This window comes from Sminthopsis crassicaudata, chromosome 5 (genome assembly GCF_048593235.1).
Source record: "Sminthopsis crassicaudata isolate SCR6 chromosome 5, ASM4859323v1, whole genome shotgun sequence".
Taxonomy (NCBI): domain Eukaryota; kingdom Metazoa; phylum Chordata; class Mammalia; order Dasyuromorphia; family Dasyuridae; genus Sminthopsis; species Sminthopsis crassicaudata.
In genome coordinates, this window is record NC_133621.1 from 200,623,853 (window position 1) to 200,912,210 (window position 288,358).

General features: G+C 33.5%; 1 protein-coding gene across 2 annotated transcripts; it reads left to right on the forward strand.

Moving 5' to 3' along the window:
- Positions 1–31,178: 31,178 nt before the first annotated feature.
- Positions 31,179–154,186, forward strand: SLC38A4 (solute carrier family 38 member 4). Of its 2 annotated transcripts, XM_074269447.1 has the most exons (17): positions 31,179–31,259; positions 120,851–120,908; positions 126,387–126,615; positions 128,100–128,190; positions 128,800–128,915; positions 130,316–130,389; positions 133,027–133,119; positions 136,254–136,335; positions 136,429–136,511; positions 136,626–136,684; positions 137,602–137,877; positions 137,998–138,077; positions 139,591–139,691; positions 144,572–144,696; positions 146,545–146,689; positions 148,610–148,707; positions 151,623–154,186. In XM_074269447.1, the coding sequence occupies exons 3-17, from the start codon at positions 126,482–126,484 to the stop codon at positions 151,722–151,724; spliced, it is 1,659 nt and encodes a 552-aa protein (XP_074125548.1). In that variant the 5' UTR covers positions 31,179–31,259; positions 120,851–120,908; positions 126,387–126,481; the 3' UTR covers positions 151,725–154,186. The 2 variants fall into 2 exon arrangements, with proteins under 2 accessions (XP_074125548.1, XP_074125549.1); XM_074269448.1 differs by lacking the exon at positions 31,179–31,259 and having other exon boundaries at positions 120,856–120,908; positions 126,363–126,615.
- Positions 154,187–288,358: the final 134,172 nt, after the last annotated feature.

Below are 288,358 nucleotides of genomic sequence, written 5' to 3' on the forward strand. Positions count from 1 at the left end.
ATCTGAGTTACCCTGCTCCCAAAGAGAGAACTCCTTTAATCTGTATTGTCTTGTATATATTCTCCTATATCTATTTCCTAGGATTTCTGTTTTTGATGTGGATAATGTGTTTATTGGATAATTATTATGTGTTCATTGTGGAATGGCAGTTGGAGAAAAAAGCATTAAGTCTTATAGAGTTTGGAGTCCTTCATTCAGTAATGAAACAGCATTTCAGAAGCTGACTGAACCTAAAACTGATAACCTCCAGAATAATTGTATTTAAAAAGTAGCACTTCTCTTTGAGCAAAATAGAGTGGTGGCTTCTTATTCATGTCCTTTCCTCCTACTTCCTCTCCTAGCAGGAATAAAGGACTACCTTGGAGAAGAGTTAAGGAGAAAAGGCTGGAAATCTCTATATTGCCTCCATTCCAGCCATACAATGATACCTCCATGCTGCATGTGGTGATAGCTCTTTCAATATATGAGATCTCATTGCATTTGTAAACACATAGATGGCATATCAGGGCATAAACAGAGATGATCAAAAGTGCTAAATCAGCCCTTAAATGGTTTGGAGACAACAAAACTTCATCTGTTTCCAGCTAGCCATGTATATATCTCAGTACTGAAAGACTTGATCCCTTTGACAATGATAAAGCAATCTCCTTTTTGATAATAATTCAGGAAAGTAAATTAGTTTCTTCTGAACTTCATCTTGTGGAAAATTTTTTTGAGGCTGTCTCAGGAAGTGTTGGTGGAAAAGGCTTTCACACTTAGCTCTTTCCTTTTTACTGCATTTTAACTACTTCCATATGTTACTTCAAGTAAGAAGGTCACTCAGTTGAGTTTGAATTTGAGCATGGGTCTCTAGAGTTCTCTTCTGCTTTTTTTTTTTTTTTTGGTATGATCTTAGGTGACAAAACATTGATTTCAAGATCTCTCTAGGCTTAGAGGTGATCTTATGAATTAAGAAAGTTCAGATGCTGAGTTCTCAGTTAATACAGATATACTTTTGGAAGAATAGCCAGTAACTAGTCCATTGTTTCTTGGATGGCAAAATCTTGTCTGGCTTGCTAGAAGTCATAGACCTGGAGGAAACTGGACAGTGCAAAGGTGAGATAAAATGTGAAAATGTCAATTCATCAGTCCTGCCAAATAATTGATATTGCTACTTATTTAACTTGTTTTGTATTAAATATTTATTTTGTGTGTAAAAAGTAATCTGTCTCTTAATTGGTTTACTTTATACACTGAGTAACTTTTTATTCCATCCCTTTTGTGAGGCCCTATATATTAGTTAGATTTAACTAATTAGATTTAATTATCTTTTTTTCACTCCCTCATACACGTGTGTGTGTGTGTGTGTGTGTGTGCGTGCATGTGTGTGTTTTGAACCAAAGAGTATAAGAAAAGGATTCTGCCCTCCTTTTTAATATAGTCGGGTTCTCCAGTTCTGAACTGGGTTCAGAATTCATGTGTGGGTCCAGAACTTTAGGAGACTCTTTAGTGAAAGCAGAGATCATAGTTCTCCAGTCTCTTGGACCTAACAATTGGTTCTAATGATTATATTTCTATTTTCTTATTTGTGATAACCTTGTTTGCTACTAAGACAATTTAAAATTCTTTGAGAGCAGAAACATTGTTTAACTTTTTTTCTTTGAATTCCTATGACTTTGTAGAGAACTTTACACATAGTAAGGTGTTAAATACTTGGGGCATAAATGAGCAGAATCAATTTTATTGTCAATCAATAAATATTTATTTACACTACTATAGTCTCAGCATTGCTAACTGCTGGGGATACAAAGAAAGGCAAAAGACATTCTCTGCTCTCAAAGAACTCAGTCTAATGGGAGAGACAACATATAAACAATCACATGGAGAAGCTATATGTAAAATAATTTGGAGATAAATTAGTAGAGGAAAGGCACTAGAATAATGGATAACTTGAACTCTTATTCAGCATATTGTTCATTAGAAATTTATATTATTATTCTCTTCTATCCAAGTGCCTTTGGTCATCCTGATATGAGAAATCAATTTTCACTAATGGGAAAATTTTGTTGGGACACTTTATTGGATACATGAAAACAGTTTTGGAGCTATATATAAGGGCATGATGGGTTGCTTTTTGGAGAGCTGTCAGACACACAAGCAGGAGGATCACTGTTACTTGAATTGAATCCAAATATGAATATCATCTTTCAGATCATAGAACATCAAGAGCCTTTGCAAAAGTACCAGAACTGGTTGAACCCCAGAAACTTTATACTGACCCAAATAGTAGAAAAATGCATGGGAAAATATGAGAAAGAAGTAAATACCTGAGAAGGTTTAACTCCCAGTTTAGCCACTGACCAGTTGGCACGTTACTTTCCATCTATATTTATCTGGGATAAATAAAACTTTTGCATGCATCACAATGCTCAGTGGATAAAATCCATGGAAAAACTAAATAAATCTTTTCATTTTAGTGTGACTCTAAATGATTTTATGAAAGAAACTATAGGAAAATTCATAAAGACCAATGACTATGAAGTAGCAATTGAAGAAGAAAAAGGAAATGAACATCTGGGGATTTGGGAAGTTAGCTTGCAATCGATTCTCTGTTTAAAATGTCAGAGAAATCCTAAGAAATACAACTTCCCATTTTTAATCTGCTGCTTATAGAGCTTTTATAATGTAAAGTATAATTTAGGATAGATTCCACTTAACACTGCCACTTAGACTTAGAGTTAGACAAGCAGTTGTTGGAAATTGAAAATGCTTAATTCCATAAATAGTCATGATACACTACCCATCTTTGTATAGTGAGTTTAAAAAAACTTGTCTCCCTACCCCCATCTGTAGTCTTTACTGACCTATGTCCTTACTGGATGTTGACAGTGATATTTAAAATCTCAGCTAGGAATAGATAGGGAACCTGAAACTAGATACTTGTTGCTTTGCTGCCAAAACTTTTATTATAGCATAATGGAAAAGCAGCACACACTCTCAATGGGCAGATGAGAAACTAGCTTGGCAGAGGAATACATTCCAGGCACAGCCCAAGCAAAGAAACAGAGAACATCTATCTTAAGGCAGTACTAACCAAGATCTGCCATTGGCAAGACTATAGAGAGGAAGATATCTCTTTAATTATCTCTCCCCTTTCCATCCCTTTCTTTTGCCTTTCATAATCACTCTCTACTTTTTGGTTCTCAAAATATTTGTTATCGCTCCCCTTTCCATTCTTTTTGCCTTTTATCATTGCTCTCCACTTTTTGTTTCTCAAAATATTGATATTACTTAATATTTACAGAGGCCTTCCTACTTCTACTATCTCACTTAATCACCTACTCTATAGACCTTTCTGGGCACATAGAACTCATCAAAACAACCTATCTTTGGTCTCAGTTGTTGAAGAAATTAATATAGCAAGTCATGGAGTCCAGATTCTGCAATTCTTGGCTATCCAAGGATCTAAATAAATCTAAGTAAAATGATTTCTGGCCAAAACAAAAACAATTGCTATTTTCATTCATTCTGAGCCAATCAGGGCTTAAATAATGACCAAGTGGGGTTTGACCTGGGACATAGTTGGCCAATAAATGAGAGCCAGAGTGATTGGTATTAAGACATGATTCTTAAGAAAGAAAGCTAACCTGAAAACATCAAGATATCCTGCAAGATTTATTTTTCTCTCTTTAAAAGACATAGAAACTGAGAACAACATTGTTTTTTTTTCCAGACCAGAAGGGAAAGAAGAACAAAGGGAAGGAGGGGGCACATTGAATGCATAATATGGTTTGCAATGTGGATCATTATCATGAAGGAGAATGGATATTGAAACACTGAGACAGTGCAGTGGTTGTGGGGCATCCTTGCCACAATTGTACATAATGATACTTTGGCCTTCAGCAGCCAAAATATGAGACATAAAAAGGAGAATCACTTGGCAATTTTCTATTTGATAGACACTGGATAGCTCATCTAAGAGAACATATGTCAAATGTTTTATACTATTCTTTAAAATTTGTTCATATTTTCTGTTTAGTTAATATTGTTAGCTGAGATAAAGAATTAGTTGATTACAACTGGTTTGCCTTGTCTGTTTCATTATTTTTGAATGAGTTATTGTTTTTAGTTGTTTTTTAGTTGTTTTGTGACCCTATATGGGGTTTTCATAATAAAGATATGGAGTTTATTTTCTTCATTAGTTTATTTCACACATGAGAAAACTGAGACAAAGAGGGTTAAGTAACAAGCTTAGGCTCACACAGGTAGTATCTGAGGCCAGATTTGAATATAGAAGGAAAGTCTTCCTGATTTCAGGCCCAACATTTCAGCCATTGTGCTATCTAACTTTGAATAAGGAGCTGGAAAACTGGTGATTGGCAGGTACATTGTTGGGATGAACAAAGAGAAGGAGGGAGAGAAAAAGAGAAAAAGAACAGAGGACAGCTTAAAGGCTCTGTATATTTTCCGGAAGTTGCCTGGGACTCAGGAGCTATATGAGGAAGAATCTCATTGATATATTTTATTAAGTTCTTCAGATGCTACAGACACAATTACTGAAGGGCCAGAAAACTAAAGTTTTTGGCACTATCAAATAATTCTAGATTAAAAAACAAAAAACAAAACTGAAGTTATGTTATCAATGGCAACATCATTAATGAAGTGACATTAACTTTTACTTTGCAGCTTCATCCAAAGACTAATATTTTTTTTCCTTTTGATTTGCAGCTGAAACTTTACATATATATATTGCTCATCCTATTAGAATGTAAGCTCTCAAAGAGTAGGGATTGTCTTGTTGTTCTTTTATTTTTAGTAGTATTTTTTTTTCCAATTCATTTTTATCAGATTTTGAGTTCCAAATTTTTCTCACTCTGTTTCTGCTCATTTCATTTTGGATTAGTTTTTACAAGTCTTTTTAGGTTTTTCTGAAATCTACTTGCTCATCATTTCTTATAGAACAATAGTATTTCCATTACATTCATATACCACAACTTGTTTAGTCATTCCCCAGTTAATGGACATAACCCTCAATTTCTGATATTTTGCCACAATGAAAAGGGTGAGTATAAATATTTTTGTACATATAGGTCCTTTCCCTTTTTTATTCTCTCTTTGGTATTGCTGGATCAATCGATCAAAGTGAATGCACAGTTTTATAGCCCTTAGGACATATTTCCATATAGTTCTCCAGAATGGTTGGATCAGTTCACAACTCCACCAATAGTGTATTGGGGTCCCAATTTTCCCATATCATCTCCAGCATTTATCATTATTTTTTTCCTGTCATCTTAAGTCTGAGAGGTATGAAGAGGTACCTCAGAGTTGCCTTAATTTGCATTTCCCTAATCAAAAGTGGTTTAGAGCATTTTTATTTGACTAGAAATGGCTTTAATTTTTTATATGACAATTGTCTGTTCATATCCTTTGTGTATCTACATTCCATGGGAGATATTGGCCTTTTTGAGGTAAGGTTTTTTTAACAAGTCATCTCAGTTTGATCAAAACAATATCCAATCAGTAATTAAGACTAGGTAAAGAAGTGAAGCAGAGATGACCTCTTTTACCCAGTTAAGAAAAATCAATCTGGGAAGGGAAGATACTTGTGATTTCTGGCCAAAACAGAAACAATTGCTATTTTCATTCAGTCTGAGCCAATCAGGGCCCAAATAATGACCAAATGGAGTTTGACCTGAGCCTATAAATAAGAACCAAAGTTTAAGACATGGTTCTTAAGAAAGAAATCTAATCTGAAAACACTAAGATATCCTGGAAGGTTTCAGCAATCAAAATTTACATTCCTCTTTACAGAGCACCTGGAGGTAAGGACATGATAATCTATGTGGACAGGGAGAATTGAAGGGAAAGAAGAAAGGAAAGAAATTCCATTTGCTGCCTTAGTTCCTTTTTTATTATTTTTTTGGTTGGATTTATCTAGTTCTTAGAAGGGGCAGTTGAGGTCCTCCTTCCTCAAGTATAGTTTTGCTATCTATCCTTATAACTCATTTAAATTCTCCTTTAATAATTTTCATGCTATACCATTAGGTGCATATATGTTTAGAATTGATATTGCTTCATTGTTTATAGTACCTTTCAGCAAGATGTAGTTTGTTTCCTTATCTCATGTAATTAGATCTATTTTGCTTTTACTTTGAGACAGGACTTTGAGACAGGATTGCTATCTTTTTTTTTTTTTTTCTTTTTTTTTTAACTTCAGCTAAAACATGATAATTTCTACTCCAGCTCCTTATCTTCATTCTTTGTGGGCTTCTTTGCTTCAAGTATATTTCTTGTAAACAACATATTGTAAGATTCTGGTATTTGATCCAGTTTGTTATCCACTTCCATTTTATGGGAGAGCTTGTCTCATTCACATTCACAGAATGTACTACCTGCACATTTCTCTCCATTCTATTCTTCCTCCTATTTGTTGTCTCTTTGATTTTATTATTTTCTGTCTATCACTTCCTCTAGATCGGTCCTCCTTTCTGTCAGTCCCCTTACCCATTTATTTAATGTCTTTCCCTCCTACTTCTCTGTTGGGTTCCTGTTGTGATATGGGAGTTACCTGCCAGTGGCTTGGGGGGGGATTCAATTCAGACCAGCAGAATGGGTCCCTTCATGTGAGAGGATGATAATGATGATACAAAGAGACTCAGAGGCAGTTGCTGTTCTCTGACTTCTCCACTGAGAGACAATTGTGTTGTCGGACCTCTCTCCTCTTCCCTCTGCCTCCAATTTATTTCATTTCCCATCCACAAGGAACATCTGTGTCAGCAAAGGCTGCTTTGCAACTCCTTCAGATGTTATGATTCACAGCTGTGGAAGATCTCAGAGAACTGATCTGCCCCTTCACCTAGGCATGGTCCTTAACAGGTTCCCTACATTCAACTGATTGTGTAGATTATTCCCTCTACTTCTCCCTTTCTTCTGCACACAACATATTCCTCTTCCTCATCCCAAACAATTCAGTAGATTCTCTAAATACTGAAATTAGAGGAGGGATGAGGAAAAGCCCTTTTCTATTATGTCTGAACTTTTTCACCTAATACAAAGTAGCCTCATATACAAATAGATATACAATGTTAATTTGACAAACAAAGTTAAAAGAAGCAGTTATTGTAAAATGAGTTACCTCATAACCAGCTACACCCAGCAAAAGAACTCTGGGAGATGACTATGAACCACTACATCAAACTCCCAATCCCTCTATTTTTGTCCGCCTGCATTTTGGATTTCCTTCACAGACTAATTGTACACTATTTCAAAGTCCGATTCTTTTTGTACAGCAAAATAACTGTTTGGACATGTATACATATATTGTATTTAATTTATACTTTAACATATGTAACATGTATTGGTCAACCTGCCATCTGGGTGGGGGAGTGTGAGAGAAAGGAGGTGAAAAATTGGAACAAAAGGCTTGGCAGTTGTCAGTGCTGTAAAATTACCCATGCATATATCTTGTAAATGAAAAGCTACAATAAAAAAATAATAAAAAAAGAGTTACCTCATAATGCTGTTGCTGATGAAGAATTACAACTAGTGAAACTAAAGAGATTGGACAAACATGATCAAGATCACACAGCTACAGCCAAAACTGTAACCTAGGTGTTCTAATCCCATTTGTGACATTAGCTATGTGACCATAGAGGGTGTGTGATCATTGTGAATCAAAAAGGTTGAAGACAATTATGAAAGGAAGAATTTGTTGCCTAAGATTTCATCAAACTTTAATAATCTATAAAATTATGACTTGTTTGGGATCATGCAGCTAATAAGCAGAGGAGTTAGAGTTCAGATAAACATCTTTGTTTAAGGTCAGTGTTCTTTTTACTATTCTATAATACTGTTATAGTATATTGATTTCCAGAAGCACCATCCTCCCCTATTTGTCCAGAAACTTCTAATCTATTAACTATTATAATCCAGAGACAACTGGACATTTAAATAAGCTGAATTAAATAAGCCGATTAAACAGGTAACTTTTATAAAATACACATGTGTATACACAAGAATGCACACTCAAAAATGTAAAAGCAACTTGAATAGTCAGAGTCACTAATGTTGAGAAGCCTGGGGAAATTATTATCCCCCCCCCAAAAAAAAAAAAAAGTGAAATGACCTGTAATGGAAATGTGTTGGAGAGACTTGGTCATGTATAGACATTATGTTATTGATTCTTATCTGCTAATAATCTGACTTTTTCTAATGTCTGGGAATCCAGAACTGTATTTCTATCTTCAGAGGAAGGAAATTATAGAGATCTATCAAAAACAAGTAGTCAAAGAGAAATGACTCAGACGTGGGTTAGTAATTTTTAAAGGCAACTCCAATTTGAGTTGCTTAAGCTACCAAAATTTTATTTTATTTTTAGTATTTTTATTACATAATGATCAGCTAATATAATATATTATATTTATACATCATATAAATATATAATTTCTATATATTACATATGTGATATTATGCATGGCAACTTATAAAGAAGTTGCCCTCAATCAGTAGCAAATATACTTCTTCTTATAGAACATAAGCATGTGCATTGGGCAACTTGGTGGCACAGTGAATGGAGTACCAAGATTAGTGTCAGGCAGATTCAGCTTTTTGTGTTTAAATCTGGCCTGCAACCTTCTAAGCATAGAACAAAGACTTTCTAGGTACAAGGAATGGTAACAGTTGGGAATTGATAGAATTTCTACAGAAGTACAAGGTAGAAGCAGACATATGTTTTTCTTTGTGACCCAAGATGTAACTATATTTATATATGTAGAAATAGATAGATAGAATTCATTAATTGCATCATTCTGTGGAGAAGAGCAGGAATTTCTTATCTCTGGGGAATGTGATGCTCAATCTAAACTTCTAGCCAGAAAAAGTACATTTTCTTGATAGTTCTTGCATTAGGGATAGCCTTGTGGCTAGCTCCAAGAATGAGTTCCTAAGTTTGGAATTAAAAATTCAATCCTTAGAGAAATGAGAGGATAATATGCACAATTCTTGAATATCATCCAACCTTGCCTATTAAGGAGGATTTACACATGTGACTACTCCAGCTGCAGGATTAAACTGTGGAGAGGTTAATTTCTATGTCATCACTATTATTACTACATGTTATTTAGATAGTGTAGGTCTAATGTTATCATTTTCTACTACATATATGTATACATATGTGCATGTATATCTACTTATCTATCTATCTATCTTTCTATGTCTCCTTTCCAAGGAAATCTAAGCCTTGAGAGGGCCTTTGTGGACCTTGAGTAGCTTTCTGTCTTTCTGTTTCATTTTTTATGTAGATTGTAAGATAGGTTAGAGATCTTGAGTTCTCAAGAGATTGTCATTAAGTTTGAACATCCTGACACCAGATTTCCTAGAATATCAAACATTTCTAATGCTTATGTGTTAGTCTCATCTTTTATTGTCTGATTTCTATTTATCAGCTCAGATAAATAGATCTATTTTTTATTTATAATAGATTTATTTGCTATTCACAGCATTTGTCTATTCATTCATTAAACATTTATTAAGCACATACTATGTGCCAGACATTGTACTAAGCACTGGGGATACAAAAAGGGTAAAAGACAGTTCCAGCTCTCAAGGAGCTTACAATCTAATGGTGGAGACAATTTGCAAACAAATATATGCAAAGCAAGCCATATACAGGATAAATAGGAAATAACAGAGGACAGGTACTAAAATTAAGAGGGATTGAGAAATAATTTCTGTAAAAGATGGGATTTTAGTTGTGACTTAAAGGAAGCTAGGTAGGTCAGTAATCATAGTGGAGCAGGGAGAGCTTTATAGGAATGGGGGACAGTCAGAGAAAATATCTGGAGTTGAGATATGGAATGTCTTTTTCATTGAATAGAGACGAGGTCATTGGCTCAAATAGCACATACTATAATATTCCATAATATACATCTACCACAACTTATTCAGCCATTCCCCAAATGATGGGTATCCATTCAGTTTCCAGTATCTTGCCACTACAAAAGGCTGCCACAAACATTTTTGCACAAATGGGTTCTTGTCTTCTTTTTATGATGTCTTTGGGATACAGGCCCAGTAGAAATATTGCTGGATCAAAGGGTATGCACAGTTTGATAGCCCTTTTGGAATAGTTCCAAATTGCTCTCCAGAATGGTTGGATCAGTTCATAACTCTACCAATAATATATTAATGTCCAAGTTTTCCCATATATCCTCAAATATTAATCATTATCTTTTCCTGTCATTTTAGCTAATCTGAGAAGTGTGTAGTGATATCTGAGTCACCTTAATTTGAATTTCTGTAATCATAGTAATTTAGAGCATTTTTTTCTACATGAACTGATGCTAAATGGAGTAGAACACAGAGAACATTGTACACAGCAACAAGAAGATTATATGATGATCAGCTGTGATGGACTTGGATCTTATCAGCAATGAGGTGATTCAGGCCAATTCCAATAGGTTTTTTTTTAAATGACTTGCCCAGGGTCACACTGGTAGGAAGTGTTGTTAAGTATCTGAAGCCAGATTTGAACTCATGTTCTCTTGACTTCAGGGCTGGTGCTCCTTCTTTTTTTTATTTTTTATTTTTATTTTATTTTATAATTATAACATTTTTTTGACAGTACATCTGCATGGGTAATTTTTTACAACATTATCCCTTGCACTTACTTCTATTCAGATTTTTTCCCTTCCTCCCCCAACCCCCTCCCCCAGATGGCAAGCAGTCTTATATATGTTAAATATATTACAGTATATTCTAGATACAATATATGTGTGTAGAACCGAATTTTTTGTTGCACAGGAAGAATTGGATTCAGAAGGTAAAAATAACAGTTTACATTCATTTCCCAGTGTTCCTTTTCTGGATGTAGCTGGTTCTGTCCATCATTAATCAATTGGAATTGGATTAACTCTTCTCTATGTTGAAGATTTCCACTTCCATCAGCATACATCCTCTTACAGTATCATTGTTGAAGTGTATAATGATCTTCTGGTTCTGCTCGTTTCACTCAGCATCAGTTGATGTAAGTCTCTCCAAGCCTCTCTGTATTTCTCCTGTTGGTCATTTCTTATAGAACAATAATATTCCATAACATTCATATACCATAGTTTACCCAACCATTCTCCAATTGATGGATATCCATTCATCTTCTAGCTTCTAGCCACTATGAAAAGGGCTGCCACAAACATTTTGGCACATACAGGACCCTTTCCCTTCTTTAGTAGTTCCTTGGGGTATAAGCCCAGTAGTAGTATGGCTGGGTCAAAGGGTATGCACATTTTGATAACTTTTTGGGCATAATTCCAGATTGCTCTCCAGAATGGTTGGATTCTTTCACAACTCCACCAACAATGCATCAGTGTCCCAGTTTTCCCACAGCCCCTCCAACATTCATTGTTATTTGTTCCTGTCATCTTAGCCAATCTGACAGGTGTGTAATGAAACCTCAGAGTTGTCTTAATTTGCATTTCTCTGATCAATAGTGATTTGGAACACTCTTTCATATGAGTGGAAATAGTTTTAATTTCATCATCTGAAAATTGTCTGTTCATATCCTTTGACCATTTATCAATTGGAGAATGGTTTGATTTCTTATAAATTAAAGTCAATTCTCTGTATATTTTGGAGATGAGGCCTTTATCAGAACCTTTAACTGTAAAAATTTTTCCCCAATTTGTTACTTCCCTTCTAATCTTGTTTGCATTAGTTTTGTTTGTGCAGAAACTTTTTAATTTGGTGTAATCAAAATGTTCTATTTTGTGATCAATAATGATCTCTAGTTCTCCCTTGGACACAAACTCCTTCCTCCTCCACAAGTCTGAGGTAAACCATCCCATGTTCCTCCATTTATTTATGATTTCGTTCTTTATGCCTAAATCTTGGACCCATTTTGATCTAATCTTAGTATGTGGTGTTAAATGTGGGTCCATGCCTAGTTTCTGCCATACTAATTTCCAGTTTTCCCAGCAGTTTTTGTCAAATAATGAATTCTTATCCCAAAATTTGGGATCTTTGGGTTTGTCAAAGATTAGATTGCTATTTTTATTCACTATCTTGCCCTGTGAACCTAACCTATGCCACTGATCAACTAGTCTATTTCTTAGCCAATACCAAATAGTTTTGGTGACTGATGCTTTATAATATAGCTTTAAATCAGGTACACTTAGACCACCTTCCTCTGACTTTTTTTTCATTAGTTCCCTTGCAATTCTCGACCTTTTATTCTTCCATATGAATTTTGTTGTTATTTTTTCTAGGTCATTAAAATAGTTTCTTGGGAGTCTGATTGGTATAGCACTAAATAAATAGATTAGTTTGGGGAGTATTGTCATCTTTATTATATTCGCTCGGCCTATCCAAGAACACTGAATGTCTTTCCAATTATTTAAATCTGACTTTATTTTTGTGGCAAGTGTTTTGTAATTTTGCTCATATAATTCCTGACTCTCCTTTGGTAGATATATTCCCAAATATTTTATACTATCGACTGTTATTTTGAATGGAATTTCTCTTTGTATCTCTTGCTGTTGGATTGTGTTGGTAATGTATAAAAATCCTGAGGATTTATGTGGATTTATTTTGTATCCTGCGACTTTGCTAAAATTCTGAATTATTTCTAATAGCTTTTTAGCAGAGTCTTTGGGGTTCTCTAAGTATACCATCATGTCATCGCTGGTGCTCCTTCTGCACTGTCTAGCTACTTCATGAGTGGTAAAATGAAGGCTGTCCCATACTTGATAATCTTTTTTTTTTAGATTGAGTGTTATGATGGAGTTTGGGACCATGGAAAGATTTCTTATTCTCTTTTGAAGAAACCTAGATATGTGATATGCCTAAACTTTATTCAGCATATTTTCATCACTCTCAAGTAAGTCATGGGTAAAGAGGATCCACCAAAGATGGAAAAGTCCCTTCTTGGAGATGATTGAATGGATCAGATTTCCCAAAATCAGATTATGTCTGTGTTGGCCTCAAAATGCATAGATAGATGAGACTGGGGCATATGTTATATTTGAGGAAAATTAGGAAAAGCTATAGTAAGCTTTAATTTAAAACTTTTCTTAGAGTAAACTCTGGGGCAAAGAGTATATTTCTATCTATTTATTTCTCCAGTGTTGCTTTTGAAAAAAAATTGTATTCCCATTTCTCTATATATTGTTTTTAAAATTTTATTGCTTAAGCTACTTTGATGCAATCTTATTTCCATAGGTTCTCTTCTCTCCCTTACTTGTCCTCTATTATTTTTCAACCATATCTAACTATATACTTTTATGAACAAGAAATAATATACATAGATGTATGCATATATAATGAAGTGAATAAGTGGTATGTGTTGTGTTTTGCTCATGTTGATTATGTGTGTCCACATGTATCCCTTTATAGTTGGCTTAAAGGAAGGCATGAGTAAATAACTCTAAAGTCTCCTTTGTCCTACCTTTTTCAAGGTATACATTCCTTCTAGGACAGGTTAGGTAATGTTGCCCCAGAGAAAGGGTATGAGAGTTTGTTTAGACATATTTTCTCTCCTCCCCCAATATTGTTAGTCTAATGGAAATGATTTCTTGGTTCAAGTTAAGTTCTGAATTATTATCCCTTTAATGGAAAAGGAAAGTTTCCAGGCAAAGTTTGATTTTTTTAAACAAAATGCCAGTTTCATGCAGAACTTATGTCATAAATAGCAAATTTATCTAAATTTATTGAAAATACCATTTACCTAAGTTAGTAACAAACTGATAATAAATAGATGAAACTATACTAGACAATATGCAGAGTGAATGAATTCTCTAATAAGAAGTGAGATTCCTTAGCTCAACTGAGAGAGAGAGAGTCCTAGATCTCACTCAAGAGAAATTCCTTGAAGTCCATTATTGTTAAGGGACAGGTCTGGGTTGGATCTCCAGCAGCCACTGTCAGGTGGCTTCCATGTATTCCAATAGCTCTCCCTGTATTCTTATACATTGTAGTAAGATATAGATAGGGACATGAGTGAGGGACTAGCTCCTTTACATGTTGGGTTCCTTCCAGAGTCTTTCTTTCCCTAATTTCTTTCCCATTAGGAGCATTTTCCATTGTCCAGAACCCAGACAAGTATGGCATCATGAAATTGCTGTCCCAAACTGATGAACTTCTTTGGGCAACCAAATTTTGACATAATTTTCCATAAATTCTCATGACTTACAGTGTCAGAGACCTTGATCATATCTACAAATGTTGTATATAGGCCTCCGTTATGCTTCTGGAATTTCTCCTGGAATTATTGGGCAGTAAACATCATATTGACTGTTCCTTTGTCCCTTCTGAAGCCACTGTGGCTCTCAGGTAGATGACCTTCTTCCAGACATAGGATCAGCTATTAAGGAGAACCCTGGCAAGAATCTTGCCATCAGTGACTAAGAGAGAAACCCCCTTGTGATTGTCACAGGAAAGTCTATTCCCTTTCCCTTCATAAAGATAGACAATGGAGGAATTCTTGAATTCCTGGGCATAAACTCCTTTTGTCATATAATCCAGGCAATTTCAGTCAGCTTTTTGTATGAGAAATGGATCCCTCTCTTTGTAAATCTCAGCTGGAATAGAATCAGCACCAGGTGCTGTTCCAGTTGTAACTTCAGCTAGGAAATGATTGATTTCAACTTGAAGAAAATGGTCAATGGCTTCAGCATTGATTGATGATGGTCTGTTCAGAACACTATGGAACTGAACAGCCCATCTCTCTAGGATTTTGTCATTATCGCTAATCTATGTGGCTCCATCAACACTGAGTGGCTGAATATATTTCATGAGTTTTTGACCCATAAATAGTCTTCAATGCATAAAAAAGTGCTTTGGATTGTTACTATCAGCATAAAACTGAATTTCATCCACTTTATTACTGAACCAATGGAGTGAAATCAGACTGTGTGCTTGTTTTCTATGCTTTTTTAGCATGATGTTTTCAGCCATGTTGTCAGATACCCTCAATGAGGACAAGTACATGACATTAAAATCAGATACCACACTGATGGTAAATTCTTCAGTTTGAAAAGTCTACAAGCCAAAATTAAAGTAGAGTTTTTAATGCATGATTTTTCATTTGCAGATGATTGCATACTCAATGCAGCCTCTAAAGCTGACGTGCAACAAAGTGTGGATTTATTCTCTACCACTTGGGCTAATTTTGGCTTAAGAATTAATGCCAAGAAAATACAAGTTCTCCATCAGCTAGCAACATACTATCCATATGCAGAACCATGAATTACAGCAAATGGAGAAGTTTTGAATTTCACTTGTCTTGGCAGTATGCTCTCCAGGGAAGTACACAGTGCTAGTGAGATTGACACATGCACTGTCAGAGCTAGGATAGTGTTTAGGAGGCTCCAAAAGAAAGTGAGGGAGAGGAAAGGCATTAGACTGACTACCAAACTGAAGATCTACAGAGCCATTGAGCTGATCTCTGTATTGTAAGCCTGTGAATCCTGGACAGTTTGCCAGGAAACTGAATTGTTTCCATTTGAATTGTCTTAGGAATATTCTGAAGATCACCTGGCAGGAGAAGGTACCAGATGCTGATGTCTTTTCTCTAACTAAACTGCCAAGAATTCAAACTCTACTACAGAGACAATCTTGTTGGGCTGGCCCCATTGTTCAAATGCCAAATGTATGCTTGCCAAAAAGATTATTTTATGGAGAACTCACAAAGGGCAAGTAATCATAGTGAACAGAAAAAGTGATACTAAGGACACTCTCAAGGTCTCTCTTAAGAACTTTAGAATTGATTATATGACATTGGAGACACTGGAACAGGACTGCCCAGCATATTGTGCCCTCATCAAAGAAGGAGCTGTGCTTTATGAGCAAAGCAGAATTGAATTAGCTCAGAAAAAACACAAGATACACAAAGTTAGAAAATTCACTCCCAATGTCCATAGAGTGCCCAATCCATGGCAGAGCATTCTGAGCTTGATTTTTGGTTTGATCAGCCACAGTCAAACACAAATAAATTGATTCTAATATAGTGATGTCATTTAGTTACCCTTTAAGAACAAAGGATAACAATCTGGAGTATTAAGTCATTAGTCTCTAATAATAAGATTCTTACAGAAATGGACTTTGGGCTGTGGGGTTACATAGTGTCCCAAAAGTATTAGTGCAGTTTTAAACTTTAATAAATTCAGAATTATAAATGCTATATCCATATCAATAAAAGATTGATTAAAAATTAAATAATTTCAAATTTTCCTAATTAGTTATCTCAGCAAATTTTCAATAGTAAATTTTTATTTTTATTTTAACAAGACAAGATATCCTATTAGGCACTGTGTTTGTGACAATTTCAGCAATTTGTTGAGATCATCTGATCTGTCTAGACTTTTCCTTATGGGATCACTTCAAAACTGTTGTATATGAATTAAAATTTTATACTTTGGATGATCTTAAGTCTAGTATTATAAATGTATTTTTTTAATCTCTGAGTATCAGTTGATGAAAGGTGTTTTTTTAAAAACAAAATTCAAAGATTGAACTCATTATTTTCCCTCCAACACTCTCTCTTCATAAGTTTCCTATTATTATGCAGGGTACCATCATCTTCTCAGTCATTCAAGTTGGCAGCCTAAGTGTCATATTTAACTCTTCCTTCTTTCTTTGTAACATCTCTCATATATATCCTATTATTAAACAGAATCATCATCTCATGCCATATATATATATATGTATGTATACATATATATATATATATATGTAAAATCAATTTTTGAATTTTGTTTTTTAAAAAAAAACACCTTTGGAACACACTATGTAATCCCACAGCCCAAAGTCCATTTCTGTAAGAATCTTATTATTAAAGACTATGTTATCACTATGTTAAAGCCAAGTTAGTGTGTCCCAAAATAGTTAATGTAGTTTTAAGCTTTAATAACTTCAGAACTATAAATGCTATATTCATATAAAAAAGACTAATTAAAAATTAAATAATTTCAAATCTTCATTAATACTTATCTCTATAAATTTTAAGTAATAAATTTTGATTTTTATTTTAACAAGACAAGATGTCCTATTAGGCACTGTATTTGTGACAATTTCTGCAATTTGCTGAGGCAGATTGATAGAGGCCATGCTCAACCACTTTTGACTTAGTAGGCAGCTGACGATGTGGGGCCTGGAGGTCATGAGAGAGGCTAGGGCTGGACAGATAAATGTGAGAATTTTTTGCATAGAAATGAGAGTAGAACTGATGAGATCACTAGTGGTTTGTATGAAATCTTCTTCTATCTCTTTCTGCTGATTTTTATTAATAATAAACAGAATTAATAATAATTTATATGAAATTATTTTTTGCCTCAAAGTATCTAAAATAAAAAATTCTCTTGATTAATTTTTAGTTGGCTCTCAATATTCTCTCAGCATAGTATTGTCATTTGCAAAAATAATTATTTTGTTTTTACTTTGCTTATTCTGATTATTTTTCTTGTTATTGCCATAGCTATCATTTCTAGCACTATGAAAAATACAAGTAGTGATAATAGACATATTTGCTTTATCCCTGTTCTGTGCTGGGCCTGACATGTAAGTACATGTAAGTATTTTAAGTGAAATCATAGGGGGAAACCAAGACATTACAAGCCATTCAAGAGTTAACAAGAGAAGATTTACTTAGTTATAGTATTTGACAAGGGAAGCCACCAAGGAGTTTTGAGCAAAGTTACCTTGCCTGAGTTGCTCATCATTCTCTATAAAGCAAACATTGGAGAGAGCTCCAGGATGTCTTCATGGCTCAGGGAACAAGAAAGTGATGTAAGCATCCTGAGTGTTTAGCCCTCTGTATCAACTAAGTTTTAAATATGGTCTTAATACTTCTTAGGGAAAATTGATCTAACTTCATGGGAGTAGGGGTTATGATACTGCATTTAACACATCCCTTAATCTTATTGTAAAGATTTCTAGTTTATTCATATTGACATAAAGTTGGTTTTTGGTTTATACATATACTACCTGCAACATTAAGATTCATTTGTTACTAAGGTTTTAGTGTTGTTGTTATTTTTAATAGAAATTTTGTCAAAGATTTTTCTGTGCTTATTGATATAACTATGTGATTTTGGGGTTATTATTATGACCTATTATCTTTACAGTTTTTCTAATATTAAACTACCCCAGTGTTCCTAGTATATATCGTACCTGGTCATAATACATTATCTTTTTGATATGTTGTTATTGCCTATTAATGAGTTAATAATTTACTTTAAAACTTTGTGCTGATAATCTTTAGAGATATTGATCTATAGTTCTTTTTTTCCCCTTTTTTAACTGCTTTAAGTAAGAAACCATATTTGTAGCATAGAAGAAATTTGATACAAGTCTTCATTTTCCCATTTTTTGGGGCAAATAATCTATGTAGTATTGGAATGAATTCATCTGTGAATACTTGACAGAATTTACTTGTAAGTGTGTCTAGTCCTTGTTTGTGGGGTTAATATATGGGTTAATAATTTTTCCTAATTATTATAAAATTCTTTATTTTATTATTCTGTGAAATTTAGTTGTTGGTTTACATTTATTTGTTTCACTTAAATTGTTCATTTTATTGGAATATAGTTGTAAAAATAGTTTGATAATTTTTCATCATTTCTTGTAAATTCTTCTTTTTCATTTTTCATACTGATAATTTGGTTTTCTCCTTTCTTTTTATAAAATTTATTTTCTTTTTGAGTTATGGAATAAAATAAGTATTTTCATAACAAATTACAACAAAAAACTTACACAAACTGCAAATCTACTATGCCCAATTTTCTATTCTTTTCAAATATGCAGCATAGTTATCATATAAATTTATTTTTTCCCATTTTTTTTCATCCATGCCTCTTACCATCACCTTAGAGATAGCTGCCATTAACCATAAATAGAAATATATGTAAAATTACTCAATACATCTATCTTTTTTATATTTCCTTCATAGTTAATTTAGGTATTCATAATAGTCAAATTAACTTACTCAAAATAGTTCTTAAAGTAATATTCCAGTTACTACTGGGCTTATATCCCAAAGAAATACTAAAGAAGGGAAAGGGAACTGTATGTGCCAACATGTTTGTGGCAACTCTTTTTGTAGTGGCTAGAAACTGGAAAATGAACGGATGCCCATCAACTGGAGAATGGTTGGGTAAATTATGGTATATGAATGTTATGGAATATTATTGTTCTGTAAGAAATGACCAGCAGGATGAATATAGAGAAGTTTGGAGAGACTTACATCAACTGATGCTGAGTGAAATGAGCAGAACTAGGAGATCATTATACACTTCAACAATGATACTGTATGAAGATGTATTCTGATGGAAGTGGATATCTTCAACATAGAGAAGATCTAATTCAGATCCAGTTGATCAATGATGGACAGAATCAGTTACACCCAGAGAAGGAACACTGGGAAATGAGTGTAAACTGTTTGTACTGTTGTCTTTCTTCCCAAGTTACTTTTACCTTCTGAATCCAATTCTTCCTGTGCAACAAGAAATTCAGTTTTGTACACATATATTGTATCTAGGATATACTATAACACGTTTAACATGTATGGGACTGCCTTTCATCTAGGGGAGGGGGTAGAAGGAAGGAGGGGAAAATTCAGAACAGAAGTGAGTGCAAGGGATAATGTTGTAAAAAAAAATTACCCATGCATATGTACTGTCAAAAATGTATAATTATAAAATTAATAAAAAAATAATATTGCAGTTACTGCTTAGCATGTTCTCTTGATTCTGCTCATTAAACCCTTCATTATTTCATGCAAGTCTTTCCATGTTTTTCTAAATTCATTAAATTCATCAGTTCTTATATCCTGGTAGTATTCCATCACAACCATAAACCACAACTTGTTCAGCTATTCCCCAATTGATGGACATTCCTGCAATTTCTGGTTCTTTGTCACCACAGAGAGAACTGCTATAAACATTTTAGAATATGTAAGTTATTTTCCTTTTCCTCTAGTTATTTTTGAAAATAGATCTAGAAGTGATATTTTTGGATCAAAGAGTATAGGGAGTTAAATAGATCTTTGTGCATAATTCCAGGTTGTTCTCCAAAATGGTTGGATCCCTTCATAATTATACCACTAATGAATTAGTGTTCCATTTTTCCACATGTCCTCCAACATTTGTCACTTTCCCCTTATATCATTTTAGCCAATCTGATAGGTGTAAAATAAGATCTCGAGGTTGTTTTAATTCATTTCTCTGATCAATAATGATTTAAAGCATCTTTTAATATGACTACAAACTGTTTTGATTTCTTCACTTGAAAACTGCCTGTTCACATTCTTTGACCTTTATTAATTGGGGAATGACTCATACCCTTATCGACTTGGGTTAGGCCAGAACATTCTTGTACCCATAGAAAGTCTGTGAACTGGTACAAAAGAAGTTCCAGAACTTATATCATGGTATTGAGATGGGAATAAACACAAACTTGTCTATCATCCAGTGCAGGGTCACAGATTCCCAGAGGACTGAGAAGGGGAAAGGCACATAGAATTCCTAAGAAGGAAGGTCATAAATACAATAAAGTCAAAAGCTCAGAAGCATGTAGTAGCAGTATAGCTTATGTCCTAGAAAAAAGCAAGGTTTCAATTGTAAATGATGTAAATGATTCAGGAGGAATCCCAGACCAAAAGGAAACCTACAATCCAATCGCTTTGAACCAAAGGAACTTTTTAGTTGGCTGATAGTTGCTTATGGTCTCGCTACTTAACTGCAAGCTCCAAACTAGGTCTGTGGCCAGAACCCAAGATTCTATTCTGATATTGAAGTTACAGGGCTACTGGCTCACACTTTTTCCTCCTTTCTGTTCAGTAGGGAAAATCATCGATCTTGTACTTTGGTACAAAAAAAATCATCTTTAGAAGTGTTAAATGGGGAAAGTATGAATAGATAATTGTTCTGAAAAAGTTTAGATTTTTTTGGTGGAATTCAAACAGTGTAAGTCAGCAATATGATGCAGCACCCCAAAAGTTCATAGCTACATTAAAGGGATTTGTTTTTCAAGAATGGGGAAGTGATAGTCCCATTTTACCCTAATCTTGTCAGAACTCATCTAGAGTATGAGTATTATGCTGAATCTGGGGCACCATTGTTCAGAAAGAGCATTGATAAGTTGGAGAGAAGAGAAAGCAGCTAAAAAGTTGAAGGACCTTACCATACTTTCCAAATTTATTAGCATAGTGCCTGGCACATAGGTGCTTAATAAGTGTGTATCAATTATTGATTATTAATTTGCATGCTAAGGAAAGGTATATTTCCTGAATGGTAGCCTCATCTTCCTAAGGCATAGAATTAGGTTTTATATTCTTTCATCCTGCTTAAAGTACAAAGGCTAATAAGCAGCATTCTATGGTAACTTAGGATAGATATGTAAAGCCTTAGGAAAGGGAGGAATAAAGAAAAAGGAACACTTGCTGAGAGAGAAAAGGGTAATATTTGTAATGCAGAGTACTTTGAATGAGAAAACATTTTCTCTTTAATGAAAAGGAGATAAGGGGAAGTGACCAAGACTTACAATTGTGAAAAAAGCCCTTTTAGACAAAATTGCAGAGCATTTTATTTGAATCTGTTCCCTATCTATCTTAGAAATGAGACCTTTAAAAAAGAAAATTTTATTTTTTATTTTTATTTTTAAATACATTTTTATTTTCAAAATACATACAAAGAATTTTTCACAATCACACTTCAAAACCTTGTGTTCCAAATTTTTCTCCCTCCTTTCTTCCCATCCCCTTCCCTGGATAGCAAGTGGTCCTATATAGTTTAAATATGTGCAATTTTTCTAAACATATTTCCACATTTCTCATGCTGCATAAGAAAAATCAGATCAAAAAGGGGAAAAATGAGAAAGAAAAAAAAGGAAGTGAACAACAAAAAGATGAAAATACTATTTTGTGATACATCTACTCTTCACAGTCCTCAAAAAAAAAAAAACTTTAAAAAGAAACTTGCTCCAATTCTCCCTCCCCTACATTTGCCAGTTTTTAAAATAATTTTCACTGCAATAGTTTTGTTTGTGTAAATTTAAAAAAAATTATGTAATCATAATTGTTCATTTTATCTTCTGTGATCTCTGTTGTTTGTTCATGAATTATTATCCTTTTCTATGTATTTGTATTTGGCAGTTAAGTTTTCATTGCTCTTTTAATTTGTTTATGCTTTTACATTTTATATGTAAGATGTACTCATTTGGACCTTATCTTGTTGTTCTAGACATATATTCTGCTGGACTGCTTTCCAATTTCCCAATATTTTCAGTTGAATAGTAAATTCTTTCCCCAATAGTGGTAATCTTTAGGTATACTAAATGCTAAGCTACTGTGCTCATTTGCTTCTGTGTATTGCATACTGATCTGTTCCAATGGTCAACCTCTCTTCACTAGTTATCAAATTGGTTTTTAAATTAATTTTTTTTTTCTGGTGGATCTATCTGCCTCACATGTCTCCTTACTCCAATTCATTTTCCATTCAGTCATGAAAGTGATTTTCCTAAAATACAGGTTTGATCATGTTAAACTCTCCCCTTATCTCCTTCACTTAATAAACTTCAGTGACTTCTTATTCTAGAAGTAAATACAAAATGCTCTGTTTGGCATTTAAGCCCTTCATAACCAATCTCCATCTTATCTTTCAAGTCTGCACTCTATTCTCCAACATTTATTCTTTGATTCAGATTCTTTGATTCATTGTCCTCCTGGTTGTTCTATAAATAACTTCACTTAGCTCAGGATATTTTCTCTGACTGTTCCCCAAGCTTGGAATGCTCTCTTTCTGCTTCAACTATTGACCTCCCTGGTTTCCTTTAAGCCCTAACTAAAGCCCCACACTCTACAGAATGCTTTCCCTGATTCCTTTAATTCTATTGTTTTCTCTCTGTTAATGATTTCCCATTTAAACTGTATTTTGCTTTGTATATGTTTGTTTGCATGTTGTCTCCTGTGCTAAATTACATATTATTCTTATTGTTTCCATCCATGCTATAAGTGATATTTAGTTTTGTAATATAAATGGAATGTTTTGATTTTTTTTTCTGAGTTCAGTTTAATTTTATATGAAGTTTGGTAATATTAATGAGTCACATTTGTGATTGAATCTTTAGTAGTGGATTTCCTAAACTAGATTGCGTCATTCCTGGATTGCTATTTCCTATTGGTACTAGGAAAAGACATTAAAGTAGGTCACTACCTTCTCAGTTTCATACATGATGAAATAAGTAAAGGAACAACATACAAAGTATTTTTAAAAAATTCCCCCAAATAAGAGTTCATATGTTAGGAAAGTTAACCTCAGCACTGAGAATTCAGTTAGTTCCAGTTTTTCTCTGGTTTCCCTAATATCAGAATCTTTACAATAAATCAAATCATTACCACATGCCTATCCTCTCTAATCCCTGTGTTCTACAGTGACTTGACAAGATTTAGAGAAATAATAATAAAGGTGAAGGAAAAGAATATAATGGTTGTTTTTTAAAAACTGCTTTTAAAAATTACAGTTACCCCATGTTCTACCACTATCTTGGCAAAACTGATAAAGACATGTTATGGGCTAGAACTCTGAACAAGTCTCTGTGACCCAGAAATTAGGGTGAGTATAAGAAGGAAACTTTGTAAAGGGCTAAACTAGTACTTCAGCTGAAATGGTACAGATGTTTAGAAAACAGCCTTCTTTTCCTCTTTAAGGAAAATGTGTTGAAAGCTTGGTTAAACTTATAAAAAACCAAGATTTGATTGTAACTTGGGAGCAGATCATTGAACTTTTAGAAACATCACAGTACATAACTCCTTGATTCTCTAAGAAAAAATAATTAGATCCAGACGAGTGGAAATTAGTAAGAGAACAACTATGTGAATACTACAATGATAATGGACCTGACTCAATTTCCAAAGAAACACTTTATACATATAATTTAATACAATTGGCTTTAAGAAATTATATAAGTTATAGAATAAGGAAAAAGAAGAAAGAGCAGGAAGGGGAGGATCCAGATAAACTAGGTGAAAAGGATGAAGAATCAGATAAGAATGGAGTTAAGTACAATTCTGAGTGTGGTGCTTCACAGCAGAAGCCATTAGGTCATTCCCCATCCCCTGACCTACCTCCCTCAGTTAACCCTTCATAGGTGGAGGGAGAAAGAGGGTGAAGGGCAGTGACACAATCAGCCCCACCTATGAAGCAGCCTATATGCCAAGATTACCAAAGGCATTAGCTAAAGCAAAAAAAAGGACAGGATATATCTGATTTGACAGATGCATATCATGTTATTGCTAGGCAGAAATATTGAAATGCAAAGATGAGAATTAAGAGAAATCTAAGAAGGCAGCTATATTTAAGCAACGAGAAAGGGATAAAACATGAGAAAATGTTTACATTATAAAAGGGAGAAAAGAGACAAGTATTTTTTCAGAATCCTATTGTCTTCAAGAACAGGTTCTAGAAAGGGATGGGAGTGAGTTCTGCTATATTGGTTTTAAGACAGCAAAGAAGAAGGGAGCAAAAGGTAATACACTAGGAATGACATGAAAAAGAGGGGCATGAAATTATCATCTCAAACAAATTAGATGCATAAGAAGTGCAAACACTCTGAAGGAAGGAGTGAAAGAAGTAGGCATCTCATAAACTTCACTCTTATGTGAACCAAATAAATGAAGAATAAACACACATACACACATAGAGTTTGGTGTAGAAATAGATGAAAATTAACTGGGAAATGGGTAGGGAAAAGACAAGGAGAGAGTAGAGTGTAAGAGGAAAAGTAAGGTTAGGAAGGGAATTTTCACAAGGGAAATGAACTTCAACTTTTGAGAATGGGTCACAAAATGGGAATTTAGAGAAAAATGGATTAAAAACATACAGGTGTTTAGGTTTGATAAAGAGAGGAGGCATGGAGAAGAATGAGAGAGCTGATGAACTCTGAGTGCAGAATGACGCATAATTTTTGGCTTTATTTTTCTTGACTTACTATTTTTTTTTTTGGCAGCACATTCATGGATGAGAGAAAGAAAAAATTTGGAACTCGAAATGAAAAAATGAAAGTTAAAACATTAACAATAAAACAATAAAGAAAGTGGAATCTAAAAATAAAAGGAATAGAAAAAAGAAAAGAAAATTAAAATTGAATTACTAAAGAACATGTTATTTATTTATTTAAAATAACATGTCATTTAAAAAAGTAGTTCTTTAGAAAAAAGGAAAACTAAATATTTAATATCAAAAATGAAAAAAAAGAATTCACCAAAAATTAAAAGGAAATAGACAATTATTAGAAATTATTTTTCTCAATTGCATACCCCAAATTGTTAATTACAATGAGACATTTATAAAATTATTAACATACCATAATGTCAGAAATATATAATTTAAATATCTTGATTTCAAAAAAATATGCTGTTCATATTCATGTTCATATTTTTCAGGAAAAAAAAATACAGGAACTAAAAAAAGGTACACAAAAACCCAAACTAAATTTATTTATAAGTGAATCCTGTCAGACATTGAATAACAATTCCTGAATTAAAGTGCTTGAAAAAAATCAGAAAAGAGGGGATCCTTCCACATTTTATTTATGATATAAACAAAATGCCCTTAAAAGCTGAATCGGGGAGAAATAAAGCAGGGAGAGGAAACTTTAGACCAATAACTTTAAAGAATATTAATGTAAGATATTGAATAAATATTAGTAAAGAGTCTACAAAAACATATTTTAAAAAAGATTACCAGCTCTGTTTTATACCACAAATGAAGGATTGTTTCAAAATTAGGAAAAGTACAAATATTATGGATAATACTATGTTGATAACAAAACTAATATAAATCATTTTACTTGATTATATCAGTACTTTTAACAAAAGTTTTTAACAAAATAAGGTACTTTTTGTCATAAAAAATAAAAATCATATGAATCAATTAGTTCTTCTTTAACATGGCAAATAGTGTCCATTTAATACCAAGAGCCATCATTGCATTCAGTGAAGAAATGAAACTATATATAATCAGGTTTAAGGCAAGAATATCACTACCATTGTTATCACTATTATTTGATATAAGGCTGGGGGGATTAAAAATATGATTTTAATTAATATTTGGAACTTTAAGTTGAGGAAACTCCCTTTACTAATGTGGATTTTAGTTCTCCACACCCTATATGCTATAAAAAATGGAAGATTATATATTAACAAAAAAGAATTATCATTTTTTGGTAGAGAGTATGAGATATGATGCTTTACTTAAAAAGCTCTAGAAATTCATACAAAATTGATTACCAAAATTAATAGCTAATAGTAAGTGTTTTTTAATAGCTATTACTAATATAATTATTAGTAGTTAAGGATAATTAGTAATGACTAATTCTATGCTGTTCATTTTTTACTTTATTCTTTTTTTCTTCTTTTCATTCTATCTACCTCCCCCAAGCAAGCTACAGTTAAGTATGGGTATATTTATGCAAACATAATACATACATGTATAAGTGTATTCACATCCACCAACATACCTATATCAATACATACATATACCTACATGCATATATATATATATATATAATGCACACATTATATATATATATATATATATATATACATACATAAACATGAATATAAAACAATATTAATATGGCTGACAGATAATGTAGATTTCTCTTTTGATTGAATCTTTAAGTTTGACTTTGTTTGAAATCAATGATTTAGTAATATTTAAAAAAAATTTCCCTACTGAATTCTATTGCTGATCTTTGTTATAGGATTGTCTTCTTCTTTTTCTTCTTCTTCCTTCTTCTAGTTTTTCTATAATCTTTGTCATTTTGAGTTCTACAAATTCTTTTTGGGAAGGTAGCCATTTAATATTACTCTTTGGAGTAGAAGAGGGTTTTTTTTTTTTTTTTTTTAAATTTCATCATCTTCTTCTGAAAATGGACCCTAGTCTTCCCTATTCTCATAGTAAGTTTCTATGGTAGGGTTCTTTTTTATTTGCCTGTTCATTTTTTTAAAAAAAATGAAAATTATTAATGTAAGCACCTCTAAATCTGGGGTAGGGATGGTGTCTCTAGTTTCATTTCAGCTCTCTCCTCTGACCTGGAACCCCAAACCAAGAATGCTACCCTGTGCCTGTAGCCAGCAGTGTCCTTGCTCCACTGCTCTGCACTTACTAGTTATTCTGATTTCTTCTCCATCAAGATGGTGTCTCTGCAGTACAGCTGGGCTTGGCATTCCTTATTAGGAGAGGTTCCCTTAGTCTTCCCAGACTCAGGTCCTGGATTTCCTAAACTGTCTGGGAAGTCAAAGTTCTGTGGTTCAGGCTGAGACTATCTCTGAGTCCCAGGACTTCCTGCTTGCTGTTTTTGAGGAGTTAGCCTGGAGGTATTTACACTTCACAATGGTTAAACATCCATCCTGTCATCTTCTTTCTCTGGTTTTCCCAGAAGGACCCCCTGTTCTGCATCAAATTTATTTGTTTTTCATCAGTCTACATTTGCCCTACCTACTTACATCACAAGTGGAAGTCTAGAAGATATCTCAAAGTCAATGTTTGCAAAAATTTTATTATCTTCTGTCTTTTGAAAGCCTTCCTTATAATTAATTTCCTGATTACTGAAAGGGTACCAATGCTTTTCCAATGACCCAGGCTTGAAACATTCTTTTATCCTCAATTCCATTCATTCTTACTCTGCATTCCCAATTTGTTGTTTTCATTATCATTTCAACCTTCAAAGTATCTCTCATATCTTTCTACAATCACCCTTCTTGTATTGGCTTCTAGTATGTTTTTTTCTGTCTCAAATTTATCTCTAACCTAATCCATAATTTATTCAGCTGCTAAAATGGCTATATCATTCATTTATTACAATAACTCTATATTACCTGTGGGATGAAATATAAAATCCTGTTTAACTTTTAAAGCAATTTACAACATACCTCTTTCCCCTTTTTCATTCTTTATACACATTTCATAATATATTATAAAGCAGAAGTAATTATAATCATGGCATGGTTAAAAATAGAGTAGTTCGATGAAGCAGTTAGAAAAGGGAGAATTAGAAAAAATGAAACTCAAAGTATTATTCAGTAATCCACAAAATATACATTGCTTAGGAAATCATTCCACATGTGATAGAAACTGCTGGGAAAACTGGAAAGCAATCTGGCAGAAATTAGACTCAGATTAACATTTTATGCCATAATTGGCAACAATTTAAATATGGAAATGTAACCTTAATATTAAAGATATCATTTAAAATATAAGAAGCAGATCACATAGCTTTAAAAGAATATGATTTATAGTGAATTCTAGCAGACATACCAAGGAAAAAAATAAACTCCAATAGTACATAAACCTTCTACAAAATTTGAAAAACAGATCTTACCAAAGTCCTTATAAAATCTAAATATAGCCTTAAGAACATAAATCAGAGAGACAGACAAGAAAAACAGAACTGGAGAGCAATATCACTAGTGAATATTTAAATAAAGTATTAGTGAAAGACAATAACAAATGAAATAAGATTATACACCACCAGGGTTAATCTGATATTTAAAATTATAATGTAATAAATCACATTAATAGTAAGGACCCTATGAGCTATGTTAATAGATACTAAAAAAATTGTTGACAAAATATAATGCCTATTTCTATTAAAATACAAATAAATTAACCTTCTTTTAATATGCAAAACAATATCTGTCTAATCCAAGGACTAATATTATATTTAATGAAAGGATGCTAGGCATTTTTTAAAGGAGAGTGGAATAAATCAGACATATTCATTATCACCACTGTTACTTAAATAGTGTTAGAAATACGATAACAAAAATGAAATGGAGGATTTAAAATTATTGCCTTTTTGTAGATGATGTGATTGTTACATTCCTAGGGATTTTATTTTAAAATTAATGGAAGAAGTAACCAGCAAAATAGTAGCATATGAAATAAATCCATATAACTCATCAAATTTTTAAAATATATTAGCAATAAACTCCATCAGAAAGAGGTAAAGAGGTAATGATTGAGATGTATCAATATGACCAAAATGATAATTCCAATAAATTAACTTACTGGTTCAATATGACATCAATTAAACTAGCAAAAGATGACATTACAGAGCTAGATAACGGCAATAAAATTCATGTAGAGAAACAAAATTGAAGAATCTCAATAAAAACTTAAGGGAAAGAAGAGATCCTAAGCAGTATCTCATCTCAAAATATACTATAAAGCAGTCATCATCAGAGTTATTTGGTTTTGGTTAAAAATAGAAATGTCAATCACAGTAGCACTCTATATACTCATATACTCAACAGAGTTCTATAAACCCAAGACCTCAGATTCTTGGGGGTAAGCATTTGACAAAAACTGTTGACAAAACTAGAAAGCAATTTGGTAGAAATTAGGCTTTTTAAAAAATGTGAATTAAGTTTTTCTTTAAAATCAAAAAGGTTTTATTTTTTCTTTCCCTTCTACTTACCTCTTTTCCTTTTAAGTTTAAAAAACAAAAGCAAAAATCTTTTAACTTATATGTACAGTCAAGCATACAAACTAGTACATAGGCCATATACAAAAAAATGTCTATCTCATACTATATCTTGAGCTCATAGTCTTGCTAAGTAGCATTCTTTATTATTGACCCTTTGGATTCCAGTCATTGAATAGAATGTAGTTCTTAAATCTTTCAAAGTTTTTCAACTTTATCATATTTTTGTTATTCCATAAAGTGTTCTCTTGTTTCTGCTCATTTCTTTCTACCCAAATGCATCTAACTTTCCTCAGGTTTCTCGAAAGTCTTTTATGCCATTTCTTAGGGTACCATCATATTCAATTATATTCATAAATCATAATTTATTTAGACATTCCCTAACTGATAGGCACCTTCTTAGTGCATAGTTCTTTGCCACTACAAAAAACCTGCTAAAATATTTTTGTACATTTTTCAGTTGGTCTAGAATTTCTCTCACTGGCTCAAAGCTGGCACATTGGGAATAGTTCCAAATTATTTTGGAGAATAACCAGACTAATGTACAGTTCCAATGGTGCATAACTGTGTGTATTTTCTCATAGCTCTTCTCATAGTTCTAACATTTTCATTTTTAAAATCAACTTTAGCAAGAAGATGAGAATGAGATAAGTTGCTTTCGCTTGAATGCTCATGAGCATGTGGCATTTAGCATTTCTTTTCTGTGTAGACTGTGTAGCAGTCTCTACTATGCATATTACTTCTTTCTTTGGGAAAATCCTACTTATGGACCCAAAGGTAAGCCTTAAGGAACTCATTCTGAGAGCATGGAGTTTAGCCTTAAGAATATGAAGAAGGGAGGGGGAAAAAAAGGAACCACATCTCTCATTAGAAGACAAACTTTTCCAGGATTGACTTTAGCCTGATCCTGAGTTAAGAAGGGAGAAGAGAAAATGCTAACCTCTTGGGTCCATAAGAAGTTCTAAAAATTAGAATAAATTTGTTTAAGTTGAAAAAATAATGTGAACTAGACTTTACAAGTTGTCTTTTAGAAGGAAGCTGATACTAATTATGAATTTTCTTTGAAAAAAATTTATATCTACTAGAGAACAGTGTCAATATTGGTTGTCATCTAGGTCATTGAAATAATAAATTTATTCCATATCAGATATTATAGTGGCATTTGTAAAACAAGATTTTGCTTACATTTTTACTCTGTCAGATTTTAAATTCTCAAACTCCAAAACAATTTCAGAAAGACAACCCACCATCTCCTCCTGCCTTGTTAATTGGAAAATAAATACAGAAAAGATAATAGTGTCTTTTCATAACTATATCTAGGGTAATTATAAGGTGTTTTTTTTTTTTTCTTTTAGACTAATAAAATATTCTTCTAATGTTATACATTGCTTTTTAATTCTCTGGGAAAGTTTAAATCTATAATCCAAAGTAAAGAATGAAATGCGATTTTGTATGAAGCAGACAGACCAAATTAATGAAATCATTATTTATTTGATTTTTATTTATTTAATTTAGCAATCAAAATGGAACTTTAAATTGTGGTTCCTATGGCTCCCACACTTCCAGGCCAACTAGACGCTTCAATTGCACCTGGGAGGATGCTTTCTGTCCACATCTCAGGTTGCTAGTTGATGATTGGTGACTTTTCTGGAAGGGAGGGTCCTCAGGAAATGTGACACCGAAGGATGTGGCCCCCAATCAGTTGATAGAAATTTCCACTCCAGAAACGGCTAAAAGAACAGAAAGCAGGCTCTGAATCCATACTTCTCTACATACATTTTTTTTTTTTTTGGAAGGGAAGAAAGAAAAAGGTGAGTGATTCTGAAATTTAAAAAATATATATGTTTATTTTTTCTTTTAGAACGAAATGGTTGTCAGTATGCAAACTTATATTAATCCCAACGGAGATGTTCTTATATAGAGAAAACACACGTGCGTGACACTGTATGGTTGTCAGTTCAAGTTCAGGGTTGGTACTGCTGATTTTAAACTGTTGTAGTGTCTATTCTTTAAGTGGATTATAGCAGGCTTTTTTTTTTTTTTTTATTTTAAATCTTATTCGCTCGAAGTGTGTTACACTGGCAACTCTTCTGGGAGAAGGGATTGATTGATCTGGGCTACTTTTGTGCTGTCACCGAGAGCTAAGCCAGTTAATAGTAAACGAAACTTAAGTCGACTCTCCCTCCTCGCTTTTCCATCTCACCCCTATATTCCTTCTTTCCCAGCCCTTATCCTGTAACATTCTTAGTTTTAGAATTTGTGGCGAAGCCCTATCCGGCTCCCATCTGTTAAAATTCTAGCTCCGCCTGTTGCTATTGCCGCTACTATCCGTGGAAGAAAAGCAGAAGAGGGGGAGGGGAAAGGAGCTGAAGGGGCGGGGCGAAGGCTGATCCCCTTTGGGAATCTAACCACTCCTGTGGCTCTGGCTTAGTGAGGTGTTAACCTAGAGTGCAGGCCCACTCCCCACTCTACAGAGCCTCCCTTAAGTCTTTTAAACAGACTGCGTGGCTAAACCGCGGAGATATAAACAAGACCATCCCTGTCCACAGCACACAGTTAATAGACACTCCAGCCTTTAACCGAGGGGGTAATTCTGGTTTCAGAGAAGTTGTAGGTAGGCGAGGATTGGGATCGAGAAGATCTAACTGAAAATGTGAAAGTCCAAGGAAACTCCAGGGCTGGGAACAATCGCGGCTGGGGTTTGGGATCGATTGTTTTGTGTACGGCTGTCTTTGTCCAGAGATTCAGGCCACCGGGGCACAAAAGAAGTAGCTGCAGAAAAATGAGGTAGCGAAGACGAAAGTCGGGAAACAGGGAAAGGAGGGACACTCCAGAGACATGAAGGTAATGAAAAGGGAGATAACAGTCATTCGTGGAGGAAGGATGGCAGAATCTGCCTCATCTGGCCATTCAGGATGTTCCGCTCTTCAGCTAGATGAAGAAAATCTGAATCAAATGTAACCTTTACTTGGGGATTGCTAAAATCTAGAACATAGGGTGTACCTCAAGACTCCGAAGAATTCATTCGAGCCTCGTAGAGATGGAAGGAATTTCAGAGGTCATTTGGTCCAGCTCGTATTTTTACAGAGGAGAAAATTGAGGCATTGTCCGAAGTTACACAGAAAATGACTCAATCAGATTCTAGAACAAGAAAATCTGAATCCAGTGTTTTCTCCAAAGAATAGCACTGAGCTTCGGAATAGTGATTTGTGGAGAGGGAGGGAAAATTGTTCGGCAAAGCAAGGCAAACTAGCGTGGGGGGAAAGGGGAAGGGAGGGAAAGAATGCAGTGTTCGGGAGGAAAAAGTAGAAAAGAGTGTGTGGGGAAAGGGTGGTCTGGGAAGGGGGTGGGGAGAAAGTGTGAAGGTAGGAAAGACAGAACCTCGAGAAGGCTATAAATACCTGAAATTGTTTTTGTCGGTGTGAGCTCTTGCATACTTAAAAGTTTCAAACTTTGGTTGAAAATAGCCAAGCCCACTGTTCTGCTTTATGACGATACAGCAAGTACACCCAGTTTGGCATGGAGGACTGCCATCCTGAGGCCATGGAGATGTAATAAATGATCAGTCAACCAATCAATAAACACTAATTTCGATATGCTGGGCACTGCTCTCAAGGAAGTTATATTCTACTGGTAGAGACAACATTTACTTAAAAGTATATGCAGTAGAAAAATACCACAGATCATCTATGCTGATTTATCTACTTAGCTAATCCTGACCTTTCTGCTGATCTTCAATCTCATATCTCTATTTATGGTACATTTCGAACTGGATGTCCTGTAGACATCTTAATATCAACATGTCCAATAGTTGGACATGAATGAACATATTCTCTTCTCCCCCAAACCTTCTCCCCTTCCAAACTACCAAACTATTACTGTCAAGAATAGCACCATTCTTCTCTCCCTCCCCCCCTCAGGCTCTTAATTCATATGTTAACTTTGACTCTTCACTCTCAAACTTCTTGAGTATATCCAATTTTTTTTTTTTTTAATTTTGGCCAATTTTACCTTTGTAAAATCTCTCCTATATACCCACTTCTCTCCTCTGACTACTATCATCTTGGTGTAAACTCTCATCATTTCATGCCAGGACTATTGCATTGGCCTGTGGATTAATTTGCCTGCTTAAAATCTATCCTGACTTCAGTTAATTCTCCAATATCCCCCACTCCAGTAACCCAATATCGATTCCCTGTTAACTCTAGGATAAAATATTAAACCTTGTTTAAGTTTCAAAGCCCTTCCTTGCCTTCCTCTCTATCCACAATCGCTATAACTTTCCAGTTTTCTTACAATGAAAACTCTTTGAATAGTGTGGTCCAATGACACTGGCTGCCTTACTTTTCCTTCAACAAGACACTCCATCTGTCTATTTCAAATTGTTCCCCATACCTCCATACCTGTAATCCTCTCCTTCTTCATCTTCATTTCTTGTTTTCAGTGGTCCTCTTCAAATCTCAGTTAAAAATTAAACCTTTTACCAAATTTTTCCCAATCTCTCTTAATTCCAGTGAACTTGATGTATTGATTTATACAGTTCATTTGTATATAATTGTTTGCATGTTGTCTCCTTCATTAGTCAGTGAGTTCTGGGGGGAAGTAATTGTCTTTTACTTTTTTTTTTTTTTAATATCTCTAGAGCCTAGCACACAGAAGACATTTAATAAATGTTTACCAGTCGACTGAATAACTTGAGGATAAGATAGTAAAATACTGGTACTCCTACCCTCCTACTCTTTGTGAGTGATGGGGGCAGAAAAGAAGGACACTACAGATATAGAATTGACAAGACTTGAGATGTTTGGATATGTGGGATGAGGGAGAAAGAAGGGTCAGAGGTGACTTAGTTTGAAAATCTGGATGACCAGAAAGATTGTTATGCTTTCCCCCTTTTGAATAATATTTCATTTTTTCAATTACATGTAAAAATAATGACTGGCCTTTATTTTTAAATAAAATTTTCAATTTCAAATTTTTCCTTCCCTTTCTATCTTCCTCCCTAGGATGGTAAACAATTGCATATAATTATATATGTACAATCATGTAAAGCATATCTTCATATTAATCATATTATGAAAAAATGAACAAAACAAAAGGAGAAAAACTATGAAAAAATAAAGAAAATGAAAACAGCATGCTTTGATCTGCATTCAGATTTCATCAGTTCTTTCTCTGGATGTGAATAGCATTTTCCATCATGAGTCTTTTGGAATTGTTTTGGATCATTAGTCATAGTTGATCATTGCACAATATTGTTGTTACTGTGTACAGTGTTCTCATATTCTGTTTACTTTGCATCAGTTCATGTTAAGTATTTCTGAAACCCACCTGCTTATTATTTCTTATAATACAACAATATTCCATTACATTCATATAGCACAACTTTTTCAGCCATTGTCAAGATTTCCAATTTTTTTTTGCCACCACTAAAAGAGGTGCTATAAATATTTTTGTACATGTAGATTCCCCTTTTTAATCATCTCTTTGGGATACAGATATAATTGTGGTATTACTGGATCAAAGGGTACCCACAGTTTGATTGCCTTTTGGGCATGGTGCCAAATTCCTTCAGAATGATTGGGTCAGTTCACAACTCCATCAACAATTTTCTCACATTTCTAACATTTATCATTTTCTTTTTCTGTCATATTAGCATATATGATAGGTATAAGGTGGTTGCTCAGGTGTAAGGTTCTTTTAATTTGAATTTCTGAAAAAAACCCTGTGATTTAGAGCATTTCTTCATGACTACAGATAATTTTTGATGCCTTCATCTGAAAACTTTCTGTTGACTCCTTTGATAATTTATCAACTAGGAAATAACTTTTATTTTTATAAATTTGACTCAGTTCTCTATATGTTTGAGAAATAAGACCTTTATCAGAGACACTTGCTGTGAAATTATTTCAAAAGCTTTTTGCTTTTTTTCTAATTTTGGTTGCATTGTGCAAACCCCTTTTAATTTAATGTAATCAAAGTTATATATTTTTCATCTTGTTCTTTATCTCTTGTTTGGTCATAAATTCTTCCCTCCTCCATAAGCCTGACAGCTGAACTATTCCTTGATCTCCTAATTTTCTTATAAAATGATTGTGCTTTTGAAAAAAACACATTGCAAAATGAATATACCAGAAGTATTACCAGAGGAATAGGAAAGTACTGTAGTTAATTCTTATAGATTGGGTTTAATTGTGCGATGTGAAAATTTATATCTTAAAAATCATCAAATGCTACAAATCAGGGCTTGATATATTGTTTTTGTTGGTTATCTAAAGTTAAGATGAAGAAAATGCTAATAACACAGATTAAATTTATAAGTCTCTCATGAACACATTTTATTGGGGAGAGCTGATTGTTAAATATTAGCCAAAACACTAAAAAACTCAGCATATCTAAAACTGAAATTATTATTTTAGTTTAAATCTTTCACTTGTCAGGAAAGAGACAATTGACAATAGCATTGTCAGAGGCACAGTCCTCCAATTATTATCAAAGATTTTAGTTTTTTGCTTCCATCTTTTAAATTCCTTCCAAGATCTTTAAAAAAAATTATATTGTTCTGTTTTCATCTCTGTCCTTTGCCTTTTTTTTTTTAACTAAAATACCTGCCCATTTTTTACTTATTTTTAGTCTGGATAGCATGATATTTTCTAACTTTCCTTTATCTCAACTTTTCCTTTTGAAAATAGGAAGGCAGAATAAGATCAGTTCTATAACAATACAAATTTCAGTTCTGATAAATATCTATTAATCACCTCCTGTGATAACCACCTCACTGAACTGAATGCAGAGAAATGTAATCTAAGTAACTCAACACTAAAAGTCTTATTTTTTTTCCCTCTATATTACTTTACTTCATCCGTTCTCATGGGCATAAATACTATTTATAATAATTACTAATCTACTACCTGATGATTCTCAGATAGACCTATTTTATTCCAATATCTTCAGTTTCACATCTCCAACTGCTTTTCAGATACTTTGAATTGGATGATCAGGAGACATCCTAAAGAAGATACTTTCAAAACAGCAACTCATCTTTCCCCCTAACCTCTACTTCCTTCTACCTTTCCTGTTATTATACAGAGCAACATCACTCTTCCAGTTCCTCAGAGTTGCAACCTAGGAATTATCCTTGCCTCCTCATTATGTCTTGCCTTTTCCATATCCAAGTTGTTTTGATTTCACCACAGTCTTTTGATGCAATATGTCTCAAATACTTTTCTTTCTTTTCTCTTATAATGGAACCATCCTTTTTCAGGATCTTATCACTTCATCTCTAGTCTATTGCAACAGCCTGTTGGTGAGTCTTTTTTTTTTTTTTTTTTTTTTTTTTTTTTACCAGAAGTCTCTTTCTACTCTAATCTATCTTCCATTCAGCTACTAAAATAGAGGTCTGTTTGTAAAGAATAAAATTACTAATGTGTAGGTCTGGACTTGTCACTTTCCTAGTCAATAAATGCTAATGATTCCCAATCACCTCCAAGATTAATTATAAAATTCTCAGTTTGGCATCTAAAATCCTTCCTAACCAGCCCCTTTCCATATTCCATGTCTTTCTTCTTCTTACATGTACACTTTAATTTGGAGACACTAGGCTTCTGGCTTTTCCACCAACAAGACATTCCATCCCTCAAACTCTGGATATTTTCAATGGCTATTTCTTGTTCCTTAAATGTTCTTTCTCCTCAGCTACCTTCCTTGACTTCCTATAAATTCAACTAAAATTTTGTCTTCTACAGGAAGCATCCCTTAATTCTTATTAATTCTAGAGACTTCCTTCTTTTAATTCTCCCCCCCCACATTTATCATGTTTATCATTTATCATTAATTTACTAGGTCTATATTTGTTGTCATATTTTCTCCCTCATTAAACTGAGGGAAAAGAAGATAGCCCTTGACTATCTTTTACCTCTTTTTGTATCTCTAGAACTTAGCATAGTGCTTAATAAATGTTTATTGATTGATCTTTCTCCTAATTACAATCATTCTTCCATTGATATATTTTTGTTATGCTTTTGAAATAGGGAACTCTGTTTTGCTTATGTGAACTTGTCCTTTAAAAACAATTTAAAAAAATCTTCCTTAGTCCTCCATAATTTCACTTGCACTTTTTCCTGCTTACCTTGTGTTTATCCTGACATTTGTCTTGCAACATTCATGCTCTTTACACAATATATTGCTCAGGTCAGGGACTTTGTTGTTTGATTTGGCACAATTTAAAATCACTAGTACATTTATTATACCACCAAAATGAGAAAGAAAAAAAAAAGAAAACTACTTTACCAGAAGGCAAGTTTTATGTAGATTTTGACTCTCCAGTGTTGAAAATTCAAGCTCATTTTTTAAAGCAGCTGTAGGTCTGAATCTCCCAAATATGTTATCTTCTTACAAGGAAGCTTTACACAAATAAAAAGGAAAACTATTATTACCAGCTGTTGATGTGGGACTGTTGGAGAAGCATGAACAGCAATCTCAATGCTAAAGAGAAGACTTGAGAGGTTCTTTTTATTGGAAAAAAAGTCCTTTGTAATTTGGAGAAGCAGAACAGAATAACTTTACGAATTAGAGAAGTAGAAAGAACAGTAGGTATTTAAACTAAATGTTATTGGGCATTGTGTTGCATGCCAAAATTTAGCCATTTTAAGAATTAAACTTCCTTTCTTGATCACTCCACTCTAATAAAAAAAAATTAAATAAATTTTAAATTTTAAATAAAAAAAATCTTCTCCTTGTGGATACTCTGATCTCTTTGGAATGGGGAAAGAGGGTGCTGGCCAGAGAAAGTGCCACAACTTTCATACCTCCAGGGGAAAAGGAAGGTAAGGTTTTTAACTAAAATAAGAGCCTTTTTTTTTAACCTTTGCCTTTTCAGGAAAAGTTTGGAAAGGACTTTAGAATACATACATACATATACATATATATATATATTATATAAATAATTTTTAGAATATATATATATATATGTATATATATATATTTTTTTTTTTTTTGCCATTTTTAGTTGAATTAAATGGAGACGTTTATTAGTTTGTTTATTTGAATGTGCTACAAAGGACATGACTCAAACTATTGGACTAGAGCCGAATCTTGGAGTAAAAAGGTATGGTTTAAGTTCTTCTTCTAGCCCATATTCTGTGTGTCCTCCACTAGTTCTTTAAAATTATAAATTGCAGACATCTGATTTCTTCATCTCATAAACTCTCAGGTATTGACCTTCCTTTACAACCTACTCTTTATCCCCTTTCGGAATTGGTACAAATATCCTCTGACACACTTGGTGTGTATATTAAAAGTCAATCTTAACTGATTAAGCCTGTTTTTTCCCCTCTCTGTCTTAAAATAAAAGAATGGTACTCAAGTTCTGGTTTAGAGGGGTGTGGGGTAAGGGATGATACCCTTTCCTTCACCAGGCATCAAGCCATGAACTTGGGAGTTCTAGCCAATACCATCTCTAAAATAGGACTTCCTCTTATTTGCATTCTTTTTCCTTTGGTGAAGAACCTTGAAGGATCTCAAAAGGCAGCTAGCACCTTCTACTTTTTGAGGTCACTTGAGAAGTGGGATATTAATTACTGGAACAATTATGATCCCAATTATGACAGATGTCAGAGAGGATGTTGCCTTATGGTAGGGATCTCCCCTACTTTACCCAATGAAGCATTCATCAGTAGAAATTCTTCCCATTTCCAAAGTAAGGACTCCTTCCTTTCACTATTTAAAATTTTTCTCTCATCTTCCTCAGTCTCTATAGCCTCTCCTCTTTCCGAGATCACAAATGCCTTCTCCTCATTTTTAGACCTCGGTTTGACCCTTGGGTATCATCTAATTTTTCCATCCAAACTGTATAATATAGTACAAAGTGCAAACCTCATTCCAGATTTCCTAGCAGTTTATTTTATTTTATTTATTTATTAGTATATAGGGAATTCTTTCCTAAATAATTTTTGTTACCAGGTTTATGCAGTTCCATTGTGATTCTTCTTTGTCTAGAGTGTTCTATTGATTATCTTCATACTTTTAAAGCAATACTTATTGGCTTTAATGCTCACTAATATAGTTTGATGTGTGGAACTGTTATTTCTCCTTCTTTCTTCCTATTTATTTTTATATTTTCCCTTGGTATTCTAAATGTTTTATTTTCCAATGAATTATGTTTCTTATCAAGTTTTGGTCAGTGTTCTTTTAATTTCAAATATAGATATCTTTTAAAATTTGTCATCTTTCTTCATGTGCTGCATTTGACAATGTTGACCATACTTTGCTCATGGATACTCTCTCCTCTTTGTGCTTATGTGATGGTACTTTCTTAGTTTTCCTACTTGGTCCCTTCTCAGCAAGTTCATTATCCAACTCCCATTCATTAATTGTTAGTGTTTCCCAAGATTGTTGTAGGACTTCTCTTTTCTCTCTACACTCTCTCTTTTGGTAACCTCACAGATTTAATTAACCCTTCTGTGCAGATAACACCCAGATCTAGGTTATCAGTCTCAGTCTTTTACTTGAGCTTCATTCTCTTATTACCTATTTTCTAATGGACATATTAAACTGGATTACTCAAACTCAACATGTACGAAATGAACTTATTATCTTTTCCCTAAAATCCACTCCTCTTCCAAACCTAAAGTATACCATCATTCTTCCAATTTCCTAGATTCATAATTCTATAATTAGTTATTTTTAAGTCTTTATTCACACTTACCCTACATGGCTAATAGCCATAAAAATCTTACATTTTCTGCCTCCAGGATGTCTCTGACATTTTATCCCTTCTCAGTAATCATCTTGTTTCAGATTCTCATTACTGTTTACATAGAATTGCAAGATTTCTAATTGGTTTCTTTGACTCTCAAGTCTCTTACCACCTCAGTTCATTCTACACAATATTGCTGGATATTTTCTTTTGTCAACCAGTTTGAATTAGCCTCTAACATTTGTAAGAAGCCAGAGCTAAACAGAGCAAGCTTAAGACAGGAGAGTCAGGAATCAAACAGAAATTTAATTTTAAAGTGAGGGAAACAGCTTTCCAGCAAGCACATCTGTGCCAGGGTTCTGCTCTTAGTGGGGGGACCCAAGGCAGTGTGGGGAGATCTCAATATTTATCCCAGTAGTGGCTCAGTGAATTGTAGCCCTGACAATGAGGAGAAAATGCGAGAAGTTTGATTCATAGCAGAGTTTCATGATCAGAATTTTCCTAAGCTCAGAGAACATCTGGTACTGGTCAAAGCAATACAACAATTATATAATTTTGCCAAAGGGTGAGATCATCCAGAGGGTAACTGCAAAGGATTATTGTAAGTAAACAGCTTTGTTGTGGATCTTAGCTCTGGAAAAGAGGGTGTCTCATAATATCTTGACATTTTGAATCTAGAGTTGAACCTCTATCAGGGGTCCTCAAACTACCTCCCGAGGGTCAGATGTGGCCCACTGAGGATGTTTATGCAGCCCACTGGGTTATGGCAAAATCAGACTGGAAGTGACTTGCGTTAGCAATGCACACTTCCGGCATTGGGCTGAGGTTCATAGTTTTTGTTTTTACTATAGTCCGGCCCTCCAACAGTCTGAGGGACAGTGAACTGGCCCCCAATTTAAAAAGTTTGAGGACAACTGCTCTATATAAACCTTTTATTCTAGTGGCCAGCAGACCATGGCTGTGTGGTAGCCTATCATATAGTCTTTTTTAAAAAACATTTTTTACATTTTACATTTTTGTTTTATTTTTTTTTTTTGGATTTAAAAATCTGAAAATTATTATTATTCACTGAGCCATATAAAAATGGGTCTCAGGATAACTTTTTCTCGTGGGCTGTCATTTGCCAACTCCTGTCCTCCTTAATCAATTCTAATGATTTCATATTATCTCCAGAATCAAATATAAACTTCTGTGGTTAGCTTTTAAAATCCTGCAAAAGCTTGTCCTAATTTGTTTTCCCAGCCTTATTATATATTATTCTTTTACAGAATCTTCAGACCAATTACTCTGACCTTTCTGTTGCTTTTACATAACATTCAGCCTCTCATATTTGGACCTTTATATTGTCTCTATCTCTCATGCTTGGAATGCACTCACTCCTCATTTTTACCTTTTACAAGATCTAGCTCAAGCCCCACTTTTTATCTTAAGCTTTTCTAGAATCCCCTAATTATTAGGTATTCTTTATCAAATTTCTATTTATTTGCACTTTTAAATATTTATTTTATATTTAGTATATCTATACTTATACAAAGATGATGATTATATTTTTAGTAGTATTTTATTTTTTTAAATACATGCAATGAAAGTTTTTGACATTTACCTTTGCAAAACCTTGTGTTTGAAATTTTTTCCATCTTTTCCTTCTTCCCCCTCCCCTAGACAACAAGCAATCTAAGTTAAACATACGTAATTCCTAGAAACATTTCCATATTTGTTATGCCGCACAACAAAAATCAGATCAAAAAGGAAAAAAACACAAGAAAGAAAAAATCAAGCAATTAACAACAACAGAAGTGAAATTACTATTCTTTGATCCACATTCAGTATTCATAGTTTTCTCTCTGGATATGCTTTCCATCCTAAATATATTGGAATTCCTGGTCATTGTCTTGATCTTGCCATCACTCACAATCGAACCACCTTCATGTTTAAATACTTTGAAATTCACTTTTCTGATCACTAACAGAGGCTTTCCATTGCTCTCTGCCTTCTCTTACCAAATCCTGCTTTTCATCTACACATGATTTCCCATTCCTCAGCCCTTTAGTTTTCTCCCAAACTATCATTCTGCCTTAGCCTAGACTCTTATTGAACCAATTCACTTCAACCTGTCCTCTCCTTTTGAGTACCCAATCACCTTTTATTTCCAATTTTACTCTGCCAAGTCTCAGCCTGGGATCACTCACACCGTCTACTGAATTTGCTTCTTTAGCTGAACAAAGATGGAGAAAGTCACGCAACCTTTTTAAACTCGGTTTGCTACTAATTTATGTTATACAATCTCAACTATACCCTCTATCCTGATAGGCAATCCCATAATTCTCTCATCAACTTTCCACAGTGGTTCTTCCAAACACATTCATCCTTCCTCAAAACTCCCATGACTCCCTCCCACCCATTTTCTCATCTGAGATCCTTACTTCATAGTTTATTGAAAAAACTGCTACCCCCATTTACCAAGAGTTCCCTCTTCTTCCCTCTTCTTCATCTTTTATCACTGGCCTCCCATTATCTCTTTTCAGCATCTCACATAAAGAGGTATCTCTATTTCTTGCCAAGGCAAAACTCTCTACCTTCCTTCTCTGTCATACTCACTTTATTTAACTTCAATTTCTCATTTTCTACTAGCTCCTTCCCTTTTGCTTACAAACATGCTCATTTCTTCTCCAATCTCAAAACCCTCTCACTTAATCCTTTCTTCCCTACTGTTATTCTTTGTTTTCTTTGCTTTTTGTGTCTAAAGTCCTTGAGAAGGCTATATCTAATAGGTGTCCATTTTTCTCTTCTCAGTCTTTTCTTAACCCTTTCCTTACCAATTTTTGACATTAGCATTCCACCAAAGCTCAAATATTGCCAGTAATCTTTTAATTGACAGATTGATGTCCTGTTCTCAATCCTCATTCTTCTTGCTCTCTGCTGCCTTTATGTTCATCACCCTCTACTCCTTGATATTCTTCTTTTTCTTTTTTTGCTGAGGCAATTGGGATTAAGTGACTTGCCCAGGGTCACACAGCCAGGAAGAGTTAAGTGTCTGAGGCCAGTTTTGAACTCAGATGCTCCTGAATTCAGGGCTGGTGCTCTATCCACCTAGCTGCTCCTCTTTGATATTCTTCTATATAGGTTTTTGGGACATCACTCTGTGTTCTACTCTTACTTAACAGATTAATCCTTCTCTCTTTCCTTTGCTGGATTCTCGTCCAAGTTGTGCCCATTAACTACTAGAGTCCCCTTCCAAACTTCCCTATTACTGTTGAGGGCATTCTAGTCCCCTAATCTCACAACAAGGTTTTATTATTGAATCCTATTCATCTCTTATCCCATCCCCAAATCTAATGTAAGGTCAAGGTCTGTCAATTTCACCTTTGCAATATTTCTTGAATTTGCCTTCTTCTCTTCTCTGATACTAACACTGCCTTGATGATAACCTTAAACCTTAAATTGAATTAATCTGTTGGTTAGTCTACCTGCTCCAAGTTCTTCCCTACTAAAATCCATCCTCCATTCAGTCACCAATGAGATTTTCCTAAAATGTTGATCTGACCATGTATTACACTTACTCAATAAAACCAGTGACTATCACCTCCAAGATCAAATACAAAATGTGCTGCCATTTAGAATCCTTTATAACCTATCCCTGCTACTCTATTACACCCTTTTTATGCTTTACACTTCTCCCCACTTTGACACACTGACAGTAACCCCATTATTGTTCTGTGAATAAGACATTCCATCTCTTACCTCTGGACATTTTTTTCTTAAATGCTCTCTCCTTAACTCTACCTTCTGAATTCTCTGGCTTCCTTCAAGTCCCACCTAAAATCCCACTTTCTGCAGGTACTTTTCTAAGCTTTCTTAATTTTAGTGCCTTACCTTATTTTTTATTTCCAATTTATCCTGTATATAGTCTGTTTGTATGTATTTCTTTGCTTGAAGCATCCTTCATTAGATTGTGAACTTTTAAGGATAGGGAGTATCTATGGCTTTTCAAAAAAGATATAAAATTAAACACAGTACCTTGTACATAGTAGATAATTAATATACTGACTTACTCATCATATATATCCTTGATTTTTTTTCTTTTTAGAATATAAACTTTCTAGGTAGAGATTGTTTCATTCATTGTATTGGTATCTTCAGTGCCTAGCACAATGTATGGTATATGTTTGGTGTTTAATAGTTGCTGGCTAATTTTCTTCTCTAACTTAAAAATTCTGAGTTTCAGTAATCATTTTTCATATAACATGGATTTGAATTCTTTACATCCCTGGGCATCCTTTCTGGGATTTTATATGTGTCTCAAAATATGGTATCAGAATTACACACAATATTAGCACAAAAACAGTGATCCTTAATATCTATTTTTTTCTCCAAATCATTTTTAGTTATGTAACAAATCTCATACTTTGCCAAAGAAAAAGAAGAGGTAATAAGAGCTTACACCTAAATGGTGACTATGTAAGTGGAGAGACGGAGACATATATGAGGGATGTTGTGGAGGCAAAAATGAAAGGATTTGGCAAAAGATTGGATATATTAAATAACTGTGAGAGAAGAGGATAATATTGATATTGCAAGCCTATTTGACTGGGAGGATGGTGTTTATCTCAATATTAATAATGAAGTTAATAAGGGGAAGAATTTGGGGAAAAGATAATGAGTTCCATGTTGAATTTGAGATGCCATGTTGAATTTGGAGACCTCCAGATGGAGAAGAGAGCCAAAGGAAAGCAGCATGATAAATGGGTATAACCTGAGTGAAGATTCATCAAGGGAGACTGAGGAGTCATTAGAAAGCTAGAAGGACAGATAGGAGAAATCAGTGTTAGAAAAACTTACAGAGGAAAGAGAAGAGGATGGTTGAGATGAGAAACAAATCTATAAGATCTGGCAATTAAGAGATTATTAGTGATTTTGGAGAGAACAGTTTCAATTGAATGATAAATTTAGAAATCAGATTGCAAAAACTTTACAAAAGAGTGAGGAGAGGAAGCAAATACAGTAAGTCTAGATAGTTTTCTCTAGAAGTTTGGCTGATAAGGGGAAAAGAGATATGGTACAATTATTAGCAGAAATAGTAGGGTTATGCAGGTTTTTTTTTTAAGATAGGGGATATTTGGGTCCCTAATACTTATAGACAACAGGGAAGGAACCAAGAGAGAGTAAGAAATCAAAGATTGGAGAGAGGAAATAATAGACTGGCCATCTGAGAAGATGGAAAGGAATGAGATTAAGAATGCATTTGGAGGGGTTTGCCATGGCAAATAAAAAGCTGTCTTCTTTTCTGGGACTATTGTGAATGAAGAGATAGGGGAGAAAAATGTGTGATATAGGTAAGGGGAGAATGTTGAGTAACTACAAGTATTCAGTAGAGAATGAAATGGGATTCTCAGCTAAGAATGTGGTGAGAAGATGGTTCCATGAGAAGATTGAGGAGAAATTTAAAAAGTTTTGGGAAGCTATGATGGCAAGTGGAAGAGTGAACCTATCAAGGATATGTGAAAAGATTGTTTTGATGCAGTGCAGGTCCATTTGAGATTATGTAACATAAATTTTTAGCGAACCCAGCTAATAAAATTTTATGGATTTACCCACTCCAACTTAATTTATCAGCATTTGAATAGAAATATAAGTACCAGATGGGCAGCTAGGTGCTAGGCCTGGAGACAGGAAGACTCATCTTTCTGAGTTCAAATCTATCCTCATACACTTACTAGCTATGTAACTCTAGACAAATCACTTATTCCATTTGCCTCAGTTTTACTCATCTATAAAATTATATCTATAAAAAGAGTAGGACATGACTGAAATTTTGTTTTAGCTTATAATATGCAGGGAAACTAGAATTATAGAGATTATGGTCATAAAGGAATTTTATATATCTCATGAAAAGAAAAATGGAACACTTATGGATGATGGAAAGATCAAAGTCATAACCATCTCTGACTATAGCTGAAGTGGATTGAAGAAGTAGAATGAAGAATTAGAAAGTTAAAGTAGTTTTAACATAAATATGTATGTTGAAGTTGTCTCATGAAAATAGAAATTGTGGAGGAAGGAAATACTGTGAGGCAGACATTGAATTAATTGAGGAGAGAAGGGCATTCTAATGCCCTAGGTGTAGATAGATACTAGATACTGGCCTCCAGGATTTGGATTAGATGAAAACTTTGAATAATATGAATCTTGAAAATAGATAAGTAATTGAGTAGTAGCTGCCTGAAAAATTACAGTAAGAAGCATGGAATATTCTGATTCTTCCATCATAACTAGTGAGTCTAGCATATGAATTAATATGCAACCAGTATTGTAAAGGGGAGCCAGTAATGCAGTGTCATCAGGAGTGGGCCATGTCTCAATGCCAGAAAACAGGAGAATGAGACATAAAGGTCTAAGATATCTCTCCCTCTGTCTCCATCACACTTTCCCCCTTTCCTTTATAAATCCAACCCAGCTTTTATTCTGTGAATGTATGTATGCTCACTGATTTAATATTCTACATTTTCTTATGTGACCAAGACATTATTAATTCCTTATAGCTGTAAAAGAAGAGCTAAACCATAGACACATTACTGGGTGCCAAATTCTTCACTCAAGTGGGGAAAATTTGAACATTTTGCAGTACTTTGAACTGGATTGGAAAGGCAAAAGACAGAGTGCTGTGCAGAGTTGGAACACAGAAAAGAATACAAGTTTGAGTCTGATACAATTGGAACATTCTAGGAACAAGTAATATATTAACAGAATATGGTTATAGCAACTTGAACAAGAGCAAAGGTTCCCATGGAAATTTTTTTCTTATACTCCTTTAGAGTAGCATTGTACAACTAACTGAAAACCCTTAAGAATAATGTCTCAGATTCTGTGATTCATACACAAAAATCTATAAAAGTTCCTAGGATATATATTTATAAATGTTGTTGTTAAATCATTATGATACCATTTGGGGTTTTCTTAGCAGAGATACTAAAGAGAGTTGCCATTTTCTTCTCCAGCTCATTTTATAGATGAGAAAATGGAAGCAAATAGGACTGAGTGATTTTATCCAGAATCACATAGTTAATAAGTGTCTGAGACTAGATTTGAATTCATGAAGTTGAGTCTTCCTGATTTCAGGTTCAGCACTCTATCTACTGTGCCAATTAGCTTCAAATATAGAACATATATGAACATAAATACATCTAGGTTCTAGGAATCAAGATTTTAGATCCTTTTAGTTGGGTTTTAAAGAGTTTGATATCACAGTCACAGAATCTGAGAGTCAGAAGAGACCCCAGTGGTTATCTAGTCCTATTCATATCACAAAGGAATTACCACCATTAATATACTTGAAAAGTGGTTGTCAACTCTCTGCTTGACTATCTCTAATAAAGGGGAGCTTACTAACACTCAAGCTCATTTTCCTTTAAGATAACTCTAATAAAAAAATTCTTCAAATTAGGGACAACCATGCAGGTGAACTTTTTAATATCCCCCACTATACAACTTTAAAACAAAGCCATAAATAAAATTTTAGAGTTGGCAGAGCCCACAAAAAATCAGTGAAAATTTTTTTTTCTAAAACAAGAAAACTTAAGTTTTACCTCCCCCACCCCCACATGTGGATGTAGCAGCAGCAGCAGCTTCATGAGCTCTGAGCTGAAATGGTAAGAGGGTTAGATGACTCAGTAAGACATCACAGAGGACCTTTTGGTGGCCCTGGGTAGAGCTGACACTGACAACTCTATTGCCTATTTGCAGTTCTCATTTGCAATTGTAGGGTAGAGAGGAGCATGATCACAGTAAAAGAGAAAAGAAGAGTGATAGATAGCATGTGAAGCTGTAGGGGATCAAGGGACCTTCCTTGGTAAAGACCAGAGTGCAGAGCAGGAGAGTGAGTAGTAACCATATCTCTCCGAGGATCATACCACCTTTGGAAGCATTGAAAACTTGCAGAATTCCACAGAACTAGCTTTGAAAACAGTAGCATGAAAATCCCAATCCGTGGTAAATTGAACCTAATTTTAGCATAAAGTTCAAAGTGAAAAAATGTGTTAGAATAATGAGCAAACAAGAAAAAAATGTTTTTGATTACAAAAACCATAGTGGCAGGGAAAACCAAGACATAAATTTAGAAGAAAAAGACAACAATGTAAAAATAACCACAACCCCGCCCTCCCCTCCCCCCCCAAAAAAAGAAAAACAATCCTTAAAGAAAAATGTTAACTGGAACTAAGCTCAATAAAAATTCCTAGAAAAGTTAAAGAATAAGATAAAAGTGCTGGGGAAAAAAATGGAAAAAGAAATGATAGTAATGGAAGAATATTTTTTAATAGTTTTTATTTATCAGATATATGCATGGGTAATTTTACAACACTGACAATAACCAAACCCTTTGTTCCAATTTTTACCCTCCTTCCCCCCACCCCAGATGGCAGGTTGACCAATACATGTTAAATGTGTTAGAGTATAAATTAAATACCATATATATATACATGACCAAACAGTTGTTTTGCTATACAAAAAGAATTGGACTTTGAAATAGTGTACATTTAGCCTGTGAAGGAAATCCAAAATGCAGGCAGACAAAATTAGAGGGATTGGAAATTCTATATAGTAGTTCATGATCATCTCCTAGAGTTCTTTTGTTGCGTGTAGCTGGTTCAGTTCATTACTGCTCTGTTAGAACTGATTTGGTTCATGTCGTTGAAAATGGCCACGTCCATCAGAATTGATCATCATATAGTATAGCTGTTGAAGTGTATAATGATCTCCTGGTCCTGCTCATTTCACTCAGCACCAGTTCATGTAAGTCTCAATGGAAGAATATCACAAGAGAGTTAACAGTGTGGTAAAAGAGACACTAAAAATACTAAAGAAAGTTACAACTTAAAAAAAATCCTCACTGAAGAAAATAGTTCCTTAAAATTAAAATTGAGCAAGCAGAAGTCAATGACTCTATGAAATATCAACAAACAAACAAACTCCCAAAGTAAAGAGAATTAAAGAATAGGAGAAAATGTGAAATAATGCATTGAAAAAACAACTGACCTAGAAAACAGATCAAGGAAGGATAACTTAAGAATTATTGGACTATCTGAAAACTAAGATCAAATAAAGAACATCCATCAAGAAATTATTGGGGAGGATTCTGGGAAAATGACAGAGTAGGTTGGTATATTTTAAGCCCTCTCGATTTCCCCCAGAAATAGAACAAATTTGTGCCTCAGAGTGACCATAGATTGGTGAAAAATACTGAAGATTTGGGGCAGAACAAGGGATCTCCTAATACAACCTGAAAAGATTTGAAGGAAGGCCCTGGGCTAGTGATTAACCTGTATGAAGTACAAACACTTCTGGGTCTGCTCCCCAGAAACATCAAGTGGGGATCCCTCAGGTTAAGTAGCTGTAGCTGGAGCCTTCATAGGAACCACAGAGACTTTCATCTCCTGATCTATTTGTGGAGTTGGGGTGTGAGTCTGGGAGGACTGAACCTTGGCTGATTGGGAATGCCAGGCTCAGTTATGCTGCTGAGACATGGCTCTGGGTGAGAAGGAACCAGCAACTAGTGAGTGCAGAGGTTGTGAAGCATGCTGCTGGCTGTGGTTCCTGATCAGAAGGGAATGCTGAGGGAAGCTCAGGCACCAATCCTTACCCTACAATTAAACCTCTTATTTTAAAAAGATGAACTGGCAAAAAAAGAAAGCACTCCACTATTGAAATACATTATGGGAACAGGGAAGATTGGTTCATCTTCAGAGGAGGACAGTTTAGTAAAAAAAAGTTTCCACCCCAAAGAGTAACATGAAATAGCTCCCTGCCCAGAGAGAATTTATAGAACTCAAAAAATAATTTAAAAATCAAATGAGAGACATTGAAGAAAAATTAAAAAGTAAAATAAAAACCATTCAAGAAAAACAAGAAGATTATGAAAAAAATTAACCAACTAGAAAAGGAAGTACAGAGTCTTAAAGATGAAAATAATGCTTTGAAAATTAGAACTGGGCAAGAGGAAGCCAGTGAAATTGTGAATGACCAAGAAATAACAAAACAGATTATAAAGAATGAGAAACAGAATGTGAAACATTTTATAAGAAAAATTACAGATCTGAAGGATAAACCAAGAAGAGAAAATATAAGAATAATTGGACTGCCAGAAAATTGTGACCAAAAAGAGAACCTTGACAAAATAATGCAGGAAATAATCCAAAATTTTTTTTCCTGGAGTGATAGAACATGAGGGGAAAATAGAAATAGAAAAAAAATCTACCCATCACCATTTCAAAGAGATCCTTTATGGAAAAAAACCATAGGTATATTATTGCCAAATTTTGAAACCCCCAGAGCAAAGAAAAAAAATGCAAAAAAACCAAGAAAAAAACAATTCACATATGCTGGAGCTACAAGTAGAATTGTACAAGGCTTATCAGCAGCCATAATAAAGGACCACATGTGCTGGAATCATATCTACTGACAATCAAAAGAATTAGGTTGGTTCTGATAAAGGCCTCATCTCCAAAATATACAGAGAATTGACTTTAATTTATAAGAAATCAAGCCATTCTCCAATTGATAAATGGTCAAAGGATATGAACAGACAATTTTCAGATGATGAAATTAAAACTATTTCCACTCATATGAAAGAGTGTTCCAAATCACTATTGATCAGAGAAATGCAAATTAAGACTACTCTGAGGTTTCATTACACACCTGTCAGATTGGCTAAGATGACAAGAACAAATAACGATGAATGTTGGAGGGGCTGTGGGAAAACTGGGACACTGATGCATTGTTGGTGGAGTTGTGAAAGAATCCAACCATTCTGGAGAGCAATCTGGAATTATGCCCAAAAAGTTATCAAAATGTGCATACCCTTTGATCCAGCCATACTACTACTGGGCTTATACCCCAAGGAACTACTAAAGAAGGGAAAGGGACCTGTATGTGCCAAAATGTTTGTGGCAGCCCTTTTCATAGTGGCTAGAAGCTGGAAGATGAATGGATGGCCATCAATTGGAGAATGGTTGGGTAAACTATGGTATATGAATGTTATGGAATATTATTGTTCTATAAGAAATGACCAACAGGAGAAATACAGAGAGGCTTGGAGAGACTTACATCAACTGATGCTGAGTGAAACGAGCAGAACCAGAAGATCATTATACACTTCAACAATGATATTGTACGAGGATGTATGCTGATGGAAGTGGATTTCTTCAACATAGAGAAGAGCTAATCCAATTCCAATTGATTAATGATGGACAGAACCAGCTACATCCAGAAAAGGAACACTGGGAAATGAATGTAAACTGTTATTTTTACCTTCTGAATCCAATTCTTCCTGTGCAACAAAAAATTTGGTTCTACACACATATATTGTATCTAGAATATACTGTAATATATTTAACATATATAAGACTGCTTGCCATCTGGGGGAGGGGGTTGGGGGAGGAAGGGAAAAAATCTGAATAGAAGTAAGTGCAAGGGATAATGTTGTAAAAAATTACCCATGCATATGTACTGTCAAAAAAATGTTATAATTATAAAATAAAATAAAAATTTAAAAAAAAAGGGTTTGTAAGGGTCAAAGCTGAAAAATCACCCATGCATATATCTTGTGAATAAAAAGCTATAACAATAAAAATATAATAAAAAATTCTTCTCTCCCCCCCCAAAAAAAAAAGAATTAGGTTTGTGGCAAAAATATCATATCCAGCAAAATTATATATAATTTTTAATGAGAAAATGAGCTTGCAAATTTTCAGGACTTTCTATCAATCAAACCTGAACACAACAGAAAATTTAACATATAAAAGTCAATATCAAAGATCAATTTTAAGAAATTCAACATGGACAGACTGTTTAAATGTGGACAAATTGTTTATTCTTTTATATAGGGAATGTATATTACATGTTTAAGATTTACATCAACAATAGGATAACTCAAAAAAAGAGTGGCAGAGTTAAGGCAAAAATAGTAATCATTATATAAATGAGATGCAGAAGAAGAGTAGAAAAAGAGGCATTAGAGGGGGCAGGAGATCTTGTAATTCTGAAAACCTACTCACATCAGGACTGGGTTCAATAGGCAACATTACATATATATCATGAAAGGTATAGTACCCTCCAAAAACTATAAAGAAATAAGTGGGGGAGGCATGGGTGGATGGGGAAGCAAAGGGTGAGGGAAGAAGACAAAAGAGGGATCCTTGGTAGGGAAAGATTAAGTAATAGTAAGGTAAGTTATGGAGCAGAATTTAAAGAGTCAGCAAGGATAAGAAAGAAATATGTGTATATATGGGGGGTGTGAGTGTGTATATATTATCTATATCTACATATGTATACACAAATATATTTTTTCTTAACTTTAGTTTGCTTATGGGGGGTGGAGGTGATGAAAGGGGAAAAAGAATAAAGACAATAAGGTGATAAATAGAGAACCAAAGAACAATTTATAAGGAAGTAAAGAAAAAATGAACATTCATGAAAATAATGTCTTCTACATATATATGTATATACACACACACACACATATATATATACAAATATTTATACACATATGTATATATACATTATATATATATATATATATATATATATATATGTATATATATTTATTTATTTATTTGGTCTGGTAATTTGTTCTTACATATTTTGAATCCTCCCTGATGTTCTCTTGGACACATGACAATGTTCTCTTTTGTTTTGTATTCCTTTTCTGTTTTTCAAAAAGAATTTATTAAGAAAAATCATACTGATATCTTAAATCTAGAGGGAAAATTATAAATAGAAAGAATTCACTTTCTGAAAGATATTGTTGAAAGAAAATCCCCAGGTATATTATAAGCCAAAATTCAGAGGTCAAGGAGAAAATATTGCAAGCTGCCAGAAAGAAACAATTTAATCAAGGAGCTATAGTCAAGATCATATGAGATTTAACACTTTCCATGTTAAAAAAGCAGAGGGCTTGAAATTTGATAATCTGGAAGTTTAAAGAAACTAGGATTACAACCAAGAATCACCTATTGAGCAAAACTGAATGTAATATTTCAGGGGAAAATGGATATTTAATGAAAGAGAGGACTTTCAAGCATTACTGATGAAAAGATCAGAGTTGACTAGAAAATTAGACATTCAAACAAAAGACTCAAGCATGAAAAGATAAGGATGAAAAAGTAATCATAAGGAACAAAATGAAGTTAAACTATTTACAATCCTCTATTGGAAGATGATACAAGCAACTCCTAAGAACTTTATCAGTACTATGTTGGAATGATCTCAAGATAAAATTAAGAGGTGAGAAAGAGGGATGAACTAAAAGAAAGAGGGAGAGGTAGAATGGGGAAATTTTTCTCATATAAAAGAAAGGTCAAGGAAGAGATATTACAGTATAGGGGAAGATAGGCATGGGGTGGCAGGCAATGTTTGAACCTCATTTTTATTAGAATCAATGATTAGTTGTTTACAGGAAACACACCTGAAATAGGGTGATACATACAGAATAAAGGTAAAAGGTTGGAGCAGAATCTACTTTGCTTTAGGTGAAGCCAAAAAAGCAGGGATAGCCATCCTCATCTCAGATCAAGCAAAAGCAAAGATTGATCTAATTAAAAGAGATAAGGAAGGGCACTATATCTTGCCAAAGGATAGCATAGATAATGAAGCAGTATCAATATTAAACATATACGCACCAAGTGGTGCAGCATCTAAATTCTTACAAGAGAAATTAAGAGAGCTGCAAGAAGAAATAGACAGCAAAACTATAATAGTGGGAGATATCAACGTTGCACTCTCAGAATTAGATAAATCAAACGACAAAATAAATAAGAAAGAAGTCAAAGAGGTAAATAGAATACTAGAAAAGTTAGATATGATAGATATTTGGAGAAAACTAAATGGAGACAGAAAGGAGTACACTCTCTTCTCAGCAGTTCATGGAAGCTATATAAAAATTGACCATATATTAGGACATAAACACCTCAAACTCAAAAGCAATAAGGCAGAAATAGTAAATGCATCCTTTTCAGATCATGATGCAATGAAAATTACATTCAATAAAAAGCCAGGGGAAAATAGACCAAAAAATAACTGGAAACTAAATAATGTCATACTATAGAATGATTGGGTGAAACAGCAAATCATAGCCATAATTAATAACTTCACACAAGAAAATGACAATAATGAGATGTCATACCAAAATGTGTGGGATATAGACAAAGCAGTAATAAGGGGGGATTTTATATCTGTAGAGGTCTACTTGCATAAGATAGAGAAAGAGAAGTTCAATGAATTGGGCTTGTAACTAAAAACACTAGAAAAGGGATAAATTAAAAACCCCAGACAAACACGAAACTTGAAATTCTAAAAATAAAAGGTGAGATTAATAAAATTGAAAGTAAAAAAAAAAAACTATTGAATTAATTAATAAAATAAGAGTTGGTTCTATGAGAAAACCAACAAAATAGACAAACCCTTAGTAAATCTGATTAAAAAAAGGAAAGAGGAAAATCAAATTGTTAGTCTTAAAAATGAAAAGGGAGAACTCGCCACTAATGAAGAGGAAATTAGAGCAATACTTAGGAGTTACTTTGCCCAACTTATGCCAATAAATTCGATAACTTAAATGAAATGGAAGAATACCTTCAAAAATATAGCTTGCCCAGATTAACAGAGGAAGAAGTAAATTGATTAAACAGTCTTATCTTAGAAAAAGAAATAGAACAAGCTATTAACCAACTCCCTAAGAAAAAATCTCCAGAGATGGATTTACATATGAATTCTATCAAACATTTAAAGAACAATTAACTCCAATGTTATATAAACTATTTGAAAAAATAGGGATTGAAGGAGTCCTACCAAATTCCTTTTATGACACAGACATGGTACTGATACCAAAACCAGGTAGGTGGAAAACTGAGAAAGAAAATTATAGACCAATCACCCTAATGAATATTGATGCTAAAATCTTAAATAAAATATTAGTAAAAAGATTACAGAAAATTATCCCCAGCATAATACACTATGATCAAGTAGGATTTATATCAGGAATGCAGGGCTGGTTCAATATTAGGAAAACTATTAGCATAATCGACTATATCAATAACCAAATTAACAAAAACCATATGATCATCTCAATAGATGCAGAAAAAGCATTTGATAAAATCCAACATCCATTCCTACTAAAAACACTTGAGAGTATAGGAATAAATGGACTATTCCTTAAAATAGTTAGGAGCATATATTTAAATCCATCAGTAAGCATCATATGTAATGGGGATAAACTGGAACCTTTCCCAGTAAGATCAGGAGTGAAACAAGGTTGCACACTATCATCATTACTATTCAATATTGTACTAGAAACGCTAGCCTCGGCAATAAGAACCGAGAAAGAGATTCAAGGAATTAGAGTAGATAATGAGGAAACCAAACTATCACTCTTTGCTAATGATATGATGGTATACTTAGAGAACCCCAGAGATTCTACTAAAAAGCTATTAAAGCTAATTCACAACTTTAGCAAAGTTGCAGGATACAAAATAAATCCACATAAATCCTCAGCATTTTTATACATTACCAACATATTCCAACAGCAAGAGATACAAAGAGAAATTCCATTCAAAATAACTGTTGATAGTATAAAATATTTGGGAATCTATCTACCAAAGGAAAGTCAGGAATTATATGAGCAAAATTACAAAACACTTGCCACAAAAATAAAGTCAGATTTAAATAATTGGAAAGACATTAAGTATTCTTGAATAGGCTGAGCAAATATAATAAAGATGACAATACTCCCTAAACTAATCTATTTATTTAATGCTATACCAACCAAACTCCCAAGTAACTATATTTATGACCTAGAAAAAATAACAACAAAATTCATATGGAAGAACAAAAGGTCGAGAATTTCAAGGGAAGTAATGAAAAAAAAAATCAAATGAAGGTGGCCTAGCTGTACCTGATCTGAAACTCTATTATAAAGCAGCAGTCACCAAAACCATTTGGTAATGGCTAAGAAATAGACTAGTTGATCAGTGGAATAGGTTAGGTTCACAGGACAAAATAGTGAATAATTACAGCAATCTAGTGTTTGACAAACCCAGTTTTGGGGATAAGAATTCATTATTTGACAAAAACTGCTGGGAAAACTGGAAATTAGTATGGCAGAAATTAGGCACCACATGCCAAGATAAGATCAAAATGGGTCCATGATTTAGGCATAAAGAGCAAGATCATAAATAAATTAGAGGAAGATAGGATAGTTTACCTCTCAGACTTGTGGAGGAGGAAGGAATTTGTGACCAAAGGAGAACTAGAGATCATTATTGATCACAAAATACAAAATTTCGATTACATCAAATTGAAAAGCTTTTGTACAAACAAAACTAATGCAAACAAGATTATTAGGGAAGTAACAAACTGGGAAAACATTTTTACAGCTAAAGGTTCTGATAAAGGCCTCATTTCCAAAATATATAGAGAACTGACTCTAATTTATAAGAAATCAAGCCATTCTCCAATTGATAAATGGTCAAAGTATATGAACAGACAATTGTCAGATGATGAAATTGAAACTATTTCCACTCATATGAAAGAGTGTTCCAAATCACTATTGATCAGAGAAATGCAAATTAAGACAAATCTGAGATATCATGACACACCTGTGAGATTGGCTAAGATGACAGGAACAAATAATGATGAATGTTGGAGGGGCTGTGGGAAAACTGGGACACTGATGCATTGTTGGTGGAGTTGTGAAAGAATCCAACCAGTTTGGGAGAGCAATCTGGAATTATGCCCAAAAAGTTATCAAACTGTGTATACTCCTTGATCTAGCAGTGCTACTACTGGGATTATATCCCAAAGAAATACTAAAGAAGGGAAAGGGACCTGTATGTGTCAAAATGTTTGTGGCAGCCCTTTTTGTAGTGGCTAGAAACTGGAAAATGAACGGATGCCCATCAATTGGAGAATGGTTGGGTAAATTGTGGTATATGAATGTTATGGAATATTATTGATCTGTAAGAAATGACCAGCAGGATGAATACAGAGAGGTTTGGAGAGACTTACATGAATTGATGCTGAGTGAAATGAGCAGAACCAGGAGATCATTATACACTTCAACAACAATACTATACGAGGATATATTCTGATGGAAGTGGATATCTTCAACAAAGAGAAGATCTAATTCAGTTCTAATTGATCAGTGATGGACAAAATCAGCTCCATCCAGAGAAGGAACACTGGGAAATGCATATAAACTGTTTGCATTTTTGTTTTTCTTCCCAGGTTATTTTTACTTTCCGAATCTAATTCTTCCTTAGCAACAACAACAAAATTCGGTTCTGCACATATATATTGTACCTAGGATATACTTCAACATATTTAACATGTATGGGACTGCCTGCCATCTAGGGGAGGGAGTGGAGGGAAGGAGGGGAAAATTTGGAACAGAAGTGAGTGCAAGGGATAATGTTGTAAAAAATTACCCATGCTTATGTACTGTCAAAAAAAAGTTATAATAATAAAATTAATTTTTTTCCCCCTGAGGCTGGGGTTAAGTGACTTGCCCAGGATCACACAGCTAGGAAGTGTTAAGTGTCTGAGACCAGATTTGAACTGGGGTCCTCCTGAATTCAGGGCTGGTGCTCTATCCACTGCGCCACCTAGCTGCCCCTGTAAAATTAATTTTAAAAATTAATTAAAAAAAATAAAAGTTCTCTCAAAAAAAGAATCAATGATTAAAGAGGAACAAAATATATACATATAATATGTAGAAATATAACATACCCAATAAATGCTTTAAATCACTTTTGCTTCACAAATAATGAACATCTCAAGGTTTTTTGAAGTTTTTTCCAAACACCAAGTTATTGGTGCTATTGTAGTAGTTGTTTTCTTTTATGAACTGAAATGTACTTATTTGAATAATTAAAACAGTTTTTAACCAGAAAGACATTCTGCCATGAACAAAAATCCCTACTAAGTGATAACTCAAAATCAATTTCACAGCATTCTTTAAAAAAAAAAAGAATAAACTTCCTAGAGATAGTTATATTATAGGCATCATTCCATATATATCCTTTCTTAAAATCACAATTACAATGTTAGAAGCCTTAAACAAATCTAAAACAATATCATGATTCTAAAACATGGGCACAAAACTTATTTCTAGTCTAATAATATTTATGCAGTCAAATGCAACTCTCATTTACCTTAAGTGGAAAAATTATTCTAGTCATCTGCCCATTATGGTAATCTCTGCTAATTATGTTTAGAAGCAATATACAGTAGCAATTGCCATTCAGAGATCTAATCAAGTATGGGGGAATAACTTTTTCTTGTTCATTTATTAAACCCAATGTAAATTCAAATTAATTTTTTTCAATTTTAAATCTTGTAGAATAATTCTAATTTCTTTCCCACATCCATAGGAATATAAAAATCTGTGGAAAAAATCTTGGAAATCATGAGAAATCTTCAAAATTAACTTTAATTAAGGGGTAGAGCCAAAATGATGAAATGAAAGGAAGCATTTTAGCTTAGTTCACCTAGTACCCCTCTTTCATAGTGACTTAGAAAATTCACTAGTGTGAATTTTGATTAGAGAAGTAAAAAAGTCTTAATGAGTCATCTTTTTTTTTCTAGTCCAGTGAAGCCAAGGAAGACAGATGGAAAGGTCTATGGACATTGGAGATAGGGACTGACCAGAAACATATGCATCAGGAACAGAAAAGAGCCAAGAAAATACTAGAGAAGGAAGCACCAGAGCACAAATAAATTCTGGGGATCACTGAATCAGCATCAGCATTTAGATACAGGAATAGATGCTTTTTGGGAGTTCTGTCACTCATTTCTCACTTCTGGGTCATAGATTCAGGATGGAGAGGAAAATTTGTTAATATGGGCCCCAGCTGTGTACTGAGCAAGGGACAAATTCCAGAACTTTAGCTCTGGAATAGAGTAGGGATTTGTTTCTAGTTTTTAGTCCTGCATATAAGCCCATAGGGAAATATAACCAGGGCAGGAGACTAAGAACAAAGAGCTAACAGTTCAGTTTTTCTTAAGATACAGAACCTTTCAGTAGTCTACTGAAACTCTCAACTATGTACAAGCCAATAGACCCAAAACTGTATTCTGGTCAGAAACTTTCAGAGCTTAGTCTAGGAAAAGAGTGAAAAGACCTTTCCCCAGATCATACTACTTTGGAAACATGGAAAATATATAGGCCTTACAGATTCAGTTGTGAAAACAGCAGCAAAATATAAATGGACATAAATTCAGACCAGACAGCTCTTGTCCCCAAAGTATTCATAGCACAGCATTAAAATAAAGTTGGCTGGAAAAATAAAAAAACAATTAAAGAAGCCTACTATAAAGAGCTACTATGATGATAGGAAAGCTCAAGATACAAAGATAGGAATTAATGACTTGAAAACATTTAATGAAAAGCTTCAAAGAAAAATGCAGGTAGGAATAAATTCAATAAGAATTATTAAAAACATTTTAAAAAGCAAAAATAATTTTTAAGTCAAATGGGAGCTAAGGAATAAAGGATATGAAGAGAGACTTAACAGCTTAGAAAATAGGTACAAAACCTTATTGAAGAAAATAATCTCTTGAAAAGTAGAATTGGCAAAATGGAAGCTAATGTCTCCATGAGAAATGAAGAAATAATAAAACAAAATCAAAAGACTGAAAAAGTAGAAGAAAAAACTAAATGTTAATTATTTTTTTCTAGGAAAAAAATAACTGACCTAATTCAACTTCAGGGAAACAGAAAATCAACAAGTGTGGTACAACCTTGCATATATGTATATGAATGAATATGTGTATGATTATATATGTGTGTTTGTGTGTGTGTGTGTGTGTGTGTGTGTGTGTGTGTGTGTGTGTTTACACTTGGGGGAAGTGGGAAGGAGGACAGGGAAAAAAAAGAATAAAGTAAAAAGTACACAGTAGAGAACAAAAGAAAACCTACAAGGAAGCAAAAAAGGAAAAAAAAATACAACTCAACACAATCTATAGTAAATAAATATATTTATTATATAAACTTTCTTGAAATAGAAATTTATCATTTCATATTTTGAATACTCTCTTGTGTTCTGCTGTGCACATAAATTTTTTCTTTTCCTATTTTGCATTTAAGTTTCAAATAAATAAATAATTTTTTAAAAATTAATTTTATAATTATAACTTTTTTTTTGGCAGTACATATGCATAGGTAATTTATTTTACAACATTATCCCTTGTACTCCCTTCTGTTCAGAATTTTTCCCCTCCTTCCCTCCACCCCCTCCCCTAGATGGCAGGCAGTCCCATACATATTAAATATCTTATAGTATATCCTAGGTACAATATATATGTGCAGAACCGAATTTTGTTGTTGTTGCAAAGGAAGAATTGGATTCAGAAGGTAAAAATAATCTGGGGAGAAAAACAAAAAATGCTCACAGTTTACACTCATTTCCCAGTGTTCCTTCTCTGGGTGTAGCTGATTGATGATATCCACTTCCATCAGACTACATCCTCATACAGTATCATTGTTGAAGTGTATAATGATCTCCTAGTTCTGCTCGTTTCACTCAGCATCAGTTGATGTAAGTCTCTCCAAGCCTCTCTGTAATCATCCTGTTGGTCATTTCTTACAGAACAATAATATTCCATAACATTCATATACCATAATTTACCCAACCATTCTCCAATTGATGGGCATCCGTTCATTTTCCAGTTTCTAGCCACTACAAAAAGGGCTGCCACAAACATTTTGACACATACAGGTCCCTTTCCCCTCCTTAGTATTTCCTTGGGATATAAGCCCAGTAGTAGTATGGCTGGGTCAAAGGGTATGCACATTTTGATAACTTTTTGGGCATAATTCCAGATTGCTCTCCAGAATGGTTGGATTCTTTCACAACTCCACCAACAATGCATCAGTGTCTCAGTTTTCCCACAGCCCCTCCAACATTCATCATTATTTGTTCCTGTCATCTTAGCCAATCTGACAGGTGTGTAGTGGTATCTTAGAGTTGTCTTAATTTGCATTTCTCTGATCAATAGTGATTTGGAACATTCTTTCATATGAGTGGAAATAGTTTCAATTTCATCATCTGACAATTGTCTGTTCACTTTGACTATTTATCAGTTGGAGAATGGCTTGATTTCTTATAAATTAAAGTCAATTCTCTGTATATTTTGGAGATGAGGCCTTTATTAGAACCTTTAACTGTAAAAATGTTTTCCCATTTTGTTACTTCGTTGCTAATCTTGTTTGCACTAGTTTTGTTTGTGCAAAAGCTTTTTAATTTGATGTAATCAAAAATTTCTATTTTGTGATCAATAATGATCTCTAGTTCTCCTTTGGTCACAAAGTCCTTCTTCCTCCACAAGTCTGAGAGGTAAACTATCCTATGTTCCTCTAATTTACTTATGATCTTGTTCTTTATGGCTAAATCTTGGACCCATTTTGATCTTATCTTAGTATGTAGTGTTAAATGTGGGTCCATGCCTAGTTTCTGCCATACTAATTTCCAGTTTTCCCAGCAGTTTTTGTCAAATAATGAATTCTTATCCCAAAAGTTGGGATCTTTGGGTTTGTCAAACACTAGATTGCTATTTTTATCCACTATCTTTCCCTGTGAACCTAATCTATTCCACTGATCAACTAGTCTATTTCTTAGCCAATACCAAATGATTGTGGTGACTGCTGCTTTACAATATAGTTCTAGATCAGGTACATCTAGACCACCTTCATTTGATTTTTTTTTATTACTTCCCTTGAAATTCTCGATCGTTTGTTCTTCCATATGAATTTTGCTGTAATTGTTTCTAGGTCATTAAAATAGTTTCTGGGGAATCTGATTGGTATAGCACTAAATAAGTACATTAGTTTAGGGAGTATTGTCATCTTAATTATATTTGCTCAGCCTATCCAAGAGCACTTAATGTCTTTCTAATTATTTAAATCTGGCTTTATTTTTGTGGCAAGTGTTTTGTAATTTTGCTCATATAATTCCTGACTTTCCTTTGGTAGATAGATTCCCAAATATCTTATACTATCGACCATTATTTTGAATGGAATTTCTCTTTGTATCTCTTGCTGTTGGAATATGTTGGTAATGTATAAAAATGCTGGATTTATGTGGATTTATTTTGTATCCTGCAACTTTGCTAAAGTTATGAATTATTTCTAATAGCTTTTAGCAGAGTCTTTGGGGTTCTCTAAGTATACCATCATGTCATCAGCAAAGAGTGATAGTTTGGTTTCCTCATTATCTACTCTAATTCCTTGAATCTCTTTCTCGGTTCTTATTGCCGAGGCTAGCGTTTCTAGTACAATATTGAATAGTAATGGTGATAGTGTGCAACCTTGTTTCACTCCTGATCTTACTGGGAAAGGTTCCAGTTTATCGCCGTTACATATGATGTTTACTGACGGTTTTAAATATATGCTCCTTGTTATTTTAAGGAATAGTCCATTTATTCCTATACTCTCAAGTGTTTTTAGTAGGAATGGATGTTGGATTTTATCAAATGCTTTTTCTGCATCTATTGAGATGATCATATGGTTTTTGTTAATTTGGTTATTGATATAGTCGATTATGCTAATAGTTTTCCTAATATTGAACCAGCCCTGCATTCCTGATATAAATCCCACTTGGTCATAGTGTATTATCCTGGGGATGATTTTCTGTAGTCTTTTTGCTAACAGTTTATTTAATATTTTAGCATCAATATTCATTAGGGTGATTGGTCTATAATTTTCTTTCTCAGTTTTCCACCTACCTGGTTTAGGTATCAGTACCATGCCTGTGTCATAAAAGGAATTTTGTAGGACTCCTTCAATCCCTATTTTTTCAAATAGTTTATATAGCTTTGGAGTTAGTTCTTCTTTAAATGTTTGGTAGCATTCACATGTAAATCCATCTGGTCCTGGGGATTTTTTCTTAAGGAGTTGGTTAATAGCTTGTTCTATTTCTTTTTCTGAAATGGGGCTATTTAAACTATTTACTTCTTCCTTTGTTAATCTGGGCAAGCTATATTTTTGAAGGTATTCTTCCATTTCATTTAAGTTATCGAATTTATTGGCATAAAGTTGAGCAAAGTAGCTCCTAACTATTGTTCTAATTTCCTCTTCATTAGTGGTGAGTTCTCCCTTTTCATTTTTAAGACTAACAATTTGCTTTTCCTCTTTCCTTTTTTTAATCAGATTTACTAAGGGTTTGTCTATTTTGTTGGTTTTTTCATAGAACCAACTCTTAGTTTTATTAATCAATTCAATAGTTTTTTTTTTTTTTTTTTTTTTTACTTTCAATTTTATTAATCTCACCTTTTATTTTTAGAATTTCAAGTTTCGTGTTTGTCTGGGGTTTTTTAATTTGTTCCTTTTCTAGCAATTTTAGTTGTAAGCCCAAGTCGTTGACCCTCTCTTTCTCTATTCATTGCATTGTGTTCTGAAAAGGATGCATTTACTATTTCTGCCTTACTGCATTTGATTTTGAGGTTTTTATGTCCTAGTATATGATCAATTTTTGTATAGGTTCCATGAGCTGCTGAGAAGAAAGTGTACTTCTTTCTGTCTCCATTTAGCTTTCACCAAAGATCTATCATATCAAACTTTTCTAGTATTCTATTTACCTCTTTGACTTCTTTCTTATTTATTTTGTGGTTTGATTTATCTAATTCTGAGAGTGCAACGTTGAGATTTGCCACTCATAGTTTTGCTGTCTATTTCTTTTTGCAGCTCTCTTAATTTCTCTTTTAAAAATTTAGATGCTCCACCACTTGGTGAGTATATGTTTAATATTGATACTGCTTCATTATCTATGCTACCCTTTAGCAGGATATAATGCCCTTCCTTATCTCTTTTAATTAGATCAATTTTTGTTTTTGCTTGATCTGAGATGAGGATGGCTAGCCCTGCTTTTTTGGCTTCACCTGAAGCATAGTAGATTCTGCTCCACCCTTTTACTTTTAGTTTGAATGTATCACACTGTTTCAGCTGTGTTTCCTGTAAACAACATATAGTAGGATTCTGGCTTTTAATCCAGTCTGCTAAGTGCTTCCTCTTTTTGAGAGAGTTTACCCCATTCACATTTATGGTTAGAATGACTAATTCTATATTGCTTGCCATCCTGTTAATCCCTGCTTATGCTTTTCTCCTTTCCTTCCCTCTTACCCCCCTACCCAGTATTAAACTTGTGAACACCACTGGCTTTTCACAGCCCTCCCTTTTTAGTATCCCTCCCCCACCTTAAAGTTCCTCTTCCTATTTTACCCCTTTTTCTCACAATTTCTGTATTCTCTTCCTCTTAGCTTACTCCTTCCCTCTCACTTTTCAATGAAGTGGAAGAAGTTTCATCATAAATCGAATATGTCTATTGATACACACACACTATGTTCATCTCCTTTATTTCTCTCAGATATAATAGGTTACTTTTGCCTCTTCATGAGATGTAGTACCATCACTTTACCCTTTTTTATGATATAATTTCCTTTCCAACTCTAGTTTCTAGGACAAATTATACATGTCTTCTTTACATATCTTTATGGCAGAAATATAGTTCTCAAGATTTCTTTTTATCTTTTTTAGAAATCTCTTGAGTTCTGTATTTGAAAATCAAACATTTTTTGTAGATCTGGTTTTATCATCAAGAATAGATGGAATTCATTTATTTCATTAAATGTCCATCTTCTTCCCTGGAAAAGGATGCTCATTTTTGCTGGGTAAGTTATTCTTGGATGCATACCAAGTTCCTCAGCCTTTCGGAATATCACATTCCAGGCCCTTCGTTCTTTTAATGTGGATGCTGCTAGATCCTGGGTTATCCTTATTGTGGCTCCTCCATATCTGAATTGCTTTTTTCTAACAGCTTCCAATATTTTTTCCTTTGTCTGATGGTTCTTGAACTTGGCCACTATATTTCTTGGTGTTTTGATTTTAGGGTCCCTTTCAGTAGGTGATCAATGAATTTTTTCAATGTCTATTTTACCCTCTGTTTCCAAAACATCTGGGCAGTTCTCTTTGATAATTTCCCGGAAAATAGTGTCCAGGCTCTTTTTTTCCTCACATTTTTCAGGGAGGCCAATTATTCTCAAATTGTCTGTCCTGGATCTGTGTTCCAGGTCTGTTGTCTTTCCAATAAGGTACTTGACATTCTTTTCAATTGTTTCATTTTTCTGGTTTTGCTTGACTACTTCTTGGTTTCTCCTTGAGTCATTCATTTCTACTTGTTCGAGTCTAATTTTCAATGATGTATTTTCTTCACTCACTTTTTAAATATCTTTTTGTAATTGTCCAATTGAGTTTGTAAGTGAGTTTTTTTCTTCTATGGAATTTTTTTCCATTTCATCCATTTAATTTTTTAGAGAGCTGTTTTCTTTTTCCAGCTCATTATTCCTGTTTTCCTTGGAGTTGTTTACCTTTTCTAATTCACTAATTTTGTTTTTCAATGATTTGATTTCTTTATCCACTCTGTCTTTAAATGCGTGGGACTCTCTTGCCAAGCTTCCCTTTCCTTTTCCCATTTCTCTTAAAGCTTTCATGTGAGAGCCTTTTAGATTTCCTCTATGAGAGTCTTATGTATTGAGGAGCAGATCATATCCCCCTTAGGGGATTCCTCTGGAGACAATCTGCTTTTAGTCTCCTCAGTGTTTGAAGTCTGCTCTCTCTCCATACAGAAGCTGTCAATGGTTAGAGCCCTTTTAAATTTTTTGTTCATTTTGTCAAAGTGGGAATGGAAGAAAACAAATTGACAAGAGAAACAATTGGTCTGTTTTTGGGGGGGAGGATGGGGTTGGATGGTGTTACCAGGCTTTCTCTACAGACTGCAGGAGACAGCAGCAAGGCACTAAAAGGACAGCGATGGCTGGGCTGCAATTGTGCTCTGAGGCTCTAAAAACGCTCTGAGTCACTCCAGGTGGGGGTGGGGGTGGCCGGGTCCCTAGAGACACTAGCTTTCCGGGGTTTTATTCTTCACCTCCAGTGTTTACACCCTCTCTGCTGCTACTGGCTTGCTGCTAAGATGGAACATCCACACTGGGGTAAAAGTCTTTTCACAGAAACAGAAGAGATTGCACCCCTCCCCCCTCTGGTCTGAGCTGTGTGAGCTTCCTATCTTGCTCTAGCTGCCTGCCCTCAGTCTGCACCCAGACTGTTTGACCCTCCCCCAAGCAAACACAGACCTTCTCTGGTGAATTTCAAGGATGTCTTCTGTTGGTGATTATTTGTGGATTTCTTTTCCGGTCAAGCATTAATTCCGAGGCTTGCCATGAAGTAAGTCCTGATAGAAAACGTGGAGCTCAAGCAGCTGTCTGCCTCCATGCTACCATCTTAGCCGGAAGTGCCTAAATAAATAAATTTAATTAAAAAAAGAATCATTAGGCTACCTGAAAGCCAATAACAAAAATGAACCTAGATATCTTAGAATGATATAACAAAGTAGAAATTGAAAGAATTCAACAGTCACCTCCTGAAAGAAACTACAAAATGAAAACTGAGAGTAATTATAATTAAAATACAGGGATTCTAGTTCAAGTAAAAATACTGCAAGAAACTCAAAAGAAATAATTAAAGTATCAAAGAGCTAGATTCAGGATCACACCAAATTGAGTAGCCATCATTATAAAGAAATGGAATGCATAGAATAGAAGGTAAAGGATCTACGCTTACAACCAAGAAAAACCTACCTAGAAAAATTGAATATTATCTTATAAGGGTAAGAAATAGAACTTTTATGAAATAGAGAATTTCCAAGTGTTCTATAAAAACATGAGAGCTGAGACGAAAATTTAATATGCAGATCAAGCAAAGCATAAAAAAGCATAAAGTCAAAAGTCATAACAAAAAAAATAAGGTTAAAGTGTTTATATGCTTATAAGGAGAGATGATACATGTAACCCCTTGGAATTATTTCTTTACTAAGGATCTTAGAAGCAATTTAAATAGATAGAAGGCCGGGTATGATTCAGTTGTGTTTAGATGATCTCAAAAGAAGAGTGGAAGAGTAGGGAAAAATTGGAAGGAGAGAAGGGAAAGGAAGAATGGGGAAGATTATCTTACATTAATAGGATTTGAAAAGAGTTTTTAAATTCAAGGGAAGGGGCATTAGGAGAGTAGAATTGGTGACATGTGATCTTCAATTTTATTTGACTTGAATAAAGGAGGGATGAATATATATATACATACATACATACATATATATGTATGTATGTATATACATATATGTATATGTGTGTGTATATACACAATACACACAGTTGAATACAGAAATTCATTGCACCCAAAAACAAAGTAGGTAAATGTAAGGGAAAATGTAAAGGGAATTAAAATTGTAAGGGAAAAGGATGCGAATAAAAAAGAGAGTAGATTAAGGGGGGCAATAGTCAAAAGTAAAATAGACATTCCAAGAAGGAATATTTGATATGGGAAAAATGATATGGACAAGTACAAGAGAATAAAAGTATGGAGGGAAATAAATAGCCATCTAACTGAATGTGAATGGAATGAATTCATGTATTAAATGAAAGAAAACAGAAGATTGTGTTAGAAACTAAATTCCAACAATATTTTGTATACAAGAATCATATTTGAAACAGAAAAATACACAAAGAATTAAAATAAGGAGCAGAAGAGAATCTATTGTGCTTCAGCTGAAGTAAAAAAGCCAGGGGTAGCAATCATGATCTTAGACAAAGCAAAAGTAAAAATAAACCTAATTAAATAGAAAATTTATTTTTGCAAAAGGTCTCATAGACAATTAATATATGTGCTAAACCTATATGCAACAAGTGTCATAACAATTATAACTTTTTACTGACAGAACATATGCATGAGTAATTTTTTACAACATTATTCCTCGCGCTTACTTCTGTTCCGACTTTTCCCTTCCCTCCCTTCACCCCCTCCCCTAGATGGCAAGCAGTCTTATACATGTTAAATATTATAGTATATCCTAAATACAATATATGTATGCAGAACCGAACAGTTCTCTTGTTGCACAGGAAGAATTAGATTCAGAAGGTAAAAATAATCTGAGGAAAAAACAAAACAAAAATGTTAACTGTTCACACTTGTTTCCCAGTGTTTCTTCTCTGGCTGTAGCTGATTCTGTCCATCATTAATCAACAATTAGATTCTTAATGAAAAAGTTAAATTGAGTTACAAGAGGAAATGAACAGTAAAACTTTACTAGCATGGGACCTAGATCTAGGTAGAGTAAAATATAAGATAAACAATAAAGAAGTTTAAAAATCAATAGTTTTAGAAAAGTTAGATAATATAAATAGAAAATATTGAATGGAAATGGAAAGAAATATAACTATTTCTTAGTTGTGCACATAATATTGATAAAAATAAAGTATTAAGGTTTAAAAACCTGACAAACATGAAAAAAGCAAAAATATTAAATCATATTTTCCTGACCACAATGCAATAGTTATAAAGGACCATTGAAGCAAAGATTAACAATTAATTGGAAAATAAATAACAATCTAAGAATGAAGCCTAAAATTTTACTTAAAATCATACTTTTTAAATACTAAATCCTAGGCTGTTCCTTTATGTGATGCTAGATATGCTGATAATTGCAAAGTTGAGGATCTATATTACTCTAACTTTGATTGTATTCTTATTTTTGGAAAATCAAATTTGATTTGCATTTAAAAAACTTTTCTGCATCTAAAAATACTTTTACAGATTAATTGAGTTTCATATGCACAGTATTTTTCATAGTTTTCACAATTTTATTTCATAAATAAGTCCAACTTCCTCCAATTCTCCATTTCTTTTTTTCTATAGAAGAAAAGGCTTTGATCAAATCCTTGTAAACCACAGACTTGCACCTCTCTGCTTTCAAATTATATCTCAAGTCATGGCCATAAGTAGCTTCCTTAAAATCCATTGAATTTTCCTTTGAATATTTAGCTAACTTTTCTTATGAATATTAAATTCATTATAAATCTTTCCCTTTCTCTTATTAGAATAAAGTTTTTAAGATTTACTGGCATTTTTCATATTGCCAAGAAAAATGATTCCAATTTGGTTTCTTGGAAGTAAATTCTATTAAATCATTCATAGAAGACCATAGTGGGAAGTTAAACCAATCTTTTAAATGAAATTTCAATCATTTGTTTTCGGATTTAAATAAACCTCTTTATTTTCAAGCTGGAGAGTAGAGTTAATATTTCCACTTGGCAATTCTTAAGCACCAGATCACTTTGAAAACTTCAGACTGCAAAATTACTTGCTCTTTTTCTCCTCTGCTTTTAGAATTACTAAAGACAAGTAATAATGAAGTTTCTATTCTCAACAATCATTGGGAGCTATAACCTCTCCAAAACCTAGTAGGATAGTTCAGCATATTTAAAAACATACAAATAACATTCTCATTATAGTTTGGAAATAGATATTAAAATATTACATTTATTTATAAACTTAATCTCTGTAAATGGGGAGAGGACTTCCTTCTCTGCTATCTGTCTTTCTCTTTTCATCTACCTTGGTCATAATTAAGAACACAGAAATGAGATTATATTTTTTTAAAGCTCTGAAATTTTCATCAGAAACGTTCTCGCTCTTTTCACCCTTTTTTTTCTAGTTAATCAGATCACAAGGAAAAAAATAGACTAAGCTAGATTTACCAGGATACAAGTTACAAATAATGCTGATAGCATATATTCTACATGACAAATACAAAGTAACACTACATATAAGTGTGTTCTCTTAAAGCAAATTAAAGTATCAGGGCACACAAGATCTATTATACATTTCAAATCTCTTTTCAGAGGGCCTTACAAATACTGCAGGCAAGAGGTAATCCCAGCCTTCAGTGACTTTATTGGTTTCTTATTTCATCTAGTCTATTTCTAGTCTGGGTTCAAAATTAATTGGTTTCATGTTTTTCATAAATTCATCCTTAAAAATAAAAAGTATTTAATCCAATTAACTCCAAAAATCTCTACTCCCAAACTTTTATTTTTTCCAGATTTTCTTAAAATACCCTGTCTAACCTTTTCTCAGAGCAGTTTTTATTTCCTCTACACATTTTCCTGGCCAACAATCGATTTTTCTTCTGAATTTAGAGAAAAATGTAAATCTGGTATCCATTTTTAAAGTATTTGTCAAAAAATATCAGATATTAATGAAACACTTAAAACATATTGAAAAGAGCAGAAAGTTCAGACAGAGATAAATAGGGTAGTATTGGCAGTATTCTATTTAATTCATCATACGTTTAAAAAACACAAGATATATGTAATTGAAATTCATTGTTTCATATGAAGCTTTCTTTTTCTGTTCTTTAGACATAGGAATATTTATGTTGATGTTTGTCAACTTCATATTTTAAAAATTAAGTACCAGACTTTTTTTGTCTCTTTTAGATCCCCAATTTAATGTAGCTATTGATTTAAAATTTAATCATGTCACTTCACATAGGTCAATGAATAATAATAATTTAAGTTTTACTTTTGCAAAAACTCACTAAGACATTTGTGGAAGTATTTTCATTCCCATTTTATAGATGAGGAGACTAAAGTTCATACAACTTATTTGCTTATGGTCATACATCAATAAAGTTTGTTACTCAAATTCAGGTCTCCTACCTCTAAATCCAGTGCTTTTCCCATTATAATTCAGTATTTTAGTCAAGAATCCTCAGAACTCATTCCTAAGGAATAATGTGCTTCCTTTCAAAAAGTCTTGTCCATTGGAAACTATCTCAAATATAAATTTAAAATTTGATTCACAAATAATACTTAATAAAGAAATGGAAATTTGTAATAGGCAAATATAATTTCTGCTGCTTACTAGATTTTATATGCTGCTTAAATTGTTTTTCTTAGATTGAAAGGGCTAACACATGTGGGAATGACAGGACTTGGCAAATATAAGGATGTCCTCTCCAATGTACTGAAATTCTACCAAAGGGATTCAGTAGTTGTAGAAAAGGTTAGTAAGGGAAAGTTTCCAGGCAAATGACTCCTTGACACTTATGTTATATCCTTCAACCCATATTTAAAAAGAACAATTTACCAAGATGGAATGAAATACGTAGGCATATTTTAGTGTTCCTCCCTTAGCAGTCTTAAATTAACATCCTTTATAACAGTTATAATAGTTATCTATAATGATAATAGATTCTTAGAGATGAATCATGGAAAAACTTACAAAATAAATTGTATGTTCACTTTACTTGGCACCATTTCATATAAATTTTCCCAGGTTTTTCTGGTACTGGTCTGCTTGTTATTTCTTATAGCACAATAACATTCATCACATTCATATACCAAAACTTATTTAATCACTCCTTGATTGCTGGACATTCCATTAATTTCCAATTTTTTGCCAAAAGAAAAGAGCTGATGAAAGTATTTTGCACAAATAGGTGCTCCTCTTTTTTCTTTAGGATACAAACCTAATAGTGGTATTTTTGGGTTAAAAGGTACATACAGTTTAATAGCCCTTTGGTCATAGTTCCACATTGCTCTCCAGAATGACTGGGCAAATTCACAATTCCCAAAACAGTGCATTAACCTACCTATTTTTCCACATGCCCTCAACTATATCATTTTACTTTTCTGCTATGTTAACTAATCTGATCTATGTGAGACAGTACCTCAGAGTAATTTTAATTTTAATTTCCCTAATTGTTTATGATTTAAAGAATTTTTCATATGATTATGGATAGTTTTGATTTCATCTTCTGAAAACTGCCTTCTTACATCTGTTAATCATTTATTATTTGGAAGTGGCTTATATACACATATTACATATGATATATACATGGATTCCCACATATACATATAAAATATGTTTATATGCAATTATAAACAAATATTTGAAAAAGGGCTGTCTCAGAGAAACTTGCAGTAAAAATGTTTACGAGATTCCTGCTTTTTTTTCCTGTTTTGACCGTATTGGGTTTTGTTTTGTTTTTTGCCAAAACTTTTTAATGTCAGGTAATCTAAGTTATGCATTTTATCTCCTGTGATCCTCTTTATTTCTTTTCTGGTCACAAGTTTTTCCCTTATCTATAGATATGGCAGGTAAGCTTTTCCATGCTCCTCTAATTTGGTTATGAGATCATCATTTATATCTTAATCACTCTAGTATCTTTGCCAAAAAAAAAAAAAGAAGAATGGTGGCTGACCTGTACCAAATTTAAAACTATATTACAAAGCTATAATCATCAAAACAATCTAGTACTAGCTTAAAATAGAGTAGTGGGTCACTGAAATAAATTATTTATAAAACATATGGTGGCAAATTATTATAACAATCTAGTATTTGATAAACCCAATTATTATTTAATAAAAACTGCTGGGAAGTCTGGAAAGTAGTCTTACAGAAACTAGATATAGAACAATATCTCAATATCTCACACTGTATACAAAGATAAGATAAAACTGGTACTTGATTTAGATATAAAGGATGATTTCATAACCAAATTAGGGAGCATGAAAAAGTTTAGCTGTCATTTCTACAGATAAGGGTTGAACTTATGATCAGAAAAGAAATCACAGCAAAAGAGGATCACAGGAGATAAAATGAATAATTTAGATTACATGACATTAAAAAGTTTTGGCAAAAATAAAACTAATGCAGTCAAAATAGAAATAAAAGTTTCTTGATATTCTTGACATTTGTGTTCTAGATCAATTTTGTTATTATTTTTCTAGCTCTTTAAAATAATTTTTTTGGTAGTTTGATTTGTATGGCATGAATAAGAAGATTAATTTGGGTAGAGTTGTTTAGGTAGAGTTTTTATTATATTGGTTTTGTCCTACCCATTAGCAACTAAGATTGGTTATATTGTTGAGACCTGTGTGTATTTGTATGAAAAGTGTTTTGAAATAATGTTCACATAGTTCTACTCCTGTTATGTAGATTCCCAAGTATTTTATGCTATCTGTCTATGGCTATTTTAAATGGAATTTCCCTATTTTTCCTCTCAAGATTTTGTTGGCCATTATATAGAGATACTGAATTTATTTTATGAACTTATTTTATATCTTGCAACTTTGCTAAAGTTATCAGTTGTTTCATTTAGGCTTTTAGTTGAATCTCTAGAGTTCTCTAAACATTATTATTCTGTAGTTTCAATTGCATCCAATTCTTCATGGTCTCATTTGGGATTTTCTTCGCAAAGATTCTGGAGTGATTTGCTCTTTCCTTCTCCAGATTATTTTTATATATGACAGAACTAAGGCAAACAGGGTTAAGTGACTTGCCCAAGGTCACACAACTAGTGAGTGTCTGAGACCAGATTTGAACCACATGTTCCTGACTTCAGGTCCAGTACATTATCCACAGTGCCACCTAGCTGCCTTCTAAGCCTATCATTACATATTCTGCCAATAGTGACAATTTTGTTTCCTTCTTTCCTGTTCTTATTCCTTCAATTTCTTTTTCATGTTTTATTGCCATTAATATTTCTGGTACAATATTGAATAATGATGGTGTTAATAGACATTCTTGCTTCCCTTGTGATTTTTTTTTTTGGGGGGGGGGAAGGTTTCTAGTTTATCTCCATTGCAGAGAAAGCTTGTACTTAATTATAGATCGATATTATTTATCATTTTGAGAAAAATTCCAATTTATTCCTGCACCTTCTAGGTTTTTTTTAAAAATAGGAATGGACATTGTATTTTGTCAAAAGTTTTATCTTTATCTATTGCTATAATTATATTGTTTCTCTTATTTTTGTTTTGATGTAACCAGTTATTTTTATAGTTTTCCTAAAAGTGAACCAGCTATGCATTCTTGGTATAAATTCCTGCTCCCTGATCTTGGTCATAGTGTTTGATCTTTGTAATATATATTATTATGACATCCTTGCTAGTATTGTGTTAAATTTTTTTTTTTGCATCAGTGTAATTTAGAGAAGTCACCATCCCAAACATCAGGCTTTTTTGTTATGCTGTTTACACAGTTAGTTCTGAAGGTCTGTAAATTTTTGGTATCTCCAAAGTGGTATGGTCCAGGGAGAGGTGTAATCACTGTAATCTGGTCTTTACCCAGGATGGCCTCTTGTTCTTTTGAACCAGCATATGCGAAGGCTCCTCTCTGCCTAGAACTGAAACACAGAATTGAGTAACAAGCAAAATCCCCTCTTTTGATTGCAAGCATTCCTCACTGCTCTGGAGCAAGCAGAGAAACCCTGAAAGTGAGTAATACACAATGAAATTGCCAAACAGTTCCCAGTCTGTGCCCAGTGCTAACTTGGGGTCCTTTGTAATCTCTTTCTGATGAGTCATCTGAATCCCCCTTATCATCTTTGGATTAAGAGCTCCTGAAATTTCTGCTACTGCTGTTGTCACCCCCACCTCCAAGATCCACAAATGATATTGCTGTCACATAGTTTCTAGGCCAGCCCCCATCCTAATGTCACAGATCTTCCCTTCCAACCTTCTAAGTTGTCTTTGGATGGAAAAATGTCTTGATTCAAAATCATTTATTTATTCTCTTTCCTGTTTTCCCACCCTAACCTCATAAGAATTAACTGACCTCTCTCAATGTCTCATAGGCTTAGATAAGCATCAGTATCATTAGCTATAAAACTTATTAGCAATGTATGATCTGAGTTACACATAATTATTAACTGCAAATGCTGTTAATATCATTCTTACTTTGTGGCGCCCATAACTGAACTGAATATTATACTCAAGATAAGGTTTGTTAAGGATAAATTGCAATTAGAATATGCCCAAAGGACCTCAAACAGGATAGTGATGGGCCTTTGCTCTATGACATATAAAGACTGGTTGGAAGAATTGTAGATATTTATTTATCCTGGAGAAGATAAGATTCAGAGGCACATGATATCAGGGTTTAAGTATTTGAAAGATTATTATATAGAAATATTACCTTTGTCTTATTTGGCCTCAGAGGGCAGAACCATCAACAATAGATGGAATTTGAAGCATAAAATCGAGGTTTAAGGTTAGGAAAAGCATCTTATCAATTAGAGTTTTTCAAAAGTACAATGATCTGCTTTGAGATTTTAAGGGTTTCCTCTCCAAAGTGTTCTTCAAAAAGAAGTTGAATTAATACTTGTTGTATAGTGGGGATTCCTGACATTGGTTGAGGTGGGGGGGTTGGAGTATTCTTTTATGCCCATTACTATTTTCAGAGTTTCATTCAACCTCCATTATTCAGTTACCTCTCCCTCTCTGAGGTCCATTAAATCCATATTTACTATCCTATCAATATTCTGTAGCTGTTAACTGCACAATTCCAGGACACTTCTTCATTGAGCTGAATGTATCACCCAGTGTTTCCTCCCTAATTCCTATTGATATAGCTTCAAATACCCTAACCTACCATTTCCTAAATGTGTCTATTTTTTGTGACCTAGTCCTTAACCTCATCTCAACTGTAAATAGAAATGGTAATGCCCTTTGTCTTGCCATCATCTATGCATTTACTTCTATATTTATAAACTCTACAATTCTCTTATCTTGTCATTCTATTGCTTTCTCTATTTTGCAATCCCAAACCCTGTTTTTTTCCTCATCATGACTTCCAATCTCATTTGAGGGATGTTCAAATTTTTTTTCCCAGGGTATTACCTTCTACTTGCCATACTTTCCCCTTCTCCATCTTGATCTCTTTGTAAACCATTTCAGCTATTCATTGTCTTGAGTATCTTCTCTTTTTGCCCTGTCTTGGAACTTGCCTTGCCAAACCTCTGTCTTGATCCTACAGTTAGGTCCTGCTGAATAATGACAAGGGAAATATGTACTGATTTCACTGCCAATTTTTGTCATATAATCTCAACTGGAACTTCACTGTGTAAAAGGCAATCTTTTTATAACTTTTTAGTCAATTTACTGTTGAACTAATCATAGCAGTTTGTCTAAACTTTTTTATCTTTCCTTAAATTTTTCACATCTCTTTCTCTCTTAACCTCTCACTTGAGAACCTTGATTCATAATTCCTTGGGGACAAAATAGGCTATTCACTGAGAGCTTTTTATTACTCCCTCCTTATTTCATATCATTCATATGTCTTCTATTTCCCCAGTTTTACATCAAGAAGCAATCCTTTTTCTTGCTAAGGCTGACCTTTCTACGTGCACAAGTGATCCTTGTTCCTCCTGTTTTTTACAACAAATTTCCCTTCTATCTACTATTACTTTCCTATTGCCCATAAACACACTAACATCTCACATATCCTCAAAAACCTTCACTTGATTCATCCATTTCTTTTAGCTATCATCCCATCTCTCCCCACTTCCTCCCTTTTTTTTTTTTTCTGTTAAACTTCCTGAAAAGGCCTTCTATAATCAATGTTTCCTCTCTATCTCTTTATAATTCTATGCTATCTGTCTTCCAAATTCATAATTCTCCTGAAACTGCTCTCTCTTGTTTCAGAGGTCTTAATTGCCAAATCTTATGACCTTTTATCAATCTTTAAACTTCTTGACTTAAAACTTCTTGATATGAACACTTTCAAACACTTTCTTCTCTTCTTTCTAGGTTTTATGACCCTACTCTCCTCATGCCTATCTAGTGGCTCCTCCTCAGTCTCCGTTGTTGAATATTCTTCAAAATCATAATCACTAACCTTGGCTGTTGCCAAAGCCCTTTTCTGGATCCTCTTTTCTTCTTTCTCTATAAAATTTTGCTTGATGATCATTAGCTCCTGTGGATTCAGTGATCAATTCTCTGATTCCCAAATTTATTTATCTAGTTCTAATCTTTCTCTAAATATTCATGCTTGTATCTCTTAGTGCCTATTAGACAACTTGAACTGGATATTCTGTAGAGATCTTAGATATAGGTCCAAAAGGGAATATATCACCTTTACCCTTAAGCCCTTCTTTACTTTCTTAGTTTTTGTTAGTTCCTTCTAAATATCAGGACTCACTGGTGTATCCACAACTACTTTCTCTCTCTTATCCCCACATATGCAATTATTTTTAGCAAGGTCTTTCTATTCTACCTTTGCTATATTTTAAAATATTCTTTTTCTCCTCCTACTCTGCCCCTGCTATATGGATAGGAGAGAAGAAAACATGAGAAAGAAAGACCTTTGAAATTTCTCATAGTACTTTACCGTGGTCTTCTTTGCATTTATCATACTTTCTCACATATCATATTTATTTGCACATATATTTCCCCTTTGCAATTAGTTTATAAGCTTCTTGAGAAAAATATTTGTATTATATCTAAGTTTGTGTCCCCAGTACCTAGGGCAATAGCTGAGTGAAATATGATTTTGATAAATATTTTTGAATTTATTTAATTGGATTTTAGGAATTATTAATTATATCTTGGCTACTTTAGTTATAGTATTCACTACTATAAATTCGCGTTTTATGGATGTATATGATTCATTGATTCCTATTAAAATATACACTAGGGACATATATATGTACAAACATACATATAAATATGGATAAAACTGGAAATTTCCCAAGTTCTAATTTAAATAATAATAAAAAAAGTAATAGGTATTTTATGAGGTATTGTGAGAATGCTATTGTGTAGGGCAACTTACATTTTATAAATGCAAAATTTCTACATATCCAGCTAACAAACTTATGTAAATTTTAAAGAAATTACAGTGTCATAGAAATAGCTTGTCTTACTTTGTGTTGAAGAGGTTGCTATGGTAAATTCACATATTTTATTCAGTCCTGTACTGCAAATAGACATTGCAACTGACCCAGATAGTGCAGTAGGCATTAAGTCTATGTCAGCATTTCTATTATAAATATTTGTTTTCAAGTGTTTTTAACTTGGAAAATTTTAACTGCATACTAAGAATATAAGTTTCCATATAATTGTAGGTTAATATGAACCTTTTTATCTCATCTGCAAAAGGCTGACATAATTTCTAATATACTTTATAGATCTTACATTTGATGATTACAATTATTCATATTTATATAATTTTAAAGATTTATAGAGCTGTCTTCTTACAGGCATTTGTGATCCCCATTTAACAAATGAGAAAATAGACTCGGATAAATAAGGTAATTTTTTCATAGTCAAACAGTAAGTGTTACAATCAAAATTTGAAATGGTCTAGATTTTCAATGGCTTTTCCCCCTTATAACATAACTATTTTTGGATTTATTTTTTGGCATAAACATATAAAGTTTGTGCAGAAATATAGCCCACAACAAAGAAAGGTACTCCTCATTAGGAAACCTACTTATTTTTCAAATAGTAAAATCTAAGGGAGTCTTTTCTAATCTTTTTGCCTGAGGAGGGTGTTGATTTCAAATTTATAAGGACTAGAATTCAGCTAAGAGTGCTTCATGAAGTTGTGGTTGGCCATTAGTTATTTGATAAATGATAAATTAACAATTTCAGGTATTAGAAAAGACAATCATTTAAAAGCTATTTTCAGACCATTCTCCTAATGATATAGTCATTAGTGAATAACTTCATCAAAGCAATTGTTCTGTATAAATAATGATGTTTAGTGTTCATTCACTCAAGATACCAAACAGTTTTAATTATGAAAATAAGAAATAGTTGTACAGACTTTATGCAAGAACATCATAGTCTTTTCATCAGAAGCAATTGCATTTTATTTTATTGTCCTCACTCTAATACAAGTAGTTTTAGGCATAGTCTTATTTTAAAATTGCAGAAAATTATTCTAGAATGTTTTTAGGGATTGTTAATCATAATGACACAGTGATTTCACATCATATCTAGCTTTGAAAGAAAATACTTTCCCCCCATCCCTTCTGTATAAAAGGTGATTACTACTGAAATATACAGCACTTTACATTTTCATTCTCTGCAGTCTGGGGTGCTAAGGTAATATTCATACATTTTTCCAATATTCATGAACATTCTTCAGAACTGAGGACATTTAGGCTGGAAAACACAAAATTTGGGAGAGGAGGAGAGAGAGAGAGAAAGCATGATAGTTATCTCTAAGTACCTCAAGAGTTATTATGTGGAAGAGGGATTAGACTTATTCTGCTTAGCTCTAGAGGGCAGAGCTAGGAAGAAAGAACAAAATTGTTTCAGTTTCGTGTCAGGAAATACTTTTTAAAAATTGAGAGGTCTTCAAAAGTATCATAGATTGCCCCAAGAGTTTGTGGGTTCTTTCTCAATGGAGGTGTCTGAAATGGTGGTTATCCATTTGTTGGGAGGGGTGTTCTTGTTCAGGTTTAGATTAGACTGTATCTGAGAACACTTTCACCTATGAGACTCTGTTCATCATTGTTCGAAGTGGATGAAGAATTAAACACTTTATTTTTGTAAATAAAATAAAATAAAAGTTATATCAATTTCAGGCAGCCTGTAATTGAGGTTGACCTCATTTAGTTAGAGAATTATTGGTGTTGTGAGATGGAAATGTTCATTTTGTCTTTGAGTAATAATTTTATAAGTCCTTCAGTGAATCTAAGTATAGAGAAGTCCTGGAAAAATAATGAAGGACATGTTTGAATGAAGACTATAAACATAAAAAAAAGGTTAATAAGGGTTCACCTATACTCTTAGGAATTCCTGTCATCCTTCCTTTCAGACATTTTCCATTTTCCATTATCTATGTACTGCTCTATAATTATTTTATTCCAAAGATTGGGAATTCACTATGGGAAGTGTTTGTTTTGTTTGAATGGATTCTACCTGACATCAGCAAATTTAGTAGAAAAATGGGAAAGAAAGCCAACAGTTGTTATATCTACATATTATTAAATAATTCTCTCGATTGAAATTTTACAAAATTGAATTGACTTTTCAAACTAATTTTTGTTTTGTTTTGAGGTGTCAAATAGTCAAAGAATGTTAGAAATAAAAGAGACCTTAAAGGTATTGTTTTCCAGTGTTCTCCCTTTTCCTTACTCCTTTCACTTTACAAGTGATAATGTGAAGTTCAAAGTACTCAGATAATTATGAAAAGGTGTTAAGAGAATCTTTAGAAGGCAGTCTTTTTCTTTTTTTTTATCAGTAGAAGACTTCAAGAGAGACTTCCACTGAGGGAATGTGCTACTTCATTTCAGTGAACAGTATACCCATGTGAAACCCATGTGAAAATGGCAAATAAATGTTTATTAAACACCTACTATATGCAAGGCACTGCTCTATATAGCAACCATGAAATGCAATTTTAGTATAGCCTTTATTTCTATTAAAAATACCAATCTGTGTATCAAAAAGTTAGCAGGATTTGTCATCTCTTTGTAATCATCTCTGATAGAAAATAATTTTTCTTTCATGAGAAGCAAATGAGAAATTATAGTAGTTTGCAAACACTAGCAATATTTCTTTCTTTTTCTTTTTTTTCTTTTTACAAAATTTTATGCATAGGTAATTTTCCAGCATTGACAATTGCAAAATCTTTTGTTTCAACTTTTCCCCTCCTTCCCCCCACCCCTTCCCCCAGATGGCAGGTTAACCAATACATGTTAAATATGTGAAAGTATAAGTTAAATACAATATGTGTATACATGTCCAAACAGTTATTTTGCTGTACAAAAAGAATTGGACTTTGAAACAGTGTACAATTAGCCTGTGAAGGAAGTAAAAAATGTAGGCAGACAAAAATATAGGGATTGGGAATTCTATTTAGTGGTTCATAGTCAACTCCCAGAGTTCTTTGGCTGGGTGTAGTTGATTCAGTTCATTACTGCTCTCTTGGAACTGATTTGGCTCATCTCATTGTTGGAGAGGGCCTCGTCCATCAGAATTGATCATCATATAGTATTGTTTTAAAGTATATAATGATCTCCTGCTCCTGCACATTTCACTCAGCAGCAGTTCATGTAAGTCTCTCCAGGCCTTTCTGAAATCATCCTGCTGGTCATTTCTTACAGAACAATAATATTCCATAATATTCATATACCACAATTTATTCAGCCATTCTCCCAATTGATGGGCATCCACTCAGTTTCCAGTTTCTGGCCACTACAAAGAGGGCTGCCACAAAAATTCTTGCACATACAGGTCCTTTTCCCTTCTTTAAAATCTCTTTGGGATATAAGCCCAGTAGTAACGCTTCTGGGTCAAAGGGTATGCACAGTTTGATAACTCATTGAGCATAGTTCCAAATTGCTCTCCAGAATGGCTGGATGTATTCACAATTCCACCAGCAATGTATCAGTCAATTTTCCCACATCCCCTCCAACATTTTGCATTATCTTTCCCAGTCATTCTAGCCAATCTGACAGGTGTATAGTGGTATCTCAGAGTTGTCTTAATTTGAATTTCTCTGATAAATAGTGATTTGGAGCATCTTTCCATATGGCTAGAAATAGTTTCCATTTCTCCATCTGAGTATTGTCTGTTCATATCCTTTGACCATTTATCAATTGGAGAATGGCTTGATTTCTTATAAATTAGAGTCAATTCTCTATATATTTTGGAAATGAGGCCTTTATCAGAACCTTTGACTGTAAAAATGTTTTCCCAGTTTATTACTTCCCTTCTAATCTGGTCTGCATTAGTTTTGTTTGTACAAAAACTTTTTCATTTGATATAATCAAATTTTTCTATTTTGTGATCAACAATGACCTCTAGTTCTTCTTTGGTCATGAATTCCTTGCTTTTCCACAGGTCTGAAAGGTAAACTATCCTATGTTCTTCTAATTTATTTTTAATCTCATTCTTTATGCCTAGGTCATGAACCCATTTTGACCTGAGCTTGGTGTATAGTGTTAAGTGTAGGTCAATGCCTAGTTTCTGCCATATTAATTTCCAATTTTCCAAGTAATTTTTGTCAAACAGTGAGTTCTTATCCCAAAAGCTAGGATCTTTGGGTTTGTCAAACACTAGATTATTGAAGTTATTGCCTATTTTTTCCTCTGAACCTAACCTATTCCACTGATCAACTAGTCTATTTCTTAGCCAATACCAAATGTTTTTATTAACTACTGCTTTATAATATAACTTTAGATCTAGTACAGCTAGGCCACCTTCATTTGATTTTTTTTTTCCATTAATTCTTTTGAAATTCTTGACCTTTTGTTTTTCCATATGAACTTTGTTGTTATTTTTTTCTAGGTCATTAAAATAGTTTTTTGGGAGTCTGATTGGTATAGCACTAAATAAATGGATTAGTTAGGTAGTATTGTCATCTTTATTATATTTGCTTATCCAATCCAAGAGCATTTAATATTCAAATTAGTTAGATCTGACTTTATTTGTGTGGAAAGTGTTTTGTAGTTTTGCTCATATAGTTTCTGATTTTCTTGGCAGATAGATTCCTAAATATTTTATACTATCAGTAATTTCTTTAAATGGAATTTCTCTTTGTAACTCTAACTGTTGGATTTTGTTAGTGATATATAAGAATACTGATGATTTATGTGGGTTTATTTTGTATCCTGCAACTTTGCTAAAGGTGTGGATTATCTCTAATAGCTTTTTAGTAGAATCTCTGGGGTTCTCCAAGTATACCATCATATCATCAGCAAAGAGTGATAGTTTGGTTTCCTCATTACATACTCTAATTCCTTTAATCTCTTTCTCAACTCTTATAGCTGAAGCTAGCATTTCTAATACAATATTGAATAGTTATGGTGATAGTGGGTAACCTTGTTTCACTCCTGATCTTACTGGGAAAGGTTCCAGTTTATCCCCATTACATATGATGCTTACTGATGGTTTTAAATAGATGCTACTAATTATTAAGGAAAAGTCCATTTATTCCTATACTCTCAAGTGTTTTTAGTAGGAATGGATGTTGGATTTTATCAAATGCTTTTTCTGCATCTATTGAGATGATCATATGATTTTTGTTAATTTGGTTGTTAATATGACCAATTATATTAATAGTTTTCCTAATATTGAATGAGCCTTGCATTCCTGGTATAAATCCTACTTGATCATGATGTATTATTCTGGGGATGATTTTCTGTAGTCTTTTTGCTAATATCTTATTTAAGATTTAGCATCAATATTCATTAAGGAGATTGATCTATAGGTTTCTTTCTCAGTTTTCAACTTACCTGGTTTAGGTATCAGTACCATGTCTGTGTCATGAAAGGAATTTGGTAGGACTCCTTCAATCCCTATTTTTTCAAATAGTTTATATAACATTGGGGCTAATTGTTCTTTAAATGTTTGGTAGAATTCATATGTAAATCCATCTGGTCCTGGGGATTTTTTCTTAGGGAGCTGATTAATCATTTGTTCTATTTCTTTTTCTGAAATGGGACTATTTAAGCAATTTACTTCCTCCTCTGTTAATTTGGGAAGCCTATATTTTTGAAGATAGTCATCCATTTCACTTAGGTTATCAAATTTATTGGCATAAAGTTGGGCAAAGTAACTCTTTATTATTGCTCTAATTTCCTCTTCATTGGTGGAAAGTTCTCCCTTTTCATTTTTAAGACTAACAATTTGATTTTCCTCTTTCCTTTTTCTGATCATATTTACCAAAGGTTTATCTATTTTATTGTTTTTTTTCATAAAACCAACTCTTAGTTTTATTTATTAATTCAATAGTTTTTTTTTTTACTTTCAATATTATTAATTTCTCCTTTAATTTTAGAATTTCAAGTTTAGTATTTAATTGGGGGTTTTTAATTTGGTCTTTTTCTAGCTTTTTAAGTTGCAAGCCCATTTCACTGATCTTCTCTTTCTCTATTTTATTCAAGAAAGCCTCTAAAGATATTACTGCTTTGGCTGCATCTCACAGATTTTGGCATGATGTCTCATCATTGTCATTATCTTGAGTGAAATTATTAATTGTGTCTATAATTTTCTGTTTCATCCAATCATTCTTTAAGATGAGATTATTTAGTTTCCAATTACATTTTGGTCTATTTACCCCTAACTTTTTGTTGAATGTAGTTTTTATTGCATCATGATCTGAAAAGAAAGCATTCACTATTTCTGCCTTCCTGCATTTAATTTTGAGGTTTTTATGTCCTAAAACATGGTCAATTTATGTATAGGTTCCATGAACTACTGAGAAGAAAGTATACTCCTTTCTGTCTCCATTTAGTTTTCTCCAAAGATGTATCATACCTATTTTTTTTCTAATTATATTTACCTCTTTAATTTCTTTCTTATTTGTTTTGTGGTTTGATTTATCTAATTCTGAGAGTGCAAGGTTGAGATCTCCCACTATTATAGTTTTGCTGTCTATTTCTTCTTGCAACTCGCTTAATTTCTCCTTTAGGGAGTTAGATGTTATACCACTTGGTGCATATATGTTTAGTATTGATATTGCTTCATTGTCTATGCTGCCCTTTAGCAGGATATAGTTTCCTTCCTTATCTCTTTTAATTAGATCAATTTTTGCTTTTGCTTGATCTAAGATAAGGATGGTTACCCTTGCTTTTTTGACTTCACCTGAAGCATAATTGATTCTGCTCCGGTATATATCTCCCTGCTTTAAATGTATTTCCTGTAAACAGCATATTGTAGGCTTCTGACTTTTGATCCAGTCTGCTATCTGCCTCCACTTAATGGGAAAGTTCATCCCATTCACAGTTAAAATTACTAATTATGCTTTTTTTCCCTTGCCCTCCCAAACCTCTTCCCCAATATTAAACTTATGGGCCCCACTTGTGCCATGCTACCCTCCATCTTTAGTATCCCCCCTTCCTCTCTTTAAATTCCTTCCCCTTTCTTGTACCCTACCCTTATTATTCTTTTCCTTTTCCCTTTTCTTCTCCCACTTTTTAATGAAATTAGAGAGAAATCTCTGTAAAATAAATATGTCTCTTTGAGACAACTCTGATGAGAGTAAGATTCACACAATGTTTCTTCCCTTCTCTAAATTTCCTTTGCCTCTTTGTGGGATGTAGTTTCCCTTTTTTTATGTCCCCTTTTCCCTTATTCTGACACTATCCTCTTTCCATTTCTAATTCCCTTTTTTATATTATATCAGTAAAATCAAATTATACATGTGGTCTTTATGTATACCCACAACAGAAATATAGTCCTCAAGAGTTCCTTTTACCTTTTTCTGCTTCTCTTGAGTCCTATGGTTGGAGATCAATTTTTTGTTTAGATCTGGTTTTTTCCTTAGAAACAAATGGAATTCATCTGTTTCATTTAATGTCCATCTTCTTCCATGGAAGAAAATGCTCAGCTTAGCTGGGTAGTTTATTCTTTGCTGCATTCCAAGTTCTTTTGCCTTTCGGAATATCAGATTCCAGGCCCTTTGATCCTTTAATGTAGAGGCAACCAGATCTTGAGTGACCCTTATTGTGTCATCTTGGTATTTGAAATGTTTTTTCCTGGCTGCTTGTAATATTTTTTCCTTAGTCTGATAGTTCTGAAATTTGGCCACAATATTCCGTGGAGGTTTTTTTTTTTTTTTTTTTTTTAGGGTCTTTTTCAGAAGGTGTTCAATGAATTCTTTCAATGCCCATTTTACATTCTTGTTCTGTTACCTCTGGGCAGTTCTCTTTGATGATTTCCTGTAATATAGTATCTAGGCTCTTTTTTTCATCATAATTTTCGGGAAGTCCAATAATCCTCAGATTATCTCTCCTAGATCTATTTTCCAGGTCTGTTAATTTTTCAAGTAGATATTTAATGTTTCTCTCTATTTTTTCATTTTTTTTTGGTTTTGCTTGACTGATTCTTGGTGTCTCAATGAATCATTTGTTTCTATTTGTTCAGTTCTGATTTTTAATGAGTTGTTTTCTTCATTAGCTTTTTTTTTTTAACTTCTTTTTGTATATGTCCAATTGAATTTTTAAATGAGTTGTTTTGCTCTATGAATTTTTTTTCCATTTCACTAAATTTTTTTAATGAGTTATTTTCTTTTTCAAATTCACAATTTTGGGGGGGTTCTTTACCTTTTCCAATTCACAAATTCTGTTTCCTTGCACTTGCTGGGAGTTTTATACTTTTTCCAATTCACATTTCAGGAAGTTGTTACTCTCTTGCACAGTTTCTCTTTCCTTTCCCCATTTTTCTTCTAACTCTCTTTTAATGTTTTTAATAGTCTCTTTTAGGAGAGCCTTTTGTGTTGGGAACCAACAATTGTCTGGAGACTGTCTGCTAGTAGTCTCCTCGGAGTTGAAAACCTTCTCTCTTTCTATATAGAAGCTATCAATTGTCCTTTTGATTTTTTTTTTACTCATTTTTTAAAGCCTGTAGGGTCTGCCTTCAGGGCCAGGAGGTTACCAGCTTCCTTTGCAGAACAGGGATAAGTGTATGGACTGCTTGTCAACCAGCTACAACGAGTGGCCAGGTACCAGAGTGCTCTGGGAAATGGTTTCCCAAGGGAAGTGACTGGCCTGCAAGGGCAGTTGCCAGGGTGCCCTGCAAAGAATCCCACTGTGAGGATTAATGACTGCCCTGAGGCAAGAGGCTGAGCAGTGAAAGTGTCACTATCCCAAACTAAAGCTGGCTGTGGAGCTGTGGGTATTAGCAGTTGCCCAGCGAATAGTCCCACAAGGCACTGGAAGTGGCTCTGCCCAAAGAAGCACAGTCATGTTGGGGAAGTTCTATTGCTCTAGGCCGAGCCACCCACTGTGCAGATTAGAGGCTGTCCCGTGGGCCTGCTGCTGTGAAGATTTGCAACTGCCCTGGCTGTGTTGCAGAATGTAGCTGCACAGTTGTGCTGTTCTATGCTGAGTCACTTTCAGTTGGGGTGGGTACAGCCAGATCCTGTTAGGTTCTGGCATTTTTAGAGTACCCTGTGCCTCTGGCTCTAATCTCTCTGCTGGTCCACTGCTTTACAATCAAGGCAAAGCAGTCAGCCTATAGCAGAGTTGTTTCCACTACTTTTCTAGCCACAGAGGCCCTGGGTCTCTGGTCTGCTCAGGATGCCAGTCTTTCCTATCTCTCTGCCTGCCACTGGTCTGTTCCCACCTTTCAGGACAAACCTGCTCTGGCAGTCCTCCAGATTATCTTCAGCTGGTAAATCGTTGTGCCTTTAATCTTCGTGAATTTCTGTAGTCAAGCACTATTTTTGAGGCTGAATTCAAAGATTGATAGTGAGGGCATGAGAGGAGCTTAAAGATTCCTGTGTGCCTTCTACATCATCTTGGCTCCACCCTCTACTTCTTTTTGAATGAATGAGTGATTAAAGAGTGTATTGTTTTTTAAAATGGTAACATTGCTTACTAATGGTTTGAATGATTTCAGCAAACTTCTAAGGGCAAAAGTTGGAGACAAGTTGCCAATCTATTCTGCCTTGGTAGAACTTGATAGAGTTTCATGCTAGGAATTCCCCATATAGATAAAATCAAAATTATCTGATGTGTGAAGTGTGTGTGTACCCATCTGTTAGAATTTAAAGTAAACACTTCCAAGTGTTCCAAAACAAAATACTTAAACCCTGACCATTTCCCTGTGACACAATGAAAAGAGCAATCTAGAATAAGAAAACCTGAATCTTCATTCTACGTTTGAGGCTTGCTCAGTTCATCTGTAAAATAGAGCTGGCAAGTCTGCCTGTCTTGAGTCCTGCCACACTCCAATCCATCCCATAGATACACCAAAGTGTATTTCTCAAACAATGCAGATCCATCCACTATCCAGATTATTTTCTCCAAGTATTGTTTGGGAAACTAAGAAGTTAAGTGAGTTGCTTGTGGTCACACAGTCATTTGTGAACTTTTCTAGTCTCGGAGTCTGATTCCACCTATGCCATATCATACTATTACTTTTCTAGATCTTTGGTATGACAAAAAGTGGTGCCATAGGTTTTTTTTTAAATTTTGTATATTGGACTTTTATTTTTTTTTTTTTTAACTTCCTGAAGTTTTATTTTTATCAATGGGATATGTGGATCAAAGGATGTGGACAGTCACTTCCTTAAAGTAATTCTGCATCACTTTCCAGAATGATTGGATCAATTTACTGCTCCACCAGCAATGTATTAGTGTTCCTGTCTTTTTCATATTCCTCTAACATGGATAATCCCATTTGATAATTTGCTGAGCCTAAGATGAAACTTCAAAATAATTTTCTTTCATTTATAGCAATTGAAATAATCATTCATATTGCTGTGAAGGACTTAGTAGTTCTTTGTGGAATTGTTATGCCTTTGAACACATTGCTTGGGAAATGGCTTTTGACTTTGAATTTTTATGTTAATTTGCCATATATCTTGGTTTGCAAATATTAGAGATATTTAGCACCAGAATTTTCTTTTTCCAGTCCATCATTTTTCTCATTCTAATTGCATTGACTTCCTTCATGTAAAGTCTTTTTAGTTTTATCTTCTATCCTCTTGTGCTTCAATGAGAATGATAGCTATTCTTGTTTATGAGAATAAATGTTTAATTGCTTGGAGGTCTAATTCCTAATTCATGAATTAGGAATTAGACCTCTTGAAAATGCAAAAAAGAGATATATAGCAGAAATATGTATGTTGACTTTGGGCTTACATTTAATTGCAACACATTTCAAAAACTGAATTCTCATCCTTTTGTAGCCAGCCTAGATTTATTCCATAATTGTAAAATTGAAAGGAGAGATAAATAGTATAATATAGACCAATAAGCAGTTGGCTCCCTAAAGTTCAGTTTAAATACTTCAAATCCTATAATCTGCAATCTGGATGGAGTTTGAACAAATGCAATTTCATCCTTTATGTGTAACTTTCATGGTTAGTGCAAATGAAAATAAGAAGTGTTGAGGGACTTATATTAAAGGTCATATTTCAGACAAGTAAACAAACTTGGACATAAACTTATTTCAGTGAAAGTTCCCCAAGAAACTCAACACAGCTTTGTTTTACAGTAGCATATGTACTTTAAGAAAAAAGTTTGGTATTGAAAAATGTCTTATATTTTGGTTTTGTTTTATCAACTTCACTAAGGGCACTAATCTATCCTCCTCCCTCCAAGAACACACACACACACACACACACACACACACACACACACACACACACACACACACTAGCCCCATTAAGTTCATTAATATGTTTAAATAGTTGCTTTGGGAAAGCAGTGGGGAGCAAATATGTACCATGACACCATGCAGCCTTAACTCTCTGGTTAATATTAAACATCCTTTGCAAAGGATGTCTTGTTATAAGACTGTTTTCTCAGATTTCATGGGTCATGGCCACAACTTGTCAGTCACATTTCCCTCCAATTTTACAATGTGGAATCAACTACTTGAAAAATCAATTTCTTGATGAACAGCAACAATATATGCTGAACAACAAACAAAATGTGCTGAAACTTACTGAACTCTTTTAAATAAGTGAAATAGCTGAAGTAAAATTTTTAATTTATTTCTTATCATAATCATTTGATAAAAATTGATAAAGGCGAACAAATTGTTAAACATTTATGCAGCAGAATATTTATGAAATGTGGACAAAGGACAGGTCTTGATTGGCCTGGAAATCAGGAGACCTGAAATGTATTTTCAATTATCTTTATCTGTGTGACAGCAGGAAAAATCAATTATATGCTTTATATTTTACAGGATGCTTTCCTCATGATTACTGTATTAGGAGGATATTGCAAGTATGATTCATTCTATTCAACAAACATTTATTTGGCATTTTTACTGCAAAGAACACTATGCTAGACACTAAAGGAGATGCAAAATTTAGATCATACATTATTTGCCTTCATTAAGGTTATATTTTATTCATACATTTGATACAATTGGAGATAATCATAATTTTAAAAAGACATCTTTCACAAATCGGAAAAGTGCAAAATAGAATTCTATGCGAAACCCAAGAAGTGGGGTTCCTAAAAAATTTGGCAAGGCTTAATGAAGCAAATGGCATTTGAGTTGACAAGGTAAACAAAAGAAAGTAACAGATAAAGAAAAGTTTGAGTAAAAGAATAGAAACAGAAAATCACAAGGAATTTTCAGGCTGTACTATTTAGATGCTTTTTGTCTGAAGTCTAGAGTCATGTGGAGAGGGCTAAATACCAAGCAAAAGATTTTCAACTTTACTTAATAGACAATTGGGGGTTGTGATTTTTTTTAGTAGAAAAGTGATGTAACAAGATTATTTCATAAGAAAGATTATTCTGTAAGTGGTTTGAAGGATTGATAGTGGAGAGGGAGTGGAGGGAGGATCACTCCTTAAGAAGCTATTGAAATAGTCTTAGCAAATAATAATTAGGGTCTGTATTAGAATGGTGGTTGAAGAGATACATAAGAAGAATGAACATAAGAGATATTGTAGAAATAAAATTAACATAACTTGGTGAATAATTGGAAATAAGATGAAAGGGGGAGAAGACTTAAAAACAGTTAAAGCGGGGTGATTTTTCTCCCAAAAATTAAAGGACAAGGTTTGGGGAAAAAGGTTTATAAATGTTACATCTAAGGTACTAATTGATTATGTAATTGAAGATGTTCTGTAGGCAATTGGATAAGTGGGTTTATAGCTTGGAAGACATGCTGATACTGAATGTAAATATTTTTGTATTATCTGTATAAAAATTATAGTTGATGTCATAGGATGAAATGGGTTTGGTTAGGGGGATATTTTTTTTTCTGAGGCAATTGGGGTTAAGTGACTTGCCCAGGGTCACACAGCTAGGATGTGTTGTGTCTGAGGTCAAATTTGAACTCAGGTCCTCTTGACTTCAGGGCTAGTGCTCTATCCACTGAGCCACCTAATTTTTCCAGTGGAGAATTTATAAAGAAAGTTTCTATGCAAAAAGAACAAAGCAGCTATGAAAAGAAAGACAATTAAACAGAAATAATAGTTTGGTAATGAAATAGCAAAGTATGACAGGGTAGGGGAGAATATCTAAAAGGATAATGAAAATGGATTAGGTATCAGTATGAAAAAATGAAAAAGAAGAATTCACATCCAAGGAGGAAGAAATAAAGAAAATTATTAGAAAATATTTTATTAAATTATATGTCAATAAAACTGACAGAAATGATTATAGATATATTAAATTCTCAGTTTAACAAAATAAAAAACCAGAGAATTTAAATGATCCAATCTCAGAAAAACAAGTTGAAAAAAGTTTAAAATAAAATTCCAAAGGGGAAAAATATCACAGGAACAAATATATTTATAAATTCTATTAAACATTCAAAGAATTCATTAACCCACTTGGAGCTTATTTTGTATTTGTCGAAATCTAAATTTCTGTTACACCTCTTACTAGTTTTTTCTTCAGCTTTTGTTAAATACTATGTTCTTAACTCACTACTCTCCACTCTAGTAATTGGGATTTTTGAATGTGTCAAATCTAGGCTATTAAGTTAATTTGCTTTTTTATTTTATAACTTATTTATAGCATCAATTGATATCTTTATTTATTAACCAGTAGGAAATAACTTTTAAAATTATTACTGCTTTGTAAGATAGTTTGAAATGTAGTAATGCTGGATCTCCTATCTTCCTACTCTTTTCATTATTTCCCTTGATAATCTTGACTTTCATATGAATTATTACTATTCAATGTGTTTTTATAAATTAATCCTTTTATAATTATTAATAATAAGTAAAATGATTTAGGTAATATTGTTGTTTTTGTTACATTAACTTAGTCCACTCTTAAGCAAATAATATTTCTCCAGTTATTCTTATTTGTCTTCATGTTTATTAAGGGTTTTGTTATTATATTCATATAGTTCTTAAGGTACGTTTTTAATACATTTTATTGCTATTTTTAAATGGAATTTCTCTTTGAATTTGTTCCTCCCCTATTCTCTTGGCAATATACAGAAAACTAATAATTTACATGAGTCTAATTTTGTTTTGAAATTTTGCTGAAATTGTTAATATTTCAATTACTTTTTAACTGAATTTTTAGAGTTTTCCAAATAAATGCACAGATGAATACATTGATCTGTACTTTTGTTTATTGATGAAAATGCTTAAGAAAACACTGCATTTGGAGATTCTCCAAAATGTCTTTGTATTGACTCACTGTTGCAATTGGTGAATTTACCTATTATTTCTATGACTTGTTCTCTGATTATTTAGGGTTAAATTATTTAGTCTCTAATTAATTTATAATACTTCCTTAAATGGCTTTTTAAAAGACATATTTTTGTTGTATTCTGGTCAGTATATTCCTTTTGATTCCAAATTTTGTAATGGCTAGAGATATAGCATATGTTTTCTAAAATTATATTTATGTTCATAAGTATCTCTCTGTTTCTCACCCCTTCTGTTATTATTAGATTTGTCTAAGTCTAAAAGTAATATATGAACTCATTAGCTATTACAGTTTATTATCTATATCTCTTTGTAGCTTGTTTAGTGTTATTTAAAATAAGTATTTAGACATGAGCCATTTTATGTATAAGTATAGTATTAATTCATTATCTATGATAACTTTCATCAAAATGTAATTTCACCGTTCATCTCTTTTAAAGGAGATTTCAATTGCTGTGTATTACTTTAAACTGATCACTACTCTTGCATTTTTTTATTTAGTGTAATCATAACAGAATATTTAGTCTAGACCCTTATTTTTAAATCTTTGTAAATCTTTATGTTTCGGGTGTCTTATAAATAACATATTGTTATAATAATTTTTGTAATCAATTCAGTTCTTGTCTTTCATTCATTTTATGGGTGTATTCTTCCCATTCACCTTCAAACTATGAAAGTAAATTGTACTTCCCTTCATAATATTCTATTATACTTTTTTCTTTTAGTTCCTCATCCATTTTTTTTCTTTATAAGAAGATAATACCGGGAGAAAGGAGCAGTGTTCTATACCTGATGCAGTCAGTTTCTGGTCTCCTGTCTCTCTTTTCTTCTCCTTATCCAGATAATCCCCACCACAAAGTTGTTAGAAATCTATTTTTATTTTTTTAGTTAATCTGAAACATAAATTATTTTTCTTCAATTCTTTGCAAACTTTGGGTGAATATTTCTGTTTCTTATAAACAACACATTATTATATTCGATTTTATTATCCATTATGATAATACTTTACATTAAGTCACATTCACACTTAATATTCATTATGCATTTCTTTCCATCCTTATTTTAGATATTTTGGAGTTATTTTCTTCTGAGTTTGTGTTGGACATTCCTGTCTTCATCATGGTAGTTTTCATTTGTATACTAATGCTAACTGCAATACTTTCAGTACTGAGATGGCTGTGTTGGGGGCAGGTATTGTACCCTGAAAGGAATTTTGAGTTATTATGTGGTCCTGATTCTCTGGGATCTTATTGTTGTTTTCTCTGGGTATTGAGATCAAATATCTCAGGAACTGTTGATACTAAAGTTCTGCAAATTTTTAGTATGGTCTGATCTGGATTGAAGTCTGATGACTGTGCTCTTTGTTTAGACATTGCAAGCTGCTGACTAGTTTTGGTCTGGATAACACAGCTATAAAGTTTCCCCTGATTGGAGCCCTGATATTATCCCTAGCTCCTTTCCACTAGCTGCAAGGCTATGCAGATTCATAATAACTGAATTTTACACTATCCTTTGGTCTGAGCTTCTTCTTCTACTTATTCAGCTACAGGCCTTAGAGTTGGGAAAGAGCTGAATCAGAACCACACAATTGCTTCTTGCTTCTGTTTCTCCTTCTTGCCCTGGTACACAACTACAGGGCATAGGTTTCCAGTCCCCACTTGATCTGAGTACCAGAACAAGGGTCAAATTAGTTAGTTTCTATTTTCACTCCATACAAAGTGTCAAGTCATGTGGATCTAGCAAAGTTTAGTTCCACAGGCATTCTTTGCCCCATAGCACAACAGAAGACCTCAGTTCATTTCCCAGTCTGGAAAGCTCTGAACAGTACTTGCCTGGCTAGTACCCTATCCCCAATACCTGTTTATCTTCCTCTTTTGACTTAAGCAATAAAAAGATTCATTGTGTTTTTTCCCCTTGGATTTTCCAATCATTAATCAGTCTGCTGTTCTTCCTAGACCTTTGTTGATGGAGTTACAGTGAAGACCTTTGTTGTACTGCTTCCTCCTGTGTCATTTTTGTTGATTTCCAAAAACTTTGTTCTTCAGGGATCTTAGGGGTAGTTGAGGGTAAAGAGCTGCAAAATTGCCCATGTAAATGAGTGATCAGGAGTAAAGGTGCCAAAAGCATTTTATAACCAGGAGACAAGGTCTATGTCCAATGAATTACTGGACTTTCCACATGCAAATATTGTCATTTAAGGTTAAAAAAGGGCAAAGTTCGAATGGGACTTTGCCTCAAACACTTACATAAATATTTCAACAGTGTATGAAAAATTAAAGCAATAAGAACCAGGACCACCTATAGCCATCACCTGTAATTGCTGACTTTTCTTCAATTCTGGGAACATCATTCCATCTTTCAGATTTCTCAGATGGCAAAGTTTCTAGAGTTTTTTTCCCAGATGTTTTCTCCCAAACATATTTTCTCCATAGGATAAGCATTAAACTCAGTCTCTTAGGCAGTGGTCCTCAAACTTTTAAAATAAGGGGCCAATTCACTGTCCCTCAGACTGTTGGAGACTATAGTAAAAACAAAAACTCACACTGTCTCCTCCTCTCAGCCCATTTGCCATAACCTTGCAGGCTGTATAAAAGTCCCCAGTGGGCCGCATGTGGCCCACGGGCCGTAGTTTGAGAATCCCTGCTTTTAGGGAAGAAGTTCTCTTAATAATTTCTCTCTACTTTCAGTCTCTTTCCAGAATGACAGTTCTGCTTTTCTTTTAAGATTCTATTCCTTCTAAGAAATAAAGTAACAATACATTTAATCTTTGTGGTTAATGTAGAGGGTAAAAAAGCAACTGAAGTTGAGGTTTCATTTTTAAATTTTTTGTTGAAAGAAATGGCTTGCTGGATTTGGGGAAGATGAAAGGATAAATTTAGAAATGAAGATGTTGTTAAAACAACAACTGGAATCCAAGAGTCACCAATAAAAAGAGACTGCTTGTCTTCATCTTATACCAGTCATAGATTTTAGAACTAAAAAAAATCATCTCCAAAAATGATTTGGTCTAACTCTTTGCCCTTGAGACAGGCAAATAGGGGCTAGAATAGATTCACCATTCTGAACCTCTGACTGTTTCCTTAGGTCTGAAGCAGCTTTTCTTTAAGATTGAAAGGAAAATCCTTCACTCTATGCTTTAGCTTTTCCATATTTAAAGTAGTAATAATAGTTCTAATGCCATATTGAACTTTGAAGAGCAATATGTGGTTTAACTATAATTATTAATATAAATCACAAAATGCCATAAATGAAAGGAATTAAAAGATAAGATAGTTTAGACCCCTCAGATATTGCATGGACAATGAAACTAAAATTTAGGTGATTTGTCTTGTCACAATTACTAAATATCAAGATTAGGTCTAGAACTTAGAAACTGTGAATCTCCCAGAGTCAGGCAAGCTTTATCACATCTCAGAGTTCTAGAAGTGCCTACTGGGAAATTGGAGTGTCTTTTTCATCTTAGCTTAAATCCCTTATTGTTAGGAAGGTTGAAACTAGCAAGCAATTTATTTAGCCACTTAACATCAAGTAACTTTTACAAAAGTATATTTATTTCAAAGAAATTGCAAGAAGTAAATGTGCAAGAATTTTTGTTCTTCAGGTGTGTCCAACTTTATGACATCACTTGGGGTTTTTTTTTTGGCAACTGAGGTCTTCTGTTGTGCTATAGGAAATGTGTATGTGTCTGGGAACTAAGTATTTGGTCTCTGGTGAAGTAGGTTAAAAGCTTAGTTCATCTTAAAGCTAAGTGATATTGGTTCAACCAAGTTCATGTCTAGAAGAAGCATAACTGAAGATTAAGGTCTCCTTTTAGCTTTCACTAGTATGAATCCAGATGCAGAATGCAGAAGAAATCCCAAAGATTGCTCCTTGTTCTTTAAGTCATTATTGTTGCCTGGCTATAATACCAAATCTGGAGCTCCAGGACTCCAAGGCATCCTCCAGAACCCTCAAACTCACTAAGTCTTGAAAATTCCACCTATCTAATGGAAACAGGAAAAAAGTCAAGGACATAGGGCTCATTTATCTCATTTATTCTGTGACCTCAAAAGGGAAGAAGGCCCTAAAAGGCTACATCTTCTAACCAGATGGTCTTTGAATGGATGTTCTGAGCTCTCTCAGCAAAAGGAGGACAAAGCCAAAGGAGTAAAAAGAAAGGAAGAAGCTGAGCTGATAGATTTTTTTTAAAAAAGAGTCTGATGTAAAGAAATTCAACTTTATATATTCAATTGGCTGAAATTAGTTATAGAATACCTATGCATGTTCCTCAGTCTAAAATATTTTCATGATTGGTCATCACAATTCTTTTAGAAGCAAACCTCCCATTGTCTACTCAGGGAGGTTGCATAGGCTGAGCTAATTGATAGGGTATGTATACCAGTATATATACCAGACTCTCATTACACTCTAATGCTCAGAATATTTTCAATATCAATCAAGTAAAATAAACAATTAATTATTAAGTACACATTATGTGTCAGGCATTTTGCTACACACTAGGAATGAAAAGAAAGATTGGAAAAAACAATGCCTGTACTCAAAGATTCACAATCTAAGAGAGAGATAATAAGTAAATAATTATATGCAAAATGGGGAAGGGGGTAATCACAGAGATGAAACTAAGTTTAAGGAGATTTGGGAAATCCTTCTTCAAGAAAATAGGACTATAATTGAGATGTGAAAGAAACCAGTGAAGCCAAGAAGTAGAGATGGGAAAGAAGGAAATCTAGAAGTGGACAACCTTTCAAAGTGTTCAGAGATAAGAGATGGAATGTTTTGTACAAGGAACTGCAATGAAACTAGCATCAGTATACAATGGAGTAGGTGGAAGGGAATGAGGTATAAGAAAACTGGAAAGATAAGAAAGACTTTAAAAGTCAAACAGAAGATTTTGTATTTGATTTTTCAGGTGATAGGCAGTAAGCAACTCAGCTGATTCAATGGATAAAGTGGTTAATATGGCCATACTTGGGTTCAAGGAAGATCAATTTGACAGCTGAGTGGAGGATGTATTGCTGTAGATAGGAGATTATTGTGGTAATGCAGCTATGAAATGAGGACTATCTACACCAGGATGGTGTCTGAAGAGAAAAGGAAATGGGATGTTTATGCAAAAGATATTGTGAAAATAGAATAGACAGAACTTGGCAATAGATTGTGTGTGGGAAATGAGAGCTGATGATATCATCTGATTGTGAATCTGGATGACCAGGAGGAGAATAGTACCTACAAAAGAAATAAGGAATACAAGAAGAGAGGTGGGAAAAAGAAAATGAGCTTTATTTTTTGGAAATATTGAATTTAAAATGGCTAGAAGAAGCATTCAGGCATTTTGCTATACACTAGGAATAAAAAGAAAGACCAGATGTGACCAATAGGTAGTTGCCAGATTTGACAATTATGAGATCATTGGTAACTTTGGAGAGATTAATTATAGTTGATTGATGACTCTAGGAGCCAGGTTATAAAAAGTTAAGAAGAAACTGAGAAGAAAGGAAGTAAAGGCACTGATTATGTATGACCTTCTCAAGGAGTTTATTCATAAAACTGAGAGAGCTATGGTATGCTGCCTAGTGGGGATAGACAGATAAAATGAGAATTTTTTTGTTTTATTTTTAGGATAGGGATGTATGTATATTCTGCTGCCAGTATTGCTGAGACCTTTTCAGGGCTGTTTTCCACCCTTGGGGTCTACCTGCTACCTACTACATCTTGCTGCTGAAAGAGCAATGGAAACAACCCAGTAAACCATTTTGGCAGAATGACTAAACCAGGTTGAGGCTAACAGAGGTTCATCAAATCTGTCAGTGAATTAGAGGGGTATCTATCCAAGCATGTAAGGACTACCCTGGTGGAATAGGCAGATGCAAACAATTTGTTTTAATGAGACATGATAGCAGTGGAATCAAGCATTGGAGAGCACTTAGAGCTTGGTTAGACATTAAAGACACAAAAGTCATCCATTGCATCCTGAGCTATTGCCAGTCATCCTCACTTTTGTCTTAGTACTGGACTCTGATGATGACTGGAAAAGAGTAAGGTTGACAACTTTTGTGCAACTCTGTGTCACTTAAAACCAATTTATGTGCATATCAAAAGACATTGCATTTTAACCTACCGCAAAGTCTTATAGCTACAGGCAAGTGACAACATAGGGGGAATAAATACATTGGGAGATGTAGTTACAACCCTGCAAAAAGAACATAGGTTCATCTTTTCACTGGATTGAAGTAGCAATTGGACTTGGTAGTCACCAGCTATCTAAATAACCTTTTTATATTTTTAATTCAATTTTTTTATTAATAGCTTTTTATTTTCAAAATATATGCAAAGATGTTTGCTAACATTCACCCTTTCAAAAACTTGTGTTCCAAATTTTTCTCCTTCCTTTCCCCATCCCTCTTCCCTGGTTAGCAAGCAATCCAATATATGTCAAACATGTGCAGTTCTTCTAAACATAGTTCCACATTTATCATGTTGCACAAGAAAAATCAAATCAAAAAGAGAAAAAAATGAGAAAAAAAGCAAGTAAACAACAACAAAAAACTGAAAATATTATGTTGTGATCCACATTCAGTCCCCATAGTCCTCTTTCTGGAGGCAGAGGGCTCTCTCTATCCCAAGCCTATTGGAATTAGCCTGAATCACCTCACTGCTGAAAAGAGCAAGTCCATCACAGTTGATCATCACATAATCTTATTTCTGTGCACAATGTTTTTTTGTTTTTTTCTGCTCACTTCACTTAGCATAAGTTCATGTAGAAAAAAATGCTCTAAATCACTGTTGATTACAGAAATACAAATTAAGACAACTCTGAGGTACGACTACACACCTCTCAGATTGACTAAGATGATGGGAAAAGATAATGATAAATATTGGAGGGGATGAGGGAAAACTGGGACACTAATACATTGTTAGTAGAGTTGTGAACTGATACAACCCTTCTGGAGAGCAATTTGGAACTATGCCCAAAGGGCTATCAAACTATGCATACCCTTTGATCCATAGTGTCTCTCCTGGCCTTGCATCTCAAAGAGAGCATAAAAAAGGGGAAAAGATTCATATGTGCAAAAATGTTTGTAATAGCTCTTTTTGTAGTGGCAAGAAACTGGAAACTGAGCAAATGCCCTGAATAAGTTATGGTATTTGAAAGTTATGGAATATTATTGTTCCATAAGAAATTATCAGTAGGATGATTTCAAAAAGGCCTGGAGAGAACTTACATGAACTCTTACAGGAGAATAATGTACACAGTAACAACAAGATTATGTGATGGTCAACTCTGATGTAACTGGCTTTTTTCAACAACAAAGTGATTCAGGCCAATTCCAATAAACTCGGGATGAAGCGAGCCTTCTGCATCTAGAAAGAAGAGTATGGGAACTGTAGATAACAATATAGTATTTTTATGTTTGCTTGCTTTTTTTCTCTCATTTTTTTCCTTTTTTGATCTGATTTTTCTTGTGTAGTATGATAAAAATGAACATATGTATACCAGAATTGCACATGTATAGCATATATTGGATTGCTTGTTATCTAGGGGAGGGGTGGAGGGAAAAGGAGGAGAAAAATTTGGAACACAAAGTTTTGCAAAGGTGAATATTGAAAACTATCTTTGCATATATTTTGAAAATAGCAAGCTATTATTAAAAGATTAAAAAATAAGTTACCTTCTCCCCAAAAAGAAAAAGAAAGAAAACCCAAAATGGAGTTACAAAGAATTGGATGTGATTGAAACAACTGGAGAACTAAAGTAATACTGAGAGGGTCCTTAATTTTTTTGTGTTGTAGACCCTTGTGAAAGATGGGTAAAGCCTAAAGATCCGATTTTCAGAATGATATTTTTAAACATATAACATGAAATACATAAGAACATCAAAGAAAATAAATTACATAAAATACAATTATATAAGGATATATTAAAATAAAATTAAATTTGTATATATATGCCTATATTTATATCTGGATCCCATGTTAAGAAGTTTAATGCAAAGATAATCAGATTGGGGGAACCAGAATGCTGGAGTAGAGAGTACTTTAAAATTTAACATACAGTTTTTAAAAACTGTGTAACAGAAGTTCACAGTTTTGCAAAGTCTTATTTTTAAATACTTAATACTTAATATTTAATACTTAAGTTCATATGAAAAGGGAAATTTCTAAGAGGATTAAAGATGGTTTCTCACTTTTAAAAAATTGTCTGTTTCACCCAACCCTGGCCTGCTTACCACAGCAGATGGGTCTTACTCAGTGGTCAAAACACAAAAACATATGAAAACTGTAAAAATGATTCCACTCATCACCTTCACATGGAATATGTGCATGCTTATGGATTACCCAAAATCCAGTAGGTGTGAAAGATAAACAGCATTTGTTGCAAGAAAACTTGGCAAGTTATTGCTTCCAAATAGTAGCCCTGAGTGAAACAAAGCTGGTAATAGAAGGAGAGCTTACCAAAGTCTGAGTTATATTCATGCTTTTTTTTTTTTTTTTTTTTTGAGTAGCCATAGTAGTAGGGAGTACTCTGAAGTTGCTATAAGTTTCAAAATAAAAACTAATGTAGTCAATAAGCTCATGACTATGGGATGGTCATTTGCAGGAAAGTATCATGCTACCATCATCATCTTGTATATTCCCACAGTGATGAAACCTGATGAGGTCAAAGAAATATTTTATTAAGACCCTCATCATCAATGTGCTGCTGAAAGAGGACAAGTTTGTAATTCTGAGTGACTTTGACACAAGAAAAGGAATAGACTATCAGACATGACAAAGAATCGTTGGGAGAAATGGAGTCAAAATGAGCAACAACAGTTGTCACATGCTACTGAATACTTGTGTGTCTCATGAATTTTTCATCACCAACACTTTCTTCTGTATAGTGAAATACAATAAAGCTTTGTGGTTGCATCCTTATAGCAAACACTAACATTTAATAGACTATGTCATTGTAAGAAGAAAGACAGGATGTGACAGTGACAAAGGTGATATGTTGCACAGAGTGCTAGACTGACCATAGACTTACCCTCTCCAAACATTTATATTCAGGAAAAGTGGCAGATTCAAGGCAAGCTAATTCTCAGAAGATGTAATGCAACTTTTCTGTAAGTGCATAGTTAATTTGTTGCTAACTTTGAGGGAAAGCTGAATTTGGCAACAATGGAGCAGAAAATGATTTCTTTCAAAGCTTTCAAAGATTTGGTGTAGCACTCTTCAATTACTCCTTTTGGTCAGAACAATCATGAACACCAAGACTGGTTTGACAGAAATGTTGAAGAAATTCAGCAACTGCTAAATGAAAAATGAGAATTCCACAGGTTTACTATCAGATAATTCATCTGTCTCTAAGAAGGCAGCATTTAACTTTATCAAAAGAAAAGTACAAGAGAAACTTAGATTCAGGATTCTTGGCTCAGTAAGAAATCAGTTGAAATTGTTTTATAATGATTGTAACAATTCGAAGTATTTTTACATTACCCTAAAGGCTATTTATCATGGTGCACCTCAGCTAATGAAGACACATGGATTAGTGATAAGGACATGATTCTGGAGAGATGGACTGGAACACTTTCTTAGTATTTTCAACAGACTCTCATCAATTACTGCTAAAGCCACTCAAAATAATATCTTGGTTTGAAAGTTTGCTATTCCACAACTCCAAGAGAAATGACAGAAGCAGAACAGAGGTCTGTATAGAATATTTGTAAATCTGACCAAAGCCTTTGATACTGTTAGTACTGAAGATTTGTGGAAGGTCATGGTAAAATTTGGTTCTCTGGAAAAGTTCATTAATATTGCATACCAGTTTCATGATGGCATGTTTGTACAGGTTCTGGGTAATGGACTCTTGTGCTTTCCCAGTCACTAATGGAGTGAAGCAAGGTTGTGTACTTTCCCCAGTGCTTTTTAGCATGATATTTTTAGAGATGTTTTCAGACACCTTCAATGAGAACAAAAACAGGATCAAGGTCAATTACCACACTGATGGTAAATTATTTGACTTGAAAAGGTCATAAACCAAGACTAAAGTGGAGGGAGAGTTGGCATATGACTTTTTGTTTACAGATGATCATGCACTCAGTGTAGCCTCTGAGGCTGAGATGCAATAAAATATAGATCGGTACTTTGTTCCTTGTGCTAATTTTGGCTTGATAATTAACAATTCCAATCAACTGACCACATTGTTTGAATGCAAATGTATACTTACCATTTTACAGAGAACTTGTACAAGGCACGCACTCAAAGAGAGGCCAAAAGAAGCTGTGCAGGGACACTCTCAATGTCTCTTTGAAGAACTTGGAATCAAGTATGGATCATAGAAGACACTAGTACAAGATCATTCAGCCTAGTATGTCTGCATCAGAGAAAGCACTGCTCTGTGAACAAAGCAGAATTACAGTAGCTCAAAAGAAATGTGAGATGTGAAAATTTAGAGGCATCGCCACTCCAATTGTTCTTGTGGACTATTTGTGCTCAACTTGGGGTAGAGCCTCTTGAGCTCATTTTGGTCTGATGAGCTACAGTTAGACACACCGTATCTTGACTAAATATTGATCTTATTTTGATCTTATTCAAACATGAACTAAACCAACTAACCAACAATGGAATTAGAGATAAGGTTTATAACAAGGTGTAGCTTATACTAAGCTACTTTTTGCAGGGGTGCCTCATTATATGCAGCATAACTGGATTGTGACTCTCTCTATCACACAACCATATCCTTATGAGTTTGGATGACCTTTGCAATGAATAAAAGAAAAATAATTTCTAAAATGCTTACTATGTACAAAGCATTGGGGTTACAAATATAAAAAACAAGATAGACCCTGTTCTTAGGTAGCTTCATTATACTGGGGGATGTATAGATGGAAAGATTATACATACAGGAGGGTCAGCTGCAAGTTCCATGGTCCTTAAACTGAAGTGGGAAAGTAGATGATAATGTATCTTCCTTAATGTTATTTTAACTAAGATAACAATATTCCTTTCAGATGTTGAGCTAATTAACTTTATTTTCTGGATTTTCAGTAACTGGGGATACTGAGACAACAGGGGCTGTAGTATATCTAGAAGCAAATGTCACATTTTAGTTCAACAAATGTTGTTGCTATTTGTCCTTTCTTGATTCCCTATATGAAGATAGCAGTGGAATAGAGATTATCTGAAGCAGATATGGTGGCCTTGCTAGAAGGGATGCTATTGTTCTGGAGTCTCTTGGGCTCAAGGTCTTTGGCTATTTCCATTGTAACTGTAGGAGAGATCATGGCTGTAGTTTGATTTGATCATATGTTTTTCCTTTCTTTCCCTCAGAGTGCCTTTGTTTCAGCTAGACTAACTTGCTTGCCCTGGGGGGGAAGGGTAGGTTTTTTTTTTTTTTGGCATTGTTGGAGGATGCTTGGCCCTTTCTTTACAGGGTTTTTTTTTTCCCCTTAACTAATGGTTGTGGGGCTGAACTGGAAGCAGGGCACTGTTTTACCTGTAGTCTTGCTTTTATGGAACCAATTAAGGATCTTAGGATAGGCATCTGCAAGTCTAAATTTGGACAAAGAATAAGGAGGACTTCACATTCACTTTGATGTGGAAACCTGACTCATATTAACTAAATAGATACTTACTCAATGACACCAATAGTGAAGTACTGACTTTACCTTGAGTTTCCCCTGCTTAATTCAACACAACTAAGCTAAAACAAAACCTCCAAAGTTGGAGATGATGAATGTCTCTAAATACCTGCCATTCTTAGCTCATACTCACTTTGAAAAACACTTTAGAGACCACTCACTCTGGGTTATAATATTTTGAAAGCAAAGAAGAAAAAAATAGCACTTGTGTACAGTATATATAGTAAAAGGATTTGCAGTTCTGTTCCTTGAATCTGGGAAGGTACAGTAAGTACTGCACAGGCTTAGAAAAGCAAATCTATAATGGAATTACAAATACTAAAATGAACAATAATGTTCTTAAAAGGAATTTGTTTTTGAAATGGGTAAGATGAAAGCAGAACACCAGGGAAAATCTGTTACCCCTTTTCTCACTGTTAATTGCTAAAAGATTTAATGTTCATTAATAAGAAAAATAGTTTACTTAGATTTGGTATTAATATTGCATTCTATTCAGAGAATTGTTTCAGCAAGTGTGATTATAATTATGTTCATTATGGCTTCTTTCTTTAAAAGTGGTATTTCTTCAAATAGGCTATTTAAAATGTTGGTTTGGTTCTCATTTAAATAATCTTGTCCAAGTTCTCATTTAAAATATATCTTTGGACCTCAATATTGAAGAGCTAAATTGTAGTTAAAAATCTAGAATACTTATGTCTATCACACACTTGGGAGGTTGGTATGTGCTATTATGTTCTTTGATAGAACAAAACAAAAATAAAAAGTGCCAAGATTTCAAATTCTTTCCAGTTGTGTTGACAGGAAGTCAGGGATATGTAAGCTGCCACATGTTTTGTTTTGATCAGTTTAGATTGAAGCTTAACAAGTATTTTGTATCTAGGTTTTGAATCCCTGATCACTTCTTTGTCAACTTGGACAAAACTTGTTTGCTAATTTTGCAACACAGTCACTGACTGACTATGTAAATAATCCCAAAATGCAGAGTAGGTTGGAGATAGAATGGTCCTCCTCATCTCTGACTGCCTCAAAACTCATAGATCTCTGAATTCTACTTCTGGTACCTGTGTACCATTTGAGTGGTAATTTTTTTGGCAACATATCAATTTTAGTTTGAGTTTCTTACTCTACTCATTGAGGGCAACCCTCAAAAGATCCCCCATTGTGGTGATGAGGAAATATAGTCTTACTTTGGTCCTTTGAAAAAGCTACACTTTTATCATTGATGCTAGCATCAAGATTACAATTCCTTCAAGTTGCCATGGCAGAAAAATTCATAATCTGTGAGCCAACTTTCCACTCACAAAATCTTTCTGTACTTAACTAGGCAAGTTTCCAGTGACAAATGCACAGTCCATTATTTGGATTATTTGTTAAGCTTTTCTGATTTAAGAAGACCTTCCAGAGTTTATATTCAATTGGCATAGCCTTGGAGAACCCAGCGTAGTATTACTATGGTGAAACAATAAAGTATTACTGTCATGTCAAATAATGAAGATAACTAATGGAAATTCTCCCCAAACAGCCTGTAGAGTTAAAATACTATATTTCTCTATAGTGTAAACCTGAATGATAATGAAAAAAAATGAATTTCGAGTCAGAAGACCTGGATCCTTGTTCTATCTCTGTTGCTTTTTAGTTGTGGGCCTCATTTTTCTTTCCTATAAAACAAGGATAGTAATAATAAAAACAAATAACAAAAATGATGTTCTCTTAAATATTATATTTGTGCAAGTTATCATTAGAATAATTCTCCTCAAATATCATTCTCCAGGGCCTCATCATTGCAGAAAAGTTAGTTCTGTTTTCTTATAGACTCTGGGAAGAGATCATAAACTCAATTGGATCCTGTCTAATTATAAGTCCTCTTGAGTTTCAAAAAAATCAACTTTGAAATACAGGATGCCAAAAGTGCAGCTAGATTATAGTAGTCTGAAAAAGTAGTTCAGTGGGGTTATTAGATTTCAAACTCAATAAAAGTTAATAATATGACAAAGCAAGAAAAAAAAAGGGGAGTGCAATCTGATTATATCGAGAAGGTAGTTAAATATTCATTAGATACGCCCAAATAGTCTGTATTAGGAATGTTATATTTAGTTTTGGATGGCAAATTTGAGGAATGATCTTAAGAAAGTGGACTATAAGATCTTGTTGTCCCTCACTAGAGATTTTCTAGCAAAGGCTAGATAACTTATTGCTACTATTGTAGAAGAGATCCTCAGCTTGGTCTTGGTTGAATTAAATCACCTTTAAGGCCCTATTCAACTTTGAAATTTTGGGAAAGGCTTTGGATATTTGCCTAGTAATAGCCTATATGTCTATCTAATTAAGTAAGAAGTCAATAAGTCAACAAATTTTAATTAAGTATCTAATGTGAAGAATTTCATCACTAAAATTTTTTCTCACCTGATTATGATTTTTTAAACAACAGAAATTCATGAAAAAGTCTACTCAGATAAAAACAGAGTTACTATTGTACTCAGTTAATGAAGTTCCCATTGAAATGAAATCACTATACTTTCAAATATCCTCCTCATCATTGTTGTCTTATCATGATTATCATAGTAGCTTTTCTTGTCTCTGTAAGTGATTTAAAGAAAATAGCATCAAATAGAGCATAGAAATGTTTGGCTTCCTTAAGATATCAAAGAAAAGAAAATGTGTAAAAATATTTATAGTAGTTCTTTTTGTGATGGAAAAAGAATTAGAAATTGAGGAGATGCCCATCATTGGGGAATAACTGAACAAGTTGTATTATATGATTGTGGTGGAGTGTTATTGTGTTATAAGAAATGACAAGCAAGATGATTTCAGAAAAACCTAGGAAGATTTATATGAACTGATGCAAAGGGAAGTGAATAGAATCAGAAGAACACTGCATATGGTAACAGTAATCTTGTGTGATGATCAACTATAAATGACTTAGCTCATCTCAGCAATACAATGATCCAAGACAATTCTAAAGGACTCATGACTCATGATGAAAAACACTATACATATCCAGAGAGAAGTGATAAACTCTGAGAGCAGGTTAAAGCATGTTTTCAAACTTTATTTTTCTTGTTGTTGTTTTTTTTTTTTGGGGGGGGGAACAACGTGGCTAATATGGAAATATGTTTTGCATGACTTCAGATGTATAACTGATACTATATTGCTTGGATTCTTACGAAATTTGGGGAAAATGGGATAGAGGGAGAGACTTAACTCAAAATTTTAAAAAAGAATGTTAAAACAAAGCATATTTGATAAAAAATAAAAGAAAAACAAAATGTTTGGCTAACAGTGCAAGATAACAGTATAGGATTTTATTTAAAAACTTAGAGAGTTGATGATTTCTATAATCTTTCCTCCTTGAGTGGAGTTATGCTTTGTTTTGTTTTCTGTGCACTTGGATCAAGAGCAAAAAAAATAGTTACTACAATAGCATTATATTGAAAAGACGAAAATATCACTCTAGCACTTTTTAAACTTTGCCTAAAGAAACACTACAAGTTATCCTGTATGTAATAACCAAATAGGAAAAAAGTGTCCTTAGGAAGTATTTTTTCAACTATATAGGTTAATACAGTTGGATAAAAGCAAAGAACCTCTATCCTTCTTTGGAACCTTTTAATATTGGTTCATGGACAAGCTCAAATATATATTGAAACATTAGTATGAACCAGTATATATAATTTTGAGTTGATACTAATAGAAAAAATAAAGAAAACTGTTTCCATGGAGAATTGCAATATGATACAACTTATGACCAGAGAAGATAGTAAAAACAAATAATTGAGAAAACTTAGAGAATAGAAATTAGAAATGTATTTTCTTGGGAACATTGAGATTTATCTTCCAAATAAACTAAGCTTCTTTATCCCATCTGACTCTCATTTGGCTATAAGTAAATCTTATTTCTGAGTATTAGGTGTTTGCTCAAAAGACTCAAATTAGACTTTGGGCACAATCATGATGAGAACAAGAGGTTATCAATGGCAGGTATTGCAAAACAATTTTGATAATATAGCCAAAGCTGTGTGTGTGTGTGTGTGTGTGTGTGTGTGTGTGTGTGTGTGTGTGTGTTGAGGAGGTGGATAGAGTGGAGTTTGTTAACTAATTTAGATTTCATCCTGCTTGTATATTTTATTTTAGAAGGTCACTAAAAATAGGAATTTAGGATAAGATCACCAAGATGAAAAGTGAACAAATAACCTTATCATTCATTCTGGTTTTAGGTGCCAATGTTAAGCAAATTACATAAGACTGAACATCAAATTACTTGATTCTGAGGTATCTATCTGAAAATATATGTACTGCTCCCTTAGTGGTTCCTCAAACTTTCTCCCACTGAATCTACAACTTGTATATGTTGTCTGCATTGAGGCATCTGTTCTCCTGTAGGGTGAGAGAAAGGATCATCTCACCTAAGGCCTGACTATTTCCCATATATTCAGTCAAGATAGGTACTCACATGAATTAAAGCATCATCTGATGTTAAGACCTTGCTAATACTCCTCTTCATTTGTAATCTACTGAGTTAGGAAAATGTCAAATCCTCACTTAGATTTACTTTAGATTATAAACTTCATAAGTTCAAAGACTATGCCTTATTTTTTTTTTTATCAACCATTGTGCCTTTCATAGGACTTTATACATCATAAATTGTCAGAAAATGTCCTCTGGTTTCTTTTTATATGGAGATTAAATTTAAAGATTTCATCAAATGGACTTGTTTCTCTATGCACCTTCTTCATTTTTCCTTTCATTCCTGTATTCTTTTAAAAGTTCATACATATTCAGCATCAGATCACCTTTCTACTCTCAAACTTAAACAAAATCAAAGTCATGGTGAACTCTGAATTTTCTGAATTTGTTTTACTTGGAAATCAAGTAACACAACTCTGTTAACCATCTCTATATAAAATTTGCCATAGTAAAATAAGTAAAAAATGAATTTGAGTCCTCATCACTAACTCTAAGTCTTTATTTTTATTAGTAGAGAAGAATAACTGCACTTTTAAATATGTAATTAAAATATAATATAGGTTAATACAGATTAAAATGTTAATTAACTATCTATGCCTGATATGTAAACCAATTTGAAAAAAAAATTTACTATGTATAAAGTCTATGAAAGGCACCATGGTTGATAAAAAAAAAATAAGGCATAGTCTTTGAACTTATGAAGTTCTGACTATTAGATTGTGATTTTCTTGAGAGCAGGACTGCTTCTTTCTATCTCCAGTGATTAGTTCACTGCCTGATACATAATAGATGCTTAATGAATGTTTATTTGCTGACTAATATGTGGCACCTCTTTTCTCACTTATAAAAGTTCCCCTTCCCCTCAGATTTTCCTTCCATTTCTTACCCAGAATTCTTGAAAAAAAATCTATTGGCAGAAAAGAATCAAGAATTTATTAAAGATTCTCTCTATGCTAGGCACTTTGAAAGTACTGTTTCATTTGATCCTCACAATAACCCTTCAATGCAGTTACAATTATTATCTCCATTTTACAGTTGGAGAAACCGAGAAAGACAAGTTTACTTTTCCAGGATCATACAGCTAGAATCTCAGGCCAGATTTAAATTCAGGTCTTTCTTTATGACTCCAGGATCAATGCCCTTTCTGTCTAGATTTCTATATAATTCAAATTCTACTCTTAATCTTTGTACCCTAGCTTTGGACCTTGTAATTCACCTGAAACTACTGTTTACCAATGATTTTATCTCTTAGCCTCTGTTTCTCTCTCTCTCTTCTGTCATTGTGCCTTTGTCTCTTCTTCCTTCCCCTATCTAAAGTATTTATTTCATCTTTGCAGATGCACATTCCCCCTTAACAGTCTTAGGGAAAAGGAATGTATTTTATTTAATCACACATATATGACCCATATATTCTCTGAAGGAATTTATCCCAATTCCCATTTCCACAGACAAATTAAGATTCCCAGAGTTAGGTTGGCTACGACTTCCCCTTTTAGAATCATTTGCTAAAGTAGGTATTTTGGCTATAAAAATTTAATAGAAACATCAAAGTACTGATTTTTTTATGCATAATCCAAAAGAGATTAAATCATACATACTGCATCTAAAGTTTAAATATACTCATCTATGAAATCTCTCCATACACATGGAATTACAAATTTGAAGTAATATAATCAATTTTAATGTTACTAAAATATAGGGTATTAAAAATTTGCTGCTTTGAATTTGAAGTACAAATAAGTGTGAATTTTTAATCTTTTTAAAAATGTCAGCCATTTCCAATTTTTGTACTTACAAACAAAAACAAAATTTGAAACAGTGAACACATTTAGTTGACAAAAATACATTTTTTCCTTTTATCCAATGAATAGAAAACATTAAAAAAAACCCCAAACCCACAATGCCTAGTCATCAGCAGATTAGATAATTGATGTGATTATTTAAATATGCAATAATATGTAATTACATATTTTTGTATATACACATTTATTTATATACATGTGTATTTATACTCATATTTCTAGGAGGTGAAGGGTTAGAAAATATGTTGAAATGATTAATGCATTTTTTCCTATGAGTCTCATTTCAGTGGGTGTTAAAGCTTAAAATTCTTTTTCAGCAGTGGTAAAGTGATTTGAGGTCTTTGGATTATTGCAGAATCTCAAATGAGTTGCTCACCCAATTATAGAAACAGGTAGAGAGGAGGGGATCCTTGGAGATACTAATGCCAATTGTCTCCATGGCAAATACTGTATTTCATCCATACATTGAATGAAGTTCAGACTGTGTATTTAACTAGTTTCATTATGCTAAGATCTGAATTCCATGCCTTTAGATACAACTGAATCACAGCAAGCAAGGAAAAATCATTATGGCAGTGTCATTTGAGGATGTAATGGAGATTCTTACAATAGCCACATATGCTATATTCTTGTGCCATGGTTAGAAGGTGTTCAAGATAAATATCAACTTTCAAAAGGTACAATGGAGGAACTATAATTCCTTACTTTTAGAACCTGATCCTGTGCCATATGTGTTTACTCATTTCTTTCTCTAAGTTTAGAAATATGATTCCATTAAAAAAAAATCAGTATCAGTCTGGATCATTTTAAATTTTTTTCTCAGAATTCCTTGATCACTTTTATCTGCTTTGAAAAGCAATCACCACATTGCATTATATATCTTGAGGATATCAGGCTTGAAAATTCTAAGAAGTTGAATGATGTAAGACACTCCAGGGACCCTCAGTAGGATGCCATTACTGGAAGTATATTTCCTCTGGAAAAGTGAAGCAATATAACTTAAGGTCTCACTTCATCCCAGTTTCATCTTTTCTATTTTCAATAGTATTTTATTTTTAATTTTTTTTCCAAATACAATTATAAAATAGTTTTCAACATTCATTTTGTAAGATTGTGTCCCAAATTTCTCTTCTTCTTTCCTTTCCCTTCCCCTCCCCAAGATAGCAAGCAATCTGATATAGGTTAAATATATGAAATAATTTTAAACATATTGCCATATTTATCATGTTGCGCAAGAAAAATCAGGCCAAAAGGGGAAAAAACAAAAGAAAGAAAACAAACAAAAAGGTGAAAACACTATGTTTTAATTTATATTCAGTCTCTATAGTTCTTTGTCTAGATACAGATGGCATTTTTCATCCCAGGTCTTTTCATCCCAGTTTTATAATGAAGACTATTTGAAAAGAAATGGCATTTTTTTCCTGTCATTATACTTTTCACTGAAAATGCAAAATTTCTTTTTCACTGAGCAAGATTTTCATAATTTATTATAAGAGAGTCTTCTAGATCCCCTGTCTATGATCTCCTTCCCCCTGCCCTTTACCACCTGCTTCCATGATACTAGCAGGTATTGTTGTGAGATAAAGTTTGTCAGTTAATAAGCATTTATTATGTTCCAAGCCAAAAAATTAGTCATTGCTTTTAAGAAGCTCACAGTCTAATGGGAGAGGCAATATGCAAACAGCTATGTACATACAAGATATGTCCAGGATAAACTAGAGACAGTCTCATGAAAGAGATACTATAAATTAAGGAGGATCAGGGAAGGCTTCTTTAATTTCTCCACCATGCCCCCAGGACACTCATCATTGGGAGATCTCATCATCTTTCAAAATCCCAGTAGCCCAATAATGCATTTTGTCCTCTCTACCATGACTCTATGCCAGGTATTGTCCCTCCCCCACATTTTCGGCTTTCGTTTGTGTGTTGTATTCCCTGTTAGCTGCTACCAGAGACATCTGATCCTTCACAGGCAGCAGATGGGCAGAACCATCAAGCGCTAGGTCAACCTCAGAGACACGAACTCATTGGACTTGAGGGGTATGGCAGAGGGCACTGCCTAGGGTCTGGGATGGCTGGTGCAAGGACCAGGCTGGGATTGGTGGTTCCTGGAGGCAGGGCAAAGTAAATGCTTCCCCCTCCTCTCAACAGTTATAGGTGCTGCTGGGACTGGGGCCACTTGCAGCTGTTGGGACAGGATGGGAAGGATGTATTGTACCTGGCTGATGCCCCCAGGCTTGCTTGGAAGGCAGGCTACAGCTTGTCCAAGGGCACCAGGTCCCACCACAGTTGCTGCCTCCCCTTCACTAGATGGGGGCAGAATTTTCCTTATAATTCTTTAGCATTATGTTTTCTTAATCTCATCTGAGATGAGAAGACATAGGTTGTAATGGTATTGTTAGCAATCATCACAACTGAGATACACTCAGTATCAGTAGAAGGTAAAGGGGGAAATCATTGAATATTCCTTTCCTTGTGCCTTCCCTCTCTGGAGCTGCAACTTACTTAGTGATCAGGGTTGAAGAGGGTTCCTCTATTCTTCCTGGGGTGCTTTCCCTTTTTTACCTTAACCATCATTCTCCATTCTGTTTCTAGTGACCAGATTTCTTGCAGTAAAAACAAACTCCTAGTTTCTATCTCTCTAGGATTAAAGGAATTAAAAGGATCACACTTTTTTTTTTTTCTAATTGTGTTGAAGGGATTTGGGGATTAGTTTCATCCTTTTCTACCTGCAATCTCAAAGGGGAATTAATGTCAGAATATTGCCTATCAGAAAAAAATCAGCTTAATTTGTTTAGAGATGGACAAAATCCTATTAGCAAAATAATAAAAAAGGATAAAAAATGAAAAGTCCAGGAAGGGTTAATAAGAGGTCTCTATAAAGTGCAAGACATTTACCTATTATTTTCTTCTTATTCTCTTTACTCTGAGATTACTGATAAACTAGTTGCCTTCATTGTCCTAGAACAATTAAGCTATCAATCTTCTCAATTATTAATTTTTTGAAATAAAAGTTAATCTTTATTTTTCCTTAAAACAAATTCTATAGAGGTACCCCAAACCTACTAAGAGGATTCAGAAAGGAGTGAGTTTCTAGAATTCCTCCAAAGTCTTAAGAGTTCTCTCCTGCAATCTTAAAATGACTCATTGCCAAACTCCTTAATAGTCAATCTCTAGAGCTCCAGAGTCTCTAAAATGTTTCCAGCAATTCTTCATATTTTAATTACCTGACTTTACTTCTGTAATTCTAACTTGGTTAATGTTGAAATAATAGAAAAAAGTGTTCTTTCTTTCTCTCTTTTTTCCTTTTTCTTATATTCTAATTTCTCATGGAAAGCCTAAAATGGAACTAATCTTGTTTACTGAGACAACTGCTTCAGCTATGAAAGTTCATTAATCTTTCCCTACAATCCTTAGAAGTTTTTCTGGATGGCTACATTTTAGTTTTTTCGAGACAACAACATCTAGTTTATAATACAAACACAATACAGGCATCCTACATCTTACACACAAACACAGACAAAATGACAAGACAAATACTAATCTTGTTAGAGACACACAAGTTACTGAGGCGTGTAGACAAACAATTATAATTTTACAGGGGTGCAGAGAGGCTGATTACAAAAGATGTACAATTTAGAGAGGATATCCTTATTAGAAAAAGCAATGACAAAGTAAGTCATGGAAGGTAAGGGTAAGTTCAAACAAAATAAGAGCCCAGGAGTTTGGACAAGGACAAGGGTAGGAGACTCACCAGTTGAAATAAATCTCTGGTGGTATCTGATCCACTCCCACTGGTACTGAAGACTCCAATGACCTGGCCCTGGGAACAATCCCACTTTTGATACTAATGATACTGGCCTCAAACCTACAGGTAACTGGACATGAATAAAGCAGGCTAGAAATAGGAAAATCAGGACACAGAAGTTTAATTTTAAAGTGGAATTGGCTTGCAAGAAAAGATATGGGTGTTGGAGTCACCCCTGAGCTTAGTGTGGAGAGATTTCAATACTTATATATACAGTGAGCTGTGGCCCTGATAATGAGGGGTAACAGCAATAATGAGATAAGCTTAATTTATAACAGGGCTTAATGACCCAGAATATAGGTACACAGATGCTTATCCAAGCTCTGAGACCAGCTGATACTGGTGTGAAACAATTCTGGGATTTTGCTGTGGTTAATATCCAGGGGGTGAATGAAAAGGATTATTGTTATGTCAAGCTTGGGGCATAGGCCGATTGTTGGACCACAGTTCAGGAAAATAGTGTCTGCTAATATCTTAACTTGACTATCTAGTTAAAAAAAAAAACTAAGTAGATGTAGGCAGATATGTGAGAAGAGAATTAGGAGAGAACAATATCATGAAAACCTAGAGAGAAGAGAATATAAGAGAAAAGAAAGTGATTTACAATGTCCATAGCTGCAAAAAGTTCAAGAGAGAATGAATATAGAGAAAGAATTTGGCCAGAAATTGTCTTTACTTACTTCTCCCAATGGGGAAGAGGGGAAGAGATTGTATCCAGACCACATCTTTTTTCTCTTAATATGAGGATAAAAACCATAACATTCTGGCATAGAACTCTACCCCAACTCTCATTTGGAGATGAGAGATACACTCCAGAAGTCTTTGGTCTAAGACTCTTGTTTAGTTACAACAGTGAATGACTTTTTTTAGACTTAGAATGAATTAGTCTGTCCACATGGATCATATATTTGCTATTTTAGGAACTAAAAATGTCATAATCATAAGCATTCTTTCACAGATCACTTAGCTTCCAAAGCAGTAAAAAATTCTCACTATTTTCTTCAGAGATTTAGACTTTGATCCTTCTCTAGTATTTTCCATTTGAAGTCTCTCTTGTATGTTTACACATGAATTACAAATGATATGATTTATTACATATAAATCAAGCAGCAAAAATATCTTATTAAGCATTTACTATGTTCAAGCTTAATATAGTGCTTTTATATTTATAAATATAAAAGCAAAGACATGTACCTGGCATTTAAAATACTTACATTCTAACAGAGGGAGACAAAAATTTTGAAGAGTGCTGGCTTTGGAGGGATATTTTGTTTTGGAAAGTTAAAGGCATGGTGATTATAATCACAAATTGACATATCTTTTCTAGAAGCAATGACAGAGTTGATTTGGATATTGTTTCAGAACTGCAAAGGATGAGGATGGTTAACAAGAGATATGAATGCAGGAGAATGATGATTTCTAAGAAGCCCAGTAAGGAAAGTGAAGTTTTTCACTTTCACTTATGTCTAGTTATAATGGGTGACTGAAGCAACTATTAATCAAGATAATGGGATAATGAGGCAGGAATTCTAGAAAAAGAAGGATTAAGACTTTTTTTTTAAATATGAGACAAAAATAAGGAAAGATAAATAATTTAATTAAAACAGAAAATATGTATATGTTTATACATATATATTTATTAGATGTACATAAATTAAATTTAATTTATTTAGTATAATTTAAATTATATTTAATATATATTAAAGCTTTAAACTGCACTAAGACTTTTGGGACAAAATATTTGTGTGTGTGTGTGTGTGTGTGTGTGTGTGTGTGTGTGTGTGTGTGTGTGTTTATATGTGTATGTAGTACCTGCTAGCAAGAGAGGCAGGGAAGAATTGTGATTTAACTTTTTGTAATTATTCAAAAGCCACTTATCACACTTCTCTCAAAATCAGTCTCACAGACACCTGCAGAGACTTTTCTTTTTCTCTCCCTTTTTCTCCATAATTACATTCCTCATTTCCTTGCAATGCTGAACAATGATAAAAAGTTGAATCTCACTTCCAATCTTTACTCATATGATTTTTTTCTTGCTCCATTTTCATAGTAATTGAAAGGGAACTTTGGTCAAAACTCCCCCAAACTACATTGTGAGATTCCTCATCTGCCAGTGCCTCTATGACCCCATTGCTATCTGGCCTTTCCCTGGCCTAGCCCCAGGTTTGGAAGCTCTGTTCGAGTCTCACTCACTATGAGTACCTAGAGAGCCGTACAAAGCCAGTATGCTCCCCATGGCTACCTGGCAATGTGGTGATTCCAAGTAGATGGAACAAGAGACACAGCAGCAGAAGTAATAGCATATCCCTTAAGAGTATCATAAAGGCCAAATCTGAAGACTTTTAGTTCTCATCCTTTGAGTCCTCTCTATTATATAACACCATTGGCCACCATTTCCTATTGGATGTTCTTTCTCATTTGAATTTTCATGATACTTCTCCTTTTATTCAAAGTCTGAGGATCATAAATCTAGGCTCAGAGATCACTGATTTCAACCTTTTAATTTTACATATCAGGGAAGTGGAATCCCAAGGAGGTTTATTGAAAGCCACATACACAAGGAGCCAATATTAGGAGTTCTTTGGAGCTGGGGTTCTCTAATTCCAAATTCAGTGCACCAGGCTGGCTCTTTTACTTTTGCAACTACATGTACAGCCTCCTTTGCTGCATCATCATGCTTCTTTTTCCTCTTATCTATCTTAACATCCCAGGCTCTATCCTGGAATGCCTTTTCTTCTTTCTCTACATCCTCTCACATGGCTACTTCATCATCTCTATGGGTTTAATTGTTACATCTACTTGAATGATTCCTCGATGATTGAGCCTACATAAAGATCACAGAGGAGAAAATATGTACAGTTAGAAAACAAAAATGCTTTGATGCTGTAGAGTTGTAAACACGTTGTGGTCATGTCAAATATGTTTCCATTTAGTCTAGTTACCTTTAATCATAGTCTCTCTACTGGCTTCATTGCTTTGCTTCTGTTATGGTCACAGAGTTTCTTTGAACTTTTGTCTTCTTAAAAGATATCAAAGAATATAGCAACTGAATAACAAGAGGAAAATTCTAATGAATTCAACAAATCCTTTAAAAGACATAGTTAAGAATCACATAAGATGATAAAGGGATAAAGGGATAAGGGCTTGCCATCTGCACCAATGGCCTTTAAGGCAACCATTGAATTATATAATATATTTTCCTGTTTTATTAGTTACAAAGGGGATAATGATAAAGGGTCAACATTAGGAACATTAAAAAGATTCTAGTGCCCTTTCCCCCTCACTCTTTCTAGGGATTAGAGATCTAACAGCTAGAAAGAGAGTGGGAACCTTTGTCCCACATCTTCTGGTTCTTGCTTGTTCTGATAACAGTAATAATAATCTTTCCAGGATAGAGACAAGCATGATGTAGAAGACAACCCCCCCTCAAAAAAAAGAGAGAGATAGAGAGCAATGAGAGATGACCTGGGCCCAACACAGGCATTTTTATGCTATAAGGCATTTTTACTTTTCCAGTGCAAATTGAGAAACTAGCCCTACTTTTAGCAAGGGAAGGAGGAACTCTTAAGTACTATGCAGTAGAATGAGAGAAAGAAAGTCCAAAGTCTGCTAATGCCTATTGGTGAGATTATTTCTGATTCCTCTCTCCTCTCCCCTCCTGGAAGAGAGACTAACCAATTTCATAGTTTAATCTGCTTCTTATTTTCACTTATTCCAAGAGCATATATATGTATGTATTGGGTGAGTGGAGAGGGGGAAGAGGGGAAGAGGGAAGCTGCTCTTGGATGAAAACTTAGTGATTGGCATTAGAAATATTCAAGCAATATCTAGTTATATGTTTAAGATGGTCTTAATATAAAAAAGCTATTGATATCAATTTTATTTGCTTACAGGAAGATTGGAAAAGGGGTGAAGGGTAAATCTGAGAGAGAAGAGATTGAAATTATTGAACTTTTTATAAAGCCCAATTTGGATTTTGCTAGTGTGAATTGACTAGGGATTTGAGTTACACAGTTAACAGGGATGAGATTTTATTTGAAAGAAAAAAACCAACAATCCCTAGGAGACATTCTTATTTAAAAGGACAGAAGTGGGTAATATAGAAGGAGGCAAATAGCCATTTTTGCCCTTGACCCCTGGAAAACAATAGATGAGGTATATGAAAGAAAAGCCACATCACAACAGAGGAATGAATTGCTAAGGAAGTTCTGTGTCTATGAAGGAGTAGGGACCAGGTTCCCCAGGCAGGTCCAATTAGAAGCCTAGACTCTGGGGTTATTGGACATTTGGCCTCCTGTTTGCCAGCATCACTTGATGATTATATAAAGATCTTCAAAAATCATCTCACACAGAGAACACACTTAAAATGTTATTGTGATCTTTTTCTTAAAGCTAGAGTGTTTTTAAAATTGCTAACCTTATACATGGTTAATAGTATTGTAAGAAGCTTTAAAAAAAATAGAATTATAACATTTAAATGAGAACATACAAATGACACAATTGAATTTTATTTTTGCTATGTATTCACTCAGGCATCCTCCATTAAAGACCATCTCTAATACCTTGTCATGCTATGGAGGAAATCATGAATTATTTCATTTTTGCATGCATTTATTAGTTCTTTTTCCTCTACCCCCAGTTGAACTACAACAAAAATGTCTCACCATAAACATGTATAATTTAGAAAAAGCATTCCCATATCAATCGTTTTAAAATGTATGTCATATTTTATATTTTAAATCCACCACCTTTCTGGCAGGAGGTTGATCGATGTGTTTTATCCCCAGACTTCTATACTCATGGTTTAGTATTGCATTGATCAAATTTCCAAACTTTTAAAAAATTGTTGTCATATAAATTGTTCTTCTACTTCTGCTCACTTTATTTTGTATCAGTTGATAATAAACTTTCTAGTTTCTTTTGAAACTGTCTACTTTATTATTTCTTAAGACACATCACAATTTATTTAGCTATTCTCCAGTAGATAGATATTCCCTTAGTTTCCAGTCTGGTGTAACCATGAAAAGAGAAATATTTGTGTACATATAGGTCCTTTTCCATTTTCTTTGCCCTTTTTGAAATATGGGCTTAGTTATGGTATGGCCAGCTCAAAGTTGAGCCACAGTTCAGTAACTTTTAAAATTGTGAATATTTAAAATTACAAAAAGTTAGAATTCAAACTCTGGCAAGTACTCCCAAACTAGATGGATTACAGTATGGGCCTAGTGATAGAATATATTTGTCCCATCTAAGGATAAGATTAACTAATAATGAAATCATAAATCATTACAGTTTTGAAGTAGGTTGCAGTACTAAAAAGTATGGAAAGGCTTGAGAAGTTTGTGTGATTATGTAGCTATATTCTTATTTAATAGAAACTGTGCTGAGTTTTAAAAAAATAACATTTATTTAATTCAAATAATAATAGCTGACCTTTACATAGTGCTTTAAAGTTTGCAAGATATTTTACATATATTATCTTTTTTGCTTCTTAAATCCTTTGGGGATAATATTTTTGCAATGAACTTTCAAAGTATGGGGTGAAGCTCTTTCATTATGCTTTTAAGGCTACTTAATAATGGAAATCCTCTTTTAAAAATAAATGATTTTTTTTGAGACAACCTATTGGAAATAATAGGACTTTTATAATTTTCTTTTTCTTATAGATCACAGTTATTTTCACTTGAATAAAAATACCAAAGGAGTGAAAAAATAAAGAACATGTTAATGGAAAGATAAGCAAAATGTACCCAATATATGAAAGTGCAAAATAAATTCTAAATTAGCTCTAAGCCACTTATTTTAAAAAGAAGAAAAAAGATTATTCCATTAAATGTTACTTTCATGAAAAAATTTCTTGTTCAAAGGGTAATATTTTATTTTATTTTTTACACAATTATCAATAGAGAATTAACAGAACTGTTGTGATAAATTATTGTCTCTTACTTTCACCCAAGCATATATTATTATTATTTAAAAGGCAAATAAAAAATTGCAAATTGAATTTTGAAATCTACTTTTCTTATTTTTCTTTTGGAATACTAATTTGTAGGGAAGTGAAAGTTAAACTTACTAAACTAACATTCAGCTTTCCATGAACTCGGGTGTACATCTTTCTAATGCTGCATTGAGTATTGTGTGTTTTGATATAGTAGAGAATATGGGGTCAGGACACCTATATTTGACTGGTCTCTCAAATATTTTTTATTTGTGAACTCACCTTAGGCAAGTCTCTTCCAATTGATAAGCCTCAGTTTCCTCATGTGTAAAATGAAGATGACAATACAGATGGGATTATTCTGAAGAAAGTTATTTGTGAAGTTTTTTGAAACTGCTATCAGAAGCAATAGGACTTTTATAATTTTCTTTTCTTATGGATCACAGTTATTTTCATTTGACATAAAAATATCAAAGGAGCAAGAAAAATAAAGAACATGTCAATAAAAAGATAAACAAAATATATCCATGTTTGAGAGTACAAAATGAATTCTAAATTAGCTCCAATGCTAATGTGAATTATTAACATTTATAAGTAGCAAAGAAAACTCTTAAGTAGTTGAAGTTATTTATTTTTTACTTAATAGCAATGATCTTTTAAGTTAAGACATTCTTGCTGCTTTGCCTCACATTATATCCCTTGAATGGTAGCAAGCAGATAAAGATAATACTGAATTTTAAATTTTGTAACTCTTTATTGTTGAACACATTCCAAATTGGGGGATTTTATGCTATTTCCATTATTATTCTGCTTATAACTTGCTTTGCTTTGCTTGTGAATATTTAAAAAATACTTTCTGGACAAATTAAAATATTTACTCTCCACTTTGAGTAAAAATGTATTAGGAAACAATCTGCCTTTATATTTTCATGATTCTTTTTGTTTGACTTCCAAAATATAATCTTTGTTTATTCCTGTATGAAAATTTTTTTAAAATGACCCTTTTGAGGATAAGTTTGGGAACTAGTCTGTATTATTTTGATATGGAATAGCAGTAAGCTATGGAAAAGTTTCAGCCACAGTGTACTTGTATTAATGCCAAATTCAGAAAGTAAATAGAAGCTGGTGTAACATGTTTAAACTAAGTGTCCACCAGTAAAATGATTTGGGAGTTTTGTTTTGTTTTGTTTTCTTTTTTAAAAGAGCTGACGCAAGTTTGACAAAGGGAGGTGTTGGGATGGATTAGTGTTGGTGATTGGCTTCTTGGGTTTACTCCCACATAGCAACACAAAGGTTCATATAAGTAAACTCTTTTACAGGTGTATGTCATTCCAAACAATTAAGAAAAGAGGGGAAGATTGGATGGTTGGCTTGGAGGTAAAGCTAATTTTTTAAAAAAGGAATGTTCTTACAAAATTTGTGTTTATTCTAATTATTCTAATTATCTTTCTTATTTCTGAAATTAACTGATGAAAAACATAAGTATTTTCCTCCTTTTGAAAATATTAAATATTACCTTTAGTATTTATTGACTCAAATCCCTGTTGCTCTGGGCTATTTAAGATAATCATTTGGATGTTTGGACACAAAATGAATGTACTAGGCAATATGAAAGATTAAGGTAGAAATTATAAAGTAATAAGATGTGTAGTTTTATGTAGCTTCTAGTTAATCTTTGTGAATTTTACAATTAAAATAATATATTAAAAGAAATATTTTTAAAAGAAGGATGCACTTTGTGACTTTCCATTAATTTGAAAATTCATTTTAGTCAAAGAAAAGAGAGAAATACCATCTAGCATAATGTAGGTTCAGTAGGTCTTAATGTGTTCATTCATTTTAAGTTAGTAATTGCATTATGTACCAAGAGGTCAGACTAGTCTGTGATCAATTTGAAGAAAAAGGCTAAATACCTTTACTTGTCTTCTATATTAGAATGTTCTCAATGAATCTGCTTTTCTTTAATACAAATGGAATACATAATACTTATATGTGATACCAGGTTTTGATGTCAGGGAATAAATTACATATAAAGATACATGCTTTTTAATGGGATAAATATAAAAAGAGAAAGGATTTTTCCACAGATCTTATCACAATTTTGTGTTTTAACTTATAAATAATTAATATTGGTCTGAAAATAATCCAGGAAATAGTAAAACCAATCACATTTTGATAGTTCAGTTTAATACTAGTAATCAATAGTGCTTATCTATTCTTTTTAAGCCTATAGAAAGAGGACTTTTCAATAAATAGGAAATGATCTTATGAAAATTTTTTTGAAATTATTATTTATAATGACTTTGGTGAGCTTTTTCCTAGTGCTCACAGTTACATTTTAAATACAGTTTCAGGTGTTTTCTGAAGTAGAGACTTTCAGTCTCTATTATTAGGCAGAATATGAACAACACAACTTTTGATAAAGTATATAAACACTAAACAAGAGATATAAAACATCTAATTTCTTCAGATTTTTACATCAAGTAAATATTATACTTAGGTTGGTATTAAAATAATGATTTTTTAAAAAACTAGTTTGATACTTTCACTAAGATGAAATTAAATGATGTTCCTAGCTGTAGAATACACGGCAGAGCTGTTGAAATACACAGGAGAGCTATTGGAATACATGGGAGCCACCTGACAGTGGTTGCTGGAGATCCAATCCAAAATGGATCTCCTCTTGTGAGAGGATGATACAAAGAGACTGAGAGGCAGTTGCTGTTCTCTGACCTCTCCATGGAGAAGCAATTACATTGTCTGATATCTCTCCTCTTCCCTCTGCCTCAAATTTATCTCATTCTTAGTCCACAAGCAACACCTGTGTCAGCAAAGGCTGCCTTGTAACTCCTTCAGATGTTATAATCCACAGCTGTAAAGACTCTTGGAGAATTGAGCTGTCCCTTAACACATAGCAAATTTTATAGTTTTAATTTTTAAGCTTTTGTGGACTAATATATATTGTAGAATTATGGAGATCAATAAATCAACAATCTTTGAAAAAATATATAAGTAAATGTATTTTATTACTACATCATGAAGCAGGAATTGGAGCAGACAATAGTAATGCTGTAGAAAGAATACCGGGTTTAAAGTCAGACTAAATTTAGATTTGAATGGCAACAAATTATTTCATTTTTCTGTTTCTCCCTTTAAAAGACATAATTTCTAAGATTGCTTCTAGCTCTTAAGTGTAATGATTCTATTCTGCATATCAAACACATATTTGGCTTATATTAGTTATGTAATATTATATATATGTATATATATATATATATACATACATACTCTCCATGTTATTTCTATACATTTCTGAAGGTATAAATAGTACTTTAAAAAGTTTAAAAGAAGGATATCAGGAAAATGGCAACCTGAGAGGTTCACAAGCACTACTATTCCATCTTGCTCTCTTTGTCCAACTCTTAGTATATGCAATGATAAAAGAACTGAAAACACAGACAATCCAGCAATGACAGAAAGAAAAAATATAAAAAGTAAAACACTAAAAAGTTTAATATATATATACACATATATATTATATGCTATAAAATATATATATACATCACAGATGACATGGCTAGAGATGATCTTAGAGCTGGCTCATTTGTATGGAAAGCAAGAAGGAAGGGTTTGTCAGCAACCTAACTGGGAAAGTGAGACAGACAGAATCAAAGAGTGCCAGGGTTGAGAGATTTCTTCTGTGTCCAACATGGGAATCGGGTTAGATTTATAATCTATCTGCTAGGGGTTTACTTTTTAGGAGTTAAAGAGAGGCATTGATTTCATTAACCACTCTTAAGAAAGTGAATGTAGCCCCTAGTTTACCCTTTTCAGAACTAGATAAATCTAAACAAAAAAAAAAAAAAAAAAGAAAGACGTTTAAGAGATGAATAGAATTTTGAAAGAGTTAGATATGTCAGTTTTCCAGAGAATATTGAATAGGAATAGAAAAAATTATACATCGTTAAGTGGTATGTGGTACTAACACAAAAACTGATTATGGGTTATATCTTAAAAAATTAATAAGCAAATGTAGAATATAAGAAACAATAAATTCATCCTTTTTTGGTCATAATGCAAGAAAGAATACATTCAATAAAGATCCTTTGAAACATAAATTAAAAATTGTTTGAAAACTAATTTAATCTTTAAAAATGAGTAGATCAAAAGACATAATAACTATAATGAGATGACCTATCAAAATTTTTAGGATATTGTCAAAGCAGTACTTAGGGGAAATTTTATATCTCTAAAATTTTTTATTAATAAAAGAAAGAAAGACCAGATTAACTAATTGGTCATACAATCTCGCCTATATAGAAAAACAACAAATTCAAACTCCCCAACTAAACATAAAAATAAAAAAAATCTTGAAGAAAATCAAAAGAAAGTTTAGCAAAATTTAAGGTGAAAACACTGAACTAATAAATAAAATAAAGAGTTGTTTTATTTGTCTTTAAAACACCATAAAATAGATAAAATATTATTTCATTTTATTTAAAAAATAAAGAAAAATAACAAAATAACAGTATCAAAAATTTAAAATGGTGAACAACCAAAGAAGAGAAAATAAAAACAATCATTAGCTAATATTTTGTCTGTCTACAACTGTTAAAAAGATAACTTAAATGAAATAAATATTTACAAAAATATAAATTTCCCTGATGAACAGAACAGGAAATAGAATACTTAAATAATCTTACATTGGAAAAAGAAATTGAATAAGTTATAAATGTGTTTTCTAAGAAATGATCTCACGACCAGCCAGATTTATATGTAAATTCTAAGAAACATTTCAAGAACAATTAATTTCAATACTATATAAAGTATTTGAAAAAAATAGGTAAAAGAATTCTACAATATTCTTTCTATGATACAAATGTGATCACTATCCCTAAATCAATGAGTCAAAATAGAGAATTAAAAACTATAGACCAATTTCTGTAATTATTACTGAGACAAAAATTTTAAGTAAAATGCTAGCAAGAGGATTGTAGTAATATATTATTACAAAGATTACACACAGTAAAAGTGTAAGTATAATTGACTTTTTCAATAACAAAACCAACAAAAATCATATTATCATTTCAATAGATGTAGAAGACTTTTTCATAAAATACAGCACCCATTTTTGTTAAAAACACTAAAGAGTACAAGAACAAATACTTTTCCTTAAAAATGATAAGAAATATCTAATAACAAGATTGTGTTAACTTCAATGAGTGTAAGTTAGAAACCTTTCTAATAAAATCAGAGATGAAACAAAGATATTTGTTATCACTATTGCTTTTCAGTATTGTACCAGAAATGCTAGCTGTAGTAATAAAACAATAAGCAAGAGAAAGAGGAAGCAAAATTATCACTTTTTCTGGATATGATCATTAACTAAGAGAACCTTAGAGAAACAAATAAAACTTATCAAAACAATTAAAAATTGTAGTAGTTGCAGAATAAACCCTCATAAACCATCAGAATTTTAATATATTACCAACAAAATTCTGCAGAAAGAAATATAAAAAAGCCATTTCAGTTGAAATAACTATAAATAGCATTACATATCTGCCAAGACGCGCAGAACTTTTGTGAACATAATTACAAGTAAAGAGAGATGTAAATAATCAGAGAAACATTAATTACTCATGGATACCTGCAGTAAAATAATTATACTATTATACTATTTATTATTTGTTTATTCAATGTCAAAAAAATTTACCACAAAGAGCTAGAAAAATAATGCAATATTTCTTTGGAGGAACAAAAGATCAAGAATATAAAAAAAATAAATGAAAAAACAAAAACAAAACAAAAAGGAGCCTTGGAAGTCAGTACCAAGTGCAAACTATATTACAAAACTGTAATTATCAAAAAAATTTGATATTAGATAAGAAATAGAAATCAGTGGAAAAGATTGGGTCCACAATATACAAAAGCAAATAAGTGTAAATATGAGGACAAAAGCCTTGCAGCAAGAATCTTTGATAAAGGTTTCATTATGAAATATGTAGTGAATTAAGTCTAATTTACAAAAATAAAAATTATCAAATGATGTGAGCAGGAAGTTTTCAGTGGGCAAAAACGCTCTCCATCACTAATACTTGGAGAAATATTGGAATTATATTGAGAAATATAAATAAAACCAGCTCTGAAATAACACATCACATCCATCATATTAGGTAAAATGACAAAAAATGGAAATGACAAATGCTGGAAGGGATATAGGAAAATAGACACACCAATGCACTGTAATAAAAGATTATTTTGGTAGGAAATTTGGTATAAGGCTTTCAAAATGTGCATATTCTGTGAAGGAAATCCAAGGACAAAGGAAAAGAATTCATATGCACAAAAATATTTATAGTAACTCTTTTAGTGATTAGACCTGATTGATGCAAAATTAAATGAGAAAAAATCTAGCAAAATAGTAAATAGTAAAACTTTTATCAAAAATTCTACTTTTTTCTTGCTTTTTAAAAAATAGTATAGGGTAATGTAGTAATAAAGTACTAGCATTGCACTGAAGAATTCCTCCTCTAAACCTGCCTCTTAATACTTAGAAATATCTTGGGTCTTGGGCCATGGGTCTATGAAATCATAGCCCTTAGGTATGAACTATTATTTTTAGGTACCATCAGTGTGTGTGTGTGTGTGTGTGTGTGTGTGTGTGTGTGTGTGTGTGTGTAGAATACCATATATATAAATAAAATCACAAATGCATTTCTTCATTTGTACTTGAACTTTCCCAATTTGTAGAAACTTCTTTCTTTTACATATCATTGTGATGAACAAACTGAGCAAAATTCATACTCATTTTCTGAATCTAAGGAAACTTAGAATTACTTTGTATTCTACTTGCAGAACGGCGTTCAGAAAGTCTATATATGTTGGGAGAACCTCAGCCTCAAGGTACAATCCATTGTTTGCCCTGAAGAAGCTGCTGTAGAGACTAGGAAATGCTGACAGTTCAAATGGATCCTGTGGAACTGCAGAAAATCAATATCCAACTTGATAACAAAAGCAGTAGTGGAGAAAGTGTCCCAGACAGCTATATTGAGATGGTAAATTCAGTAAAGGCCCCTATTAAAAGGTATGTTATTGACAATAATCAGGGGCTGCTTGAAAACTAGAGAGCAATGTTTATGGATATTGGAAGCCAGGGATTTATTTGGAAAGTTCATTTCCATTATTTGCCTGTATTATAGGGAACATAGATTTTTGTGAGTCTCACCCCTATAGACCTTCTTGCTACTAGAGGAACTAGACCTTCAGATTTAAAAAAAAATCTATGATTACACAGTATGTTTTCTCCATCAACACAGGTCAAAACATTTCCAGACCTTATTCAATAGTTAATGAACTACTGTGGCTCGAATCAATTATTATAAATGGCCATGTGTTTCCATAAGCAGGCTCATCCTTAGTCTACTTTGCCAGCACCAATTCCGAGGCATTTTAACTCTAATGGGATCTACCAGAATTGGTACTATACTGGAATAACCTTTCAAAGCCTACATATTACAATGAGGCATCAAAGTAGAATTGTTTTCTTCCGTAATCAAAATATTTTACTTACTTAATCACATACCTAAAACACTTGATAAAAGATTTAAAAATTACTTAGGGAAAAGAACACTGTCAGCTACATAGCACAAAATCGGAATATAGCTCTAAATTCTGTGCTTAGATCAGGATTCAAAAGCTCTGTTATTTATAAATTGCATAAAATTGGTAAATTCCCATAATGTCTCTAAATTGGTCTCAGTGTCTTTGGCTGTTATGGCACATGTACTACTTAATTCAAAGGACCCAGGGAAATTAAGTAGCTTGCCTATGATCACATACCCTGAATCAGAGCTGAGATTTGAACCCAGGTCATTATCTTTCCTGCAATCTTTATCTTATAATAAAAAATATATATTAATTAAAACCTAACCATTAATATTTGGCTCAAAAAGAGAGGGGAAATATCTGTCCCTATATGGAAAGGTGATAAACTAACATTAATGGAATATATAATCAGAAGTGCAACTAAAAATTGTGTCAACTGGGATGAAAATAGTTGAGAGGGATGAGTAGAGGTAGTGAATAGGATTGATTAAAAGAGATAATACAAACATGGATGCAATTATACAGAAAAGTATTGGCTTATCTCCCAGAAGGTATATTTATGCTCCCATAGGGATTGGATGATAACACTTAAGGAAAAGACTCACTCTGGATGTAAAGAATTTGGATATGTGTCATATATGTATGATGTGAAGTTACTATTTCTCTATACTGAAAGTTAAATAAGACTTTATCAGTGCTAAGTAAGGGCCAAGCACATATTGATAAGGTATGCCATAAAAGTATAGCACTTATCAAGCTGGGGCTAATGACAATTAAATAATAAAGATTCTAAATTTATTCTGAACTTTCTAAATGACTTGGGATTCCTTTAATTTCAATTGTTCTTTTCAATACCTCTTTCCTCATTTTATTATTTAAGTTGTCTGTGAAATAAATATATTTCCCAAGCATTTGTTGAAACGTTTTGTTATTTTCTTTTTTTTTTTTCTTGTTCGGGTTTAGTCAATTTGCTAATGGTGATGAAGAAAGCCAAAAGTTTCTGACAAATGGACTTCTAAGTAAAAAGAAATTGGTAGACTATGAAGAAGAACACGTAAGTTAATTCATGCTTTTGAGCACATAAAAACAGGAATTGAGGATGTCAGGTCTGTCTGAAGCTCTGTGGGAAAAACAATATGACTGAAATTTTCCAAAGCTTTCATCAGCACATTCTTTGTTTATTCAGTTCTTCATTGGAATAAAGACTTTTTTTTTTCCTGTTCGCCATATGTCTGTATAATTCATTTGTGATGTTAGTTGTTTTGTAAAGAAAAAGAAAATTACTGTAACCCAAATGTAAACTGAAATCATACTTAAGGCTCCAGTTTTTCTCCACTATATCATATGAAATATTTTCTATATTCAGATTCTATTGATATTATACTTAAGATTCTATATTACTCTTGATTAGAGCAAAAGACACATGCATATGCATATTATATATATATTATATCTATTGATGTAAATAAAACACACATACGTAGAAATCTACATATATAAATATATATCCAAAAATCACATGGTTTTATTCCTAGCAATTCTATCTTGGTTAGGTCTCAGACTTTCTATCAGCAAAGATATGGGAAAATTATGAGAATGCTAGCAATTAAAATGAGGCTGCTTTCCACAAGTGTTTAATTAGAATGGTCACTTTTTTTTCAAGCATCCTGGAACCACATCCTTTGGAATGTCATCATTCAACCTCAGTAATGCCATTATGGGGAGTGGAATCTTAGGGCTGTCATATGCCATGGCCAACACTGGGATAATACTTTTTATGTAAGTGTCTATTACATGTATTATATTTTTCAATTATTCAATTAAAATGATCTTAAATAAAGGATATGAATATATATCTATATATTTGCAAGGTATCCAAGAAAGTATATCACTTTTACCATTTTTTTATTAATTGAAGTAGTTGAATAATGCAAAAGTAAAACCAGTAGAATGTATAAGCAAGGAACTTTTCTTCAAATCCTTATAACTCAACATGGTACCTTTGAAGTTAGCAAATTTGTAATAATATTGAAACTTGTTTGGAAATAAAAGATGAGAAAATACGGTTCCCTCCCTTCTTTTCAGAGTTTATGGTTGCAGGATGTCATATTTGAGGCATAGTTTTGCTTAACTATTTTTTCTTTATTTTTATAGAAATAAGAGAGAGATATATTTAGAAATAAAAGTTATGTAAAACAAAATATAAATAATTTTAAGTGTTTATTAAATTAATTACTGAAAAGTATTTATTAGGCATAGGTTCTAATCATTGAAAGGAAGACAAAACATGTTGAGTTCACGTGCAGGATAAATAGAAAGGACTCAAAGTCCTAAGGAGAGAATCTATTTCAGCCTACATAGGCTACCTTGGTTGTTCTGAATTCTCTCATCAGAGAGGAAGTAAAAAGAGCACTGTATTTGAAATCAGAAAACTTGATTTCTAGTTCTAGGATTGATATTTATTGCCTATCTGTTCTTAAAAATGGTTCAACTTCTTTGGGTCCTAATTTCCTCATGTGTAAAAATGACAGGATTGCAATAAATGACCCCTGAGATCTTTCCTCTCTCTAAATCTACGAGTCTATAAGTTGTAAAGCAGAGTAGAGTCTCCACCCAATGGCCTTTCCATTCTATTAAGAGCAGTTTTACAGAGCAGTTAATTGTCCCATGGTTAATTATAAAAAAGAGAAAAAAAAAAAAGACCTGGGCTATCATGAAAACTTATTCTTAACACCTCCATTTTCTTATTTGTGAAATGGGTTTGATAATACTTGCAATTACCTACCCCATGAGATTTCTATAAGTTATTATTAAAACATCACTGTCACTACTGGTGATGCTTTCTAAGCCTTATAGATATGTGACTTAATTTTGCTGTGCTACACATGAAGTTCTTATTAAACAATGCTCATTTTTACCTACACAATCATAATCCATTCATTAATTCTTTGTCTAAGATTTTTAAAAAGTGATTGAGAAAAGATGCACTCTATGCACTGAGCCACCTAGATGCCCCCTGTTCATTTTTAAAAAATAAAATTCAATATATTAATAGTGAGTTTGATTCTTCTACTTTAATTCCCCAATGTATGCTATGCATTTTGCATATATGATATAAAGTAGTTAGATTGATTATATCTTGTTCGTTGCTCTTTTCCTATCCTTTCTTATCCTCCTAGAATTATGCTTCTTACTGTGGCTATATTATCCCTCTATTCAGTTCATCTTTTACTGAAGACAGCCAAAGAAGGAGGTATGTTATCAAAATTTGTATTCTTTTTAGCACATAGTCTTATTCTTTGACTTATTCTTGAAAAAATTTTTGGTCCCCAATATATGTTAATTTCATTTTTTAAAAAATTATGTTTTATTTTCAATGACGACCAACTTTTAAAGTTTTTTTGGCCAAGTTAAGGGACTTATTAAGATCAAAAAGAAATGAAAGGGGTTACTTTTGGATTACATACATAAATATTTTGAATTTAAAATTTTTTTCCAATATATCTTGAGAATGATTTTGAACTGCTATCCCTGTTGGAGATTATTAATTATTGTTATTTGTACTGAAATTTCTTGTTTTATTTCTGGTCTTCTACTGTGAATAGAGGCACCATAGTACAGTGGAAAGAAGATTGAATTTGTAGTCAGAGGACTCAGATTTAACTCTTTCCATTGTTAAAACTAGATAGTATAGTAGACACAGTGCTGGATTTGGAGTTAGGAAGACCTGAGTTCAAATTCAATCTTAGACACTTTTTGGCTGTCTGATCCTGCACAAACCACTTGATCATTATTACTTGTCCTTAGTTTACTCATCTAAAAATGGGGATAACAGTAGCACATTTCCTAGGGTTGTTGCAAGGATAAAATGAAATAATATTTGCAAAGCACTTAGCAAATTTTAAAGCACTACTATAACTACTATGACTGCTACTGTTGCTACTATTTACTACTACTACTTCTTTTACTGTTACTACTGCTGCTGCTATTACTACTACTACTATTATTGTTACTACTACTGCTGTTGTTGATGCTACTACTATGATGGCGACAGCTATTACTCTACTACTATTATTACAATTATTATTACTGTTATTACTACTACTACTATTACTGTTACTACTACTGCTGTTGCTACTACTACTACTATGACTATGATTACTATTACTATTACTACTACTATTATAATTACTATTTTACTATTATGATTACTATTACTATTACTACTGCTGCTGCTACTCTACAACTACTATTACTGATACTAATACTGCTGCTGCTGCTGCTACTACAACTATTATTACTGTTACTACTGCTGCTGCTGATACTACTACAACTACTATTACTGTTACTACTATTGCTGCTGCTGCTATTACTACAACTATTATTTCTGTTACTACTGCTGCTGCTGCTACTACTACAACTACTATTACTGTTACTACTGCTGATGCTGCTACTACTACTATTACTACTGCTGCTGCTGCTACTACTACTATGACTAATATTACTACTACTACTACACTGCTGTTACTGCTGCTATTACTACTACTACTACAATCACTACTACTACAAGACCACTATTACTGTTACTACTGCTATTGCTGCTACTACTACTATTACTATTGCTGGTGCTGTTACATTACTACAATAACTACTATTACTGTTATTACTACTGCTGCTGCTGCTACTACTACACCTACTATTACTGTTACTAATGTTGCTGGTGGTACTACTACTATGACAACTACTAATACTGTTACTACTGTTGCTACTGCTACTACTCCTACTACTATGACTAATATTACTATTACTACTACTATTACTGTTACTACTGCTGCTGCTGCTGCTACTACTATTACTATTATTACTATTACTACTTCTGCTGCTGCTATTACTACTACTACTACTATTACTGTTACTACTACTACTATTACTATTACTGCTACTACTGCTGCTGTTGCATATTGCAATATTACTATTACTATTACTACTACTACTATTACTGTCATTACTGCTGCTGATACTATTACTACTACTATTGTTACTACTACCACTACTGCTGCTGTTGCTGCTACTATGCTACTACTGCTGCTGCTGCTACTATTACCATTACTACTATTACTATTGTTGCTGCTGCTAGTGCTGCTGTTAGACTTTATTAACTGTATGACACTTTGTGAATTTTTTTCTGGTCCTCAGTTTCTTTATGCATAAAATAAAGGGGCTGTATTAAATCATCTTTATTTCTTTAAAAATCTGTGATTCTGTGGTCCCAATACATGTGTGTTTAATAATTTTTCTTTAAACTCTTTATACATGGTATAAATAAAGTTGCATATAGAAATGTTTTGAAGATGAGATTAGATCTTTGCTTTTGCTAGTATACTCTTAATGATCAATCTCTATCAGAAAAACAAAAGTACCTTCTCTGCAAGATACAGTCCTAGAGCTTTGCCTAAGCCACTGAAAAGTTACTAAATGATTTACACAGTATTTATCAGAAGCAGGAAGTCAACCTAGATCTTCCTGACATTGAAGCCAACTCTCTATTGCATCATGATGACTCTATAGAAATGTCTTACATGAATAAAAAGTAATTAAAATATTTCATTAAGGCTTCCTTCCTTCCTTCCTTCCTTCCTTCCTTCCTTCCTTCCTTCCTTCCTTCCTTCCTTCCTTCCTTCCTTCCTTCCTTCCTTCCTTCCTTCCTTCCTTCTTTCTTCTTTCTTTCTTTCTTTCTTTCTTTCTTTCTTTCTTTCTTTCTTTCTTTCTTTCTTTCTTTCTTTCTTTCTTTCTTTCTTTCTTTCTTTCTTTCTTTCTTTCTTTCTTTCTTTCTTTCTTTCTTTCTTTCTTTCTTTCTTTCTTCTTTTTTTTCTTTCTTTTTTACATACAGGCTCATTAATTTATGAGAAATTAGGGGAAAAAGCATTTGGATGGCCTGGGAAAATTGGAGCTTTTGTTTCCATTACAATGCAAAACATTGGAGGTAAGACAAATGACAAAATGTTTACTACATGAGAAAATTTACATTCAATTGACCAGCACATTAGAATTATTTTAATCTATATTGCATAAATGGAAAAATAACTGTTCCTCTCTTTCAGTAGGCTGCTGTTTCTTAAGTAAATTTGTGTCCTTCCTGCCTTTTACCTTTATCCTTGCTTTCCCCTTTTCTCTTTTATCTACCTCTCTCTCTCCCTTCCTTCTCCCTCCCTGTTTTCTTTCCTTCTCTGTCTCTGTCTCTCTTCTTTTTTGTTCCTCCCTGTCTCTCTATCTCTGTGCCTGTCTGTCTGGCTGTCTGTCTCTGTCTTTCATTCTTTCTGTCTCTCTTTCTTTCCTCTACTTAACAATATGCACAAATGAAATGCCATTAAAAGCAATAATGGAATTGAAAATCAGACTTAAATACTAGTGTTTCAAATCCTAGCTTTGAATTGACGTCTATTTAAAAAAATATAAGTACATACTATTATTTTTCATTTACTGCAAATATAATACATTTATTTATATATGAAGAAAGCTTAGCAGTAAATATAATTTATAACTGAAAATTTTAGGCATAGCTGGGGATTAGGGTTATATTTTTGGAACTAGACCTCTGAGGTTGATTCACATAACACTAGAAAAAGAGTTTTGAAAAACAAAATTATATGAGAGATAGCTGTAGATAGTTTGCTTTAAGGTGCTATATCTCTGGGTATCTGAGCACAAGGTCCAAAATGCAAATTCAGTCTCTAAAGCTTCCATTACTCTTCTAGAAGATGTACTAAGAAGGTTTGTATCTTCATCTTTCTTCAATTTGCCACTTTTAGCTGCAGCAAATTCCTTGGGGAACATAGGGATTCTGATATTTATGGCCATTATGACATTCCAATATAAAAAATGAGGAAAGCAGGTTTTGGACTTTATGTTTGTTTGTTTGCAGGAACCTTAGTTTCTTCTGCTCCTCCCAGTAATTTTTAAAAATTATGTAGTAATTTTAGTATTTTTTTGAAACAGAAAATACTGGGTAAAATATTCAGACAAGGAAAGTTGGTATGCTTTTCTATATATGTTATACTGATAATGCAGTATTAGATAGTATTTGGAATCAAGAATATAAATATTCCATTCATCTTGCTAATATTTACACCAAATCCATATAAGTCAAATAAACTGACTAGTTAAATTTGCTGTTTTATTTTAAAAAATGAATAATTGCCAAGAATTTAATAGCATAGTTTCATGCTTGACTCAGTTTTTTTCAATATTCAAAATAAGTGGGCCTTTGACTTTGGGCAAATCACTTTGGGGAAATATTGTTTATGTTTGAGAAGAGACTCAGAATGGCTCAATGGTAAGAGGGATGACAAAATAGTCCTAGAAGGGGGACAGTTTGCCAATTCCATAGGACAGGTGCTTCCTCTGTTTTTAGAGGAGTCTGCAAACTTTTTGATTATACTTCTATAATTTTTTTGTATTGAGCATATTTACCAAATTTATATATACTTAGCAATTTATACATTAATGTACCATTAAAGTAAATGTTATATACACTATAATATTCAATTTGCCAAGTAGGATGAGATAATATTAAATCCTAATTTCAATAGGGAGCCAGCAGAGTTTATCGAGTAGGATAGTAACATGTTTAGACTTGTACTTTAGTAAAACCACTTCCATAACTATGTGAAGGTTATTACCAATTAGAAGATTATTGCAATAATCAAGATGAGAAAGGATCAGAATCTGAACTAGAATGTTGATTGTGTGTTTGGAGAGGAGAAGGTGATGTGAGATATGCTTGGATGTGTGCAGTGAGACAAAATGAGGACTTATGTCAAGATGATGGATCTGGGTTGGCAGACTTTCAGTAATATTAGGGAGACTTGGCAAATTGGTAAGATAATGTAATGAAATCTGTGATGAAGTTCACAACAATTCAATATCTGTTTAATTGAGTTTCAGGTGGTTAGATCAACAAACATTTAATAAATAATCACTATGTATTAACACTGTATGTTAGTCACTGTAAGATTCGCTCTTTTCCACCCAAGGAAAAGGAATGACATTGTTCTCTTGGATCACTGCTCCAGGGCACAGAACCCCCATGAGGAACATTTATTGTAATCAGAAAGTCATCTGGAGAGGAGGTAGATAGACTGGAGAGAGTTAGTGATATAATTAACTCAATGGTACCTGAACAGTTGATACTATGAGTGCCTGAGTAAAGTTAGGATATAACTGCCTTGAAAAGCCCATGCTTTTTTTAAGTCAGAAGAGGGAGATTGGAAGCTTGAGTAGTAAAAGAATGAGACAGAGGAAGGGATTATTAGAGATAAGATCCCAAATTGAATCCTGGATTGAGGATAAAATGAATCTCTTTCCAAATGATTGATCACAGGGTCCTTGGGATCAGATTATGGTCTCTATTTTGGAAAACACTGATCTAGAGTAAAAAGAAATAGGGCCACTAAAGCATACACAATGATTCTTGTAGGTCACATATTGACTTAGATAGCATTTGTATCTATTTTATTGAATATTTCCTAATTATGTTTTAATCTAGTTTGGCCTGGATTAAGGCATGTTATGAGCCATACATTTAATACTTCTGCTCTACAGGACTATGAAGAAAGGTGTGGAATATAAATGAAACATCATCTATAATAGGACAGAGCTGTGTTGGTTATAGTTTAGTTCAGTACTTTAAATTAGAGTTCAGTACTTCAGTTGGGGAGAGTATTGCTTTTAGAAATATAAATTACAACTTTTTCATGCCTTAGTAGATGGTTCCTCATAAGTTGTCATGACCTAAACTATTAGTACTAGAAGGTGACCATTCTTTTAGAGTGAACCTTTCCAGACTTACCAAGGCTGGTCATCACATAAATGAAACATAGTGTATTACTATCCCTGATAGTTCTTTCAGCAGTAAGAATTATCAGAATTTATATTCTCCTATTATAGCCTTTAAAAATCCAGGATCACCTCATATATCATGATAAAGCATTGGAGTAGGACTTTAATTTTGGTGTATAATATGTCCTTGATACCATTACTTCTCTTTAGCCTATGCTTTTAATGTCATCTACTGTTCTTCCCTGAAACACTAAGTTGTCCATTTCCCCCTTGTTTTAGCAATGTCAAGCTACCTCTTTATTATTAAATATGAACTACCTGAAGTAATCAGAACATTCATGGGACTTGAAGAGAATACTGGGTATGTTGTTGTGTTTTCTCTATGACTTCAACTAAATCAGCCTATTTGACTTTTTTAGCTGCTAGTATAACTTTCTTCTTTTTTCTTTTTTAGAGAATGGTACCTCAATGGCAACTACCTCGTTATATTTGTATCTATTGGGATTATTCTTCCACTTTCTCTTCTTAAAAATTTAGGTAAACTTATTTCCCAACTGAAACTTTTATCCATATTGCTTCTTATAGTTTGATTATGTAGGATGTACTTTGGCAACAATAACTGACTAAATCTTTTTTTCTCCTTTCTCATAGGTTATCTTGGTTATACCAGTGGATTTTCTCTTACCTGCATGGTATTTTTTGTCAGTGTAGTAAGTGATTTCTTGACATATTATCTATGGCTCAATGTAGTATGAATTTTAATATTTTGATTATTTAAATATAATGAAATGAATCTCACAACTGATAGTTTTTTCTTATCATCATAATTTTGATTGAGGGGGAAATCTTGTCAAAATTTGAAACTAGATGAAATAAAATAACAGTGTAATTGCTGAATTACATAATACAGGCACATTGGACATATATGTGTTAAGGTAGAAGAAAGATTTCCAGTCAGTCAGGAATCCTTCTCTCCTTCAGAGAAGAAAGTAATTAGCAACCTCAAAGGAGAAGTAGATATGAACCTTATCAGCTCCCATGCCTCTGTTGTTGACAAACCAAACATAATACAATCAAATGAAAGAGTGGCATATGAAATATTTTTTAAAACTCTTGAGTACTCCTGTTTCTTCTCTGCTTCCTTTCTCCTTTTCCCTCTCACTACCTTTCTTCTCTTTCCTTCTCTAGGGGCTGATAGATTCACCTCAACCCTTCACTTCTGTTGCATTCATTTTCAATCCATGAGAAGACATTTTCACCTTCACATTAATTTTTTTTAAAAGAAAGTGGCAATATCTTTACTATTTAGCATGATATCTCTAAAACTGCAACATATAATTCTAAGAATGGTGAAAGACTAGTAGTGGCTTTAATGAACAAAAATATCTTGCATACTGACAATGGCTGTTAATAGTAGACCCAAAATGCTGAAGTTGTTTATATTAGGATAGATAATATAATGTATTAATAAGGAAAATAGGACCCTGGAAATTTTATATTTATTCTTAAACTAAGACTCTCAGCAGTAGCTTTTTAAAAACAATAACACATATCATTTTCATCTTTCACAATTTTTATCTCAATTTTTTTTCATTGTATCTCCCTCACCTCTTATATTCAAAATTAGGTGATTTATAAGAAATTCCAGATTCCTTGTCCTCTACCTGTCCTGGATCACAATACTGGAAATATGACATATAACAATACATTTCTGATGCACCTCAAGATGTTACCCAATAACTCTCAGGCTACTGAAGTGAATTTCATGATGGATTATACTAATGGAGATTTTGCAGATCTAGATGAGAAGGAGGTCAAAGATTTCCTTCACAGGAGGGATGTAGAATATGAAGAACAGAGTTTTGACAAATGTCAACCAAAATACTTTGCATTTAACTCACGGGTAAGCAAGATTCTCTAACCTAAATCTCCAACCATTATATAAATGTGACACACTAAGTGTGTTATGGCACAATAGTGCTATCTATTGTAAAAGGCTAATTAAGGTTGTTTTGTTTTTCAGACTGCCTATGCAATCCCCATTCTTGCATTTGCTTTTGTATGCCATCCTGAGGTACTTCCAATCTACAGTGAGCTTAAAGAGTAAGGTTGCAATTGTTTTAGCTTTATAATTTTATTTTAAAATGTGTTCATCATGTTCCATGTGCTTCTCTGTGGAAACATAATTTTAGTATTTTCTACAGATTCTATCTTAAAATGAATTATGGGAACATATTTTAATCAGTGAAGTGCCTGGAAATATAGACAGCTCAGAGCATTCATTACATAAATGATAGACAATAACTTACTGATAGTCAATACTAAGCTTTTAATTCAGCATTTTCCCTTTGGAAATGGCCAAACATCTTGTTCTCTTTTAAACATCATTTTTCTATCAAATGATGTTACTGGATAGGACTCTCCATTTTTACAAATTGATTCATGGTTACAAATTTCCTCATTGAAGACTAGAATCCTCTTGTTTCTCAGATACTAAGCATTAGGGCTGATGTGCTAGAAAACATTTGAAGTGTCACAAAATCTGTAATGAATAGGAAATGAATGATGCTTTTCCCCAGAGTATCAACATGCGAGAGAGATATACTTCCTTTTTGCATCAGTTGTTGATGCATTTGTATATTCTGTTGAAGATTTTCTGGGAAAAGACCGCAATTTCTCCTGGCTTGATATCACTTGATATCCTTTTAAAAAGCACTACATCCCTTTACCCTATTTTTCCTTCAAATTAAAAAATATCGACTAGTTACTAATTCTTTTGTTGTTTAGTCATTTTTTTTCCCAGTCATGTCCAGCTCTTTATGATTCAATTTGGGATTTTCTTGGCAAAGATACTAAAGAGGTTTGCCATTTCCTTCTTCAGCTGATTTTATAGATAAGCAATCTGAAGAAAATTGACTTGCCTAGGGTCACACAACTAGTGTCTACAAGCAGATTTTGACTCAGGAAGATGAGTCTTTCTGATTCCAAGCCCAGAACTACTGTGCCACCTAATTGTCCATTATCAGTTCTTTTAAAAAATCAAATCATGACTAGAGCAACTTTATTTCTTAAAAATAGAATAGTCACTAACTATGGGAATACTTGGAAATGAACATTACAATGCTCATTCTCAAAAGCTGCTTTCTACACAAATTTTTGACTTCTTACAAAATGTCATTGATAATCTCCATTTTCTTCATGATGACTTATGATAAGAACACATTGCATAAATGCATATATATATGAATTATCCCTAAGGAATTAGATATTTTACTGGGTGAATTGTCTGGTTCCAATAGTAAAATTTTTGATATAGTGAGTAAGTTCATTTCAAAATAAAATTCTTAAGTTTCCTTAGGCTTGAAACTAATTTGTTATTTTTGTTATGTTTATGATTCAGTAGTCATGTTGTTATTTACTTTTATTAAAATATTAAGTATAAACAAATAGGCTAGCTACAGTATTTGAAACAAATTCTTTATAGTCAAATTTAAATTAGCATTATAAATCAACTATTCATTAAGTAATTAGACATAAAGTTATACAGCAACTGCTTTCACAAATTCCTCACCAGCTTTGTAATATTAAATTTTCAGTTTGTTTTCTCTCTTTTTAGTCGTTCTCGAAAGAAAATGCAGACTGTGTCAAACATCTCCATTACAGGAATGTTGATAATGTATCTGCTTGCTGCCCTGTTTGGTTACCTTAGCTTCTATGGTAAGTCAAAACTATTTTAAAAAAAAACCCTTCATTTGGCAGCCTGAGTATTTAGAATTGTTGTAGTGATTTTAGATAAAAAGCACAATCTGTTGTGGCATTTATTCATTGAATATGCCATCTCGGGGCAGCTAGGTGGCGCAGTGGATAGAGGACCCGAGTTCAAATCTGGTTTCACACACTTAACACTTCCTAGCTGTGTGACCCTAGCCTCAAAAAAAAAAAGAATATGCCATCTCAATATGCTACTTAAGAAAATGGTAATAAGAGTCTAGCTAACAGGCTCAGAGAACATATCAACCCAACAACATTTTGTAAAATCCTCACTCTCATATTAAATAATTTCTTTCTATAAAGGATAATGTGCATTTTATTCCTTACAACTACTGATTTACCCCAGTCCAAGCTTTGATGATATAGAACAGGGCTTCTTTTATTTTTTTCCAGTCAAGACTCCTTTTTGCCTGAGAAATATTTACATGACCCCAAGTACATAGGGATATAAAATAGGTATGCAAATCAAATATTTACTGATAATAAATCATAATTTCGTGATCCCCACATTTAGTTACATGAACTTATATAAGATCATGATCAACAGTTTAAGAAACGGCTATAGAATACAATAGCATATTATTTTATGCTTGTTTTCCAAATAAATATCAGAGACTGCATATTAAGCCCAAACTTTTAAATAATCTTGGTGCAAATTTAAATGAGTATCATTTTAGCTTAATAACTTACTCTTTCATAAAATAGCATGTTTTTCATATAAGTTCTTTATGTCAAAGGGTGGGTTTCATGCAGATTTAACTTCTAATGATTGTGGATATCTCATAGTTCCCTCACTTCAGGAAATCCAAAGACAATCCAAAAATACCAATGAAAATCTTGAAATTACCATTACAGACTTATATGGCTAATACAAATTGGATTATAGTCATCATTCAGCTTCCATGAGACACTTTTCAAAAAAATCATAAATAAGAGGATTATGATTTATGGTTCCTGAATGCAGTACAAATGTGTAGGCATTCTGTGAGATTAAAATGCATCAGAACTATCTCATTAAATACATACATGGATAATGTTTATTAAGGAGCTAGTGATCCACATGAAAATGTTAGAATTGGTTAATGTTAAATGTAAACAGAACCATATATTTGAGGCAAGAATAGTTCAATTTCATTGTAGTATCTATAGACTATGGACCAAAGATCTATGGTGCATTTCAACCATACAGCATTAGTGGGGCCACTAATTAGTGATAAGGGAAAAGGACTCAACATTCACAAATCTGACCAAGGCGTTTGATACTATCAATCATGAAGACTTGTGAAAGATCATAGCAAAATTTGGTCACCTGGAGAAGTTCATCAATATTATTTTACAATTTCATGATGATATGATTACATGGGTTCTGGGTAAAGAACAATATGTTCACCCATTCACCAATGAAGTGAAGCAGGGCTGTATGCTTGCTTTTATACTTTTTTGCATGATGTTTTCAAGTGATGTTTTCAGATGCCTTCAATGAAGATAAAAAAGGCAAAGTCAGCTACCACACTGGCAGTGAGTTATTTAACTTGAAAAGGCTACAAGTGAAGGAAGAGCTGATGTGCAACTTTTTGTTCATAACTGCTAATTTTTTGCTGACAACTAACACCAAGGAAACAGAGGTTCTCCATCAGGCACTATTGCACATCTTTTCACAGAACCATTGGTTATAGTACATTGAGAAATTTTTAATGATGTTCACTTATATTGGCAGTATACTTTTTATGGATGTACCCACTGATTATGAGGTTGATGCACACATTACTAGAGTTAGCTCAAAGTTTGGGAGGCTCTGAAAGAAAATATAGAAAAGAAGAAATGTTAAAATAACTACCAAACTGAATGTCTACAGAGCCATTATGCAACCCTCATTATTGTGCCTGTGAAACCTGGACATCACATTGCTAGGAAACCAAATCACTTCCTTTTGAATTGACTTAGGAAAATTTCTGAATCTCACCTGATGAGAGAAGGTATCAGACACTGAGATTTTTCTCAAGCTGATCTGCCAAACATTCAAATTCTACTGCAAGAAAACACAGTTCTAATGAGGCTGTCCATTTTGTTTGAATGGCAAACAAATATTTGCCTAAAATAATATTTTATGGAGAACTCACACAAGGCAAGTGCTCATGAGATGAGAAGCAGCAAGTGTTAAACAATACAAGACTCTCTAAACGTCTCTCTGAAGAGCTTTGGAATGGATTATGAAGCATGGAAGACATGCTTCATCCAACATGGTGACCCTCATTCAAAAAGACACTGTACTCTAGGAGAAAAGCAGAATTACAATAGCTTAAAAGAAATGTGAGATGCACAAATTTAGACATTTCTACTCCAAATGGTCATTTTGATTATTTGTTCTGGACCTGTAGTAGACCCTTATGAACTTTTTTTTTGGTTTGGTCAGTCTGACACGTTGCATAATAGGGTCATTTTGCTCTTCTTTGAACATTTGACAACCAAACCACCAGATATGGTAAGCTTAGGTCCTCCCTTTATAGGAGTTCTTGAGATTTGTATCAGTCTTCTCTTGGCTTGTCTTGGTTTCAATAAAACCTATTTCCCTCTTACATAGTTTCAGACCAATTGTTGGCTTTTATATCTTTTTCTATTATTAGTGCAAATCAGATCTTGTAAATTGTGCTGGTAGCAGGCTTTCTTCCATTGTACTTCCCAAGCTCTTCTCTTGTGGCGTGAGCACATTGGCTAGGAGTAGGCTCTAGGCTCTAGTTTGGCTCACCCTCATGCTAGTTATGAGGTTATAGGCAGGGAGAAGAGTGTTGTGGATATGCATGGGCTTCTTGTTTGGACCTGCCTACCTCCTTTCTGGCCTGGTCCTGTCTCCTGCTATGACTCTGTTTTTGATTATCTGTATTTTGTGCTTCCAGGTACTTGTCTATTCCTGTCTCCAACTGTGACTCAGATATGGGCTTTGTAGGCATTTTGTTATGCCTTGACTTCTTGGGCACTGGTCTGGCCTTGCCCTTTCTCTTTTGGCTTTGGTAGAGATGCCTATTTCCTCAGTGCCGGTCTGGTCATTTCTTTCGCTATGATTTGAACAGGAGCTACATGGGTCTTGTGCTAGTAGGCAGTCTGGTTCTATCTTTTGTTGTGAATATGAGCTATGAGCATCTTCTGCCTAGTTGATCCCTATTCAGTCTCCAAAGTTTTGTCGACAATTTTCTTGTGGAGTTCTAGGCTTGTGGAGTAGTTTGTGGCCATTTTGGACTTTCATTATCATTGTTCCTTCCAATGATTGTTTGGAGTTTATTGAGATTTTTTTTATGCTTCAATCTGTATTTAGATTCCATCAGCTCTTTCTCTGGGGATGGATAGCATTTTTCATCATAAGTCCTTTAGAGTAGTTATCTTGGATCATTGCATTGCTGAGAATAGCTGTCATTCACAGCTGATCATCTTACTGCTTACTGTGTAGAGTGTTCTCTGGATTCTATTCATTTCATTTTGTATCAATTCATGTAGATCTCTGAGGTCTTAATAAACCATCATGTTAGCCAGAAGTCTCCTTATTTGTCTTTTATCTTATTATTGAGCATCTTTATCATCAAAAAGTCTTGCTTAAGAAATGTTTAAAGTCCTTCCCAAGTTACATTTTAATTGCACAAGATTCCATTAATCCTAAAAATATTATAACTGTATTCATACATTTTTATGGAAGGGCCTTTGGAATTTGGTGTTAAATATCATTTGCATTGATTTGGTAAACCAAATTGTTCATGTCAGGTTTAATGTTGGAGTGAGGGAGCACCAAGAAAAAAGTTTTCCTTGTTTTTGTTTTACTTTCTTTCAGGAAAGTGATAGATATTAACTAATTGTTGATGTGAGCCTTATCATGAGTACATGAAATACCTCTGCTATTGTTCTTCTTCTTTTGGTGTTATTTCTTTTATTTTTTTATGGTAGGTAAGGCATGCAATTCTGTCACACATAAATCTTTTATTTCAAAACTAACTTTTTTTACTCAAATGTAGAATAAACTGATTTTTCCTTTAAAATATTATCTTTTGTTTTTATTTCACTTTCATTTCCAAATATTTCCCCTTCCCTACACAAAGAGCTATCCCTGTATCAAAGAATTTTAGAAGCAGACAAAAGAAAAGCGGTTCAGAAAAATTAATACACATATCAATCAAGTCTTATAATGGATGCAGTATTCTATGCCCATAATCTTTCTTATCTCCATAAAGAAGGGAATGTGGTGCATTTTTTCTTTTTCAGGGCTAAGATTGATAGTAGTAATTACATAGAAATAAATTTTAAAATTTATGGATTTTGTTGTTCCTTCCTTTTACATATTGTAGTTGTGCATATTATTTTCTTTGTTGTGCATACCTTGTTCTTATCAGTCTTCTCATGCTTCTCTATATTCTTCATATCTAAAGTTATAGTAATATTTCATTACATTCATATATTATAATTTGCTTAGCCATTCCCCAATTAACATTTATTAACTTTCCCCTCAGTTCTTTGCTTTAACTTTAATATTAGAGAAATTATTGCTGGGTCATCATAATTCCCATTCTGTTTCCCAGTCAAGCTCTCCTCTGCTCTGGATCCCAGCATGATGTTCTAAAAATTAGAAAAAGTTAAGTTATGAGGGAATCTGCCTCCAATAGGAGGGCCTGGATGCTCTTTGATCACTGTGTCTCTTTTAGTACCCAGTCCTGTCACTATAAGGATGGTTTTACTTGTGGTCTAGCAATTATCTAGGATATACTATTTTTTTTTCAATGCACACTGATATGCTATCCTGTTTAACTTATTTTAATTTGACTCTGACTTTCTTCTTCTTTATGTAGGAGAAGTTGAAGATGAATTACTCCATGCTTACACAAAGGTGTATACATTTGACACCCCAATTCTCCTGGTTCGTCTAGCTGTTCTTGTGGCAGTCACACTCACAGTGCCTATTGTCTTGTTCCCAGTAAGTAAAAAGAGCTTTGGAAGAAGAAACATAGTTGAAAGCCTACTGGATTTGATATTCATTTAATAATGGTATATATTTGGAAAACCTTAAGTAAGGATGATTTTACTTTTGAATTTAGCATTTTCATAATGCCCATAAAAGTCTTATTTGCAAACTAATTAATTGTAATGAATATATTTCATGTGGAAAATCAATCACAATAGATTTTTTTTACCACAACTTCAGAAAACAAATTATGGGTAGCTGTCCACTGAATTAATGACAGCCAGGGATTCAAATAATGACAGAAAAATAAAGTTGTGACCATATATTTTAGAATAAATTAACAGTTTCATTTTTATTTTGAAAGTGTTTCTTTTTGCTTTTTGGCAGCTACATACAAAAACTATCTTCAGGGCTACTCCTTAGTTATTAAGAAATCAATTTCCTATGAAGGCAATTAGATATCAAAATAAAATTTCAGGAAAAGAGTTATAATTCATTATTTTTAAAACATGTTACCATTTAGTTAATGGCACTTAATAAATATCCTCTACCAAATGAGCTTTATCCCACCTTGGAATCAACAGACTCGCTTTCCTTAACAGATACTGTATTATCCTCAAATTTGGAGGGACCAGAATTAGTGATTCTATAAACCATCCAGTAGAACTGGTAGTGATAACACAGATAAAATGAATGAAGAGCACATCAAATTCTTGTAAAAGTAATACCTTCTTAAAAATCTGGATTTCCTCATTTATCTTAGAGGAGAGAAAACCAAGAAATTGAATAATTAATATCATTCTGCACAGAACATTTTGTATAGTGCCAAACATATGACTAGTACTCTGAAAATGTTATATGATTATAATGGTAACTTTAAGTACAATACAAGGCCTTATGATCAACATATATACATTTCCATTTTCCCATTCAGAGAGTTTTTGAAAAGTTATTTTCTTTAGTGAGATTTTGTTAATCTTTTACCATTTGGCCAATTCTGATTTTTTATGGAGTTATTTTCTTTTTTAGTATTTTTGTGCCTTTTTTCTAAGCTATTAATTCTCTTTTCATAAATTTCTGGCATTGATTTCATATATTTTCCCAACTTTTATCTATACTTTTATTTGACTTTAAAATTTTTTTTATTTTTTGTTTTTAAAAACTTTTCTTTAGATTTTTCAGTAATATTTCTGGGCTTATATCCAGTCTGAATTTTCTTTGAAGCTTTGTAGGCATTTTGACATCATTGTCTTCCTCTAAGTTTGTATTTTGAACCTCCCACTCACCATAATAACTTTTTATGTTCAGTTTTGGGTTTTTTTTTTTTTGCCATTGTTCACCTTTCTCAATTATATCTTAACTTTGAGAATTTATGTTAGAATTGGTCTCTGTTTACCTCTGGGTGGGGATAAATATCTGACACTTCAAACTTTTATATTTTTCTGTTTTCATAGTTAGTTCTGGGGTTCTGTAAAGTTTCAATTGCTTCCACTTGTAGACTTTTTCTAGTTATTAAAATATAGTACTATCTGCTGTGGCAAATGAAACAGCTCTTGATATTTTTTGCCTACGTATTTCAAAAGGGCATAAGTGAATAAATAATCATGAAATTTATTGTGGATCTTTCTAAAACATACTATATGGCCATATAAATAATAAGATATTTCCAAATTTTGGGTTGATTCCACAAATTCTTCAATAATATCTATTGAAATGCAAACATTACTATTGATCCTCTTTAGCAATGGACCCTGGATGATGGCTTCAAAGTTTTTCCAATTTAGTGTGTTTTAAAATGCTTAAAAATAAACAACTGGAAAAAACTAAAAATCCAATCTGTTTTTCATGTTTTCTTTACAGATTCGCACATCAGTGATCACCCTGTTATTCCCCAAAAGGCCCTTCAGTTGGATAAGACACTTCCTGATTGCAGCAATTCTCATTGCACTTAATAATGTCCTTGTAATTCTTGTGCCAACTATAAAATATATTTTTGGGTTCATAGGTAGGTTTCCAAAATGCTTTTAATTATTGAATTCTCATCCTTCTCTAGACAGAATAATTAAATAAACCAGATTAATTAAACAAAACTAAACTTCAGATCACAGGGTCACAGATCTAGTCAAACCCCCTCATTTTTCAATTGCTATCTAGAGATATATAATCAATAATCTATGGTATATCATGGGATTTTCCAAGCATACATCATGTAATAGTATTTAACATTGATATGGCCCACTTGTTACATTTCTCTTACTATTAATTTTATGTCACATCCATTTATACATTGGTAAAAATGACTCTTCTTTCCCCTCCTAAAAAAACAACTGTCATTGTTGAAGGTGTTGTGAAAAGATAGGCACACAAATACATTATTTGTAGTATTGCAAAATGATAAAACACCAGTTTTAGGTAGGTGGCCCAGTGGATAGAGCACTAGGCCTAGAGTCACAAAGGACCTGAGTTCAAATTTGGTCTCAGACACTTAATAGCTATGTGATCTTGGATAGATCATTTAACTTTTGTTGCCTTAGTTTCTTCAATTATAAAAGAAAGACAATAATAACATACACCTCACAAGGTTATTCTAAGGATCAAATAAGATAACATTTGTAAAGCACTTAGTATATAGTATATGTCATAATATTACATGCTTATTCTTTTCTTTCTTTTTCAGCAAGCTGAATTTTTTGAAATAATGAGAATATATATTTGTGATTTACTGGCACCTCTATATTGCAGTTTTTCTTTTGAGAACTGTTTGTTCTTATCTTTTGACCATTTATCTAGTTGCTATTAGCTTTATATGTTTTATTATTTGTCTATCTTGCATACCAAACTTGCATATCAGAAAAATTTTATACAATCATTCTCCCCATTCAACTGCTTCTTTTCTTATCTTAGATGCACTAATGTTATTATATATGCAGTTTCAAGTAATCAAAGCTATCTTCTACCTTTTGTAATTGCCTCTATCTACTTTGGTCAAGAATACATCTCATACGCAGTGCTATAAGAGTTATATATCATCTGCTTTTCTTATAAACTTTTATAGTATTATATTTAATATTAAATATATTAATTTCTCTATATTCTACTAGCTCATTTTTCTTATTCTTTTTAAAAATCTAGTTTTAAGGAAATCAGAAGCAAATTTTAATATTTCCTAACAAATTACCATAATCCATTAGCTTGTACCCATCGCTTTACTTTATAAAATATAATTAAATGAACTGAAAAAATAATTTTCCCCATAGCATTTTCTTCTCTTTTTTTCTGTGTCTGATTCTGTAAACTTGTTTACACACGCACACACGTCCACACTCATTCACTTAATCATCCCCTAATAATCTAAACTAATCTAAACATTGAATCAATGTTATGTTACTGGCTACACAATTTACTAATAGTGTAACAAACAAAAAATAAAACCATGTTTAATTATAATATCACTTATGAGAAAGTTACTTTTAACAAAGTTACCTTTAACCATCAACATAATTACTGATTTCTCAGTTCTGAAAACACATTTCCTGTTTCACTTTTCTGTTTTCTCAGAAATCTTTTGGGGTTTTAATATATATATTTCATTGTAAAATTAGAATTAAAAGTTTTCTTAGAAAGTTTTCTTTTCATTCCTTTTCATACTCCAATCAGGCCCTTTTTATCTACAACTCTTCAAAATGCCAATTAAACTCAGTTTCTTCAGAGTCCTTAAAGAATGATAGTTAAACTATAACTATTCAAGATGTTATTGGTATTTAAAGGGATAGATAACCTATGTGGCAAACTCTGTGAAGGTGTTCTTAATATATACATGATATCATATTCCTGAGAGCTGTATTTGGCTTCCAAATGTAGTAGAGTAGTTTACTTATCATCTGTGTCATTAATAATTTCATTAAAAACCTTGATTTCTCTTCAGGTGCATCTTCTGCTACAATGCTAATTTTCATTCTCCCAGCTGCCTTTTACCTTCGACTAGTTAAAAAGGAACCTTTAAGATCACCTCAGAAGATTGGGGTAAGCTAACTTGCAGAAGCATTTTGTAAATCCCCTTAAGCAAAAGTTCATCTTCAATTGCTTCCTTACATAAAAAAGAAAATGCACATATTGTTCAAGGAGGAAAGTGCCACATAAAGACCATAGTGTATCAAAGACATACATGTTTAAAATATCTCAAATTGGGGTGAGGTGCTTTCCTTTACTTGTACACACACATACATGCACACACTTCGAGATTCTGGTGAGTCTAGAACTTTACAAATTTAAAACTTTACAAAGTTGACAAGCCTGATTTACTCTGCAGTATATCATGTGGCAATAGGACTTTCTTATTAATAATGTAGATACACATGTAGTGAGAGCATTATCTTTGGTAAATGAAACATAAAAAATCACAATAATTGTTTTGGTTACCCAGAAATAGGAATAGATCTTTTAATAGTGATAAAAATTTTGTTCAGAAAAGCATGTTTCCATTTTTCACAAATATGAGGATTTTATTTTCAGTTAGGCAAACATTAGGAAACTTTATTTCTTACTCACATTTATATAGCACTTTCAAGTTTTACCAAACACATTCCTTCCAGTTTGAGGAGGTGCAGCCAGGTATAAGAGTTATTAATGCTGCTTTATTACTTGGTGACCTCTAGCACTTCAGTCTCTCAAAGGCTACAACTTTTTGATTTATTATGAAATATTTATAGTTAAAGTGCAATCTCAGTATCTCTACCAAGTGCATTTCAGAGTATATTTCAGAGAGAGAGAGAGAGAGAGAGAGAGAGAGAGAGAGAGAGAGAGAGAGAGAGAGAGAGAGAGAGAGAGAGAGACAGACAGAGAGAGAGAGAGAGAATAGTATTTCCTGAACTGGAACTATATTTGTCAATCCTTGAAGCATGCTTTTCTACCCATGCTATAATAGAAAGTGTCTTTCTAATGGTTCTTGAATCCTTCTTGACCATTCTCATGACAGTTTTATATAAGATGGTTATAGACCATCTTTATATAAAAATTTCCTCCTTACATGTGACCATAAATTCTTGTTCTTCTCTGCTACACGCAGTCAGCTTTCATGCTATTGGCCATTTGGAGTTAAGAAAGAGATGACATCATTATTCATTTTTGTCTCTTTGTTTTTGTTTGTTTGTTTGTGAATCAGGGCACTTAGATTGTAGTTTCAACTTTGATTTTATACTGTTTGTGTGACCTTGGTAAATAACAGTCTCTGTGAATCCTAATTTCTGGGAGGAATCTAAAACATTATCTATTCAATTCCCATATTTTACTCACAGGGAAACATTGACCAAGTGCAAATCTCAGAACTCAGAACTCTGTATAAATCTCAGAACTAGTGGGTGAAAGACCTAGTGTTAGGACTTACTGCATCATGCCACTTAATTTGAATAAGCACAGTTTTATAATGTACGATTTACTTGAATATAAACTAAAAATACAACATGATTATTTATATCAAGGTTTTACAAATAATATTAATATGTTAAATAATCAATAAATTGAAAAGAGTTAATCTCTTGTCATTAGTGCTGCTTTGTCTCTTGGTGACCTCTAATACCTTAGTCTCTCAAAAACTACAACTTTTTTATTTATTATGAAATATGTATAATTAAAATGCAATTTCAGTATCTCTATCAAGTCCATTTCAGATTATATTACACACACACACACACACACAGATGCCTACATTCAAATATGCACACATAAACTTATACACCTAAATATACACATCACCTCCTTCAAAGAAAGACAGTAATGAGGAAGGATATCCTTGATTGGTTAAACCTGGCTTTACTGATGACTAGCTACATATACATTCATACATATTTAGCCAGAATGAAAGGATGAGCACTCATTTAACATATTCACTCAATTCATGAAAAGATTGCTTGCAAATGAATATTTGTATCTTGAACAATATTTTCCCCTTGACTTCCACTAAATTTTAGAAATGTCTTTGGATTAAAAGATATGTTAATATTGAAGAAACTTTGTCATGAAAATATAATTAAAATCTAACACTATTTTGCTATAAGAACATTCTATTTTGTAAGCATTAACTTTTTCAATTGGTTGTCAAATGCAACCCTTGCAAGAAGATGGTTAGGTGAACAAATCAATCACTTTAATGTTACACACATATTTGAAAGAATATATGCATATAAATATAAAATACAACATTTCTAATTCTTTAGAAGTTCTTGCTTACTGCATGAGACTTATTAGGTTATGTAAGACTAGTTAGATTAATTCAGATTCTTAGGTAAATTCCCCAGTAAGAAGATTCACATGGAATTTTTGAACATAGCTAGAAGTCAATATAAACAATCTCCAATAAATTAATGTCAACACTTTAAAAACCTGAAATTTCATCATTATGGTTATTTCTTCCCATACCACAACTTTTCAATATCTTTGTATATAGTATTCAAGTATAACTATAGACAACCTGAGGCAACCTGGTGATGAGCCTAGTCCTTCAATGTCCAGACAAATGAGAAATTCTCCAGTAAAAATATACTCAAAAGCTTTGCATCTTTTAAGCTCTGCAAAAGATATGATTTCTCTAGCATAGCCTTTGAGTAATCAAGACGATCATCATGCCACAAGGAACACCAGAGTAGAATTTTAGTAGAGGTATTAAATTGTAAATATGGTTTTGTCAATAACAAAGGGATTCTATTGGATCTTTTATGCCTGCTTAATATTCTATGTGACTGATTCAATAGTAAGGTTTTTAATAAAATTTCTACATGCTCTGAGCAGATGGGTAAAGACTGGTTTATTGAAATAAGGATCACCAATATATCAATCAATATACCTTACTTTATCAAGTCATAAAGCCAAAACTATGTTAAGTGAGTAATTCTTAGATTCTTTTCATATTTTCTAATGATATTTCTTCCTTTTATCAATTCTAGGCTGCCATTTTCCTTATTGTTGGCATCATTTTTATGATTGGAAGCATGGGACTCATTATAATTGACTGGATTTACAACCCTCCAACTTCTAAGCATCATTAATCCAAGAAAAATCTATTTTCCTTTCTGGAAATGACTGTGTTCTGCCCTAACAGACCATTTTGACATTTATATTAGAATGTTTTCTAGTGAAAATCACAGGAAGAATTCAAGTAATTTCCATTAATATCACTATATCTGTGGAATATTAAACCATCATATTTTTAAACCAACAAGTTGTTTATGTATTTAAAACCTAGGGAGAAGAGCTCTACTGTGGTTTTAATCAAGAAATTTGAGATGGCAAAGCATTTTTATTGCTGTATATGCAGAATAAGTTTTCATCAAGACATATTTTTTCTCATCCAGATTTTGATAGCAACCCTAACCCTAAAATACCCTTCTGCTCCACCTCCTCTCCAACCTGCTGGCTCTTCACTCCCATAAAATCTAATGGAACTGTTTTGTTTTTAATAATATGGCTACATTGGCAAAATTCATAAACTACCCTGTTACACAAGAAGGATCAGTCACTAGAGTTCAAAACCTGGAGCTCCATCAATATTTGTAGAATAAATGAATCATCATGACACCTTTTTTTTCAGCCTGTCAGTGGCATTGAATCAATTTTACCAAAGAGAAATTTATCAAACAGAAGAATAACCTTCAGGCAATGGATTTATCATAATTGTTAGAGGACCTGATTAAATTCTGAGAGGGGCTTTAAAAACTACAAATCTACAGGAAGTCGTTTTATCACAAAAACTGTATAATTTGGAAGTATCTACTTTATTATTATTGTTATTTGTCATAGGACCCTTATAATATATGTTAATTATGTCACTGAACAAGTGCTATCCTTCTTGTCTTCCATTCTAACTCATGAAGTTTTAGGTAACCACAGATATGTGGGAGTATATGGAAGCCAGTATTGTATGATGCATTTTTATTTGAAAAAAACAATGAGTGCAAGAAACTGTCATTTGCTTTTTGTTCATGTATATTATCCTTTTCTGTAATTACTTTAATGTTAATATATGGCACTTTATTTTTTATTTTTTACATAGCTTTTATTTTTTTCATACTCTGGGGAAAATATATTAGTGAGATAAACAAAGTTACTTTTTATGTTTCTGTTTATTGGGAGAGCTTTGCATTTTAAGACCTAAGTTATAATTTAGTAAAATGTTCTTAAATATTTACAATAATCACCTATGTAGAAAGTTCCTTTTCTCAAAATAATTGTCGGTTCTAAACTTCATCCCCTTCTTTGGATATCTAAATAAATTTTAGTTTGGACAGGTGTTTATAGATTCATTAATCTTAAAAATTGAAAGCTTTGCTGTGAAAATAATGGAGATGTCTCCATAATTGAATGTGAAACTATGGATGTATACATCATTTAGTCCAGGCACTTTAACAGATGAGAAAACTGTGACTCAGGAGAGTTGAGTTAGAATAATTTCTCAGCTAGTAATTGGCAAAATTAGAATTTGAACCCAGGTCTCCCAATTCTAAGGATGGTGCTATTTTTAGCATATGACACTATATCCTCTATTCTTTACAATTCTTCAGTGGGACAAATATAATGGTTTTTGTATTAAAAATTCACTACCCTATATTTTGTAATTTCACTATTTTTTTAAACCTTTCAAATGAAAAAACAAGTACATATTTTATGATATATTTTAATAAAGCAAAAAAGTTAAAGTACCATTATCTAGCTGAAAAAGGTAATGGAATCTTATAAACTATTTTTAAACTAAAAAGTTTCTTTGAAAATAGTTATTTTGAGTTATGTAATTTCATGTGCTATTTTTAATAGTATAATACTGTGAATGAATGAACTTTGCTGTGAAAATGGAATGTTTCTATTAGCTACCATAACTTTAAAGTTCCTGTTTATAGAAATAAATTCAGTGAATGGCATCTTCAAAGTACTATATGCATTTTACATTTTATCCAAAATAGCTTGAAAAACAGAAAAAACCCCACATCATCCTAGTGTTTAATCTGAACTCTGTTCAGTTTGAGTTTTTATCTGAACTTTAAGTATAAATTAAAACAGATTAAAAGAGAAATTTAGTAAAGAATAACTTTTAAAGATCTGGGCAAAAGTAGAATCTGTAAATTTTCTGATTACAAAGTAATATTCTGGTTTACATTTGAAGTGATTAATTTGAAAAACTTAGTATTTTATATTGAGATACTTTTCAGAAATCATTTTACAAAAAGTAAGCTGTAGGATTTCTCTCCTAGGATCTCTTCAGAGAGTTCACATGTTGCAAGAAAGACATACATTTACTATGATAAATTAGGTAATTTAATCCTATTTGTAGAGCAGATGAAATTTTATTTTCTTATTTTATTTGTAAAGATTTTTTTATTATTATTATTGCAGAAAGTATATATTAACACATGAGCTTTTCAAATTAATATCATTTTTATTTAATGTGTTAGAGGAACAAAGATGATTTTCCAATTTAGATGGTTGAAATATAAACAACTTTTTTTCTGCATATGTTCTTATGTCTGAATGTTGTTGTCTATGCGTCACATTGTGTAGTCTGTTTTGAGGTTAAAAATCAAGGGTGAGGAGATTCTTTGGGGCCCCAAGAATTGCAGTGGTCATTGGACATCAATAATGTCATCACTAAATGTATAGCAATTTGATCTAACAAATCTCTATGTTATGGTCCTCAGTAGAAGGAGGCATTAAATAAAAGGGACAGAGAAAATGCAATTTTATAAGTTGTGTTAGGAAAAGCAACAAAGTCAAATGAGATCTAGAACCATGGGTCCAAGTCAGAAAGCAAATGTAAAGATTGATTTAAGGAGAAAGAATCTCAAAATCCAAACAGCTAAAGTTTATTATCAACTACTATCATTTGTATGTATGCCCATCCTTTTAAGAATTTTAAAAGAGCTGATATTCAGATCTGAATAGTAAATAGTCACCCCTGTTAACAGAGAAGTAGTAAGTAATCTGGATATTAAAGAATGTTGATATTATTTATTTTATTTTCTTATAAGGAACATAGCATAAAAAGAATTAGCTAATAAGATAAAGGGAATAAAAAAAACTTTGATATGATGGGTGATTTACTTAGAAAAACCTGCAGAGATTTTTCTAAACTTCAGATTTCATTTTGTCACTAAATAATTGCTAGTGCCTCTCCATTATAACCAGCATCAAATAGAAATGCTTCTGCTAAGCATTTAAAATTCCTTACAACCTTTCTTACTTTTCAGGATTATTTTTTTACACATTATTCTCTCCATGCTTGATGATTCCTTCACATGGCAGAAAGTCAGCAATTACAATCATATAATGTTTCAATATCTGAAATTATATGCTTGTCAGTTCATTCTATTGGGAAGAGTATCTCCTTTCATTTTGAACATTTCAGCCCTATCTTGTAGAAACTAATTTGAATGTGCTTATCCTCTTTATTTTTTCAAAATTATTAGTTTGTACAGAAACATCTTTTTAAAAAGAGATTTTATTGAATTTTTTTTAACATCACCTAGATTTCCCATCTCCTTTTTGTCTTTCCTTTTCCCTCTCTCAGAAATTTATCACTTATGACAAAGAATTTTTTCAAAAATAAGAAGAGAAACAGAAACTCAGTGAAATAAAACAATGTATTATGGAAAATTTGACATTATATGCAATTTTCCACCTCTGTAAACTTAGACTACAAAGGAGCAATATTTTCTCATATTTCTTTGGACTAACCTTATTCTTTATAACTCTGCAAAATAGTTGTCCTTTCCATATCATGGGAGTTAGAGGGTATCCCTATGATCTTGAAATACTTTGGTCTTCCTTTTGTACCAGAGAGGTTTGATTTTTTTTTAATGGGGTGTTTACAGTATAAATTTGGTCATGGGCATCATCTGCTGGCCTTTGTGTTTTGTCTGTGGCTTGCACAAAACTCTCCCAAATTTCTGTTTAACTAGCTATGCCAATAGTGAGACCATGATGGGGAAAGTTGAGATATGGAAGTGATAACTATTAAGCTTAATTTGTTTTGTGGTTATTGCTCTTTCTATTCATACTGTTGTAGTCATAGTATATATTCTTTTTCTGGTTCTGCTTACTTCATATTTTCCAAGTTGATGGAAATAATTCCATGCTTCTTTGTATTCATCACAGAAACAACTTTATAATAGAAACAGTTTCTTCCTTTAACATATCTTAAGTAACATTTTTTTCAAACAGTATAAAAAAACCAGACAGACTTTTAAATAGTTAAAGTAATTCTAGAAGGACATGATAAAAATGATTAGTTCACTTTTATTTCAGTAACTAAAATCTCCAAATGCAAATTATAGAGTTGCATTTTTTTCCCAAGACCATCAATCATCTTAATAGAGTTGCTTATTAATCATACTTCAGATGGATAACTGGGGAGAGGATTGCAAGATTAAGAACTGAATAGAAAAAGGTAAGTGAACACCTATCTTAATCTACTTAATTTACTGATGCCACCGGAAATTAAGTGGTAATAAACCTAGAGTCATGAAATCAATAAGTAGCAAAATTCAGATTAAGTCTCATGGTTTAAATGTGTTTTTTTTTTTTTTTTTTTTACTCTTGGAGGTATGAGATTGGCTTGCTTTTCGTTAAGTAGTAGTATGAGGAAACATTTTACTACCATTTGAAACCAATCTTTTGTACTATACATGGTAAGGAATTCAATTGTGAGATCACTAAGATTTTATATAATGTGTCAGAACATTATTTAATAAAAATTAAATTGAGTTAGTTTTTATAAATTCTATTTTATCTATTCATCTTTCTTATATTTTCTAATTTTAGAAATTTCTTATTTTGTCTTCATTCTTACAATGAAAAAAGATGAGATATAAAGACATAGACTTGCTCATTCTTACAATGAGCAAGTCTTTATGTCTTTGTATCTCATCTTTTTTTATAAAATGAGGGAATTAAATTAGCTGATCAATCTCATCCTTTCAAGTTTTAGGATTTTAGGATTCCAAAACAAAGAAACTTAATCTTGTCAATTCAATTAAATATCCATTTATTAAGCCCCTACTATAGGGAAAAAACATTAAGGGAGATAGGAAACTAAGACATGTTCCAGTTTTCATGGAACTTAGTGTATGCACATTGCAGCAACTTTCTGATTGTCATTTCACTATTTCTTACTAGAATTTTGTTGACTTTTCCTTTATGCATTTGAAAATAAATAGACAAACAGACCAATAGATGGTTGATGCATAGATACATTGATGTAAGGATGGATATAGCTATAAAATGGTAGTCTGAAGTAGAGTCTGTTATACTTTAGGTAAATTCAGAAAAGCAGATATTGTATGTTGCCCTTAAGCATAAGTTTTCCTGTTTATTCTTTTTTTTTTTTAAATCATGTCTGTTTTTTACCATAATCTTGTCTGTGATTATGGTAGCTACATCTATTTTTCTGAATTTACCTGAAGCATAACAATTTCAAAAATTGTCTTGGATCATTATATTGACCAGAGCAGTTAAGTTTTTTATGGTTGATCATTGTTACAATATTGTTGCTTCTGTGTACAATGTTCTCCTAATTCTGCTCACTTTACTTTGTATTTAGTTCATATACCAGGTTTTTTGGAAACCATACTGATTTTCACTTTTTATAGAACAGTAGTATTCCATTACAATCTTGGTACCACAACTTATGCAGTCAATCCCTAATTAATGAGCATTCCCTCAATGCCCAATTCTTTGATACTACAAAAAAGCTTCTATAAATATTTTTGTAGCTATAACTATGTTTCTTTGTTCTCTTTTTGATCTTAGAAGATTTTGTGTGTTTTCGTTGTTGTTTTAGAAATGGGACAAAAAAATAAACAGAAACATCATCAAAATATGCAAGGGAAATTTGCTAGTCATGTGAGTAATAACATAGAGGACTAGACATTTTCTTTAGTCCCCATGACCACTCAGATGCCAAAGATAGCTGTTGATAGATCTTGCACATCCAGAATCCCCCCAAATGACTAACCCCCCCCACAACCAAACAATGAACTGATGCTCACTGACTCTGAATTCACTCAGTACCTCTGCCTCACATCCCATGTTACAAGCAGTAAGATTTCACTTGTCTTACAAAGCTTACAAGGCTTAAAAAAAACCTCACCCCTCCCCTCCACTACCATGGGGTTTGGCCCCTGGCTGCAGAAATTTGCTAAGGCCACAACAACCAGGTAGTGTAATCATAGCCCTTTTAAAGCAAAAGCTGACTGGGGCAAAACCCAGTAGCACTAATATTTTAAAACTTTGAACTGCTGGTACTAGACATGAGGGAAAAACTAACCAATACTCTTCTCTCTCCCTCCCTTTCTGTCTCTCTGTCTCTGTCTGTCTGTCTCTCTCACAGTCTCTGTCTCTCTGTGCGTCTCTGTCTCTGAGTCTTTCTTACTTTCTGTCTCTGTCTCTGTCTCAAAAATAATGGGCAGAATAAAAAAAAATGTAATGTCTAATGATGACTTCCAGAGGTGGAGCCAAGATGGCAGAATAAAGCTGAGAAATTGCTTGAACACTTTGTTTCCCTCAAAAAACCACATGAAACCAAGCCTCTAAACAGAGTCTGATGGAATGAAACCAGTTTCCAGCTCAAGATATATTGGAAAGGGGCACCTAGGTGGCACAGTGGATAGAGTACCAGTCCTGAAGTCAGGAGGACTTGAGTTGAAATCTGGTCTTAGACACTTAACACGTCCTAGCTGTGGGACCCTGGGCAAGTTATTTAACCCCAATTGTCTCAGGGGGAAAAATTGGAAAAACTTCAAGAAAGATCAGTCTCATAGGGATGAAAACCCCAACCCCAGCTCAGACAGAGTCTGGGAAAGCCAGTGAGAAGGTCTTTATCACGGCAAATCAGCAACTGGGACTTTCTGCCTGGTTCAGTAGAGAAGCAGATCAATGGGGAAGCTTTCAGTCCCAGCTTAGAAGGCAAATTCTGGGAAACCAGGCTGTTTCCTGGAAAAAAATAGATCAAGTTATCCCTTGTAAACACAAGGGACCCTATGCTCAAAGCCAAGGCTCAGAGCTGCACAAGAAACTTGGGACAGCTCCCCATTTACCCCAAGGGCAAACTTTGACCATAAAAGTAAAAAAAAGAGGAAATACTAAAGAAAAGGAAAGAAAATGTTAAAGAAACAGAAAAGAACCTTGAGGATAGAAAGGTACTATAGTGACAGGGAAGATCAAAATACCAACTCAGATGAAGACAAAATACCCAAAGAGGAAATCCCAAAGATTGATATGAATTGGTCTCAATCCTAAAGAGGCTTCTTGGATGTATTCATTAAAAACTTTAAAAAGCAAATAAGAGAGGTAGAAGAAAAAATGAGAAAATAAATGAGAGTCAAGAAGCTTGGAAGCTCGGAAGAGCAAGCAAGAGTCAACAGCCTGGAAAAGGAAAGGAAAAAAATTAATTGAAGAAAATGACTCCTTAAAAAATACAATTGGCCAAATGCAAAAAAAAATTTAAAAAATCCACTGAAGAAAACAACACCTTAAAAAGTAGAATTAACCAAATGGACAAAGAGATACAAAACCTAAGTGAAGAAAATCACACATTAAAAACTAGAACAAGGCAAATGGAAGCTATTAACTCTATGAGACAGCAAGAATCAGTCAAATAAACTAAAAAGAATGGGAAAAAATGGAAGAAAATGTGAAACACTTCATTGGAATAAACAGCTGACCTAGAAAATAGACTCAGAAGAATTAATTTAAAAATATTTGGCTTACCTGAAGGCCATGACCAAAAAAGAATCTGGATCTTCAAGACATCAAGGAAAATTTCAGAAATAGAGGGAGAGATGCTCATTATCAGAATCCATCGATCATCTTTGGAAAGTTTCTACAAGGAAAATTTTGCAGCAATAATTCCAGAACTACAATCTCAAGGAAAAATACAAGTTGTCAGACAAAAACAATTCAAATATCAAAGAGAAACAGTCAGGGTTGCCTAGGATCTGGCAGCTTCTACAATAAAGGATTGGAGGACCTGAATACCATATTTTGGAAGGCAAAGGACCTAGGATTACAACCAAAAATTAGTTACTGAGTGAGACTCAGCATCATCTTTCAGGAGAGGAGATGAATCTTCAATGAAATAAGAAACCTTCAGTCATTTCTATTGAAAATATTAGAAGTAAACAGAAACATTTATCTACAAACATAGGACTCAAGGGAAACATTAGAAAGGTAAACAAAGGAAAATATGTATCATTTTAAGGAAATTAGATGGGAAAATGATATCTATAACTCTTGAGAACTGTATCTGTTACTGAGGCAGACAGAGGTGGGGCTCATTTGGAGGGACAGTGAGATTGTGAATGGATTCTGATATGATGATATCAAAGAAAAGACATTGGAGGGTGAAAAAAATACAGCACCATTACTATTAAAACAGCATGGAGATCAGTCCCTCTAATTTTGTCCACCTGAATTTTGGATTTCCTTCACAGGCTAATTGTACACTATTTCAAAGTCCAATTCTTTTTGCACAGCAAAACAACTGTTTAGACATGTATACATATATTGTATTTAATTTGTACTTTAACATACTTAACATGTATTGGTCAACCTGCCATCTGGTGGGGGGGAAAGGAGGGGAAAAATTAGAACAAAAGGTGTGGCAATTGTCAATGTTGTAAAATTAGCCATGCATATATCTGGTGAATAAAAACTATTAAAATATTTTTAAAAACCAGCATGGGGATAAAAGGATCTTTCTTTAAAAGAATAAGCAGTATCTAAAATTAACATCAAGCATTATTTGTAATGGAGAGAAGCTACACACATTCCCAATAAGATTGGGGTGAAACAAGGATGTTCATTTTCACCACTATTATTCAACATTGTACTAGAAATGATAGTTTTAGAAATAAGAAAATAAAAAGAAATTAAAGGAATTATAATAGGCAGTGAGGAAATAAAACTATCACTTTTTGCAGATGATATGATGATATGCCTAGAGAATCCCAGAAAATCATCCAAAAATTTCCTTGAAACAATTCACAGCTTTAAGAAAGTTTCAGGATATAAAATAAACCCACACAAATCATCAGCATTTCTTTATATTACTTTCAAAGCCCATCAGCAAGAGATAGAAAGAGAAATTCCATTTTAAATAAATGAAGACAAAATAAAATATTTGTATGTCTACCTGTCAGACAAACCCAGGAACTATATGAATACAATTACAAAACACTTCTCACACAAAGATATAAACAATTGGAAAAAAATATCAATTGCTTATGGGTACAATCAAGCTAAAATAATAAAAATGATATTTCTGCCTAAATTGGTCTTTGTTCAGTACTATACCAATCAAACTGCCAAAAATTATTTTATAGAACTAGAAAAAATAATTACAAAATTCATCTATAAGAAAGGTCAAGAATATCAAAGGAATTAATGAGAAAAATACAAAGGATGGTAGTTTAGCAGTACCAAACCTAAAACTATATAATAAAGTAGCAATAATCAAAACCATTTGGTACTAGCTAAGAAACAGAGTGATGGAGCAATGGAATAGATTAGATACACATACACAATAACCAAGGTCTATCTAATATTTGATAAACCCCCAAACTCTAGCTTCAGGAATAAGAATTCACTACTTGACAAAAATTGTTGGGGAAAAAAACCAGTATGTCAGAAACTCAGCATAGACTTACATCTCACACTCCATACCAAAATAAAGACAAAATGGCTACATGATTTTGGCATAAAGGGTGATACAATAAGCAAATTAGGATAGTAAAGATAATTTACTCATCAGATCTTTGGAGAAGAGAAGAATTTATGACCAAAGAAGAACTTGAGAACATTATGAAAGGCAAAATGGACAACTTTGATTACATTAAATTAAAAAGTTTTTTTTTCACAAACAAAACCAACAGAAACAAGATTAAAAGGGACATGCAAAGTTGGGAAAAAATCTTAACAACCAGTGTTTATAATAAATGTCTCTTTTTCATTAAAACTTTTTATTTTCAAAACATATTGCAAAGATAATTTTTCACCACTGACCCTTGCAAAACCTTGTGTTTCAATTCCCCTCCTTCCCTCACCCCCTCCTTTAGGTGGCAAGTAATCCAATATATGTTAAACATGATAAATATGTGTATATAAATCCAAGATAGACATACATATTTGTACAATTATCTTGCTGCACAAGAAAAATCAGATCAGAAAGGAAAAACATGAGAAAGAAAACAAAGTTCTAGCAAACACCATCAAAAGAAATGAAAATTCTATGTTGTGATCCACACTCAATTCCCATAGCCCTCTCTCTGGGTGTAGATGGCTCTCATCATCATAAGATTATTGTGACTGGCCTGAATCATCTCATTGTTGAGAAGAGCCACATCCATCAGAATTGAATATCATATAATCTTCTTGTTGCTGTGTACAGTGATCTCTTTGTTCTGCTCATTTCACTTAGCAACAGTTCATGTAAGTCTCTCCAGGACTCCCTAAAATCATCCTGCTGATCATTTTTATGGAATAATAATATTTCATAACATTCATATACCATAACTTATTCAGCCATTCTCCAATTGATGGGCATTTACTCAGTTTCCAGTTTCTTGCCACTACAAAAAGGGCTGCCTCAAACATTTTTGCACATGTGGGTTCTTTTCCATTCTTTTATGATTACCTTGGGATACAGACCCAGTAGTAGCACTGCTGAGTCAAAGGATATGCACAGTTTGATAACTTTTTGAGCACAATTCTAAACTGCTCTGCAGAATGGTTGGATCAGTTCACAATTCCACCAACAATGTCATTATCTTTTCTTGTCATTTTAGCTAATCTGAGAAGTGTGAAATGGTACCGCAGAATTGTCTTAATTTGCATTTTTCTGATCAATAGTGATTTAGAACACCTTTTCATATGATTATAAATGATTTCAATTTCTTCATCTGAAATTGTTTATATCTAAAGGTCTCATTTTTAAAATATATAAAAAACTCTGTCAAATTTATCAGAATACAAGTCATTCCCCAATTGATAAATGGTCAAAGGATATAAACAATTTTCAGATGATGAAATTAAGGTCATATAATGAAAAAATACTCTATATCACTATTGATTAGAAAAATACAAATGAAAACAACTTTGAGGTACCATCTTGGCTAAGGTGAAGGAAAGAATAATGAAAAATGTTGGAGGGAAGATGGGAAAACTGGGACACTAATGCATTGTTGGTGGAGTTGTGACTTGATCCCCATTCTGGAGAGCAATTTGGAACTAGGCCCAAAAAGCTATATAACTGTGCATACCCTTTGATTCAGCAGTGCCACTACTAGGTCTGTATCCCAAGGAAATCATAAAGGATGGAAAAGAACCCACATGTGCAAAAATGTTTGTAGCAACTCTTTTTGTGGTAATAAAGAATTAGAAAATGAGTAGATGTCCATTAATTGGTGAATGACCAAATAATTTGTGATACATGAAGATAATGGAATATTATTATTCTATTAAAAATGATGAACAAGGTAATTTTAGAAAGTCCTGGAAAGACTTACATGAACTGATGTTGAGTGAAACAAGCAGAACCAGGAATACATTGTACACAATAATAACAAGAATGTGCAATGATTGACTATGAAAGACTTGGTTCTTCTCAGCGGTTCAGCGATCCAAGGCAATCCTAATAGACTTTGGATAAAAAATGCCATCTGCATCCAGAAAAAGAACTATGGTGATTGAATGTAAATCAACACATGCTATGTTCACTTCTTTTTTTCAGGGTTTTTTTTTTCTCTCTCATGGTTTTTCCCTTTTGCTCTGATTTTTCTCTCCAAACATTAGGAGGGGGCAGCTGGGTGGCACAGTGGATAGAGCACCAGCCTTGAATTCAGGAGGACCTGAGTTCAAATCTGGTCTCAGACACTTAACATTTCCTAGCTGTGTGACCCTGGGCAAGTCACTTAACCCCAGCCTCAAAAAAAAAAGAAAAAAAAAAACACACAATGTATTAAAAGTAATTAAATTTTTTAAAAAATCTGCAATGACAAGCCTCAACAAAGAAACAAAAGAGAAAACAATAGATCTGGAATGGAAATACAAAGATATGAAGGATAATCTAGAAGAGGAAAAGTTAAAAAAAATTCCACCCAATAACATTAAAATGAAATATGCTCATTATGTAAGCAAAACATACTGATGATCTCCAACACAGGATGTATAAAGACAACAAAATAATCATAAGAACCTGAATAAGGTGAAAAATTCTTAACATTTTGATAAAAATTATAGAAAAGAAATGGCCAGAACTTCAGAATATTAGAAAATGAATTTCCAATGGAAAGAATTCACAGATTACCTCCAGGAAAACAAAACAAAACAAAACAAAAAAAACCTTAAGGATTTGAACACTAGGATACATAATGGTTAAATTTAACAGCTCAATTCAGAAACAAATGCTGCAAAACATAAGGAGGAAGACCTTTAAGTAAAAAAGAAAGTATATTTTAAATATCATAAGACTTCTGCAACCACCTAGGAAAAAAATAAGAACAAATGGGATAATTCCAAAGAGCAATGAAGCTCAAGATGCAAGGTGACTTACCCTGAAAATCTACTCTTAACCACACATGAAAAAAGATAAACATTTAATAATAAAAATCAGATTGAAACATTTTTAGAAAGAAAATAAAAATTAAGGAGATTATTTGCTTCCTGAATGTCTCAAGCAATAGAAATACAGAAGAATTGATAAATGCAGCAAGCAAGAATAGCAACAGCTAAGTGACAAGAGAAATACTAGCATCAGACACTTTTAAATGTATAAAAGGAAACACAACTGAAATAGGAAATCTGATAGAAGTTAAAGTAAAGAAGAAGATGGGAGGCTATAGACAGAACCTGGTAATATCATCTATAAGTAAATCAATAATTTTTGTGTGTGAAGATTATATGAAAAGAGGAGAAAGAAAAAATAGGGAGACAGAAAGGAATGAATATATAATATGCCAAGACCAATCAAGGGCAATAATTAGAAGGTGACCTCTTTGACTTCAGAAAGAGAACCTACAGGAGAGTAGATGAGAAGGAAAGAATAAAAAATACTTTGGTGGTGGGATGAGATTTCACTGAGGGGGGTACATATACTCACTCTTATAGGTGAAAAGAGATAGTTTGTGAAGGGAGATGAAGACCTTACCTTGGGTCTAACTTGGTAAATTTGGTGCTTGAAAACTCTGCTCATCCTTAATTGTTAGGGCAGAATTGGACCCCTGAAGCTAACTGGCATCTGTGATAGAGAGACAGTACATGGACCCAGGTAGGAGATTTTGAGGCAAGTGTGGAATGAAAGGTAACCAGAGGAAATTATTCATCAGTATGGGCTGCATGATTAGGGATGGGGTACTGATAGGGGTTGAGGTCCCTTTAAGATTCCTTTCTAATTGCCCAACACATGGCTGACCTTGATTCAGAAATCCTGGTCAAAGGCACCCTTTGAATATCCAGGCCTAGCCCCACTATCAGCTCAGCTTCCCCCAGCCCTCACCTGATCTGAGCTAACTGAAAAACCCGCCAAGAATTTAGGGGTACCGCCCATCATCTTCTAGGTATAAAAGAAACGAGCTGGAGCGCTTTCTTTGCAGGAGCCCTCCCATCAACACATGGTATCCTTCCAGCCATATAAGGGTTCCTGCCCACTCAGCGGCCACCTCTGGCCCTGGTGTCTTTCTAATTGAGCTTTACTTCCAAACTTCTACAATAAACCTTTTATTTATCAATCTAGATTTTCAGGCTTGTAAATTCATTTACAGGGGACACTGCACCTCATGGGATTATCTTACTATCTATGCACTGAGAAATGGGGTTCCCCCTTTCCTTTCCCTCATTAGTAGGACAGTGTTCTCTTTGAAATCTGCAATAAATGTCATTGTTCTGGGAGTGAAGCACAATGAAAAAGTGGAATCAATGGAGAAAGCCCTACAAGGCAGTAGAAAAAACTGCTTAAGAGGGATAGCCTAGAATGGATAGCTTTGGAAGCTTTGATTATCTGAAGAATACAGAGAAAAGAGACAGACAAAGGATATAAATCAGGTATGAATGAGAATCTAGAATAAATAGAAAGAGATGGGAAATGGAAAGAGTGAATTTTTTTTTTGAAATCTTTTTGGAAAAAAAAAGTACAAAAATGAAATTTTAAAAGCTAATGAAAAAGATTCCTGAAGGGAAAAATTTACTTGACTAAGAAGAAAAAGGAAGGAACTAGTTTCTATTTTTGTTGCATCAATCTAAAAAGGGTATATAAACTATTTCTTGCTTTTTACATTTGCTGTGATATCTAAAGCATAGGCTTTACTACATGGCCAATTTTTGTAAAAGTTCCATGTGGTGCCATTCCATTCAGAAGATGTTATATATATAAGTCTTTAACTTTAGTTTCTTTAGCAATTTGTTCAGTTTCATACTTTCCTTTTTGTTTAATTTTCTGTTTGACTTATCAAAAACACAGAAAGTCATTGAAGTCTTTATTTTATTATGATGTATTCTTATAGTTCAAATGATATTTCTTTTATGAATTTGAATTATAAGGAATTTGAAGCATATAAGCTTAATACAAATATTGGTTTGCTGTCTATGGTTCCTTTCTGAATAAAATGGCTTCTTTGTTTATCCCCCTTTGGTTTTGGTTTTTGTTTTATAAAATAACATAACTTCTGAATTTTTGATTCAGTTATTGTATAGCAGATTATTTTTTCTATCCCATCAGTTTTATTTTGTTCATGTCTTTGTTTTTCAAATGTACTTCTTGTAAACAACAGATTGCTGGATTTTCTTTTATCCAATCTTTCACTTTTTCCATTTTTAAAAATTATTTAATCAATTTACATTTAAAATTATAAGAAGTAGGTTTATAATTTCCTTTATCTATCCCTAACATTGTGTTTTTCCATTCTTCAGTAAATGGAGTTTTATTTTCTTTGTTACTTTACTTTTATCTTTTTTTTTTTAAGTGGCTCAATTAACATTTGTTCTCTTTCCTTATCCCTGATCTTCCTCTTATGAAAAACAAATCATTTAAATTACATAATGAAATTGAAATAATATCTCATTTATAAAATTAGATAAAAAGTCTCCATTTGCACCAAAATATTCACAATAGATCTGTTTGTGGTATCAAAGAATTGTAAACAAACAGTTATTCTTTATTTGGACAATGACTAAACACATAATGGCTTGTTTGTGGAATAGAATGGAATATTACTGTGATGGAAAAAAAAAAACAACAATGGACATAATGAACATAGAAAGGCATGAATATACTTACTTGACCTTATACAAGGGGAAGAGGATGAGGAAAACAATGCATTCTAGAGACTGAGCCAAAATAATGGTGTAGAAGGAAGCCGCATTGCCTCTAAATCCTGCCCCCCCTCCCCAACCTCAATAGAAATTATCACAATCCACTAAATCCTAGGTCAAGGGCAGAAGCTTCAGGATCTTCCAAAGGGGCCTGAAATAATAATTCACTTTCCAGTCCCAGTGAAGGAAAATGATGAACTTTTGATATAGAATAGTAGCATTCAGGTTTTGTTAGATATTTGGATAGGTGCTCAATTTTTTTATAGTCACAGTGATGGACTGCATAGTTTCTATCATTTCCCATATGATCTATCTCTATCTATCTATCTATCTATCTATCTATCTATCTATCTATCTATTTATTTATCTATAACTAAGTCTGGTCTCCCTAGGTATAATTTTTCAATAATATATGCCATCAGTGCTGTGGTGCTGAAATGTCATCATAATTCTTTGTTTTTATAAACAAGTATGTTTCATACTTTCTTATGAACAAATGCTTGATTTATTTTATGAAGATATGGCCCATAAAAGGATGCTTGATTCCACTCTTAGATCATAACTATTTCCTCCAGAGGCTGTTACCATTTAATATTGATAGGAGAAATTTCTACTTTTTCAAAAGTATTTCTGTTGTTTTATTATTTTTATTATGTCTACTTAAAATGACTAGCAATCAACTTCCTAATTTTCCTTGATTCATTATAATGTTCTCTCTAAAATGTAATGTTCTTCTTGAGATTTTCTTACGGTCTCTGGAAGCAGACTTCGTTTCAGTTCAGTAATCACCACATGAGTAGCCAGGGGTTAAAGTCCAAATCCTTTATTGTCTCCTTCCTGGAACTCAGCTACTTTTCTGGAAGCCTTCCGGAGTCTTGGTTTCAGTGGAGAAGCAAAAGAGGAGAGCCTACCACCACTTCTCTCTCTTCCCTAGTTCTGATTCTGGCTGAGTTTGTCTGAGCTTATATGCTCTCTTATCAAAAGGTGTGAATCTTGTAGAACTGTAGTAAGTACAACGTACATGTACTGAACTAGAGAACTGTTAAGCACCATGCTAAAAAACCATTGTCTCCTCAATTCCACTTAGTACCTTGTTTCAAGTTCTGGCCCATAACATCTCCTTGTAGGATTAAATCAATCATACTGAACTATGCTAAATTAGATAATTATTGTCTCTATCAATTCCACTGACTTAGTACCTTGTTTAAGAATCCTTTGTTCAAGTTCAGAGTGCTGGCCCAGAACAATTCATATATACAACACACATACAAATACACACATGTGCATGCACACACATACATTTCTTGTTCAATAAATCTTGTTTAGAGATCATCAGGTTATTTAGTTCAATATGACTTATATATTCAAACAAAAAGTTTTTGATTTCTATTTATACTTGACTTAGGTTGAGAATTTTACATTTATCAAGCCCCAAAATGATGTTTTCAAATCAATATACATGAGATGAATTCCTAGTGGATCTTTTTTTAAAAAATCATATAGGTTGAAATCTTTCATGTACAGTTGTTTTGCATCACCTTTAACTTAGAAGCAATTCTATTTAAGAATGATGCTAAAAGCTTGAAGATAAGTCAGAATGGATTTAAACTATCTCCATGAAAATGCCATTTTTTGTTTAAATTCCTCCTGATAATATTGTATTTGTGTGTATTTTAAATAAAGGATAGTTTTCCATATGGACTTCAAATACTTTAGCTTTCTCAGTATACTTGCATCTATTTTACATACTTGCAATTAAGCATTAAGTCAAAGGCTTGGTAATAATAAATAAAAGCAGTATAAATGACATAAATGTAAATGACAATTTGTTTTATTTCCTGTATTTATTTTTTGTTTTGACATTCATTTAAAAAATTTTAGTTTCCACTTCCCTCCCTTTCTCCAGTCTTTTCCCAACCCATTGAGAAGCTAAGCAATATGATACCTATTATACATGTGAAGCAAAGCACAGCATATTTCTATATTAGAATAGTTGTTTAAAAAAAGGAAGGAAAATTGAAAAGGAAAAAATGTTTTAATTTGCATTCAGAGCTCATCACTTCTATTTCTGGAAGGGAATAGCACTTAATTTTTTCAAATCCCCTACAACATTTTTCATTTTTCTTTTCCATCTTGTTAGCCAATATGATAGATGGAGAGTGGTAGTTCAAAGGTTTTTTTTTTTTTTTTTTTTTTTTTAATCTGCACTTCTGTAATCAGTAGTGTTGTAGAACATTTTTTTCATGTTATTACATATAGCTTTGTTTATTCTGAAAATAGCCTGTTCATATCCATTGACCATTGTTTCTTATTTCTATAAATTTGTCTCAGCATTCTATATATTTGAGAAGTGGGGTCTTTATCAGAAAAACTTAAGGTTTTTTTGATAGTAATGATATAAACTACACCTTTTTCTCCATCCTCATTTCCCTGTTTATTTTATTCTCTTTTTCATTCTTTTATTGTCTCTTCTCAAAAGTATTTTGTGTCTGAGTTTTACCTCCCCTAATATGTGTTCCCTTTTATTAGCATCCCACATTTTTCTTATCACCTTCCCCTCCTATATTATTGTAGGATAAGATTTTAAATTATTTTATCTGACTTTTCCATTAAACTTCCTTACATCCCCCATTTAAAAAAAAAGATTTCATTATGACTGGTTCTCTCCAGCTCACTGGCCATCATTTCTAAATTTGGCCACATTTTCAGTGATACTCCCTGACTCATATGTTGTGGTGAGGGAATTGTTCAACATTGCCACTTCCAAGCTCACCACTATCACTCAATAATCTCTTCTCCTTTGAGATTCTTTGGATCTACATTTGTCATCTAATCAAAATTCTGGTGACTGCTGCCCATAGACCTCCTGGACACTCCCTTTTCTTCCTTTTTTTTTAATTGAAGAAAAAAAATTTTAAAAAATGAATTTTAAGAATTATAACTTTGACACATTTCCTTAAAGTAACAATCATCCTAAAAAATCCAAAGTCTTAAAAACAAAACAAAAAGATATGAAAATACATGGGTATGCCCCCAAATCCAGTATTTTTCAGGATTAACTCTATTAGTTAATAGAAAAGTTATACTATATAAATGTGATGAAACACTATCATTGTTAACCCACTTTCAAAATACAATATAAGAAAAACAATCAGAGATGACCAATGTAGAAATTTGTTTTGCTTGACTATACATTTATAGTCAGGGGTTTTATAACAGGAGTTTCATTTTTTCTTTTGGTATCAAAAAGAAGAAAGTTATTTAACTTGGGAGAATAAAAAGACTGATTGAAAAAATTAAAATATATAAAAAATATTCTCCTGGTTCTGCTCACTTCTCCCATGCCAATTCATATTGCCCAGGATCCTCTGAAATAATCTCTTTCACTATTTATTATGACATAATAATATTCCATTAAATCATATACTGCAACAGTTCAGCCTTTTCCCATTTATCTAAGAAGTGATTTGTCACTCCCCTTTGTATTTCAATTCTTTTATCTCTTTCTACTTTTAATCATCCCTTCAGGATCAATAAATTTGCTTGTAACTATTTTCACCTCAGTGTTATCCATCTTCCTAACCATTATTCCATCTTTATTCTTCCTTATATTCCTACTAAGTTTGATATATGAAATATTTGCATGTTTTTCTTCAACTATATTTTCATTGATAAAAATAAAATTAATTTGATATCCTTTCTTCTCACCCTTTCCTCCATGTTCATTTTTCTTCTCATAAACCCTTGTAGGAGAAAGGAAAAGATAGGGAAAATTATCTCACATACTCAGTATATACAAATAGACATTTATACAAGTGAGTGATGGGAGTTGAGGTCCCTTTAAGATTCCTTTCTAATTGCCCAATCCATGGCTGACCTTGATTCACAAATCCTGGTCCAACGCCCCCCTTGAATATCCGGACCCAGCCCCCACTATCAGCTCAGCTTCCCCCAGCCCTCACCTGATCTGAGCTAACTGAAAAGCCCGCCAAGAATTTAGGGGTACCGCCCATCATCTTCTAGGTATAAAAGAAATGAGCCGGAACACCATCTTTGCAGGATCCCTCCCAGCCAACACATGGTATCCTTCCCGCCATATAAGGGTTCCTGCCCACCTAGCAGCTACCTCTGGCCCTGGCGTCTTTCTAACTGAACTTTACTTCCAATTTCTACAATAAACCTTTAATTTATCAATCTAGGTTTTCAGGCCTGTAAATTCATTTTTCAGGGGACACTGCACCTCATGGGATTATCTATGTGCCGAGAAATGGGGTTCCCCCTTTTCTTTCCCTCATTATGAGGATAAGGTGTATGAATAAGGCTGTTGACAGAAGAATTTGTTATATTTTATAATTGGGGTTTCTCTTGACTACTGTGTCTGAACTTCAAAGTTTCTTTCAGTTCTGGAATATCTTGGAAATTTTATATTTCAGAGGCATCAAACTAAATGCCTTCCTCACAGCCAAGAAAACTGCCTGTTAAGGACTGAACCAGATTAATATGTGATTGGCAAATATTTAACAAAGTGAATGACAATATAATACAATATATGTTTATTTTTGATTTTCTAAATTAATACATGACCTTTGGGGATCCATTTTTATTTGATTTTGACACTACTATTCTCTTTCATTAAAGGTCAGTTTCCTCTCTGTGGAAATTTTTTTAAACTCAGTCCTTTTAGAGTAATTTATTCTTCACTCTAAGCCCATAGCTTTTGCCTTCTGCAATATTATATTCCAAGCTCTTTGTTCCTTCATAATAATGACTATTAAATCATGTAATCTTGACCACTGCTCCTGAGTTCTTGAAGTCCTTCTTTCTGGACTGGAATGCTTTAAACATTTTTCCTTTTATCTGGAAGTTCTGTATTTTGGTTATAATGTTAGGAATTTTGATTTTGGGGATTCTTTTGGAAGGTCATCAGTGAAATTTTAATTTTGACTTTACCCTCTGGTTCTAAAAGATTTGGACAGTTTTCTTCTGAAGTTTTTTGAAACAGAGTGTATAGATTCTTTTTTTTTGGTCATAGCCTGAAAACAAGATAGTCTAATTATTCTTTAAAAAATTTCTATTTTCATGATAATTTCTTTTTGTTTTGAGATATCATGCATTTCTTCTAATTTTTCAGTCTTTTGACTTTGTTTTAGTATTTCTTATTGCATCATGGATTCATTGACTTAATTGCTATGTATGAACTAACTTTTCAGGAGTTTTAGCTTGGTCAAGGTTTTGTACCTTTTGTGCTAAGCTGTTATTTCCCTTACTAATTCTTTCTTCTACATTTCTTTTCCTTTTTCCAAATTTTTCTTTCTAGATTTTTTATTTATAAAAATATTTTTAGATTCTTTTTCTAACTTTTGCTTCATTTTTTCCAGGAATTCTAGCTGAACTTGTATGCAAGTTGTGTTTTTCCTAGTAGATATGTTAGAGTCATTCTCATCTTCTGGATTTTTGTCTTTTAGCATCCCTGTAACATTAGCTTTTTAAAATGATGAAATTCTTATTTTGTTTACTTATGATCCTTGTCTTTTTATTTTTTAATTTAATGTTAGTACTGGACTCTGTTCACTTCTTGAGTAAAGGTCTGGGTTAATTCTGTTGCTGCTTTCTTGAGGTATTGCATATTGTTATTCCAGAATCTCTGATTGCTGTTCTTTTGGTCTGAGATCATCAAATTTCTACCTGAGTTTGAGTCCAACTTATTCTGCTATTTCATATTGACAGAATTGCAAATATCTCTTTGTTTTGAAACTCTTGATGTAGTTATTTTTTATGTATTCCTAAAAAGTGGTTCTAAGCCCCAACACTGACATTTGCTTTTGAATGTTTTTCTCTGTTGGTATACCCCATATAACCTGCTATTTACCATGATATGGTACCCTTTTGCAGAAGTATCACCTACCCCAGATTTGTGATTTAAAGCCAGGTAGGGAGCAAGAAAGCTGACAGCTGAAAAATGTCCAGGAGGATAATTTCTGCAAGGAAAACAGTAGAGTAAAAAAAAAAAAACAATTATAAATTTCTTAAGAAGTCTGATTAAAACAATGAACAACCCTTTCTCCAGAGGCTATGCTACCTACCTCCTGATAGAAAAGTAATGGATTTAAAGTAGAAAATGAAATATATGTTTTTAATATAGTGAAAGAAAATTTTGTTTTTCTTAACTATACATAACTTTGCAGGGTTTTCCCCCTAGTACTATGCTTATTTGGGTAGAGAAAAATCAATATTTGTTCACTAAAAAAAGTAAAATGTAATGAAGGGGAAATGCACAGAAGAGAATAGAAAGAAGAAGAAAAAGAAGTACAGACAAATATGACAAGTTTCAAAGTATCTACTTATATAAAAAAGGAAATGAAAATGGAAATTAATGGTTTCATATGAAATCTTTTCATTTTCTGTTGTATAGATATATTTTTTAATGTTAAAGTTCAGAATTTTTTAATTAAGTAAAAGAAATGCTTGAAAGCCTCTATTTCATTAAAAGTCTTTTCCTCTGTGGCATTTTCAGTACTTAGAGAATGCAAGGACAAGACGCAGAGGTAACTGAGAAGAATCATATATTCTCTCAAAGAGTTTGCAGACCCTGGTCCTAACACAAAGTTTCAATTCAGGAAAGTGTTATCACAATTGCCATGTAAATTTTTATTGATTTTATACCTATATCATTTGGAATGCTGTATTCTAAGCTCTTCTCTCCTGAACAGTTCTGGAGACATTATGTTTTTAGTCTTTTGTATGCAAGGTTTTGTCACTGCTTTTCTTTTATATTGAGTGCTTTGTTCTTCAAGGATCTCAAGGTAATCTCAGACCAAGGTGTTATAATCTAGGGGATGGGGTGATTGTTTCCCTTTTGGTCATTTTATGGGTGCTGGATTGCAAAGGTCTGGTCTAGCTCCTCTTGTCAGGATAAGCAAAAGTCCTTGCCCCACGTTGGGCGCCAATTATAGCGAGCTGTCGTCTCCAGAAGCTGCCGGATCGCTCTCTGGGAAGAGATCTGCTGTGTCTACTCAAATCTTTCAGACAGATTCTTCTTCCTGTAGTGAACCGTTGTCTCCAGGCAGTTGCTGTTAACTCTTGTCCTTAGAAGTGACTTCCCTTCCTGCAGAGAGCCCCGTCAAGCCTGATGCCATGCAGAGTCTTTCTCTTGAATCCTGGCTCTGAATCTCCTCCAGCTCTTATCCTTCTCCAGGCCGATCTGCTCTCTGCGCCCAGTGCTGTCTCTTTTTATCCTCCCAGAGAATGGGCGTGGGATAATGCAAGGGCTTCTGGGAAGAACCACCCCAGCCAATGAGCTTGCCCCCTCTATCAAGTCAACCTGAGTTCTCACCTTGTAATTGTCCAGAAAACCTGAATTCTCACCTTGTCACCATCCAGACAACCTCAGTTCTCACCTAGTAATCCCAACACTGGATCTTGTTTTTATCTGCACAACATAACTTCAGATGTTCTCCTGAGTGAAGTTCCATTACAACATTGGTGATCCCATCCTCTGAAACTTTGATGGAATGATGTTCAGGTTCAGAGCAACAGAGATATAAAGTGATTTATATTAATGAAAATTCTACTATTATCAATCACTCTTAGGAAAGTCTGATGTTCTAGTCTAAGGAACCCCTTTTTGGGCAGTTCCTAACAAGGTCATTTATTTGTAGGATCAATTTTTTTTTTTTTTATCTTGGGCTGGAAAAGTGATCTGGCTAGTGGATTTCAAGATCATTATTTAGATTGACATTCTTCCTTAATCCTTGTTAGATCAATTGTGATAAAGTTAAGCTATGCTGATGAGAGTTAGGAAAGGGGGAACCCCTTTTGGATCAGTGCAAGGATAGTCCTGTGATGGTGCAGAGTCCCCTGTAAAGAAATTTACAGGCCCGAAAACCTAGATTGATAAAAAATTTTTTTTTTATTTTAGGGATTTGGAAGTAAAGTTTAGTTAATAAAGTTGAGGGTAGAGATAAAAGGGCACTGGAATAGGTCCAGTGGGCAGAAACCCTTGACATGATTGACATAAGGACTGACATGACTGACATGCTTAGAACTTCTGCAAAACCTGGACTCTAAAGTAGCCCCTTTTATAATGGGGGCTCTTGGTGATCCTGAAGGTGGGTGAAGTCCCAGGCTCCTGGCAGGTTTTCAGACAGGGTCAGCAATGAATAGAATTCAATGGGTTTAAACTATGGGGGTTGGGAAAACCCAAGCCAGCTCAGATCCAGTGGGGATTGGGGAAAGTCTGGATATCATTGGAATTCAAAAGGGTGGTTTTTGACCAGGATTTGCAAATCAAAAAATCCAAGCTTCTTCAGCCATGGGGGGGGGGGGGGTGTTTCCTTAAAGGGACCTCAACTCCCATCAATACTACTTCCTTATTCTGCCATCTCTGTGTAGTATAGGCATAGTAATGTTAAGCTGGGTCAAATGTGAAGCACAGTTTGGTTGCTTTGGGGGCATGGTTCAAAATTATTTTCCAGGACTGCCACATAAGATCACAACTCTATCAACTACTCATCAGTTTGTTTGTTTTCTCATAATCCCTTCAAATGTTGTCATTTTGGGTTTTTGTTATGTTTGAAAATTTGATAAGTGTAAGGAGATTTTTTGAGATATTTTAATTTGCATTCTTTATTAGTGATTTGAGCTTTTTTCATGCTTTTTGATAGCTTCACTTCTTCCTTTGAAAGCTATCTATTCATATCCTTTAGGCATTTTGAATTAGTTACTCATATATAAGGTCCTTATCAAAGAAATTGACCACAAAGATTTTTCTCCATTGTTACTCATATATAATTTTAACTGCATTGATTTTCTATGTGCAAAAAAAATCTTTTAATTCCATGCAATTAAAATTATCCAATCTATCTTCTGTAATCCTTTTTATCCCTTACATAGTTATGAACTTTTTTTTTATTCATTGAGATGAAAGGTAATTTCTTCCTTTCACTTATTTAAGCAAATTGATATTACTCTTTATGTCTGTCATATAACCATTAATAAATATATTGGTATATAGTGTAAGACATTTTTTCTTTGCCCAATTCTTTCAATATTGCTTTCCATATCCCAGCAGCTTTCTTTACCCAAATAGAAAGCTCTCACCTCAGTATCTGGAGATAATATTTTTTTTTCTAACTAACACTGTATTTTGATTTTCATTTACTTTTTAAAATTGTGTATCCAATCTATTGCACTGACTGACTTCTCTATTTTTAAAACAGTTTCATATTATTTTGAAGATTATTTTTTATTATACTTTTGATATCTATAACTGCCAAATTTCTTTCTATTGTATTATATATTCTATTGTATTTTTCTTCATTATTTCATTGTATATTCTTTACATTTTGTCCCTCAGATGAATTTTATGTTTAAGGTCATATTTGAATTCTGGTCTTCTTGATTCTAAGCTCAGTGCTTTATTTACTGCACCACCTAGGTGCAATAATTTATGCATTTGCCATACTAAGGAGAATTAATTTGTCCAGGCTTTCTGATTTTACAAAACAGAAATATATTGAATTTTATCAGTTTTTAGCATCTGTTGATATAATCAAGTTTTTATTAATTTTTGTTATAACTTGGTATATTATGCTTATAGTTCTTACATTGAATCAATTCTGCATTTCTGATACAAAACTATAATAGTCATAGTATACGTTTATGATATGTTGTTGTAATCTATTTGTTAATATCTTATCTAATATCTTCAACCCTACATTCATTAATGATATTATTAAAACTTAGTTCTCTTTCTCTGATTTATCTGTCCTTAGTTTAGGCATCAAGAAGATATTTTGCCTTTAATAAGGAAGAATTTGAAGGAGTCCTTTCTTTTCCTAATTTTGCAGTTTATATAATACTAATATAATGATTAAATTAACTATCCTTTTCCTTATGTTATTCATTTACAACTCTATCTGGTCCTAAATTTTTTCCCTTAATAATTCATTTATAGCTTATTCAAGTTTTTTTTCTGAAATAAGATTATTAAGTAAATAATTTCTTCTGTTAATCTGATTATTTTATAATTTCATAAGTAGTTTTCCATTTCATCTAAGTTATCGATTTTGTTGTCATGTAATTGAGCAAATTACTTTCTAATGATTTATTTCCTTATCAACATCTATAAATTCTCATTTTAATTTTAATAAGAGCAATTCATTTTCCTTAACTTTTTTTAGACTTTTAAAGATTTTTCTAAAATTCAATTTATAATATTATCTATCAGTTTAATATTATTTTGCTTTCAATTTTATTCCTCTCTTCTTTGACTGTCAGAATCCTTATTTTGCTATTTACTTGGAAAGATTCAATTTATTTATTTTCCAGTTTTGTTTTTCATTAAATGACATTCATTGTTATTTATCTTTTGATTTGAAAGCATTTAAAATATAAATTTTCCCAAAGAAATGTTTTATATTCCATAAGTTTTGTTAATTTTTCCATTATTCTTTAGGATTTGGTTATTTACTCTTTAATTAATTTTTAATTTTTCTTGAAATTCCTTTATTTTTGTAAGTAAAGAATATGTATCAATCTAATGACAGAAAGGGGAAAATAATTAAGAAACTTCTTGATGAGAGTGAAACAGGAGAAAAAAAAGGTAGCTTGAATATAAACACCAATCCCCCCCCCAAAAAAAACCCAAAAAACAAAAAACCCCAAGATCATGGCAGTTGGATCCATCATTTCCTGACAAATAGAGGGAGAAAAAAATGGGAGTGGTGTCAGACTTTATATTCTTGGGCTCAAAGATCACTGCAGATGTAACTGCAGCCATGCAGTTAAAAGATACTTGTTCCTTGGAAAGAAAGCTATGGCAAGCCATTCTCAATTCTTTTCTCAATTTTTTCTCTCTCTTACTTGATTTTCAAAATTTCTTTTGAGCTCTTCCATAGCCTGAGACCAATTCTTACTTTTCTTGGAAGCTTTGGATATAGGGATTCTGTAGGAACTTTTACTTTGCTTTCTTCTTCTGTGTTTCAATCTTTCTTGTCACCATAGTAACTTTCTATGGTCAGAAACTTTTTCTGTTGTCTGCCCATTTTTCTAGCTTATTACTGGCCTTTTAATTTTATTTTTGGTTAAAGTAGGGCACCGTTTCCAGGATGGAGGGTGCATTGTCCTGAGCATCAGGGGCTTTGTGCAGCTGAGAATTTCAGAGATTCTTCTAGGGATCTGACACAAATACTCTTTCCTGCTCTGGCACTGTTAGGATGACCTTGCCCTACTGTAGCTTTAAGATGGAGTGTGCTAAAGCAACAGAGTTCTTCCTCAGTGCTAGTTCAGAGACCTCCTGTGAGCTGAGATCTCTGGAAGTTGCCACTGTCACCACTGCCCAGTGCCTATTCCTGTTATCTGGTTTCCCAAGGTCCTCACCCTACAGACAAACCTTTCCTGCTGATCTTCCAAGTCATCTTTGGTTTCCTTGGGCTGAGAGGTCTGGAAGCCACCAGTACTACTGCTGATTCAGAGATCCCTAGATCTGTTCTTACTTTACTGGGGTTGGGGTCAGGGCTGGGTCTGCACTAGCATGGCCTGCACTGGGACTGCATGCTGGATTCCCACCCTGGTGTCACATATTTTTCTGCTAACCTTTTAAGTTTTCTTCAGCTGGAAAATGTTATGCTCCATCTTTTTCTATGTTATGATATTCTAAAATTTGTTTAGAGTCATTATTTAAAGGAATCAGGAGTAGTTTGGGGAAGAGGTCTGTGAGTGCCTATCTTTCCTCTGCCATCTTGGCTCTGACTCCGGGATCGAATTTTCTTTCTATGGTTTTCTGCTAGGTTTTATTGTTAATTTACAGGAAGGGTCATAATTCTGATAATTTTATATTTTTTCTGAAGTAATTGTTCCAATTAATTATTGTTGAATGAGATTCTCTAAGTAAATCATCATGTCATTTGACAATTTTTCCATCTTTTCATATAATTATTTGTTATGGGCCAGAACTCTTGTACTTAATACAAGGATTCTTACAAGATGCTAACTCAGTGGAATTGATAAGACAATGGTTATCTAATTTAGCATGGTGATTAATAGTTCTTTAGTTCAGTACATATATTTAGTATTTAATATAGTTCCACAAGATTCACACCTACAATGATGTAATTGTAATAGAATATATAACAGCCAGCAGGGACTGAGACACAGTAGTGGCTGGAGACTGAAGCACAAGCCCTGGGACTCAGAAAGATTCACTTCATCTCACACCACTGTGGTGGCTGGCCTCCTGCACTCCCCCCATTGAGACCAAGGCCAGTCTGAAAGGTTCTCCATAAAGCTGTCCAGCCCCAGGCAAGGAGACAATAAAGAATTTGGACTTTATCCCTGGTTGAGTTTGTCCCACTTTATATGCTCTATTTTAATTATATCATCATAGGTGTGTCCTATCAATTCCACTGAGTTAGCACCTAGTAAGAATCCTTGTTTCAAGTTTAGAGTTCTGACCCAAAACAATTATTCCCTCAATTTCTTTTTCTTGTCATTACTTTATCAAGTTAGTTTTTTTAAAGTGATGACAATATTTTTGCTTTACTCTAACTTTATTGGTAACAATCTCCATTTCTCCATTAAGGAAATGCTTTTTTTTCTTTTTTCTTTTTTAAAATTAATTTTATAATTATAATTTTTTGACAGTGCATATGCATGGGTAATTTTTTAAACAACATTATCCATTCACTTATTTTCCAAATTTTCCCCTCTCTCCCTCTACTCCCTCCCCTAAATGACAGGCAATCCCATACATGTTAAATGTGTTACAGCATATCCTAGATACAATATATGTGTGTAAAACCAAATTTCTTGTTGCATGATAAGAATTGGATTCCAAAGGTAAAAGTAACCTGGGTAGAAAGACAATAGTGCAAACAGTTTACACTCAATTCCCAGTGTTCCTTCTCTAGGTGTAGCTGTTTCTGTCCATCATTGATCAATTGGAACTGAATTAGATCTTCTCTATGTTGAAGATATCCACTTCATTCAGAACACATCTTCATACAGTATTGTTGTTGAAGTGTATAATAATCTCCTGGTTCTGCTCATTTCACTCAGCATCAGTTGATGTAAGTCTCTCCAAGCCTCTCTGTATTCATCCTGCTGGTCATTTCTTACAGAAAAATAATATTCCATAACATTCATATACCATAATTTACCCAACCATTCTCCAATTGATGGGCATCTATTCATTTTCCAGTTTCTAGCCACTACAAAAAGGGCTGCCACAAACATTTTGGCTCATACAGGTCCCTTTCCCTTCTTTAGTATTTCTTTGGGATATAATCCCAGTAGTAGCACTGCTGGATCAAAGGGTAGGCACAGTTTGATAATTTTTTGGGCATAGTTCCAAATTGCTCTCCAGAATGGTTGGATTCTTTCACATTTCCACCAACAATGCATCAGTGTCCCAGTTTTCCCACATCCCCTCCAACATTCATCATTAGGAAATGCTAATTTTTTTCAGAAACATGTAATTTACCTCATCAAATAATAGTCTTTTTAGTCCTTTGCTTTTAAAGTATTTAAAATGATTTTACTGTATTTTGTCAAAAGTATTTTCTGATCCACTAATATAATCATATACTGTTAGTGTCTTTGTTATTGATGTGATCTATTTATTTTAGGTTATAATTTTCCCAATGTTGAATCAAGTTATGTTTCAGGTATAAATTCAACTTGGTAATTTGTATATGAACTTTTAAAAAATATTGTTGTACTATCTTTGCTAAAATTTTCTTAGATACTTTTTCTTTTATAATTAATAAATATACTGATGTATAGATTTAATTTTATGTTTTATTCTTCACTGGTTTTAATATCAGGATCATATTTGGTTTAAGGAGTTTGACAGGATTTCTTTTTATCTCTATCATTATAAATAATTTATTTAATACTTAAGTTAATTTTTCATGGGATATTTGATAGAATTAATTCATAAAGCCATCTGGTCCTGGGAGAATTGTTTTTTCTTACCTTTTTTGAGTTTTGTTTTTCAATATATTTTTCTGAGAAAGAGTTATTTAAATTCTATAAACCTTGTTTTATTAATATGGATGTCATTTATTGCAAAGATTATATCTTGTCCTGCTAGAGAGTCAGCCTTAGGGACCAATCTGGCTGGTCTGCTATGGTTGCTGGCTGACAGTGGTCAAAACCATGGGTTTTTATACAATTTTTAGAAGTTTGTAGATATGTTTAAGGGGAAGGGTTGGAAGTTTATCTGTGGTGCACACACAAGGTAAACTCAGGCAGTACCTTGGGGCCACCTAAACTTATCTATGTAGAACTTAATGCTTGTAAGGGATTGGACAAAATAATTTAATCAGCCAATTGCAAAAGTAGCTAAAAAAGGTAACAGAAGAACATAATAAATTAGAATTGAACAAATGTAAGTGAATGACTCAATAAGACTTCAAGAACCAGTCAAACAAAAACAAAAAAATTAAAAAATAGAAGAACATATGAAATATCTACTAGGAAAAACAACTGACCTGGGAATAGATCTAGGAAAGACAATCTAAGGATTATTGGGCTTCCAAAAGCTATGATGAAAAAAAACCTAAACATTATCTTACAGGAAATCATAAAAGAAAACTGCCCTGATATTTTAGAATCAGAAGGTAAAATAGCCATCAAAAAATCTACAATAATCTTTTGAAAGAGACCCCAAAATTAAATCCCCAAGGAATATTGTGGCCAAATTTCAGAACTATCATACAAAGGAAAAAATATTTCAAGCAGCCAGAAAGAAAGAATTTAAAATACTGAGGACCCACAATTACCCAGGATCTAGTAGCTTCCACCTTAAAGGATGGAAGGGCCTGGAATTTGATATTCTGAAAAGCAAAAAAGAACTGGGATTACAGCCAAGAATAAGCTTTCCAGCTAAAATGAGCATTATCTTTCAGGGAAGAAAATGGACATTCAATGATACAGGTGAATTTCACCTATTTCTAATAAAAAGAACAGAACTGAACAAAAAAAAATTGATCTCCAAACACAGAACTGAAGAGAAGCATAAAAAGATAAAAAAGAAAGAACTCTTGAGAACTATATTTCTGATATGGGTATACTTAGAGAATGTAAGTATAATTTGGTTTTATTATGATAGTATGAAAAAGAAACTAGAGGTGGAAAGGGGAAATAGGAGGAAAGAAAAAGGAAGAAGAGGAAAAAGGAGGGAAATTAAGGGAAATTATATCTCATCAAGAGGCAAAGAAAACCTATTCTAATTGAGGGAAAAAATGGAGGGGGATGAGCATTGTGTGAATCTTACTCTCATCATATTTGTCTCTAAGAGAGAATATCAGACATATTTGGTTTCATAAAGAAACTTGCCTCACCCTATAGGGAAGTAGGAGGGAAAGGGGGGAAAGAAAGGGAAAGACTAATAGAAAGGAAAACAGAAGAAATTAGTGGAAAGGGGAAACCAAATTATCACTCTTTGCAGATAATATGATGATATACTTAGAGAATCCTAAAAAATCAACTAAAAAAACTATTAGAAAAAATCGACAATTTTAGCAAAGTTACAGGATGCAAAACACATCCACATAAAAAAGGGGAAGGACTCTAAAGGGGAGGACTATTTGAGGGAGGTGGTCATCAAAACCAAAATACTGAGGAGGAGGGAAGGAGGTTAGGAAAGAGAAAAGTATAACCTCAGGTAAATAAGATGGCAGGAAATACAGAATTAGTTATTTTAATTATGAATGTGAATCGGAGGAACTCCCCCATAAAACAGAAGCAGATAGCAGACTGGATTATAAGTCAGAATCCTACAATATGTTATTTACAAGAAACACATTTAAAACATACTAATACATACAAAGTGAAGGTAAAGGGGCTGGAGCAGAATATACTCTTCAGGTGAAGGGGAAAAAAAAAGCAGGGGTAGCAATCCTGATCTCAGGTAAAGTAAAAGCACAGGTAGATCTAATTAAAAGAGATAAGGAATGAAACTCTATCTTACTAATGGGTAATGATAGATAATGAAGCAATATCAATACTAAATATATATGCACCAAGTGATATAGTATGGAATTTCCTAGAGGAGAAATTAAGAGAGATGCATGAAGAAATAGACAAACTATACTAGTAGGGTATTTCAACCTTACTTTCTCAGATCTAGATAAATCGAACCACAAAATAAATAAGAAAGAAATTAAGGAGGTAAACAAAATGTTAGAAAAGTTAAGTATGATGAATCTTAGGAGAAAATTAAATGGAGACAAAGATCAGTTTACTTTTTTTTCTCAGCAGTTCATGGAATTTATACAAAAATTGACCAAGCATTAGGGCATAAAAACCACAAAATCAAATACAGACAGGCATAAATAGCAAATGCATTTTTTTTTTCAAATCATGATGCAATAAAAATCACATGCAATATAAGGCCAGGAGAAAAACAGACCAAAAAGTAATTGGAAACTAAATAATCTCATCCTAAAAATGGGTGAAAAAGCAAATCATAGACACAATTAATAATTTCATCCAAGAGAATGACAATAATAAGACAACATATCAAGATTTGTGGGATGCAGCCAAAGCAGTAATAAGGAGAAATTTTATATCTCTAGATGCTTACACACATAAAATAGAAAAAGAGAAAATCAATGAATTGGGATTACAACTAAAAAAGCTAGAAAAAAGAACAAATTAAAACCCTCTAATCAAATACCAAAATTCTAAAAATAAAAGGAGAGATTAATAAAATTGAAAGTAAAAAACTATTGAATTAACACAAATAAAATTAAGTTGGTTTAGTAAAAAAACCAACAAAATAGATAAACCTTCAGTTAATTTCACTAGAAAAAGGAAAGAGGAAAATCAAATTGTTAGTCTCAAAAATTAAAAAGGAGAACTTTCAATGAAAAGGAAATTAGAGCAATAATTAGGAGTTACTTTGCTCAACTTTATGCCAATAAATTTGATAACCTAAGTGAAATGGATGACTACCTTAAAAAATATAGGCTTCCAGGATTAACAGAGGAGGAAGTAAATTGCATAAATAGTCCCATTTTAGAAAAAGAAATAGAACAAGCTGTTAATCAACTCCCTAAGAAAAAATAGTTTTACATGTGAATTCTACCAAACATTTAAAGAACAATTAACTCTAATACCATATAAACTATTTGAAAAAAAAAAAGGAAATAAAGGATGCCTACCAAATTCCTTTTATGACACAGACATGATACTGATGGGGGTTGAGGTCCCTTTAAAATACCCAAGAAACTATTTTACTGACCTAGAAAAAAGAATAACATAATCCATTTGGAAGAACAAAAGGTCAGGAATTTTAAGAAAATTAATGGAAAAAAATAAAAATGAAGGTGGCCTATCTATTACAGATATAAAACTATATTATAAAGCATATATTATATATATGATTTTGATGACCATTTGGTACTAGATAAGAAACAGAGTAGTTGATCAGTAGAATAGGTTAGGTTCACAGGACAAAATAGTCAACAACTTTCGTAATCTAGTGTTTGATAAACCCAAAGACCCCAGCTTTTGGAATAAGAACTCACGATTTAACAAAAACTACTGGGAAAATTGGAAACTAGTATGGCAGAAATTAGGCACTTACCCATCGTATTTCAAGATGAGGTTGAAACGCGTTCATGATCTAGAGTAGACAAAAAGAATGATATTATAAACAAATTAGAAGAGCATGGGATAGTTTACCTCTCAGATCTATGGAGGAGGAAGGAATTTGTGACCAAGGAAGAAATAGAGATAATTATTGATCATAAAATAGATAATTTTGATTATATTAATTAAAAAAAACTAATGTAGACAAGATTAGAAGGGAAACAATAAATTGGGAAAACATTTTTATATTCAAAGGTTCTGATAAAGGCCTTATTTCTAAAATATATAGAGAATTGATTCAAATTGATAATAGTTCAAGCCATTCTCTAATTGATAAATGGTCAAAGGATATGAACAAGCAATTTTCCAGATGAAGAAATTGAAAGTATTTGTAGTCATATGAAAAGATGCTCCAAATCACTATTGATCAGGGAAATGCAAATTAAGACAACTCTGAGATACTACTACACACCTGTCAGATTGGCTAAGATGACAGGAAAGGATAACGACAAATGTTTGAGGGGATGTGGGAAAACTGGGACACCGATACATTGTTGGTGTAATTGTCAAGAGATCCAACCATTCTGGAGAGCAATTTGGAACTATGCTCAAAAAATTATCAAACTGTGCATTCCCTTTGACCCAGCAGTGCTACTATTGGGCTTATATACCAAAGAGATCTTAAAGGAGGGAAAGGGACCTACATGTGCAAAAATGTTTGTGGCAGCCCTCTTTTAGTGGCTAAAAATTGGAAACTGAATAGATGCCCATCAATTGGAGAATGGCTGAATAAGTTATGGTATATGAGTGTTATGGAATATTATTGTTGTAAAAAAATGACCAACAGGATGATTTCAGAAACATCTGGAGAGATTTACATGAACTGATGCTAATTGAAATGAGCAGAACCAGGAGATCATTATAAATGGCAACATTAAGACTATATATGATCAATTCTGATGGATGTGGCTCTCTTCAACAATGAGATAACAAACCAGTTCCAATTGTTCAGTGATGAAGAGAGCCATCTACACCCAGACTATGGGAACTGAATGTGGACCACAATATAGCATTTACATGCTTGCTGTTGATGTTTGCTTTCATTTTGTTTTCCTTCTCGGGTTTTTTTTCCTTTCTAGATCTGATTTTTCTTGTGCAGCAAGATAATTGTATAAATATATATACATATATTGGATTTAACATATATTTTAACATATTTAACATGTATTGGACTACCTGCCATCTAGGGGAAGGGTGGGGGAAAGAAAGGAAAAATTTGGAACAGAGTTTTGCAAGAGTCAATGTTGAAAAATTACCCATACATGTTTTGTATATAAAAAGCTTAAATTTAAAAAAAAGCAATTCCAAACCTTTCATTTTCTAAGAGTAATAAGCTTGAGGATCCACTGGCAAGTCTCTGAGGCAGTTTTTGGAGGGAAGAACAATAAGATTACAGTTTTACTTCTACACTTACCTCCTAAATCCCTAGTATTCCATAACTGAGAGTTTTAGAGACCCCTTTAGAGAGTGTTGGAGGACTTGTTACTGATTCCTCTACAATGCATTGTAGACATCTTATGGTTGAAAGAACAATAAGAAGAAAAAATGTTCAGAAGTTGTGAACTATTGAGATGAAGAAAAAAAGGTTTTCCATGGAGTAAAAATAGAATACTGAAATATGCAGAAAGAGTTTTACTAATGAAACCCACTTTTTCATAAAGGTTGTACCAATAACCTTTGGAGAAAGAGTCTAAGAAAAGTTTGTAAAGTATAGGTGTGTTCATCAGGCCATGACATAACTACCCCAAGAATGTTTAAGGAATTTTTAAACCCAGTGGCCTGGAAGTCTTGTTCCCACTGAGATATGGACTTTCATAAATATATTTGCACATTGAGCAACAAAATTGTATAGAATTACAAAGATTCCTAAATGTAGATGCAGAATTACAATATTACTTTGCACTATGCCATACTTCAAGAAATTTATCAAAAATATAGAAATAAAAATATACATAAGTGGCCTAGAAACTTAACTGTTTAAACCCTGTTAAAAAACAAAGGAGCTATAAATAATGATACATATGAGAAAATGGACTGTTCATAAAAATTATGGTTAATGTCCAATCAAAATGATATTTTAAAAATTGTAGCATTTTCAACTTTTAGTCAGGCTTATTGGTTTTAGAGAATGAATGGTTTGGAATTGCTTTTTAAAGTTTTGCTTTTAATAATTTATAACTAGTGAAAATATAGAATAAATTGCTTAGAGAATTTCTCTAACAATCATGGAGTAGGCTTCCTGGTATAGAGCCAAAAAGAAAGATTACTGACTAATGTTCTTCTATATGACTAAAACTATCAGGATGGTCCTTCTGCAGTTGCATACCACAAAGGTTATACAAAATGGTAGATAGATGGGTTGATCATAGATGTTTGTAAGAAATAAAATAACATTGGTAAAAATATAACTAATAATACTAAACCTAGATTATAAAAGTTATAAAAAACTGGTTTCTTGATGAAGATTTAAAGAATTTATGCACTTCCTTGCTCTGTGACTCACTTCCTTGCTAGGTGACGCACTTCTTAGCTGTGTGACTCTGGGCAAGTCACTTAACCCCAATTGCCTGAGGGGAAAAAAAAAGAATTTATGTTAAAATCTTGTGAACACAGAGGTAAATTATATGGAATAAATAATTGTAGCAAAGAGATTATTTTGCATATTAAAGGTTACTTTTAACAATGGAAGAAATTGTAAAGTTTATCTTTTTTAATACATTTAATTATTTTGTTTCATCCCAAGTGATTCACACATACTTCAAAGCAGGTCCTTGGATGCTAGGTTTGTAATTCTTTGCTCTGTGTCTTGCTGCATCATGGGAAAGCCTTTAAGAGAAATTCTGAGACTTCAGAAGCAAAGCATAGACCTGAGTCTATGGGTGTTCTTGGGATACTGAGACTAATTTCCCCCAATCACTTCACTGACTTGGCAAATCACTTTAAACTCCATCAATCTAGGTCTTACCATTTGGTAATATAAGGAAAATAATAGAGTCCAACTCACAGGGCTGTTATAAACATCAAACGATATGAAATATGTAAAATGCTTTCAAATTTTTAAAAGCTATATAAATATTAGATGTTATTAAATATTTATATATTAGACATTAACTATTAGATATTTAAGAAGCAAAACTTCCTACATGATCATAGACAAAATGATTAGCATTCCTAAACCATATATTTCCCCAGAAAACAAATACATTATTAGCTCTGAGAAGAAAGGAGATCAATTTAAGTCCTACCTCTGATATTTTGATCTTTTCCTGGGATTTAGTTTTCTTAATTGTTAGCATATGTAAGTATATACAAAATAAGTATATAGAAAACATGTGCCAAATAAAGATAAGGCAGCTAGGGAACACTAAGAGATATGGGAATCAGGAAAACCCTCATGTAGATGTTATTTATGCTGAACTTTGAATAAAAGTAGGAATTCTAAGAAGTGGAGAGGAAAAATGTCATAGGAGACAACCTGTAGAGAGAAAGTAGATAGAATGTTGTATGTGAGGCAAAAATGAGTTTGCCTTAAATGAAGATTGAGGAAGTATAATTGTCTTAGAAAAGTTAGAGTCAGATTGGAAAGGGTTTTAAATGCTCAGCAGAGGAACTAACTGATCCTGGAGGTAATAAGGAACCATTGGATTTTATTGATATATACTTTAAAAATATTACTTTGGCAGCCAGGTAGGAGACGAATTGGAAAGGAGAGAGATTTAAGATGGGGAGATCAATTAGAAAGTTATTGCAATATCCCAAGTGAAAGATGTTGAAAGCATAAACTAGTAAAGAAGAGAAGTTATAAAAACAAAATTTAACAATTGATTAGATTCTGAGGAGAATAAAATTAAGAAACAAGGATGGCTGACATTTTGAATAGCAAGGATGGCTGACATTTTGAATAGTAGTGTCCTTGACAGAAATGTGGAAGTTCAGAAGGGGGTTGCTTTGGAGTAAGGAAAGATATAAAATAATGATTTCTATCTTGTATTTGTTGAATTGGGGATGCCTTGGGGACATTCATATAGAGAAGGAAATGAGAACCATTCCATTGTCTTTGTCAAGAAAACCTTTTATATGGTTTTGACGTGATATGGTCACAGAGCCAGGAGTAAGACAGGACTGAATAAAAACAATAATGGGACATCCAGTTCACACTTTTCAATAGGCAACTTGTGTTGTGGGATTAGAGTACAAGGTAGAGACTAGGATTGGATGATATAGACCTGAGAACCATTTGTATAGAGAGGATAATTGAACCCATGGAATTAATGAGGTAATGGAGAGAAGACTCAGGATAATGTCTTAGGGGTACAACTATAGTTAGGAGCTCAGATATGTTTGATAATACAGCAAAATCAACTTTAAAAGAGTGACCAAACAAGTAAGGAAGGGGTGGCCAAAGAATAGGTAGTATCATAAAAACCCAGAAAGGAGAAAATTTTCAAAAGGCTTAGGTGGCCATTCTTGTGGAGAAATCAAGAAAGGCAAAATATATGTTATATATAGAGAGATATATCAATTATGTTAATTAAAATTTTTCTAGTAACTTTAGTGAAAAACTAGCATCTCATTTTTATTATCTCATGTAAAATTTATGTGAATTAAAATGGTTTATTATCATTTTGTCAGTTGTGTTCACTGGAAGGTGAATGAGAAGAAGTGAGATTTTTCAAGACAGTTGTGAAAATCGAGTAAGGCTTCATATACTTCAGAATTTGAGTAGGCCTAAATCACTTTTGATCAGAGAAATGCAAATTAAGACCACTCTGAGATACCACTACATACCACCCAGATTGGCTAAGATGACAGGAAAAGATAAGGATGAATGTTGGAGGGGATGTGGGAAAACTGGGACACTGATGCATTGTTGGAGGAATTGTGAAAGAATCCAATCATTTTGGAGAGCAATCTGGAACTATGCCCAAAAAGTTATCAAACTGTGCATACCCTTTGATCCAGCAGTGCTACTACTGGGCTTATATCCCAAGGAAATACTAAAGAAGGGAAAGGGACCTGTATATGCCAAAATGTTTGTGGCAGCCCTTTTTGTAGTGGCCAGAAACTGGAAAATGAATGGATGCCCATAAATTGGAGAATGGTTGGGTAAATTATGGTATATGAATATTATGGAATATTATTGCTCTGTAAGAAATGACCAGCAGGATGAATACAGAAAGGCTTGGAGAGACTTACATCAACTAATGCTGAGTGAAATGAGCAGAACTAGGAGATCATTATACACTTGAACAACAATACTGTATGAGGATGTATTCTGATGGAAGTGGAAATCTTCAACATAGAGAAGATCTAATTCAGTTCCAATTGATCAATGGTGGACGAATCAGCTACACCCAGAACACTGGGAAATGAGTGTAAACTGTTTGCATTTTTTGTTTTTCTTCCCAGGTTATTTTCACCTTCTGAATCCAAATCTTCCTTTGCAACAACAACAATAACAACAACAACAACAACAAAAATTCGTGTCTGCACACATATATTGTATCTAGGATATACTATAACGTATTTAATATGTATGGGAATGCCTGCCATCTAGGGGAGGGGGTGGAGGGAAGGAGGGGAAAATTTGGAACAGAAGGAAGTGTAAGGGATAATGTTAAAAATTTACCTATGCAAATGTACTGTCAAAATGTTTTAATTATAAAATTAATAAAAGAAAAAAAAAGAATTTGAGTAGGCCTGAAGGACTTTGAATAGTCTCCTTCCTACTATCCTCCCATGACATCATTTTTCTCCCTATTTCAGTCAAATATGGACAACTATGTACTTATTGGTCAAGTTCAATTTCTTGTGTAGTTCTTGTGTTTAAAATGTAAGATTCTCAGCCAATGAGGATGAGGGTCAGTGATGGGAGGGAGTATTTGCTAGGGATTAAAAGTGTTAACCCTGCTCCAGAAGGTGCTTCCTCCCTTCTATTTTCTGCTTTATGGGTGAGACACCCTTCTCTTGAGAATGTATAATAAACTTTACTTTGCTTCTAGAGATCTCTCCAGCTTTTTTATTAAATAGTGACCCTTCACCATTTCTGAGCCATACAAAGGTCTTAAAAATACCAAGATGCAGGAGGAACATTGCTCCATAACCTTGGTTCTATGTAATCTTGGCCAAATCACATAACTTCTCAGTAATTAAATTTCCTCCTATAGAAATTGGGAACATTAAGTGACTTGGTTCATTATAACTATGAAATTTTATGATTCTCTGGCTCTGAAGCCACTTTTTATAAATTATTTTGGGGGGGCAGAGAAGATGGCAGAGTAATGGCAGGAACTTGCCTAACCTTTCCTCCAAACTGTTCCAAATTCCTTTAAATAATGAGTCTAAATAAATTTAAATCATCAAAACACCCAAAAAGATGGGGTAGAACATTTTCCAGCAAAAGGCAACTCAAAATCTCAGCAGAAAAGGTCTGTGACTGCAGAGTGGGAGTCCTGGGACAGGACATGCTGGTTCAGTCCTGGACCCAACTGCAGCCTGACCCAGCCTAGCCTGACCTCTGAATTAGTGCAGTACTATTGACTTCCAAACCTCTCCACCCAGAGACCCCAAAGAGAAGCTGGAAGGTCAGTAGAAAAGATCTATGGAATTAGAGTGGGATCCCAGCACACAACCCCAGTGCACAATATCAGAGCAAATCAGCCCCAACTCTGACCTGGACCCCAGCAGCAGTGAGGCAGGACTTCTGGATCAGCAGCAGTGCTGGATGCTTCTCAGCCTGGGGCTATCAAGGAAGACTTGGAAGGTCAGTGGAGAGACTCTGTGGCAAGGGCATGGGAGTCTGGAGTGCAGTCCCTGCCAGTGCCCTAGATCTTACAGCTGCCGGTGCCTCAGGGACATACCTAACAGCTCCAGGACATAAAAGAACATTTAGTCAGATTCACAAAATCCCTAAAGCTTGGGACAGTGAACCCTCCACCCTGGAAACAGAGCCCTACTTTAACAAAGAGTTTAAAGCCAAGTAATAGGCTAGAAAAATGAGCAGAAAATCAAAAAAAGTTTCTGACCATTGAAGCTTATTATTGTGACAAGAAGAATCAAAATACACACTCAGAAGATAATAACAAAGTCAAAGCCCCTACTTCCAAAGCCTCCAAGAAAAATAAGGATTGGGCTCAGGCCATGGAATAACTCAAAAAAGGACTTTGAAAGAGATATAGAGGAAAAATTAGGGGAAGAATTGAGGGAGGTACAAAAGGAAATACAAAAAAAATGGGGAGAAGAATGCCTTAAAAAGCAAAATTGGCTCACTGAGAAAGGAGATACAAAAGCTCATTGAGAAAAATAACAGAATTGATCAAATGGAAACTAATGGCTTTATGAGAAACTAAATACAATAAAGCAAAACCAAAAAATGGAAAAAATAGGGGAAAATGTGAAATATCTCATTGGAAAAATAACTGACTTGGTAAATAGATCCAGGAGAGATAATTTAAAAATTATTGGTCTAATTGAAAGTCATGATTAAAAAAAAAGCCTGGGCATCATCTTTCAAGAAATTATCAAAGAATCAAAGAAAACTGTCCTGATATCCTAGAACCAGAAGGTAAAATATAAATTGAAAGAATCCACAGATCACCTCCAAAAAGAGATCTTGAATTAAAAACTCCCAGGAACATCATCGCCAAATTCTGGAACTTTGAGGTCAAGGAGAAAATATTGTAAGCATCTAGAAAGAAACAAAGTATAGTGGAGCCACAGTCAGGATCACCCAAGATTTAGCAGCTTCTACATTAAAGGACTGGAAGGCTTGGAATTTGATATTCTGGAGAACAATGGAGCTAGGATTGCAATAAAGAATCACCTACCCAATAAAACAGAGTACAATCCTTCAGAAGAAAAGGTGGTTCATTCAATGAAATGGAGGATTTTTAAAAAATTGTGATGAAAAGATCCGAAACTGAATGGAAAATTTGATTTTCAAATACAAGATTCAGGAGAAGCATGAGGAAAGTGATATTTTAAGGAATTTAATAAAATTTATCTGTTTACATTCTTATGGAAGAATGATACTTGTACATTAGAACATTCTCATTATTATGGTAAATAGGAGTATATATAGGCAGAAGGCACAGGTGTGAGTTGAATATGAAGGGTTAATATATATATATTTTTAAATGATGAAATTAAAGGGTAAGAGAATAATGTACTGGGAGAAAGAGAAAGGGAGAAGTGAAATACTCCAAATATCTGCCATAAAAAAGAAGCAAGAAAAAGCTTTTACAAGTGAAGGGGAAGAAGGGAAGAAGAGAGTGAGTGAGGGAACTTTATTTTCATTAGAATTGGCTCAAATAGGAAATAACATACATACTCAATAGAAGTATAGAAATCTATCTTACCCTGCAGGAAAGTAGGAGGAAAAGAGGGCATATTGGGGGAGGAAGTGGTCAGTATCAAAACACTTTTGAGGAAGGACAAGGTGAAAGAAGAGAGGGAATAAATGGAGGGAAATACAATTAGCAATAATAATTATTAAAAAAAATTGAAGCAAGTTTCTCTGATGGAATATTGTTCTCTGGAAAATGATGAGCAGGATACTCCCAGAAAAAAACCCACTCCTGGAAAGTTCTCCATGAACAAAGTGAAATATACTGTATACAAAATAAGTGCAAGGTATTGGGATGACCAGATGTAAAATGATTTTGTTTTTCTCAGTAGTACAATCATCCACACCTATTCTGAAGGACTTATGATGAAAAATCTTATCCATATCCAGAGAAGGAACTGATAGAGTCTGAATATAAATTGAAGCATTCTCCATTATTCTCTCTGTCGTTATCTTTATTTTTAGCTTAATTTTTCTTGAGGGTTTTTATTTTCATTAGGGTGGGAGATCTATGTTTTTTCACAATTTGACTGCTATGGAAATTTTTAAAGTATAATTTCACATGTGGTTTCTTAATTGTGGGTAGGGATAAGGAAGAGCACCTAGAACTCAAAAATCTTAAAAACAAATGTAAAAATTGTTTGAATGTAATTGGGGAAATATTAAATAAACTGAATGAAATAAATTGAAATATTTAAATTTTTAAAGAATCCTATACTTCAGAAAAAAAGTTTCCACTTAAATGTGAGGTTTTTGTCATCACAACTTTTAAAAAGTGCTCCATGTAGGGCAAATAACCTATAATAATTTAGTCTTTTAAATTTATTGCTCAAAAGTAATCTCAGCTATCTGAGAAAAATTATTGTTAATAAACAATATCTTGGGGAGATTCAAAGTTCACCCCCTTTCCCAATTGATTTTGCTGTCTCTTGAAGAAGATTATTGGTAATGAAATTGCATTAATATGATTTTAATGTCTTTTGGAGGATATTATGAATAATGAAATTGCATTAACTCTCCTCAAGTTGGTCAGAATCCACCCAACCTTATAAGGAATTTAATCTAAGATCCTTTTGTCTAGATAACCTAAGATGATTTGAGTGGAAAGAGAATTTCTCTGTCTAAGGGTCACTCTCATAGACCACTGAAGAGTATATGAACTTTGAGTTCACTAATATGATTGTCTTTTTACAGGAAAGACAACTAAATGACCATTTTTCTATTAATAACCCATTGGTCTTATTAATAAAATGATTAAACTGCCCAGAAACTATGTCTCTTAAATCTTTTTAATGATCACATATCTAAGATATAAATATATGACTTGCTTAGTAGTTAGTCTTTCCCACAAAATTTATCAGTTACAAAATAAACCAGTTTTGGAGTTTTTGATTTTTTGGAGAAGTGTGGAAAATTACTTAAGAATTGCACTGTAAAATTCAAAACTTGATCATAAAATCTGTGACAGTTACATACATACATACAAATGTGTGTGTATATGTGTATATATGTACATATATATATATGCATATATTTTTTATTATATTATATTGGTATATGTATATATGAGGGTCTATATACATACATACACATATGTGTATTTCTTTTGATTGATTTGTAAAATCTCTACAGGATTCATTCACTGATGTTATCCTTTTGCGCTCAAACCAGCAATGGACAAACTAAGATGAATCAATGAGAATGTAAATTCCTTGAAAGGAAGAATTGTTCTGTTTTTATCTTCATATCACAGTACCCAGCTCATGATATTTATTTTTTGTACTCAGTGTTATCCCAAATCCTATCCTTCAAAGTAAATATAAATACATAGGTAAATGGACAGACAGACAGATAATTGGATAGCTACATCCAGAATACAACAAATATCAGAAGACTGTGTTCTGATTTTATTTAGCCTCTATACACATAGAAAGAATCATGTTCACAGATGCACAAACCACTTATGTTTATTATATGGCATTGAAGAACTGAAGAAATTATGGACACCATGACCTTGGCAAGCCAGGGATCCCCATGAAAACATCTCTTTTTACCTTGACTAATTTGTTCAATATTATAAAAAGTTACCACTAGAGGACACTAAAACTATGCAGCATTCCATCTATTTTTCTCCCAGCCTCACTTTCAAGGTTGGGAGCTTCATAGAAATTTATTATTTTATCTGAGAAATGCTGAAAAAGTCCTTTACCCAGGAGACAATTCAATCCAGGGTTACAACAAAGCAGTTTATAATATATAATTCATTTGGACTTCTATGCTATTCTAATCAGTATTAGTCAATTTCATAGTATCCTATCAAATTCCTGTATCTAAGGCCCCAGAGCTGTGAACTACAGATGCTGTGTTTACTTAATTATGAGGAAGTGACTAAAGGCCATTTACCCTTGTCTTTTTTTTTTTGCCTAGTGATGGTGACCAAGTATAGCACAGCATGGATGAAAACCACATGGAAAGTACTCCCAAATAATTTTGTGCCTCTGGACCAATCACTTGTCCAATTGGAGTAGGTGACCATCTTATGACCATTTAGGTCACTGACTGTGATATCTTCAACCAATTTGTGACACTGCTGGTATTCATATTGTAGTCTATGAATTATATATTAACCAATGAAATTGTTGTTTTATATTTAACATAACTGTAACCCCATAAAAGTATAGTTCTAAGGGGAGATGGCATCTCAGATCTTGAGGAAGATCTGAAGTCCACTTCATTAGACAGGATATTAGACCTTTTAATAAAGTGCCATTGGCTCAGAGCTTGCTTTTAATGTAGGTGGAATAATTTTAATCTTCACACATGAGCATCTTCATTGTAGTATCCTCAGAAGGTAGATAAACACACACACATCTATATGCAAAATTATTCTATACATATTTCTATTCATCAGTTCTTTCTGTATATACAGATAGTGTCTTTCTTCATAGGTCCTTTATAGTTAATTTGGGTGTTTGTAATAGTCAAATTGACTGATTTACTCACATTCTTAAAACAATATTGCCATTACTATATACAATGTTCCTTTGGTTCTGTTCATTTTATTTTTCATTATTTCATGCAAATTTTTCTAAGATCATTGAGCTCATTATTTCTTATACTCTAATTAATATTCCATCATAATCATATACTACAACTTGTTCAGTCATTCCCCAATTGATGGGCTTCCCTGCAATTTCCAGCTCTTCCCCATCAAAAAGAGAGTTGCTACAAACATTTTAGAACATATAGGTTACCTTTTCCCCTAATCATCTTTGGAAATAGCCCTAATAGAATTGATCACAAAATAGTATTTTCACCTTTTCTGTTGTTTGCTTGTTTTTTGTTTTCTTTCTCATTTTTTCCCTTTTTAATTTTATTTTAATCATGCAGAATGATAATTTTGGAAATATGTATAAAACAATTGTACATATTTACAATATAAAACAAGAAAAGAGTCCTAGTAGTGGTATTGTTGAGTCAAAGGGTTAAGGTAGTTTAATAACTTTTTGGACATAATTCCAGATTGCTCTTTAAAATGGTTGGATCAATTCCACCAATAATGAATTAGTATCCCAATTTTTCTACATACCCTCAAACATTTTTCATTTCCCCCTTCAATCATTTTAGCCAGTCTGATAAGTGTAAAATGATATTTCAAGGTTGTTTTAATTTGAACTTTCCATAGATAACAGAAGCAAACCCATAGGGTTTATCCTAGTGCCAAGACTCTGACTTTTCATGCTACTATTTATTAAACTAAAATTTCAGGAGGGGATGGTGGAAGAAACATAGAGGGAAAGTTAAAGTAAACTGCATTTGTTCACTAATGTGTCATGTAATATTTATAGAGAACTCACTTTCTCATTAGCTAAAAATAGGACTTGATTATTTATGAAGCTATTATTGTATATCTTATTTAAAGGCTTATATCTGTTCATTTTATTTTGTTGCCTCAAGGGATTTCTGTTTTGCTATCTACTTGAATAAACTTTTTTTTTTTTTTTTGCTATTTATTATGCGTGTTTATTGTAAAACTGACATTTGGTGGGAAAGAAGTCAAGCCTTGGATTTAAAACACGGGCCCTCTTTTCCCATTGAGAAATACTGATCAGGAAATTACAACTTCTAGGCTAATAACATTTAAAGGAGCAATTTTATTTCAAGACCCCTCTCTTTGTGGAGAATAAAATGACCATTCTCTGACTTCAACTCTCTGCTTCCCTTTTTGGCAAAAACCAATGTCTCCCTGGAGGAAGGGAAGAGGAGATATTTATTTTTGCCCTCCTGTGAGCCACAAAACACAACATGCCTCAAGTGAGAGCTCTATCCAAAGAAATATAGCTATAATTTTTTTGCAAGATATTATGTTTATTTCCCAGATTTTTTTCCCCTAAAAGCCTTGGATTGTCATGAGAATCTTCAACATTTTGCCTCTAAAATAGCCCATTGTTTTGGGATGGACAAATATCCTCAGGCTTTTATTGAATGTGTAATGAAAATGCTATTCTTCAAAGCTATAAGGTTCTGATTGTTTTAGATTTGTCTATATTCTTGAGCTTTAAGGGGAAATATGATTTATAGGACTCAACCTTATAGAAATCTCTAGGCCTTTTTGAGTGTGATTCACCCAAGCAAAGCAGAGCAACACCATCAGCACTGAACTGCAGATTCAGAATTCAAGATAATTAAATGATAGATGGAACAGCACACAATCCTGTTCCTGGTAATATGGAGGACCAAAGAAATGAAAAGAACGAAAAACTGAAATAAGATCATTTCCATCAGGTAATCATCTTTTGTTATAATTGTGAATTGGATGATCATACTTAAGTTGGTTGTACTAACAAAGAGATTGCAACATTAGTCATAGAGAAGCTAAAATCTTCTGATTCAGCTTGGGAAACCAGAGAAGGGTCAGGAAAGAAAATCGTCTTGGGCTCCAAGGACAATAACATAGACTTCATCATCAATTCCCTATGGCCCTAATCCATCTAAACTAGAAGTGATGGTAAAAATGAAGAATGGGGACTACAATACTGTCTTGAACTGTGAAGCTCATTACTATCATTTTCCAATTTTCTTTTATGACAGATAATGTTCCTTTAAATATTATGGCATGGCTTCTAACTTGGTGTTTGTGTAATAAAGACTGTCCCAACTTGGGATTCTTTTAGACGAGCTTGAAATTTTGCAAGGCAATTGTTAGTGTCTACAGAAAAGTAGACACTGTGGCTCTAGTTATGTCCACACCTTCCAACTTTCACCAGACTATCAGTACTCATTGGAAATAATGTCTTATAAAAATTCTAGCAGAATACTGAGAGCAAGAAGCTGGAACCTAATATCTATACACTTTGACTATTCATGCAAATTGTACAGAAAATTGATTAAAAGAGGACAGAAACAAAAATTTCTAATGAACATTACAGGAATCCCAACTATTTAGTTACTGAAATGAATTTTGAGGTATTTGACTTTCCTTAGTAACACAAGAGAGGAAGATTAGATGAAGTTATAATTCAGCAAGAGAACAGACATGTTCTCATTGTATGTGTGGAATGTGAAATATGTTAGAAATACAACCCACAGGATCTAGCTCATCCATTTCTGATCATTCAGAAAAATAGTTAGGGGAATTACTCTATATATACTGGAATATCTCAGAAACCAATGTTGGTTAATGGAATCATCACAGAACCCAGCAGCCCTTGTGCATCAGCCACAGTGATCGTACCTAGAGAAAATGGATACAGATGTGTGTAGATTACTAATTTTTGAAAAAAAGAACTAAAGTGATTCAGTACACTATGTCACAGGTGCCACATATCATGGTTTTCAATCTTTGACTTGTGTACTGGATACTACCACATTACTATGTCCAAGGAAGATAAGGAAGAGCACTTTCATCTGACTGGGTAGGTTTTTACAAGTTTAAGTAAATACCCTAAGGTACTTCACCAACCAATTTCAGGCCTGATGGAGAAAGTGGTTGGGGACATGAAGAATTTGAAAGTGTCAGTGAACCCTGATGATGTCATTGTTTTTGGTAAGCCACCAGAGGAAGATTGGTGAAAATGTAGATACAAACACTCATGTAAAACTGTCAATTAACAAATGATACTTTTGTAGAGTCTCTGTTAAGTAAAGATTCCCATTGTTTACCAACAAGAAGTAAATGCTGATCCAGAGAAGGTAGGACCATTTCTCAAGTAGCCATGACCAAAAAAATCTTAGAGACAAAAACTTTTCTGGGATTTATTGGCTACTATCAAAAAGATGTTAAGGACTATACTGTTGAGGGACAGCCAGATGGCATGGGGTGGGTAGAGACTAGTCCTGGAGTCAAGAGGACCTAAGTTTAAATCTGGCTTCAGACACTAAGTACTTAGTAGCTGTGTGACCCTGAGCAAGTCATTTAACTCCAATTGCATAGCAAAACAAACAAACAAAAAATACCCCAACACAATATTGTTGGGAGGCAGAGCCAAAATGGCAGAATAAGCTGGGACTTGCTTGAGCTTTCCTACAAATTCTCCCAATTACCTTTAAATAATAACTCCAATAAATTTTAGAGCATCAGAACCCACAAAAGATGGGGTGAAACAATTTTCCAGCCAAAAACAACATAGAAGGTCAGTAGGAAAAATGAGTTGCAATGGGATGGGAGAGCAACACGGTCCTGGTTCAGGCCATCTCAGCCCCAGGAACCCAGGGCAGTCCATGGGGCCTCTGAATTACATGTGATTTCCAGATCTCTCAGCCCACAGACAACTTGGAAGGTTGACAGGAAAGGTTTATCTCACTAGGGTGAGAGGGTCTTGGGAGCCTCTTTATTGGCAGCATAGGTAGCAGCAAAAGCAGCAGTGATGTTGGTGGGGACTTCTGAAGGTTTCAATCCACAGATCATGGTTGAACATCTGGTCAGAAGAAGGTCTTTTTATTAGCACTGAGGAAGGACCCTATTGCTTTTACCATACTTAGATTCAGCACATAGTTCTGGCTCACAGTTCTGGAGGGAGGGGAAGCACTAGCATATTAAAACAGCCAGAGTGGATCAGGGACCTACCTCACAGTCTTGAGGTAGAGAGGAATGCTTGTGATCGCTCACAGATCAGAGCACAAGCCAGGAGAAAAGTAAACATACTTCTCCTTGGATCATACTATCTTGAAAGAGCTGAAAATTTACAGGTCCCTAGAAGGATCTCTGAAAATAGCTGCACAAAACCCCTGAAGCTTGGGATATTGTACCAAATACCTAGAAAGAGAGCCCTACTTTAACAAAGAGTTAAAAGCCAAATAATAGACTGGGAAAATAAGCAGAAAACAAAAATATTTTGACCATAGAAAATTATTTATTGACAAGGAAGATCAAAACACATATTCAGAAGAAAATAATAGAGTCAAATCTACATTCAAAATCTCCAATAAAAATAAGAATTGGTCTTTGGATATGGAAGAGCTCAAAAGAGATTTTGAAAATCAGAAAAGAGAAGTAGAGGAAAATTGGGAAGAGAAATGAGAATGATGCAAAAGGAAGTATAAAAAGCTAATGAGGAGAAAAAAAATGCCTTAAAAAATAAAATTGACCAAATGAGAAAAGAGGTCTAAAACTTTATTGAAAAAAAATTCCTTTAAAATTAGAATTGAGCAAATGGAAGCTAATGGCTTTATGAGAAATCAAGAAACAATAAAACCAAATCAAAAGAAAGACTAGAAAACAATGTAAAAATCTCATTGGAAAAACAACTGACTTGGAAAATAGATTCAGGAAAGATAATTTAAAAATTACTGGTCTACTTAAAAGTCATGATCAAAAAAATCATCTTTCAAGAAATTATGAAGGAAAACTGTCCTAATATTCATTCTAGAACCAGAGGGTAAAATAAAAATTTAAAGAACCCACCAATCACCTCCTGAATTTAAGATGAAAACTCCCAGGAATATTATAGGCAAAGTCAAGAAAAAATATAACAAGCATCCAGAAAAAAAAATTCAAATAGAGTGGAGCAAGTCATGATAACACATGATTTATAATAGCTTCTACATTAAAGGATTGGAGGATTTGGAATATGATATTCCAGAGAATTGTCCACCTTAAAAGAACTAAGAAAAAGCTTTTATGGTGAAGAAGAAGCAAGAGAGGAGAGGGAAAGTGAATGAATCTCATTCTGATCAGAATTGGCTCAAAGAAGAAATAACACACTCAATATGAATATAGAAATCTATCTTATCCTGCAGGAAAATAGGAGAGGAAGGTGATGTAAGAAGGATAGTAAAAGAAAGGACATATGCGGGAGAGGTAGTCAGAAACAAAACCCTTTTGAGGAGGGACAGTATAAAAGGAGAGAGAATAGAATGAACAGGGTAAATACAGTTAGCAACAGTAATTGCAAAAAGAATTTTGAATTAAGTTCTCTGATAAAAAAAAAGCCTTGTTTCTCAAAGATATAAGGAATTGAGTCAAATTTATATTTAAAAAAGAGTCATTCCCCAATTGATAAATGATCAAAAGATATGAAGTTTTCAGAAGAACTAATCAAGCTATTTATAGCCACATAGAAATACTCTAACTTACCCTTGATTAAAGAAATGAAAATTATAATAAATCTAAAGTACTAGTTCATGTCTATTAGATTTGGTTGATGGGCCAGAGGGGAGAAATGACAAATGTTGAAGGGAATGTGGGGAAAACGAGACATTAATGCATTATTGGAATTGTGAACTGATTCAGCTGTTCGGTAGAGCTGTTTGGAACTATGCCCAAAGAGCTATAAAATTATGCATACCCTTTGACCAAAAATATCACTACTAGGCATGTATCCCAAAAGAGAGTTTAAAAAAAGAAAAAAGACCTATGTACACAAAAATATTTAGCAGCTCTTTTCTCGGGGCAAAGAGTTGAAAACTGGGAAGATGTTCATCAATTCAGGAACTGCTAAATAAATTGTGTGATTATGATAGTTCTATGGGAAATGAGAGTGGGATGTTCTCAGAAAAACCTGGAAAGTCTTCCATGAGCTCTTGCAAAGAAAAATATACTATATACAAAGTAATAGCAATGTTGTGGGATGATCAGTTGTGACTAACTTTGCTATTCTTAGTAATACAGTAAGGAATTATGATGAAAATTGCTGTCCATATCCAGAGAAAGAACTGATTGTGTCTGAATACAGACTGAAGTATTTTTAAACTTTATTTTTGAGGGTTTTTTTGAGGAAAAGTCTATGTTTTCTTTACAACACGACATTTATGGAAATATTTTTCATAACTTCACATATGACTTCTCAATGTGAATAGGAAGTAGGGAGAGAGGAAGGGAGAAAATCTGGTACTCAAAGTTTTAAAAACAAATATTAAAAATTGTTTTACCTGTAACTGGAAAAATAAACTATCAAATAAAGAACTATAATGTCACTGCTAAACTATTAAATGACCTCATTTATGCATATATGATTGTAGACAAAAAGACAAGAAAGGTAAAAGTCATTTTACAAGCGATATAGCTTTTTGAAGATAGACAAACAAATGTGAAAATGCCTTCAAGGATTTCGAAGGGATTTTGTTTTATGCCAAGAGAGTAAAGCTCATCAGAGGTTAATTGCATTCACCAGCTGAGATTTAACTGACACTGAGTCTCACTACCTCATTTAATTGCTTGGGTTCTTGGTTTTACAGTGATCCTCCATTAGGAACTTCAAAGAATATATATGTAGACCTTACCTAGATGCTTACCTAGATGAATGTAGATGAAGATGCTTTTCTGAGAATTTCAGAATAGTAGAGCTATGGTGATGCCATAGAAAAAGGTGTGAGAGTAATCTTGTTACACAAGGTACTAAATCACAACTGGGCAGAGGCAGAGCTGAGAGCTTGGAATTTCTAAAAAACAGCTTGTGTAAATTTTGTGACACTGAACTAGTCTTCTTTGCCTCTGTTGTCTACAAATGATGAGTGGCAAAAACAGTGACTCATGAAGGACTAAGAGAAGTAGTACAAGAAAAAAAAAGAAGGATAATGATCCTGCTTATGAACGTTCTGGGAACTTGGAAATCAAAACAGAAGACTCAGTAAAGTCAACATAAATCATTTCTAGTACATGCATATGATTCTACTAGGAATAGTGTTATAGATTTTATATCATACTTTCTCATATTTGAGCAAGAATCATACCTGCCTATTGACTTGTGTTTTGGAAGCACAGATGAAGGAGTAACTAATCACACTCAATACATTTCTCATTTGAAGAAGAAGCTGAGAGATGGCTACTAACTAGCTATGGATTGATCTTAAAAAATCTACAAGAGAAACAAATTACAATAAAGTGCTAGAGTATGGTATCAAGACTTTCAATGAAGAAACAATTTGATAGAGAAACCTTAGCATTCAAGGCACTCTTCGTTAACTGACCAATGGAAAGCCTAATATACAAAATCATTGAGACCCTGGGAACTTGATCTGTTTATTAAATACCCCAGAGAATGAAGGAGTTTGTATCAAGAGTATTCACAGCAATCACCTATTGCTCATAGAAGAATTAGTTGGACTATCTAATGACCAAATGAGGACAAATGATGGACACTTAGATAGACAAAAGCTGAGAAAAAGACACGGTGCACCAACTATGTAGACTGTGAGATGCAGATATGGGAGATAATCATAATGCATCCAAAGAAGGGGGACTGAGTTTACAGAACAGGAGAATCCAGACCAGAGGCAATTCTTTTCCTATGTAAAACTACTTCAGAGACTCTCAAGGTACAGATTCAATCCACAGAAAAGAAACATACTGATAACCTAATCTGACCTGGCTGCCAGCCCAGAGGCAGATTTATATCCACTACTTGCCCTGGAGAATCTTTGCAAAAGACCAATCCAGGGGAGGAATGAAACTCTGGCTTAAAGGGTTAATCATAAGGGATGCTCTCATCATCATGGAGATAAATAAGTAACATCTGTGGTAGAGGTGAACCAGAGTTGGTGAGAGTTAGAGAGAGAAAAAAATCTGCCTTCCTGATTCTTCTATCTTATTCTAGTTCTTTGGGCTTCCATCTTTGAGAGAGAGAAAAAGAGTCATTACAATCATTACAATCTCTCTTCAGGTGACTAAAGGGATAGACAGACTTTAAAAAAAGTTAAATAAGAGAAACTGGTAGTCTCTACCATCTCTTTATCCCAAGCTTGCTACAGTAGTTAGTCAGGATTTTTTTTCCTACAAAATATTAAACAAAGCTATGAAGGATGGGGAAGGAAGATCCAAGGGAGGCTTGTAAAGGATGAAAAGGCTTATAAGAGTTGCTATATTGAGTAGAATTGTGAGTTAACTAGGGAGGTATATTGTTTTATACAACTTGAAGTTATGCAACATGTGGTTTAGTGTTTTTTTTCCCACCTTTGTTCTAAAACATATGTATAGAAGCAAAGGCATTGTGAAGGAAAGACTGTGAGCCAAGCACTGAATTTATTAAAGAAAGAAAGGGGTGGGAGAGGAGTTTCCTATAGGTCAGTAGTGACAGTTACCATAGTGGCAGATAGGGGTTGAGGAATCCTGAGAGGAGAGGTATTGAATAATAATGACAGAGCGAGAAACTGGTGGCAATAAGGGACAATGGATATGAGTCAAAAGTGCAGTCAATGGGACTTTTTCATTCATCTATCCATTTCATTCATCCATCCATTTCATCCATCCAACCATCCATCCATCCATCCATCCATTCCTTCAGTATTGTTGAATTCTGAAGGGGAGGGGAATGGCAATATCCTTAGAAAAACAATTCTATCAGCTCATTTATTTGTCTCTCTAAAGGGTGTTTGTGAATCAGACGCTCATTTAACTTCAACTTTCTTTGTCTCTCCTTTCATTTGTAATATAAATATTAGAGTTGGTAGATGAACAGAAAAAAAAAGCCCTGTATTTTTCCTCTGTTTTATAATCGATAAAATATGTTGTGGTAGAGTAAGCAGATTTTGAATAATGTTTAGGCTATTCCTTCTAATCAACAAATCTTGGGTCATGTGCACAGAAAAAAATTGGGAATGGAGAGTGAAGAGGAGGAATTGCTCAATTAGCTTAAATACACCATGAACAATTTCCAACCAGCATTCCAGACAACGTCAGGCAGTCTGCAATGTGTTCCAAAAATGAACTAAAAGCAAACCCACTCTATCCATGAGTATTTTAAGAAATGAATTATTAGCTTATTTCATCAGTAGATCCCAAATAACACCAGCTCATGTGAATACTTGCTAATAACTTTTTAAAGTATTTAATCATGTTGATGAGCACATTGAATTATTCTAAATTATTAGCATACATAAGTTTCTTCATACTTTTCTACAAATTTAGCTTGACACAGAGTGTAGAAATATTCACTTAGCTAAATTATTCATAATTTCCCTAGGGGATCTGAATACAAGAATTTCTGTTTGCAAGTTCAGTTCTAAAAAATTTTCCCAGAACATTCAGTCCACTTAACCCCACGTTGTACACTGTTTGTTAATTTTGTCTCATGAAAACATCTTTCATATACCTCTTTTGGTAAAACCAGGAAATTAAAATTAAATATTTTACATGTATTTTGCTCAGAAAAAAAACAAACTTCTATCCACAAATACATATTACATACATATTTTTATGTAGTAGAAAAGCTCACTAGGAATCTTGAAGTAATCTTTTCACAAAGGGAAAGAAAGTGAATAATAATATTGTTAATGTATCCTCTCTGATTTATAAGTTTATATGTTTATTATAAAAGAGTTTTCTTTAAAAACATCTATGCACTAAGTGGCATAGTAGCATAAAACATTCTCCCCCTATAAGTAGCTAAAATGGAAGCAAAACAAAACAATCAGAATGTTGATCGACCCATTCTTGCTGAAAATTGGAGAGAAACTATGTTGTTAATGGATTTTTAAATTTCTTTAAAGATATTGGTTAAGAAAATGGAACGTCTTTTATGCACTAAATAATATTTGCATAGCTAAAATAATATCAACTCATGTTTATATAGCATTCTTCATTTTCCAAAAAAAATTTTTCCCCCATAAGAACTTTGTGAGGTATATGTGTGTGTGTGTGTGTGTGTGTGTGTGTGTGTGTGTGTGTGTATTTAATTTGGGACAGCTAGGTGGCAAAGTGGATAGAATTCCAGGACTGGATTGAAGAAGACTTCATGAGTTCAAATCTGGCTTCAGACACTTACTAGCTTGTTATACTTAACCCTGTTTGCCTCAGTTTCCTCATCTGTAAAAAGAGCTGGAGAAAGAAATAGTAAACCACTCCAGTAACTTTGCCAAGAAAACTCCAAATGGGGTCATGAAATACTGAACATGACTGAAATGACTGAAACAACTGAACAACAAAATATATATGCATGTATATTTATAACTATTTAAAACTAAAACTATATATAAAACTCATATATATATCTATATATATACACACATATTATGGATAAGGAAACAAGTTAAGTATAAGAATAGGACTAGGATTTAAGTCTTCTAACTCTAAAAGAACTGCCTTAAAAAAACAAAAACTAAGCTCCCTGCACATGAAAAAAGAACAACAAAATAATAGTCTCCCTTTTTTATTCATCAAAATAGTCTAATATTTTAAATTATTATAATTTAAAAAATTATATATCATACAAATAAGAAGAAACTAAAAGCTGTAGAAACTTCAGTATATGTGATTCAAATATTATGTGGGTGTACATTTATGTGTATGTGTGTGTATGTTTGTGTAGTTACTAGAGATTAAGTAACATTTCTAAGCCTGTTTCTTCATCTGTAAAATTCAGGATTTAGATTAAATGATTTCTAGTCAATGATACTTCTGGTACCTGATCCAAATGACTACAAATATAAAATCTGCTTTATGTTTATATTCAGGTTTTTCAAATTAAGCTTCCAGAATTTTAGAATTAACATGGATTTGTGATTAATAAAGCATAATACTTGAAGGCTCCATCTTATCAGATAATGGGATTTAAATTTAATTAAATGTTGTTTTTCCATGAAATGTTCCACTACAATAATATTTTATTTGGGTAAAGAATATTAGCTCTAGACAAAGGAATTATTTTAAACTTGTCCAGTTCTTATAAATGAAAATTGATATGTTCATCATTATTGGAATATGTTCCCTTTTGTGATGCTTATGGTGATATAAGCCAATAGATACATTGTCCTGTGACTTAGAAAGAAATACAATCCTGGAACAAATTAAAAATAATCTTATATCTCTCTTTCTTTAGCAAAATAAGAACTGCTACAAAAATTTTTTAATTTTATTTTTTAAGTGGTTTTGTTTTAGAAAAAAAGAGTTTTCAAAGTAGTTTGCTGTGAAGAAAGCACAATGTTGAGATGAAACTGTTAAATAATTTTGTATATGTAATATCATATTATAAAAGTTAGCTTATTATAAGCTATAGCCAAAATACAATGGCCATTAAGACATATTTGATTCTTTTAGCTTTGGGGAATTTATTTTAGATGAAAAGAGTGAGTTCAGTCAGAATCATTAGGCTCTTAATGTTTATTGATTGAGTTAGGATTAATTCCTAAGACCTAGAATTTAGTTGGACTCTCTACCTAAAGTTATATTTTTCTGTAATCAGTGATATGTTGGTAAATTTTTAACAATCAGCTTTCCTCCCCATTCCCTGCCTTACTTTTAAATCTAGAAGATCAGCAAAACAACAAATCACCCCCAATTTCCAAAGTACAAATGTTGACACTGATGTTTTATCAATGAGCTCTTTAGAATTGGTTCAAGCTGTCTGAGCAAAATTTAGTCTTCTGTAAACATTTATAAAAAGAAAAAAAAACCAGACTATGTTAGAGAATCTCTGAATAAACAGGCAGCAAAAGCAGAAGTTGATAGGAAATTAGAGAAAGAACCAACCTTTTCTTAAGACTTCCTTCAGCCTAATTCCTCTTCTCTAAGATGACCAAAATAACCAATGAATATCTTTGGTAAATCCTTTACACACAACAGCTCTATCTTCCATTTGCTCTATATTCTAATCTTTTAAATTCAGATGCTCAAAATTGCCTCTTTTTCTGATTCTGAGAAAGCTTCTTTTTTTCTCCTTGATTCTGAGACATCTTTTTAGTACAAATTTCAAAAGACAAAGATCTAGTCTTTAACATAATGATTCAAGGAGCAGGTCTCTGTTCTTACTTAGTTATAATTGTTTGATTTAATAAAAAAAAAAGTATTTTCATCTACTCAAGTTACCAGAATCAAATGGGGTGGTTTATAGATATAGATATAGATGTATAGATAGATACAGTATAATTTGATCCTTAATGTTCTTTTGCATGGGACTCTGATCATTGGTAGAAATTGATTACTCAAGTGCTCTGTACCTGTGTGATGGAGACAGTCAGTGAGAAGCTTTCAGGTTTCAGAGAGGAAACTTGGTTCCAGACTCTTTTAAAATCTCTCAGGGGAGAAATATTCTAGGAAGAAGCTAAACCAGACAAGAACCAGAACTTCAAACATATTCCTATTCCCAGCTTACTACTGTGGAGACTTTGTGGCATTTCCCCTTAGGTGAGATCTAAGACTGTCTTTCAATTGAATTTTTATCTTGCTCTCAGTGGGTGAGCTCATTCACTCTAATATAATACTTTCTTTTTTTTTTTTTTTTTGCTATCAAATTATATAAATAGGTTTATTTATTATTTGCTATGTACATGGTGTAATTAGCATTTGTACTTCCATTGTCTGAAAATATTTAGGGGGCAGATAGATGTAGTACTAACCTCGGTTAGTACCCTTGGTTAGTACTCTTTCTTAGAATAGAGTGGCCAACTTCTGGATCCAATCTCCATATTTCTTTAAAAAAAGCAAAACAAACCAAAAAATCAACAACAACAAAAAAAGTAAACATTTCTTAAGATCTTGCAAGGTTCCAGGCAAAGCAGTATAGTTTTGGGAATAGGAAGAAAGGTATTAGACAATCCCAGCCCTCAAGAAGTTCACAATCTAATGGGGGAAGACAATACACAAAGAAAGTGAAAGGGGTAGGGAAGGTTCACCACCTGACAAAATGAAGTCCTATAGTTAAGGTAGGAAAATATCTGAGGAGTTATGATTTTCAGGATTGGTTTCATATAGCAGAATGATGAGCTTCCAGAGATCATGAAGTCCAAGTAAGCAGATTTGAAAATGAGAAAATAAATTCCTTGAGCACGCTGCTGAATTCAGCAGTCCTTAAATGATGGAAGATTAGGAAAGAGCTCTACAATGTCCAACCTCCAAACTCTCCCAATTGGGGGAGAAGTTCCAAGGATACAGGGGCCTGAGGAGATGTGTTTGTTGCAGAACTATAAGTCTCTGGAGATCACAAAATCCAGGAAATCAGGAGGGTGCAGTAATTCTTAGAAGGAATCAAAGTGTTCCTTGGAGTAAGGTGGGGAGGAGGCTTGAGGCATTTATTCTAGCTTTCCTGTGAGCCACATCTAGACACATATAGACACACATAACACTAATAGTACAAAACGCCCCTACACCTCTTTACATATGTATATATAAAGTAGTCTTTAGTAAACATTATAACCAAAACACATAGTTTTCTGACAGGTCATGCTTCTACATTCAGAATTCTCCAAAACTTTCCTCAAATGCTTTCATTTAATTTGAAAAATAATTTTAACTCTTTCTGCTCCCCAAATCTTACTTTGTCTCTTCCAGAAAATCTAGTTGGACTTCTTTTTAAGTTGTGGTTTTTATTTGATTCTTTGCTTGTAAATGTTTTGGAGTCATTCTTTTCTCTGTTTGTCTCTTGAGTACATAATAATATATACTTTTATATTATAACTCTTTTTAGTAGGATGTTTTGTTTTTTGTCTATTCATCTAGATTACTTCCTAATTTCTGACTTTATGTTTGAGACTGAGTTCTGTGCATTTCTACATGGAATGTATGGATTAAGCTTTTTTTTCTTGAATCCTACTACTTTTGTATTATTATTATTATATAGTATTATAGTTGTATTATTTGAGGATCTAAGTGATAGTTTCGTCTGTGGGCTTTCAAACTTTCAATGCTCCCATAATAGTTTGATCCAGGACAAATTCTGATTGATGTCCTCATTGTGCAAGTTTCTGACCTGAGTTTAGGTATGAACAATATTCCTCTAAGCTTGATTCTGGTTGGAGTGCAAATAGATTATCCTGGGACTCTGCAGGTTGAGAATAACACAACTGCAGGGTTCACTTTGGTCCATATCTCCCAGACTGATTATTAAGTTGTAGGCTTTAGGCTGGTCTGAGGACTAACAAAGAGACCTTGTTCAACTCCTGGCAAGCGGTCCCTCAGCTGCTACTTGCTTCTCAACTTTCTTGTTATGGAATACACAGCCTGGGGCCTGTGATTGGTGTTCACCCTGGACCACTATCTTTGGTTCTGATTACTTTTTTAGTTACATCCCCTCCCCCCAACTGTGTTAATAACTGAGTAATGAGATACAAGAGATATCTTTTGACACCTGTTTTTGCTATCTGGATAAAGTTGGGGCCCACTGGGTGAGTCTGACTCTGGGTAAGGCTAAGGGCTTATGTACAATTCCTGAACTATAGTGCTCCACACATTCTGCAATTTTTGCCTAAAGGAAAACTGTCAAGCCATTGCATCAGTGTCTTGCTTTTGTACAGTAGGGAGAAGGTGCTATTCTATCTATTGTGCTTAATCTCCTTTAGCTTCAGAAGGAAAAGGAGGAAATTCATTTGATTGAAAACCAATCTCCTATCTTTGAGATGAGAGGAGAGAATATCATTCCATCAGGCCAGGTTTCCTACCTTCTGTGGGAAGAAGAGACACACCATTTGATCATGAATCAGACTACATGTTCCCTTTTAGAGAATGGAGAAAGACCATGAAGTCTTGGGAAAGGGGGATTACTGCCATTCATTCAGATCCTACTACTTCTTCCCTTGTCTGAATTGCATAAGATCTGGAGAGGATTCCACCCTGTAGCCAAATGCCTATGGATAAAGAAAACCTATCTAAACTCTTTCCTCAGTGATTAATAAACCTCCTGGCTCTCCCCATTCTAGTAATTCTGAAATCCTGCAGATCATAACTCAAATCTTATTCCTTGGAAAGTGGGTATGGCCTGAACACCCTGTACCCAGCCTGTCTCAGAGACACAGTTCCAACAATGACTTCAGACTTTAGTTCTGCGTGTCCCCCGCCACACTACTATAGAGGTGTGGGCTGATCAATAAGCTGATTAAATCTGAGCAGGAGGTTGGGACAATGGTGGTTTAGGCAAATATTTTTGGACTTTTTAAAAAAGATTTTGGAAAATCCTCATTCTCCAGGTAGACATCCCCTATTTCCCAAGTCACTTCCATATCTGCCCCCTTTCAAGTGGGGTCCACAGCAGGTACAATCCTGGAAGAAAGAAAGCAGAATTTTCCCTGGGGTCATCCTGACTTTGCCAGGTCCATGTTTGTGGAAGTCTCTGTCCATAAAAACAAGGATGAATGGAAACTTTGGCAAGCACTAAGACGTGTCCAGAATAAGTTATTGTTAGGCATCTAGAATTCCAGGTTCCCCAAATAGGTGGTTTTGGACTGTTTACTGTACTGCTTCTGAAAAGCAGCTGCTTGTAGACCCTACTTACTAATGAGTGGATGGCACAGGACCATATAATTATCCTTTTTCCAAAGTTGCCTGTTATAGTTTGTGTGGTACAAGTTGGTCTCTCTAATAAGACGGGTAGAATACGGACAACTTCTACTGCTAAAAAGAAATATATTAAAAAAAAACATTCTTTCCTGGTTTGCACCCTTCACAACACATTGTGATTATGGCAAAGACTAAAAGTTGGAATCCTGCCTCCCTCACTAGCCCAAGTGGCCCCTACCTATAAAGACCTGGCTCCTGAGGAGCACCATTTAATCTGATCAAGTAGTCCATTATAAGAAAGGTATATACAACTGGATTTTGGCAGCCATTAATATTGTAGGTACTCTAGGAAGAAAGGGTCCTAGCAAATACTTCCAGTCAGTTGATCTTTAAACTTCATGCAAAGTGTAAGAGAACATAGGGGATAGGGCAGAAGTCAATTGCTCCATAAATTACCTTAACTCAAAGAAATACATTATAGAGTTGTGCTTACCCATGCACAATAAGGAGAAATGTGTTCTTACTAACAAGCCTTATAGAATGAAGGTGAACATTAAGAAGTATATTATTTCTGTTCAATTAATGAGCAGATGAACTCCATCAATTAACCCTTCTAGGAAGGAAGATCAAAGATGAAAGGAGAGGTGTTTGCCAGTACCAAATGTCTAGCCAATCAAACTTATTTTTGCTACCTGTGATATTTCAGACTTTGTAAGGAATCATGTTGCTTTTTATCTATGATACTTCCTGGTTTTTATTCTCTTGAAGTTACTAAAATTATATAAAAAAGAGTAAGAACTGCCTCGTGATCTTTACTTGCTGAGGAATCCAAAACCCATTTTGTTGTTGACTACTGGTCTCATAATAATAAATAATATGAACATGCTTAGAACTTTATTGTCTCAGTTTCCCTGTAAACTCTGGGCTAGTTCCCTGGAGGTCTCAAGGATAGCCGGAGTCAGGATAAGCAAAAGTCCTTGGTCTTCAGGAAAGTGAAGGAGATGGACAAAACTGCCAGGAGTTTTGCCAAGGATCTAGAGTCCAGAATCTCCATACTTTTCTCTTCTTCTCCCTGTGGCCAAGTGAGTCTAGCTGTCTCACTCCACCTTCTAATCCCTCCTAGGACTATCCAAAAGATGGAGACAGCATGGAATAGTGAGAAGGGCCATTTTCCCAAACATATGCAAATAGAGTTGTTGTCCAATAGGTAATTAGCCTTAAGTGTTTGGTTGGCTGATTCAAGCACACCTTTTAAGAGTTTCAGCCCTTTACATTTCCCTTAATTTCATCCATTATATTACAGGCACAGGATCATATAATTCTCTTCATTGAGGACAAGACAGCTATTCCTAATCTAAGTGACCCTCAATCTGTCCTCAACTGAGGAAAAACACTTTTTATTTCAGAGTAAGAGGTTTGTTCCTGCTCATCAATAGCTCAGTTATTATGCATCATCTGACCACTTAGCTCAAGTATCCATTTTCCCAGAAATCATGTCTGAAACATAAAGTCTATACTCTTTTAAATTTAATTTTAAATTTATTTATTTATTTTATAATGATTGCTTTCAGGTAGTTCAATAATTTTTAAATTACCTCACCTGAATCTGTTTTCTAAGTCAATTTTTTCAGTGAAATATTTCACATTTTCATCTATTTTTTCCATTCTTTTTACTTTTGTTTTATTGTTTCTTGATTAGCTTCCACTTGTCTAACTGTAATTTTAAAGGAATTATTTCATTCAGTGAGATTTTCTACCTTTTTCCCTCATTTGTTTAATTTTCCTTTTTAAGTTCTCTTATTCAATGAACTTTTGTATCTTCCTTTTCATTTGGCCTATTTAAAGAAGTTCTTTTTTTCCCCTTCTGGGGAATTTTTGTTCTTCTTTTACCATTAGACCAATTTTGATTTTTAAGATGCTATTTTCTTCAGTACTTTTTGGTAACTCTTTTACCAAGCTGTTAATTCTCTTTTCATAATTTTCTTGTATTACTCTCATTTTCCCTCCCCCAACCTGCCAAAATTTCCTTTACCATTCTTTTCTCTTAATTCTTCTAGAATTCTTGTTGGCCTTGGGTCATTAGCAGTTTTCTTTGAGACTTTGTAACCGTTTTCACATTAATGCCTTCTAAGTTTGTCTTGGTCTTTCCTGCTATCATAACAGTTTTTCATGTTAAAGCCCTTTTTTCATTGTTTGTTCATTTCCCCAGTCTATTTCTTCACTTTGAACTTCATGTTCACCTAGGGGTAAGGAGGCGCTGTGGCAGATTGAAGGCTTTTTTATGCTATTATTTTCAAGGTTTGTTCTGGAGATCAGCAAGTTTTAGATTCTTGTAAAGTGATGTTATTTTGAGGGAGCTGTGGTGAGAGTTTTTCTGGTCTATCTTGTGATCTTTAATCAAAAAGGATTCTTGATTCCCTATAGCCACAAGTTCTAGTGTTCCTCTTGGCTGGGGGACTGCAGCCATAGCCTCCCGTTCCCTTGTGACTAATCATAAGTTCTCCTGTCCCCTTGAACTGTGGGAAGAACTGCATATGGGTAATAGAATTACCAATAAGCACCAGTTGTACCCAGTGCCAGCAAAGAATCCTCCGGTAATCTCTTTCTGACAAGTTGTTCCACTCCATTACCATCTCTGGGCTGAGAGTTCCAGTTGGTGAACCTGCTTAGTTCTGAGCCTAAACTCACTCTGATGTTACAGATCTTCCTTGCCAACCTCTTAAGATATCTTAGGCTAGAACAATGTCTCCCTTTCATCTTTTGTTAACTCTGCCATTTCAAAGTTTGATTTGAAATGTTATTTTAATAACATTTCCATCTTGGCTCTGCCTCCATTGTGATTTCAGCACTCATTTGTTACCTAACTCCATGGTTAAATAGACAAAAGAAAATAGAAGCCTGTACAATTGGACAACTGGAAGATTTCTGAATCTCTAATTAATCTAGAGAGTGCACACAAAAGTGACTACTTGAGAGTATATAACCATGAGGCGTTGGCTATAGAGACTAGTTAGGTGCCCAGACAAAAACAAAGCCAGCTATGCAAGTTTTATAGAGGAAAATCCTGATTTTATTTAATTGTTAAATTGTATTTTCCAGTACAGCAGTTCTCCCTCCCTTTATTAGAACTTGGGTGTTTCTGTAATTAGTTCTAAAATTATAAAATTTACTCTGTGAAATGGAATTTTTTCTAGGCAGTTACAAGTTAATGCCATATAGTCCCACGTGGAAGAACAAAGTTTGAACATTTGTTATAATAGAAACATTGTGAGTTGTACAATCAGATAGAGATAGTATTTTGTGCCTCCCAGAGATTTTAGTGATTAATTATATCTGATTTCCCTGTTGTTTTTTTAGAAGGTCCTGTTTGTTTAGACTCAGCCTGGAATAGAACAAGAGATATTACTCTGATTATTTCTAATTTAATCTGGCCTATTATGATATTAGAAGAGATAATAGTCACAATGCAAGGTGTGAATTTTTAGTGTATGGTAAATGAATTTAAACCTTTCTGCTGATCCTCTTGTTCTTAACTATCTTGTTTTTATTTTGTATTTGTTCTCTACATATTTATTTACAAGGATGGGTGAATGAGATTTCCTCCAGTAAAATATTAGCATGTAATCTTGAAAGTAGACATTGTCTTGTTATTCTGAATTTATATGCTTAGAACCTGGCACATTATAGATGCTTCATAAGTTATTGTTGAGTGAGTCTTTGTAAAAAATTTTTTTTGCTACAATCCAAGGGTTTTTAGTAATTCCTGTGTTTTTTGCTCATTTATAAATTCGTGAAGTCTATGGATTTTTTCCAAATGATTTAAAATATACAAAAGAAAACATATAGGATTACACAGAAAACAACTCCACTGAAGTATAATTACCAAAATCTTTTTAATAGTTCTCAGATCTCAGATTAAGAAACTTCTGAAAGACTGATTGATTTCCTTTGATGCTAATTTAAGACTCCTGTCCTTTATATTTTGATAGTGAAAATAGCATGAATTCAGGAACAGGATCATCATGGGATAAGTTGACCACTGTAGGAAATATTTTTAGCTCTCATAACTGAATAATTAGATTTAGAATTAGCAAAGGTCTTAGAAAATATCTCCTCTAAATCTTTCATATTACAGATGAAGAAATGCAGTTAGGCCAAGAGATGTTCAAGGTCATAGATGTAACACAACTGGGATTTGAAAGAACACTAATGATGTGAGTGAATTTGGTTTTGATTTCTCATTCTGCTGCTGACTATTGTATGACTTAAGAAAGTCATTTAACCCCAGTTGGTCCTACTTTCACTTATTTCAAAATGAGGGATTCAATTAAGCAATGTCTAATAGGTTGTATAGGTTGTTTTTGTTTGTTTGTTTGTTTTTTTATTAGAAATACCATGATACTATGAAATTTTATTTTGCAATTGTTTCATGTTGCCTTATAAAATTGTTTAAAATGTTGGAAGTTTTCTTTGATCCAGCAGTGTTCCTATTAGGCCTATATTCCAAAGAGATCTTAAAGAGGGAAAAGGGATCCACATGTGCAAAAATTTTTGTGGCCAGCCCTTTTTGTAGTGGCCAGAAACTGGAAACTGAGTGGATGCCCATCAATTGGAGAATGGCTGAATAAATTGTGGTATATGAATGTTATAGAATATTATTGTTCTGTAAGAAATGACCAGCAGGATGACTTCAGAGAGGCCTGGAGAGATTTACATGAACTAAGGCTGAGTGAAATGAGCAGAACCAGGAGGTCACTGTACATAGCAACAAGAAGATTATACAATGATCAATTCTGATGGATGTGGCTTTTCTCAGCCAGTTCCAAGGATCTTGTGATGATAATGAGAGCCATCTGTACTCAGAGAGAGACCTGTGGGAACTGAATGTGGATCACAATATAACATTTTCACTTCTTTAGTTGTTGTTTGCTTGAATTTTATTTTCTTTCTCATTTTTCTTCCTTTTTAGTCAGATTTTTCTTGTTCAGCAAGATAATTGTATAAAAATATATGCCAAAATAAAGAAGTAAAACAAAAATAAAATAAAGCTTAAAGCTTCAAAAGAAAAAAAAAGTTGGAAGTTTTGTGATCTTTCTCAGTTTAAGGAGTACCCATAATGTTAAAATTAAAAACCTTTACAAATACTGAAGTTGATTCAAGTCAATGTTCCATTCAGAATTACTAGGAACAATTTAAAAAGTTAATAAATGTCCTTAGAATTTGGGACTAAAAAGAGATTCTACACATCTTTTCATTCAGTATCTTTACCTTATAAAGCAAGAAATAGTCCCAAAGAAACCAAGTCTGTTTTCCAAGGTCACATAAGAAAGATATAATTGTGAGGTTATGGGCCATTAATGAGGTTTCCACCAAAAAAACAGAGAGAAGAGTATTAATATAATCATTGACATTTTGGTTCCTTGGGAAAATGTGTCACCTTTTCACTCATAATTAGTTTCCACAATTCACTCCTAATTTTTCAAGGGAAAAAGTACAATTAAGTCAAAGTAGACCAAAGTGAAAAATATAATTCTCTCTGGATAGCCAATCCAGACAATGAGATCAAAAGTTTTATTTTCCTTGGGTCTGGTACTGCTGTCCTGTGTCCTCAATTTCAGTTTATGATGGTTACCTTGTTTTGGCTTTCTAGGTTACTGGTCCAATTTTTTTTTTCTCTCTGCAAATAAAACTCAATACAAGTAAATATGCCCTTTCTTACTTTAAATCTTCAGGGTCAGAGAAAAAGGAATAGAGGCTGCAATTCTATGTGTTTCAATTCCATTAGAAGGATTTTGAATTTTATTTTAGTTCTGAGTTCGTGAGCCACTCAGGACTTGCCTCTCTGCATGGATCTTTTCATATTGATTTTTGTTTTTACATTTTATTAATCAAACTGCTGTTTTTTAAAAGATGTGTTTTATGTCAGAGTGGAATCAACATTAACCTTTCTGTTCTGGTGGGTCAGATGACATTGTCCTGAATGATCCATATAGAGGTTCAACTACATGCAATCTTATTGTCCCTATCTCTAGAGAGAAAGGAAATAAGTATCCCCTGTTCTTCCTGACTCTAGATCCAACACCAGAGACTTGATTACACCACCTAAATTATGCCTCTAAAATGAAGAGGGTGGACTAGATTATCACTAAATTCTCTTCAAGTTCTAGAGCAATCCAAGTCAAGAAACAGAACTCTATTCTGACTAGTTGTACATAGATATAAGAATTAAGAAACCAGAATTTAAGTTTCAATTATTGCTCTCAGGAAGGTAATAATAACTATTGTGGCATGAGCTCTATAATATTTGCACTAATCAATTATATGTTCTGGACTTTCCCTTTTTTCACAAGGGAACCAGATAATGGAGCAGAATAACAACCAGCCAATTAGGAGGACTTTTGATGTCCAAAATTTGGGGTTGATATACCAGTCAGTGATCCTCTGTGAAGTAAACTTTAGCTGAACTCAGGATGCCTGCAACTGCTAAAATCAGCTTTGACCAACTCAGAGAAACAATGGAGTATTTATTTTTGCTGTTTTATCCAAAAAGAAGCAATCCTCCTGCTCTCTGATTCACTGTATTTACAAATATCTTCTCCCTAAACTGCCCACTTCCTATCTGACTTCCAAATTTATTGTGTTTCTCCCTTACTTCTGAAGTAGCCATGAATACCTCAAAAAGTCCTAAATATGGATTGAATATGGATAAATACCTCACTCTTTCTCATTAGCCTTTGAATAGATGAGAACATTGTCTCACTATTCCAATTATCAGGCAACACATGCAGTTATGATCTTTGTAAACTGTGATCATATTCTGGCTTCTTTCAGGTTCTCTTTTTGGAGGTTTCTTCTGTTTTAGCAATTCACATGGGTTTTTATTTTAACAAATTTATTTTAACAATATTAATTATTTTCTAAAGTTTCAAATATGTATATATATACATAGCATATATACTTATACCACATGGATATATGTATACATAATCACATATATACATAAGTTTTGAAGACCAAATGAAATGAGTTTGACATTCTGTCCTGCTTTCTAAGAAAAAGTGAAAAAAATATTTGCTGGTTATATTAATATACCATTTATATATACAATTTATAAAATGTTTGGAATCTTTGGGAAAATATGTTGTAATATAATTGCTGTGTTGTATTAGAGTTAAATTTCAGCTATCTATAATTCTCAGGAAATGAGTTCTAGATAGCCAGGTTTTCCAAAGAACAGATTTTTTTAAGCAATAAAATGTCATTTTATGCCTTATGGGGTGATTATTTATAAAATATAGTATCAATTTTCCTCCCTTCTTAAATAGCCTACTGAAGAGAATATAATTTCTTGATTATTCAGGATCATCATAAATCAAGAGATTTGAATTGGAATGCTTATGAATTGGAAAAGTCTAAGGAGATTTTTAGGGAAGTTTCTCCTATGATAATTTGCCCCAGGCAGCTATCCTTTTTTGGGTCCTGCTTTCTGCTTATATAATTATTTTTGGTTGCTTTCCCAAATGTCAACTATCACATCTCACAATGTCAAAGTATGCCTGTTATCTACAGTGCTTTTTCCTATTTTATTTTTTTCCCCTTTCTACTGTAGGCTTGCAAACCAATTAATCAAGATTGTTAGTACTTTGTAATATGTAATAAATAGGCTCTGACCAAGATTTCCAAATATTTTCCTATAAGCAAAACATAAGAACCATTGCGCATGGACTTGTGAGGTTTTTTTTTTTTGTGGGAAACTAGTTTTTCCCCATCTTTAGTCATAGATAAATAAGGGCACTAGGCAGCAGAGCCTTACTTAGCTATATAAAATTATTAGCCTAAGAAGACTAAGAAAGGACTCTCTAGGCTTCAGTTTTTGAAACTAACACACAGTGTTGAAGTTGCTATAGTATATTACAATCTCTATAATTATAAACATAAGGTATATGGACTGATTATAAAGATAAACTACTATTTTATTATTTTATTTGTTCATTTCAAAACTATGATCTATAAAACTACTTATTTCATATAGTTCACATGTACCTAGTCATATTAGTTCAACAAAAATCTATTGGATGCCTTGCATAATCATGGCACCATGTTAAAGTCTGTCATACACAAATTTTATTTGTGGGAATACAGAATGTAATCACACGTACTATTATCTTTTCCCCATAAAGTGAATCAACCTTTTCCTTGTTTTATTAGCCTTAGTTTTTGCCTTCATTTTCTATTTCCATTCCTGCAGTGTTTTTATAATTGGTGAAAGCTCTGCTCTGCTTCCCATATCAATCCAACTGTATTCAACTTAAATGGTTGGTGTATACAAGAGTTGTGCAATAATTCCCAAATAGAGAAAGCCTTAAATGAACATTGCACCAGAAATAAGGCTGTTTTATAAGGTTAAGCAATGTTAAAAAATAGATTATTTGTGACAAGTTGTTTAGTTGTAGTTATGTCCAGCTCCTCATGATCCAATTTGGGGTTTTCTTGCCAAAGATACTAGTATGGCGTGCTATTTATTTCCTTTTTGTGGATGAGGAAACCAAGGCAAACAGAATTAAGTGACTTGCCCAGAATCATACAGCTAGTAAGTGTCTGAAACCAGATTTGAACTGAAAACAGGTACGGGGTGAGAAAGAAGAATGAACTTGGAGAAAAGAGAAGAAACAGGAAGAATGGGGAAATTTTTCTCACATTTAAAAGGTACACTAGGAAGAGCTGGGGAAGAAAATGGGGGTGGTGGCAGGCAATTCTTGAATTTCTCTCATCTTGGTTCAAAGAGGGAAGAATATATTTTCAGTTGGATAAAAAATTCTACCTTACCCTATAGAGATATGGCAGAGGGTTAGGAGAGACAGCAGATATGAGATATAGAAAAGGAAATTGTTAGGGGAAGGGCAGATTTGGGGGGGGGGGAAAGCTATGACCAAGAAAGAGAAGGTACAGGATAAAAAGAGAAAGAAGAATAAAGAGAAGAATGTGATGGAGAGAAATGCACAGTTAGTGATCATAACTGTGAATTTGAATGGAATAAATTAGACCACAGAATGGAAGCACAGAACGAATTAGAAACCAGATTCTGACAATATTCTGCATACAATAGTCACAAATGAAACAGAAAGACACTCGCACAGATTTAAAATAAAGAGCTGGAGCAGAATCAATTATGTTTCATCTGAAGTAAAAAAGGTAGTAGTAGAAATCATGATCTCAGATAAAGCAAAATTAAAATCAAACCTTAATCAAAATAATCAGGGAAACTACATTTTAATAAAAAGTACCATAGATAATAAAATAAAATAAAAATTTTACAGCAAATTTTCTGATAAAGGCTTAATTTCTCAAACATATAGGAAAGTGAGTTAAAAATTATCAAAGTAAGAGCCATTCCCCAATTTATAAATGGTCAAGGGATATAAGCAGGCAGTTTTTAGAAGAAGAAATCAAACTATCTATAGTCATATGAAAAAAAGGTTCTAAACCACTATTGTTTGGAGAAAGGCAAATTAAAACAACTCTCTCCTTCACACCTATAAGAAATGGCAAATTCTGCAAAGGATAAGGGAAAATAAGTACATTAATAAACTGTTAGTGGAACATTGAACTACTCCAACCATTCTGGAGAACAATTTGGATCTATGCTCAAAGGGCTATTAAACTGCTCCAGCAATGTCACTACTAAGTCTGTATCCAAAAGAGATCAAAAGAAAAGGAAAAGGACATATGCATACAAAAATATTTATAGCAACTTTTTGTGTGATGGCAAAGAATTGAATACTGAGGGGATGCTCCTCAATTGGGAACTACTTGAACAAATAGTGGCATATGCTTGTGGAGTACTATTGTGCTATAAGAAATGAGGAAGGAAGTTTCAGACAAAAAAAAACCGTGACAAGAGACTTATTTGAACTGAAGTGAAGTAAACTTAAGTGAGAATTACTAGTTCATTGTACAATAATGTAATGATAATCAACTAAAAAAATTTGGCCACTGAGCAATACTGTGATCTAAGACAATTCTAAAGGACCACGATGAAAAAAATTAAATACCTCCAGAGAAAACTGATGAACTCTAAGTGCAAATTGAAGAACAATTTTCTTACTTAATTTTTTTTGCTATATGGCTAATATAGAAAAATGTTTTGCATGATTTCACAATTACAATTGATACCATTTTGCTTGCCTTCTTAGTGGGTAGGGGGGTATGGAAGGGGAGAATGTGAAGCTCAAAATTATAAAGAAAATAATAAAACATAAATTAAAACAAAAAAAAGGAAAGGAATCAGCCTAGGATTTGGTAGTGGAAAGCTTATCTTTTAACTGATTACATTGCTGAAAATAAAAATTTTTCACTTGGGCTTTTCACCCTGATTAAGGAGCCCAAACTCAAGATAAAGAAAATTAAAATGAATTTATTATTACATCAAATCAGCAACATTTGGTAGATTGATCACTGAAGATCAGCAATGGCTTTGAGATGGAGACAACTTTTATAGGTAACTTTAAGGCAATCCAGATAAGTATAGCTCACCAAAAGAGGTGGAGTCCTTGTATTTCATTTCTTCTCCAACATAGCAAAAACATAACAATCTGCAGGTGGGGATGCATGTAACTAAGAGAAACTAATACAAAAATACTGTCTCCTTCCCCATCCAAGCCTCCCCCAACACTGATTGAGAAGCAAGGCCGAGATCAATCAGATACTGAGTCAACATAATTTTCAAGAAGATGCTTTAAATTATTTGTTCTTTCAAATAAAATGAAAACCAAAGTCCTTAAGCATGCCTAAAAGAATTTTACCTGGAATTAATTAAATTCAATTCTCATTTGCTTAGCATTTATTAAACACCTGCTATGTATACCCCAAATTTAGTGCTTGCTTTCTGGGAATCCTGGGAAGATAGCAGAATAAAAGCTCCTCCAAGGGGAGGTCTCTTCTGGACCAATTAATGCAAGGTAGAGAACTCAAACTACAGATAAGTCAGTAATTTTAAGAAAGGGAAATTTCAGAGCCTATCCTACCAGAAATTGATTCTTACAGAAAAGGTAACCAAAGAACAATTGCCTAATCTGTTATTCCAGGGGCTCTCACTACCCTCAGCCCATTTTCCGGTCTTCTTCTTGGCTGTGGCAATTTTAAGTAATAATTTTCAAAATTAACTCCTTAGTACAGTAAGAAATATCAAATTGAAGAATGGGTGAAGATTCCTTCCTTTGCTGAAAAAGCACTTTTATTCTGCCCCTCCTCCGGATCTCACTCTTACTCCCACAGCCAATACTTGATTAAAATAAGTGGACCACAAGACTGGGCAATTTTAGGCACCCCAGCCTTCAGTGAAAGCCCTTGGCAGTGAACCAAGGGGAATTATGAGAGAAGGCTGGAAGTTTGGGATTAGTCCCAAGGAACAATTTAAAAAACAGGGTGACATGGAGGAGTATGAAGCTTGGGAAATCAGAAATGTAACAGTCCAGTAAAAGATGAACAGATAGTTGGGAGGAATGAGAATGAGAGAAAGATAGAGACCCATCATTATGGTGAGAGATTAGGAGAGTCTGGTATACCCCTATTCTCCAGCATATAAATTCTGGACAAGTCTGTGACATGGTAGATGGATGGAAAATGGTGGAGGCTTGAAACCAGGACAATGTCCCAGTGGAAACTTATTTGCTGGACTATACAAGTTGTTGTTGGTACCTGAAATAAAACTTTAAGATAATCATTAAAAATTAAGATATTTTACTTGCAATAGAGCCACTTTTTGTCAGCATTTCTGAATGCAAACTCAACTTGATTTTTCTACAGACTTTTTTAAAATACAGAACCCCTGCCCCACCTCAATAAAAATCAAGATAAATTTCATTTTGATTGGTAACAAAAACAAAATATTTTGTAATAAATCATTGACTAATTGGATTTGGGAATGCATAGAAGTGAAAACAATGTCATTTTTCGAAAAATCAGAAATATATAAAAGAAAAAAACTGTCATTATTGAGAAACTTCTGTTTAACATGATATAGGTTCAGAAATTAAAGTAAGATGCAAGTGTATCTTACTATATATAGTATAGATGATTATGTACTTTAAAGTATACTATACAATACAGTATTGATGATTAACTATATTTTAAAAAAAACACTGACTAGAATACAACTAAGAGGGAGTTTTTCACAGATTGTTATATTATTATTATTATTTTACTTTTGTAGACAACCTAGAGCAGCCCCATGATTTCTTAAAACCAAGATAATTTGAAAACATTAAGATCAATATTAACTAAACTCTTTTTCAAAGCACAGGTTGAGGCAAGCAATGTCTGGCATACCCACCCCCAAGCAGAAGAATTCCAGAACCAGGCAGTTTTATGATTATTGCTTTCTAGTTGGCCAGAAAAAAAAATGCAGGGGAGCCTCTTGCCCTCTCTACCCACACATGTCAACAGGCTACAGACACTTTTAAAACTGCCATTTCTTCAAAACATTAAAATGTATGTGTATTTTTAAATCTGGATGATCATTTGAATCTGTACCAATTCTGATTATCTGAATGTTGGCAATAAGATTGAGAACTGGGGGAAGACAAAACCCCAGGAGGGAAACAGATTTTTTAAATCCTGGGTTTTGTTCCTATTCAATCAAAGCTAATTCTTCCAGAGGAAAATTTTTCTGTGTAGGTATTTAAAAAGCCAAACATGAAAGGAAACAAGGGAATATTTGAGGGAAAAAGGAAACCATTGCTAAAACCCAGTGTTGTTTTATGTCTTTGTTTGGAAGTGGGATGAATACATTAGGATGGACTACCATTTCTTACCTTTGCTCTAAAAGTTCACAGGATTTGAAAAAGTCAAAAAATGGGAAGAAGTAAATTCACATTTTAAGCAAATTTTCATTTAGTAGCAGACTGTGTAGCTGGAGATACTTGTCAGTGCCGCCTGGTGGTAATACTTGAAAATTGGGTGGTTTTTTTTCCCCTACCTCTGTTGTCTATGTACAAGGTGTTTTTTCCAGTATTAATTCATCAATACTTTCACTCAGAAAATTTTAGAGCATATTTATACTTTATATTTTATTTTTATTTCATTTTCCTTGAATGTTTTATGAGCTAATATTAACTCATCTTTTCTTGCTAATTTCTTTGAAAAAAATTACTTTAAGAAGATTTTACAAAATTGATACATTTTTCTTTAAAAAAAAAAACCCACTGGTTTCTTTCTCAATGGAGTTATACAGCCTGTTTGTTTTTTTTTAATTTCTACTTTTGACTCTTACTTTTGGTTTTCTTTTTTAAGATTTTTTTGCGTTATTTCATTTTATATTTTTAAAGCTTCCCCTGGGTACTTCTTTCTGTTGTACCCAATGTGCTGCAATCATAATGATGAACATAAATATGAAAGACCATTATTCACCCTCAAATAATGGCATAAGTATGCTTATTGAAGTTATACATCTGTTTGATCCTTATCCTAATGATATGGTTTATTTATATAATTCAATTGTTGGAATATGATTGTGCATCTACTTTATTATGTGCTAAGTGTGTGTTGGTAAGGATGGCACAGTGGATAGAGCTTGACCTGAAGTGGGAAGAACTGAGATCACATTTGACCTCAGATATTTACTAGCTAGTCATCCTGGGCGATTCATTTAATTCTGACAGGGATGGAAAAAAAGGACTCTAAATCAAATTTTCCTTCTTTCTTGGAAAAATATGGCCCATGAACAAACCTTTCTGGTTGTTGTTATCTTTTTGCATGTATTCTCTCTATAATGGAATATTGGAGATGGAACAATTATTCTATGATGTGTCATCATCAAAATGTCTGAAAAAACCACTAGTAGTCTAGGAACGGGAATTCAAATACAAGGTATAAATAGCCCATTGGAAGGTGAAATCTATTTGACCCAGTGCAACCGTGAGTCAATTTAGCATCCATGATGCTGTTTTCTACAAATCAGCAAACTACTTAACCCATCAATTATGCTACATTTGGAAATGAATCTGTTAGGGTAAATGCTTTCTAGCAACTGCTTTAAATTTTAGCCCACTTATTTCAGAGACCAACGCAATAAATATAGTAAAAAGTGTGACCTGGGTGAGCGTTGAGAGGAAAGGTATGTGTGTAATGGGGTGGAAAAACCATTTGTGCTTCTGTCCTTGTTATATCTTCTTAATAAATATCCCTTGTGAGTGACGTGGCTTGCCAAGGTAACTCTGGCCACTACATGGACAGTTGTTTTTGGCTGAGAAGATGCAACCATTAGCTGAGACTATACTTAGGGGATTTCCCTGGTGATCACGCATACTAAGTGGTCTAAGTCAGAATGAATGGGACTTTTAGGCTTTCACATACCCTAATTTCCAATTATATCAACTTCAGATTGGGCATATTCTCTGTTTGGTGATTTTAGTCTATTTGGGCTGAATATATCAATGCCATGAATTGAAGGTTCCTCTCAAAATACCAATATTTTGACTCAAGAAGATGTTTATTTCCATGGTTTTTCTTCCAGCACCATTGCTGTTAAATGCTATTATCATTGTGATTTTTTGACTGGAGCTGTAATGACTGAAATGAAGATTTTGCAGTAGAAAAAAAGCAGAAAGAAAAAAGAGGAAAGCATAATAATATAGATGATCTTTTACAATGAATTTTCTAGCAGTTATCTTTGTTTCAATATGTGTGTAACGTGTAGTAGAATATAGTGCTTCAGTAGGGTCATGATTTGAAGCAGTCTTCCTGATTGCTTTTATTTCAGTCTTCACTGTGATAAAGAAAAATACTTAATTCAATTAGTTAAGTCCTAACTTAATATTAAATGAGGTTGTGTTTCCATCAGCCCTAAAGCTGTGTTATATTGATATATTATTATTGTTATAGGATAAAGAGAGCCAGAATGGCATACCTAATTCTGTGGTTTAAATATTTTTAGTGTTCTATCAGAATTATATCTGATTTTGTTAAATTATACATTTGTGTCAGTGCTATTGCTCAGCCATATGTAAAGATCCCTACTGGCTACTTGCTTACTTAGGAAAACACATACTAACATTATCTATGGTCTATTATTTTTGTATTTATTTTGTTAAATATTTCTTAATTACATTTTTAAAATTGCATTTTAATCCAATGTAGATATATTCAGCAGTGTTGTGGAGATGACTGCATGTTTGACATCTCAGATTTACGTGATATAGATTCCAAAACATTAAACCTCTCTATGTCTAACATTAAATAACAATATTCAACAAAATTGATGGAATTTTGCTTATTTATAGTTATCTTTGATATAAATTCAATGATATTCCTAATACCTTAAGAAAATAATCTCAATTTTAATGGACTATTCCTTAAATTATAACCCCCCATATAATTTGTTCACAAAAACTGTTTCTGAATAGATTGTGTATGTCATCATGAACAAATAAAACCCATGAGATAGAATGAATTATAATGAAAGTTTTTTAAATTAATTAATTAATTTTTAATACACATTGATTTATGAATCATGTTGGGAGAGGAAATTATTACAAGAAGAAAAAAACAGAAAAAAGAATTGAACACAGCATATGTTGATTTACATTCATTTTGTATAGTTATTTTTCTGGATGCAGATGGCATTTTCTATCCAAAGTTTATTGGAATTGCTTTGGATCACTGAACCACTGAGAAGAACCAAGTCTTTCATAGTCGATCATCACACATTCTTGCTATTACTCTGTACAATGTATTCCTGATTCTGCTTGTTTCGTTCAGCATCAGTTCATGTAAATCTTTCCAGATCTTTCTAAAATCAGCTTGTTCATCATTTTTATAGAACAATAATATTCCATATACCACAACTTGTTCATCCATTCCCCAATTGATGGACATCCACTTATTTTCCAATTCTTTACTACAACAAAAATAGCTGCTACAAACATTTTTGCACATGTGGGCGATTTTCCCTCCTTTATGATTCTTTTCAACAGTAAGGTGATTTAGGCCAGTCCTAATGATCTTGTATTGAAGAGAGCCATCTGCATGCATATAGAGGACTGCAGGAACTGAGTGTGGATCACAAGGTAGTATTTTCACTCTTTTTGTTGTTGTTTGCTCGCATATTGTTTTCTTTTTCACTTTTCTTCCTTTTTGATACGATTTTTCCTGTGCAGCATGATAATTGTGGAAATATTTTGAAGAATTGTACATGTTTAACATATATTGGATTACTTGCCATCTAGGAGAGGGGGTGGGGAGAAAAGGAAAAAAAAATTGGAACACAAGGTTTTGCAAGAGTGAGTGTTGAAAATTATCTATGCATATGTTTTAAAAATAAAAAAAGCTTTAATAAAAGAACATAGGCTTGAAAATACTTTTAATTTTTTTTAAATGAAGCAATTAATACAGGGTATTTCAAATGTCTTAAGCATTAATCAGTAAGGCTTTTGGGACACCCAACATAAGTAAGCCATTTTCAGAGTCTTATCTTTTCAGAAAATATTATAAAATAAGCCATCTAATATCTCAATGAAATATTTAATCATCTACTTTTCTTGTATTTGAATTTTCAGAATTTTGCCAGGCAATGCTCAGGAACATGCTTAAGAACATATGAAGTAATAGTGTAAAGAAATATAATATCATTATTGTGGTTTAATGTTTAAGTAAACATAAATGCAGCCTAAATTCTGAATATATGGGATCTTGATAATTTGCATAGTTTCAGGTAAAGTTTGAATATTAATTGAATAAATGTCCATAATATTCATCAAGAATTAACAGTTTGGGGTGTTAAATGATACCAGAGAGGGAGAAAATTTAATATACTATATGGTTTACTTAAATTACACCAAAGTAAGAGAAAATCACATTGAATGCATATTTGGTGCAACACTTTACAATATCATCTTTTAGGGTTTTGAAACTTAGCTAACATTTTGTCACTTTCATTAGTTTTATTGTTAGTAATGCTTCCTAACTTGACTTCATTCTCCAGGAAGCCTAGTGCTACATTACTATTGGTATTGGTGATATTAAGATCATACTTGAATATTTCTCATGTATATTTTTGCTACCTTTTCTTAATATCTTCTGCTTTTGCTAAGTCCTGACCATTTTTGTCTTTTGTCATGCCCATTTTTGCATTAAATGTTCCCTCAATATCTGTAATTTTCTTGAAGAAATCTATTTTTCCCATTTTATCATTTTCTTCTATTTCTTTGCATTCCTCATTTTAAAAAATCTTATTTCTCCTTACTATTTTTTAGAATTCTGCATTTAGTGGGCTATATTTTTCTCTTTCTCTTTTCCCTTTTGCTTACTTTCTTTTCTCACCTGTTTATAAAGTCCTATCTGACAGCCATTCTGCTTTTTTGCTCTTTTTTTTTTCTTTGGAATATTTTTTTCTTGTTGTTGTCTTCTATACAATATAGTGAATCTGTCTATAATTCATCAATCTAATCCCTTAATCTATTTATCTAATTCCTTAATATATTTATATTTCCATTTCATATTCATAAATGATTTTATTTAGGTCACATCGATATATGTCTGTTGATTTTTCCTACTTTCTTCAATTTGATTCTGGATTTTGCAATAAGAAGTTCACAATCTGAAACATTCAGCTTCAAATCTTGTTTTTACTGATTATGTAGAGCTTCTCCATCTATGGCTGGCTGCACACATAGTCTATTTTTGTATAGTGGCCATATTCATTCCTTTCTATTCCCAAAGATCAATCATATCTAACTTTTCTAAGATTCCATTCAGTTTCTCAGTTTTTTGTTTGTTTTTTGGTTGAATTTATCAAGTTCTGAGAGGAGCACAGTTTTGCTGTCTTCCCTCCTATAATTAGTTGTCTTTTCCTTTAAGAATTTGGATGCTAGCTACACCACTTGATGCAAATATGTTTAGGATTGATATTACTTCATTGTTTATGCAAGATGTAGTTTCCTTTATTATCTCTTTCAATTAGATCTATTTTTTGCTTTTGTTTTGTCTGAGATTGTGATTGCTATTCCAGCTTTATTTATTTATTTTTTTTTACTTTAGCTGAAACATTACAGATTTTTCTCCATCCCCTTATCTTTACTCTGTTTGTGTCTCTCTGCTTTACATAAAAATGTTTTAGGATTCTGATTTAGGATTTAGGTTTTTGATTCACTCTACTATCTGCTTTGTAAGAGAATTCATCCCATTCACAATTACAGTTATAATTATAGTATATATTTTATTCCTTCTTTGAGCCAATCTGGAATAGAGTAAGGTTCAAACAATGCCCTCCCTGCCATTTTCCTTTCCACTACAATAGGTCTTTAGCACCTCTTCATCTATCTCATCTTCCTTTTGCTTCCAGCATAATAGTCTCTCACCCCTTAACAATGTTATAGACTTCCTTCAAATTTACTTTGTACCTCTTTCTCTGTTGTTTGTGTATTTCTTCTAATAGCATTATTAGTGATACAGTTCTTAAGAATTAAAAGTTTTACCTTCACATGTAAGAGTGTAAATAGTTTAGCACTATTGAATCCCTTATGTTTTCTTTTCTTTTTCTCTTTTTATTCTTCTCTTGAGTCTTGTTATTGGAGATCTTTTTGTTGTTGTTGAGCTCTGGCCTTCTTATGAAAACTTAAAAACCTTCTTTTTCATTGAGTGACTGTGCTTTTTTTGAAGGATGATATGCTCAATTTTTTGGGTAGGTGATTTTGGGTTGCAATCATATCTTCTTTACCTTTTGAGATATCAAATTCCATGATCTCTGATCTTTTAAGATTGCACCTGCTAAGTCCTGTGTAATCCTGATTGTAGCTCTTTGATATTTACATTGTTTCTTTCGGGTTGCTTGTATTAGTTTTTCCTTGATTTAGGAGTTCTGGAATATGACTATAATGTTCCTTGGATTTTTCACTTCGATATCTATTTTATCCTCTGGTTCTTAGATATCAGGGCAGTTTCCTTTGATAATTTCTTGAAGGATGATGTAGAGGTCCTATTTTTAATTATGAATTTCAGTTATTCTAATGCCTTTAAAATGTCTCCTGGATTTATTTTCCAAGTCAATTTTTTTCCAATGAGGCATTTTATATTTTCTTTTATTTTTTCATTCTTTTGAATTTGTTTGATTGATTCTTGATGTCTCATATTGTCAATTATAATGTCCTGGCTAGCTCTCTGGAGGGCTTCGGGATCAGTCAGAGTCAGGATGAGTCAAAGTACTTGGTCTGTAGGAGAAGAAGTGAAGGAAGCAGGCAAACTGCCACGTGGCTCACTAAAGATGAAACCTGGACTCTGGAATCTGGAGCCTGAAGTCTTCTCTCCTCAGCATTTGCAGAGAGAGAGTGACCTTCTCCCTCAGCTTGCCTCTGATTATCTCACCGCCCCACATTCAGCAAGCCCCAGTCTTGAGGAGAGCCATCATATCACCATATCATCTAAATATTTGCTTATAGAATCATTATTTCACATTAAGCAGGTAATTAGGCTTAAGTGCTCTGCTGTCTTAGATTCAAATACACTTTTACAGCGTTCCAGCTCTCTACAGACATTAGCTTCCATTGGTCCAATTCTAATTTTTTCCAGTTCTTTAGATCTGATTTTATTTATGTGAGAAGTGTTTTATAATTGCATTCATATAATTCTTGGGTTTCTCTTGGCAGGTAGACACCCAAATATTTTATTTTGTCTACAATAATTTTATTTTATTATTTTTATTAAAGCTTTTTATTTACAAAACATATGCATGGATAATTTTTCAACATTAACTTTTTCAAAGCCTTCTGTTCCAAATTATCCCCTCCTCCCCACTATTTCCTCTAGATGGCAGGTATTCCAATACATATTAAATATGTTCAAATATATGTTAAATACAACATATGAGTTATCTTGCTGCCCAAGAAAAATTGGATCAAGAAGGAAGAAAAAAACTGAGAAAGAAGATAAAATGCAATCATAGAACAACAGAAATAGTGAGAATGCTATGTTGTGGTCCACACTCAGTTCCCATGGTCCAGTCTCTGAGTGTAGATGGTTCTCTTCATCACTGAACAATTAGAACAGGTTTGAATCACCTCATTGTTGGAGAGAGACATGCCCATCAGAATTGGTTGTCGTATAGTCTTGTTGCTGTGTATAATGATCTCCTGGCTCTGCTTCTTTCACTTAGAATCAGTTCATGTAAGTCTCTCCAGGCCTCTCTAAAATAAGCCTGCTAGTCATTTCTTGCAGAATAATAATATTCCATAACATTCATGTACCATAATTTATTCAGCCATTCTCCAATTGATGGGTATCCACTCAGTTTCTAGTTTCTTGCCACTAAGAAAAGGGCTGCCACAAACATTTTTGCACATGTGGGTCCCTTTCCCTCCTTGAAGATCATTTTGGGATATAATCCCAGTAGAAACACTGCTGGGGTAGAAACACTGCTGGGTCAAAGGGTATGCACAATTGATTACTTTTTAAATATAGTTCTTCCTAATTGTTCTCCACAATGGTTGGATCCGTTCACAGTTCCACCAACAATGTATCAGTGTCCCAATTTTCCCATATCTCCTCTAACATTTGTCATTATCTTTTCCTGTCATCTTAGCCAATCTGAGAGGTATGTAGTGGTATCTCAGAGTTGTCTTAATTTGCATTTCTCTGATCAATAGTGATTTGGAGCACCTTCTCATATGACTTCATATAGTTTCCATTTCTTCATATGAAAATTGTCTGTTCATATCCTTTGACTAATTCTGATTTTTAAAGAATTATTTTATTCAATGAATTTCCTTTTCCATTTGATCAATTCTGCTTTTTAAGGAGTTATTTTCTTTTTTCAAAACTATTGACTCTTTTTAATGATTCTCTTGCACCACTCTCATTTATTTTCCCAATTTTCTTCTACCATTCTTATTTGATTTTAAAATTCATTTTTGAGCTTTTCTATGATTCTTTTTAGGCATGAAATCAATCCCCATTTTTCTTTGGGGCTCTTCGTCCCTGTCACCATAATAACTTTCCATGATCAGATTCTCTTTTGGTTGTTTTTTGCTTGTCTTTTCCAGATCTTTCCTTTCCTTTTAAATTTGAGCTCTGCTCCTGGGGTGGAAGGGCAGTATCACAATTTTCTCATGCTAGAAGCTGCAAGCCTTAGTATTGTTCTAAAAACCATGGGAGATCTTTTTGCCTGGTATGATGCTGAAGGATTGGGGAGGGGAGTGGTTAACATTGGTGGAGGCTGCAGGATCTGGCTGCTTATTTATTATTGCCTTGAGGCACATGAATGTCCGAGGGCTGACATCTGTCATTTCCCTGGTGCTGGCAGTTCTCATGCTGGCATCTGCCCAGGTGTTGAGGCACATGTGGGAAAGACAAGGCCAGGCATCGACCCATTTACTGAGGGCTATGCTGAGGCATGTAAAAATTCTGTTTTTGGCATTTGCCTGATCTTTCTACTCTGGAGCTCAAGACCTACCACTGGCTTGCTGTGGCAAAACCTGCTACTAGCTTGCCAGTACTCTTTCTTTCCTGGACTACTTCCCTCTTTTACCCAAGTTTAACAAACCTTTCCCACTGAACTTCCAAATTTCTTGGGTCAGAAGATTGTTTCATTCTGTCTTTTTGCTGCTTCTACTATTCCAGAATTTGTTTTGGGTGCTATTTCATAGTTATTTGAAGGCAAATATGGGATAGTTCAGGAGATTTTCACTTGTTTTACCATCTTGGGTCCCAGAAATCAGCTAATAGATTTTAATTTTTTTTTATTTTATTAAATAGTATTTTATTTTCTCCTCATTTACATATCAAGAAAAATTTTAGCATTCATTTTAACAATATTTTGAGTTTCAAATTTTTCTCTCTCCTTTTTCCTCCTCTCCTCTTCTGAAGATGGTAAGTAGTTTGATATAGTTTATATATATGCTATCATGTAAAATATATTTCCATATTACTCACATTTGTGAAAAAAAGATAAAAAACAATAAAGAATAAGATAAATGGGGAAAATATGTTTTGATCCACATTCAAAGTCCATTAGTTTATCTAAATATGGAAAGCATTTTTTTTAGTGAGTCTTTTGTACTTGTCTTGGATCATTGTGTTGCTGAGAAGAGCTGAGTCATTCATATTGATCATCACACAATGTTGTTCATGCTACGTACCATGCTTTCCTGGTACTGAACATTCTACTTTGCATAATTTCATACAAGCCTTTCCAGGTTTTTCTGAAATTTGCATGTTCATCATTTCTTATTGCACAATAGTATTCCATTGCAATCATACACCACACCTTGTTAAATTTCCAATTCTTTATCACCACAAAAAGGGCTGCTATGAATATTCTTTTACATGGAGATCCATTTTTCCTTTGGGAAATAAACCTAGTAGTGCTATTGCTGGATCAAAGAGTATGCACAGCATGGTTGCCTTTGGGCATAGTTCTAATTTGCTTTACAGAATGATTGGATAAATTCACAACTTCACCAATAGTATATTAGTGTCCCAATTTTTACACATTCTCTCCAACATTTATCATTTTCTTTTTTTGTCATATTAGTGAATCTGATAAGTGTGAGATGGTACCTTAGAATCTTTTAATTTGCATTTCTCTAATCAAAAGTGATTTAGAGAACTTCTTTCTATGCCTATATACAAGTTGATTTCTTCATCTGAAAACTGTTTATATCATGTAAGCATTTATTAATTGAGAAATAGCTTTTTTTCTCATTCATAATTATTGCTTTCTGTTGCCATTTAATTTTCTCTAAAGGTCTGTCATATCTAACTTTTCTAATATTCTATTTATCTCCTTGTTTCTTGTTTATTTTTGGTTGGATTATAGTAGGTCATGATTGTTGGAGACTTTGTACTTGACCCAGGCTGTTCATACTTCTTGAAATATTGAAGCCTTTTACAATATTAGTCTGTATTCTCTGATGTGCTGCTATTTTCTCCAGGTATTTTGTTCTTCAAAAATTATATAAGTACTTCAAGTGAAAGAATTGCAACTTTAACATAAGCCCTAGCTGTATGATGCTATCTGATTTGTTGTTTTCGTGATGTGACAGGTTCCATACTTCAGTTAACATCTGGCAAACTATAGATTTGCCCCTAGTTGGTGCTCTAGTAGACCATTTCATTTCCAATCCCTGTCAATTAACTGGACCATTGCAAATTTAGAAATATAAAGTTATAGGCACTCCCTGATTCACATGCCCAACCCTCGACTCTCACATGTGGTATAAATTTAGATTCTACTTTGGAGTCATAAAAGTGATTAGAACAATAGGTACACAAGCTCTTCCCTAATCTGGGATTGTGTCTGAATATGTGTTCTTGCTTCCATTTCAGAGGGATACATCTGTAAACCAATGCCTGCTTTGTTCCCATGAGTTCTGGGAGCTACTCAGTCACTTACCAAAGACTGTTCTTGGCCTGGGAAAATGACCTAGTACAATTTTTGTTGGGTTTCATGATAATTACTTTCTGGATTTGTGTTGAAGTTCTTATGAGGAAAAGTTCTCTCTAACTCCTCATTTCTCACTTGGCTGCACTATTTTGGAACTTCTCTACTATGCCTCCAGAAAGCTCATTAGTGGGATAACCTCATTATCCTGTAAGATTACTTCACCTTATTATTACCCTTTGCTTTTCTGATTTGAAGAGTGGAGCTCCGGACTCCAAACTTCCATTTCAGAAGAGAGTGCATTCAGACATTTCCTCCTTACTTACCTGATTGCACTACTTTGGACTTTTCTCACTGACTTCTCTACAATTTTCTTTTCTCTTTCCTTGTCCTACTTTTCAGATTTCTTTTGTGTTTTGTCTTTCCCCATTATAATAGGTAGGAACCATCTTTTTCTTTTTTGCGTTTGTATTCTGAGTGCTTAGTATAGTATCTGGTACATAGTAGGTACTTAATGAATCTTTATTAACTGACTCTAACTGCATTTGTTGTGTTAATTTGACTTTCTAGTTTCATGAAGTCAATTGCTAAAATTTTAGTGATAGTGTCAATTGTATCAAAGAAATAGTTTTTAGTTCTGTTTATAACTTCTATAACTTTTGGATTTTCAACAATTTTTCTCCCCTACTTTTCAAGATTTTATCCATTGTACTTAAAGTTTTTATTTGATGCTTTTGTAATTTTAGTTGTACCTTTAGTTCAATATTAAGTGCACCTTTTAGTTCATTAATCTTCTCTTTTTCTATTTTGTTAATGTTTGTTTTTAGTATTGTATTTTTTTCTCCAAAGGCTACATTAGTTGCATCCCAGAAATTATGATATAGTGCTTCTTCATTATTATAACCTTTCATATGGGCTAACCTGACCCTCAGTCCTGGCTCAGTAGAGGAGCAGATCAATGGCGCAATTTCCAGTCCCAGCTCAGAAAGCAAACTATAAGAAACAAGGCTTTTTTTCTGAACAGAGCAGGCAAAGCTACCCCATACAAACACAAGGGGACTTTGTCATAAGCCAAGGCTCAGAGCTGCACAGGGAGCTTAGTATAGCACCACCTTTACCCAGAAGCAGATATCCAAAGTAAAAAAAAGTTAAAAAAAAAAAAAAGAGGAAGTGCCAAAAGAAATGGAAAGAAAATGATCAAGAAACAGAAAAGAACTTTGAAAAACATATAAACACACGGAGTGTGTGCTTTAAAAATACATTAGACTCAAGAGGGAAATAAGAAGAGACAGGGAGCTTTTGTTTTCTTTATTTTATTTTAACATTCAAATCAATAGTTTTTGAAGCAGAAACAAGATAGCAGAGAAAGTCCAAAGCAGAGACTGAGACTGAGAAGCAGAGAATCAGAGATAACATCCCTAAAGTGAATCCTCACAAAAAGCTTTTCAAAATAGGATTTTCTCCCATCAACATACATACTTCACTTTGGTGTTGGACCTCAAGGAGCCAATAGAAACAAATGAAAATGCAGGTGTCACGAGGTTGGGCAGCTATGCTTTACCTCACTTAAGGATCACTGATGGTGATACTTTTACTGTGTTATTGAATTAAAATAAACCAAAGATACATTAGCAGTTTGTACTGATTTATTTTCAAGTTGAAGGAAGCAAAATGTTTTACTGAGGTGCAGTTTCAGAGGTTAGAAAACAGCAGGCTGAAAGTAGTGCTTGATCACCTCTCTGCAATAGTCTTTTGCCAAACTCCCAAATTCTGCAAGTATGAAGCATTTTATTCTGTATGACTTTTCAAAATAATGTTTTATTTTGCATGTGTATGTATATGTACATGAATGTATTTATTTTAGTGTATATATTTACTTGGGGCAGGGCAAGGAGAGAAACTAGCTAGCTAGTCCAGTATATACAATTATATGTAGATTTGTTTGGGGACATTTGGAGCTTTTTGGAATGTTTTCACTTCTCAAACAATTGCTCTCATATATCCTTGGATTTGGAATTCTTCTATCCAAATTTCACAGAAATGTCTACATTGCCACAAAAATGTCCCAAAGTAGAACATCCACATTCTTTCTTACCTCTTTTCTGAAATGATAAACAGATGTGCACATAAAAAATTGCACGTTTTTAAAGCACTAAGTAGGAGCTAGTGCCCACATGACATTTTCTGGAAGCCAAACCACAACTTAATGTTTGATTCCTCCTGTCTTCCTGGGTTGAATACTAAGGTTGTTTTTTTTTTCTGAATACAAAAAACATAATACTATTTGTCCATATCTCCTTGTCTAATTTTTTTTTGCAGGCAAATGGCATGTCAAAGTCTGAGTTCATCAGAGAATAGAAAAAAATTATGTATGGGGAAAATACAAAATTATATACTAATTAATACAAAAAGAAACTATGCCAAATGCCAGTCTCCTTGTGTTTATTATACTTATTACCAGTTGATGCCAGATGATACTTGTTTGGTAGTCATTAAGTTGTTGTTAAAGTAGAACCATTATTACTATCTTTCTATTACAAGTATCTCTTGAAAACAACATATTCTTGGATTCTAGTTTTCGGTTCATTCTTTTATCCTCTTCCATTTTATGGGTGAATTCATCTGATTCACATTTACAGTTATAATTGCAGCATATTTCCTTTAATCCTATCATCTTATATTTATCCATCTATTTGTTATCCTTTCCCTACTCAAGAAAATGTTTTGCTCTTGACCACTGCCTTTCTTAATCTACCTTTCCTCTTCTCCACCTTCCACTTTTTTCTCTTAGCCCCTATCCTTTCAATTTCCTTGTTGGGAAAGATAATGGTACCAAATGGTGTGTATGTATATGCTTCCCTCCTTGAGCCAATTAAGATGAGAATGAAGTTCAAGTATTGACCATTCATTCCCCTTCTCCCCTCCATGATATAAACTTTTCCTTGTGCACTTCATTTATGGGAGATGACTTTTCCCATTCTTTCTTTCCTTTCTCCCCTTCTCCCAATGCATATCTCTTGTTAACTCTTCCATTCTTCTTTTGAGATCATTAAAACTAATAGATTCACACCCATGCCCTCTAACTAAGAAAACTTCCTCTAACTTCCTTAGTGTTAACAAAGTTCTGAGGCATGTATCATCTTCCTATATAAGAATGTGAACAATTTAAGCTCCTGTAATTAAGGAACTCATGTTTACCTTCTTGTCCTTTTATTGAGTTTTGTATTTAAATTAAAAATTTCTATTCAGCTCTTTTTAAAAAAAATTAGGAATGCTTAAAATTCCTTTAATTAAATGTTTATGTTTTTTCACATAAGATTATTCTTATTTTGCTGGGTAGGTAATTCTTGATTGTGATCCTAGCTTCTTTTCTTTACAAAATATTATCTTACAAACCTTGTGCTTCTTTATAATGATAGTTGACAAATTTTGTCATCCTCATCGTGGCTCCAGCTGCTTCCAATATTTGACCTCTTTTACATGAAAGCTCTGGATTTTGCCTATAATATTCCTGGGATTTTTCATTTTGGGATTTCTTTTAGAAAGGAACCAGTAGATACTCAAACTTCTGCTTCTAAGATATCTAGGCAATTTTTCTTTATCCCAACAGTTCCTGCTTTGTGTAAGCAGATCTTTCCAAAAACTTCTATGTTAATGCAAATTTGTCCGGAAAACCAACTGGGATAGGTCCTGCCCAGAATTGAGAAGAATAGGGCAGGGCAGACACATGGGGAATGGACACAGACAAAAACATGAGTTGAAGAGGAACATACAGAGGTTAGGGATAGACATGGTATCAAGCATGGATGGATAAAGGACACACTGGCCAGTGGGTAGAGTGGGACAAAGGACTTTTCTCTCTGTGTCAGCCAAGCCCCTGAACCAGTGGGGACAGTCCCTATATGTCCATTCTTCTGCTGTCACTTGGAGGTGTTTTTTGGTTTATTTTTGGTATGGGTGAGTGGCAGGTCAAATAGCACCAAGCTGAGGGATAGGAGTGGAGAAAGCAAGCACAACACTTACAGTAAAGTTAACATTAATAATTTTTGGAATGCAAATTTTTTTAGAATTCTTTATGTAAAGATTAATTTGCATAATCCAAATTTATGTAAAGTGACAGCTGTGTTCAATTTTTTGAGAAATGTCTAGACATCTTTAAAAAAAATCATGACTTTCAAGTAGTCTAACTATTTTTAAATGATCTCTCATTGATCTATTTTCTTTCCTGTTTTTCTTATGAAGCATTTTACATTTTTCTTTTATATTTTCAGCTTTTCACTTTATTTTATTGTTTCTTAATGTCTCACTTGAACAATTCTAACTTTTAAGGAATTATTTTCTTTTGAGAACTTTTATCGTTTAGCCAATTCTGATTTTTAAGGAGTTATTTTCTTCAGTATTTTTGTGCTTCTTTTACCAATCTATTAATTCTCTATTCATAAATTTCTTTTCTTACTCTCATTTATTTGCCCAATTTCTCCTTTGCTACTCTTATTTGATTTTTTTTAAGAAAGTGAAAAAATTATATTTCAGTTTGTACTAAGCTCATCATTCCTCTCTCTGGATAGTACTTTTCATAATCAGTTCTTTCAGATTGTTTTTGATCATTGTATTGAAAAGAGTAGCTAAGTCTTTAGGAGGAAAGGATAAAGTAATCAGGTTCTGCTCACTTTACTTTGCATTGATCCATATAGGTCTGCCTAGGTTTTTCTGAAACCATTTCTCCCTCACCATTTCTTATAGCACAGTAGTATTCCACTACAGTTTTATACCACGGTTCTTGGCTTTATATTAGATTTGGACTCTGCTCACCTCTGAAGGGGATTACTAGTCTAAATTTCTGGCATTTATGTCCTGCTTCTGCTTTCACAACTTAGTCTGAGGTCCTGTATGTTTTTGGTGCTTTCAAAATGGTGTGATCTTAAAAGAGGTCCCTTTGTTCCTTCCTAGTCTAAACTCTTTATTTATTACACAGGTAGGGCCCCTGATCCTGGCAATCTTGACCACTTCTTTCTACCCTGGAGCTGTGATTTAAAATTTAAAAATGGGTGACAGAACTGCTAGTTGGGCCTGTTATTGATCCCACTGTTAGTGCTAGAGTCCCCTAAGATCTCTCTCTGCTCAGGAGTTCAGTCCTTTACCTGGCCCGTGGTGCAGGACTGTTCCCCACCAATGCTATCATTTCTATAGTCTGGTCCTGCTGCTATACTGCTCCATGCTCCTGGCCAGCCTCAACCCCAGAGTCAGCTGACCCCTGTCTATCTTTCTAAGCTGCTCTGTCCTGGAAAAAATTACTCATTCTGACTTTTTCTTGGCTTTTCTTTTCATATTTGGTTTGGCACATTTTCTGTGGTCATTGTAGAAGGGAGTTAAGGCAAAATTGCTAAGCTCTCACACTGCCATCTTAACTCCTGAAAATCACTTTAATTTAGAGTGATTCACTAAAGGTAGAAAAAATGTGTGTGTGTGTGTGTGTGTGTGTGTGTGTGTGTGTGTGTGTGTGTGTGATGGCATTAAAATGGATCTGACTCTGAACTCTGCTTCTGACTCTTCAGACATCACCATTAGTAACTTTTGTGGATATTTTCTTTGCCCTCCAAGCATTTTAGTTCCTTTTTATTTATTGTCTCTCTCCATTAAAATGCAAATTTCTTTAGGACAAGGGGTATCTTTCTTTTTATATATATTTATATTAGTGCCTAGTATATAGTAAGCTCTTAATAAAAATATTCTTTGACTTGTGGGCTTCAATCTAACAGATTGAATAACGAGAATTAAAAAGAATGGAAAATTCAGGCAAAGGTTAGGATTAAGTAAAACAAATTCAGTCCTTAATTGGGAGATTGCAAAGAGTGTTTTTAAAAGGAAAGGAAGAAAGGCTCAGAAATCTATTATTATTTGGGTCTGGATGAGAAGAAGAAAAAAGGAAAGGGAATCAAAGCAGATTATACAAACCATCACAAAGCAACAGTTCTGAGCAGACTCCTTTTTCACCAACCAAATTTATTTAGCATGTGATTACTATTGAAAGGGGGGGAGAAGGGGGAACTTGAATAGGGAAGAGACTAGAGTTAGATGGCATCACTAAAAATAACTTTTTGGAGAAGGTGACTGTTGAGTCACATTTTAAAAAAGGTAAGGAGTGTGAGTTGATCGAAAGGAGGGAAGGTATTCCCGGAAGAAACTATGCTTTAAAAACATAGGTCATTTAGCACACTTCATTTTAATATGAAAAACTGAAGCCCAGAAAAATAAGTAAATAGCCCAAGATGATAAAGCTTAAAAGGAGCAGAGCCAGGTTTGCTACCTAGGCTGTGAGCAAAGGCAGCACAACAAGCAATGAAGTCATTTGTAGACAAACAAGCAAAATACGTTGGCAGAATTTTCACAAAAAAAGAAAAATAGTAAGTTAAAATAACAAAATGATGGTGGAGGCTATTCCTCTATACAGTATGTTACTATAATTTATACTCCTTAGACAAGCCAGGTTTCTTTATTTAATTTTTTTTACCATGTTAGTAAGATGCATTAAATAGTCAATTGGCTACTCTGTGGTCCTGTTCTTATTCAGTCACTACATCTCCTCTCTCAAAAAACAAAACAAAACAAAAACAAAAAAAAGGAAATATCATGGTACAACAAAGAGCACTGAATTTATAAGTGGAGGATTTAGATTCAGATTTCAGTTCTGCTAATTACTTCTTATAGGAAATCGAATAAGTTACTTTACTTCTCTGGGCCTTGGTTCCCTCATTCACAAAATAAAACAAAGATCCCTTCCACTGCCAAAGGTATGATACTAAAATAAAATTCATATGGACTACTTATGCTCGACTTATGCCAGAACATTCTAAGCTCATATTAAATGCCTGATCAGTCACTGTAACTTGATTCTAACATGTTGAATAATTTGTTTTAACATGGGCAGAAAAGAGGAAAGATATAATGAAAATTGCTTTATACTTGTATCTATTTACAAGTCAGGTTTATAGGGAGAGAAACTGGAGGCAAGATAGATGACCACTTCAATCAAAAATGGGAATTTCAAATACCTGATGAGGATTTTGATACATGGGTCTATTTGTAAAGGATTTGTTTCCTCTAATCAGGTGGAGAATACTGTTGTCTAACATAACTTCTAAGAATAAGTTCAGACACATCTTTTGCCCTAATATCCCTATGCTTCATTTTTTCTTCATATGGAATAATACTATGTACTACTTACCCATTTTACAAAGATTTAGAGAACAATAGTATTACAGAGTGTAAAGGGCTTTCAATAGTCGTCTAATTCAAAACTTAATCACTTCCATTTGAATTGTCTTAGGATTCTGAAGATCACCTGGCAGGATAAGGTACTAGACACTGGGGTCCTTCTGGAACTAAACTGCCAAACATTTCAACTCAACTCCATTTGCCAGTCACATTGTTTGAAGGCCAAATATATGCTTGCCAAAAAGATTATTTTATGGGGAACTCACACAGGACAAGCGCTCACTAGGTGGTCAAAAAAAGCAATATAAAGCACTCTCAAAGTCTCTCTTAAGAATTATAGGACCACCAAACATGCAGTGCCCTCATCAGAGAAGAGTCCATGTCCTATAAGCAAAACAAAATTGAAATAATTCAAAAGAACTATGAGTTGTGCAAAGTTAGAGAATTCATTCCAAATGTTCATAGGGACTATTTGTGCCTGACCTGTGATCAGTTACAGTTGGACATGCTATAATTCGACTCTAACATGGTGATGTCATTGTGGTCCTCTTTGAGAATGAAGGACTCAACTAATAAATAACCAACCAATCAATCCAATACCTTACCAAAAAATAATAATTCCTATAGTAACACATTTATCTTCTACCTTTGCTTAAAGACCTCCAGTGAGTCTGACTATTTTTTAAATCAGGCTTCCCCATTTTTCAATAGCTCCAGTTGTGAGAAAGGTTTTCTTACATTAAACCTAAATTTACTGCATTTCTGCAAGCTCCACACATTGTTCCAAGTTCTGCCTTCTGTGATAAAACAGAATGACTTAAATCACTCTTCCATATGTCAGGATTTCAGGTCTGATATGAAGTACAATTTTCTCCTGAATCTTTTATTCTGCTGGCTGAATATCCCATGATCCTTAAAATTGGGTATAACATTGTTGGTGGAATTGTGAACAGATCCAGCCATTCTGGAGAGCAATTTGCAACTATGCTTAAAAAGTTATCAAACTGTGTATACCCTTTGATCCTGCAGTGTTTCTACTGGGCTTATATCCCAAAGAGATCTTGAAGGAGGGAAAGGGACCTGTCTGTGCAAAAATATTTGTGGCAGCCCTTTTTGTAGTGGCCAGAAACTGGAAACTGAGTGGATGCCCATCATTTGGAGAATTGATGAATAAATTGTGGTATATGAATATTATGGAATATTATTGTTCTGTAAGAAATGACCAACAGGATGATTTCAGAAAGGCCTGGAGAGACTTACATGAACTGATGCTGAGTGAAATGAGCAGGACCAGGAGATCATTATATAATTTAACAACAATACTGTATGATGATCAATTCTGATGGACGTGGCTCTCTTCAACAATGAGATAATTACAATCAGTTCCAATGATCTTGTGATGATGAGAGCCATCTACACCCAGAGAGAGGACTGTGGAAACAGTGTGTACCACAGCATAACCTTTTTACTCTTTCTGTTGTTGTTTGCTTGTATTTTGTTTTCTTTCTTGATCTGATTTTTCTTGTGCAGCAAGATAACTATAAAAATGTATATATATATATTGGATTTAACATATATTTTAACTTATTTAATATGTATTGGATTACCTGCCATCTAGAGGGGTAGAGAAAAGAGAAAATTTGGAACAGGAGGTTTTACAAAGGTCAATGTTGAAAAATTACCCATGCATATGCTTTGTAAATAAAAAGCTTTAATTTTAAAAAGTAAAAAAAAATAAATGGGGTATCGATTCTTCAAGGTTCTTCATGGTGGCTGTCTAACTCTCTGAATGCTCTTCAGCTTATCAATGTGGTGATCAAAACTTAATGTAATATAACAACAGGCTGTCTATAAGACCAATGGACTTATGAGTTTATTACTAGAATCTATTCCTCTCTTAATTCAGACCAAGATTACATTAGTTTTCTTGATTAAAATATTACATTTTCCTTGTCCATTGTAAACTCATTATCTTTTTCAAATACATTTGTTTACCCATGCTTCCCCTATTTTATGTGAAGTTTACTTCTTGGACTCAAATGTTATATTTAAAATTTGCTCATATTATATCTTATTACATCTGGTTCAAGTTTTTTACTTTGCAAGATCCTTTTAAATATTGGCATCCAGTGCATCTCTCTCAGCTATGTATCAACTAAATTTAATTCACTAAATATTCACAAAAAATTCACCAGATTTTGTTCTCAAGGAGCTCATATGTATATAGAAAATTAATTATAAAAGATATGCAAAATATTTTCTGATGAAAGAGCAAAATAATTTCTAGGGATATAATAATAGATTTCTTGTAGGATGTCACACTTGAGCTGAGCATTGAAGGAATCCCAGGATTCCATGAGGCAGAGGCATGGAGGGTACTTCTGGAAATAGCATAGAGAAAGGCAATGGAATACTATGTGCAGGTAATAGCATGTAGGCCAATTTGGTTAGAGTAACATGCAAGAAGACTAAAAAGGCAAGTGGAAGTCAGGTTGGAAAGGCAGAGGACTTTGTGTTTTATATTAAAGGCAAAAAGATAACATTGGGCTTCTGAATGATGAAGGGGAGTAACTGTAAGAATATTAATGCCTTTATAACAAAAATTTGGCAGCTCCATAGAACTAAATTTCTGGATTAGAGGGAGGAGACTCCTAAGACGGGTAGAGCAAGTAAGAGATTGCTACGACATTCAGGAAAGAAATGATGAGAGTCTGAACGAAGTGAGAGACTGTGTGAATAGAAAGAATGGGAGAGATGAAAGACATGTTGTTAAATTAGAATTTCCAAGACTTGACAACTAACTGGGTAAAAGGAGTGAGAGAGAGACATCAAGGAAAACTGAGGGTGAAAAACTGGGTACCTGAAATGATGGTAAAACCCTTAACAGAAATAAGGAACACAGGAAGAGAAGGATCTGGGAAAGAGATTATGAGTTCCTTTCTGAAGAAGTTGAAGAATTTCCTTTGCCTCTAGGAATCCAGTTGTCTCATGGTGTTTGGTGATAAGGGACTAAAGTTCAAAAGAGAGGCTTTGGCTGGAAATAAATAGATGATAGAAAGATAAATATACATATACATACATAGAAGATATGACTATATAGTGTGTATATTTGGAAATCATCTGCACAGAGATGATATTTGAACTCATCAAGAAAGGGAGGTAAAAAAGGGACAGGGGTTAGTACATAGCCCTGGCATATACCCATGCTTGGGACCAGGATAATGATCTTGTAATAGAGAATGGAGGAAAAAGCCAGATAAGTAGGAGAGAATATGCCACAAAAACATAGGAAAAAAAGCAGAGGCAGAGTATAAGTTGCTGCTTAAAGGTCATGAAGAATAAACTCTGAGAAATGACTATCCATTTTAAAAATGAGTAGATCACTAATAATCTATATAGCTTGAATCGACTGACCTGTCAGTCCTTGGAGTATTTGTTGATACTTGTGGATACTTGTAGTAAATCTGTTTCCAGTCATGTGAAACGAAAGGATTTGTACCGTATGATGATTTTTTTTTTTGAAAAAGTGTTCTAATCGGCTTTGATCCAGAAGAACTGATGACTCAGGGATTGCTAAGCTGGAACTTTATGGATATACAAAAATAGTTTCTTCTCTCTTTTTTCTTTGTGACTTTGAGCAAGGCAGGAATACTGTGTTGCCTTCTTAAGAGCCAGGTGATGGAAGAGCTCCTACTTTTTTCTACCTTGATATAGTAGCTTTTAATCACATATCTGTTTCGGTGTCTTTGTGTTTATCCTTTTCTTGTCTTGGGCAAATGAGTATTCCAAGATAGAGGTCCCTATGAGACATTTTGAATTCAGAAAGCCAGAGTTCCCATTAAATGTCTCATTTAGCCATAACAGGGACCATTAGACTAGTAATGTTCAATGATAGTGGAAGTAGCCACATACTGATACAAAAAGGCAGAGACACCTATACTTGTGACTTCAATGTGTATGATTCCTTAAGGTAGAAAGAAGTACTAGACTGATTCTAGAAAGATGACAGTTTTTGGAGCTGCACCTAAAGGAAAATTCATGAGGACTCCATGATGAAGAAAAGAACTTTTAGTGCAAGGAGCTGTGAGTTAACCGTTTTCCACATGTGTTCTCTACTATGCCTTAGGACATTAAAATTTTAAATTTATATCTATTTTCTCCATAGTTGCTGTGTCTATGGAAGGGCATGCCCCAGACTTGGGGGGGGGGGTCATACTACTTTTGCTATACCATTTTAGTAAATATTTTGGCTAATAGCCAATTGTGAGTAATAGTATTAGAAACCAAATTACTCAGTATCCTCTAGAACTCTATATGTATTACTCAGACATCCTTGGGGAACTGGTCTGTCAATTTAAATCAGAGTTGTGGGGAAATGACCTGAAGAAGGTCCTATACCTACAAATTTGATAAGCATGCCGTCTGGCCCTCTACCCTTTTATGCAACCTATTTATTTTTAAAAATGATAAGAGTATAAGATTCTACACGGATCCTTGGGGCACTCCATTAAGAGACATCTGTCCAAGTTGATTCTCTAAGGATTATTAAAACATTACAGCAAGGCACTCTCCAAGTATAATGTTCTAAATATGGGGTGTAAAACAGTCCATAAAGGTTTTGTTCTCCTCTAGAATAAGTGGGTGTCCAAAGCACACACATTAAGTAACTACAAAAATAGTTTCTATTTAAGATGTTTTGACTTGTGCATTGTCAGTCATCAAACAGATACACTAAGCAGATGACAGCATCATAAATGTGTCTAGCTGAGGTTGTGTAGCAACTACTCACATGAAAAAAAGTTGGCAGGAAGCATGCTAGATGCTATTTATATGCAGAAAAGGGCTTTGTACATTACATTCCCTTATGTGTGACTTCAGACATGGACACATACTTCAGGAAGATATGTTCTTGTTCTAATTATGGAAATGATCTAATTGATCAAATTACTTGCCACATAACTTGCATTACTGTTGAAGCTGTGGGTGATTCTGGGATAATGGGAACCAAGACTATAATATCCAAAAAACAGAGACTTCAAATCAAGTTCTTTGATGCAATAAGTGAAAATTTCCAGCCATTTCTTTGAGCCTTGAAGAAATGAATAGTTTGGGTGAAGACAAATTTTCAAGTAAAGATGAATAGAACATTTCTTGTCTTCAAAAAACAACATCATTTTTTTTTGTTCTTACTTATTAGTGCCAGTTTAAAGCTAAAAAAAAGCTGTCAATAACATTGCAAGGAAAAGAAGCCATGACACTATTCTGAAATATTTGATCTCAGATACTGATGTATATCCAATTTTATTTTACTATGTTCATTCTTGTTGGTTGTTTGATGTGTCTGATATGGATCACAGATTTAGAATTGAAAGTTGTCTCAGTGATGATTGTCTAATCTTTTAATTTTATAAATGGGAAAACTGAAGTTCAGTAAAGTTAAGGACTTATCCAGAGGCATACAGCTGTTACTGAAATTTAAACTCAGGTCTTCCTAATGTCAAATCCAACATTTTCTCCATATTTCTCCACTGCCTTCTAGTTTATTGATGTAGTAGGTTCTAGCTCTGTCTCAAATTCTTTTTTCCCTAAGGAAAGGTACATCCCACATTCCTACACATTACATTGCTGTCATTTATACAAACAACTATACATGATGAACTTTTTCTATTCAAGGCTTTTTACCAGTAACTTTCCAATTAATCCTTTTTTTTCCCCTGAGGCAGCTGGGGTTAAATGACTTGCCCAGGGTTACACAGCTAGTAGGTGTTAAGTATCTGAGGCAGAATTTGAATTAAGGCCCTTCTGACTTCAGGGCTGGCACTCTGTGCCATCTAGTTACCCCCTCTTAAACCCATTGTTATTAGTCACCACTTCTCTTCTTTCAAAAAAGGGAGGCAACGTGATACAATAAAGAGCACTGGATTTAAAAGCAGAGGACTTTGCTTCAAATTCCAGTTCTGCTGTCTACTTTCTGCAGGAATTCAGATGATTCACTTTGCTGCTGAGGGCCTGTTTCCTTATCAACAAAATGAAGGGATTGACCTCGATGATCTCAAAGATTTTTTTCTTGCTGTAAATCTGTTACTCTATAATAAACATGCCAAATGATATTATTTCATCTACAGGCAAATTTGGTAAGAAGAGAATTTGATTTTCAATTTAATGAATATCTATTAAATGTCTATAAGATGCTATACTAAGTTTTGAAGTATACAAAGATGAATTGTTGTTCTCTGAATCTGAAATGCTCATCAGATAAGAGAAAAGATATAATAAGAGTAGAGGTTGGACTAATAATTTCATTTGGTATAAAGAACTCTCAGGCAAGTAAACTCCCTTTTCCAGTTCAAACTGGGACCTTCTCTTCAATTTATAAACTTAGAACTGGAGTTCTTAACATAGTGTTCATGGAATTCCAATCTGTAGATTTTAGAGGATCTGTGAACTTGAATGGAAAAAAAAATTACATCTTTATTTCAACATAACTGATTTCCTTTATAATCTTATATTTTTGTTCATTTAAAAACATTCTTCTAAAAATAAAATAAAATAAAAATATTCTGAAAAGGATTCCATAAACTTCATCGCACTGCTAAACTTTATCACACTGCTATAGAGATCTGTGACATGCAAAAAAATGTCTTGTTAAAAAACATACAGCCAAGTATGTGTCAGAGGTAAGACTCAAATCAGGTTTTCTTATCTTCTGTAACATCCACAATGCATTCTTCTCTCGAAAATATGTCTGTAAAAATATGTACATATGTTTTTACATATATATACACATGTATACAAATTCAAAGCAGAATAAGAAACTACATCAGTTGTTTGAATTCTATGACAACTCATAGAAATGAAAGAATGAGAACTCATTTCTGGCAGACATAAAGAAAGTTACATGGAGATGAGTTTGGGGTGGAGACTCTACAAAAAGATGACCCTCTACAATGGGACTTGAAAATGATTTGCAAATGTTCTAATGATAAGTTTAAATGCTTTTATGTAGTTCTCAATATTTTGATAGCTCTTCTCCCTTCAGGAACAGAAGGGGGCATGGCTGGTTCACACAAACCCAGCATAATAGAATGTGCCATCGAAGCACATGAGAATGTTGAGCTGTCATTTTGTCACTTGAGTCTCAGATTCCTAGAGGTTGGTCTTAAGGCTTGCTAAATTCAATTTTTTTTTTTTTTTTTTTTTTTTTTTTGCCACCTAACAGTGTGGTGACCCAGTTGATTTTCTTCATGCGTCAGCTTCTATTCTTTCACCAGCCTGACATTTTTCTCTTATGACTCTCTGCTTGTTTGTGTGTTTTGGCTTGGTTATGTGTGTCCCACATTATTTTGCACCAAGACTTCAGTTACTGATTCAGAGACTTTATCATCTCAATCCCATGTGCAAGGTCCAGTATTTTGGCCCTTAGATAGTCACCTCTTATTTACCTTAGGCAGGCAGCCTAAATGGTAGCACAAAATGTTCAAAAGCCAAATGTTACATTTAAAAAAAAATAAAACTCTGCTGTCAAAGACTGTATTTCCAAGTGAGGACAAAGGGTACAGAAAATACTAATAATTTTATGTACACTTTAAATGCTTACTACATGCAAAGTACATCTCCCCCTCAGACATAGTCAAAAATAGTCCAGCAACCAGAGACTAAGTGACCTAGTAAATGCAATGCCCCCAGGCTGCCTTCCTGCTTCCAGCCTGGCTCATACAGCTATCATCAGCAAGAACAATTGTTTGTGGAAGATACCTGACATACCCAATGCCTGCAGCTTCAAGCATAGACCAACTGTTGCTATCAGGAAGGTAAGCCAAGAGTTCAGACCCAACCCTGGCACCAACAAATCCTTTGTACAGCCTTTAACCCTTATGTAGATGCTACCTTTCAACTGTTTTGTCAAAAGCTACTGTCTCTGACCTTTTATTTGCTAAGCTACTGAAGACCTAGGAAAGGAAGCTTTTGTCATTGAAGATTTCAGCACCATAAAATAGTCCAACATCAGAAATAGGCATTTTTTAAGTGGTGGAAGTTACATTAAAGTAAATTATTAACATCTGCTTTGCCTCTGTACCCTAAGGACCACTGGATCTTTCTTTTTCATTTGCAGCCCAAACCCTCAATGTATGTTGCCTTACTTCTTGAGAGCAGTTATTTGCCTTGCTTTTCTTTTTATATTCTTACTGCTTAGTACAAAGTAAATACTTACAGATTTTTCATTCATTCATGCATTTGCTCATTACTCACTTACTGTGCTAAACACCAAGGGAAGTCAACATTTAAATAGGATAGTTCCTGTTCTCATGTGGTTCAGTCTACTGGAGAACATGATATGGATGTAAATAATTATCATGCATTATGGGTGAAAGAGAGCAAATAATGAATTATGAGAGTAAATGGGGATGTCCTGAAACAACTTCTCTCACAGGATTGTTTCTCTCCCTTGAAAGAAGTCAAATAGAAAAGATATAGACTAAGTGAAATCATATATATATATATATATATATATATATATATATATATATATATATAATATTTTCTTATATAATTATAAAAAGATATAGGAAAGATATAGACCTTGGCTAGCTAATACTTTTTGAATGTGCCTAGTTCTTGCTAGACAATCTTAATCTTCCATCTCTTCTGTTAATCTCAACTAACAGGCTACTTTTCCACCTAGTTAATAGGTCAGAAAGAATTACAGGTATACATTTTCCAAATCAGAAACCAAGACAAGTACTTCGATTACAGAAAACAGACTTCACAGACTCTTTCTTAAGGCCTTTGCATTAGCTGTGGTAGGAGCAATAGCTCAACTCTTATCCTCATGAAAGAGAGAATAGATTTCCTTTTTCCTTAAAAGTTATTGAGACTATCTTGAAGACTTGTTTAATTCAAGGGACAAAAAAAAATAAGTCTATTGAAACCACTTCTTCATTGTCTGAGCTACAAGATGCTCTAGGTATTTTCAGATGCTTGACTAGTAGATCATAACTCAGGCAAGAAAGCTTTATTCAATAAAATCAGTTGAGGGATCCTCAATCCTATGCTTGTTGATGGGTTCTGCAATGGTTAAGTAAATTTCCTTTTTAAAATCAAGGTCTGGGGTAGAATTTATTATGTAAAAAAGCAGGGATAGTAATTATAAGCTCAAAGTTAAAGCCCAAAGAGAAAAACAAGGAAACTATACGGTGTATCAAGAATATTATTTAAAATAACTAGATAGTATAAAATACCTGATAGTGTATGTCTGCCAGAACAGACACAGGAACTATATGAATATGAACCCAAAACACTTTTTATACAAATAAAATCAGATCTTAATAATTGAAGTAACACTTATTCTTTTTGGATAAACTAAAGCCAATATAATTTTTAGTGACAATTTTATATAGCTAACTTATTTAATGCCATCCCAAATAAATTACTAACAATTTTTCTTATTGAGTTAGGAAAAATAACAATACAGTTCATTTGGAACAACAAAAGAACTTCAAAGAAATCAGGAAAAAAGGTGTAAAGGAAAAAGACCTTAAACTAGATTATGAAATGACAACATTGCTGAAATATAAAATAAATAATTTTGATTATTTTAAAATTAAAATTTTCTTGTATAAATAAAAACTATGCAGTCAAGAATAAAAGGAATATAGAAATTGGGGGGACACTTTCACAAATAATTTCTCTGACAGGATGTGATTTGACTGCAATAGTTCTGTGATGTGGAAAATGATGAACTAGTTAATTTAGAAAAACATGGAAAGACTTGGACTTATGAAGGAAGATGTTATCCATCTTCAGAGAAACATATGACTAATGGAAATAAGCATTGTATAATCTTACATATGTGTGTATGAATGTATATGTATGTATGTATCTATATTTAGAGATATCTCTTTTTATATGTATATGTGTATATATGTTTTATATCTGCCCTTAATAGTTGCCTTCTTAAGGTGGGGGAGGGGCAGAAATAAGTAAAAATATACAACATAGAAGAAAAAACCTATAAGAAAATTAAAAAAAAAAAAAAACTAGGCCATTTGGAAAACAATGTGTAGTACTTATTATATGGATTTTCTTGAAATGAAAATTTATTGTTTTATATTGAATCTTTTCATATATTGCTATACATAGCAACATTTTTTTTTCTTTTACCATTTTGTATTTGTTTCAAATAAAATATATTTACAAAAGAAAGGGGGAAGTATTTTGTTATTTATTTATTTTATTAACTTGAAAAACATACAAATATCTGCTTTTGTTCAAGTATCAAATTTACCAGTCCCTTAAGTCAGGCCTATGTCCTAATAATTGGTGTAGTTGGTTGGATTGGAACAGAATGAGCTCAATGACTGAAAGATACATAATGTAGAGGAAGGGAATCTTGTATTGCTTCCATATATTTAGTAGCATTTGGGGTATTGATGGTGAAGAAGAAGATGATGATGATATTAAATATTTATATAGTATAACTATACTCCAGACCCTGAACTAAGTTTTTTTGCAATTATTATCTCATTTTATACTTACATCAGCTGTGGGAAGTAAATGCTATTATTATCTCCATTTTACAGATAAGCAAACTAAGGCAAACAGAGGTTGAATGACTTTTCTAGGATCACACAGATAAGTATCTAAGGTAATGACTTTCAAGATTGTGATTGCTTCCTGGGGATTAGAAAGTAAACTAATTATGGTCATTCAGCAAGAAGAGATTTGTGTTAGTGCTCCCTGAGTCCTTAAAAACTGTATTTTAACTATATTTGTGATCAGTTTAGGTCTTCCTTCTTGCTGTGTCGGCCCTCCAACTCAGTATTTTAAACAACACATAAAATTTACTAGTGAATTTCTTCAGAATCCAGTTGACTTTAAAGGCAACATGGAGAGACTAAAATTTGGGGGATAAGATCCCACTCTCTAGAAATGGCTAAAAAACATTGTGTCTGTCCTGGCTGGACTTGGATACTTTGCATTGCTGATGATTATCGTCACTCACTTGCCAGGGGGAAGAATTACTGAAAGAAGGTCCCTGCGTTCTTCCACACATATTTGTGTGGAAATGGGGAAGGAACTCAAGTTTTGGAGGACTCTTTGGAAATAGCAATGCAGCTGAACAAGAAGTCCTATCATTGTATCTGGACATAGACAACAATCAAGATAGTGTTGTTTGTCCTTCATATTTAAAGATGGTCAATGGCACCACAAACTGATTTCTTTTTTTTTATTATTATATATTTTTTATAATATTATCCCTTGTATTCATTTTTCCAAATTATCCCCCCCTCCCTCTATTCCCTTCCCCCGATGACAGGCAATCCCATACATTTTACATGTGTTACAATATAACCTAGATACAATATGTGTGCAAATACCATTTTCTTGTTGCACAATAAGCATTAGATTCCGAAGGTACATGTAACCTGGGCAGACAGATATTAGTGCTAATAATTTACATTCACTTCCCAGTGTTTCTTCTCTGGGTGTAGCTACCTCTGTCCATCATTGATCAACTGGAAGTGAGTTGGATCTTCTTTATGTTGAAGATTTCCACTTCCATCAGAATACATCCTCATACAGTATTGTTGTTGAAGTGTACAGCGATCTTCTGGTTCTGCTCATTTCACTCAGCAACAGTTGATGTAAGTCTCTCCAAGCCTCTCTGTATTCCTCCTGCTGGTCATTTCTTACTGAGCAATAATATTCCATAACCTTCATATACCATAATTTACCCAACCATTCTCCAATTGATGGACATCCATTCAACTTCCAGTTTCTAGCTACAACAAAAAGAGCCGCCACAAACATTTTGGCACATACAGGTCCCTTTCCGCTCTTTAGTATTTCTTTGGGATATAAGCCCAGTAGTAGTACTGCTGGGTCAAAGGGCACAAACTGATTTCTTGATTGGCATGAATTAGATTTAAGAGAAGCAGAGTTACACAAATTTGTCAGCCTCAATCTCTTTTCCAATCATCAAAATTCAGTGGCAAGAAAAAAGCCAGGACGACTAACATGGCCTTGGATGCAGTGGAAGACCTTGACATCCTCCTAATTCATCTATGGTTCTTAGATCATTACCGTCAACCTGGCTTAGCCCATTTATTGACCAGCTATGGCCACTGAATAAAACTACAGCTTGTTGGAGCCACAAGTGAGAGTTGGGTGATAAGTAAAGACCGAAGGTAGATGAGCAGCCCTGAAAAAGCTCAGCAAACCCTCAAATGTGATGATACCAGACAGGGAACATGGGAATTTCAGTATCATCAACAACTTTGTTGAAGGAATCATTTAAATTTGGTTTATTTGTTTTTGACTTGGTATTTGAGTGCAATAAACTCTCAAAATTCATGTGAACTTTGGTGCTAACCATTGGGGAAATTGGGGGAAGGGGGGAATGGCCTCGGTTTAGGCCTGACAGATAAAGTGCAAGGAAGAATACTCTGTTAGCACCTGGCTCCAACAAGGCATTAAGCATGAGTAGTCCCCACACCTGGCACTAGAGGGCAACAACAACACAAACCTGCAGGAGGTATTTGCTGAGGAATGGGAAGGGGAAGTTGGAGCAGCCCCTAGTTGTGCCAGTGTGATAAATCAGCAGTGCTGTGCCCTAGCAGAAGTTCAAGCCTAAGTATGGGCAGTTGTCCTGCCTCAGTGTAGGGGAGACCAGTTGGCCCTGGCAGAGTAGACAATAGGCAGATGCATGACATCATGCTGGTTGAATCAAGCCCCAATAACATTGCAGAGTCTCTTGGAAGAGATCCACAAGCACTAAAAAGTTTGTTCAGATATTTCAAACAGGAAAGACCAAATGAATGAAGTTTCTATTGCCTCAGCTATGATGCACAGATCCATTAGTATGTATATCTGGAAGAGGCAGAGAAAAATGGACAATGAGTCATCTTTATAATTAAGCAGGAAGATGAGAGAGGATTTGGATTGTTTTCAGGAAATTACAGAATTCCTTTCATGACCACAGATTTTTTCCAAAAACAAATGTCCCTCTTTTTAATACCAATATTGTACCAAGTGATGTTGTACGGGAGGGAGATATGGAGAAAAACTTTCTGAAGAATAGAAAATGAACATCACCCTGAAAAAGTGTGTGTGATAGGTATAACCAGGCTGCAACATGTGGCAAGGAGGAGCTTTAAAGCATCTTCATAAAATATGTTATGAGAGAAATGTCTGATTGAAGAAAAAAGAAGGGCAAGTCACATGTTGAGTGTAAGGCATAAAGGAAGGCATTCTGAATGCTCCAATGGTGAGCTCTCAGAGTCAAGAGGAATTAAGGGTATTCTCTAGTACATTGGTTACCGTAGAAAACTTACAGAAGAACATGGACAAGAGCTTCACAGGATAAGCAGGCATGGAGGGGTTGTAATCTGCAGTATTTGGGACAATATCCAAATAAATGAGATCATTTAATCCAGACATCAGAACTCACATGAATGCCATGAACAAGCTTTGACTCCAGAAGAATGATTACGAGCCATTTTTCATAAAGAGGTTGGAACCTATAGGTGCATAATGAGGCATTTATGATCAACATTAAGCCGAATTGTTCTTTTCTTTTTTTTTTTTTGCTGAGGCATTAAGTGACTTGCTCAGGGTCCCACAACTAGGAGGTGTTAAGTGTCAGAGTCACATTTGAACTCAGGTCTTCCTGACTTCAGGGTTGGTGCTCTATCTATCCACTGCAATCATACAGCTGCCCCCTGAATTGTCTTTTGTTGTTGTTGTTAGAAGAGAGAGCTCAAAGGAGAGTGTTTTTAGGAAATATTTTTAAAGCATCAATAAAACAGTTTAAAACAAAGTAAAATGAATTTTTAAAGAAGAAATCCTGGAAAGGAAACAACATAATGGAAAGAAAGCAGAACTTTAGATCAAGGAAACCTGGGTTCAGGTTCTGCCTTTGACAAAAACTGACTATAATTCTGAGTAAGCCATTCAACCTCTGTTATGTGGGCAACTCCCTGTGAATTACAAAGAATGTGCCACTACACAATGATAGAGGAAATTCCTCACTGAGAGCTTTTTACACCTATGAAATCATGTGTCTGGTAAAAATAACATATACACATACCAGTAACAATATTGCTGAAAATGCTTCTGAAAGTATATCAAGCACTGTGAAAGTGTAATTTCTGTTTATCTGTAACTGCTTAAGCAGAGAATGTACATAAAATATAAAATCATAGAAAAAACCTCAGAGAACCTACAAGCCTCCAATAAATTTGATAGGTCTGAAAACTATTTTTTGCTCATATTATACTTGTTATTTTAGGCAAAGTCTAGAGGGGACTTATATTATTGTCCCAATTCTTCCACTTCCTAGTGATGTAAGTTTGAACTTTCATCTATAAAAGGAAAGGATCAAAAAACTCAAAAGGTCTCTTCAAGCTCTGAAGTTCTGGGATTCCATAATTCTTTTGCCCAAATACTACAAAATACTATACTTGATGTGTTGGTAAATGCCATAATCATAAGATTAAGAGTAGGAAAGCTCCTTAGAGATTATCTAATTTAGTGCTCATTTTTTAGTACCCCTTTGGATTAAAAAATTATTAAGGACCCTTCTTCAAGAGCTTTGCTTAAGTGGGATATATTTGTCACTATTTAGCATGTTAAAAATTAAAGCATTTATTTAAATAATTTTGACAATGAAGACCCTTTGAAAATGAGTCAGAGACCCCTAGGAGTCCCTGGTTCACATATTGAGAATTGCTTATCTAGTCCAAACTCTTAAAAAAAAAAATGAGGACAATGACACCTCCAGAGCAGAAGTCAAGTACTCAAGATCAAAAAGATAATTATTAGCAGAGTTAGAATAAAGCATTATCAGGACATCATTTTACAGATGAGAGACAATGATATAAAGTAACTTCCACAACTAAATCCCTGTTAACAGAAAATAACACAATGTTTTTTTGTATAACTCCCAAAGTAACCATACTCTTTGCCCATTAACTGTTCTATTCTATTTATAAAATGACCTAAGTTCTCACACCTGTTGTCAGATTTTTATCTTGTCATTCAAAATAAGGGATCAGGTTTACCCACATCATTTTATTGTTACTGAGAAACAATTTGCACCATTTGAATAGCTTTCCTTCCGTCACATATGTTGCCCTAATAAGCCACTGGGCCAAAATTGAAAGAATCCATTGCTCATTTCCTAAAAGAAGTGCCCAAAATGAAACAATATTGTGACAGAAATTAAAAACTCCCAGGTCATGGAGAAAATTCTGCACCTAGGAAAGAAATAATTCAAATAAAGTGAAACTACACAGTTAGAATCATGAAAGATTTAGCAGCCACCACTGTAAAATAGCAGAGGGTTTAGTATAGGCTTTATTCTAGAAGGCAAAGGAGCTAAGATTACAACCAAAAATTACCTATGTTGCAAAATTGAGAAGAAATGGATATTTAATGAAATAGAAGGATCTCAGGAATTTCTGATGAGGAGACCAGTGCTAAATAGAAGTTTTGACATTCAAATACAAGATTTAAACATAAAAAGGTAACACAAGTAAGAAATCATAAGGGGCTAAACAAGATTAAACTATTTACATTCTTATGTGGAAAGATGAAACATGTAACTCCTCAGAACATTATCATCGCTATGGTAATGAAAGCATGTGTGGAATACTATTACATTGGGATGATCTCAAAAGAAGAAATGGAAGCATGAGAAAGAGGGATATTGGGAGAAGGAAAAGGGGGAGACAAGGGGAAATTTTTCCATATAAATAAGGTATACAAGGAGTAGTTTGTATAATGCAAGGGAAAAGAGTAAGCAATGCTCTCATCTGAATTGGTTCAAGGAGGAAACAATATACATACACATAATTAATACAGAAATTCATCCAACCAAACAGGGAAGAAGTTGGTAAAGATGCTAAGAAAAAGAGGAGGAAGATAATAGAGATCACAGATTAAGGGAACCCATGGTCAGAAGCAAAACAGATTTGAGAAGTGGACAGGATAAAAAAAAAAAAAGAGAAGGATGAATTTAAGAGAATAAAATGGAAGGAAATATACAATTAGCAATCCTAACTGTGAAGGTGAATAGGATTTGAACTCATTGCTAAAACAGTAGACAATAGCAAAATGAATTACATATAAGAACTAAAAAATATGTTGTTTATAAGAAACAAACTCAAGCAGAAGCTGTTATGTTTGAAGTTTTAAAAAGGCAGGGATAAACATCTCAAATAGAGCAAAAGGAAAAAAAATCTAATTAAAAGAGATAATCAGGAAAAATACATTTTGTTAGAAGATTGCTTAGATGAATTAATATCAGTACTGAACATGTCTGCACCAAAAAGCATATCACCCAAATTCTTAAAGGAAAAATTAAATTAATTATAGGAATAAATAGACACTAAAACTATACTAGTAGAAGACCTCAATTTAACCCTCTCAGACCTAGATAAATCTATGAGATATATGTACCTTGTACAAACTATATATATGCATGTATATATATATTCATTATATATAGATATGATATATATACATGTAATTCAAAAATATGTATGTATGTATGTATTACCTAGATTAATAAAAAAGGAATGGAATAGTTAAATAATCTTAATATAGAAAAAGAAATTGAATAAATCATAAATGGGTTCCTACCAAAATATATTCCCAGGACCAAATAAATTTGCAAATGAATTCTACCAAACATTTAACAATTAATTCTAATATTACATGAACTGTTTGAAAAAATTCCTTCTGTGACATAAACATGGTTATAATACTTAAACCAGGAACATTAGAAAAGAAAGGAAAAAACTATAAATCATTTCCCCAAATGAATATTGATGCAGAGATTTTAAATGAAATATTAACAAAGACATTAGAACATATTGCATAGATTCAATCTGTGACCAAGCTGGATTTATACCAAGAATGCAGGGCTAGTTTAATATTAAGAAGACTATAAATATAGCTGACAATATCAATAATAAAAATAACCAAAATCATATAATTATTTTAATATGTTAAAAATCATCTGACAAAACATAATAACCATTGCTATTAAAAACACTATAAAGCAAAGGAATTAATAGGCTTTTCCTAAAAGTATAGCTAGCATCTATCTACAATCCAAGAGCAAGCATATGTAATAAGCTCAGAAATGAAGCAAGTATGTATACTATCATCATTATTATTCAATATTGTACTGGAAATATCAGCTATGATAATAAAATAGTAAAGAGAAATTGAAGAAGTCAGAATAGGCAATAAGGAAACAAAATGATCCCTCTTTGCACGTGATGATATACTTAGAGAATCCTGAAGAATAAACTAAAAAGCAAAACTAAATTCAGAACTAGTCATAAGAATTAAACACTGTATTTCCCCCTCCCCCCAAAAAAAGAAGCACAAATCAGGCCAATTACTTTAGGGTGTGCAAACAGCGTCACTTCTCAGATAGTGTTTGTGATTTTGTTTCCAGTAATTTAATCCTTGGGTGAGTTTTCATTTATTGTTCTTTTGCAAGGAATTTCTATAACCATATTGATCTTCCTTTATGTTGCACCAATTAGAGAAATTTGATGCACCATTATTACAATTTAAGTCTGTACCAAGTGTGTCTGTACCAAGTCTGTTAGTATGATTTCAATGAAATCATAAAAATGGAAAGGGACACACATATACAAATATATCTAATAAGTTATTTTTGTGATGGCAATTAATTAAACTGAGGAAATTCCCATCAACTAGGAAATGGCCAAATTGTGATATATTATGCTAAATAAAAAGAACTGAGGGAAAACCAGATGACACAGTGGATAGAACACTGGCCTCAAAGTCAGGAGGATCTGAGTTCAAATCCAGCCTCAGACACAACTTACTAGCTGTGTGACCCTGGGCAAGTAACTTAACCCCAACTGCCTCAATAAAAAAAGTGATAAGCAAGATGCTTTCAGAAAAACCTGGAAAGACATACATGAACTGATGAAAGGTAAAATGAGCAAGACCAGGAGATGATAATGTACAACAATAGCAATTTTGTGTGAAGATCAAATGTGAAAGAGAAGGAAAGAGGGAGAAAAATTGGAATTAAAAAATGTTGAAAACTATCTTTATGTATAATTCAAAAAATAAAATATTATTAAATGGAGGAAAAAGTAAAAAAAAAAATTAAGCACTTCAGAAAAGTTTCAGGACACATAAAACCACACAATTTGTGAGCTTATCTATACATTACCAACAATAGCCAGCAGGAAGCAATAGAAAAAGAAAATCCATTAAAAATAGCTGAAGATAGGATACATCTAAATAACTGGAAAAATATTTATTGCTCAGAAAAATCATGCCAATATAATTTATTCATGACCCGAAGAGAATATTTTTTCCTATTTGAAGCAAAAGATCCTATTCTCACCCTCATGACTAATACTCTCTGAAACATTCTAAGCTGCCTTTAAGCTAAAACACACTTATAACACCAAAACTGCTCTTCATTGCTCTCACTGGACTCTTGACCCTTCTACTTTGGAAACTTCTGATAGTGATTTAGTTTTGATTAGTGTTTTCTCCCATTACCTTTTTAATTATAGATTTCCGTTAATTTATTTAGTAAATTATTTATAAATAATTCCTAGCAATCTAGTAATTAGCTAATGAGGTGGTTATAAACTACTGAAAATTTTCAATTTTGCTTGTGAAACAGTGTGCATCATTTAATAATTTAATTTTGACCTGACAAAATCAAAAATATTTCCATTCTTCTATTCCCTTATGCAATATTTTGGGGAAATGTGTCTAGTCATTATTTTGTTGTTGTTTCAGTCATGTCTGACTCTTCATGACTACATATGAGGTTTTCTTGATAAAGATACTAGAGTGGTTTGCCAGTTCTTTCTCCACCTAATTTTACAGAAGAGGAAACTGAGGCAAACAAAATTAAGTGACTTGCCTAGGATCAAGTCTGGAGGCTTCCTGACTCCAGGTTCAGTACTCTATCCAATGGACTACCTAATGAACAAAAATAGCTGGTCTTTGAGAGGTAGATTAAATAGAGCATGGATCTAAGTGCATGTTTCAGCAAACTATCTATATTATAAGACCTTACCTTATCCTACCCCACCCTATCTGGTTTTACTTTACGTTACACTATACTACAACTATCATTATCCTTTTCTAAGAATAATCAGCATTTCAAGAAGAGAAAGTCTGTCCTTACAATTTCTCTTGACATTTGAGGGCTGTGACTAGAAATTAATGGATAAATCAAACTTAATTTGAACTTAATTTGTTTTATCTATCTGTATATATATATATATATATATATACATATATATATCTGTAAAATTAATGCTTCCCAGATTCTGAGTAGAGGAACAACTAAACAAGCCATGGAAAAGGTTAGAAATCTACTTGGACATATAGTTCCAAACATCCTAAATTTTCTATTTCCTTTGTTCTTAAAGTAATTTCCAGCCCCCAGTTACATCATTTCCATTCCAGGCAAGAAAGACATTCCACTTGTGATTTCAGCCAGTCTTTCCATGTGGCTGAGATAGAAAGATATCATAATATCATGGGACAGTTAGTCAGCCTAAAGCTTTTTGAAGCTTGTAGTTCCTTTCCTTTCTTTTTCTTTCCTTCCCACCTTCATCCCTCTTGCTATAACCCAAACTAAGCATAAAAAAGGAATTATGACTAATCTTTGAGTAGTGATTGTGTAAGAGCCTGAAGCCCCTCAAAACCAAAAGAATTAAACCAGCCATTTTAGTGGTAACCAGACTAGAGTAAAATGGATTTGGACTATAGCAAGTTCCTCAACTAACTATAATTAGTTTTAACTTAACTGCTTAATAATATATGTAAGGGGAGAAAGCCAAAATGGTGGAACAGCAGGAAACTGTAATCTCCTTATCACCACCATCAAAAAAAAATTCAAAGAGATATAAAAATTTGGAAAAACAAAGGAAAAGGAAGACTTAGTCATTTTTCCAGCCCAGAGGAATAAGGAGTCAAAAAGAGAGGCCATAATTGTGTAGCAAAACATTAGAGCACAAGCAGGATCTATGCACCCTGGCAAACCAATATGAGTGTACTGAGACAGGAACAGGTGCCATCTGTCAATTTTCTTGTCCATGATCCAGTTCTGGGTCACCATTCCAAGATAGAATGAAGAAGGGACCTGTATTTGGGCAACATTAATGGCATGACTCAGACTTTCAGGCACAGAGCAGGGTTGTTCCAGCTTTTAGCACAGTCTGAAGCCTTTTGAAGAATAACCTTGGTATGAACCCCAGATCAAAGAGAAGCCTGCCATTCTATCACTCTAAACTATTAAAGCTTCACAATAGTTAAGTACAATAGAAATAAATTGTTATTCAGACCCAAACTTGGATGAACAACTTGTAGAGATCACAAGGACAGAAATGAGATTGTGCCTTAGAGCAGAACACATTGTCAACACTGAAGGCTTAGAGGTCCCTAGCCTGACCTATCTGTAAGATGTTGAAATAATAAAATATCAATACTACAAAAAAAGTAACAATAGTCCAACCCAGGCCTTTGTTCTAGAAGTGCAGAGATCCTAACCTCCAACATCAAGACTAAATTCATGAACTAGGTTGGAAGAATGAGCAAAGAAACAAACAAAAAAATAGCTCCACCATAAAGCTTTTAGGAATGACTCTAAAACATGTAGAAACAAAACCACAAAGAAAAATGCAGTTTGTGCACAAATGCAACTGGATTTTCTGGAAGTGATGAAGCAAAAGGATGGCTTTGGTTTTTTTTTTTTTTAAAGTTAAATATGTTTTTATGAAGGGATGAGAGTGCTAGAGAAAAAAGAAAGAATGCATAATTATTAAATGCTTTCCATCCAGATTATAAAAATAGAAAAAAAAAGGTAAAGTATCTCATAGCACATAGAAAGCAGTTCAAGAAGAAAATATTAAGGATTATTGATCTATCTGAAAATCACAACCAAAAAAATAAAAGGAACTTAGACATCATATTAGACATCAAAAAGAAACCTTAAAAGAAAACTACCGAGATCTGTTAGAACCTAAGGACAAAGTAGAAATAAAAGAGAATTCATAGGCCATTTTTTGAAAGAAATCTTCAAATGAAATCTACCAAAATTATTATATACAGGGGGCAGCTAGGTGGCGCAGTGAATAGAGCACCAGCCTTGAATTCAGGAGGACCTGAGTTCAAATCTGGTCTCAGACAGTTAACACTTCCTAGCTGTGTGACCCTGGGCAAGTCACTTAACCCCAGCCTCAGGGTGGGGAAAAATTATTATATACAGTTTACAAGTCAAAGGGGGAAAAAAAGCATCCAGGAAAGAAAGATTTCAGTTATTAAGGAGACACAGTCAAGATCACCCACCATTAAGTAACCAATACTGTATAGGAGTGGAAAGCTTGGAATATGATATTCCAAAAGGCAAAAAATATAGATTTATAGTCAATAATAAGTTTTCCAGCAAAACTAAATATAAGTATATGGATAGGAGTGGGAGTGGGGGAGAATAGGCCTTTAATGAAATGCTTTCCAAGCATTCTTAATGAAAAGTATTGCATAAAACCTTTGAACTTCAAAGACAAAAGAAACATTTAAAAATTTAAATACAAATAAAATAGTATAGATATAACAAAGATGGACTGCTTACATCCAAATACAATTAGATGATACAAGAGACCTCTGAATCCTATCATCATCAGAGGACGTGGAAAGAGTTTCATTACACAAAGCCTGAAGAGGTTCTTTAATAAAAGTAAATAGGAAGTGGAATACACTGGGAGAAGTGGTAGGAGGGAAAGGTAAATCAAGGAAAATTATCTTACATTGAAAGAGTTTTCAAGAAGGAGGAAGTGAAGTAAGTATCTAACACTCAAACCTAGGCAAAGGAAGGAGGGAGTAACATACACATAGAGAGTTAGGGAATAGAAATATATTTCACTTAAAAGAGAAATAAGATTAAAAAGAAAGAAAAGAAGAAATTAAAGGGGTGGTAACTTAAGGGAAGACTTAGTTCCAAATAAAACAAATTCTCTAAAGATATACAAAAAATATTCATAGCCCCTTTTGAGATACAAAGAATAAAAATCTTTAGGAGTGCCCATAAGTTAAAAAATGGCCAAATAAGTTATAGTATATAAATGTCATGTAATACTATTGTACTGTTAAAAGAAATCTTGAAGGGGATAGTTCCAGAGAAACCTGGAGAAAAAACTTATATGAACTGATGCAAAGGGAAGTGAACAGCATCAGGAGAATAATTTATAATGACATTATGGTAAATACTAACAATTTCGAAAGACTTAGGAATTCTGATTGACCAGTGTAATTAGTCCAGAAGACTAATGATGAAATATGTCTACCCTCCTGAAGTGGGAGGTAGACGACTTAGAGTGCAGAGTAAGATATATATTTTGGGGACATGGTTAATGTGGAAATTTATTTTGCTTGACTATACATGTTTTAGCAAAGGTTTTACTTTTCTTTCAATCTGAAATATGGGAGTGGGAAGGGAGTGAATGTGAATTTTTGTTGATTAAAAAATATATAATTTTAAAACTATAAAAAAGAATAATGGGACTGGCAGTTTCTATGAAACTCACTAGTAACAATCAGACCAGTAGAGAGTGATTCAAACCCCAAGATTTTCCTTTGCTTTGTCTAATTGCTTATCAAGCTGATCTAGACAGGTTACAACCAGCCATAATGTATCCTTTATTCATTTCCTCATCTACCACCTATGAGGAGGTGAAGAGGGAGAGGAATTAATCCAACAAAGCAATACATTTACAGTTTTGAGGCTGAAAGCTTCCTTACTGCTTTTTCACTACCCTATCACTATTTAATACTGATTTCACTGTTTTTTAAAATCACACTAGTCAATCAAAAGCAAAAGTTTCCCAGATTCTCCTAAGTGGGCGGAGTGGATGAAGGAAGAGGTTAAGATATCAGGAGGGTATATTAAGAGGAGATATTAAGTACTCTTATTTTAATAATTTTGGAGGATATTCCATATTATACTTTTAAATCTACATAAAACAAAGGGCAAATACTGCTGCCTCATGAGCCTGGGAGGGCTCAAAATGGTGCAAATGGGAACTAGTTTAAGAGATATTAAACTCATCTTCCTCTGATGAGCAGTGACTATACTGTGTCCTTTGGGAAAGCTTGCACGGTGAATGAATATCTTCTGAGGTAACCATTGTTCTATTGGCTTCAGGATAGCACCTCCCAGCTGCCTAAATATATACTTCACTCCCTAGATGGATGGTTAATTAATTAAATGATGGCCGATTTCTCTGTTGGTTGTAGTTAAGCAACAGAATGACTCATGTATTGATGCATGTGGACATAGTTTATAGCAGTACATAGCAACTGAAACTATTGGCCATTTCTATTAGTTCCACTCTCTGGGATCAAACAGATGTAATCTTTGTTTGACATAACAACCCTTCAGATATTTGAAGACTGCCATCATGTCCTAGTTCCACCATCACTATCTCTATACTTCCCAGTTTAAACAAGCCAAGTTCTTCTATTGGTCTCTATATGGCTTGAGTACCTTTCACTTTCTGATCACTATACTTCAGATATAATCAGATATACTTTAGATTTAACTCCAGCTGGTCAATATCCTTCCCAAAATGGGGACAACAGCTCATGGACAACAAATGTAAACAACAATAGTAAAGTGGATATGCTGCATCCTTTTTTTTTTAAACATATATTTATATAGCAATGCTTGGTTGCTTCAGCTAGGTGAAGATGGATTAGGATTGAAAAAAGTCTGTTAGATTTGGGAATTGAGAGGCCATGATAATTTTGAAGAAGGCAGTTTTAGCTGAATGATGAAATCTGAAGCAAGACCACAGAGTTAAGAAGAGAATAAAAGGAAAAAGTATAAAGGCATCAATTAGACAGTCTTCTCAAAAATTTAATTACAAAAAAGGAGGTTGAATGCTAACTAATTGAGATGGAAAGATCATGTGAGTATTTTTTTGAGGATGTGGGAGATCTGGACATGTTTATAGAGAGAGATTAAATCTAAATTGGAGGTGGCAGAGGGGACAATCTTCTGGAGCAGGTGGTATTTTGGGGAAGAAGCTCTCAGTGAATGGCCTCAATTTTTTCAATTGAATTTGAAGCCAAGTTCTAAGCTGAGAATGTATGGGGTAAGAAGAATATGGAACATTTGAGTTAGAATGTAAAGTTTTAGAAAAGTTGCTTTAGTGAGTAAATTAGGAGGGTATAAAAGGATTGCCTTGACATAGTGAGAGCCCATTATGTAACATAAAGTTTTTAGTGAACCAGCATGTTTTCATGATTTTTCTAGCTTTTTCAGTAGTATGGCAATAGGAGAGAATACAGTAGATATAGGAGTAGTTCAAGGTTGAGGGTTTAACATAGCAAGAACAGTAATAAAATAAGGCTAAAGACTTGAGAAAAGAATAGAATTAAACTGATTCACAAAGGAATCAAGAGGAAGAAGAAAACAGAGTGCAGCTAGTGCAAGGATAATGGCTTGAGAAAGAACTGACTGAAGGGTTGAAATATTAGAGATTATTGTAATGGCGAAAAATAGAGACTGAGGTTGCAAGGTTGAGGGAAAGGTTGAATAACAATAGATTGTGACCAGATAAGGGGATTTCAGAGTTTATGTATATGAAAATGGTTCATTTGTGAGTAATGGTAAGATGAAAGACATAACTTGGATGGTCATATCAAAGCTAGTTTGTGATATAGTCAAAACCAGTTTAAAATGTATGATCCCAGGCATTCAAAATGTATGTATGCTAAGACTTAACATTCTGGACATAGGACATCTCCCCTACTCTTAAACATTTGCTTATGTAGCAGAGTTACATTAAGTTTTCTAGGTTCTTCCTCCTCTCTCCTGAATTTTTGTCACACAGTTCTCAAAACACTATTATTGCAAGGATCCATATCATCCACTTCTCTCCCATTTTTGTATTCTTTGACCCACAGATTCCACTCCTAGATCTATATTCCTTGCAAGTTAAAAGGTAATTGAAACTGGATGTTATAAAACTATAATAAACAAAATTAGCCCCAAATAAACTATACAAAAAGATGCCTTCCTCCACCTATCGTCGGAGGTGCTACCCCACAGATTTAAAACATTGAATTTTCAATTGTCATTTGGCATTGCTGAATAATTTTTCTCTTCTTCCTTTTTTTTGTTCTTTGTTATTTAAGGTAGAGTCCTCTGAGAAATGTATGTGATGTAAAAACAAAGACTATCAATAAAAATCTATTTAAATAAAAAATTTAAATGGTGGTCTTATTAATCAATAAAATGATTTGTTTAAGAGAGGGTCAGTCATATGTTTGTCTTTATATCCTCAGCATATAGTGTCATTCCTGGCACATGAACACTAAATACATGTTTATTGATTGATTGATCTGATAATGAAAGTAACATGATACTTATAGTAACAATGGCTAATAGTTTTACAAATCCTTAAGTTAAATACTTCTTTATAAACATCTCATGTGACACAAACACTATAATTAACTAGTATCTATCAGTCAATGAACAAATTTATTAAACATCTATTATGTGCAGGTATTGTACAAAACACCAGAAATACAAAAAGAGGCAAAAGACAGTTCTTGACTCCAATGAGTTTTCAATCTATTGGCAGAGATTATTTAGATAGCAGACTATATAAAAGATAAATAGCAAATAGTTAACAAATGGAAGGCTCTAGAATTAATAGGAATTAGAGGAGACTTTAAGTAAAAGATGGTATTTTAGTTGGGATTTAAAAGAAATTATTTAATTATGAATATTATTAAATTTCTTTAAAAGCTTCAAGCAAATTTCTAGTGACATATTTGAATATCATGTTTTGTGCAGGCAGTTAGAGGCATAAATCCTGATTAGCAAAGACATTTCTGAGCTAATGACATTGCATAAATAGGGAGCAGATACTTCAGAGGAGGCACTCAAGAGAAGCAATGAAGAAAGTAAAGGCAATCTTATGATTGAAGAACTATTTTTATTTTCCTGGATCTGTATTCATGTGGGGGAAACTTTAACTCCAACACATTACTTGACTTTCAGCCCTTGTAAACTAAGAAACTGCTAAGATAGGACTCCTGACATCCTCTCTCCCTATGAAATAATTCTTTCTCCTTGGGAGCTAAAATCTTATTTCAATGCTGAAGCCCTCATCTCTTCCCAAATATTCTTTTGCCTACTCTTGTGGATATAATTTCCTCTATTTTTGTTTACTAGTTACTTTTATGAAGAGGTGTATTAAACTAGCTAAGCTAGTTTTTCATTTGTGTAATTATTTGTGTAGAGTATAAATGGTTACCATTTCCTTACGAGCAATCAGAATTTTCTTCTGAACCTTTACTGTACTATTAGATCTTAATATATGATGAGCAGTAGACAGACATAATTCTAGCCAAATATTCCCATTAAAAATTGAAGAATGAAGGAGAAAGGGCAAAGCCAAAATGATAGAATGGCTGTCTAAAATGCTCTAAGCAGATCTAGAAAATACAACAGATAATCTTAATGGGGAAAATCTTAAATAAAAACACATTGAATCTTTTGTCTATCACAACTTGGCATAAGAAAATAGAAAGAACTGCTGATACTGGATATTGGGTCAGTGTGTGATGCAAGATATAAGAAGAACCCAAGTACACTAGTACACAAGAAGAGACTGTGCACCAAGGCCTGATACAAAATAAGGCACCCAGACCTATACTAGGACACTGTGATGTGGACAAGTACCAATTGTGCCAGTTTTGTTACCCATCAATTCTATGTCACAGGTCCAGAATAGACTGAAAAGTGATCCTGCATAAAGCATAAAGGCCTCCCAGATAGGGAGACCTTAGGTAGTATAATTAAAAGGAGGGAAAGAAGAAAAAAAATAAAAATTAAAAAAAAAAAAAAAACAACCACATTTGACAGAAAAAAATATAAATAAATAAAAGGGAGTGGGAGAGTTCGGAAGCAACCAGAAGTGGTGGGAGTCAGACTCTAAGAGTAAAACATCATTGAAGTTCCAGCATCTACCCTAGCCTGTGGGGGAATAATCAGGTCAGGAATCCCAACACAAAAAGGAATCCATAGTTCTGTCACCAAACCAATAGAACTTCCTAGCTGAATGGCAGGTCCTGATATAATAGCATTCCATTGTTGTTCTCACTGAAGCCCAGATCAGTAACTTGGAGAACTCAGAGCAGGGGAATGGCAGGACAACTTTGCCCTGAATCAAACCACTTCAGGAGCACTTCCCTAAGATATCACAGTACAACTTCAACAACAATACTGTATGAGGATGTATTCTGATGGAAGTGGAAATCTTCAACATAAAGAAGATCCAACTCACTTCCAGTTGATCAATGATGGACAGAGGTAGATACACCCAGAGAAGAAACACTGGGAGGGGAATGAAAATTGTTAGCACTAATATCTGTCTGCCCAGGTTGCATGTACCTTCGGATTCTAATGTTTATTGTGCAACAAGAAAATGATATTCGCACACATGTATTGTACCTAGACTATATTGTAACACATGTAAAATGTATGGGATTGCCTGTCGTCGGGGGGAGGGAATAGAGGGAGGGGGGGTAATTTGGAAAAATGAATACAAGGGATAATATTATAAAAAAAAAATATATATATATATAATAATAAAAAAAAAGATATCACAGTACACAACATGCAATACCAATACCCCAAGAAAATAACTACAGAAAAAAACCAGATTTTTCCTCTAGAAGTATGATAGATCTCAGCCCTAATATCATGTCTCAAGGCAAAAAGTGGATAGAAAAAAGAGGAAACACAAAAGGGTCCTACTATAGTGATGCTAAGGATTCTTATGATATCAAGACAAAAGAAAAGAATGATTCCTATACATTGCTTAGAAACAAAGCTTCAGAATAAAATTCTAATGGTTCTTAAGGGAAGGGTAACAGTTTACACTCACCAGTTTGGCTTTATCCACCCAAATGCCAATCATACAAATAACAGCGTAGGCAAAAATTCAACTAGAATTCCTGGAAGAGATGATATAAGAGTTTAAAAATAAGTTTAAAATGAATTTTAAAAAATAAATGGCATGAGAATGAGAACAATGAAAAAGAAATGAAAGTTAAGGAAGAAAAGATGAGAAAGCATTTACAAGTTGAAGGAAAATGTACAAAATCTTGCCAAAGCAACAAACTTCCTGAAAATTAAAATGGAAGAAGTAGAAGCCAGTGACTTCATGAGGCAAAAATCTGAAAATGTAGAATAAAATGTAAAGCATGTCAGCAAAAACAAATAGAATGGAAGATAAATGAGAAAAAATTCTAAATCCTTGGACTACCTGAACACTATGATTTAAAAAAGGGCTTCAACATCCTTTTTCAACAGTACTTAAAATTGCCTAGGTCTCCTGGAATTAGAGGGCAAAGTAGAAATAAGAGCCCGATGATCATCTCCTCAAAGATAACCCAAAACAAGAAGTGCCACGAATATTATAGCTAAAACCCAGAGCTGACAAATGAAAGAAAAATATTGCAAAGCATCCAGAAAGAAAAAATCAAGTACCAAAGGGTCACAATCCGGATGACCCACGATTTAGCAGCCAACACTTTAAAGATGAAGAATATTAGTAATATTATGTTCCAGAAAGCAAAGTATATGAGCTTCTAGTCAAGAATAATTTACCCAGTAAAACTGAGTATAATCCCACAGAGATGAACCTTTTAATGAAATAAAGGACTTCCAGAGATCTAACTATAACAGAAACTTTGAAGTTAAAATACAAGAATAAAGAGAAACATAAATAGATAAACATGAAAGAATGATGATAAATGGCTGAACAAGAATAAACTGTTTACATTCTAATATAAGGAGATAATATATTTGTCCCACATCAGACCTGGCATTATCAATGGCCATAAAGGAATTTTAATTGTACAAGTCCTGTGAGTGGTATTGTTATGTCTTGAAAATATTAAGAGAAGAATAGAAAGAGGAAGACAAAAGCTAAAGAAAAGGAAGGGAAAAGGCTAGGGAAAAAACTCACATAATTAGGGTGTACATTAGAGATCTATACAAACAAGAAAGAGAGGTTGGGGAAACAGCTGACATTTTAATTTCTACATTTGGGTGCAGAAATAGATTTCATTTCAGCAGGGAAATAGAAAGGAAGGGATATAAAGGCCAAGGGCACTTAGAAGGATAGATTAAAAGAGAAATTTAAGAATAAATGAATCAAAATACAAAGGTACAAAAATATTCATAATTCTTTTGAGTCAGCAAAAATGGGAATCTAAGTTCCCATAAATTTAAGAATCAACAAACAAGTTATGGCCTATAAATGTGATGGAATATTGTTGTGTTGTAAGAAGTGATAAAAGAGATAATTTCAGAGAAACCTGGTAAGACCGATGCAAAGTGAAGTGAACAGAATCGGGAGAACAATTTATACAAAGACAACAAGGATAAACAACTTTGAAAGAATTAGGAACTCTTAGCAGTGTAATGACCAGCCAGAATTCCAGAGGATTAATGATGCATGTTTTATACTACCCACTTCCTGAGAGACAAAGGACTCTAAATGCAGAATGAGACAATGTTTTTAAAAAAATTAATCAATGTGGAAATGTGCTTTGATTGACTAGACATGTTTTTTTATGGGTTTTGGTTTTCTTTTGTTCTCATTGGAGGTTGGGAGGAGGTTGAATAAGAGAGTGAAATAAGACTCATTTGAGATGAATCAAAAATCAGAATTAAGTAGATTTTTGCTAACTGAAATTCACACATTTATACATATTTGCACATATGTGAGTAATTTTTAATGAGAATGAAAGAAATCAGTCATGATCATTTGATCTTGTCTGGCCCTTCCACATTAAATTACTGGCATCCCCTACTTTCCACAAAAGTGAAATTTTCCATTTTCTTTGGAGAAAAGATGGACCAGATCCCAGATCAGGTATCCATCCATTTCACATCCAAGCTATCCATATTTATGTTACAAAGATATAATTCTTACTGAAAGGATTTTTCCAGACCCTGCCTGGGTTCAACTCCATAGAACAAGATGCCTCTCCTCAATACTTTTAAACTCCCTTTTCCTCCTCTCCTCTCTAAATGGAATGCTAGAGGGTGCCTATAAATACATCTATGTCTCTTTTATCCTTAAAAACTTGATCTTATCATTCCTTTTTGTTGTGGATCACAACAAAATGTGGCAAGTTCTGGAGTACCAGATCATCTTACTTATTTCCTGAGAAACTTACATATAGGCCAAGAAGCAACAGTGAGAATCAATCATGGAATAAATGATTGGTTTAAGATTGGAAAAGAAGCACAATAAGGCTATGTATTGTCACCTTATTCATTTAATTTTCAGGCTGGTTGAATCAAATGTCAGAATTAGGTTTGCTGGAAGAAATATCAACAATCTCAGATATGCAGATGATACTAATCTGATGTCAGAAAGTGAAGAAGAATTAAGAAGCCTCATGATGAAGGTAAAAAAGGAAAGTGTAAAAGTTGACTTAAAGCTTAACATTTGAAAAAAACGATTTTGGCAACTGATCCTATCACTTCCTGGCAAATAAAGGGAAAAGAAATGGAAGAAGTATCAGATTTTATATTTTTGGGCTCAAAGATCACTGCAGATGTCGACTGAAGCCATGAAATTAAAAGATGTTTATTTCTTGGATGGAAAGCTATAACAAATCTGGACAGCATACTAAAAAGCAGAGACATCATCTTGCCAACAAAGGTCTGTATAATCCAAGTTATGGTTTTTCCAGTCCCAATGAATGGTTGTGACACTTGGATAATAAGAAAAGATGAATCTTGCAGAACCTATACTTTCAAATTCTGGTCCTGGAGAAGACATTTGAGAGTCCTTTGGGCAACAAGATCAAATCACTCAACACTTAAAGAGACTCGTTCAGACTATTCATTGGAAGAAAGCTGAAGCTTAAATTATTCTGGCCACATAATGAGAAGATTGCACTTGTTAGAAAAGACCCTGAGATTGAGAAAAAGAATACAAAGAATATGAGATGAATAGATAGTGTCATGGGAACAATGAACACAAACTTGGACAGACTTTAAGAGATACTGGAGGATATAAGGGCTAGGTGTGTTATGGTCCATGAAGAACATGAAGAGTTGGACCCAACTTTATAATTAAGCAACAACAATTGTGGGGGATTTCTAAAGACACACGAGCCCTGGCCTTTACCCTGTTTTGCTCTGATGATCAGGCACATTTCAAATGAAGAGAAGAGGGGAGGTCACTTCCAAAGAAGTTGTTATACCCTATCCCTATTCCATATCATTACTGCAAAGTAAACCATCTTTAGTTAACACTTCAAAAACTTGAGATTGTCTCATGTTTTCCTCACATTTTGTCCTTAACTAAAAGTTTTTGGCATTAGAGCCAAATCCATCACATATAATTTAAGCATCTTTATCCACTATAACAAAACGTCTCAGCTGTAAAAATGAGTGTTCTATGTGTCATAGCCAACTCTTTTCCATGCATTTTTGATCCAGACTTCTTTAGAAGATTGCTTCTATTATCTTCGTTCTCTCCATTATTCTCTCTCTGTCTCTCTGTCTCTGTTTCTGTTTCTATCTCTCTGTCTCTCTGTCTCTGACTCTGTTTCTGTCTCTGTCGCTCTGTCTTTGTCTCTCTCTGTTTCTATTTCTCTCTGTTTCTAACTCTGCCCTTCTCTTTTTCTCTTTGTCTCCTCTCTGTCTATCTGTCTGTTTCTCTCCCTCCATCCTCCTTCTTCTCTCTCTCTTTCTCTTTCTCCCTCCCCCTTCGCTTTCTCTTTTTCTCTCTTTTTTTCTATCTCTCTCTTCCTTTCTCATGTCTGTCTCTGTCCCTCTATTTTTCTCTGTCCTGTCTCCTTCCACATTGCCTACAATTACTACCATGATTTTCCCATCTTTAAATATAATCTTCATTTGATCCTATATTTCATTTTTTCTAACTTTACTCTCTCCTAGGTATTCTCCAATTTTCTGAACATTCTTTCTCAGTTTTGCTGATTCCTCTTATATGATCAGTTCTGCTCTAACATGACTTTTAGGTTCCTAAAAATTACCAGACTATGCAAAATCACATAATAAAAATCACAGTGCTTCGGGGAAAAATGGGATTAAGGACACAACTCTCAAAAAAATCATCAGTGACACAGAGACAGATAGGAATCTACTAAAAATGGTAGCATAATTTTATACGTGTTAAATGGGTAAGAGATGCATAAATACTACAATAAATAGTGGCAGTATACAGGCTTCAGGCTGTTGCTTGGCCTGACTCCAGGTTCTCACAAAGCCTGAGTTGTCAGAGTTGAGTCATGGATGAAAAAGTGGAGGCCAGAGCTCTGGGGAAGGGCCAGGCTGGGCCTCAGCCAGCTTGGTGGAAGGTGGCAGATATGCAATAAATATAGAATTTTACTTTGAAAAAGAACTGAAGTTTGCTTGTGGAAGGAGAAATCAGAAGTATTCCAGTTTCTGTGTAATTGTATTCTCTCACAGGTGAAACATAAATGAATAAACAAAATGAAGTTCATGTTATGCTCAAATAATTTCCTAGTATTTAAGCACATTGGAACAACTTCATGTTTTCTAAACAAGAAGTACAGCAGAATAGAGCTCTAGTCTTTCTCCTGAGATACATTCTCATATCAGTAACTGCCTAGCTAAGTCTCAAGCTTGGATGCCTTGTAAGCATCTCAAAGTCAACATGACCAAGAGAGAATTCATTATCTTTCCCCAAAAACTTCCCTCAACTTCCTTGTGGTATTGAGGGCACCGCTATTTTCTCAGTTTAGTGTGGCTTGCAATCTCAGAGACATCTTCAGCTTTTCCCTTTCAGTCATTTTATTTTATTTAATCCTTTGCCACACCTTTTCATTTCTATCTTCACAACTTCTCTGTCCTTATTCAGTTGGAGCTCTGGTTCAGGCCCCTCATTATTTCTCTTCTATACTACTACAATACCTTCTAAATGGTCTCCCTGCCCCAAGTGCTTATTCCATTCTATCCCTGTCTCAGCTACCAAGGCAACAATTCTAAATTATTTGAAAGAGAATTATGAGTTTACTGATATAGCTTTGTTTAAAGTATATACCCAATTTAACATGATTAACAACACTGTCCTTGTCTGTATCCCCTTCTGACCTTTATTCTGTTTTATATATTTTTTTAATGTTTCATTGATTTCTCTCTCTCTCTCTCTCTCTCTCTCTCTCTCTCTCTCTCTCTCTCTCTCTCTCTCTCTCTCTCTTTTGGTATCACTATCACTATTCCCTCTCTCCTTCATAATACTCCTCCAAGCCCAATAAAAGCCATCCTTTTTAATAATATAGTCAGGAGAAACTATATGACAGGCCCCTTCACTCATCTATGCCCAAGAAGGATTTCAAGCTAAATTGATGATAATCTTCTCTCTTAAATATTATTGATCTAAAAGCATGATTTGGGAGAAATTAAAGCCACTACTCTGTTGCTTCTAGGGAGAAAAGTAATCATCACCTAAGTCCCAATCCTGTCACCAATTTAGCCACTAAATGTTGCCTACCCAAAAGAGCATCACAAATAACTAATAATAAATAAGTCAATTTATTTAAACCAAAAAAGAAATAGAAATTGAAGTTCTGCAAATTAGAATATACCAGAACTTCTACAAGAGTGAGTAATTTCTTTAATGAAAGCAAAATGAGGTCTAAGCTAAAATGAAGAGAAATGCCTTCATTCCACCCAAAAGGAAAGTTTCTGAAATCTTTAGATTAGGAACAGTTGATGTGCTGGTTTTTCCTACATGTCTGTAACTTCAAGTCTTTTAAAATATCTCTCTCCTGAGTAGTGTTGAATGCATCTTTCTCACAAGAATCACTGGAACCAATTCCACCCCTTAAACAATTATTCAGCATTACATTATTTTGTTCAGTATTTTTTCCATTTATTAGATATCTATCATATCTCCTTCTACAAATGCAGCTGCATACTAGAAGTTTTGTTGGAAACTCAAGTTATTTCAATATTCTATATATTTAAATATCAGATTTTTAATGAAATAAAAAACATTATGAAAAAATGATTTTCCCTATTTTCTTTCTAATTCTTATTTCATGGATCTTCTTGCCTTTCTTCTGTGGCACTTTCCATGTCTTGTTGAGTGATAAAAATTTGTTCCTTATCTATAGTTAACTAAGCTATCTCCTTATCCACTCCTATTAATTTAGGATATGACCTTTATGTCTATGTCAGGTATACATTTGGAGTTTATTGTGGTATATGTAATGAGTCATTGACCTAAACCTAATTTCTGTCATGCTGTTCTTGAGATTTCTTAACATCATCAAATAAATAAGTCTTTAACTCAGTAAGTGACTATCCCAATATTTAGCATCTTTAAGTTTACCAGACACTATGTTATTATGTTTAATTATTTTTGGATTTTCTACACCTGATATTTTTCATGATCAACTTTTCTATTTTTTACTCAAGTACCAAATAATTTTGTGGTGTTGCAACATCCCATGACTTCTCATTTCTTTTCATTATTTCCTTTGATATTCTTGTTTTTGTATTTTTTTTTTGGTTCCTTTTGTTTCCTCCAGATGAATTTTTATTACAATTTTGACTAGTTCTATAAAAATTTTCCTTCAGAAGTTTGAATAGCCTGGCACTAAATCTAATGTAATATTATTGTATATTGAAAAATGGGATGATTTAAGAAAAACCAGGAAAGAAGACTTGTGTGAACTGATAGAGGGTAAAAAGAGTAAAGTGAAAGACTTAGTGCAAATAAACAACAATATTGTAAAGAAAAAGATATAAGGTTTAAATACTGACCAAAGCAATGGCTAGCCATAATTCCAGAGGAAAGCTGATAAAGCATGAATTAATTTAATGTCTCTGTATATCCTGGTAAATTAATTCCCTGAAATAATCTATATTCTAATATATATATATATTTATATATATATATATGGAATCTCTTTCCTACCCAGTCCTACAATCTACTAGGTTCTTTTGGTAATTAGTACAGGTAATGTAATACTTTTTTTTATATCCTGCTAGTTTGTTGAAGCTGTCTTTTCAGTTTTTAAGAAAAAATCTACAACTTTCTTCATAAAAATTAAATCACAAAGTAAGAATATTTCTGTTTAATAAAACATGAAACATGTTTTTTCTACTTTAATTTTTTATTTTGAACCTTAACACCAAAAAAGAGAGCATTTCTATGTATAGCAGAACACAAAATGTGAATTCTATATTAAACCTTGAATCTTTAAATTTCTTTCTTTAAAAGTATTTAATAGATTCTGCAGATTATTTTTAAAACTATGTTACTTATCAGTGTTTCATCTTCTTTTGCTCTCTTCAATACATCATTTAAAAATTTATCCTCTTTTTCCCCATTTTATCACAATAAAAATAATTTTGTTTCCTCTGCCTATGATTATTTTCACCATTTCTATCTTATTGTTATGGCTAGCTTTCCATAGCTAGTAGGCATGGTTGCCTTATCCTTGATCTTAATGAAAAATATTCTATCTTTTCTCTATTAAATATAATGTTTTCTCTTGGGTTGAAATATAAATGATTCACTACCTTAAAGAATTCCATTTATTTCTATGTTTCTAGAATTTTTAATAGAAGTGGATGATATTTTGTCAAAAGGAGTTCCAATAGCATAATCATGTAGTTTTTTATTCTCATATTATCATGATTTATTACAGTTATAGTCTTCCTTATGTTGAACCAAACTTTATTCCTATATCAAGTCATTTGGGCAGCTAGGTAGCACAGTGGATAGAGTGCTGGACATAGAAGAAGTCTCTTCTTCCTGAGTTCAAATCCGGCTTCAGACACTTAGTAGCTTTGTGATCCTGAGCAGGTCACTTACCCCTGTTTGCCTCAATTTCCTTATCTGTAAAATGAGCTGGGAAAGGAAATGGGAAACCACTCTAATATTCTTGCTGTGAAAACCCCAAATGGGATCGATAAGAGATGGATATGACTAAAAATGACTGAACAACAGCACTCACAAATCTTCTGGGTTTTTTTTTTTTGATCTGGGACCCAGAACTGATGATTGCTTTATAAAATATAAAGTATTCTGTTCATCAGTCTCTCCCCATTGGGTCTTATGATGGCCCTGCAAGGTCCATATATTTGCAGTCCAAAAAATTAGTATAAGTGAAGCCTTTTTGTAGGCACCAAGAGGTAGTCAGAACAAATAACTATTGAGCTTTTGGAGTTCCAAGTTTCTCATACCATCTATTCATTCAACTTTTGAGAAGCAGTTTCTTGCCTTTTAATAAGCTGTAGTTGTTAATGAACAGACAATCTTTGTCCATATTTATCAATTCTGGGTTCAGTGATGTATGTTGTCCCTCTAACAAGATGGGTAGAGCCCAGGAAGCTCCTATTGTAAAAAATAGTACATAAAAATCATGCTTGCACAGGCCTTGTCAGTCAAGAACAAATCTAGAACTGAAAAAAAAATTAGGAAGAAGCTCATTAAGTCATCTGGCAAAACGGAAAGCCAAATTAGATAGCCAGCTGCCTTGAGCCTTTACGTTATTTAGGGTCTGAATTTGGGAATAAAGGAAGCCAGGAAAATTAAACTGATTGGTCCTTACATTTGATCAGAGAGGTACTTTCAAGCAAGGGGCATAATCTCTACGCAAAAGCAAGACATGCTGACTGTTAGACCTGGAAGGTTTCTGGAGTCAGTACATCCTGTACGTCCTAAGTTAAGTAATAAACAAGTCTGGTCTAGACAAGTCTGGCCTTTCCCTGTGCTGGCTGAGATTCAAAAATGCAATAAGGTTTTCCCTACAGACCTTCCAGTGTTGGTGCCCTTCACATACAGGTAGTGATTATGCCAGATTCTAAAAAAAAAAACAAAAAAAAAAACCGGCTTCCTCCACTGGCCCAGTGGATCTTTACCTATGAGAACATAGGACCATATGCTACAAGAGAGAAATACTCAATTATTTATTAATAACTAGAAAATACCCCAGGGCATAGAGGTCCTGGAAAGTCCTTCCAGTCCGATTTGTATTTACTTAGAATGAAGTGGACCCCTAATATACTTGCATTTATTGTTGTTGTTTTAATAATTAGGATTCTGTATTCATAAATTTGGAACATGTGTGATAAACTACGTAAACTCAGATACATACATTCTAACATTGACACATAATATACCTACAAATAATAACATTTATACATAAGATATAAGCAAAATAGTAGAGATAATTTAACCATATATACAAAGACATACAATTAAATTCTACCTATATTTGTTAAATGTCTAATTATACAAAGCACTGCATTAAATGATAAGAATACAAAGACAAAAACTAAACAGATCTGACTTCATCAATTTATATTCTATTGGGTTTCGGAACATGCCGAGAAGTAAATACAAAAGCATTAACCATTGAGGGATCAAGATGGAATTCATGAAGAATGCCACAAATAAATAACAAAATAACAAAATATAAATCCTCAAAAAGTAGACTAGATGGGTGTAAGATGATTAATATGGCCTATGATTATATTACTCAAATTAGCCTCCTGGGCCTTAATTTCGCTATCCATAAAATGAGAACTAGGAATAGATGGTCTCCAAGTTCCCTTTTATGACTAAAATTCTCTCCTTTTATGATTTTAAAAATGAGTGGTCTGTAACTAGAAAAGATAATGGGTAAATATGTTGTTGTTGGTGCTGGTGAATAAATAAGTAAAAGAAGGTAGGTCTTAAGTGAGAGAGAAAAATTAGATGGGTAAGACAGTGTGAGTGGGCTAGAGAGAGAATGGTCAGTGATGTAACCACAGGATTCTATTATAATTTTAATACTGGACCTAACATTCCAATTTAGTGGAGGTATAAATTATAGAACCAAGGTCCATCATCCCCCTTCTGCTTTAATTGGCTGGAATGCACAGATAAATGTCAAGTCCGCCTGAATATGTTGGCAAAGAACTTTTATTGATTTGGAGAATTTGCTTTTCCCTGTGCTCCTGTTTCCCAGGGAGGATAAGATCTTCTCCCTTTTAGCTTTATTGGTAGTAATCTCTTAATTCCAGGTATGATTTCTCAGACCCATAGGCAGACTTCCTATACTTCCTCTATCAGATACTCCATCTTTCCACATTTACATCACTCTTTCACACTACAGAAAAAATTGATGGTTTGTCTCATATATTTCTCCACCCAGTTTTCATGTATACACACCTCTAGATATAATAAAACCCTATAATTTGAGAGGAGTTTAAGATTTTTATATAATACATAAAGCTAATTCAAACCAATAAGATTGCACAGAATAGGAATAGGGAAATATTTTATAATGCAGAATTCTTGCTTTCCTTTTTTTAATAGTCCTCTATAGTGTTACTAAGATCTTTATCATTTTCAGGAACAAGAAGAGCTTTGATTCCCAGGAGATCTCTATCTTCCAACCCTTGCTTTTAACCTAGATTTAAGGTTCCCATAGTTATAAATCAAACTCAGAGCTGGAAGGGACTTTAATCTAATTCAATATTCCACATGTTATAATGTTGATGAGGAAATTCATACTCAGAAGGCCATTTGAGTTATCCATTGTCACAGAAGTAGCAAGTCCATTCAGCAGAATCTCTCTTACACTGAATGGTTTTCTAAATTTTCCCTGAATTTTTAAACCAACTTTTTGGTTTATATTACTTTTTAAATTTGTTTTTTATTCTGAACTTAAGAAATAACACGAGCATTTCTATAACATAATAGAAAAAAGAAGATTGCAAATGAAAATGCAAATCTGTAGTTTGCAAAACTGCAAAACATAACTGCAAGCTATGTACAACTTGCTTTTCCTTTTAAATACATAATAAAGTTATCAGATATCAATTCTTTTTCTAGATACAGATAGCTTTTTTCTTCATAGGTCCTTTGTAGTTAATTTTTGTATTCATAATAGTAAAATGAGTTTTCTTTGCCCAAAGTTATTCATTTAAAAACCTTTTAAATTTTATTTTTAACTTAATATTTCTATTTTATCCCAATGACATTTAAAACAATTTTTACATTTGGTTTCAAAACTTTGAACTCTGAATTCTCTCCCTTATCCTCACCCCCAACCTCCATTAAGAAAGTATATGTGAAATTTTTCAAAATATTTGCATAAAAGTCATGTTGTGAAAACAAAAGATAGATCTCTTCCCCAAAAACATCCTCAAGAAAAATTAAGTATGAAAGAGACAGAAAGGGGGGGAAAAGAAAGAGAGAGAGGGGGGAGAAAGAGAGAAGGGGGTGAGAAAGAGAAAGATTGAGAGAGAGAAAGAGAATAATTTAATTTATATTCAGACACAATCAGTTCAGTTTTTTCTGTGAGTATGGATAGAATTTTTCATCATAAGCTGTTCAGTAGTCATAGGTCACTGAATTGCTGAAAATAGCAAAGTCATTCACAGCTGATCATCCCAGAACATTGCTATTACTTTGTACTCAGTGCATTTCACTTTCCTTGAGTTCAAGGAGGACTTTCTAGGTTTTTCTCAGAACATCCTGCTCATTCTTTCCCATAAAGCCATAATATTACAAAACAATCACATACCACAATTTATTCAAGCCATTCTCCAATTGATGAGCATTATAATTTTTCACCCTGAGAAAAGAGCTGCTATAAATAATTTTGTAAATATAGATACATGTCCTTTTGTAAATTGTTTTTGGGCTTCATATCTAGTAGTTGTATTGTTAGGTCAAAGTATATGCATGCTTTTATGGTCCTTTGGGGATAATTAATTTTTTTTGATCATTTATCAACTGGGGCATGGGTCTTATTTTTTTATATAAATTTGGCTCAGTTCCCTTTATATTTGAGAAATAAGGCCTTATCAGAGAAACCCAATATGCCCTCTCTTCTATTACCTTCCCTCCTTCCCATATCCCATTCTCCCTTTACTTTCATGTAAGGTAAGATATATTTCTATACCAATACTGAGTGTGTATGTTATTTCCTCCCAAAGTTATTCCTGAAACAATATTGATGTTACTACATATCATGACTTCTTAAATCTTTTTCACTCATAACCCCTTTTTGCCTGATAAAATTTTACGTGACCCCCAGGTATAAGGAAATTAAATAAGTATACAAATCAACTATTTATTATTAATTATAATTTTGTGACCTCCACATTCAATTATCCACAATTTAAGAAGCTCTGCTGTATATGACATTCTCTTGGTTTTGTTTATTTTGCTCTTCATTATTTTGTACAAGTCTTTTCAGATTTTTCTAAAATCATTGAGTTCATCATTTCTTTTAGCATAGTAATATAACATTACGATCATACCACAAGTTGTTCAGCCACTCTCCCTTTAACAGTCATTCCCAGAATTTCCAGCTCTTTGTCACAATGAGAGTTGCTATAAATATTTTAGAATATATAGGTTCTTCTTTTTTCCTAATCTTCTTGGGAAACAGACTCAGTAGTAATATTGATGGTCAAAGGGGATAGTCAGTTTAATATCTCTTGGCATAATTCCAGATAGTTTTCCAAAACTTAATAGTTCCACCAAAAATGAATTAGGATCCCAATTTTTTCACATCACCGTAACATTTGTTGCTTTCTCTTTCTATTATTTTAGCTAATCTGATAGGTGTAAAATGATATCTCAAGGTTGTTTTAATTTACAATTCTCTAATCAATAATGGCTTACACCATTTTTTCATATGACTATACTTATTTTGAATTCTTCATTGGAAAACTGCTTGTTCATATTCTTTGACAATTTATCAATTGGGAAATGACTCAAATTTTCATAGATTTGATAAAGTTTTGGACACATAGAGATAGTTAACTTTTATCTGAGAAACTTTTCTTTAAAAACTTATCCCATTTCTCTGCTTTCCTTCTGATCTTTGCTACATGGTTTTATTTGTACAAAACCCTTTTACTTTAGTGCAATCAACATTATCCATTTTATACATAATTTTATTCTCTATCTCCTGTTTATTCCTACATTATTTGCCCATCCATAAGTCTGATTAAAAAGTTCCATGTTCTTCAAATTTTCTTGTAATATTTCCCTTTATATCTGATCATACATTCATTTTAATCTTTTATTTTGGCAAAAGGTATAAAATATTGATCTCTGACCAGCTTCTGTCAGACTGCTTTCCAACTTCCCCAACAATTTTTAGCAAATAATGAATTCTTATTTTCAAAACTTAAATCTTTACACTTGTCAAACACAAGATTATTATAATCATGTGTTGTTATAAATTATATGCCTACTCTATTCCACTGATCTATCTTTTTTTTAAATTTCTTAGCTAGTTCCAGATAGTTTTAATAATTGTTACCTTCTAATATAGTTTGAGATTTGGTACTGCTAAATCTTCTTCCTTTAAATTTGTTCATTAGTCTCTTTGATATTCTTGTTTTTTTACTCATCTGAATGGTTATTATTTTTTCTCAGTTATTTTCTAATAGTTTAATTGAGATGATATTGAGAATATATATGGGTATGTATGTATATTAATTTAAATAAAACAATCATTTTTATTATATTGGCCCTGCCTACCCATGGATAATATTTCTTCAATTTTTAAAACCTGATTTTATCATATGAGGTTTTTGAAAATAATTTTGTTAATATAATTCCTAGGTTTGTTTTGGCAGATATATATATAGGTATTTTATACTATCTTGAATTATTTAAAATGAGGTATTTCTTACTATCTTTTCCTGAAGATTTTGTTGGTGATATATAAAAATGTTAATGATTTGTGTAGGTTTACTTTATATCTTACTACTTTGTGAAATTTATTGTTCCTACAAATTTTTATAGTTCAATTTTTAGGATTTCCCAACTATAACATCATATTGTCTACAAAAAAAGAAATACTTTTATTGTACTATTATTTAAGAAGGGATGAATTTAATATTTCTGCTTTTAACCATAATATTTTTATACCTTTATACAGTCAATCTTTGTAAAAGTACTATATGCTGCTGAGAAAAAGGTATATTTCCTAAAACAAAATTAATATGGTAGAGAAAAGACAGGGAGTCATCTGAGCTTTTTTCCAACCCTTCCAAATACCTTTAAATTATGGTTCAGAACAAATTCTAGAGCAGCAAAATCCACAAAAAAGATAGGATGAAACAATTTTCCAGCCCATGACAATTTAGAAAGTTGTCAGAAAAGGTCTGTTGCACCAGCGTGAAAGTGGAGCACAGTCCAGCACAGTACATAATGTAGACTGAGCCCCAGGAAACCAGGAGAAGGCATTAGGGACAACTGCATCAGTGATAGCTGCTTCCAGAATTCACAGCTCACAAACTATAAAAAGATCAGAAAACTGATCAGGAGAAGATTGCAGGGGGTCCCTTTGCTGGCAATGGGAGCATAACTCCTTGAACTAACCATACTTGGATCTGGATGGCAGTTCTAGGTCTCAATCCCAGGACAAGGAGGAGTACTAGCATATCAGAGCTTGCAGTCTCAGTAGAGAAGGGATCTTTAGGATAATTCCAAGGTGAAAAATGGTTGCTCACAGATCAGTCACAGTACCAGAGAGTAGTAAACACACATCTCGCTAGGTCATACTACCTTTGAAAAATTAAAAATTTACAGGCCCCCAGAATTACCTCTGTACACAGCTGCACACACACACACACACATACACACACACACACACACACACACACACACACACACAACCTGAAGTTTGGGACAATGTCCTGCTTATTCCAGAAATAAACCCCCAGTTCACCATAGAAATAAAAGTCAAGAATTAGACTGGGAAATGAGCAGACAACATAAAAAATATCCTGATTATAGAAAGGTATTATGGTAAAAGGGAAGAACAAAACAGACATTCAGAAAAAGAAAACAAAGTCAAGACTTCTATATCCAAAACCACAAAATAAAGTGTGAATCAGCCCCGGGCCATAGAAGAACTAAAAAAAAAAAAAGTATTTTAAAAATCAACTAAGAAATGTACAGGAAAAATTAGGAGAAAGAAATGATAGTGATGTAAGAAAATCATGAAAAAAAGTCAACAGTTTGGTAAAAAATGGCAAAGAAAAATACTGATGAAAACAATACCTAAAAACCCCTAATAGCAAATGGTAAAATAGGCACAAAAATCCAATGAGGAGAAGAATGTTTTGAAAAATAGAATTAGTCACATAGGAAAGAATATTTTAAAATTCATTGAAAATAACTCCTTAAAAAGTAGAATTAGCTAAATGGAAAAGGAGGTACAAAAAGCTCATTGAAGAAAATAATTCCTTGAAAATTAGAGTCGGGCAAGTAGAAGCTAATAACTCTATGAGACATCAGGAATCAATCAAACAAAAGGAAAAGAATGAGAAAATAGAAAATGTAAAATATCTTGGAAAAACAAGAACCTAGGAAACTAGATCCTGGAAAGATAATTAAGAATTATTGAACTATCTGAAAGTCATGATGAAAAAAAGAGTTTAGACATATTTCTCAAGAAATTATCAAGGAAACCTACCCCAATATTCTAGAATGAAGGGTAAAATAGAAATGCTGAAAGAGATCCCAAAATGAAAGCTCCCAAGAACATTCTAGCCAAATTCCAGAGCTCCCAGGTAAAGGAGAAAATACTTCAAGCATCCAGAAACAATTCAAATAATGTGGAGCTATAGTCAAGATAACACAAGATTTATCAATTTCTACATCAGTTGAATTATCATCTCTATGCTGATGATTCTTAGATATAATCATTCTCTCTGTCTCAACCTCTCTGCTGATCACCACCCTTGTATTTCCTTCTTTTTTTCCCATTCAGAATTATACTTAGCTTTTCTGGGTAAGTTATTTTGTTATAAGCCCAGCTAGTTTGGTCTTTGAAATATGTTCTTAGACCCACAGACTTCTAGTGTAGACGCTACTTGGTTTTGTGTAATCCTTATTATAGCTCCAGTTTTTAAATTATTTTTCTTGTGTTTATAATATTTTCTCCTTTACCTGGGAGCTTTGAAATTTTTCCATGATAATCCTGCAAGTTTTCTTCCTGGTCTTGCTTTTAGGTGGTGATCAGTGGACTTTTTTCTATTTCTACTTCAGCCTTTTGTTCTAGAACTCAAAGCAAATTGATGGGAGTTCATGAGATCACCAAGTAAAAATATAGAACACTTCATGATGATTTCTGATGATGTCATCATGTTTATTTCCATGGGCTTGAATTGGATGGGTGTGATATCCCTGTTGGTCTCATGATTACTACTGGTAACTAACAGATATTAATCCACTGATGAACTTTTTGTGGCTTTTGAGAATAGTAATTTATGCTGAGTATTATTGCATTGGTCTCATATGGTCTCATACTGGCTACTTGTTATTGCTCCTTGCTATCAGCTTCTAGGTTTTATCCCTTTAGGATCAAGTGCTGGTCTTCTCGGCTCTGAGATGGTGTAGTAGCTAGAAAACCTCTTCCTGGTAAGAACAGGTCATTCATTCTTTAATCATGGCCATCATTTACAGATAACAAAAGTCAAAAAGGAAGTCCATAGACTAAGATTGCCTTTCACTCCAGTGGAAAAGTAGAGAAAGCAACTATTTCAGAAAATTAGCTGATACAGTTAGACATTCCTGATACTCTCTCTATATTATGAATTAAATTAGTTTTTATATATTTTTATATATTACATATATAAAAATATATAAATAATGAATGTGAGCCAGTGATAAAACTAAAGATACAAGGTTCACCTAACTAGTCTACATTCGAGCCTTTATTATGTGTATTTCTTAGAAGCAAAAATCTTATTTTGGTACCTTTGACCAATACAAAACAAAACAAAAAAATACTGTTTCTCTACACTAACAAAATGTAAAGAAATAGTTGAGGTTGAGTAGAAATTACTTTTCCTTTCTAAATATGAGTTTCCTTATATTTAAAATAAAGAATTATACTATCTTTTCACCTTCCTTGTATTTTTTCCTCCTCCAACTCTCTCTGATTAAGCCAAACTGTCCTTTCTGTTTCTCATTCAGAATAATCCATGTTATAAATCTATGCCTTTTACTGGCTATTCCCGCCCCCTGCTAGGGATGTTCATCTCCCTCATTTCTACATCCTAGAATCCCTCTCTTTGTTAAAGATGCATCTCAAGCTCCAGCTCCATCACAAAGTCTTTCCTGATAGCTTGTCCCTCCTTTCCAAACTATCTCTGTGGTTGTTTACTCTCATTATATTTATTTTGCATAGAGGCACCAAAGAGAAGTGGATAGAGAACTAGTCTTAGAACTAGAAAAATGTAAAGTCAAGTTTTCCTTTGACCTACACTGGCAGTATGACCCCTAGGTGAGCCACTTAATTTCTCAGAAACCTAGACAAAACTTAAAGACTATTAAGTTGCTGAGAAATGCCGACTTACATTGGGGAAAAGTTGTTCTTCCTCTGGGAGCTTCTCATACCAATGAATAGAATATTATATTTATCCTGTATGCATTTATATATGTACTTTTTCTCAATAGTGATTGTTTCAATTTTGTATGAAAAATATGAAACTCCCAATGAATAGAAAAGTCCTTTAATAAATACTGCTGATGGACTCTGAGCTTTCTTCTAAATATAAATCTATATGCCTGTGATCCTCTCAAGTCAACAAAAGCTAAGCCTGATTTACAAATTATTGTTACGTCCTTTCCAGCTTTTTTCAGGTTTTTCCTTGGTCTCATAACTATATAAGCAAATATTAGAGTAACAATGTTTACACTAGCTCAGAGATGCATGAACACTCTAGAGCCTGCTCACAATCTTCTTGATTTAAATCAACAAATTTTATCCCTGTCACTGTGTACTAAAGGTACTGAAATGGTTGGTAATCATATCCTTCCATCTTATATAGCTCATACTATAAAATTTTGTGACCTGGGATCCTGAGCAGCAGTATGGCATCTCATGGGTTTTAATGGAATAAGCAATAGATAGATTCAGAAGATCTGGATTTGAGTCTTTTCTATTTTCTCACTAGCTTATGACCCCTGGAAAGTTATCTACTTTTCTAATGATGACCTGAATAAATAAACCATTT

Bases quoted from the DNA above. Each gene is read 5' to 3' on its own strand.
- SLC38A4 (XM_074269447.1), top strand. From the start codon at position 126,482: ATGCTGACAGTTCAAATGGATCCTGTGGAACTGCAGAAAATCAATATC. The intron at 137,878-137,997 runs GTAAGCAAGATT...TTTGTTTTTCAG, and splicing joins ACTTTGCATTTAACTCACGG to ACTGCCTATGCAATCCCCAT. The intron at 148,708-151,622 runs GTAAGCTAACTT...TATCAATTCTAG, and splicing joins GATCACCTCAGAAGATTGGG to GCTGCCATTTTCCTTATTGT.